The sequence below is a fragment of the Centroberyx affinis genome, unplaced genomic scaffold, assembly GCF_046629955.1.
Source record: "Centroberyx affinis isolate AG114_WGS23_722 - 3 ecotype Tasmania unplaced genomic scaffold, CSIRO-AGI_Caff_v1 ptg003805l_1, whole genome shotgun sequence".
NCBI classification, from domain to species: Eukaryota; Metazoa; Chordata; class Actinopteri; order Beryciformes; family Berycidae; genus Centroberyx; species Centroberyx affinis.
Genome location: NW_027281670.1, coordinates 1 through 256,517, shown reverse-complemented (window position 1 = coordinate 256,517; position 256,517 = coordinate 1). Strand labels below are relative to the sequence as shown.

The 256,517-nt window shown below is 41.2% G+C and overlaps 6 protein-coding genes and 1 non-coding gene across 8 annotated transcripts; 4 read left to right on the top strand and 3 right to left on the bottom strand.

Moving 5' to 3' along the window:
- Nucleotides 1–695: 695 nt before the first annotated feature.
- Nucleotides 696–18,538, top strand: LOC139662475 (matrix metalloproteinase-17-like; the record flags this gene model as incomplete). The annotated part of the gene is made up of 5 exons (XM_071541169.1): nt 696–798; nt 3,889–3,971; nt 5,154–5,306; nt 7,269–7,526; nt 16,818–18,538. Coding segments are annotated over 5 exons (923 nt in total), but the record flags the coding sequence as incomplete, so codon positions are not given.
- Nucleotides 18,539–31,779: 13,241 nt separating this feature from the next.
- ulk1b (unc-51 like autophagy activating kinase 1) lies at nt 31,780–67,938 on the top strand. 2 transcript variants are annotated; one of them, XR_011696655.1, is made up of 28 exons: nt 31,780–32,372; nt 33,649–33,741; nt 34,235–34,276; nt 39,171–39,203; nt 40,393–40,429; nt 43,703–43,876; nt 45,114–45,187; nt 45,706–45,807; nt 48,036–48,094; nt 48,763–48,845; nt 49,595–49,645; nt 50,293–50,384; nt 50,782–50,947; nt 51,337–51,391; nt 51,927–52,013; nt 52,693–52,836; nt 52,988–53,136; nt 54,010–54,269; nt 54,698–54,891; nt 55,886–56,007; nt 59,052–59,177; nt 59,933–60,117; nt 61,055–61,239; nt 62,553–62,671; nt 62,837–62,994; nt 63,633–63,768; nt 64,468–65,112; nt 67,167–67,938. XR_011696655.1 is itself a non-coding variant. In XM_071541164.1 (27 exons), the coding sequence occupies exons 1-27, from the start codon at nt 32,283–32,285 to the stop codon at nt 64,521–64,523; spliced, it is 3,072 nt and encodes a 1,023-aa protein (XP_071397265.1). In that variant the 5' UTR covers nt 31,780–32,282; the 3' UTR covers nt 64,524–67,938. The 2 variants fall into 2 exon arrangements, 1 of the variants encoding a protein (XP_071397265.1); XM_071541164.1 differs by having other exon boundaries at nt 64,468–67,938.
- A 712-nt stretch (nt 67,939–68,650) lies between these two features.
- On the top strand, nt 68,651–72,692 carry ccdc74b (coiled-coil domain containing 74B). Its single transcript, XM_071541172.1, has 7 exons — nt 68,651–69,248; nt 70,048–70,095; nt 70,382–70,499; nt 71,104–71,293; nt 71,430–71,530; nt 71,630–71,689; nt 72,456–72,692. The coding sequence occupies exons 1-7, from the start codon at nt 68,921–68,923 to the stop codon at nt 72,580–72,582; spliced, it is 972 nt and encodes a 323-aa protein (XP_071397273.1). The 5' UTR covers nt 68,651–68,920; the 3' UTR covers nt 72,583–72,692.
- Nucleotides 72,693–78,458: 5,766 nt separating this feature from the next.
- crkl (v-crk avian sarcoma virus CT10 oncogene homolog-like) lies at nt 78,459–93,529 on the top strand. The gene is made up of 3 exons (XM_071541170.1): nt 78,459–79,676; nt 80,613–81,087; nt 91,051–93,529. The coding sequence occupies exons 1-3, from the start codon at nt 79,366–79,368 to the stop codon at nt 91,183–91,185; spliced, it is 921 nt and encodes a 306-aa protein (XP_071397271.1). The 5' UTR covers nt 78,459–79,365; the 3' UTR covers nt 91,186–93,529.
- A 9,310-nt stretch (nt 93,530–102,839) lies between these two features.
- Nucleotides 102,840–108,250, bottom strand: LOC139662474 (T-box-containing protein TBX6L-like). Its single transcript, XM_071541168.1, has 9 exons — nt 108,235–108,250; nt 107,547–107,703; nt 107,006–107,108; nt 105,974–106,138; nt 105,725–105,871; nt 105,149–105,225; nt 104,705–104,784; nt 104,202–104,415; nt 102,840–103,338 (listed from the first exon to the last, which is right to left on the bottom strand). The coding sequence occupies exons 1-9, from the start codon at nt 108,248–108,250 to the stop codon at nt 102,840–102,842; spliced, it is 1,458 nt and encodes a 485-aa protein (XP_071397269.1).
- A 15,756-nt stretch (nt 108,251–124,006) lies between these two features.
- LOC139662473 (matrix metalloproteinase-17-like) lies at nt 124,007–209,112 on the bottom strand. The gene is made up of 10 exons (XM_071541165.1): nt 208,646–209,112; nt 172,982–173,114; nt 172,175–172,310; nt 157,254–157,540; nt 142,592–142,768; nt 141,122–141,224; nt 134,409–134,491; nt 132,675–132,827; nt 131,255–131,512; nt 124,007–124,332 (listed from the first exon to the last, which is right to left on the bottom strand). The coding sequence occupies exons 1-10, from the start codon at nt 208,775–208,777 to the stop codon at nt 124,007–124,009; spliced, it is 1,788 nt and encodes a 595-aa protein (XP_071397266.1). The 5' UTR covers nt 208,778–209,112.
- A 15,122-nt stretch (nt 209,113–224,234) lies between these two features.
- Nucleotides 224,235–224,434, bottom strand: LOC139662478 (U2 spliceosomal RNA). Its single transcript, XR_011696656.1, has one exon. It is a non-coding gene; the product is annotated as a U2 spliceosomal RNA (small nuclear RNA).
- Between the last annotated feature and the right edge of the window lie 32,083 nt (nt 224,435–256,517).

Sequence of the window (256,517 nt, the reverse complement as noted above, 5' to 3'; positions counted from 1 at the left end):
CTCATGTTTCCTGGTTGGTGGTGGAAACATCCCTCTTGCTGGTGACAGCCCAGCAGCCAAAGGAGGCAGAGGCCTCTCATCGCAGGAAGCAGCAACTGATGAGTTCTATAGAGGAAGGTTATTGATTTAATTAAAGCATCAGTGGGAGTCAGGATGGACTTAATTGGCCCTCTTTATGGCATATGACCTTATCGCACCGCTCCGCGATAGAGACAGAGAGAGGTGTTAGGAGGAGAGAACGATGATCATAAAGAGGGAATTGGAGTGCAGGAAAGAACGGTGAGGTGAGGGAAAGGACTGTGAAAGAGGGGATATGAAGCCAGGAATTGAATTGAATTGAACTGAATTGAATTGAATTAAGATGGTCTGAGAAAGAGAACGCAGAAACAGAACAGAGAAACAGAGAGAGAAAGAAAGAGATAGAGAGAAATAGAAAGCCACAATTAGGCAAGAAAGGGGGGATACGATACATAAATTCAGAATCAGCAGCGTGTTATTGCCTCCATTGTAAGTTTATTTGACTTGACCTTTGACCCAGATCCAGAACTTAGCTCTATAGCACTTACTCTCGTTGTTCTCTCCTATCTAGAAACTTGCTTGTGTTGTATGCAAATCTCATGTGTAAGTCGCTTTGGATAAAAGCGTCTGCCAAATGTGAAATTGTAAATTGTAAATTGACCCCATATCCTTCCTAGGGGTCAGAGACTCCGTGTCCTACACCAATCGACCAGGCAACCCCTCCCAGACAGCAGACCTACCTGTCCTTCTGGACCTTCCTGAAAACAGATCCACTGTCCTGTAAGTAGAGCACTTCAACAGATCCGCTATCCTGTAAGTACAACACAAAGAGATCTACTGTTCCACTAGTATAACACAGAAATAGATCCATAGAATGAGGCTGAGGAGCGCTGCTTTTCTTACCAGGTATCAAAGAAGGTGATCTTTGGAGTCAAGGTTTACATATCAACAGGCAAAAGAGGGAATGAAGCTCATTGTTTGTGGTAAAGAAGGCTGATCTCCCCAAGAGAATAGTCCAAGGCACACTTCTTTGTTGAAAAGGTTAAAAAGCCTTTAATATATGGGCTATGCCTAAGCATTTCAACCATACAGTCTTCTACTTGAAACGTGTAGGTGTAGCCCATATATTACAGACTTTTTAACCTTTTCAACAAAGAAGTGTGCCTTGGACTAATTCTCTTGGGGAGATCAGCCCTCTTAACCACAAACAATGAGCTTCATTCCCTCTTTTGCCTCTTGATACATAAATAGATCCACTTCACCCTCTTCATCAATCCTTCATTCTCTGTCTCTTTCTATTTCTGTATCTCAAACTCACAGGCCCTATTTTTGTGCCAGCACAGATCAAGTGCAGTGACCCTGCAAGATGGTAATTTTGTCGGGCAAAAGCTGATTTTTTTCCCACCTAGCGGCCGTTTCATATGACATTGCTTGCGTCAGTGAAGAGCGCACTAGAGTGGAGTGTCAATATAAAATGGATGATCTAAAATTATGGTATCAAAGTTATCTACTTATGTGTTATGTAGATCTATTTCAACCTCTTCATCAATCCTTCTTCTTTTTTTCTCTGTGTCTCTCAAACACACACACACACATACACACACACACGTATACACACACACACACACACACACACACACACACACACACACACAAATGCACACATGCACACACACTCACACACACACACACACACACACACACACACACACACACACACACACACACTCATGGTTCATCCCTCTCCAAGCTACCTCAGTCATTTTAACTGTCTGTCCTGCTGCCTGGTAAAACCACAATGGTGAAGCAGAGATTGAGATATAATTCAACCATAGACTGTAAAAAAAAACATGTGACATCACCCATAGGCTTCTGAAGGGCCATTTTGAAGCCTCAAGATTGTGTTTATGGTCGCTGCCATGTTGACATTTTTTGGAGCCACTGCAGCTAAACAAAAAGGTGATCTTTGCACAACCGTATGCACCAGGTGCGTCGGAGGGGAAGGAAAAATCAGTACACTCCCGTACACTGTCTTCACTTACAATAATTTAATAAATGACACAACGTTTCAGTCAAGTGACCTTTGTCAGGTATCTGCGAGCCACAGCAGCCAAAGCGAGGCAGGTGGAATTCAGACAATCCAAACACTATTGACTTTTACTGTTTTGGTTGTCTCTACATTCAACATGCTTTAAAATGTTAAGAATTATTAACCAGCATAAAGAGAGACTGGAAGCTTTGCTAGTGAGTTAGCTGTACTCTGATGGCCTATTTGAATCTACAGGAACAAGAGAGGACACTTTGATTAGGGAGTGATCAAAAGTTTGCCCCTTCAATGCAATGCCACCTGACCTCCATGTACAGTATATCTGTACCAACTTGCTCGGATAGGAAGGATATTGGAAATTAGCTAAAAATCCATTGCAATACAATGCAACAACCAGTCACTTGCATTATATCCATGTGGTTCTATGTCTTTGTAAAAATAAAGCATACACTTACTGTACACACTTTTTGAAACAAACCCAGGATCCCCAAATTGTCTCCTGCATTTTGTGACCCCCTACACATCACCTTGTAATCTGGACACAGTCAAGCACAGCTCAGTGTGTGCCCCGAGATGGTTACTGAAACTGATATTAGCATACACCAACACACACATACTCACATAGACGCACATAGAGACACACATTTGTGCCAAGCAGCCAAAACCACGGGTGAATTTTGAAGCCAATAACGAAGTGGCAGCAATGGAAATTCCTCTAACGTCCGCAAGAGTCTGGCATTTTTTGACAAGAAGTTATGGTCTCAGTAGCTAATTTCACTTCTGCTAATGTGTGTCCTTATGATGATCTTCAAAATAATTGTATCATTAAGGGGATATGATGGATAAGCCTAGTGATTGACAGGTCGCCTGTCCAGTGATTGACAGGTCGCCAATTACGGACCAATAGTAGGCGGAGCTGTGGCTCTGCGGACAACCCTCGGCTGTGCTGGCTCCACACACACACACACACACACACACACACGCACACACGCACACACACACGCACACACGAAGAGTACACAGCTATCCAGCCTTGAAAAGCAGCTCTGAGCCAAACAGGCAGTAGATATACCAATTGACTCACAACAAGTGGGATATTTAACTCTTTTTCCACCACTATATTAGCTTCACTGCTCATTTCTCACCAGCTCCATCAGGGGATGATGAAAAGGGAAAGGTGGGTTGGGCTTGATAAGGGTCAGTGATACTGACCACTAGGCGGTGGCGTGGGGTTAACAGAGTGCTGAATAGAGATCTTTGTTGATATGAAGCTGGTTGGCTCCCACTCACAGTAGCAGCCTTGTGGTGCTAATGGCCTCATCATTGGCAGGCCGGCCACGTCAGTGCTTTAAATCACTTATTAGCCCCGGGGATAGAGGCACCGGGGGACCGTGCCGTGTCAGACTGATAGCATCTCCTCTAACGTTTAGCCTTTTTAATTGAATCAAACACTCTCAGTGGGTGACTGTAATTATCACACATATTATCTCTGTATGCAAATGTAAATACGGTTTAATTGGGTTTTGGACTGTTTTTTAATGGAAATGCATACCTTATTTACTAAAAAAACAGGTAAAGTTGTCCTATGTTGTTTGAAAACTTATACTGGTCGAAATGTATTATCTATACACTTAAGACACTTAATATTTACAATAAGAAGTTGAATATTCCTTGAATCTTCCTTGGCTGTTGAATGAAGCCTGAAAACTTTTTCCCCACTTCTCCTTTCTCCTCTCTCCTCCTCTCTTCTATTCCCTCCGACTCCTCTCTTCTTCCCTCCTCCCTCCTCCTCCTGCTCTCTTCTCCTCTTGTCCGTCTCTCAGGCTGGCGCGAGATGCCCCAGACAGATGCACCAGTCACTTTGATGCAGTGGCCCAGATACGAGGAGAGGCCTTCTTCTTCAAAGGTATTCAAGTCCAGGGGGGGAAAAGTGAAGGAGTGAGTCAGACAGACAGACAGACAGAGATAAAGAGTGATATAGAGAGAAACAGTGAGCGAGGAGGGAAAAAACAAAACAAAAGGGGATGAAGTAAGAGAGATAGAATGAGAGAGAGCAGGGGAAAACGGAGGTGAAAAGACAGATAATGAAAATGAGTGAGAATGAGAGAGAGAGATAGAGAGAGAGAGAGGGTGGGGACAAGACAGAGTGGTGTTTGGGGCGATCAATAGAAAGCCAAGTCATACGTGGCTCCCGGGGCTCGTCTCACACACTCACACACCATCACATATTCTCCAGTCCAAGCAAAATGCTCCTGCAGGGCCCGGACTGTCTTGCTGTATACATACAGTATGTGCTGAGCTTGAAATAAACTTTTTGTGTCAATAGCCAATGTGGCTAGTGGATTTCAGAGTTACCATCCACATCTACTGCCAGTTTTCACAAGCCAAAAGCTTTTTTTTTTCCTTAAAATATAATCAAAAGGATTGCAGAGACTCTAACTGCACGTATTTCATCTTTATCATTAGTAATAATAATGTATGTACCAGTAATGTATGACATCCTGACTGATTTGTCCTGGCTATGGCTCTCCTCCTAGCCAACCAGTTACCCGTTAAGCACATACCCAGCAGCCACAGAAGCCATAACTTCTGTAATTTTCTCTTACACAGTTAGATTAAGTGAGCCAAACGAAGCAAACAAAATTGCATTTTTAAATCAGAAATTCAAAATTAGAATGTTACTAAACAAAGCCTTTGATTGATTGATTGATTGATTGATTGATTTATTGGATATAAAAAGGTACAAACAACAGTACAACCCAGAGGATAACATGTAGAAGAATACTTAAACACTTGTTTCCAACGTGGTACTAGATGGTATACAAAAATCAGAACAAAACAATACACAAAACATACTACATGACAGTGAAAAAATAATAGAAATTTGACATTAGTACAACAAATTTAATCCATAACCTCTAATGAGATAACATCCCTAAAAACTATTGCATTTTGTACACAAACCATACTACAAATAGTAAATGCCAAAAAAAAAATGGTTGTTGCTATCATAGACTCCTAAAGGTCTTTGTGTAGTTGATCTGTTGATGCTCCTATCTCCAACCTCTCCTGCTCCTCTTTGTCATAGGGAAATATTTCTGGCGACTGACTAGAGAAAAGCACCTGGTGTCTCTGCGTCCGGCTCAGATCCATCGGTTCTGGAGGGGCCTACCGGCCAACCTGGACAGTGTGGATGCTGTCTATGAGAGGCCTGGGGACCACAAAATAGTCTTTTTCAAAGGTATGCTGCAGGAAATCACATTACAGTGAAATCACACCTACAGATTGTTTCCTTTAGTACAATCTAGTGGATATGAGTCATATCAATCCAGACTGAGGTTTGCCCTCCATTCATTTTTAATACTAGACTTTCCAAGCATGAGTAACTCCTGGTTTTCAGATGTCAACATCCGTCTCCTTATACCCATGAAACTACGTTTTTGGATTGTTTGGTCCGGATTATGCTGTCACTCCTAACAAACCAACACACAGTTCGCTTGGAAGAGAACCAAGACCCACATTTTCAGGCAGTGTGCAGTAACACTGTCTCTGTTCAACCTTCAAGGAAAGTTGCATGTGTAGCTGAATTTAATTCCTGACAACAGAATGTTTCCTTTCCTCTGGCCATGATATAGCTCAAATGGAAATTAAAATTGAAATTCACCTACTTAGATTAATTCACCTTATATTTGAGTGTCAGAACCTTAATGGTAAAGTATGGCTCGGAGCCAACATCATTATTTCTCAAATCCCTTTAGAAATTGATTCATTTTGAAAGTGAATTTACTTCAAAGGCTTACTTTATAGTGTTGGGGGTAACTCTGTAACATGTTAGAGTACTCACACTTTTTTGTGGTAAAGAGTAACTTGAGCCGTTCGTTTTCAAACTTGCATTTTGGTGCTTTTATTTTCCTTACAAACGGTTTAATTTGTAGCTTAGTGCAAATTAAAAAGAAAAAAAATGAAAGTGTTGTGCTACATGACGTTATTGAAAGCAGACTGCAGTAGGCTGCAGTTGACGTGCGGTAGAGGCTTATAGGCTACAACAATAAATTCATGCTTTACTTTGAACTGATCAAAGAAAGAAAGAACATAACTGTAAGCTTATCTTTCACTATCATACTAAAGAGTTGAATTGAAAACGCTTGTCAGTGTGTTGTGAGCTCTATCTGCTGTTTATTTTGAGACCAGTCATGATCAGTTAAGGCTCTGTGATCTTACTAGTTTACCCTATATCAGTGGCACTCACAGAGAAGGAGGATTAAGTTAAAAAGCCTTTATTTCAAATCAGGGAATATCTAGGGCAATAAAAATACCAGGGCAATAAAAACACAGGGTAAAGTTGGAAAACAATACACATTACCAGACTGTTATATCTGTGTAGAATTAGTTATGACTATGCATATCCTTTGACCCCCCAATAGACATCCTGCCCACCTCCTTGCCTCCCCATTTACAAAAAAAATGTAAAACTGCAGCTGGTTCTTAAGGCAAAGGCTGGTCCTACTCCATATTTGATATTTGATATTCATATTCTGTGAAGTTTTTCTATTTCATCTTTTGATATACTCTGTGAAATGGATTTCTATAGAGAATGTTCTCTTTGACTGGGTGTCAGGCCAAATTCTGAATTATATGGCAGCCAAAAATTCGGGAACACTTCATTTAGATAGTCCAATGTTGATACTCAACTATCAGATGACAAAAAGTAGAAAGTGTCACTAGCCTATTTGGTGCATCGCCACAGACTGTGTAACCCTAACACTGACCTTAAACAAACCCAAACCCTAACCCTAACTCCTAACAATTTCATTTCAACATTAACCCCAACCCTAAGATTAACCCCAGCCCAGACATTAAGTATCTATAGACTACTTTTCATACAATCATGAGTATCACTTGAAACTCAGTATACACATTATAATCACTTTATAGGAAGTTGAGTATCACCTTTGGACTTTCATTTTTATTCTACTGTATTCATTTCAAAAATGGCCAAAGTTGATCCCTTGACCTGCCAATGTTTCAATATCTTTTCAAACAAATTGTTTCAAGTTCATATATAGTCAGCTGTCTCATTGTGTTTTCAAAAATTCTGTCATGTGTCATTTATAAAATATTGGGTATATACAGTATATTCCAAACTGTTGAGTTTTCTGAGTTCCTCTCTTTGACTGATATCTCCATGTCCCGCCCCCTTCAGGTCTAAAGTACTGGATATTTAAAGACAATAACGTGGAAGAGGGTTACCCCCGTCCAATCAGTGACTTTGGCCTGCCCATGGAGGGCGTGGACGCAGCCTTCGTCTGGCTGCACAACGACAAGACCTACTTCTTCAAGGACAGCCACTACTGGCGGTACGACGACCACCTGAGACGAATGGACCTGGGCTATCCTAAAGACACGACGCTGTGGAAGGGGCTGCCACCGCACCTGGATGACGCCATGAGGTGGTCTGATGGTGAGTTAATTATTTTCTGTCTTCATTCTTCTTTACTTTTCTCTGTACTTAAGTTAACTGACAGATGGCTTGTAAGGATTGTTAGTAGTGAAGGAGTTGAAAAATAAAACAAATTAAATTAAGGAAAATTACAATTTTAAGATTGAATGCGAGATGAAATCACTTACATATGAATCAGATAACTTTTTATGTACAGTACCCAAACAATGACAAGTTGTTACAACCAAAATCTTAAACAGGGTCATCCCACACTGATCTGCACTCAAAACACAGAATCATGCACACATAAATGGATTCAGAGTCATACTTGATATGATAGAAGTGACCCAAATATTCACTTAAACTTCACCAATGCAATACCTCTGTCTCTATTTATCTCTCTTTCTAACTCCTCTTTCTCTCTCGCTACCTGTTTTGCCCTTTTGCCCCCGTAGACTGCAGACTAGTCTAGTGAAATTCAACTGTGATCATTGCTCAGTCAGCCCTGTAATACTTTCCTCTGCTCTATCTACTGTCCTGCATCTTCAAGAAGTCACATCACAGTACCTCTGTTCACTCTACTGCTGTTGAGCCTTGATAAGCCCAGTCACCTGTTTGCTCTCAGCTACTTTCCTCTAGCATCCAAACCAGCCATGCAGGTCCTTGTCCTAGCTAAACTGCACAAGAAATAGTTAGATCAGATCCTCCTCCTCGCGGTAAATGTCTTGACAATTGAATTGAATTGACAATTGAATTCACAAAAGGCCTGCAACACCTTTGCGTTGAACAGAAAAAATGTGTGATTCACAGACCACCCACAGTTGGTGGAAAGCAAACTTTGCGCTGCCAAGGAAATAGCAACACAGTGTGCAGTTGATCTTCATGCATATTTAAATGAAGTTATCCATATGCATTTCAGCGCAAAAATGACCCCTGTCCATGCATATGCGGCTCATTACAGTGTGCGTCCAATTCACAAAGATCATCAGTAATTGCCAATAGTAATTAGAGTGAAACTGTTGAGATCTTCCGAAAGCTGTCGGTAATGGAGGTTAAAAAGGGATGTGATGCGCACACTTTACAGTCACTATGGCAGCTGTGATTGTAGCCAGGCGAACATCCCAGTCATGCTAGAGAAAAGATATTTTGAAGCAGAATATAATTGTTTCAGTTAACCGAGATGGAAACTATTCGTCGTCACAGGTTTGAAGGCAAAGTCATACAATTATTGACTTATTTGATGAGATCGAGGACGGGATTGAGCCGTCCACTCAAAGATCCCATGCAATATCTGCCATTGTTAAACTGCTGTCATCACTTCAGGTTCTTGCTTTTGGCTCCTTCCAGACACCTGTTGGCTGTGCAAGTCGTTGTCAGGGTGCATTATTTATACGTTTGGACAGTGCAGATTGCACAATTGAAGTGCAAAAAATGACACTCTTCTTTGTGAATTCACCTGTAATTCTCTCACCTCTCTGATCTTGAACAGAGTCAGTAGTAGCCTTGAATTTCAAAGGGGTTCTTCAATAAATAGTAGCATCAGTGCAGCATTCTATAATGTACATAAGTGTGGATCTCAAGATAAACATACACTAGCTATGCACACACACAGACAGAAACTCGAAACAAGTAGGCTCTTGGAAAATGCTATGTATACATACACAATGTAGCAGAATTTATCAATGACCTAGGTAAAGGAAACTGTGGTGAAAGAAAGAGGGCTGTACAACAACAACTGTCTTCAGTTGTTGACCCCCTAGTCAAGCTGCTCAAGTTTGCAGATGACGCCACCTGGGCGTAATCAAAGACAAATGGGTCAGTCTACCGCAGAGAGGTTGCAAAACTGGCATCCTCGAGTGCCAACAACAACCATGACCTTAGCACTCGCAACAGTGGAGAGAAGTGTTGAGAGTGCTAAGAATCCACAGACCGATCTCCCCCTAGTAATCAATGGATCCACTGTGAACTCAGTGGAGTCATTCAGATTCTTGCGGACCACCATCTGAAACACCCTAAAATGGGATAGAAGGATTAGGGTTAGGGATGGGATGAGACGATCTCCAATCTAATCAAGAAGGCCCACCAGAGGCTGTTCTTCCTGCGTCAACCTCAGGACCCCCAGTGCTGAGTGCTTGTCACAATCAATCCTAGTCCAGTTCTACAGAGCCTTCCTGACATCATCATCCCGCTCCAAGATGAGACTGCGGCATGTCATTTGAACAGTTGAGAGGGCAATCAGCTGCCAGCTGTTCTCCTCCAAAGACTTGAATGACTCCAGAGCAAGGAAAGGGGAAAGAAGGCTGCTGCTGACATTTGTTTTACATACCACCCTCTGGTGGACAGCTACGGTACATCAGTACCCACACAATCCACCACAGCATCAGTTTCTCCAGAACAGTAATCATCCTCGCTCCCCACCCCACCTCACTCACCCAAGCACACTCTCACATGTACACACACACACACACGCACACACCAGCACACACACTACACACACACCACCTTGCTAATATGCACATGGACACTGATATGAGCTGTTCAAGCTAGCAACATATTTTTGTTTTGCACATCTGTTATGCATGTAATCTTTTGTTATTTATCAACTTAGCTATACTTTCCACATCTTTGACTTTGCCGCACCGGCCGATCCATGTCATGTTGTTTTGCGTACCAATGCCTCTCAACAACTAGTTGGTCCTTTACCTCTGAATCTATTCATGATCATGATCCTCTGGTATACTAGACTACTGCACTACTGGACACTCATCAACCCCCTCATAGTTATCAACTATGCCAATACTACTACACTTCAGTTTTGAATTTATACTTGCAGTGTGTTTATATTTGGTCTCGTGTCATATAGTGCGTCTTGTCCGCACTATACTATGTGTCAATCTTGACTTGAATTGTGTAACTATCTTGTGTCAGCACCAATTAACCAGATGAAAGTACTTGTGCGTACCTGGTGAAAAAAGCAATTCTGATTCTGATTCTGAATTCTCATTTTCCTTTTGGTGACATTCCTTTGAAATTCAAAGGGCTGCTTTGACAAATAATAGTGGCAATGCGGCATTTTATACTATAGGTGTGGCTCTCAACAGAAACATGCACTAGCTGCTCACTCACAGCACACACACACACAGCCAGAAACTCATACACACAAACAAATAAGCTCTTGGCAAAAACTATGTATACCTACACAAAGTAGCATAAATTATCAATCACCCAGGCAGAAGAAATTCTGGTGAAGGAAAGAGGGCAGGGGAGTATATTTTGCTAAAAATAGGATAGGATAGGAAATAGAGTGTTCCTAGTGAAGAAAACCCCCAACTCATGCCTCCAGTTTAGCTGTTGAACTTCCACATGCAGAATTGTCATTAGGATGAGCAAAAAATGATAATGTTTGGGAAATGCGGCCAGCTAGAAAAAGAAACAAGTTGGGTGTAATCATTTTGGTTGCCTCGGTAGCTGCATCGGATGTGTGCGTGTGTGACCAGGTTTATTCATGGTTATTCTGTGTGTGTGTGTGCGTGTGCGTGTGCGTGTGCATGTGCGTGTGTGTGTGTGTGGGTTTGTTTGCTTGATCCACATGATTTCTCTGGCATAATGTGTCAGTGCACTAGCCATCTCTGAAACCCACAAAATGTAGAGTTGAGGCTGTCATAAATGTTATTGTGATTCACGAAACATTCCCACACATCACTAAAAGCTGATAATACTTGAAGCCTACATTCAACAGACCACACATGTGGAAAATAACACAGACACAAACAGTAATACCTGCTGCGGGATGGCCTGGTGGTGTGAGATCCCATATTTTAACTGAAGTTCACAGGTTTGATCCCCACAGCAGCCATTAGTGTCTCCTCCTGTCAAACTGTCCTTAAGCAAGACACCGCACCCCTTCACACTAGAGATGCACCGATCAGGTTTCCTGGGGCCGGTTCTGATTGAAATAATGCACTTTACCCAGACTTTCTACTAACAACAGCACATTGTAAAAGTGCACAGCAAGTATAGATAGTAACATTCTAATTTCATTGTGTTTAACAGATTGTTCTTATGGCTTCCTGACCTAGCTGTCCTATCCATGTATAAATAAATCACAGGTTTTATCCAAACATAGTAATTTCATGTTGGTGTGTACTTGATGACTGAGGTACTTACTCATCTAATGCCACTGGTAGCGCATGAAAAGTTTTTCATTGTGGCAGCAAAGGCTCTGCCTTCTGTCCAATGTATTAAACTGGTTCTGATCTATGATCATAGGCTGTGAAATTCAAAACACAAAGTCTGAAATGAACTGTCAGTGCCAGATGGACAACATGCCTTCGCTACTAATGTTCTGCTGACTGCCACAAACTGGCTCAGACTTTTTATGGCATATGGTCGACCACTTTCCTGATCTGGCAATTGATTTTTTTAATTTTTTTTTATTGGGCTGTCGAAACATTGACCGATCTGTGTTTTGGTAAAATCCACATTGTGCAGTGGACTCTCTAAATTTAATGAATTTGTCAAAGAGGATTGAACTGGGATGTTTTAATAGAGGTATGCACCATAAACAATACAGGAAGCTTGTCCACTTCTCCAACTCAGTGGTCTGAGTCAACATGATCTTACCAACTGCAATAAAGGTTAAATGGATCAATGACTGTTTGTTCAGGAAAATGTGCGAACATTAATTCTAAAGGTCAAAACTGGGTTGTACATATGGTGGCTTTCATGGTCACTGTGGAGGCTTTTATAGTGACAACTGGCAGGACAAGACAGTAGGAACAGTCTAACACATTTGGTAGACACATACAGTATATTCAGATTGCTTTGCTATAGCCACCATGTACACACGTTGCCCACTAGGGCTGGGTAGCGATGTTTGGTAGTTTAGTTTAGTAAAGTTTATTGCACAAGAAAAAAAAAAAAAAAAAACGGAAACATGAGCTGAAAACAACAACTAAAGCTGAGTATTTAAAAGGTACTGACCAAATCACATCAGCACTACCAAGTAACAGAAAATGCTAAATTGTTTGGTGCCACCTTTTGGAACTTTAATGTTCAAAGAAATAAATAATTGCTTTTGTCACAGCTGATCACTGTCAGCATTAAAAGCTTCACTTGTGAATGGTGGGCGGGTCAAACATAGTTTTGCAACGGTAAAACCAGTCATACTTTTAACTGTTATGTGCCACTTCTTTTGATTGTTAACAATGCAGAAAAATCTACAAACTTCTTTTAAGTTATAGAGAGCCAAAGATTAACTAAGCCAGGGAACCACTTTGACAGTAAGCGTTTAACTCTCTAAGAATCTATATATTCTATCTATCTTCTATCTATCTTCTATTAGCTTTGATTAAAAAAAAACAGACAGATACTAAAAGATGGCCCATCTAAAAATATCAGTAAACATAGACTCCCACTAACCCCAGTCAGCCATACCTCATTAAAATCGAGTGTTCATGCTTTAGCACAATGAAACATTGAACAATGGAAAGGTCACTGTTTTGGCAAACAACCACACAGTTCTATGTTCCAGAACAGTGTAGCTTGCATGAATAAATAAAAGCATCAATAAATAGCAGTTGCTTAATCTCTAAAATGTCTCATAATGAGATTCTGAAAGTTTGAAAGGGTGCCTAGCCCCATTTGACTTTAATTACAAAAAATACGGAAAACTAAAATGGGTTATATTACATTGTAGACACAAATTTGGTGAATGTCTTCATGTAAAAATGCTGTTTTCATTTGGTTATTGGAGTACCCAACTCAGTGAAATTGTTTTGGCAGTATAAATTGGCATGGAAAGCCCGAGGTGATATCCAGACAGTGTGTTGCAACAATTTGAACAACATTTAAATTCACCAATAAAATTGAAATAATAAAAGCATTTAGTTTTTATTATTCAATAAAAAAAAATGCAGAAACATTTTGCTTCTGAAAGCCTCCCTGTGCATTAGCACAGCATCTGAGGAAAACATGAATGTTCTTGCAATAAAAGCAAATGGTCTGTTTGTATGTGTGTGTGTGTGTGTGTGTGTGTGTGTGTGTGTGTGTGTGTGTGTGTCTCCCTTCTTATCTCTCCCCCTGACTCTCCCTTCATCCCCCCCTTTAAACCTATCCCTTCTCCTAACTTCCCCCCTCCCTCGTTACTCTCCGTAATCCACTGAACAGGATTAGTTTTAGAAGAGGAAGTGGGGTAATGTAATCATTACCAGAGCTTGTCTGTAATTTTAGTCCTGTCCGAATCTGCCGTGTCAGTAATCTTTATGGATTACGTGCGCCCATGCCAGTAAAATTTCTGGTCTCTCTAAAATGCCCAGTTGACATCCCTGAGATTGTTGGCAAACTTTGGGAAGCATATATTGCTTCCCAAAATGTGTGGTTTTACACCGCTCTCAAATTGCACTTGAATTTGAAGCGGTGTTCAAACCAAACTGCAATCAGACCCAAAGTCTCAACTCTGGTCCAGTTATGACTTTTATATGGTATTGCAGCCATGCTGTAGTATTATTATTTGTCATTGTTTAATTGCGGAAGTTATGAATGATGCAACAGACATTTTGGTGAAATGACATCTTGTAAATGGAGCAAACACTCCCATCTCTCATCTTTTTACTATAAAATGAGGAAAATCTGTCCGTCTGTCTGTCTGTCTGTCTGTCTGTCTGCATCCATTTTGCTCCTCAATGGGTTGGCCAATCAATCTGAAACTGCACATGGGCATTGGGCATTGGTATAGGCAGGGACTGACGAAGCAGATTTTTCCATTTTCCCAAATTAATAATTATTAAAAAATATATATATATTAATAAACGCTGTTTATGCTCATTTTTGGCAAGTCTGCGTGGAGTTGTGGCGTGCGCATCCCCGGGTATGGACTAGTTGGAGACTGATTACAGAGATTTTTTATCTCGTGCAAACTGTCCAATAACATTACAGATGTCCTGTGTTAACAATTACTTAACGCACATTTGTCCTGAAAACTAATCCTGTCCGAACAGAGCTTTTCTCTTTCTCTCTCCCTCGCTGACTCGCTCTCTGTCTTGAGGACCCAATTCAGAACATGACTTGAGCACTGTGCAGGACATGGGACGATATGGAGGATAATGGAATACAAATGGTTGAGTCACAAAAATATGAAGGAATGATGAATATGAATTAGACTGCTGTTTATTGGATTCTGAAATGGTATGGTATTGGAATGGTATTTAAAGCAATTAACGCTAAGCTTTCACAGCATTCACACCAAGCATGTTTTGAGCTGTTTACTCCTTTAGTTTGGTTCGTAAGGCCAGAGAGCGCCTGAAAATGCTGGTCTTGGCCCTCTTCCAAGCACATTGCCTTGTGATTTGTTTGGAGTGAGAAGATAATTGTACCAGCTACAGGAAACAACCCCAAAATACAGGGATTTCTGGGCATAGGGAGATGGATGTTGACATCTGATAGCCATCCATTACGCACGCTTGGACAGCCTGCATGACAAAATGCAACCAAAAGGGCAAACCGCAATCTGGACTGATGCTTATATTCAGCTATTTCTTCATGTAGTCTTACCTGGTATGAACCGCAGAGATGGTAAATTACGGCAAAGAGATAGGAAATTGATTTATTTTGAAGAGTGGCTTGTCGGTAAGTTGAGTTGAAAGCAGTTGTCATTAAACTCATCTCTTGATTTAAAACGTTTTTTTTGATATAAAACAATTATCCCTGTGGTTCCTTATAGGAAGAAATGCAGAATAGCCTAAATCATTTCAGAGTTTGTAAAGTATATTTTATCATGTTTTTATCCTACTAATGCTTCATGGACATGTTACCAATTCAGTAATTAAAGGCAATGGCTCAGCCAAAAGTCATGAAAAAGGAGAAAAGTCCATGGCCTGATTTTCCACCATACCAATAAGAATGACAAAGAAGCCAAACTTTTGCATAAACCCATGTGCCATCCTCAGTGTGCACACTGAATAGGCCAAGTCTGAATAGGTGCATCTCCATTCATATAAGACCATGCCATTTGGTGGATGCTTTTCTCCAAATCTTCATTCCATATATGTTTGCCATGCATGCTTACATTTTTGGCATGGGAAGTGACTACAAAGTCATTGTTAGTGATCACCTTCAATATATGATGAAGCAACACTGTCCTTTCTATCGGCAACAGAGCAACAATTAAGAAAAATAGAATGTCTCCTTGAATAAAGACTTGAAGATGAAAACTGTATAATCCATACCAGAATGCATTGGATCTATGCCAAGGTGCATTGTTGCGGCAGCTTTTAACAAGGCCAACACCCTGTTAAGGCATTTTATTGATGTTTCAGTTGGCTGTATATATTAGGCGTTGGGTGAAGATAAAATCGTTTTTAGATGTTCAAAATGGCTCAAAAAGCGGCTAATTAGCAGGAGTTACTTGGTCCTGAAATTGCAGGCCGCTCTCAGTGGGAACCGGGATGATCCTGTCTCCCCTGCAGCATCTCCCAGCTGGATGTGTGGAAGCTGTTTTCCCTGTCAGGTGTTTAGAGCTCTGATGTTCTGTCTTCTGAGCCTTTGCCAGCTTCAGAGGTCCTGCTCCAAGCTCTTTGATGTGTGTGTGAGAACAGGCCAGACGCAAAAGAAGGGACAGCCCGAACAAAACCCCCAAGTCTATGCAAAGACACTGACAAATACATGCACACACGCGTCGTACACATGAATACACACACACGCATATACACAGACCTTTGGGCCTGGGACCTGGAGCCACATTAAAGCCTTTATCTTGTCTGTAGGCCACTTCCACCAGCTCAGGATGAAGAGAGAACAGTGAGATGCAGAGAGAGGATGAGAGAAAAGAGACATAAAGAAGATATGGTGGCATCTCAGGATGAACAGCGAGACAGAAAAGAGTATTAGGGAAAGGGAGAAGCCATGGAGAAACCTTGGGATTAAGAGATAGAAGAGAGAGATGGTAAGAGGGAGAGAGAGATGATATGGTGAGAGCAATGGAGAGGGCTGGTTAAGATACTGTAGGTACAGGAAGGGGCAAATGAAGAATAATGTTAATACAAGTCATCTTTCTCAATTCTCTTACTGATATACTTATATAAGCTGTTTTAATGCTTAAAATGTGCATTCTTTTGTGCACTTTTGTCTGCCATGAGGGCAATTCTCCAATATGTGTGAACAAAAAAGTTCAGTACTCTACTATATTGTATTCCATTCTATTCTATGCTGTTCTCTTATGTTCTACTGTACAGTATTTCACTCTGTCTGTCTCTCAACACACACACTAATACCAACCCTCTCCCTCTTCCCTCTGTCTTCCCTCTCCTGGTGAAGGCTCCTCCTATTTCTTCAAGGGGAAGGAGTATTGGCGTGTGCTGGGCAGCGATATGGAGGTGGAGGCCGGATTCCCCCGGCTCATCGCTAAGGACTGGCTGCTGTGCACCGAGATGCAGTCGGACTCTCCGAGCACGGACGCCAAAAACACTGAGACGAGGGTCAACGGGCAGCATCACCCGGACCACGCAGAGAACGGCTACGAGGTTTGTTCCTGCACCTCTGACACGGCCTCGCCTCTGGGTGCCCGCCCCTCCCCCTCTCCCCTCTGGCTGCTGCCGCCTCTCTGGACGCTCTCGCTGGCCCTCAGCTCCGAACCGCTATGATGCCAAAGCAGGGGAGAAAGGTCGTGATCTGAATCAGGAAGTACGACAGCCAATCGACTGAGAGCAGCAGAGTGAACAAGAGACTCATCGGTGGAGGGCCAGAGGCCGCTCGGTCAAAACAACAACTGGAAGATTTTGTTCTTATACTTATAAATATCACTTGGTATCTTTTTGCTATCATTTTGCTGTTATTTATTTCCCATGCCATTTGGTGGACACTGTCATCTAAAGCGCCTTGCAGTATGGGGAGAGCATACCATCGTATGGGTGTCCCTATGGCATCAAACCCCTTACAATGACAATGTTAGTACCATGCTTGACTAATTGAGTTACACAGGACCACAAGTTCCATTTCTGTTTCATTTTGAAAGGTCAAAATGCCTCATCTCTCTGTGAAGAAAAGGGACTGATTGGAGATATGTTGACATGAAATCGAAGAGTGTTCCAAGAGCATAAACAGTGATTCTGTTCTTCATGTACAACAAGTTTACAGCAACAACGTCTGGCTGACATTCAGTAGACAGGTGAACGGCATCCTGGGATGTATCCTGTAATGAATGACACCCTATGATGTAGACAGGTAGACAGGTGAATGGCATCCTGGGATGCTGGCAGGTAGTCAGAAGACTGGCATCCTGTAATGTATCCTGTAATGAATGACACCCAGTGATGTAGACAGGTAGACAGATGGTATTTTCTGCTGTAGACAGACAAACATGTGAATAACATCCAGGGATGTAGACAGGTAGGCAGGTGAATGGCATGCTGGGAGGTACACAGGTAGTTAATGATGATCAAAGAAGCCACACACACACACACACACACACACACACACATGCCCGCGCCATGTTTAGTATACGGTCTGAACCAGTTGGACTAAAATGCTTCTGTCATGTGACGGACAGTTTTCTCATGTAAACCTCATAATACGAGGGCTATAAGGTGGATGGATGAACAGATGGATGGACTCTCTGTTGCTTTCGAGGAACTTCTGCTCCTGTATCTGCGCGGGTTCATCCTGTTCACCTCTGGTACAGATGCATTCCCTGCCCTTATCACAGGCAGTAATGGATAATATTGATTTTGTTGTATTTTTGTAATAAACACAGATGGATTTTGATTATTGTGGGTTCCAGAGGATTAGGATTGTTGTTTATTTCACATTGCTTTGGTCACATCATAGAGATCGTAGAGCCCTTCCCTCACCACTGGACCAGATGAGCAGACAAAAGACGGATGGATGATGGACTGCAGGAGAAGACCAGTCATCAGACGTCTTATAGACCTCAGTACATGGCAACTGGATATATTCTTGCTGTTAAGATACAGTATATTTACCTACAGTATAAATATAGACTCAGATATATTTCAGTCGAAAGGTTCCAGGACTATTGCAAAACCAACTGAACTGTGTACATTTCAAGCTGTGTTTTCTAATGTGGAATATTTTTGTAGAAAAATAAAGAACCAGAATCACTTTAACGGCCATGAATTTGTATCGACAGCACCGGAGCAGAGACAGATTAACAGTATTCAGCCTGACACACACTGACGAGGAGGCAGTGAGTGTGAGTGCTGGGTGTGTAATTATTTAGCGTCATTGAAAGGAAGCCCAGGCTTGAAGACAGATGAAGGTAACATAACAGCGTACAGACACCAACTGGTAACTACTTTCTTCTCTCTGATGTTCCCAAGCATGTTTTCTCTTGTACTGGTCACTGATGTTCCGTCACACGTGAAAACCCAACTTTGCCAATCACACTATACTCCCACTCTTAGTCTGCTTTATGAGCAGATTTCTTGGCAGAGGATTATAAACCCATATTTCTTTTGGAGAGCAAATCAGAGAAGTAATGTCACCTGATCTAAAAATATTCAACAGCACTGCTAGATACTGCCAACTCAAGGATCAGGAATATCGGTGTGTGGCAAGTGTGTAGATACTGGGTGTGCGCACAAACACACACACACACACACTGCATATCACAACAAATTTATGTCACGGTCACAAGCGTCACCCTCACTCACAATAGATTAATTAAATTACCACAGACACAACAAATAAATGAGTGTGTGTGTGTGTGTGTGTATGTGTGTGTTTGTTTATTGTACCCAAAGGCTGCAGATGAACCCCACCAAAATATACAGACACAAAAACATCATTCTGTTTTGAGATAAAGTGAAGTTCAAAAAGCCACTCCTTCCTTGTTTCTGCTGTGGTGACCCTGCTGCTCTGCCTGTTGGTTCCCTGTTTGTTGTTTTCTATTTTTCATATTTTCTATTCTGCATCCCCTCGACACACACACACATACACACACTTGTGCCATTCTGTTTTCTTGTTTTGGGCTGTAGTTATGTTTCCACATTTCAATTATGTTTGTTTTTTCTGTTAATTTATTATCATGTTAGTTTAAAATAAATTTGTTGTTATTCCTCACGCATCTCGCTTCCGTCACGCCTTGTGGACTGGGGTGTGACACCACTAAGAGCAGCAATTTTTCTTCCTTCCTCATGACACACTCCAGTGGTATTAATTAACTCGCTGTGGCGCAGTGGCTGTGCCACCAGGAGAGCACCTGCTCCCGGGGGCGAATGCAGCAGGACGGGTCACTTCCCAGCAGTTCATCCTGTTTTGTGTGGCCAGCGATTATAAAACAGATCTGATTGGAGGAATTTACGTTTCCCTGTGTGTATGTAAGTGCTTGATTAAGGATGTTTAATGAGGATGCTGTCAAACCTTGACTTTATTCGAGCGGTTACATTGAAAGTTATTACATTTTCAAAAATCCATTAATTTTTATCATCAGCTGTAATTAATACATCATAACTTGACTTGATCTTGATTGGCAACCCTACGTGAAATAATTGATAAAACGTGAGAACGTGTGGATGGGCGGCATTTATAGTTTTGCCCAGGGCGCCTGATTGGCACGCACCGGCATTGATTGGCAGCCCTCGTTAACAGCTGCATAAATCTTTCCAGTCAGCCAGGTTTGCATCATTAGAACCAGTCGAGCTTGTCTTGTCTGTCTACTGAGCCCCCAAATTGTGACTGCTTTATTTTCCCAGGACTTAAAAAAAAAAATGCTTATCATTATGCTTATCCTGGGACATCGTACTTTGATAACTTCATGAGAAATGAATGAGACCATTAATCATTACATTATGTGATGGAGCCACGGATGAAATCACAGATTGCTCTGATGTGATGAGGTTTGGGGTTGAGGAGGAGGTCATGTACACAGAAAGATGAACAGACTGACTGAAAAATGAAAGGCACACAGACATAATCAGGCATACAGACCGAGAGAAAGACATTTGAACTGCAATCTTACATCTGTTGTTAAAGTAAATAACAGTAGGCCTAAGTAAACAAAAGAATCCACCGACGAGAGAGGAAATAGTTCGGAAATGGGTGTTCAGATGATGATTTTAAATAGCTTATTACTCCCTTCAAAAAACCCAGCAGAGATAGAGGTCTGTGATAAGAGGTCAGCGTAAATCACAAAGGTCCTGTTGTTCAGACGGATGCCAAAAATTCACAAAATTTGCAAACTTTTGAGTACCACAGTAAGTTGAAACAGACAAATGTGATGTCAATCAATTCTGCTGATGGGCTTGAGTCCTCTGCTAAACCAAATTGTGTGTGCTTGGGCGCATGCTGTCAAGAGCAAAGCCCGGCTCCTGCTCACCCTCGGCAGTAAGGTTATGGGGAGGTTCCACAGAAAGCGCAATCCAAGCTCGCACCGGGGAGAGGCATTTGGCAGTCTTGTCAAACTGGGTTCTGGCAGCTCTCCGCAGTCATACTCCACGGAAGGTCACTTTGAATTCAACTCTTGCCCGCAGAACCCAGGGGATGAGGCCAAGAGAGTGGAGGAAGGTACTGTGCACCCCTTCCTTTCCAAACTTCACATCCTACACTGATGGGATGAAGTGACGGGGCAAGTCTTAAGGAGCCTTTTGCTTGAGTCATGAACAGAAGATGCGTGGGCACAGTAGCGGAAACTGGGGCAAGGTCAAATCTGTCTTAACAGTAACCACAGCTACAATAAACCTGTCTACAAATACACTACCAGTCAAAAGCTTGGACATTTTTCTTTATTTCTACTATTTTCCACATTTTAGAATACTAGTAAAGACATCAAAACTATAAAATAACACCAATGGAATTATGCAGTGACCAAAAAAGTGTTAAATCAAAACTATCTTATATTTTACATTCTATAAAGTAGCTGCCCTTTGCCTTGATGGAAAGGCAAAGGCTTTGGAAAGAAATTCATACACAGGCATCAACTTCACTATTTGTCTAAAAAACAAATTTCAAGCATTTAAGCATAAGCCTTTAGAGCAAAATAGCTTTAACATAATGAAAAACATAGTACATTCAATTTACTTTTGACTGGTAGTGTATATTAAGTGTTTTGTTTCGTTTTTCAAAATTTCATTGTCTGGCAACCAATGTCAGTAACTTCAAAGTCATTATACCCACACAGTGATGCTGCGGAGGAGAGCAGAGACGATGCCCAGGTTGCCGTTATTACGGCACACAGGCAGAGCGAGCAGTGGAAACGAGCTGAGGATGATTCAGCCACTAAGGACGGTGCAGTGGATGAGAGCAGAGACATTCTTGATCTCTCTGAGCCATCAGACTGGCCTTCCCCGAGTGACATGACTGACACGTTTCATCAGCTGATGACTGAGAATGGGCCTTTGAAACGCCCCGATGGCCCATAACCCAGAAGAGAAAGAAGCAGCAGCCGATTTTCTAAAGCTTATTATTCTCATTTATTATCCAACGGGGAACAAGCTGAATGAGACTGGTTAATGTACTCCAACAAAACAAGCAAGGTGTACTACTTTGCATGTGAAACTATGTGCAAGGACGTGACTACCAATCACTTAGTTAGGGAATATAATAATTGGCAGCCCCTTTCAATGCCTTATTTCTCTTGCTCTCTGTTAAGCACTCAGTAAATAATAATAATAATTATTATTATTATTATTACTATTATTATTATTATATATCATACTGTGCTGTAACACCACAAAACGGACGATGGTCATAAAGATGTTTATCTTTCTGGGGGAGATTTGGAGTCTTGCAAGTGGAGCCAACTCCAAAATGCATACAGCATGTGCTGGAAGCCAGTGTTGGGTTGCATTCTTTCTCTGCAGACAGAAATTTGCCAATAAGATGCAAGTTAGGAAACCTCAAAAATGCCAATTTCCTTGGTTTGAATGAACTTTTAGCCCGTTACGACACTACTGTGGCTAGGCATGTCAGAAAACATTGCCTCAAAGGAGCCATAATCTAAGTTGGTGCATGCATTGCAATATTAGTTAGACCAAATAATAGTTGCTAAAAAGTGTGCTGTTGAATTTGATTGCATCCCTGACATCTCAAAACAAGTGCAACCTCATGGATATTGATGAAAATAAAGACACAATGATAGAAGAGTCATTTGTTGGTTTATTTAGGATACAGAAGGCAAAGGGATTGTGGAGAATGATCTAAACCATTGACAATTTAGGTTAGAATTAGCCAACTGTCATGGTTATGATAACAGTTCTGGAGATGCGGAGAGTAGCACACACTCTCTAATGCAAAGATTATTATTGTCTGCCGAAACATTGGTTGTTTTATCTCTGCTATATAACATAATCTTTGTATCAAAGGAGTGTGTGGCTACTCTCCTCATCTCCATAACTCCTACCTCCTACCTACCGCACCTCATCAGTACTGGTGTGTGTTTGACTGCTATCATTCATTTTTTATGAACAGTTCTAACATGAGAGGAATCCACCAGGCTGTAAACACCTTTAACACCTGACAACCCATAGGCTTTATGCATTATGTATGCCTTGTGCTATAGCCACAGCCTTAACTTACTACAACGTGATGCAGTGTCTTCTAACAGAGTGTTTCTACTGTTTTTGGAACTGTATACAACTATACACAATATTCTACCCATCTGTCAAGTGGTGGGACATTTTGAAAGAATTTGTTGATCTCACACTGAAACCACTGAGTGACACCACATTGAAGCATAGACTGTAAATAATAGGCATAGAAGGCAACACTGACTCAGTTAATATCTTGTTTTTCTATCTGAGTTTATACTTGATGCTTTAGAAAAGCTTTATTTCCAGTCTAAAAATGGTAAAATCTCATCTGAGTCCAAGGCTCTGTCAACTGTAAGAGCCCATATTGAATTTCTCTCCAGTTCAATTATGTGGCATGACCTATTGGTGGCGATCACACACTTGAGCATAGCAATGCAGTAAGCAGAAATATCCACAGACAGGATCAGGTCTGAAAAAGTTAATTTCAGTACAGAGGGCAGCTTTGAAAAAGCAGCGACGGCTGCTCAAATGAGGCAATGAGTTTGAGGCTGCTACAGACTTCGTTCAAAACAAGCAACACCGCAGGATCCAGAACATCGTCCTCACCCAGATCTGACTTGCTTCATTTACAGGTGTTATGAAAAATATTGACTGCGGTGACCACTTTGAAGAGCAAACCCACTTTATGTTAAAAGTGATTGTTGAAAATATTAACGGTGAACTTTGCGTCAGCTTACAAAATATACATTTAGCCGACTAGCAGTGATATACCATATACCATCACATCAACTGATATTTCTAGAGACATCATTCAAGACAGTAACTCTGCAAGCTGTCTTCTACAAGGACAGATTAAACTTTATTCGAGACATCTTGACTTTGTTTGCCTTTACTCCACAAGGGGCAGTGATTGCCAGACTCACTGGGCTGTAATCTTATGGAATGAATTCAGCTTCAATATATATTAATATAATAAGATGAATATGGAAGAAAATAATTTGTAATCATGAAATTTGAAATCATAAATGATCACTGCTCAGTAAGCTAGTTAGCCATTAGCCACTACCTAGCCAACAGCTATTAGGCCATATGTTTATGGTTTTTGAGCATTTGTTGTTCTCGTTTATTGTCAGTTCAGCTTGATTTATCAACTTCATGTAATGTTCCCAACACACATTCACTAACATAAAACAAGTGGCAATATTTGTGTCTGTCTATCTACATGAAAATGTTAACTAACATTCAGATTCAAGTGCTGTCGGTTTTATCAGGGATGTGACTTTCCACCAGCAAGCACCACTTGAACACCTCTCCATGGCAGACAATCAAGTCGGGGCAATCAGGATTGTAGATGCAAAACGAATTGGACGAGTTGTGACTTTGCTTCCTTTTTCATCTGCAATCTATGTGCCAGAGGGATAGGCTACAACGATTTACAAACAAACAAAAAGTCTAACAACTGAATAATAACACAGATAACTGTTTACTTAAAAAAATATTAACCACCTTATGTGTCTCTGTTCATCCTCTTTGCCATGCAGGTCCTGATGAGAGCTCTGTAGATGTTTTATGTACGAATAAATCAGATGCTTCTGCCACACTGACATTCACACACACAGATGCTTCATCTCCTCCATGTTTGTTTTTATTTCTGAGCAAAAAGCATATGACTGACTTCTCAGCTTGGAGAAAAGTACATCCAACATGCATATGAATGCGCCATAAGGCTGAATAATTGGTTGAAGAGATGAGCAATGCACAGTGCCACATCACTGCTAGTCGGCCAAATGAAGAGTGAAGCGACCCGCTGTCAGCAGCCTTGGAGCAGGTGGCTGCCTTCGAGTCAAAACTTAAGGAACAAAAGTCCTTTGTGCTGTGCATTTGTGAATTGGTTCACCTACACAAGCAAAACAAAAATGTAAAAATCCACAAATAACTGCAAGCCACAAATGTAACTTGATTCACAAATGCAGAGTCAACAATTTATGTGACATTTTAGGCTCTGAAAATAGGCCTATGTTGTTACTAAAACAATATTAAAATATCTTATTTTTTTTTAAGTTTGATGACTTTCATGAAAACCTGCTGGACTTTTTTATAAAGTAGCAAAGTATTTGTTTGTGAGTAGTCAAAAATATTTGTGTTTCTTCTTTTTATTTGTATTTATCCTATTTACTGTAATAGATTTCTGAAAATTGAACCCCAATTGACTCCATATTATATTGATAGAGCTCACAGTAGCACATTCTACCTCTTTTGAGAAAATTCTGGTCAGATGGGCCAGGATTATATAATATTATAGATATTATATTGTTGATGATGATGATGATGTTGTAACTTTGTTACACAATAAATACTATAATCCTTTAACTAAATTTTCTTAAAATGTGTTAATGCATATGCAAACAAAAGCATGGGTGAACATTTGTATGGTTGAGAGCCACTAAATTACCTTTCACATACAGTGCACCCTGATAAATAGGTTGTGCTCTTGCATGAACGTGAGATGGGACCTGTGCGTGTGTGTGTGTTTGTGTGTGTGGTGTGTGTGTGCTTGTGTGTGTGTGTGTGTGTGTGTGGTGTGTGTGTGTTTGAATGTCAGTGTGATTACAGATGTAGTTTATTAGAATGTGTTATATAGATTTTCATATATACTTTTAAAAATTTCTTCTCTACCTGAATCGACACCTGAAGGCCTTTGCACCAACTGTCAGCAGCAGAGCCTTCATATGGGCCAATCAATCACTCTGAAGGGATCACACTGCAACTAAAATATTCAAAACCAGATTAATCGCCTGCAGACTGGACACCTGATTGTGGCTGGTAGATTAGTGCTTACACTGAGAAATAACCAACTGTCCTGTTTAGACACACTGAAAAGTACTGGGATAAAATCTGAAACACAGCAACCATTTACATTGTTCATATGTGAAGCAGCACAGCATCAACCACTGCAACCTTTTCTGTTGTCAAGCACATGGACGTACAGCCCCGAACTGCACTCTGAATGTAGCCCGATTCTTGGTTCAGCAAAACCACTATAACTAATTCATGACAGCATACACTGCACCAGCATTGTACTGTAAGCACCAGCACACCTCCTACTGGCCGAGGCACACTGGCTCTATGATGTCATTACCGACCAGCACCCATCTGATTGGGAGTGGGTTGTTTCTGTGTTCAGTCAGAGGTGATGAAGAATTCAGTGTTTGGATGCAGTCAATACTGCTGGCCTGCTATTGTTTCCATAGCCCACTGACTATATTTTGTACTGGTACTACCATTCATATACCACAAAAATCTCCATTGTTTAAATCATTTACTGTAATCTTGAATTCATTCTTAAAATCTTATTCAATAATTTATTGCTTTGTCAACAAAGTTGATAGGAATTTGCCTCAGTGCAACTCTTAAGACGATAGACCATACACAAAAATAAAAACATAAAATACATAAATACATGGGAAAAATGGTAAAAACAATAAAAAGTCCTATAAGACATGATAAAATACAGCCGTATTGCCACATGCCTGTGCACGGTTGGAGATCCTAAAGTGCTCTACCTCAATAAAGTGCTGAAGTGTCAGAGTTCAGAAGCCGAATAGCTTCAGGATATGTGCTGTTCCTGAGGCGGGACGTCCTACTGGGCAAGTACTGGAGGGTGAGTCTTTTACAGGTGCCTTATCCACCTTAAAACAAGTGGAAAAAACACTTTTTTTTTTTTCTTTTTTTTTTGTGTGACATTATGTTTAAACAACTCTAGAGATCTGCTTTATTTCAAGATACTGTCACCAATTGCATGAAATTTCTTGAGTGAAATTATTCCACATTTAAAGAAAAGGAATACTTGAACACTGAATACAAGATTACTTGATGATTTGTTTTGCAGTGTTTACCTGTGTCCTCCAATGTTTTCATGTGAGTATAAAAAAAAGGGGGAAGAACATGGCCTTCCTTGGGCATTGTCTTTTGTAGTCCTCTATCGCCCTCCTCTGGTGCCTGAATATAGTGAAAGTGGTGAGCATGTACCCATTAGCTGTGAACCAGCTGGAACTGGCCAGTGCCTTTGGGCTTTAAAAAAGGAATCTGTCAGGTCCAGTCGGCTTGCCAGGTCAATCACCTGTAAAGACTTAATTCTGCTACACTATTTTGGTAAAAGTAATAAATAAAGTGTAAGTAGCATCACTGAATTAGTTGTACTGTTCTTACAGAGCAGAGTTAATGAGATGGTAAATTTACTGTAAGGTCTAATTTCTTTTGAGGCTGAGTGATTTCATGCATTCTTGAATTTAGAGCCCCCAATTGCCATATTATGCACAGTTTAATTAGGAATTTGCAATATGTGCATATCTCTTTGAGACACCTGCATTTAGAGCGGAGTCAGCACAGGGGCAGCAAGCAGCACCCTGGAGCAGATAGGGGTTCAGTGCCTTACTCAAGGACATTTTGACCTGGGACGGGCATATCGGCTGCTGCAGGTATCAAACTTCTGACAATGCAGTTATGAAACAGTCTCTGTAACCTCCAGGCCACAGTGGTCGCACCTATATGACGCCCAGAGGTGGTAGAAGTACACAAATTCCTCAAGTAAAAGTGCAAATACTCATCTAAAAATATATTCTGGTAAAAGTTGAAGTACCATTTCAAATCCTTTATTCAAGTCCAAGTATAATTAGTACATTATCTTAAATTTACTTAAAATATAAAAGTAAAAGTATTCCTCTAAAAAAGGCATTTCTAATGTACTAAACTGGTTCTCTGTTGAGCGTTCCTCTGAATCACAGATGAGAGTCTGCACCTCAAAGCACTAACGTTCATTCTCTACTCTCTTGTTGCTTCGCCCTTCTTCGTGTTGCTTCTCTCTCTCTGTCCCTTTCCCTCCTTTTTGGTGCCGTTTTGGTGAACAAGCAGCCAATCACATTTGGCCATTGATCAGCTGCTTCTGGGATGGAAGCTGTCTGATGTGGAAACGAGTCTGTTTTGAAAATGTAGTGAGTAAAAGTAAAAGTAAAAAGTCTTAAGTGAAAGGAAAACTCAAGTAAAGTACAGATACGTGGAAATCTTACTTAAGTACAGTAACAAAGTATTTTTACTTCCCACCTCTAATGACATCCTCTGGCGTCTCAGTTAAGGTCTCATTGGGCTCCTTTTCCAAGGCTTCAACTATGATCTGTCCTTCTGACTCTTCCTCTCTATCAGTAGAGCCCTTGAGTTTCTGGCTGGTCAGCCAGTTGCTTATGTTTTCATCAGCATCCTCACTGTATGACAGGGTCTCCCTGTCCTTTATCTCATGTGGGACGATGCATTTCTGCTCTGTTTTTTTGATGCCTCTTCATCCCCCTTGGCTGTCTTTCCATGAAACATTTTATGCATTCCGCCCTTATCTGGGCAGCAGATTTCTTATTCTGTCCATTTGTTTCAGATGTTCTTCCATCTTCAACTGCTCTGTCAGTGTCTCTCTTTCTGCTCTTCTCTCCCCCTCTCCCTCCAGATTTTCCCACCCTTTTCTTCCATTTTTTTCTTCTGCCTTCATCATCTCCATCTCCTCTCTTTGTCTTGCCTCCTGTCTCATCCTCTTGCCTCTCATTTTTGTCTCTGTTTAAACCTTCAAGGTCTCTCTCTTTCCTCAATCTCTTTCATTTCCATGCTACCGAATGCCTCTCAATGACACGTCACACTTTCTTGCAAAGGGAGAAAAACCGTAGAGGAATTATGCGTATAGAGGAACCATTTTACATACCACTAAATACAACTCAGATTTTTTTGTTTTTGTTTTAGTAAGTACTTACAAGCGCCGCAGGATTTTGGAAGATTCTCATACATAACACACAGTGCTACCATGGAGACACTAAATTTACCTTGAAGGCAGTGAATGTGAATACCTAGAACCACTAACGTTAGAAAATGCACCTCTTTCTCTTAAATAACTAAATAACTTAAATAAGTGAATACTAGCTTAGTGCTAGTTTCAAGCTCGCAACCTGTTTTGTCTGTGAAGCTGACAAATATACTGATATAACAGCTTAAAGCATCAAATCCAAATACATCAGTTGTACATTCACAATTTCCAATAATTCCCAACATCTAGGCTAAGCTGATGACATCACACAAACAACAAAATTCTAGAAGACCCAAAGCAACCTGCTTAAGCCTATAAATGATTTTAGTCTCAGAGGGGGTAAATCTTGAAGTGCGTGCCCTCTGCCCAAAATAAATACATGAATAAAATAAAGATTTAACAAATGCTCTCTCTTTCTCTCCTCTTTAACACACACACACACACACACACACACAAACCCAAAGTGACATATCAGATAACAGCGCATTTCTCAACCCTGACAGTTAGATGGTGCTAGTGTCAAAAAATGAATAATCTTTAGAAAGAAAGAAAGAAAGAAAGAAAGAAAGAAAGAAAGAAAGAAAGAAAGCAAAAAAGGAAGAATGAGGCAAACAAATAAACAACGGGAGGAAGACAGTCAGAAAGCAGGCAAGAGAGAGAGTTTTTTAAATCACCTCAAATTCAGTTCCCCAGACAGCCTCCACTCTAAAGCCCTCCGAACCCAAGAGCTGAACCCAGAAAAGAGTCCGCTGTGTCAGCTGGTGCTGAGACTAACTGCCCCCCCTCAGCCACACCCGGACCAGGCTCACACCAACACTGCTTTACCAACACCAATCAGAGTAAACCAAATTATTAAACAATGCAAAGAAACCTATTTGGAACATTGGAAAAAAGAAACTAAAAGCCAAAGTAGACTAGAATGTTATCTGACCCTAAAAAGAGATTATGAATTGGCAGAATATCTCTCTACTGTCAGAGATAGGAAGCAGAGACAGATCCTCACCAGGTACAGGCTCAGTGACCACCAATTGGCAATCGAAACAGGAAGACATAAGAAATCATGGCAACCAAAAGACAACAGAACATGTGGTCACTGTTCGACAGGTGAGGTGCACTTCCTCCTAAAATGTGAAAAATTTAACTCAGCCAGAGAAATCTACTTTAACAAGTTCAGCTCCCAAGTCTCCCACTTCAGAGAGCTTGATGATCAGTCAAAGCTGCGACTTCTACTAGGAGAGGGAAACACAGCAGACCTAGCGGCTCAGTTTGTAGAAACTTGCCACAACCTGAGGAACAGTGAGTGACCAATACACTTTTATTTTATTTTATTTATTTTTCTCTTTGAATGTTATTGTGTACTGCATATAAAATGTGTGTAACCCTTGTTACCAACAAACATTAATTCCTTCACATAGTTTACTGATCCTCACTCTGTGATGGAGGCTCTGGGTACGGGAGCTGAACACGCAGCAACCCAGTTCCTCTGTCCAGGCACTGATTCTCACTCACACACACACACACACACACACACACACACACACACACACACACACACCTAGACTGATATTCACCTTGATGCTTTGGCAATATTATCTGTGAACTTTCATGCCAATAAAGCACATTAAATTGAATTGAATTGAATTGAGTGAGAGAGAGTGAAAGAGAGAGAGAGAGAGAGAGAGAGAGAGAGAGAGAGAGAGAGAGAGAATTAAGTCTAAAATGAACACAACTAAGATGTATCTTATTTGTGTACAATGTAGCCGACTATAAAGAGTTTTTAGAACATCAAAGTTGATTCGTGTATCATTTGCTCTCTTTTTTGTAATAAAAAGTTATATTTTAAACTGGAAAAAGCAACATCTCTTGAGATTTCTGGTTTAGCTAAGGCTACAATTAAAAAAGGTTGTGATGTATTTTTCACATAAGGAACTCCTGATCAACCAGGACTAATCAATCAACAACATGCCTACAACAGAAGCAATGGACCACACAATAAAATGTAAATGAATCACCCATATAAAAAGCCGGATTTGTAAAGCAACATGATGCTATGCTCCGGAGACAGCGCCATCTACTGACCAGCAGAGGTAACCACTATATAAAATGAAAGTGAATGCGCATCCAAAATAAACGGATGTCTATGAACACTGGACCCCCAAAAGTTCCTCCTTCTAGATAAACCAACATATAGAAGCTCTTCACCTAGTGGCGGTCTAAAAACCTAAATATTGACCCCAATTAAAATTTTAATCAAGAGTAAGCGATTCAGCCTATGGAATTGTTCAGAATATGAAATTTGCTTCATAGGAAAAGCATAAAAAGTTATATTTTCATACTTTTTAAAAAATAAAAAATTGTTTTTTGTTTATAAAGGCTTATTTAAATGTCAGCTTAGTAGGCTATAAACAGGCGATAATCATCTTTCAAATGCACGTATTTGACCATATTTTGAAATACAAAGCCTAAATGGAAATAACCATGCCTTTTTTCCAGTCAACATTCCCAATTACCACATTCGAATAAAACTTTCCTCCTGTGGTAACTCTCTTTCTGCCATGTTCTGTCTCTTATAAGTCCGTTCTTCCACCTTGAATCATTTAAGTCACCACAAACACACACACACACACACAGAGAGAGAGAGAGAGAGAGAGAGAGAGAGAGAGAGAGAGAGAGAGAGAGAGAGACACACACACACACACAAGCGAGCGCACGTACATTTGTGTTTTTGTGTTATAATCTCATCTCCCCCTGCATGACTCAAGAAGACAGTCAACATTTATTCATATTTAATATTAAAAAAAATGTTGGTGCTATAATCGTTTCATGTTTGGGCACTGTTGTCTTTTGACGTCATAACTACAGCTGTAAATTGCTTTGCGCATGCGCAATATTGCAGAGGCTGGAAGCTGTCTGCTAGAGGTCTTTGTTGAGACCATCGATGCAGCTACTTTCCACCAGCCAGAAATTTATTGAGGAGGATTACGGGACATATTTACAATCTTTGCTCATGATCAGACACTCTGAACTTGAGTGAAGTTTAAAACCCGCTGCTCGTTTCGCCCTGGATGCTCCAAGCGACAGAAGTGAGGATATGCTGTGTAAATAAACAAAACGCACCGAGCTGGCTTGTTAAGGTGGCACGTCAAAGCCAGCTGGAAAAGCTTAGATTCACCATATTCCCAATTGCTAACTTCGTGTCGGCGATATCGTCAGCGATGGGAAAAACCGTACAGCGCTGTTAGGAGTTATTACTCCAAAATTGGTGCGTGCGAACATGAGAGAAGAGGGCAGTTTGGTGTCAGGAAGGCAGCCCATGGCAAGCGAAAGAGGGGGTGAACTTCCCTGCTGCTGCCCCGACTTGACAGAGGAGAAAGGAGCACTTGCGAGCGAGAAGGGCGACCTGCAGCCCCCTTGTCATCTTCCCAGGTCCGAGTAGAAATCCCAGTTTGCAGGACTATGGAGACGGTGGGGAAATTCGAGTTCAGTCGGAAGGACTTGATAGGACATGGCGCATTTGCTGTCGTGTTCAAAGGCAGGCACAGAGAGGTGAGTGCTGTCGTCGTTCATTATTTTTTTTTTATAATTGTTGACATGGTTACCAATGCGAGCATAAGGGAAATAAACAGTCATTTTAATGGATTGGTCGTGTTTTTAAGGCACGAGTCGCCCTTTATTAACCATTTGGTGTATTTGTTTTCATTGTACGGCCTTAAGAGGCCTGGGAGCAGACAGGCTACAGGATGTCCCTTATAACAACAGGCAATCATGGATAAGATGATGAAATACATTTTTATAATATTTTCGACACTAGTCATAAGGCTCTGTATGGGGTAGTGATCCATGGCCGTTTACCTCGTCATGGTCTTTATTGTTGGGCTGATGATGAGGTTTATAGTGCACAGTGTCAGATGTAACCTATAATTGTTCCCATCAAAAGATGCAAGCTGCTGCACTTGCTAAAACCTAAAATCAGTGAACATGTTGAAACATGTCCTGACGCTGCAGTGTATGGTGGCAGGATTGAGGAGTATCAAATATATTGGGATTACAGTAATTTGATCATGAAATGGTAATACAATCTACTGAACCCAACCACAAATAGCCTACAGGTAGTCTACTTCTCAAAAAATGGTGATTATTTGATTAGGAGGAACATGCTTGACAGTGGAAAATGTGCCTGTAGCATCTTTGTTTTGAGATGTGAGACAATTGACACATCTGCAATTAACAACTGATGACTGGGGATGATGATGATGATGATGATAAAAGTATTCTAATTACATTCCTTAAATACACTACACATATTGATAGAATGTACACAGACATTTGTCTGTGTAAGCTCACATTCTATCAATTATAGGCACAATGTGATACAGAAGTAACTGAAAGTAACCAGGCCACCCAGCTGATTACAACTTTAGCAGGTGATAAGTAATCAGTGACAAATTCCTTTTGGAAAGTAACCTTGTTAACCACAAGCATGCATATGAGGAAAGCTTAGACATCTGGCCTACTCATGTAGACCACTCTTAAATTGTTAACAAATATGTGTCAGGATTTGACACCAATCTGCCTCAAATAAGCCTCAAGAATCAGAACCACTTAAATCCCCAAGTGGAATAAATGCCAAAGAATTAGGCTTGGTGACATTGTGCAGAGATGTGTGGTACAAGGCAGATAGAGCATCATGTATTGGACAAAGGGACAGCGCAAAACATAGAATATTAGACACTAGACTATATGACATACAATAAACACTACTAGACTGTATATGTCATGCTTACTGAGTCAATTGTTTCATTGTGGCTTTAATGTGTCCTAGAAACATGACTGGGAGGTGGCAGTGAAATGCATAAACAAGAAGAACCTGGCCAAATCCCAGACATTGTTGGGGAAAGAGATCAAAATACTCAAGGTAAGTCAGAACCTCTGAGAAAAGACAGTCTAATTTATTTATTTATTTATTTTTTTACTAGGGCTGGAGACCCACTCGAGGCTGGAGACCCACATTTTTTGTCCACAGCCCATAGTGATGGGTAAACCCCCAAATTACCCTGCCATTTCCTTTATTTAACTAGTCAACTAGACTTTACTGTATTTAGAAGACATCTAAGCGATCATTGGTGTTTTTAGTTTATCTGCCACAGCTTAAATTTACCATCATTTGGCTGGTGATGTGATAATCTCTTTTTTGTTTAACTGAATGCTACAATATCTAGAAGTGGGGGAGGTGCTAGATGGGAGAATAAAACATGAACATCCATAACCTCTATACATTCTCTCATTGAGCTTACTTTGAAATATGACAATAGTGAAATGAGCTATTCTCAAGTTTTCAAATTGAGCATGTAAAATATTGAAGGTATATGGCATTCAAATAATCATCATCTTTTTTGTTATTTCTCCAGGAGCTGAAACATGAGAACATCGTTGCATTACTGGACTTTCAGGTATGTAATTCTGAGGCTTATGCCTGCAAACAGCATAGATCAGTGTCAGAGACTGACATTGAGGCTGATAGCTTGAGTTTTAAAGCTTCTGTTTACATACATCATCATCTCACCCCTCGTTGTCCCAGTTTTCCCATCAGTCCTCGTTCACGGAGTAGAGCAGATGGGCTGTTGGATGTGACTGTTCCACATGACCCACTTCTGTCCCATGTAGCCTTAGTGTGTTTTTTACCCCCCCACTTGCTGAATGAGGCTTTGCTTGAATTGCTTGTTCTAAACAGATTTTTTGGTTTGTTTGCTTTCGTTCAGGCACGCTTCTCCTCTGTCTTTTTATGAATAGTAAATCCTTGTATGTAAAAAGAGAGTACCTGTGCCTTTGTGTCCTGTGGAGCTCAGTCTTCACACGTTCCTGTGTTGACATTCCATGTGCAGTCACATGGCCTGTTTGCATTGGCCTCCTTCGTTTTGTAAGACGTTCTGGGAATTGCAGTGTCTTAATGTTTTTTTCTTACCTCAAGTATTTGTGGTCAACCTCTCTAGGAACAGGAATAAGGTCATTACCACCTTTTCTTAAAACACACAATAGGTTGTTTCGACACAGCTGCCTTGATTCACCCAGAATTTGCCTCACTGAATGTGTTGGTGCCTCATTATGTACATTTTCCACTATAAAAGGTTTCTGTTGTGCTTCCAGAATTCACACCAAATTTACCCTATTTGCTCAACAATTGAGTGAGATCAGGCTAGTTGTGGATGCACCTATTCACACTAATACTTCTACCTGGTTTTGGCTAATGTTAGATGCTCATCTGATACAGCAACTCGATTTGTTGCTTCAAAGATGAGAGTATTCTTCAAGTCAGGCCCATGGAGCAGTGAAGTGTCCCTCTTCTGCACCATACTGTATTACAGATCATGACCAGTAGCCAAATATATGAAAGTATTTTTGTAGCAAATCACACACACTGAGAACCTGAGAAAAACAGATACATTTAAGCAAACATCATATTACAAGTTTGTAGCTTCTGTTGCATTCAGTCAGATATTGACTCTTCTAACTCTTTCTGTGAATTTAAATTCAGGACATGGTGGTGCAAATCTTCTCTGTGAGTGTAAATTCAAACGTGCAAGGTCTCAGGTGTTTTGCTGCAAAAATACCTTCATACATTTTTTTTTCCAGTGCTGTTCTATTAGCCCAGATCTCAATTTAGGCCACACTTCATTCTTACAAAGTGTTTGGCTTACCACAAGGGTGAAAAAGTGTGTGTGTGTGTGCGCGCATGTGCAGATGTAATTACCAGTATTCTGTTCCTAGCTCAGTGCCACACTCAAAAGGTATTGTGCCTAAAGGTGGTAAATAAGAATCCGCACTCAGGAACAGCAGAGTCTGTTCCTGCCTGTAGCCTAGTAACCAGACTCACAAGCTCGCTTATGGCAACACCTGCCAGATAGTTTAGACAGCAGGACCCCTGCCCCCCTACAAATACACATCTTAATTCACCAGGTGTTTCTATTGTCTTTATGGTCTACGTAGGACTAACACGCTGCCTGCCACCTGTTAAAAGGAAGGCTTGCATGCATTTGTCTGAGCCACATGACCAGCAAAGAGGTTCAGTTTTTCAGGGAATATCTGATTGCCCTACAACTAAATCACAGATTTGTCTTGGGAACAGCTGACAAGACTGTGGACATGTGAAAGTACTATATGACTGGATGCTCAGGTTGTTCTTACTTTGTAGGAGCCAATGTAACTCTTTAAGAAGGGATGTTTGTTTGGGTGTCAGAACATGTAAAGGCGAGGATGATTCAGTCTTTTTTTTTTTTTTTTTGTTCTTTTGTCCTGTCATGTCCATTGCACAACTATAAAGACTGTTTCAGGGACTGTTACCACACTAACCTTATATTTGGATTAAATGAGCTGAGAAGCTTCTCTATGGAAAGTTGTAAAAGAATCCACCAAATAACCCCTATGCATGATAATCTGTGTTCTTTGTTGTCTTCAAGGCTACTTCTGTGCTACTTTTGTGTTGTCTTTTTTGCAAAGGTCTTTAGTTCTAAGTTTTGCAAAATTTTCCTTAAGCTAGTGAACAAATCAAGATTGGCCCCTCATGGATATGTGATGCACTTCTGGTCCCACTTTGCCTAGAGTGTCGATGCTATAATGCTAGGCATTTAAATTTTACCTCATAAGAAGCTGCACCTTTGAGAACATGGAGCACATTTTTGCTTTTTGCATAGATGATCATAGATGAGAAGACAAACCAAGAAGACTGGCGGTTATAACCAGGTCACAGCAGATGCCCTAAGTTTAATAGCCAGACCCAGAGAGACAGATGTTTTATGGGCTTGAGTTGACCTTTCATCCTCTACCCTTTGACCCCTCAGCTGTACATTATATGATGACCAAGGAGGGATGTTGTTGTCCTGTCTACCCATGGGTTGAGGTGATTTGTGCCTGAAAGGATACAGACATTGATTCCTGTTGTAGGTCACTAACATTAAATCACCATCAGCAGCCCTCCAGCCGATCCTCTCCTTTCTCTTTTTCCTTTCTTACCTCCTGCTTCACTACTCTTTTTTTTTAGGCTATATTCAGTTGTAGTAGGAAATTGCTGTTGAAGGGTGGCATTTTCAATGACTTGGCGGACTAATAGGTCTCTGCTGTAGGTCTCTGTTGTCAGAAAGATTTGTTAGTCATCATGCAAACAAGAATACGGCTAGGCTCATATTTGTCGGATAAATATAAATACAAATATTGGTTAATGGTTTTAATGCTCAAAGGGCAGAGCACTAAAAGTTAAAAAATGTTTAAACATAAGCATCAGCAACAGGAGTAGCTATGACCAATGCTTCCAACGAGCATGTGCTGAGCACTGCTAGCCAATCAGACATGCCAGCACAGCCGCAGTGCTCTACTCTTAGTCACTGAGCAACTCTACCAGGATACAAATAGGGGTTAAGTGCCTTGCTCAAGAGCACCTCATTAGTAGTTTCTCGAGGGAGGGAATTTGCAACCAGTTAACATTCTTCTGTCCCTGCAGGAGTCAAAAATACTCCACTCCCTTATCATCGTACTGACTGGCAGGGACACCTCTCTGGGCATCTTGCCTCAGCCAAGCTGGGCTTTAAGATTACAGGCTTGTTGATGAAGGCTTGTTGACAGTGTTGATGTTGTAAATGGGGGATCCTAACAGCCTGCTATCAGGCTAGGAAAACTGAAACCAGAACCGAATATCAAGAGACACCAGAGAAATGCATTTTACATTTTATCTTTAGGTTTTAGCTGATGCTCTTATCCAGATGCTCTTAAAATGAGTTTATCAGAGGGATAATCTTAATTTCTTTGATTGCCAATGTTACAAGCAACCACTAGTAAGGAGAGGATGGGTGTAAGTCACAGCACCAAAACAATAGATGTATGACAACATTTTTTTAAAAATCTTTTCAACAAGATGAGAGCAAGATCAGGTTCAGAGGAGGAAGTTAGGGGAGATGGTGACATGAAGTGTTTTGTGAAGAGATGAGTTTTCAGCTCACAGAAAGATGTGGAGTGTGTGTGTGTAGTCCTTACTGGGGTGGAAAGGACATTCCACCATTAGAGAGCCAGGAAATATTTGGCTCTGCAAAAGTGACCCAGTGTTCGCTCTGTAATCTTATGTGGCAGTAGTGCCTCGGGGTAATTTTAGTTTTGGTTCCACTCCTGTCCCATTTGTTTTGGTCCCAGTTTTGGTTTTAGTGCAAGTTGTGATACCTTTATCATGAAAAATCTTAACAGTAGGACTGAACTTCTTTCTACATTTTCTGGAGCAGTGGTGGCTGTTTCCTTGCTGTGGTGCTGCACCACTGCTGTATGAATACAAAGAAAAGACAGCCAACCAAAACCAGATGGCTGGCTCTCTGACTGACACTGGTTGGTTGGTTTCTGTGCATCTTCAACAACCAACTTCAAAAGCGCTGACTCATCTGTATTATTGACAGCATTCTGGCCACTGATTGGTTAATTCAAAGAGACCGTGAGATAAAGAGAGAGCGAGACCACAGTCATCTGTTGCCATGTGATAAGAGGGCCTTTCCAAGTGGGCCGCACAATGTTTTTCCAAGACTTGTGCTGCAGACAGGTTGTCTGTGAGAGAGAGGAGTATAAAGTAGAGGGGGGAAGTAGATGAGAGTAGAGTTGCTGGAATTCTGAATTCTGTGCAAGGTCAAAAATCAGCAAAGTTGTTAGTGGATGAATGGCTATTGATTGTTAGTGTTGTTTTGGAAGATAATGAATTTTTGTTTTAGATAGTCAACTACTTCTCTCTCTCTCTCTCCCTCCCCCTCTCTTGCTCTCTCAATGAACTCCCCTCTTTGTTTTGGTAATGCCATTGACAGCTGAGCCAAGCACTTTGAAATACCCAAATTGCAGATGGCTCGGTATTAACATAGGGCATTAGCTTATTTTCATTTAGCTCTCATTGACGACACACATGCTTTTTTTATTGCTTGCATGCATGTTACGCACACCAGATTGCTCTGAGCATAGATTAGGTCACATGTTCACTCAAAAACCCGATGATCCATGGGGGGATGGATCCAGTTGTACTGCTGCAAAGTTTGTATAATGTTTGATCAGACTCGGCGGTACCAGTGCGAAGCATTTGTCTGTCTGTCTGTCTGTCTGTCTGTGTCTCTCTCTGCCTGCTTGTGAACAGAATATTTGACAAGTAGTTACAATTAGTCAGGATCATTTAGGCAAATTTTTTATTTCACGTTTCCATTCTGAGTGATCATCTTAGCTTCTGTTTGCAATAACATGATCAGTGAGTGTGCGTGTCACCTCTTCCTCCCCTTGTCTGTCACTGACATGTGTTTGCTTTTCCCCCCACCCCCACACCCACCCCGTCTCCTCTAGGAAACTGCCAGCTCAGTGTACCTGGTAATGGAGGTAAGCTTGGTGTGATGTTTGTCTTTGTTTGGCCAGCGCTGTATTGTCTGAGCTTTTGCAGGCAGCTCCGTCAGGGCCTGGACTATAATTAGCTGTGTCCTCAGGCTGCCAGGAGGTATAACCAGTGGAGAGGGAACAGCACAGACCTCTCTGCTTTAATAAGCAACGTTCAACACAGGTGACATGATGGTCTAGTTGGTAGCTTGTTGAATCAATTTAGTGCAACATGCAGTTTAATCCAAGCAGTCTGACTGCTCAAAAACACGTTCCAGCTTACTGATAACTCCCATAAAGCACAGCGAGAGTTATGCCATGCTAACTCTTCTTGTAACCTGGTGTCTAGCCATTGAGCTTTATGGCTTTCTCCTGTTCTTTACTCTAATGTATGTCCATGATGTTGATGAAAGTTTTTCAGACAGTATACACACGTGTTGGATACTGTTTAGTTCTGTATATTTTAGTCTCAGGAGCTAGTAATTGATCAATCCAAGTCAATCTGACTGTTGTGTAACCTCTATTTGGCTAACACTGTAGCAATGCTAGGATAATAATAATAATAACAATAACGGCAAAAATAATGATAGTAGTAGTAGTAGTCGTAATAATAATAATGATACTACTAGTCACAGTAATAATAATAATAAAAGCTTAAGTTGTTTAGTACTTTTCAAAAGAGAGTGCTTTAATGTGCTTTAAAGAACATGAAACTATAGTAAATGCCAACTCAGATAAGCAATAAAATATTAGTTATTTAAAAAAAAATAGAAGTATAAAGAATAAGTATAAAATGGACAAATATAATGAGAATAGGTTGAAAAGGTTCATGTGGATCCATTTCCTTTTGAACTCTTCCGTTTGATCATTATATTCATTGTTACACGGTAAGCTCTGTGTCTTAGAAAGGGAAATTACTTACCCGTGTTCATTCATATTAATGCTGTAAATGAGAGCAACATTGCCATTCTGTAACCGCACCACTCTTCACTCCTCTGATCTGTTTTATTTACTAGACACTTCAGAGACTGGGTAATGTCAGACACTTCAAGGCCCTGTTTTGCTTCAATTATTCAGCTTTGCCGCACGTTAGCCCTCCATGTTGGCTATGTTTCCTAATGCTATTCCCTTTCATCCCTCTCTCTTTCCCTCTCTCTCTGTCTCTCTCTGTCTCTCCCTCTTTTTCTAACCCTAGTACTGCAATGGTGGGGACCTTGCTGACTATTTACACTGTAAGTGGAACATTTCATCTATTAAAAGCCCCAGGAGCTTCTCAGCAGAAAAATAAGGGTATCAGATGAATTGACCCTTAAGGGTGAAATAGTGAAATGTCATGCTTGTAGGTCGATGACTAGAGAGCGAAGCAACAGGCGGCAGTCTTTTCTCTGTGATGACACTGGTAAAATAGTCCACACATGATTTTTCAAAACCAAGATTAGGAAATTGCTCCAAGCGAGGGGGCTCACTGACAAGACATTTGAAATTTTACTCCATATGAGAATCAGATGACGGGATTTGAAGTTAATCCATTTAGGCAATGAGATCCAAGGCAGTGAGATCCAAACAGTCATTTCACTCTTCAAGATGGCTTCACAGCTTACTACTGTTTTCCGCGATGGGTTTTTCTGAAGTGAACTAACCGGAGAAGACTGAACCAGTCTGAGTGTATTAGTGAACGGGAGATGAAAGGGAATTGAATGATGTAACTCTGTGACTAATGAGGGGTGTGGGCTCCAGCCATGCAGGCTGTGTTGTGAATTTAGGCTGACTGCAGTCTGCATGCCATTCTGCCCCATAAACTTGCTACTTGCACTCGTTCACTGGCTCTCAGTTATAAATCATTGTGTACAGCACAGTGTATAGCTCTGTAGTTTCCACCTTGATGTTCAGATCCTGTCAGTTTACAGTATATTTGTGTAAGAGTGATTTACAATGAGCGCAACAGTAGAATAAGCTTAAATTGCTAGATTACCTGCATTACAAGCAACAAATAAAGGGGTCAAAGTCACAAAACAGCCCCAAACAATGGATTTAACAAGCATTCCCGTGTTCCTGGATTAATGTCTTTGATAGGGAAGTGACAGGTAAAACAAATCATCCAGGGAAGAAGGGGTTGTTTTTTTTTCTCTGTTAGATCTGCAAAGATAAGAGGTGAGAGTGCAGATAGAAGAAAAAACAATTTTACAGTTAGGAATACACCCCCAGGCTGCTGCTCAGGCCCCCACTCAGTCTGTTTGTTTAGGCTTCCTGTATGACCGCAGGAAGCAGCCCTTTTATCTGGAGCCCTAATGACAGAAACAGGTTTGGTGTTTCAGTAACAGCTATAGGAACCTTGCAGGACCCAAGGCATATGCACTTCAAATAGACTTTCACACGCAATGTAATGAAATCATGAATATAAATATCCCTCTCTAACAGGGGGGTTACTCACAGCGCCTCAAATCCTGAACATTTGGCACCGAAGACGATGTTGGCGAATCAGAATTGCTGTAATTGCCAAGTGCAGTAAATGTATAAGAATATGTCTGAGTGGCATTGGCACAGATGTATTGATCAGTCTCAGGGTTTCACTGTTCATACTGAGACAATAGTACAAGGACAGCAGGCTCTCACACACAGTGCAAAGGGACAGTGCAAGACATGCTGTGTCAGTAGCTAGGGTCCTATAAAATCCTTTTTTAAAATTCAAATTCCATTTTCTGGAATCAGATCAGATATTTTGGTTTTATTATGTAATTATAGAGGTATAACCAGTGGAGAGGGAACAGCACAGACCTCTCTGCTTTAATAAGCAACGTTCAACACAGGTGAAATGATGGTCTAGTTGGTAGCTTGTTGAATCAATTTAGTGCAACATGCAGTTTAATCCAAGCAGTCTGACTGCTCAAAAACACGTTCCAGCTTACTGATAACTCCCATAATGCACAGCGAGAGTTATGCCATGCTAACTCTTCTCCTTGGCACAGATGTATTGATCAGTCTCAGGGTTTCACTGTTCATACTGAGACAATAGTACAAGGACAGCAGGATCTCCCACACAGTGCAAAGGGACAGTGCAAGACATGCTGTGTCAGTAGCTAGGGCCCTATAAAATCCTTTTTTAAAATTCAAATTCCATTTTCTGGAATCAGATCAGATATTTTGGTTTTATTATGTAATTATAGATTTTTTCTCTTTTTTTTTTTTTTTTTTTAGCAAATTTTTGCTATGAAAAAGTGTCTGTGTGAGGGTAAAACAGAGCAGTCCTGGTTGTGAGTGGTTTCATCCACAACAAAGCAGAGTTTACTGCCACAGATTTTGTCAGGAATGCATCCATATGTGTGTCAGAGACCCGGGGTAGAGACGCCCGTCTGAGGCTGCTCTGATGCTGGAAGGGCTCCTCCTGTTTTTTCATTTTCTCTAACGAAATGTCGGACTCTGCAGACACTTTATTCTTCAGGTTGATCTTTGATTTCACAAGATCGTTGGAAATATCTGTGTATTTTCCAACATAGTCAACATTGTGTTGACAAAATCTGCAGAACAGTTGATTGTCTGGTTCATAGAATTGGGAGTTGCTCTACTCTAAATTTTAGAGTAGGTGCCGTGTTTCTCAACATTTTAGATGCTGCAGCATGCACGCATACTGACGCACATGTATATGCATGTCAGTACACACTCAAGTGTTATTACATTGGCCTAGAGTATCACAAGTTTCGCACTGTGATGGAAAATCCTACTTTTGAAGCAATTTCCCCCAAATCTGACTTTTCCACTTTGTGAGAAATTAAACATCAGCCACTAGCCACATGCTGCTAAATATTTCTGCCAGGTAAGCATCCTCCATTTGGACGTCCTGGTTGGTAAAAACAGTGAAAGTTGCAAGTGTGTTTTTGGATGCACCAGCTACTGTGGTTAGTGAACAAAAAGTTATTTCCTGTCCCAAATTTATCCTGTGCCTGGCTTTAGAAAACTGTTGGGAGGGAGGTGGAGCCACAGTGTCTGGTTCCACAGACATTCAAGACGAGGGAGGGACTCTCACATAGAACCATACGGCACCACCTTAGAGCGAAGGAGATTATTGGTGGGAAGGAAAGACGAGAGAGGAAGAGGGGGCAGTGGGTTAATGTGAGAGAACAGAGAAATAAAGGCCACACTTTGTGTATATATTTGGAGGTAAAATGAGGTGGCCTGTTTTTCTAGTATGATCCGAGTCAAAACATACAGCCATAAAAATAAAAGACTTGTTATGAAAACTAGCTTGATTTGCATAGATTTGAAAGTCCAGTGGAGAGGCTCATTCAATATCCAACTGTCAACTGTACCACCACCCTGTCCGACCTCAGTTATTTTCCCATGCTCGGTTGTGCCTTAAAGGCAGCTTATGACAAATTCTCTGTACATATATCAATGTTAATTTGTCAGTTTTACTATGTTAAATTTTTCTTCCTGTTATCTTATTTATACTATCTGTCTTATCTTAGATGTAGCGTTGTTTTATTTATTTACCAACTGTTCCTCTGCAGCCAAAGGCACGCTGAGCGAGGACACCATTCGGGTTTTCCTGCAGCAGATTGCAGGGGCCATGAGGGTCCTGCAGGCCAAAGGCATCATCCACCGGGACCTGAAACCACAGAACATCCTGCTCTCCTACCCTCCAGGACGCAAGTCCCACTCCAACAACACCTGCATCAAGATAGGTAGGCGTGTGTGTGTACACTGTGTATACGTGACAGCAGTTTTCTCTTCTCAAGTGAGTCAAGTCAAATTAATTTCTAAAGTAATACTCACCATAATTTGAAGTGTCATGACTAAGTACAGAGAGGGAGTGAGGGTTGTTCAGCTGTTGGGAAACAGCGCTAATCCTTAAGCCTATTATTTTCTCCTGCGGAGAGAATTGATTGCCCTGTAGGAGTGAAGTCTGAGGCATGTGTCAGTCACAGTCGCAGCAGAGCGCAATAATCCTCATGCCTCTGCCAAAACCTGCTCAGCTCCCAGACGACACACACACACACACACACACACACACACACACACACACACAAACATACTGTACACACAGGCACACCCACGTTGATTCACATGCTGTACACACACACACCGACACACACACACGCACATAAAAACATCCGCATCCTCTATGCAAATGCACACAGAACTGCATGCTCACAGCCGCACAATTAGTCATTAGGATAACTTGGAATTGACGATGTTGATTTGTTGGTCAATAGGCGTGTTGTGTTTGTGCTCAAGGATATAAGAAAACATATAGAATAGATGTTTTAAGTTGCTGTAACGGGTAGATTCAGCCAAGCAATCTGACGGGTCAAAAACACTTTCTAACTGCTGATACTTCCAATAAATGGAATTGGCTGCTCTGCTAACTCTTCTGGGAACCACTGAGATGGATAGCAATTGTTGTTGCTTTTTTGTTTGATTATGCACTCTACTTTGGAGAAAACTTTTCAGACAGTGCATGTGCATTGGTAAGTGTTTTATTAAAGCCATAATACCCAAGAGGGTGTACTCGGAGAACACCCTTTTGGCTATTATTGCTACAGTTTTATAATGTATAGGTTTTATTAGTTTTGAGAACACATAATCAATTCAGCTGGGAACCTATAGGAGATAAAAATGACTTGTTTTTTCAAACCACTATGGACTTTGTGTGAACCCCAGAAGACAATCAAGTAAGAGTCCTCTCCCCCGCATAAGCATTTGTAATCTTCCTTGGCTGATTTTTCTGTTTTCCTCTCATATAATCAGTTTGTGTTTGCCCTCAGGATCTGCAGCTTTTGTGTATGAGGGCACAGCCGTGTTCCCTTCTCGCACAAAATGTTAACTCATCCTTTCTCATTCTCTTCCTCTTTCTTACTCTTTATTCTGTACTCACCCCTTCCTCCCCTCCCTTTCCTGCCGTCCTCTTCCTCTTCCCAGCGGACTTCGGCTTTGCCAGGTACCTCCAGAACAACATGATGGCAGCAACACTCTGTGGGTCTCCCATGTACATGGTGAGCACATTTAGGTGGTTTTTTATAGTGTGAAGGACAAAATTAGAGCCAGCACGCTCAAATGTTCTAGCATATTCCTGCTGGCCGGTGAAAACCAAGCAACTTTGATTTCTTTTTTTTTCCATTATAGACTGAGTAAGTTTCATGATGCTGCCACCCATAAAACCATTCCAAACCCACAAAAATAAACCAAAATAAACAAGGCACAGTCATCAGTTTAAAAAATAAGGCTGTTTTTCAAATTCTGGAAAAGGTGACATTTCAGATACACAAGGTTTTGATCAAACAGCCTCAATAAACCCTTCACTGATGATGGTTCAATTCCCTGGCCAATTGTTCTTCATGTGAAACAGCAGTGCTCTACTTCTGTTAATTTTTACGTTTTCGGCTTAACACAATTCATAAAACTATAAGCATGTGTAATACTGACAACTTAAATCGTGTCACAAATTGCCAAATCAAGCAGTTCCGGAGGAGCGTCATGCTGAAAATCGTCTCCCTCTGTTTTTCCTGACTAGGCTCCCGAGGTCATCATGTCCCAGAACTATGATGCCAAGGCCGACTTGTGGAGCATAGGAACCATAGTGTTCCAGTGTCTGACTGGGAAGGCGCCTTTTCAGGTGAGCATCATTTATGCATGGGGTATTCGTTTATTTTTCCAGGGAAACATTGTTGAGCACGCATGCCTTTTTTCAGTATGGCCTGCTTCACAGTCATAGTTAGATACACCCTCAACTAGGGATGGGCCGATATCAAATATTCACACATACGATTATCATGGCCAAAAATACCCCGATAAACAGTATTTATCACGGTTTTCATCAAAATTTGCTAGAATACTGCTGTTAGTGCGAGAACATTGTGAGGATTTTTCCAACTTTGTCATGTGAGTACAAGCGAGTCGGTTGAATGGCCATTGATTGGTAATTGGTAACTTCTGAGGGCCATGTGAATTCAGCATTATTAGTGTGCATCTCTCAGCAGCAACACAGACCCACAGGGAAAAGAACAAGTAATGAAATTTCCTTCATACGTGCTGGATAGGTAATCAAAATAATTAGACTACCTTAACTTTCACTAATAACCCAGGCTTATATTTGCTTCAACTTAATTAGCAAAGAACAACTGAAAGCACCCAGCGTGGTTATTTCATAAAGGACCTGATTCTCTGTCTGATTGTATTTGGATCTACGCAAATATACCTGTGTGCACTTAATCTCTAATTTGTTCTGCATCACTTATTATTTCTGCTGTTTCCTTGAGCCATGTTGCCTGCTTGTCTGTCAGCTGTGAGCGAGCTTGAAGCAGCCAGCGTGGTTTCATCCTTGTCAGTCAGACAGCTGCTGGCTACAGATGGATGATCCCATTCATCTCTGTGAAAACCATCTCTGTGAAAACCTAAATTTTCAACATTCATGGAGGATTTTAAAAAGTCATGGTGGTGGTTGTATCTGTGTTGCAACCATTTTTGGAGACCGGCATTTAGGTAATTTTCTGAAAGATGACAAACATTGGAGACTGGCTGCGTATTGAGACTTTTTAATTGGAAATTTTATAGTATCCATGAAACGAAACCAGTTTGATAGTACACAAACAGGAATGATATACCTGCCGTTCGCAGAGGCACAGGTGGCATGAGCCATTCTAGACATACAGTGTTTTTTGTTTGTTTTATTTCTGCTGTTCAACAGGTCCAAGAAGCGTTTATTTTTCTGGACTTGACCAAAAGTGGGAATTTGTTATTATAAATCCTGTCTTCGACCCTATTTAAAAAGTCCAATGAATATTTGATTATCCAGCCTAAATCTAACAACAACACACATAGATGAGACTAGGGCTGGGCGATATGGTTGAAATCAATATCATGATAATCATAAGGATTATTCTCAATATCAGTATATATCACAATATGGTTCACGTATGCAAAATCACGTTAAATAATCAAATGAATGTTCATCTCATTGAACCGAATGATAATGTTACGTGTGATGTCAAACAAAACTGAAATTTTCAAATAATATTCCTACCATACCTCATTTTATCAGAGTTTTTAAGTAAATTTGCTTGTCATCATCAATTTAGACAGCAGAAATGTGTGTCACGATATCAAAATATCTTCATATCATCACAATATGATTCCACTGAAAGACGATAAACGATAATATTGAATTATCACTCAACCCTAGATGAGACCATACAAAACTTGCTCTCTCTTAGTCTGTGACTTGACCCCCACAAACCGGTCGAGCTGGAGTAGTTAGTAGCTAGTTAGACTAGCTAATGTTAGCATAGCAACCCTTGGGCCTTTTTCACATTGTTGTAGAGATACAAACGATGAACTTTAAGTATTGTTTTTTTCTCCCTAAATGAATAGACAGTGTTGACCTCTGAATACACACATTCCAATTGTTAAAGTAATGTTTTCATCCTTGTCCTTGCTGCATACTTCTGCAGTTCAGTCTGCCTCTTAGATCTACCCAAACAGGCTGTCTCTTCTCTCCAGATCATGTGAGAGATGGCAGAAGTCCAAAAGCAGGGCTGTTTGTCCTGGCTGACTTCACTAATGCCATGAAAGATGAAAAACATAAATTCTTAAGAATCGTGTAATCTAAACTGGCCCAGCGGGATTTTCTGAAACCAGCTGAGTAGCTTTCCTCTTTGCTCCACTGACACACATGCCATACTGTGGTTTTGCATAGCTCAGTGGATGGAGCAAGGCAAATGTATGCAATTATGGTATTGTAAGGTCCTTTAGATCTAAGGGTGTAAATGAAGTGTACATACTCACAGACATACTAATACTTTTTTTAACCTCTCTCTGACACACATGTCCTCATGTCACCTGTAGGCCAGCAGTCCCCAGGACCTCCGGCTGTTCTATGAAAAAAATAAGAATCTCAGCCCCAAGTAAGTATTTACGATTACAGCAAGACGACAGCATGTTTCCTTGTTCATGATGATAAACTAATGCTGTGATGACACTGAAAAAGATAGTGTTTATCATCTCTTTCTGTAATTGCTTTATAGATGTTGTTTGTGAGAACCTATGCACCGAAATATCTCCAGAATGTAATCATGAATGAAAAACAGATCTATGAATTATACTCATCAGTGAAGAGCCCATTATCTTGGAACACGACTCTGTTTCACCACAGTGCTGAATGGTATTTAGGTCACTCACTTAAAAAATGAAGCTTGCAACTCTCCCTCCTACAGGGTTGTCACTGAACACGGTCATGCAACTTGTGCATAGCTGGACTGTTAAATCAGTTGAACAGCAGTTAGTTTGCAACGTTTTTGGAGATGACATGCCCACAACAAGCCTCCTCCAAGCTCCAGCCTCACTAATGTTTAGAGATGTGACCATGCAATTTTGAAAAATGATCATGACTTTTGACTCGACTTGATGATCTCTAGGTAAAGGACCATGCAAATCTTCAGTTCAAGTAAAAATTGGAAAATTAAACCGAAATTGCAGATAAACATGTTTCCTGTGTTGTGTTGGATTTTACCCATAATCAGGTGTTCCTGTATGTATAGCAGTGTAGACTGATGTTAGTGTTGTTTGTTTGCAGCATCCCCAGAGAGACCTCGTGTCATCTGAGACACCTGCTGCTCGGTCTGCTGCAGCGCAACCACAAGGACCGCATGGACTTTGGTCAGTGAACAGCAGACTCAGCTGGAGTAAAATCACAATTGGATTCAAAGACTCTTTATTGCCAAGTACAATAAAATGTACAGGATGGAGCCTATTTGGTGCTGATGCAGACATGTATTGACAACTTCAATAGTATCATATTGCATTCTCAATCACATGGTACAGGGATAACAGGACCTCGCATACAAAGGGACTGCAAAGAGACTCTGGAAGATATATGGTTAGCAGTAGACTGCATGTCAGTCTACAGATATAAATCGTGCAATCAATCACTGTGTGGATTCAGGAGGAATCTGTTCACTTCATTACTATTCACTCATTTTGTTGTTATTATTTATGCAGCACTTTTCAAAACACATTTACAAAGCCAGACAAATTATCTTTGCTGGCAGTAGGATACAAAAAGTTTTATTTTGTGGAAATTGGACCTGTTGTGGAATCTCCTGAGTCACATTTACTTTCTTATTCAGAGCAAATTACAATGAGTGCAGCTTACATTGTCAACATCACAAGAAATCATTAGGAATATGTATTATTGTTTGGGTGCTGTATCTTTGACCTTTGCACTCCATACTGTGACCTCAGTGATCCTGTATGGCAAGTGTTGAGTAAAAAAATAAGAAAGAAAAAGTTGTGTGTGTCAAAAGTGATCACTATATGTGTATCTCATTTACTACACAGATGCTGAGTGTTGAAACGTTGCTGAGTTCATCACCTCTCCCTAATTTCCTTTCTTCTTCTATTTTTAGATGAGTTTTTTTGTCATCCTTTCCTGGAGGCCAGCTCATCCATGAAAAAGAGTGAGTGGACTATGCAATCAGTTTCTTAATAGATTTTGTTTAGATAATTATGAAAATCAATACTTGATTTTAGGAGAATGCTCGTATTGTACACATTTTCAGTTTGATGGATGGCTATAGAGTGTCTTGTAAGCACATCGAAGGTCGCAACAAATAGCAATTTTTAAGTTTTTTACAGTTGTTTACATGTTTTCAGAAACCAAACTCTAAATGCAAAACAAAAACGCAGACACTAAATTCTACAAATCTCTTGCAAAAGGAAAAATAACATGTTATGTCTTCTCAAAGTTTTATTTTATGTACAAATGATACACACACGCCATCATATGAATAGATCTTTCTAAGAACCAACTGCAAACTGATGTGCTCAATGAAAAACACTACTGTGAATATACTTCTTCATTCTGTCATTTACTGTGTTATACTTACTACTTACATTCATTAATAGATTAATAGATTCAAATCACATGGTTCGTTGATGGCATTGGTGTATTGGTTTATTCTTCAATCTCTTTAGATTATAATGGATGGCTGTGTGGAGGGATACAGTTTTGATAAATTCTTGGCAGTGCAATAGTGTAAAGACAGCCAATAATTTTGTGTGTGTGTGTGTGTGTGTGTGTGCACGGTTGTGTGTTATATTACAGCAACTCCTACTGTGACCATGACATGCTTCCCAAGCTCTGCGTCGGCCAGCTCTTGTAGCAGCTCTTCCACCTCTCACCTCGCCTCACCACCGGTTTGTGTTCTATCTCTTCTGGAATTTCTGTCTCTGTGTATACCTGTATGTGTGTGCATACTGTATGTGTATGTGTGTGTATGTATGTGTGTGTATGTGTGATGTGTGGAAGCAGGCCCTAAGTAAAGTGTAAAGGCTTCAGTCTTTACTCTTGGAATAGGAGCAGCTTCCTGATGTTGCCCAAAGATCTAGTTGCATTTAACAGAACATGAGAGCAGGCAGTGGACAGCCAAGTCATCACCTCTCTCCCCTTCCCTCACTATTTGCTCACTTTTTGCTTTTTTTCCCATTCTCTCCCTTCTTTCCTTCTTTCCTTCCTTCCTTCCTTCCTTCCTTCCTTCCTTCCTTCCTTCCTTCCTTCCTTCCTCCCTCCCTCCCTCCCTCCCTGTCACTGCAGCAGTCTCTGGCTGAGGTTCAGCATCTGCGTGCCAAAGCTCTGGCCTCCCCTACCCAGGAGGCCACTGGTTTCCTCCTCAAGGACTCGTCTGGAGGAGGCGGCAGCAGCAAGAACTCCTCCTCCTGCGACACAGATGACTTTGTCATTGTGCCCGCTCACTTCACCAGTAAGAGCTTCCTTTCTAATGGGGTCCCTACGAAAATGTCAAATGTGCTTGTGTCCTGCGGGCCTTGATCCAAGGCTACAGAATGAAGATGATCGGGCCTTTTACCATACAGGCCCTCAGGCCTTGAAATACTCTGTCTGATGAGCTTAGTCGAGCAAAAGTCAGTGCCGTCGTGTAGACCACTTCTTTCTGTAGACAGACATCTATGTAGTTAGGTGGCAAAAGCAGTGCAGAAGCTGGATATACTAGACATGTTTTCTCAGTCATTCTTCTCATTCTCTATTCTTTAAATTTATTATTAATGTATTGTGATACTTTATTGTTCCCAGGGAAATTCTCTTTCTGCTTACCTTGGTTTTGCTATTCTTTTGATTACCTTGGTTTTGCAGCAGGTGAGCTGACCTGTGAGAGCAAAGTGCTGCAGGACAGCCTGATGAACAGCGGGTAAGAAGCAAGGATTGGTTATTCATAGATTGCCCTCACCTGTGCTGTAAGATGGTTGCATGGTTATGTAACAGAATCTGAAGTTCCAATTGGTTGATAGAGGAGCATACTTGACTCTCAGTAACTACATTTTTGTCAGAAGTGATATTAAGAATCATATTAGATTTTTTAAGATAGTGCCTTAAAGAGTAATTAAACACCAAACCCAAATCTATGTAAAGCCTGACATCTAAAGGTAAAAAGCATGCTAATTAAAACTGCTATTGGCTGATCTTTGGTGCCAGGTGATGTCACCACCTGTTGTACTCTGTAGAAGGTGACACCTGGCATCAAAGATTAGCCAACAGCAGATGGCAATTTCAGTAGCATGCATTTTACTTAGATGTCAGGCTTTACATAGATTTGGGTTTGGTGTTTACTTACTCTTTAAGGCACTATCTTAAAAAATATACAGATTTGGGATTGGTGTTAAGTTACTCTTTAATAAAGCTCTGAAGCTAATACTGTTTCTTGTGTCCTCTCCCCCCTCCATCAGCTCTCTTCTGGCCTCTGCTGGTCTGTGTAGCCAAGCCAAATCCCCACCACACTCACCTTCCTACAGCGGCTCTCCAAGCCCTGTCAGGTAACAGCACAAAACAGAAAGTGTTAACCCGGTGATACATGTGGCCCTGTGTAGCTCAGTAGGTAGAACAGAATAGGACATGCAAATGAGGGGTTGGTTACCTTTCAGAGTAGCCAGCAGAGTAAATAAAGTTCCCAAACACAGCTATTTACTGACATTTGGCTCAAATTAATGATAATTGTAAATTGTTAAAATTGTACATCTATGGTCCCAAATTATCTATACATATGAATCAACTTACTATGTTGTTCAGTTATTTGAATAGAATTGTATGTTGAGTCAAATATGCATGAAATGTATTTTGATATTGATTGTGCTACTATGCTTTGATAGTTATCTCAACTAAAATGTTCATGTTCCATTATTTGTAGAATCATAGTAAGTTAAATAAAATTCAGTATAGTGTCTTTAATCCTCTTAAGTCCTATCATGTAATTCTTCACACACAGTGTTAGTGTAACAATATCACAATGTGCAGATAGTTTGACAGTATTGTCTGTTACACAGAATTTCCCATCTCTCATTTCTGCTTACAAGGGAGAACTACAGTGTTGTCTGTATCCACACACACACACACACACACACACACACACACACACACACACACACACACACACACACAGCCGTCTCTCTCTCTTTCTCTTAGCACTATTTCTGTTATTCTCACTCTTGTTGGCAGGCCCAGCGAGTTCTCAGCAAGTAACTATGGTGGTAACTATGGTAACTATGGCCAGTCTGTGCCTATCCCAGTTCCCACTCAGGTCCAAAACTACCAGCGCATGGAGCAGAACCTCCATTCTCCCAAACAGGATGGCTCGCCACGGTCTGTACACACACACACACAGTACCCACACGATCTTATGCTAGCATTTACATTTCCTTTTCAAATTGTCTAATGTCCACTGCAATGACTCATTTCTTTTTTGGGGAAACAATCCCAAGCTGATTAACTTTTCTTGTGGCTTCATCCATAGGCTGTCAACGCCAGTGCGTCGTTGCAGCAGCGGAAGCTCGTTGGGCTTCGCCAGGACTGGGCCTTCACCACCGTACAGCCAGGGAATGGCTCCCATCATCCGCAGGCTGTCGCTGGGAGGACCCAGACCCTTCCAGCTCTCTCCTCAAGGTAGCACAGAGGCTGGGCTTCACCTTACAAAGCAGTTTCACAGACATACTGTAGATTACAGCTTTTCCTACATATACATCTTATGATCAGAATGACCAATTCTGACCTAGCTGGTTGTTAGATGAAGTGTAGTGTAATGATGCTGCAGCAAATGGTGAGACATCTACCATGTATAGACAACAAAGGAAACAAGGTGACTGTGTTTAACATTGCCCGCCGTTTCTCTGGTTATCTGGACATCCGGCAGCTGGTTTTGGAAGCTGTTCGTTATGTGAATGCACAAACCCCCGCACGCACACACTCCCCGTCTCACCACCATTTGCTGTTCTCTCTTCTGTGCCTCAGGCTGGCACTATCGCTTAGCTGCCTGGGCACGCATGCCAGCTGGGTGAATGGGGCGGAGGGTGGGGGGGATGGGGGGGTTGTCCCTCCCTGCTTTCCGTGAGTAGATTTCTTGTTTGCCTGTGCTTCACTCTGAGAATGCTTTTGTGGAGGAACACTGTTTCTACAAGGAAAAATTTAAGATATTAAAAATCTGTTCTTGGGAGTAGCTGTCTTTCCACTTCTGGGATGTGGAATTACTTTTTTTTTGCATCGTGTGATGGATGGATGGTTTAAATGTGTAAGGCGTTGTCGAAACATGACGATATATTTTTGGATCCATTTTATTTTTACTTCACATAAACAGATTTGTTAAACGTAGCCCAATATTTCTGCTGTAGATACGTCTGTCTCTCTGTTTGTGTTTTTTATTTTTCCTGCTGCTATGCCACCTGTTGTCTTTGCTATAAATTTGTGACATTTTTGAGAGACAAGGTTTTCCTCTAAAAACAGCAATATCCTAACCTTCCATTGTCCCGTTTTCCTCTGCAGCTCTTCAGCACACTGACCCCCGGCCGACTTCGCAGCAGCAGCCACAGACAACGGGACTTGGCACGCGGCTCCACAGCGCCCCCTGTCTGTTGGAGTGTGCCAGCGGTGGCAGCAGGCAGAAAATCAGGAAGCAGCACTCGGACCCGGTGGTGGCCCCCCAGACGGGCCTGATGACTGTCCGTCCTCTGCACTCCTCCCCCAGGCTCAGTGAGCTGATGCAGCGCAGCCCTCTTCCCACCATCCTGGGCTCTCCTTCCAGGGTGAGTCAGACAGTTAGCTGTGTGTGTGTGTGTGTGTGTGTATACACCTGTGTGTACAGTCAAGTCAAATTTTAACACTTTTGACAAGACATGTTTATGGATTGCTTCACGGACCAAGAAAAGCTCTAAATGCGGGTAAAAATTGGAGCAAACGCATCTCAAATTTTAAGATATGAGGTCAGAGCTTATCTGTGTGTGTGTGTGTAAGTTTAGGACTTTGTGAGCATGTCTGTTTGCTTAAAAGAGAAAGGCGGGGAGGCAGTAGTGAGGAAGAGCAAGGACAGTGTGTTTGTTTTACATGGATTTAATGTTCTTCTTGGGACAGACATTTACACTATATTAATATGTATACCTGTTCTTTAGACTACCAGGCAGTTTAACTGAACCTCTGGTACCTCTCTCCTCTCCTTCTCTTCTTTCTCCATCAGACCATTCCTCCATTTGAATTCCCCAAGCCCCCCAGCTCCCCTAACCTCGTGACCTTCCTGACACAGCAGGGTTTGGTCCTAGGTTCCCCTGGCAGCAGGACTGCCCCACCAGAGCCTAGAGACCTGGGACAACAAGCCATCCAGCCCACTCACTGCATCCACAGACTGAACGAGGATACCAAGGGCTTTGGACGGTAGGAGCTTTGCCTTTATTATAGCTGGATGTTTGTTAATATGTTTTACAAAATAGTTCTTTTTATTGTTGTTGCTATTTTTATATGTCTGCTGCACTGTTGCTCCACCTCCATGAGGAATTATTTGCCTGCAGATGCAAGACAGATGTCATACTAATATAAGATATATGTGGGACAGGTGGGCTTTGTACAATGGCTACCACCATGGGTTTAAAACAAACTATTTTTGGAGTTTGAGAGTTCTTCCCTGTCAAAATGCTTTATAGGTATATATTCCTGGTGTTTCACTTCTTTGTCAACAAACGCAACTATTGTTCTCAATGGCTGCAGGCAAACTAGAGACGTCAGGTGGCGCGTCAAAACAGTTTGATGCAGTTCCCAGCTTCAGCTCAGAAGTCAGTTCAGTTTTGGAGCACCAACGCAGGGAGCAGACCACCAAAATACAGTGTTTGAAAATGCTTTGTATGTTTTCGATAAGGTTTTACCTGTTTTATTTGTGCTGTATTTGCCTGATTATTCCTCTGTATCCTTGTTTTCAATTTATTTCTGGCATCTTAATTGTTTATCTTATTGTTTTTATGGATTATACTTTTAGTCTATAAAGCATTTTGTGATTGTGTTTTGAAAAGTGCTATATAAATAATTTGTACTATTATTTATTATCATTTGAATTAGTATGATTATTCCATTGTAGCGTGCAATGGCAGGGGTTGAAGTGTGGTTACAAGGGATAGCCCCTTTCTGCCTTTCTTTTCAGACAAGAAGACAGATGGTCAAGACAGGCATGAGGAACATAAAGGAGAGGATAGAAGGACTGTTAAATGTAGCTGGCAGAGAGAAACTGTGTAAATGAATTAGGGAAATATGTTAGTTAGTGAAAATATTTTAAATTTGGATATATTTTGGATAATTCATATCTCTGTCTTTCCTTCCTGACTTCCCTTGTCATCTGCACTGCATCTCTCTTTCCCTCTGGCCTCCTCCTGTGGCTCAGGTCTCAGAGTGCGGGTCGTCTGTCCGACATGCTGCTGATGGCTGCGTTTGGAGCAGGCGGACCTGTGGGCGACCGAGGCAGCACAGAGAACCTGACCTCCGACAGAGCTATAGACATAACAGGTATGCATGTCAATGCTCTGTCTTATTGAGATTAACAAACAAAGATATGTGTCTAGTCAGGGATTTCCATACGTCCGTTTATATGTGTAGCTCACCCCAGTATCAGACAGACCCACTACAATATTGGACAGGCAAACCATTTCCCAAACTGACTCAATAATAAAGCCGCATAGGCAACTTTGTATGTTGACAGCTGCAGATGGCAGGACTGTTTGAAAAATTTGAACTTCAATACCCCAAAATCATGTGATGTGACATCAGTAAACTGCATACAACACACTTATGTTTATGTTTGTCTGTGATCTTTTTATAACAAATGGTACCAAATGGGCAAGAAAGGCAAAATATCTATAAGGTTGGCGAGTCCAGCTTTCTCTGGACTGGAGCGCTCATTCATTGCTGTTTAGGAGAGCTGTTTATATTTCACTCTTATGTTTTGATTCATCTTCTGCAGGTTGAGATGTGTACATACCTGACATCAGAATTTAATTTGGCCAAATAGGGCAAATCTAAGGAGTCTACATTAGAGGGGATGGGACACTCTTCCCTATTGCCTTCCCTATTAAGCTGATAAGATGGCTGTTTCATGCTTCATGTAGCTTTAACAGCAGTTCTTATGTTGCATGGACACATTTTTTCCCACTGCTGACTGAGTATCTAACCCACCCCAACCCGCCGCCTCTGTAAATAACATAAGTAACACTGTTGTTGCATCTTCTGCTTCAATATTTCAAGGCAACAAGGCACAGATTCAAAAAGCATACCTCTGCATTTCAAGGCAGTTGTAGTTACTGATTAAACATGGCTTACTGGACATACCAGCCCCTTCAGTAGATTGTTTTTACAGGTGACTTCCCCTCCATCCGTTTCTTTGTGCAGAGGGGGACTGAACCATTGTGGGTAAATGTTTATTGTTGCCTTGTTCAAGAGCTTTAAAAAAAAAATGCTTGTCATAGAGTGCTCTATGGAGCAAAGACAGCGAGAATTAACACATCACAGATTTTAAGAAATGAAGCCAGAGCTTTTGTGAATGTGTCTGTGATTTTGCGTGTGTGCCTGCATGTGTGGGTGGGTGCAAGACCACTAACGCAAAACCAAGGCAGGAGCAGAGAGTGATAGGCAAGAGAGATTTGTTCACTGGCCCTTAAAGCGGGGAAGGGAAGAAAGGAAAGGAGTAACTGGAATAACTGTTAGATTGTATGCTGCACTAAATATATGCGACTTGAGTCTGCTGGACCTGTATGTGATAGTGTTTTATTACATGACTTTGGCAAGAAGCTTGTTCAAAAGTAGTCGCAGGTGATTCCTCTTTGTTCTTTCTTTTTGTCCATAGTTCTGAGTGATTTGTTGTGAGTGAAGTATAAAGTCAATTTAAGCAGAAAATTGTTCAAAGAACTGCGAGGCATTATTTCTAGATTGGATTATTTTCCACTAAGTCAACATGTGGAAGATAAAGACGCTTTGATATAGGGCTGGGCGATATGGACAAAATCAAATATCACAATATTTTTGACCAAATACCTCGATATCGATATTGCGACAATATTGTAGGGATGACTATTGGTGCTTTCACAAAATATTTACACAATGAGATTTTTGATAAATAATCATCAGTAATATGGATATAATGATTAAGTGGGTAAAGGCAAATAATAGAACAGCTAGAACAGTCTGGTAAGTTCAGAAAATTACATCACTTTACTGTAATGCAGCCTTTAAAACCAGGAAAAGACAACACTTATGCCATATCATGATATTACGTTATCCAAAATCTAAGACGATATATAGTCTCATATCACGATATCGATATATCGATATATTGCCCAGCCCTACTTTGATAAAGAATCTTTTATGATGCTGACTTCAACAGTTAATGAGTAGAAATGCAAAAACATAATCTTCGGATTGCATATCGAAATGGGTAAATTAGAAAACTGAAATCTTATCTAATTCTGAAACTATCAGAATTGGATAAGATTAAGTTGCTCTACAGCAGAAACCAGGGCAAGACAGTAACCATTATGGAGAAGACTTTTCTGTACATTGTGTGAGATTGTGATATCCCTGTTGGAGTAATTGAAATCTACAGGTAGGGCTTGCATTGAAAAACAATACATTTCATCATCATACCAGGTTTTGGTATCACTATCATAATTTGTAAATGTATCAAAAAAATCTCAAACTACTTCAAAATGTTGATTTCTTTTTACAATGAAGTCTCTAATTTTCACAAAATTGTGTGCATTTTATTGAGAAAATGATCATGGTGTGATTCTACATAGAAAAGCCAATGACACATAATAAAAAATGAATTCTGTATAGATTATGTTGATTAGAGTAGATAATGAGACAATTTTCATCCTTGAGTGAACTATTCCTTCAATATCAGGTAGACAATCCTTAAGGATATTTATGTTAAATGAGTTACCTGGCTTTATGGGTACACAAAGGTGCGTGTCATCTGCATAGCAATGAAAATTGATGTTATGTTTGCGGCAGTTATCTCCCAGAGGGAGAATGTGAATGGAAAACAACAAGGAGCTCTAAGATCGATCCTTGGGGAACACCACAGCTGAGATGTGCCGGGGCAGAGGAGGCACAGCCAATCATCACAAAATCTTTTTTGTATCAATAAGATATGATTGAAAGAAATTGAGAGCAGTATCAGTGAGTCTGACCCAATTTTCTAAGTGATTGAGTAGAATACTGTGATGAACAGTGCTAAGCTCTAACAGTATTAAGACAGAGCAGTTCCCTCTGTCAAAGGCAATGAGAAGATTGTCACCCTGAATAGAGCAGTCTCTACTGTGATGAGATATGAATGGCAGTTTGGAGATGGGTCTATTGTTATTGATTGTTATGTATTAAATGTAAATGGCCTGAATTTTTTTTTTTGGTTTGTTTTGATTTTCATTTAGTTTGAAGGAGACGATTGTTGTATAGCTCTCAATCTCTCTCTCTCCCTCTCTCTCTCTCTCTCTCTCTCTCTCTCTCTCTCAACCACCCCCTTAAATTCCTGCTCTCTCTCTCTCTCTGTCCTCTAGTACCCCCATGTGGTGGTGGAGGCTTGGTGCCTGGGTCCAGCAGCCCAGCACAGGTGGTTTTCACTGTGGGCTCCCCACCCAGCAGCAGCACCCCACCTCAGACCTCCCGACATAGGAAATACTCAGGTAGCACACACAAACCTTTACAGAGCTACGTATAAATATAGCATGACATTCATATGACATATGGCATTTGATGAACACTTTTATCTAAAGTGCCCTTCAGTAACATGGTGGATTTTTAGCATGGTTGACCCGAGTAGGAATCAAACCCCTAACCCTAGCATCAAGCTACACAGAACACAGGAAAGCTGTATTTTTCAGGATTGGGAAAGTTTTGTAAATGTCATGGAAATAAGTTAACAAGGTGTTTCTACTAGCCAAGTGATTTAAATCAGGCTTGACCCCAGTGGTAATTGTATTTTGCCAAAAGAAGACCCGGGACATTCAGATTACCTGTAACAAAAAAGAACTTAGATGAACATAGATGCAAGCAAATATTGATCATTAGAAAAATTGGGATACGTCTGCACCATACCAATGGTCAGTAGCTGGGTTGTGGGATTTCAAAAACAATAAACCAGGTAGAGAAATGAAATCAATACACTGTAATTTTTTGTTACTGCACTTTTTTTTCACTTTATGAATAAAATTGCACCATAAGCCTCTCTTTTGACATTCTCCTTTTTTCTCTGATAGTGAGTGAAGGCAGTCCCTCCTTTTTATCTGATTCCCTTTCTCTTCCTGATTTAAATATTGTTAATTCAAATTCTGCTATATGTCATCGAACAGACATGGAAAAGTGATGATATCCGATCATTAAAAAAAAAAAACAGAATGGACCATGTTCTATGTGTTCTCTGTTCCTCTGACTCCTGCAGGCTCTTCCAGTTCCGTCAGCCCAGCAGGCTCCTTCACGAGCCGCTACCCCCAGACAGGCACCTACCTGGATGGCTTCGAGGCTCCTTCCAGTCCCCGCTACAGTTTCACTGACCCCATCACCGCCAACATGGGCGGTCCTGTAACCTTCGAGGCTCCCGAGCTTCCTGAGGAGACCCTGATGGAGGTGAGAGGCAGGGCTCATATACGCAGGTCTGAAAAGTATCGAAAGAGCATGAGAAAGGACTTTCCATTGAGATACTGTGTATGCTATGTATGGACACTGCCAGTCAAAATTTTGGACACGCCTGATTGAATGTTCTGTGTTTTTCATTATCTTAAAGCCATTTTGATCTAAAGGCTTATGCTTAAATGCTTGAAATTTGTTTCTTAGACAAATATAAATGGTGAAGTTGATCTTGTGTATCAATTTATTTCCAAAACCTTTGCCTTTCCATCAAGGAAAAAGGAGGATACTTTAAAGAATCTAAAATATTAGATAGTTTGGATTTGTTTAACACTATTTTGGTCACTGCATAATTCCATTTCTGTTATTTCATAGTTTTGATGTCTTTTACTATTCTAAAATGTGAAAAATAGTGTCCAAACGTTTGACTGGTAGTGTATGCTGCAATGCCTTTGTAATGTAATAAACCTATAATCAATGGTGAGTAAATCAATGAGTGGTAGATCAACAGTGTAAAATTTTAAAAAGTGTATAGCAACCTCCTGTAAAACGTGTGGAAAAGAGGAGAGGAGAGCTTACGGTAGTTGCAATCCTTTTTAGTTGATGCCATTGCACCCTGGGGGATCAGAGAATAGTCACTGAAAATTGGGGTACTCATAGAAGTTGATTGTATACACGACTCTGTTATGTGCATCAGGTATTCTGAGATAGGATTTTATTATTACCTTCCCAAAATCCAATGTGCATTGAATGACTGAACTCTCTCCTGTCACCCGTTGCGTTCATCGCTGTCACTTAGAGTCTAAATGCCTGAATCTGTGATCACAGTATGGTGCCCTCTGTTGAAATGCCATCACTACACTATCTCTATCTCTCTGTGTCTCTCCCCCTGCCTCTCTCTCTCTCTGTCTTTCTTTCTGTCTCTGTCGGAGTGCAGCAGGAGCACACAGAAACTCTGCAAAGCCTGCGGTTCACGCTGGATTTCGCCCGCTGTCTGATGGAGGTAGCTGGATCCCGCGGGGCCGGAGCTGTGGGGGAGCAGGGGGACGCTTCTCATCCCTCCCTCCCCCAGCAGCAGAGCCTGGTGGCAGACCAGATAAGCTCGCTTAGCCGAGAGTGGAGGTAAGGCCATGTCAACCATCGCTATATTAGCATAGTTATACCAGTTGTGGGTAGTTTTGTCTCCAACATGCCGAGAAAAACAAGACACATATAATACTAGAGGGCCACAAGCGGCAATGGGGGGTTTGAAATGTTCATATTATCAAGGATAAATTCATACATGAATAAGATCTATAGAGATAATTATTTCAAGAATAACAGTGTCACCAATCTTATCTGTGATGTCTGCTTTAGTGGTTTGTCAAAATAGCAAACATCTTCCTACTGTTAAAAGTAGTCTGATAACAGCCTGCACAATATTCATCTGCATTTCAAGGGAAATGCATGTGTGCTACAATTAGAAAGAAACATTTCAATTGTTGCTATAAACAAACAATAGGCAACAACATCAAACTACATTTTGGCTGCTAGGTAACACAAAACTAGGACCCAAATATGGATGCAGTTATGCACCAGAACAGTCCGAAATATGAAAGCATAAATGAAACCAACTCACGCTTATCTGTCCTGACATACACTGGGGTTGGAGTGCAGAAAAAGACTGAGTATGATCTCTCTGACTGACCTTCTTTATCACTGTGTTTTTTGTGAAAACAAGCTGCAACTGAGTTTTGACCAGGAGGAGAGCTTAGTTCGTATAATGTGGTGTGCCACAGGGACTCTTATGTCCTCTCACTATTTATTTCTAAAGGCCCCAGGTCAGTGGTTCTCGGCTCCGACCCTCTGGGCCCCCGAGTGATAAAGAAGGTCAGTCAGAGAGCTCATACTCAGTCTTCCTCTGCACTTCAACCCTACAATCCAGTACTGGATTCACTGAGGCATTTGCACAGTTGACCCGGATAGAAAAAGCCGTAGCAGAGCCAGGATAGAATTAATCATCAGTTTCCACAGGCGTTCTTTATCCACCTGTTACCCGGTTTGTGGAACTGTTTGTACACTGTGGGAGGGGGATTCGCACGAACCACTGGATCTCATGCAGCAATAAACTTTATGTGGATTATTATTGTGTGGTATAATTTCAAAACTAGGCCATTAATGCGTCGGTAGATTATAGAATACGGTACGATTCAAGATGTTTCTGTTAATATTAAAGATGTTTCCGTTAATATTTGTAGTTTTGTCTGCTTGAATTGAAATAAAGTCTCCTAGCTTTGATTTTTTGCAGTTCTCCCTCACCTCAAGTAGATGGCAGTTGACTGTTTGCCACATGTGCTTGTCACATGTGCTTGTTTTGTTTTATTTATACTTTCATTTTAAGTAGTGTGTGTGTGTGTGTGTGTGTGTGTGTGTGTGTGCGTGATTGTCTCCTCTAGTCATGCAGAACAGCTAGTCCTGTACCTTAAGACTGCAGAACTCTTGTCCACTGCCTTACACACAGCCATGGAGCGAGTCAAACAGGGCAAACTCTACCCGTCTGCCACTGTCAAACAAGGTACGAGTCAATTCATCTTGTAAATTGCAGCATCCTGTCAAATTATCTAATTTGTATATGTATCAAAACAATACAAGTAATGAAATTTTGATTTAAATATGCTAGATAATGTGCACAGAATATCTCACTAGCGTATTAAGAATGAACTCCTCCGTCCCTATGCAGTAGTGAAGAGGCTGAATGAGCTGTACAAGTCGAGCGTGGCGTCCTGCCGCTCACTCAACGCCCGTCTGGAGCGCTTCTTCTCCAGGAAGCACCGTCTAATGGACCACATCACCTCCATCACCGCTGAGAGGCTGCTCTTCAGCCACACGGTGCAGATGGTAAGCCGGGAGGGAGAGGAAAACAATATTTTTTTTTATTAATTTAGACAATTTAGACTGGTGGGATTTAATCATAGACCAGCAGGACACACATGTCGCTACAGAAGTGTCAGACTTAACCACTCAGTTATCTCTCAGCACCCAGTAAATGATCAAAATTGTGCTTTTATCATCAAGTATTTCATCATCTTGTGTATATATGTTTGAACTGAACCAACTTATGTGTACTGTCTCTCCTCTTAACTCTTATTTTATTTATATCCCTAGCACTTGTTCCATGGTCACATGAATATTGCAAGTCATTGCTAAGTCATTAGACACTGAGTGGTTAACAGTGTCAGCTAAATGCCTAACATGTAATGTTAAATCAATGTGTCAGTTTGTGTATGTATTAATACACACACACACACACACACACACACGCACACACACACACACACACACAGAGAGAGAGAACACACACAAGATGGAAAACAAAAGTCAATTGACTCTTTGTTAAAACTGAAATTGTTTGGTTTGCATAAAGATATATAAGCAAGACACGATTCAATTTTTTTCAAACTAACTCCCCAAAAGCAATAGAAAACATGTAAAAAAAAAACACAGATATATTTTGAGTGTCCTGTTGTCCTCGGTAGGTTCAGGCTGCTGCACTGGATGAGATGTTCCAAAAGGGGGAAGCATCAGTCCTGCGCTACCACAAAGCCCTTCTGCTGATGGAGGGCCTGTCTCTGCTGCTCACTGAACAGGACGACATCCTCAGTGTCAGCAAATGTAAGTCTCCCTGTCACTTGATCTCACATTCTGAATGAGGGAATGCCTTCACTCATAAAAAAAATTTGCTTTCAATACTTTAATGCACTGCACCAGTCACACTTGGTCACTTGGTAAAGGTCACCTGTCACCTCATCTCTCATAACAGACTGAGGTAAAAAAAAAATTGGATTCAAGTGAAAACCATGATTTTTGATTTTCTGGGTTTTTATTTTTTCTTCCGCTAAAATATAGATAGATACATTATTAAACCCATGGGGAAATTGGATTGTTTTTGGGAGCATAATGACCAGGTAGATTTCTAACTTCTACCAGCCACTTTTTTTAAATGAGTGTTATTTGTTCAAGGCTAAATACGATACATGGTTTGGCTTACTGAGGGAGCTTCATAAAGGGTCTGCTGACTGGCTGGAGAAGGTTTTTCCTAGTTTGGGCAAACTTTGTTCACCTGTCACAGTGGATGGTAGACCTAATAAATTTACCAGCCACTGCACAAAATCCCACCCTAATTTCCCACCCTGATAATGGCGTATTTCTCCTTTAAAAACCCCTATGCACAATCATATGCTGTGCCTTTATGTTGTAAAAATGTGTGTATTCTGTCTCGTTGAATCACTTGAAGCAATTGTAATTTAATTGTTGTTGATCTCTTCCAATTATTCAACCCTCCCACTGCTCTTTTTGTGTTTCTCTCTGCAGGCAAGGAGTGCATTGAGCGCCGCCTCACCGCTCTGCAGTCGGGGCTCTGTGCTTGAAGGTCCTACACCGCTGCCTGGAATGATGCTATGATGTCAGTCATTTGCACCCTGCTCAGCCCCAGTGAACCAAACCTCCACCCCACAACTCCTTGTGATCTCCAACACACAACGCTTTGATTTTCACTTACATGTCAGTCAACCTCCAGGATTTGTACTGTCTGAGGGGTCTGCCATCTATCTGGAGTTTTGGACTTGGACAGTGGCTGAGACTTCCCCAAAACTTAACGTGGACCAGTGCTGGACATGCAGTATTTCTGCTGTGAAAGAATGTCTGCTTTCTTTTCTATGTGTGAGAGGACCCGGCTCCTGGCACTGGAAATGGTATTTTTCGCCAAGGAGTTTTGCAAAGATTCCCTTGCTATGGATAACGCCTCCAGGAGCAATCATAGCCAAGTAGTCAGATACATATACATAAACATAAACACATAGCATTTAAAGATGGACAAATATAGATGCTAAGCATTCACAATAACAGACAAAATGTTACCCCTTTATTAAGATCAGTAGCTGGGGAACCAAGTATCTACTGTACACCTACATGAGGAAGTGTGCTGATGAAGACCAGGAATCGTCTTGGAGTTGCCAGGTATCATTCTCATCAAATATCTGTCTGTCTTAAACCGCTTGTTTGCTTCACCATATTCATGGGTGTAGTTTTCTATGGTTTGAATTGAATTGTTATTTGCTTTGCTGAAGGGAAGTATCCCTAGGACTGCTAGGTGACCGCAAGCGCATACAAGCACTAATATAAATTTGTGGCCAAAATGACTAAAACAAATTATTTGAGTTTGGTTTATTGTTTCGTTTTCATTTGAGATTCAAGTTGTGTAAAGGTGCTGTTGTGGAAGCAATTCCCCTCATGCATCCCTCTTTTTTGACACTTTATTGATGCTATATTTGCAATATCAATGACCATGTCCCCCTTTGGGGCATGACTATAGAAACAGGAGTGTGTCGTGGACTCTGCTGTGCCGTCTCTGACAGGGTTTTGTTTTCTGAATAGTGGCAGGTTAAGCAGTAACAGACAGGCAATGGGTCCAGACAACATTGACCAAAGTGTTTCACCTGGCTGTCAGGTTGCAGGAACAGCAAGAACTGTTGAATGCAGAGTATAGCTTTTAATTCAAGAGGGTTTGAAATTGGTCTGTCAGTATCAGTGATCACAATCATGTTAAAGGATTCCAAGAAATATGCTGCAGTTGAACTGGGTTCTGTTTATCAGATCAATAAGTAGCCTGGGTTATACTGTTGCTGATATCTCTTCACAAGATTCCATAGTTTTATCTTTTTATATTCAGACCATCTACGATGTTGGAGTATAGCAAGTATAATCAATTTTGAATGTAGGGCTGTTCGACAGGAGAGAAGCAGCCTAAATATTAGCCTAAATGTTAGTTAGCTAAGATCTAGGCTGATCCCAGGGCGAATGCCTGAATATAGGTGTTATTGCACTGTTGAAGTACTGTACAGAACGGGTTAGAATAGGTTATTTAGAGATTTTTATTTCCTTAGTTTTAGTGCAGTTTTAGCTGTGTTTGAGTTGCTGTCACAAGATGATGTATGCTTGTTGTGAGACTGTTGACAAAGAAATGGTATAAGCTATGAAACCCTTGAAAGGCGTCTTTGAGGAGGAGGAAAAAATGGAACTTTTTACACTGAAAAAAACAAAAAACATATTTGCGTTGTATTGATTGTGTTGTGTTTCATTTCAGAGTAGCCAGTCATGTGATGATTGTATTGGAGTTTGAAAAGCAACTTGTGTTGATTTGGAGTGGTAGTTGAAAATATACTTTGCCTGAGATATTTGTGTTTTGTAGATATTGACCCTAACCACAGATCCCAAACGGATCCCATTACTCCCCCCCTCACTCCTGAGCCTTCACCTTAATGTAAAATGCGGACCAGTGGATAGGGTCAACTTCTACTTAGGCTGCTTTCAAAGGGAAGCACAGTATGCATGTGTGAAACAGTGTTGTGTGAGGTATTGACATTGAGATTTGTTCAGTGCACAGACCTAAAGAAACTGCTACGTAACCAGATGGCAATACCTGATTTTGGTCTGATTTTGGGCCTGATTTTTACACATGTAACTAAAAACATTTACTGAAAATCAAGGATTACTCTGGTGTAACCCACTGTAGGATCCAGTACTACTTTCTTTTCCCTGAGGCGTGCGTTCATCCTCTCTCCTACAGAATAAGGGCAGTTGTATTGTATTGAACCTATCCTCTGCCTTTTTAACCAAATTAAGATGGTGAATGTGTGCATGTTTTTTGAGAGTAAAGTACGCCGTTGATATGTGGTCAGGGCAGAAGATGTTCCAAACAGAGAATAAGAAGCCAGTATAGTAGCATTGTTGACAGATCAGAATAGGGGGGAAAGGTACATTTTCTACAGTGAAGATTTCTCTGAATCTATATTCATTTGCTTTATGAGTGCTTTGTGGCCTTTTTTTTTCTGTCATCAGAGAGATATCTCACTCTGAAGTTTTGTTTAGATATTGCTTTACGTAGAGCATTCTGTATGTATATATTACGTTTGTTTGTGAGTACATTCCTAATATCAATTGATCCACATTCCCCCCCCCCCCCCCCCCTCTCTCTCTCTCTCTCTCTCTCTCATACCTACTGTATCATTCAGTAAATAGCGGGAATGCCTCAAGAGAGGCAGGTAGCAAACAGTGATGACCTCTGACCTTTTTAAGCTGATGCATGTGACACTTTTTTTTATTGTTCCTTACAATCATTACTATCAGTCATGCAGATGATGATTATAATGGGTAGGAGTCAAAAGCGCCATAAAGAAAACTGTGCAATCAATCAGTAGATTACAGGAGCAGGACTGGCGGCAGGGTGGAGCAGTGAGTTTGGAGGCTGTCCTTCAACTGGAAGACCAGGGTTCAATCCCCTGTGTCGGCAGGCGTCCGCCCTGCTGAAGTGTCCTTGAGCAAGACACCGAATCCCTACCAGCGCCTAGGGGGTGCCGCTCTGTAGCTGATCCTGGGGTCGATAAAGCATCACATTAAAAAGATCAGGAAGTGTAACCATTATGAACATACAGCATTATGTGCCCTCCCACAATATAATCCACAAATTCATTTTTGTTTGTTTGCCAAGTACATACCTGAATGTTTGTCAAGTTTGCATTTTCACCTTACTGTCTCTGTATCACTCTGTAAATATTGTAAATTAAGTTATTGCTCTTATTGTACATATGACACTTGCAAGCATGGAGAGAATATTCCCATACCACATACACCTTTCCAAAGAATAGGCCTTCTGCTGATCTTCCATACTGTCTATTACTATTGCAAAGGCATTTTAATGGCCCCCTATGTATGAAAGACACACTATCTCAATGTCTCTGTGTGATGTAACCTTTACTGTTTGAGAGTTGCAACATGAATAAAAATGAAAGCAAAGGCAGCTTGTCTTCAGTTGGTTATTGCTGCTGTTGCGTCACCTCAGTTGATGGGAAATTTCCAGTTTTAACTTTAACTTTGTAAGAGCAATTAAAATGGATGTCTGGGACTTGGAAGACGATTAAAGTATCATCTATTTAATGCATTTATGACAGAAGATGTTATGCTACTTGCAATAATGCTTAAGGTGAATATTTCCTTCCTGGCCTCTAAGAGCATCATTGGCTGTCACTATTGTCTTTCCTCTGGACCACTTATTTTTTTGGCCATTTTAACATATTACCTTCACAAGACTAGAATAAGTCATATTTTTTCTCTTGCATTTTTTTCAAACAAAGAATTCCTCAGGTCACTCACTATACCTTGTTCAATAAAAACAAAATTAAATTTATCCTCAATAACACCCAAATCGCACATAAACGTTGTTCTTCAGTCTCTTCTTCCCTAAAGGTCTTTTAGTGTCAATATAGTACAGATGTCAATAATGAATATTCATAAAAGGTGCGTGAATAAATGAATGAATAAATGAATAAATTAAAAGGTTATTCATTAGTTGTACGCATGTGCGAAATGATTTCCGGTCGAGCAGACACGAGGCGGCAACAGGATGTGGACTATCTTGGTTGCTAAGCTCTTTGTACGTGCTCAAACATGACAGGTAGTTGCCATGGCAACGTTGTGTGTGACTGGAGCGCATGTCCGTTAAAGGCAAAATAACTCTGATAGCAAGCTCTTTAACTGCTAACGTTGACTAAAGACTTTAGGCTATTGTTGTTGTAGCCGATTAACAATATAACCTACCCACACTGGAACATGTAACGTTAATGGTAAGACGATTCATAAATATTGCACAATCTATCGCAGTGTTACCGAAGTTGGTCGTTTCAGGTGATGCTAAGAACGTTAGCTGTCTTTAGCAACAAGTCGTAGGCGCCTTGCTAACGTTAGCAACAAGGCAGGCTGGGATGGCTGGATGATGAACCAGTCACTACTGAGCAGAGCAATGTCAAGTCGTAATCTTCCACCGGTGCGAAATTTGCCACAATGGTCCAGAGTTGGGTGTCTTGACAAGCCCTGCGCTCCACGACCTTTACCGGCCAACCACCTGCAGCCGCTGCCTGTCGCTCCACTTGCGGACAGAGGAGCCGTGAGAGGCGGGGGAGAGGAGGTGTCCTGTCACGGCGACATGGACACCCGCGTCGCATCGCTCCGGAGGAATATCCAGTTCTTGCAGCAGCAACACAAGGATACTCTGGAGAGGCTCCATGCTGAAATAGACGAGCTCAGACGGGAGAATAAAGGTGAAGAAATCAGTGTTGAATAGACGTGAAATGTCTCCGTTTAGGAACACTTAAACTTTATTAAAGTTCAGTTGATCTATTTAAGTAATTTTGGATAACTTTGTCATAAATGTTAGATTAATATTTGGTTATCATTTAACTAGAGGCCAATGAAACTATCTCTGCTACTTAGATGGTTGACAAAATTAGTCCTTTTGACTTTTATGATCCAAGAAGATTGTAGATATGGTGTCCACAGCTTTCACAGTTTGAAAGATGTCCAATATGTACTGAAGTATAGCAGAGCTTTGCTTAGGGATCAATATTATGTTTCACCAAGGAATAAGCTAATATGTAGATCAGTTAGACATGGCAAACTTTGATCTTAGTTGAATGATTTCTTTGAATCCATATCACTATTTTCCATTTATTTAATGAATCCAAGTAAGACCTGACTGACTGATGATAAAGTGCTGAAAAGTGAGACACTCAATCTAGGCCCAGTGGTTGCATAGCAACTCCAGAGTTTTGACTGAGGAAAATGGATGGTGAGTGGTTTCTCTGTGGGAGGCGAGCAGAGATCCGGTATCACTTTACCGAACGGGCCACTGGCTGCTCCATATAACCTCCGCTTCTGACCACCCGCCAAGAGATTCCTTAGTCCTGTTAAGAAGAATCACGTGGGTCGTCTGTCTTCAGCCAGGCCCTCATGCATACATGGGTTGTTTACTGGGACTGCGTTACCAGGGAATAGGGGCCACCACTTGTGTGTCTCCCTCCAGTGCCATGCATTAATATTCTCTTGATTTGGATGTTGCAGAGTTGCAGTATAAGCTGATAATGGATCCCCCAAAGTCAAGTAGAAAAGGTAAGATGTTATCCTGATTCATTGTTGTTATTGTTGCTCTTTGCTCTGCATGATTTTGGGACAGGCACTGTTCTTGCAGGATCGGGAATCAGCATCATTCAAAGGCATCACTGTTGGGCTTAGGTCAAGATCTTGGCAGAACAGGAAGGCTATGTTCCGGCTTACTGTCTCATTCTAAGCACATTATGTGTCTGCCAAATGTCTGTAACTATTTATCTTTAGCTAAAAAGTATTTTGGAGCACATCAATTAACAATGTCTGTCTACATCTGGTGTCCTCCTTGTAGCACCAACACACAGTCGACGGGGCGTTAGACCGCCCACTCAGGGAAGTGAAGCCCGTGCAGGGATTTACCTGGAGCAGCCTCTGCAGGACACACGGCCCTCACAGGACCAGACACCCAGGTGATTCTCTCTCCAGCCAACTCCTACTCTGTGCTCAGGCTTCCAGCAACCACATCATCATGCTACTGTGTGTCTTGTGCTTTGTTCTGCTTCCTTATGTTTGTCCTATATTATTCGGCTCTGTGGTTGATTGTTGATAAGTTAGATCTAGTTAGATCTAGTTAGCCTCAATCTCTGTAAAGTCCATTGAGCCATGCTTATGATAAAGGGCTGTATAAATAAACAAACTTGAAACAAACTGTCCAGCAAACGATTTGAGCTAGCTGATTGCGTCAGTGAAAGGCACAACATATGTCACCCAAACTTTCTACTGCGTCCAATTCTGTTCTGACAAACAAGGCAACTGTGGCCAACGTTTTGTGGATTGTAGAAAATTAATGAACTTCCTGTGATTGGTTTCTCATGGTGAGTTCTTAAACTTACTCTTATGACTCCAGTGAGAACTTCATCCTCTAAACTCTGGACCCAAGCTCATAAAAAAACATATTTCTAGTCATGTCTGTCTATAAAATTGGCCAGTGGCTGGTTCTGGGTCTCAGCCCATAGGTACAGCAGCAAGGCGTAACAGCCAGAACAGACATGAACAATAGTTTGTGTGTTTCAGCGAGTGCAGCGAAATGCTGGATTCTTCCAAGCAGGATCCTGGCCTGGAGCTGAGGGGCGGCCTCATCACCTCACTACAGCCCCTGCGGATCCACAGCAGTCCCACCCGTCCCCCCCGCGCCCCCACCCTGCAGGAGTGTGAGGTCATCATCCGGCAGCTCTACAACGCTAACAGCATGCAATCTCAAGAGGTAAAGTACCCATCCTCAAACACTATGAGGCAGAATGCAACCACTTGGCGTTGTTTGTGGAAATTAATCTTTTGTGAGTTTTATGAAAGTCCTCCCATGAGAGTGATTGCTGTAATATCAATTGTGTGTCATCTAGATTGTACGCGTGAAGGCAGTGCTGAGAGACATTGTGTTCAGCAAGAAAATCACCCCAGAAAACTACATTCTGACCAAGGCCTACCTCGCTGATGGCGCCCGGTAAAGTGATGGAGAACATTAAACATTTTCATCTCCACCAACCCCTCCACTGAGAAACTAGTGCAGTTGTGATAAGTATTTATTTTCTGTCTTTTTCAGAAAAGCGCCAGAGGCAGAGAGGTTTCCCCAGCTTGCTCTGCAAACACTTCCAAAGAAAACGTATGTATAGTGCTGGTCCTTCCCTGCTGTGCTGAGTGATTTCATGCACAATATGTATTCTATCCTGTTGCCTGAATTACATTTACACTGCCTGTCAAAAGGGACACCTTGACTTTTATATATTTTCAAAGTGCTATTTGATTTTCTCTGTTATTTTTTAATTAAGAGGTAAGGAAAAAATACCTGCAATGCTTTAGTTAACATAAAATAACTATTTACTAATACTTTGGATAGATTTATTCAACATTCAGCTTCATGTTGCATGTTCATGAAAGTGTCTTCTTTGGTATGAAGAGAAGGTTTTTCATGGTAGAGCATCTCTGAGGAACGTCTGGAAAAACTGACTGTTCACAAGAAGAAAGTGTGTGCAGCAGTTACAGCTGCAAAGGAAAGTTTTTTGATTAACGTATAGCTTAATTATTTTAGTGTTATCGTCACAAATATTAGCATATATTATTTTATTTTCTTCAACTAAATCTAGTTAGTCTTTAATGGGGTTAAGTTATTGCAAACAAAGAAAACATGTTTAACATTTTCAAAAGCTAGGTGTCTCTAAACTTGAGGGCAGTGTATGTATCCATGTGTCAAACCTCCATAATTCCACTTCTCACAAGAGTTGGTTGCAGTGTAGTAACGGCCTAAAACCGACTGCATTATTTAGAAAACTGTCACTTAAACCAATACAGAGGCTTTTCTCTGTGTCACTCATGTCAAAAAGGCAAATCCTGGGCCTCTCAATCAAATCCGCTCATGTCTCCCTCCCCAGGTCTGGACCTTCTGAGACCGGGGTGATCCTCCCAGCTCTCAAACAGAGACTCAGCTCCACCATTGCAGAGAGACAGAGGAGGGCCCACGCTGTGCAGAGAAGCCGTGTAAAACGGACAGTGCAATGACAGGGTCAGATACGACAGCACAGCACCACAGCACCAGCTACATCCACCTCAGGACTGCGGCTTTTCATGGTCTTTCAAAAAAAAAAAATCTTTACTCCCAGCTGACTGAATGTGGCCTATGGAATAAATTTTGTGTCAGACGTGGATATCAGTATTTATGTTCTATGGTTTGATACTACTAAAAAATTAAGTCTCAATATATTTGGTACAGAAATTCACTCATAAAGGACTGGAAACAAAAAGTATTTATGAAAAGAAAAAGACAAGTGACATGGGGTATATACTGTAGACCTCCAAGCTTAAAGAGCCAAGTATTCAATCTGCATTCATTGTCTCAGTACTACAGAACCAAGGCAACACCGTGTATTTGTATTTTACAGTGTGATGCAACAGCACTCTCTTGTGGTAGAATAACTACGGTATTTCTGAAGTTAAAGTGCTATAAAAATGTAACAGATTATCACAGCACAAAAATAAGACTAGCAGTGCTGGCTCAATTAAGGCCTGATGAATTTTAACCACATTTCAAACTAAACACCTTTTCCACTTCCATGTCCTAGATGATGAAGAAGGAAAGACAAAAGTCCTCAGTATTAACGTCTTTAATGAGGGATTCAGTGCTTGGTCTCTAGGCTGCAGAGAGATAGGCCAGGCTTACTCTTTGATGCCAGATATTGAGCAGCGCTGTCACTGAATATCGACGGAAGCAGTGCAACTTGGAGGTTGTGATGTTGTGAACAGTCAGCAGGAAGGTGTTGGCACCTGAAATGGATGAGACAGGACAAATTACCAGGACCATTTCACAAACACTCGGTTTGGTAATACAATCTCATGCTTTAATGGGTCAAATGTGATCAGTGAACCTAAAAGTGAGTTTGATACAAAAATCTAATAAACTGTCTATACACAATGTAGTGCTGATCTTGCGGGTTTTTTTCCCCAAGACTGGTGCCTTCTCCTATTTATTTCCACTGAATGGAAGTTTATTTTTAGCAAACAAATCCTGTGGTTTATCTGCTAGTGTGTGCATGCCTGAGTTTCTCCTACCCGAATGAACAAGTTATTGTTATGCAGTATTGTTTTCATTGGAATATTGTGTCACATGGTCCAGATGCAACACATGCGTTTGGTAAGGTGTGGCTATAAGGATGAATCAAAGCAATCTGAAAAAAGTAACAAAGTAAAAATGATTAAATTAAAATAATTATGTTCAGAAGAATTTATTTGAATTATGGACAAGTCAAGAACAAAAAATATTTTGTATCTTATTAACATTTTCCCCATCAGTTATAATACATTTTTATATTGTCATTGCTGTCTAAATAGGAAAATTACATGCAATCTGATATACCAGTAAATTCTGCTATTAAATTATGTTCAGTGAAAACCTACCATACCTATGCAGCTCAGTCATTGATGAAACCATTTATTAGTGAGATGGTCATTTAAACACTGAAAGCGCTGTCCTCCACTGTTGAAAAGCCTCATACAGGCAAGCGAATATAAAAGCACCACAACTCTAGCTTAATTTCACAACATGAATCAAAACTTGTGCAACAACTTGGGGCAGGTTAAGAACTGCAGGCAGCCAGGTGGGGCTGGCAACGCGCTGCATGCTGTTGGCCCAGCCAGCATACTCCACTCTGTAACCTTTAGGCAGAATAATCTAATCAGAATCAAAATTGCTTTAATCGCTAAATGTACAGGAAAATATCTCAGTGACATCGGTGTAGAGACTTTTACTGATCCACATCGCACAAGCCTCCATTACAATTTAGTCTAAGCTTACAACTTAATACTCATGTGCATTTACCAAAACATAGGATCTGATGTAACTAGCCCTTGTGCAGTTTATGCAGAAATCAGGCTTGGATGTTAGAAGAACGTAGAGTGGCATGTCATTGAGGTTACAGAGTGGCACCTCTCACCACAGATATTTTGTTAAATTCACCCCACGACACGTTCAGAAGGCTCAACAGTAAATTCTACTGTCCCAGAACCACACCTCTCAAAACCAGCTCTCCTATACTCATCTACACTAATCCTACACTACTCTGAGATTGCATCTACACTCTATCCCTACCTCTATCCCACAACATCTTGCGCAATAAGTCTGACTTTGCCATCAATCTCAGCAATAGATTAATGGGATGGCTGACCCTGCAGGCTTGAAACGGCCTGTCAGCAGTTCAGAGGCCACACTGTACCAACAGCCAGGCTAATAATTGAAACAGCCCACTCAATGGTTTGGAAATCGTTGAGTGGTTTGGAAGCCGAATTGCACCAATAATCATTAGGTAAAGGGATGGCTGGACTTCCTAGCTTGAAACAGCCCACTTTGCAGCTCAGAAACTGAACTGTATCAGAGTCATTCTTCCAAATCTGTACATTTTAAGTCCCTCTGGCATATTTCAATATAATTTGTTAAAACGTTTACCAACACTACATTCAAAATCCTTATTCTAGATTATTACATACCGTATTTCAGTTTAACTGATGGTAACAATCATGTCAACCCTGTTACCCTGTATTTCAAAGGATATCCAATGAATTTTATACATTTTACAAGTTGTTTAAAAAATGTTTTGTAAACCCTCACTACATGCATGCCATGTGTTCCCGTTCTGGTAAAACAATTATACCAGGAGCTTTGTATGGACGATGTATGACTATCCAATTCTGCTGCCATGGCTCTGTCATCATATGATGCAAAAACTCCTATCTTTGTCATGAGATGGACTTCCATACTTTGGACCCCAACTGGTGTCTTTTCTTTACAGCTGGAGCCACTGCCTGCCCTCCTCAGCTGGTTCAGAAGCCCGAACCATGAATCAAATGAATAAACTGGTACTGGATGTGGCTACAAATCCACATTACCCAGCATCCACAGGCTGGAGCCCCAGCCTCACTATACAGCCTCGGCTGCTAATTCAGTAGGTTTCTTCTTCTCCTTCTTCTCATATGCTGCACATAATTAAGGTATGGAACAGGTAATTAATGTTGTGGTTATTAGTCCAAATGGGCTATCTTTGAGCTTGCCCAACACTGAGTAAGCAGGCACCTGTGTAAACCCCATCCTGCCATCCTGAGGACCCTGAGGCAGAATTTGTCTAATTTAGGCACCCATGACCTCACCCTAAACCTATAGAAGGAAGGTGACATCTACAGCCTTTCCTGGTCAGGTTCATATTTGAGGAAATCCCTGTTCGTTTTCCCATTGAAAAATACAAAATAAATTCTAATGAACAGTTAAGATCATGACCTTTGCCAGCACTGTTGATTTTGAATAGACATGGTTATAAAATATAATGTACAATAAACTTTACTGCAATAAATACTATTACAACCAATAAAAGAAGAAGGTTTTAAATGGAAATTAATTAATCATTGCGATTCACGAGAGCTTTGAGCTTTGAACACAGTTAACCACAATGATTTTCCCTCCATATTACCCAGTTGAAATAAGGAAAAATCTAAATGCGGCAGTGATAGCCTAATGGTTAAAGAAGAATTATTGTGACTGAGAGACACCGGTTGGCTCCCAGAAGCATCTGGGAAAGTCTGGGGAGGACTGAGCAAGATAGCCTCATCTCCCTTGGCAGGAACTGTCATGGTATCCTTGAGCAACACACTTAGTTTCTGCTCCAGTGGAAGTGGCTCAAGGCTCCGGCTGTGCTGGACAGCTCCCATGTCTGAAGGTTTGTACCACAATCCCCTTGCAACTACTTCCACAGGCTGTTGCAATTTGCCTGTTATGCTTAAATAAAGGTTAAAAAAAAACAAAAAACTTAGACATTGTTGCTCACCCTCACCCACTAGAGGGTGTTATTTCTGAAGAAACTGTTCACAGAGAGTATCCGCCATGGGATTCTATGAAAGTCTATGAACATTTGATGGCAGGTCACACACAGAGATGTCATAGCCTAGCTTGATTGTATTTTGCATAAAGCCTCCTTTCCAAAATCTTGCAGGAATAGGGCTCAATGTTTATTTTCCTACTTATTATGGCATATGGGCCTCCAATTTGGGATGATAATATGACCCAATTATCTGCATTGGTCGCTTTCACTCACAAACTCTTAAGAGAGACAAGACGTGAAAAATCCATATTAATGATCCAGCTGTTGTCATTTTGAAGTAATTAAGCCTATGCCAGAATGTATGGTAAAACCAAAGGTGTTGTATGGTTTCTGCTTTGTGCTTGTAAACGATACATAGCCCTACATATGAGCAGAATTTTCTACAACCATGTCTGAGGAGGAAGAAACCCTGATTGTTTTCATCCAATTTGTTGCATCACTGAGCCTTTGTGGAAATGTGGGAATTGGCAGGCGTTAGCCATTAAGACCCAGTGGGTGCAAATCTATTAACATTCAGACAGTGTTGCAGTGATGAGAGCTGCTATGTGCCAGCTGCAGCCCCATGAGGCACGGTCACTGAAACCTCAATAACCAGAGGAACAGAACTACCTTTTTATATCTTTTACTTTCATCAATGAGCAGAAGTTGCCCTGCCACATCGGGCCGCTCGTCATGCTCAGTTGGTGTTTTCTAACATGCTCTCTCTCATTTGTGTTATTGTTCGTCGAGGCTACTTGGGAGGCACCGTCCTCTGCATTTAAATTCACCCTGCCCCTTTCAGTACATTGTGCTGTGGGTTGGGTAAGTTGTGGAGGTCCAAATTTATGTGTCACAGCTCTGTGCCAGATAATACTTATTATGAGATTGAATAGAGGGGAAGTTGGAGATCAACAGGAATTGAAAATAGGGAAATATGTAAAGCCTATTCACTGGAGGCCTGAAATAGCTGTTGACTGAACAACTATAGGCCTACTTCCGAACCGGTAGGTATAGCTTACAAACTACAGTTCAGATCATTAATGATTAGAAACCCATCAATATAATTCCAGTCAGAATAATGGAATCCCAGGGTTTAGCTTTGCTTTTTGAATAAGGCCTACTGAAAACAATTGTACAGGAATTTTTCTTGGTGATATTGGTGGAGAGCCAGTAATTAGTCTGCTTACAAAAACACACCGTACTGAAACACATAATAGGGCTACAAAGACAATCGTATCTTAAATAGATCCACATTAGAGCATGGACCTGTATTCAGTAAGTCTGTGTCTAAGTCTGAGTAGATTTTTGTTGTCAGATATGACTTGGTGTGAAATTGTGTCTACACTGCAGGTGGGGAGATAACATCAGTTAGGAGAATGAATCACAACAGTGATCCTTATACACTTTCTCACTGGTATCGCTTCAAGGGAGAGCAATAATAGTGAAATTAAACTATTCTTCATTCTGTCCAGGTCGTCGCCGGACCCCACTGGACCATTGATCTTGGCAATATATGGACCACAAGCCCAAACTTTTCTGTGTCGTTTATTTTGTCACCTTAAAGACAAAATAAAGAAAATGAATGGTAGGCTATGGATAGATGCCTAAAACTCTATCTCTTTCATCCAGGGATGTGGGGATGTAGTGGAGGGTAAACCTCAATTCACCTCTTCACAGTGGAATAGTTCACCCATCTTTCTAGGCTGGCATACGTATTTTAGATAATATCAAAAGTGATGTGAATGAAAGGGAGAAAACGTACATGAATGCTGCTTTTTTGAATGTGTAATGTTTTTTTTGTTTTTTTTTTACGTATGTTGGTGGTTGCTTTGACTCATGGTGCTCACCACTGCTTCCATGGTTTGTCCCGCTGTAAATATTATCTGTCTGTGCCGGAAACATGATTGACACTTAGCTGTCCCCGCCATCCGCCCACCCTCTCTCTCTCCCCCCTCCCTCCTCCCCTCCCCTCCGGGCGTCAGTGACGTGCAGATAGAAAGCGGGAGCGCGCAGACCTGCCCTCCCGTCGCCATTTTTCGGTCTCGTACTCGCACTTCTAGTGGCTCCGGAGAGGGGGGCCGAACAGAAACAAGGGAAAGTATAAAATACAGATTCGGTGAGCTTGGATTCCGCACGAGCCGATAGTAATGCGCGGGAGAGCCGCCGTATAATTTCGTAGCAGCTCTTCAAATGCACGCGCAGGAGACAAGTCGCTGTTGTGAATTCATTTTTTGTGTGAAGACGTGTTGCGGGCCGCCATTTTTTTGCTGTACTGCCTCAAAAGTCTGCTCCGACTCGAGAAAGGGGATTCAAAAACGCATTTCCATGACGTGTGCCTTACTGCGAGATCAAGACGATACAAAGTAACAATTTCGTTTCCGACCCGCGCCTATTGGCAACATTTTATCGATATGAGGATTCATCTGATGAGACACTGAGGCCACCTTTTCCGTTTTTCAAAACTGACAGTGACTGGAGGACGTATAAATTGTTTTAAGAGAAGCTAGTTACTTTTTTTCGGAAGAAGGAACGAAAAGGGGAAGCTTCATTGATCATTTGTTGCTTTGGCCTCCCTTCGGTGTGTGTCTCTCTTCCAAGTTTTTGTTTTTGGGCTGCTCAAACAATCACTTTGCCATTGAGTACTAAACAGAGGAACCACATTATGCTCCAAAGTTGGATCAAGCCAGTCGCAGTCTGTCTCTGAAACGTCAGGTTGTGTCTTTTTTTTATTGGAGGTCTCCGGAGCCTGCAGCATTTGGGTAGAAATCACTCGAAAACCTCGCAGGGCGACGAATGCCCTGCCCTGCATCTTCAAAACCCACCAATTTGTTGCGATTGGCCAAGCCCAGCTACTCACAGACGCTTTAATTTATTGTCTAGTCTGTTTTGTAATTTGTTTTTCTTATTTCTAGGCTGTTGTTAATTTATTTTTGAACAAAACAAAATGTCAACTGCACGGTTTGATTCATCTGATCGGTCCGCCTGGTATTTCGGACCCGTGTCGCGACAAGAGGCACAGAATAGATTACAAGGACAGAGACACGGCATGTTTCTGGTTCGAGACTCGTCGACTTGCCCCGGCGACTACGTGCTGTCAGTATCGGAGAACTCCAAAGTGTCTCACTATATCATCAACTCGTTGCCGAGCAAGAGGTTCAAGATAGGCGACCAGGAGTTTGAGCACCTTCCTGCCCTCCTGGAGTTCTACAAAATCCACTACCTGGATACGACTACACTGATAGAGCCAGCCCCCAGGTAAGAAACCCACCCAACGCACCCGGTCAGAAGAACAAAGTTACACGAGACGATAAAACATAAACCATCTGCTCTGACTTATCCACACACATTACTATCACAGACTGAATAATCTAGGTTATCTATATTTATCAAAACTAACCTACATTTCAATCAGGCTGCAGTGCCAGCAGCACTTCTGCGATCGTGTACTCTTAAGCCTTCAATCAAGTGGCCCAAATTTGAAAAAGGTTGAAAGAGCAGCACTTTCAACACACATCTAGCTCGCTGTTTTTACGTTTTCAGACAGGCAGTATGGTGGCAGAGACACCATGGTGGAAAATTGAACAACCACCAGCCAAATTCTGGTAAATTTAAGATGTGGCTTGTAAGTTTGTGTACTCTATCAGCCACGTTTGCAGGTACCCAACCATCATTTCTAGGTCATGCTCTTATTTCATTCTAGGAATCTAAAGAGCTGGTTAATGTTATTTTTTGCTGTATACCAGCTGCTTTAGCCAGGGGATGAAAAGGTCATCTTTGCTGACCTGTGAGGCTCTGATCGTGCCTTGCATCTTAGACTGTATTGTTTACATCATTTTTAAAAATGTGGCTTTTTCATGTGGCTGGATGAAGATTTCTTAGCATAAGCTATGTTCAAAATTGCTCTGCTAGTACACACTACATTAATAAGCTATCTTAGGCTAGTGCTCCTAGTAAAGGCACGTGTGAATCACCACACATGTTTTCACACAAATGTAAAATAGAGCTTTAGTCCTAAGAGCAGCTTTGTCATCTTTAGCCACTGGACAAAAAATATCCTAGATGCTTATGGGAAACGTGTCCCTGATTTTGTTAGTCCCTGCATTTGAATCTTAATAAGCCTATAGCCTACATTTTATAATTACCACCGTAGGTTCTCTTCCCTGCTTCATTACTGTGTTATCTGCTCCCCAGGTACCCAAGCACAGTGACCGGTCCCATCCAGCCCATGGGCGGCCCAGATGAGAACCTGGAGTACGTGCGGACTCTGTATGACTTCACTGGCAGCGACGCAGAGGACCTTCCTTTCAAGAAGGGGGAGATCCTCATCATCCTGGAGAAGCCGGAGGAGCAGTGGTGGAGCGCCAAGAGCAAAGAGGGACGCGTTGGGATGATCCCAGTGCCCTACGTGGAGAAGCTGGTGCGACCTTCCCCCCATCCCGGCCAGCCTGCCCACGGCTCCCGCAACTCCAACAGCTACGGGATCCCCGAGCCCGCCCACGCCCACGTCCACGCCTACGCCCAGCCCCAGACACCTTCGCCGCTGCCCCCTGGCACCCCCGGAGCAGTGATCACCCCTCTACCGTCCATGCAGAACGGCCCCGTCATGGCCAAGGCCATCCAGAAACGAGTGCCGTGTGCCTACGACAAAACGGCTCTGGCTCTAGAGGTATTGTAAAGTGGAATTTCACTTCTTTTCTTCTCTTAATTGTAATTCTGACTTTCTTTTGTTCTTTCTTTCTCTCCCCCTCTCCTATACTCTCTCTCCCCCTCTCCTGTACATTAAGTTTCCATTTGGTAAATCTACAAGGCAAAATCCCAAAGATAAGTCTGTATTAATAGAGGAGCTGTAACAGTGAATTTGTTTGATCCATTTACCTCACATTCTGGGCTGCACGACATGGAAAAATGTCATATTGCAATTCTCGTTAATGTTGCAGTTTGTGATGTCATAAACATTTGAGTTAACATCTCTGGTTGTTACACTTCATGTACTGTCCTTGTCAGTGGCAATAATTTCTTCAAAGACCCTGAAAGAAATCTCCTGAAAATAGTTTGTGTCCAGGTTTTGTGTGAATGGGAGTCAGAGTTTATATTCCAGAAAATTGAATATGCCAATCTCCTCCCTCAAGACGTAGTGAAATTCCCAGGAGGGGCGTCCTGGTAGCTCAGTGGTCCAAGGCGGCTACCGTGTAGACGCAACATCCTGGGTTTGAATCCGGCCCAGCACCCTTGTCACCAGTCATCCTCTCTCCTCTTCCTATCTTTCATGTCTCTCTCTACTTTGAACTGTATATGCCCAAATGGGAAATGCCCAAAAAAAATTATCTCTTAAAAAATCCCACAAATCTTCATTTGCAGCGCTAGTGTGATCAAAAGCTGTAAGATTCCCAGGCACGCAAAAAGATATGACAGTCTTGCATAATGTGCTTTCACGAGCAAACCAATCAAAAGTGATGCTGGGGTGCCGTATTTCATTCTACTTGCGCACGGCGAGGGTCTTGTGGTATACATTAATATGTGGTATACATTAATAATAGGAGAAACTTGGTACCCAGCAGCAGCAGCTCCTCATCTGCCATTTTTCTCAACCAATAAGTGACATATGACCTCGCCTCACCTAGCCGGGACCATCAAGTCACATGTGAACACATTCTACACGGACATTTTACAGATAGTAGCTAATAGTGTGAATGGGGGAAACCACTGGCACGGGTTCTATGTGTGAAACTGGCTTAAGTTGGCTTGTTTTTCTCCTCCACTCCTCTCGCATTCACAACATCCTCTCACTCTGGCTGTAACGCTGCAAAGTGGGATTTTCCAACTGGCGTGCAGAAATCTAGCAAGTTTGTTCTTGCGTCATGTGATGTAATGTGAAATTCCCAAGTATTAAGCAAAATGATTTAAATTCTTATTTCAGCCATTACTAATTGTGCAGTCCTGAACTCAGTGTTTTTTTTTGTTTGACCTAAGTATGTCTTCACAAGCATTTCAGCTGATTCACCAAATACAAACCTTGTTGCAAATTTGTCATTGCCCCATTTACTAAATCATTATACAAAGAGATGGAAATTGGTAGGCCATATAAATAAGTATTTTCTGAGTAAATAATTGGATGTATCCATTTGCAGAAGCAAATTAATCCAGTCTTTTTAAACCCCACCACACAAAAAAAGAAGTTCAAATCCTTGGAGTCAACAACAAAAGTATAATTTGCTATCAACATCTAATTCAAGTTAGCGGTATTGGTATCAAAGATTTCCAGGCAATATCCAAAGTAAACTTAAGTAATCTATGACCTTTATCAGGTGATATCAGTGACCAGTAGGAATTGCGACAGCTTCAATAGAACTTATCTGCTTCTACACAAGTCTCTGGCACAGTCCCCAGCACTTGAATTATGTGACTATAATTGACACCAATAATAGTCACATTTTCACAACAGAGACAAATGAGCTAGGGAACTAGAGCAGAGAACCAGCAGAAACATCAGGTAATGTGCTACTTTGCAGGCTCCTAGCACTGTCTTCGACTGTTGAGCAGTTGAAAATGCAAATGGGAGTGTCTTGAAATTTCAATGGGTGGCAAGTTTTTGTTTTTGTGGAGAGAGTACAGGGCAGAAAGTGAGTTGTTGAAATCTCAACACCTGGCGAAGCAATCGTTTAGTCATTGGTATTGATTAACAAACCTATCAACCCCCCGTGGATATATTGCGTCATTGTGTGCTATGGTGTAGTAACAATCTTGTTATTATTACCCCCATATCACCCTTTTACCTTATTACCCTTTCAAATTGTCATCAGTTGCAATTTTGTCACAATTTGCCTTCACAGGAGGCATCCTGATATAGTAGACTACAATCCAAGCTTGAATTTCCATTCATAGCTTTTGCTATTGCCTTCTTACATTTACTGCTTTCACCCAACCTTGCAGCCAAGTCAGTGTGTAACTCTCCTAACATGGAAACCCCAAATTGCATGGTTCAACATCTCATTTGAGTGCATCTTTGAGAATAGTCAAATAGTTGCCTTCAAGTGCTGTTGAAAATATCATACATGAAGGATCCAACAAATGGGAATTTACGCTACGCTTTTCCAAAGATGCTCTATGTAAGGTTTCCCTCTTTCTTTCCCATTGGAGCTGCCTGCTTCTACAGCTTCACTTTAGTTTTGTTCACATGGTTGCATGTTCACATTAATGGGTTGTATATACCACACTGGGACTTTCAGGTGAATTCAACTGTACTTGTAATACTACGATAAAATATCATGTCAACTTAAAGATGCAACCACAGTGTTTCGCCATAGGGAATTTATGGTCTGGTCATACTCGCAGTTTGAGTTTTACTGTTCATTTTACTATTCATTCACGACTTGAAGCTGTGCAGTGCTTGTTTACCTCTAAAAACTGACTTTGACTTATCGTGATTGCCTGGTCTTGGTTACATTATTCTTTTATATGTGTTTAATAAACTTGAATTTTATAAAAAAAAAAATAAAAAAAAATTATATATATTTTTCAGCAACTTGCAACCTAGTGTCTTCTGTAATTTGGAGAAGCAAAATGGAAAAATGTCGTGCTGCATGTTGTGACTCGTGAAAATATTTTGAGATTTTGTCCATATTGCCCACCTCTATCCAGTAAGAAGGATAAATCACCTTAATTTTCTCTAGAACATCTTTCCAGCAACCGACTGCAGTTCAGATTCCATTAATCGGTCCATGATGATCATTCAAGGGGAAATGTAAAGTAGTCAGCTTTTGCGGTGGTAAAAATGCTCACGTCCTCTGAGCTCCAGACTCCCCAGTGCTATTTGTTGAAGTCATCCCAAGGATTACCAATAAAGGACAGCAGCAGCCTCACAGGAGCAGTGAGATTACTGCAGTTGATGGACAACGTGCCAATTGGGCATCAAACAGTGCTGCAAGAGCCTCACCTTAGCTCAGTGGTTTTACTGTATAAATGAACACACAAGTCTGTTTACTGTTGATTTCTCACCAGCTGTAATGTGAAATTGAGGTAGAGAGAGGCCCAGAGATTACTCATTAGTCAGGTTAACAGTGTCTTATGCGTGTACAGCAGATTCATTTAGTCTTGCCGTCTACCTGGTGTTTTCGCAGGTTTCAGAGTCTACTTTTCAGGTCAAATCCATTGCTCCCTAAGCCATTTCTACTTGCTCCGAAAAATTACAGATTTTTTTTCTTAGTAATTATTTATTTACTTTAACCTTCATCTATTACTTAGAGTTTTCAGCACTTCTCCTCTTATATGTAGCATTACGGGATTTTCAGATGGAGCAGCAGATACGCTACGTGCCATTCCCTTTCAACAAGAAAAAGGTTGATATTTATAGGGTGAATCGACCAGACTAGCAATAACAGTTTAAGGGTTAGAGATAGGGTTAGAAATATCAATACTGATGAGAAGAACTTCTCCCTACACTAGAACAAAATTGCTGCCCCATGTGGAGCATATTGTAAAGATTTGCTGTCGGAAAGCCCATTAAGCCTAATATTCAATTCCATTGAATATTAGGCATAATAAATTAAGCCAATATATGGCTTCATTTATTTACTGGCCTCATGGTCAGGACTCTAATATTGACAAAAATACACAACGGTGGGGTTGAATTGATTACTAGACTGAAAAATGGCAAAGCTTTTCCAGCCCTGTTACCATAGGCCATCCTGAGTGTGGTCAAACATTAGAGTTGGCGTGATTCTCCCATGACAGTTATTGCAGGCTCCAAGTTTTAAATCAATAAGAGGATACTTTTAGGTTATTCACTGGATGGTTTGTCAGATAAAAGCTAACCATTTCTGTGACATGCCTACAAACCACATCCAAATGTTGGACACATTAACTGCGTACATTGGCCTGAGACATTCCCCACTGTCCGATCATATTAAATCAATCAGTTGATTGAAATTCAAGGACACAGCTTTTTTTTCTTTTGACTTCTTGCTTCATTTATTTTAGCCGATATCTAGTGATATTTGTTTTCACGTGTATGAATTCACAACATTGCCACAGTGGCTCATCACATGCAAACAGAACTGATCTTGTTTTTCCTTCAAACAAATCTGCGGGTCACAGAGTCTCTCGTAGGCAGAACGAATGTGCAATTCATTTTTTAGTACATTTTGTCACCAGGAAATATTGTAGTCTTATTTTCAACAGAAAAGGAGGTGATAATAAAAACTGGGATTTAACAGTTGCTTGCAAAAACTATTTTTTATCACTTCTCTGCCAACAACTGGCTGCTTAATTGAGTGATTTGGTATTTTATTGGCCTTTAATGTTTATGGTCGCCACTAGGTGGAGAGATTCTGTATGTTGGTTTGTCCATAAGGAAGGCATATTTTAGGGACAATGTTCTTTACTTCCATTCATTTTGGATGCTCATTCACTTACCTCTGTGGCAGTTACCTCTACTGTTCAATAGATGCAGCTATCTTCGTAGCATTTGCCATATTTCAGGTCACTTTCCAAATCCTCAAAATGGACCAACTGTTGTGTGTGTAGTGCTTGAGACCGCCTGTTGCCATTGTTGTTGGTTACTTCACTATCATGTCTGTCATATGTTTTGCCTTCAGTTGTAATAACTGTTGAAATGGAGGGGAGAAATTGACCCATTTAACCTCTAACAAAAGAGAGATATGAATGTTGGCTAGCGGTTATTAGGAGAGATCAGTGGCTACCCAGTTAAACTTATTACCTTTGCAGCAAGCATTTCGTCTTTTTTTGTCAACCTGGATAATACATTTTATGACCAATGTTATTACAGTTGTCAACTCTGAGTTGACACTATGTTTGCTTGTTCATGGTTGCTTGTTGTATATTCTGTGGTTTTAATGGAACGCTTTTCTGAGAGTCAATATTGCGATGTCAACAGAACGCTGACGTCACTGCAAGTCATGGATAGGCCTGGACCCATCTCTGTGGTATTTGGGCTGTTTAGTTTATGACAGAGTTGCAGCTTGTTAGTAGTCTGTCAAATTGTGGAGGGATATTTCCTTTGTATATGGGTGATTCATTTACATTTTATTATATTGCATAGCTGTATTGGAAGTTCTTTTGTAGGCATGTTGTTGATTGATCAGGTGTAAGAATTCCATGTGAAAAATACATCAGGACCTTTTCTGAATGCAAGGATGGTTTTTAATTGTAGCGTGCAATGTGTATGCCTAAGCAGGTTGCCATGGATCTTTTTGATTTTTTTTTTTTTTTTTTTTTCATTTGTGATTTCATCAGTTTAGCCTAGATGTTAGAAATTATGAATGTGCAAGTGACATACTTGGGTTTGATACTTTTTACGTTGGTCAGCTTCACGTGGCGAGCTTGAAACTAGCACTAAGCCAGTTTAATTTGTTTTTCAGTGGCTACAGATCATCAAACTTTTTTCCCCCCACCTGTCATAAAGTGGGTCAGACGTGTGTCTGTGTGCATACAAGTGCATACAAGAACCTGCTATTGTCATTGCAGGTGGCGTAGGCCGATGGTCGTCTGAAAGACTAGAGTATAGATACAAACATTACAAACATCCGTAGGGTGTTTCCTGTCATGATGCATGCATGCACAGAATTAGATAGCCTGCATAAACTTTTGAGTTTAAACTACTTGCAGTGTTTCCCATTTAAGCTTTTAACTGGGTGGCCCGCCCAGGAAGATTTGTTCCCATCCAGTATTTCTTTTTTTTTAATTTTTTTTTTTAGTTTTTTTATTTTAATCTTAAGTTTGTCCAAGTCACATCACATTATAGAGAGCTGGCTGTACAACTGTTAGTGAGATTCACAGACCAGTAGCATTGCACCCAATCCCACAGGGCCTCCCCTTGTGAAAATGAAAGTGAAACTTAAAATTCTACAATTTTCTCCAAACTTGAATGTGTTTATTACGGTATTTGTAAACAGTAACTGTAATACCTTTTAATGGGAGATGTGTAAAACGGCCCAACATGTGTGCGGTGAAGGAGCATATCGCCCCTGGTCACCATTAGATTCCACTGGACACACTGCCCTCACTGTATGTAAGGACAAGTAATTCATCCATAATCTATGTCAGGCTGTGATATATTGAAATGAAGTTACCCTCCCACAGACACACACACACACACGCACGCACACACTTAATAGTGAGAGGTGATTTGTTCAGATCTAACTAGGGCAGTGGGCAGGTATACTGTTCATGTCTTGCAACTGGGGATGCCACCGTCCTTCGTCCCACCCCTCTTCCCCGGCCTGTTGATTAGCTGCAGCCTAAGAACAAGAAGACCGAAGAAACCCAAACCCAACCACATCTCTCTCACTTACTGTAAGCCCCAGTGCATTTGTGTTTCTCACAAACGGTGGGCACCAAAGTTCATTAGGACTTCCCCCTCCTTTTGTACACACAACTCACACCAGTTTTGCATCTACAGTCTACACCCACTCTGACCAGGTGTCAAAGGTTTTAGAAAATTATTTTCACATGAGCTTATCTCAGTGCTTGTAGTTGTCGTTCAGTATCACTTATTATTGAAACTTTTGGCTACCTTTTGGAACGTGGTGGTATTTGTGTTTGCCTGCAGAGACCTGTCGTGATCTGAGGACTAAAAGAGACTGGTCTATGCTCCTGAGGCATTTTCTATTTTTTTTTTTTTTTTTTGCAAAGGTTTCATACAACAGATACAGGAAAGTAGCTATAAATAAATATGACAACATCCTACACTACTTACTGTAAAACTAGATTGAGACCAGCCTGAAGACTGAGCACAAAAGACAGACTTCTTAGTAACACTGGGCTCTATAGAACTATTGACTTTTTAGCAAATATTAATCCTATTGACTTTGTGCAAATTACTTTAACCCAGAGAATGAAGCCAATAGAAACCCAGGACATTAGCCACTAGAAAGAAACTAGCATTAAAGGTACTGTTCCATGTGACATTTTTGTTTGCCCCCTGATTCTTTTCATTTTGTGTGAAAACATTCACAACTTTCCCTCTGTCTCATCTTGTCTCTGCTATTTGTCTCTGTCATTGGCTCAGAGTAGGTCATGGCCTACAGCAGAAACCCTACAGTTTTGTAGCGGCTATTTTGGGGCCTCTTGGGTTCAGGAAGCAGAAGCTTCGAGTCATTATTTATTCACTTCTGAAACGGGCAGCCGCCAACAAGTGAAATCAGGTTATCTCCTCAGTGTTTGGAGGTTTGACATTTAGGCTATGTCTTAAGTCATTCTTTGATTTCACTGTATGGGACGAGTCTAATTGTAATCCCCCCTATGGGTTTTCATTATTAGTAAAGTATGGTTATTTTGAGTCGGGGGTGATGGGGCCAACACTTAATACTACGGTGTATTTAAAATTTTGCTTCCTAACAGTAAATATAATCCATTTGTTTTTCTTGTAATTTTAATTGCACAAAGGTTGAGCAGTACTAGCGCTGTGGGATGGAGTGATTATTGTCAAGGATTTTAGCAGTACACTTTAGTAGTCTGTGTACATAACAGCAAATCTCTTCTGTATCTCAAGTATTATGCCTGTTAACACTAAAACGGTAACACTGGAACAATATAACATGCTTTATAAAAATGTAAAGATGGAAAAATGGGCAATGGAAGCAGCTTTATTGCTTAATCCCCTCCCCTCACCTTTGACACTCTTTTACCTAATCTAAAAGTGATAGTAATGTAATTTGAGTTCATCATGCTTCTTTGACAGGCCTTATCCAGGGAAGCGTTATATGACTAAATGGCATTCTTGCCTTTCCGGAATGGGGCAAAGGATTATCATCTCAGATAATGTCTATGCCTGAATGTCCTTGAAGCTTCATTCGTGAACTTTAAGCGACAAATAGTGTGTCCTCCACATTCAGGTTTTAGTCATGTTCTTGAATATGGCGACTTTTCTCCTCTAAGCCTGATAAGGAGCATATGGCTCAAGCTGATTGGGGTCACGCACAATGTCACAGATCATCTGAGCGTAAACTCTGTGCTCCTCTGTCATCTGTTAAAACCACAGTGTAAAACACAGGTGGAGATCTGACACATGACTTGTATTTTAGAAAGTCTGTATTATAATGTCATGGCAATTGTGTGAGATGTGTGCATAGTATTCTGTTTCATCACCACAAGGCCATCTTGGTAGGAAAATAATAGGTTATTGTAATAAATCAACAGATGATTATAATCAAAGGACAGCTATAGCCAAAGAGCTGCATATATTGTAAAGCACCATGTTGGTAGGAAATGCATGTGACATCATGGGAATACTATCAATAAGCTCACAGATCCATTGTTGGTATAGGTGAGTATCGGTCTGATCGGTGCTATGAGCCCAATTCAGTGAAACATCTATGTTGAGAAGTGTTCACTGAATAAACACTCAACCACAGCGCCTCTTCTTGCAATATCCTGTGTATTGGTAAATTCATGCCAGCATTATAGAACACTTGAGATCTTTAACCTTAACACCAAGATTGTCATTTACCGTAACTGGTTTACAATGGAACAACAGCAAAGAAAATCCGGATGCAAAGAAGCTTATTGAAGACTGATCACTGCTCTTTTAATTCAAGGTACCAGTGAAGATCCTAAAAGTATGGAAAACTGATACATTCCCAGTTTGAACACTTTTGGAAATGTACAAAAGTGTGAAGGGGGGAGATATTGAGTTCAGATTAATATAGAACCCTACATTTTATTTAGTTGTAGACTTAGGTGTAGCACAAAGAACTGGTACTTGTAAAAAGTACCACAATGAGAAACTGTACTGTACTGGTGTTTCCTGAATCCATGCTGTGTCTTTTTCGTGTTTTACATCATATTGACTACAGAAAATGATGCACCAGGTGATCAATCATTATCATGTGCACCATTTGTACTAGCGTGCTGTTTTGTTTTTTTTTTATTAACAAACAAGAAGAGGCAAAGTTATTTGTCAGCAAAATATGGCCTACAGGAAACAATTTTTCTACTTTCCTCAGAAGAATTATCAATGGCTTTGAGGTGGAGAAAAAAAGAAAGTCGACTTGTTTAATTATGGCATTTGAATTCTAATTGCAACTTTAGGTGTTGTGGGTTATCGATTATTTTATTCAGATTTCTATGATGTAGTATTGTTTTACAACTGAAACCTGGGCTGGTATCACTACCAAAGGTCGTCATGTGACTCAGTGAGCTGAATAGGGTACTAACAGTGCCAGAGTTAGCACTTCCATTCACACTGTGGCCACCCAAGCCTCCTACGCTCTCATCACACTGCAAGGCACTTTGGTTAAAACTGACCACCAAAATGGCATGTGTGTGTGTGTGTAACTATAGTAGACCCGCTGTCGTTTCACATTGCGATATTTGTTGTGAAGAATAAACTTCTGCTTTAAATTGATATGGCCTTGATAGGGTCATATTGTCCAGGCACTAGGGATGGGTTAATCGAAATTCAGTATATCGCAATATAAAAATGTGACAATACGTGTCGTGGGGCAGAAAAATCAGTCAGGTAAGCATATCGTCCCATGCTTGCCAGCCACTGTCTGTTCATCATATGTATCATCAATTTGTATGTTTGTTTGTGTTTGTAGGTACGCACTTAATTGTATTGTGAACAAGGCAGGCTCTTTTTGTGACTCTGCCCCTGTCCTTGTCTCCTCAGGTCGGTGACATCGTCAAGGTGACGCGAATGAACATCAGCGGTCAGTGGGAGGGAGAGGTGAACGGACGGAGCGGTCTCTTCCCGTTCACCCATGTCAAAATAATGGACCCCCAGAACCCAGATGAGAGTGACTGACCTAAGAGTTCGACTGAACCCTCTCCCCAGTATCGACCTACACCCAAATCCGCTGGCTGTCTCCACCCTCCCCGCCAGTGTCACCATGGTTACGTGCTTGCCTGCTTGGGGCTGTGCCATGATACCGACCCCTCTATTGTTGCCAACCGTTGCGAGGCTTTCTGACTGTTTACAGCTTTGGACTTTGGTCCCCAACTAAAACCTGACCCCACTCCCCCCCCCCGACCCCCAGCTCCCAATCCCACGTCTTGGTTCTAGGCTGGGCAGTGTTATTTGCCTTAGTGTCCTTTTCATTTCCAGATCATTGGGCATCCCTGTGTTTGTGTGCGTGTGTGTGTGTGTGTATGCGAGTGTGTGTGCATGCGTGTGTGCGTGTGCATTCACCATGGATATTTACCACATTACATCACAACTGATCTATTTTTTATTTTATTTTTCCAAATATTTGTTACATTTTGAATTCTTTGGGATTTTGAAAGCATTGGTGTGTGTTTGTGTTGTCGATGTGAGGATATTTGTATGAAATAGGGAAAAGCAATTTCCCTACGGACTTAGGAGAGCACTGAGGCATTGAGGAGCTAACCAGCTAGTCAAATGTTATTTCTCCAAACAATCAAGTCACTGTTGTACCTTAACCATCACCACAAGCACACACGTACACACAGATTTCTTGGCCACGAGTTATTCAGGTTGACAGGTTTTTGATATGTGTGTATGATGTGTGTGTGTCATGACTGACAGAAAGAGACTGGAGCCAGAGGAGGAAGCAGGAGAAAAGGGGGAGGCTTTGGAGGAGGATCTATCTTGGAATTGACATTATAGAGCCCATCCATTCTCCAGCCTGACACAATTCTGGCTGACAAGAGTTCCCTTATTTATCTTTTCTCAAGACAACATGTGAAACAGCCATATGTGATTTCATCTCGTTTTATTATTTGTGCCATATGATCAGCAGTACAGATTGAAGTTGTTGGGTTTTTTTTTTATTCGTGACATGGAGCAGATGTATGGTAGAGGGGTAAGGTGCCTCTCTTTACAGTTCTGGCTTGTTTTTCCACACCATTTTCAATTGAAAGGACAGCGCTTAGAGATTAGCAGGATTTTAGTGCCCAGAGCGCCAAGCACTAGAAGAATCAAATATTTCAACTTTTTTGCAGCAGTGTCAAGCTTTGAACAGGTTTTCAAAAGTCAAATAGCAAAACAGCAGTAGCTCCAACCAGCACTTGCCACAAGCATCTGATTAGCGCTGCTAGCTAAAAAACGAAGTGCCCACGCGGCACGAGGGCTAAGGGCTTTTCATTGACGTGGGCGCCTCCTGCGTCCACTGGTATAGGTCAGGGGAGGAGGGGAAAATGTCTCAGCAAGCCAATGAGATCCCATCAATGCCTTTTTCAGAGAGTAAGAGAAATGCAACTTTTAGCACATGCAGTCCCCTCCCTAACCTTATGTTTTTAATGTGATGTTGAACCTGTCTGTTTAGAATTTCAGCCGACCCTATTCCTGAAATATTGGGTCTGTGCAAATTGTTTGCCTGTCAGTCTTTTTTATGCAAGCAGACCTTAATGGAGTAGCGGAAAGCTTCTTTGCTCGTACCAGGCTGGAATCAATTCCACCGTTTGATCAGTAGGAGCTGAGGATTAAACAGTTGTGCGAACAGTGCTGACCCCTAGATTTCTGCTGTAAAGATGAACCCCCACTTTGCCCTCTCTGTTGTGTCTCTCCCCTTTAGTGCTTTCCCTTTAAATCCCTGCTCAGCCTTTCACTCAGTAGAGTAATATCATTGTGCAACTTTCAGTCGTATTGTTTTTGTAGTCAGCTGTTGAATCAAGCATTTTTGTTTAAATAAATTGTTATTGAATAAAAGAACTTTGACCGAAGGTGACTTTTTCAAAAGGGAAAAATGCCTGCTGGTTGCCTCTGTGCATGACCTCTTGGCCAGGGTGGTGGTTCTTCCCGGCCAAATGCTGCTTTATGTCATTTCTTATTTCCTTATTAAATAAAAAGTTTGACTTATTTTAATGCCGCCTGGTCTGTGAAATCAAACCAGTATGGGTTTTCCTTGTCAACCTTCATCAAACCTACTAATTAAGCAATACACCCTGATTATTTCTTTCTTGAGGTGAACTTGCTTTCATCATGCTTCAGATTTGTTTTGTAAAGGCATTAACAGTATTACTGTGCTCTTTTCTCATATTCTAGGAAAGCCTCTGTTGTCTTTTACTTAAGAATGGAAAAATTGTGCCTTTTATTTTCTTATACCATTTACATGTGTTAATATTTCCCATGGTTAACACCCGTGCTGGTATGGACCCTTTATGTACAGAACAAGTAAATAAAATTTACGTCTACTTCTTTAAGTTGCTCTGCTGCCTCTGCCTCTATGTGCTTGTTGTCTGTTCTGTGCAACACGGGGATGGATGGGTGGGTGAGGATGTGTGTTTCCAGCAGCCTGTCATCGGAGGTTGTGTATCTGGAGCACAGGACAGTTGCTCTTCGTCTCATTTTTATCAGTTCCAGTTTTGATTCCGGCTGCGCCCAGGAGAAAGGAAGCAATTAATGAATTTTAATGAAGTGCTAATAAAAGAAAGCCGGCGTTTCACTGACCTAGAGCGAGAGGGAATGGAAAACTTTTCAAGGGCAAGGTTTCAGATGAGTGTTCTCCTGTAATTGCTATGCAACAACTTCATTTGTGTAGCAATTTTCAAACCAGATATTATATGCTTTACAGACAATTACAAATATAAGCCAATAAGTCTTGTGTTAATATGGTGTTTGGGCCTTATTAGTGACAGAAGACGCTGTACACTGCAGTGATGACATTAAGCAGGTTAATTAAGCTTTAAGTAGGTTGCGACATGCAATACCTAAGTAGCTGTTGACAGTGTACTTAAGTTTCTGTATATATCTCTTGGCAAAGTACTGCATGATAGTTAAGAATCAGGTTTCCTCACACTTAATTACTTTTACTACTGTGAGGTCAACATGTGTCCTTTTTGTTTTGGAAGAGAAGAAGAGAGGGAGGCTTGGAGGACCGTGCCAATGCTTCTTACTTCCTGATCTATTTGTCTCAAGCCTAAATGTCAAGTCACCCTACCCAACTGTTTCAGCAAGTGGCCTGAAAACATTGTCTACCCACAAACCACACAATTGTTTGGATCTCTTGTAGGTCAATGTTTGCCCTACTGATATAGTACTTCATAGAGAAAATAAACTGCCCTGCATTTAGCCAGGGAGGTACAGTATCTCAACTGTATGTATGAGGAGATCATTTCCAAAACAATATATCCATTCTGCAAGAAAATCTTTGCCTGGAATTCATCATTCAGTCAAAAATATAGAGTACCCAGTTTCTGTAAGTGTTATATTTGTGTCAACCAAGGAATTAAGTTACCAGCTGTATTTCATTTTGAATGAAACTCTATTTTTACCACATTGCCAGGCAGACCATCATCAATGGACTTTAGGTGCGTCTGCTGATGGAAAGGTGACATGTATGAGCAGGTGCATATGGGAAGCTGGGCTGCAGCCAACTGTTAGGGGTTGCCAGCCCATCAATGGGACTCCACTGGAGCTGATATAAATAAGGCCAGTTACATAACAGTTTCTATGTCTAGTAGCCATGGGCATGCATGCATTTATAGTAAATGTGCCATGGCTGTAGAGTGCTACCGTTCCACTCAGACTACAATGCAATGGTCCTCATGGCATTGAAGCATGCCTTCATGTACCACATGACTCCGACTGCTCACACATTTATGAGGCAGCAGCTTGAACTGCCTTGAACTATTGAAGTATTTGCCGTGTCTTCAGAATTACCTGCAAGGAGGCAAATGGATGTCATCTTGTGGGTTTCTATAAGAGTAGAAGGGAATACAAATTTTGCCCCCAGAGGCAAAATTTGGAAAACCGCAGCATTGGTTCTATCCACAACTTCACCTTTCATTTTTATTTGAGGTTTACTTACAATTAGAGAACTCATCTATACTCTTGTGACTGTTTCTTGGTCCTTTTCTTGGTTCTTGGAAAGTCAGTCTAATGAGTCAAATCAAGCCACCGGGTTCATCATTAGGTCCATCACAAAGTGATCTACAGTTTGTGTAACAATGGACATAAAAACAGATTAAAACAAAGAGAAAATATACCATAAACATTAAGACTTCTGCACATTGAACAAGCAGATCATCTCAGTCAGTTCACTCCATGTTGACCTAGATGCTGATATCTGTGACAGCACTAGTATACAACATAAAATCTCACACTATTTCTATGGCTTCCTTAAACTATAGGGAATGCACCCCCTCATCTGTTTAACGGTACAATTTACATTGTACCGTCATCAAAACTAACCCATGACGCATAGCACAGTTTCCATTAACAGCGTTTGTCAGCATCTATGTTCCAGTTATCCATTTATTGTTGAATTGGTGATTTAAATGTCTTAGGTTGTGTTTGGGAAGAGCTCTTTAATCAGGGAATTTGTAACTTGCGTTGTTATTCCCTCAAAGTTATAACTAAGTCTATACTTAACATTAAACAGCTGACTGATTGAAAATGAAAAGATTATGAAATGTCCCATGACATTTCCATCAGGTTTATGACGTGTATCAATTTTAAGATGTTTTCAAAGTTTCTTAAGTTTAAACCCCATGTCTTTTACAGGTTTTCAATCCATTTTCCATGATTATAGGAGCTCTGTATTTAGCTTTTCACACAATCCTCTCACCCATTTCTCTCTTAGTCCCTTTTGCTTTGTGGCTGTGTGCCAGGTTAAATTGTCATTAAAGCCAGTCGATGTATTCATTTGGACTGCGATAGGGGGTGACTGCAGTGAGAATGGCTATAATGAATCAAGCTTAGCTGAGTCTGACCCTTCCTCAGGGCATTGTGTGTGTGTGTGTGTGAGTGTGTGTGTGTGTGTGTGTGTGCCCGAGTTCTTGTGTGCATGTGCGAATGGATGTGTGGCACAGGGAGGTCGATGCAGGCCTTTCTACAGTCCATTACCACCGCCACCCTCAAGCTAGCTGTGTTGGCAGCTGCCATGCCTGAGTATTTGGCCCACAGTGATGAGTGCTGCATGGCTGCATGGGAGAAATATGTAGTCACTATTCACCTCTACTGCGTCCCACTCGATATGAATTGATGCAAAACAGACCAAGGTACTTTTCCAATGTGATGGTGTTATGTGTCAGCATTAATTTGTTGTATTAGTTTGCGATGATGGTCTTGCTGCAGGAACTTTCTAGAGAAATTGTAGATTGAGAGAGAAAGAGAGAGAGAGAGAGAGAGAGAGAGAGAGAGAGAGAGAGAGAGAGAGAGAGAGTCTGTGTGTGTGTGTGTGTGTGTGTGTGTGTGTGTACATGTCTATGAGAGAGAAAGAGAGGCAATGTTTTTCCAATGTTCTGTTCCCTCACTGATGACAATCAATGTGTCTAGTCACCACAGCTTTATTGGGTCAGCTAAACACAGAACAGCACCGCTGGAGCTGGTACGGATTCAGTGTCTTGCTCAAGGATACTTCAGCAGAGCGGATGCTTGCTGTCACATGGGACTCAAACCCAAACCCCCCCTGGTTGAAGGACAGCCGTGCTAATACCTACTCCACCCTTCTGCTCACAAATTATACATAAAGTACTGGCTGCTCTAATGGAGCAAAGTGCAAGAGAACACTGATAAGTCTATATTTAGTATACATGCAAAGATGAAATACAAATCTGACCTCATCATTTGCTGAAATGTGCTTGTTGCTTTAAAGAAATATTGAAGATCTATATATAAAATAATGGATAGGGTCAAGCTTTTCAGTGTGCAGTAGAACACCTTTATCTACTGTTCTAACCGACACCTTCCAACATCCTCAACAGGTCTGTTGAGGATGCTGTTAACTTAGCTCTCCATCACACACTACAACACTTAGAGTCACCCAACACCTACGCCCGCATCCTATTCATCAACTTCAACTTGGCCTTCAATACAATAAACCCGGTCAAACTCTTCAATAAACTGTTGGACATGAATAGTGACCCCTGCATATGCCACTGGATCCGGAGCTTCCTGTGGAGAAGGCCTTTCATCTTGACCTCTGACCCTCAGCACAGGCGCCCCCCTAGGGTTGTGTCCTCTCACCCTGGCTCTTCTCCCTCTACACAAACCACTTCACATCCCACCACAGCTCAGTCACCATTCTTAAATATGCAGACTACACAACCATAATTGGACTCCTAACCAACAACAACAAAGACCGATTCCGTGAGCAGGTAGCCCAAGCAGTCACTTGGTGCCTTGATAACAACCTCCAGCTCAACACATCTAAAACACAAGAACTCATTATAGACTTCAGGCACAGCCCCCTCCCCAAAACCCCAATTCATGTCTCTGGAGAACCCATAACCATAACTGGCTCATTCAAATTTCTTGGCACACACATCAGCAACACACTCAAATGGAACATCAATACAGACCACAAAAACTGTTTTTCCTAAGACAGCTCAGAAAATTCAAAGTAAAACAAAGCCTCCTCCTTCAGTTTTACACAGCCATCATTGAGAGCATACTCACTTCATCCATAACAGTCTGGTACGGCAGCACGGACAGTTACATAGTCATAGTCAATAAATCATCCAAGATTATTGACACCTCCCCCCATCAGTTGAATCACTATATCATAATCAAAAGAGCAAAAAAATAATCTCTGACCCCTCTCACCCTGCTCACCACCTTTTGCAACTGATGCCCTCTAGGAGGCGCTATAGGTCCCTGCCCACCAAATCATCCTGTTTTAAAAACATTTTTTTTTCCCCACTGCAATAAGGACTCTTCTCCTTCTCCTGAACACTTCTCACTAACCCTGACAGATGTACCTGCACTTTAAAACTCTTGTGTCAATCTTGTAAATATTCTCTGTGATTCCTGTTTTGTGGTAATCTGTGTATGTTGTCTGTTGTGCCAGTCATGTGTCTAATGTGATGCTGATATCTGTCTGTGTTTGATGTTACTGACACTGCTGAATTGAGCTTACCCACCATGCTGTACCGAAAGCAAATTCCACCGACCTCGGTCGTGTGGTCATTAATTAATAAATGAAAATGGAAAAAAAAACCTGAGGGTCACACCTCTGTCAAAAGGGCATCCACACCTTAGATTATCTATATTCAGCGTGTTATTAGTCACGCTAAGCTAAGTGGATGGACCATTCATGCAAGGTTTAAACCCATAGTTTAATCAGCATTCTAATTGGCACAGTCAGGCTTGAAATAGCTCTTACTCCATGTACTCGAGCAGCTGCCAGTCATAGTCATCTCACTCCCTCTGGTTGAATAAGCAATTTGTACCCAGAATTTCACCTCTTCCAGTGGGCAAAGGGGCTATTTGAGTTTTTCGGGCTAATAATGAAAAAAATTTGAATGCTTAAACAAATAGTGCATTTTTAATAATATGAATTAAAAAAAACTTGAACTTGGACAATTGGATCGTTTTGAAAAGAAATACATTTTTGCTTGAGGACATTTTGTCATAAAATTACATTTCTTCAGAGGATTTTCAAAAGTATCTCTTTGGTGTTGCCTAAGTTTAGGGGGGAAAAAAAAGACAATTTCACTTCATGCATGAGTATGGCTCTGGTAAAATAAACCTTTGATAACTGCTTAAATGCCATTTGGTGCTGGAATTATACTATAACTAGAGCACACTAATTGGCGCCATCTGTGGTCTATACTTCATGTTATAGTGAGGTGAGAGGAGGTCTAGATGAGCTGTGTGATTAGTGCCACGATGACCCGGGCTAACCCAGGTGGCAGGAAGGCCTGGTGGTGAAAAAGACCATGCTGTAACCAGAATGTCACAGTTTCAATCCGACTAACAGCCGACGTGTCTCTCCCTATTAAAGCCTCTCTGGGGGAAAGGTGCACATCTATGCCTCGTGTCTTAGAAGGATGTGTTAAAAAACAAGTTCCTAATTACACACATCTTACAAGTAAGATGCTGGTTGAAGTGCTCTAGAAAATTCCTTTGCTGCGTCTTCTCCCTGAAGCCTCATAAATGGCCCAGATATGGCTTCCCTCTCTCTCTCTCTCTCTCTCTCTCTCTCTCTCTCTCTCCATCTCTCTTGTTTCCCTCTTGTAAAACATTTACAGCACAGACGCTCCAGCCTTCTGCTGGGGAGACTAAGCCAGACTATGTCATTCCTCACTTGCTGTCTGTCATCACTTCATCAGGTCAGAGTCACTGCTCTAGGATAATCTCTCATTGCTCCATCTTTCTCTCTCTCTCTCTCTCCTTAATATGCCCTCACTCTGTCTCTCTCCATTTCTCTCTCCCTCTCTATCTTCATCTTCCTGTCTGTCTCTCCTGCTGCCGGTATGCTCTCTCTCGCTCTCTTTCCCTCTCTCTCCTTGTTAGTATGCCCTCTCTCACTTTCTCTCTAACCCTCTTAGTATGCCCTCTCAGTCTGTCTCTCTGTTTCTCTCTCCCTCTTGTTATGCCTTGTCCTTTCTGACCTCTTGTGGGAATATAGAGCTCATCTCCATGATCCTTTTCTACAGAGTCTGGGAATGGACGGAGGCGAAAAAAAATAATTCAGGCCATAATTTACTATATCAAGGGCACAAGACAGACCTCATGCCCTGATATAGTGCACAAAATACATATCGTTCCCTGATTTTGGTTGATACCTGTCCTTACTTTCATTATTTAATTTGTTCACAATTGTGTGAACAAATTAACACATGCCCACAAATTTAATAAAATGTGCACCCATTTTTTTTTTTTTTTAAAGCTTATGCTCAATTTAGCTTATTCTGCAAGATTCAAACATTTTACCCACTTCCCATAATTAAATATATTTGATTGCATTGATTTATGTAGTGTAGCCCTGATTTATTTAGTGTATTTAGCTATTAAGCTAAACTGTTGTCTATATGCAGACTTGAAGGATGTTATAAACTTTACAGTTGATTAGTCAGAGCGTAGAGCAACACCTCATCTCAAAGAAGTGGTTGGTGTTGCACTGGCTCTATTAATTTATTAGGTGTGCATATTTTATATATTGTGAGCACAAAATAGCCTGTTGAGTACATATGTTAATACTTTGTTAGTACAAAATACATGTCTCCCTACAGGAAAGCCAGTCCAAGACCCTGAACTTTTTCACCTTTTTTTTTGGCTCTGCACCAAAAGGCCACAATGGATGGAACTACTCTTCTTCTTTGTGGATAGGAGTCTGGGTCTGGATTCACAAAACCCTCTTAAGAAAAAAAATCTTCTCAAGTGCCAAGAAAAAAAATAGGAAAAAATGCTATTCTCAAAAACAGTTCTTATATATTTTCTTAACTTTCTTTTTATGTTTCTTGAAATTCTTCTTCTTAAATTTGTTCTTGATTTTTTTCTTAACTTTAAGACAGCCCTTCACCTGTCTTAAAATTCCTACAGTGAGAAGGTAAGCCTCAAACTATATAATATATTTAAACACATTTTAGACAAGTAGGTTATAGTTCAAAGTCTTCATAGGTTCCCCGACACCTAACATTAAGATGAACATTTATTGTAAAGCTTTATTTGGTGTAGGGCCAGGTAGGCCTCTGTCTCATGTTTATTAATAAGCTAGCAAATTATACAGTTACCAACAGCAACCAATGTTTAAATCTTTGCTCCAGTTGCCCTAAATAGGTTTTTCCCCAATTGTTTATAGATGGAAGCACTTTGGATTGCCTCCTAGCCTTGTGTCCTAGCCTCAATGGCAGTAAGCCTAAAGTTTATTAACCAGAATTAATTCAGGCCCTATTTTGAGAAGTTCTTAAGTAGGAAAATTAAAGAAATTCGTAAGAAATGAGACTGTACTAAAAAAATTGCACTTAAGAGCCTTCTTAAGAACTTCCTAAAATTTCCTCTTATGTAATTTCTTAAGATCTAGTTTAGGCAAGATAAACTGGTGAAAAAGCTGGCTCTGTTGTAGGGCGTCACACTGTCAACACTGTACTCCATACTTCTCCATTCATTCTACCTATCATGGTGATCTGGTGTTGAAACTGTCAGTTGTGTATGTTTATATAACCCATTTTATATATTCTTATTTATGCAAAGGTAAGTGGTAAAATGTAAGTATCAAAACAAGGTAGGTACTGAAATAAAATAAAATTTGGGAGGAGGGGATTATTCTTCTGAGCAAACTAACTCTGATTCCCCACATTTCTTCTGTTCTCATGAAAGCAGTTTGCTTCACAGGGATTTTCTTTGCACTTCGTGTCCCACCTCTTGAAATTGGCTACTTTCAGCTTCAAGTATATTTTTAGTCATTTCAGCCACCTAGCTAATCTGCTTGTTAGGTGCTACACTGTAATGGCTTGTTAGCACTTATCCCACAGAGAGGGGGACATTCACACTTCAGGGTGATAGGTCTAGTGCTAATGAGTGTTTTGGCCAGTAACCTTTCCATTGTTAGACTGTGTTTGAAAGTGTGCTGGACAATAGAGAGCTGTGTCTGTGCATGTGTTCTGTGTGGCAACTGGGACTGCAGTTGTAGGCTACCTGGGAACGTCAAATTAATTCATAAGCCAGATTTGTATGGGTTTGCCGGCCAGATCCAAATTCATGACACGATAGCCCATTAGAAATACAGGAGCTGTGTGTCCATACCTGTAATCTAAATAATGAACAAAAACTGAAAGTCACACCAGATTACATTTTTGTACATTTCTGTTTGTTCAAATATGTATTTCCTCAGCGTCATAACACCAATATACAGTATTTGTCACGGTTTTGACAACAATACTGATTCTGATACAAATCTGATACATTCTAAAACAATAAATTCTTTTTGTTGAATAAAAGAACATTTTGTTATGTGGTAAATTACATTTTGTGTAACATATGGTATCTTGTTTCTTGTTTTATAAACAAGAGTGACCATACTGAATAGGTTTTCTAAATAAAAAATGAGCAGAAAATCTGAGATACCAATGTAAGAATCCAACCTTTTGAAGCTTTTCAAAACCTTTGGTGCCTTAATATTGGCATCAACAGTCTGGTACAGTACAGATAGGTATCATTTCATCATGCCTGCAGATGAGGGTTAATGCTTGTTTCCCAGCTGAGGGTCACCAGACCTGCCCTGATTGGGAACAGCACATGATACGTATGCTGCCTCGACTGACACACATCTTCTTTAAAACAGAGAATCATGCAATCTCAAGCTGGACTGACAGGGATGTGATCAGCAGCATAAAGGACAGGAAAACAAGAATCTCCATTTGAAATGAATAGGATTTATGTCCAAAGAAATTGACACTAATTTCTAGAAAATTCCTGAAACAAGTGAAACTGCATTGGAAAGTGGAGTTTTCTCACCCCATTGGCAGAATTGTTCTCTTGGTTTAAGAAAAATAAGATTTGAAGGCTGAACATGAGACTAAATGGACATTTTTTTGCAGTGTGCAAACACATCCAACTTATAATGTCCTTGATCTTCAAGCAATTAATCACAAACAGCACAGGCATTATACATTTTAACCAATGAACCCATTGGGAGTTGTCAGTGTCTTGGCCACTCAGTATGATAGCATAGACTCCTAGTGGATAAAAGAGCCTCACCAGGACTCCACAACAATAGAGCTTTAACGGTTTTATCATCAGATCCATGATGATGATTATCAAATGACCAAAGTTCACCAACAAGAGTAGGAGAAGAGCGGGTACTGGCTCCAATCTGCTGTGTTGCCGTGGTGATGGTAGCCACGTTGCTGGTAGCCGCGTTGTTGGGTGCCATGTTCGGCTGTGGCGAGTGGATGGGGAGTAGGGTGGGCGAGGGTGTGCGCTATATACTGTCCACCAGCCTCAACCTCCGCCCACTGACCCGCGTTCTGCTCAGGCTGGTACCCGTGACCGTAGATTGAGTAACCCAGGATACCGGGGCCAGCTTTGGAAGACATGGGCACACTGACGGGGGTGTGTCGGTACTCCTGGCAGGGCGCGGACATCTGATTCTGGATCACGCTGCAGTGTTGTTGGTGGTGGCCTGCGTCCCTGGTAAGGCCGAACCTATTGGCCTGGTCATGCCCATGTGGGACAGTGGCCACATCCAGGACAGGGGATTCGTAGCTTCGCCGTCCATCGCCGTCCTCCGTCCCGTTGGAAGGGGATGGAAGCCTGTCATACTCCACAGATCTGGAGAAAAAAACAAAACAATGTCATTCGGTTTAATTCTAATCATTTATCTTTAATCATGCTGCATTGTTGTGATCATCCATGTGAGGGTCTGTTGTTATTGCCCATGTATCTTTCCAGTCAAGTGGTCTCTGATTTAATAAAGTACAACTTATAACTATTTTATTCATCCCCAAACCCTGCATCAATCCTATGTCTGTACAGTAATTTTCCAAACAATTTGTTTTGGCAGGAGAATAACAAGCATGTAAAAAATGAGACTTATCTAATGAGTAAATACAAAAATGTTTGATTCAAAGCCACAGTTGCTACAGCCAGCTCAGACTGAGCAATTTTACATAAAACAGTCTCTGTATGTAAATATGTTAAATAATGTGTCGGTATGCAGGCTAGACCTCCTCATCCACACATACACACACTGTCCAAAGGGAACATCACTGTTATATATCGCATCTATATTGATATTATGTTATGTATGTTTTATTATTATGCAAGTATGTTTTCCACTTATTTAGTACCGCATATTTCATATTTTTGATACATTTTCATATTCTGTATGGCATATATTCCATATGTGTGATATACTGTATATTCATTGTAAATATTCTTTCTTTGCCTCAGTAAGTTCTACTGTTGTTATCTTGCACACCCTATTAATACTGCAAATCATACTTTTTGCAATAGTTGTCATGTGCACCTTCTACTAATGTTGAAACAGTTGGTTGCGTGTGTTTATTGTCTCATTTATATTCTATATCTCTGCTTATATTCTATTTTCCTGTGTTGTATCCTGTTACTATTAGACGTGACGACCCAGTTTCCCAACAGGGATCGTTAAAAGTTCTGGGTTTCTTTAATTGTACCTGTAGGGCTGGTAGGCCATGGATGCAGGCACCATCTGTTCCTCACAGCTGTAGTCCGGCCCGTGCAGCTCCAGGGACTCTGTGTGTAGGCTGTCAGACGGGTCCCGCTCCGCACCCCAGGGTGAAAGGTGACCCTCCTTCAGTGACTCTTCTGTGGAGCCGTGGCTCTTCCTTTCCTCTGTTGACTGAGAGGTGGACGGCATCCTCTGGAGGCCTGGGAGGGAAATACAATGTTTAATAGGACTGCACAGGAATGTGGAGACATTGGTATGTTGATACACATGAGTACCTATCCATACAATCGGTATTTAAGTTTAGGGTTTATTTTATTATACTCTGGTTTATCTGCTGGTAAGGTATGATTTCATACAAGTGGTATGTGTCATAACTTAAACCATGATGCTTCAGTATGTAAATGAAGCTTGCACTTTTACTGGCACTTTGAGACCATATATAAATTAATGTATTTTTGTGAACATGTTAATTATTAAAAAAAAACGTACCTGGAGGACTTTTGCATGGGGCATTCCTATCCAGTGTGGCTCTCTTTGCAGCTCTGTTAGGACTCCTATTTGAACGACACCTATGAAAAAGAGAATGGAACATTTAAAGCATTTTTTGTGCCTTCCTGCCTTACTTTGTTTCTTGTATACTGACTAGTAGCCCATTCTGATTTTCTTATGTCATACTGTCCATGTTTTAAAAACCAAAGACCACAACAGAAACAGGTCTTTTTTGTGTGTTAACCTTGTTCATTTTGAGATGCAGATATTTTGAACAGTTAATAGTTTTTTAAAAACGTCAAATAAACTAAACTACAATTACTAGGTCCCGTTCAAATCGGCGACTAAGGTAAATCAAGGAAGCTAGCAACGTAGCTGAGACTTACTAGTGACTGGTTAGTGACCTACTAAAAACTCCATCCCTGTTAATAAATGAAGACCTACCTTTTACTGTGGGAATGGGTGCCTCCCTCCCTGAATCCTTTAGCGAAGGGGTTGTGGTCAATCTTCAATTTGGTGATCTTAAAGAAGGCAAAAAAAGATAATTGTCAGTGGTGCAAAGTTTTTCAGTAAAACAGGAATATCATCATTACTCATATCATAAGTTGATTTGAACAATTGCTGTATATCCATTAAAACAGGATGGCAGTGTGGCTTATTGGATAAAGAGACAAAAGATCACAGGTTTAATCTGAACCCCTACTGCTCACTGATTGTAAGTTGCTCTGGATAAAAGCACCAGATAAATGTAGATAATGTGAAAAACTGAACAAAAAAGACACACTACCTGACATTCAATTCACCATACAACATCTCTAATTCCATACAACATCACCAATTTCACCTACTATCCTTTGAAAAAAACCCTTGAACTGTGTGCTGTTATTATATTATTTTGTAAGAGTAGGTGACACTTTTCAATTTGGTAAGAAATTCCCTTTTTTTTTTCCTGCATGTATGAGCATACCTATTGATGCCCATGTATTTTTGAAAGGTTTTTACAAGGTTTTTGATTGGTACCTTGGGATTCTGGTAAGCGGTGACTGCGGTGAAGGAAGTCTCTGGGAAGGAGAAGGTCTGAAAGGGGCCCCAGCGGACTGTGTACGGACTGTCTGCCTGGATCACATGAAACCTGGGATAGTAGCGATGCATGGAGTGCAGGATGATCTACCGGGGGGAGAAAAGCAGAGTGAGCAGAATATTGGATCAAGTACAAAGAAAAAACTAAATTTTAGAATAGTTTTTCATGATAGTAAGATGCCATCTTACTTGGCCACGCTGGTCCAAGGTGTTGTTGGTGAGCTTCATCTTGAGGAACGACAGAGAGCGCTTCATCCAGTGATTTCCTATGGCAGGGGAGTCGGGGTGCAGGTAGGTCCGACACGGGGGCTGGGGCTCTGCCTTCCCCGCTACCTCCCACTGCTCCTTATTCCACTACAGAGAGATGGAGGAGGGCAGAAGATGGGGGGGGGTGGGGGGGGGGGTTACAAGTGTGAGACCCCAGGACATGTCTGAACAAGCAGCACTCCACATGAAGCATGAAGACTTTCAATTATTTTCTCTCCTGAGACTGAGATAGGATGTTATGTAAGAGAGCTGCGGTGTGTGAAAACCTTTGTGTTGTCCATGAAAATTCCACATGTAAAGGAATTCAGTATATAAATTATGATTGACAGTTAAAATAATTCCGATGCTGATATAACAAATTCCCTTCAATAAAAGGTGAGGCATATCATGAAAACAGAGAAAGAGTATGTCATTGTTTCTGCAGCATGCAGAAACTCTCCACTCTTTCACTTTCCCTTGTGTATGCACTTCTTTCTTTTCATGTATGTGCGAATAGATATATCTGTGACCAAATGGTGCCAGAGCTGTTGATGGGAGGGCCGTTGCATGTACGAAGGGGCTGATGGCTCCCCATTCACCCTGATTGGGATGGGGAGAGGTGGAGGAGGGATGCTAATTGATTGGGCCTCCAGCTGGGGGTACACAAACAGGAAATGATGAAAGGCTTTGATATGCAGCGGCTGCAGTGAATGGCCTAGTGTGGGCAGGCCGATGTCTGGTTCGGCTGTAACCTGAATGCAGATTGCTGGGTTTTGCATAGTGCAATTTGTTGCTTTTAACCCCTTATTCTTTCAATAAACTAAACAATAAGTGGAAAACAATGGAGAAAAATCAAGAAATCAGGAAGCTTCATGCTAAATGAACGTGTTTTGTCCAAATCCAGAGTTATGTAACATGCTTGGTGCATGCTGTGCATATGTGTGAAATAGGCTCCTGGTGTATTGTATTCCTTACCTTGTATCTGAGGCTGTCTACAGGAACCATGTCCACCATGACGACATAATTGGCATAGGGTTGGAGCCCAGACAGACTGACGTTGCAGTGTGGAAACATTCTCCTGAAACACACAAACACCAATGAAGAACTGCTCAATTCGTAAATCTTGTAAGTGTTTTTGATGTATGTGCAAGATGAGAACAAAATAAATCTACAGGGATGTGATCAGGGCAGCGAAAACAGAAGTTGTGGAGTTGCCAGGCATACCAGAGTAATCAGTAACCAGGGTTTATTGATATCAACATCTTAGGCATACCATAGCATGCTATGTGTGCAACACCTTCATTTTTTCCGGTGTACTTTCCGAGTACTGCAACCTAAAACATGGGCAACTATTTATCTTAGGTTTTGGTTAGTGTGAGAAACGGATCTTGACAAGATAAAAAAAAGAACTACTGGAACTATTGGAAAGGAGGGAAACACCCTAGTAACTGAAAATTGTCTCATTTTAAAATAATCTCTTCATTCAGTAGCTGACTAACTGTGCCAGTGATGTTACCTTCCATGCTTGGTGATAATCATCTCTGTCCCAATGCTATGGAAGGCCTTCCAGAGATCAGCATTCTCCAGCGTCATCTTGATGCAGCCCTGCTGGTACGAATCAGCTACTGGAGGGGGCTGGGGCATACTGAGGTTAGGCTTGGAGTCTGTGGAGACTGAGAAAATACAAATACAAACAGTGCTGCAAAAATCAGTCATGTTTACAGCACATGCAAAATGGTTTATCACAGCATGGAGTTTGCGAAAGTGCTGTATTATTACCTACAGGGATGTGATTGGAAAATAAAAAGCAAGAAAAAATATATGCCCAAAAAGCTTGAATTCCCAGAAGAATGGCTGTAATTTTGCACACCCTTACTTTGATCTGTTTTATTTCTACACTGCCTGTGCTTTTTGAGCAATCTAGTACTAAGTAATACTGATATTTCAATTTCACATTTTCTCATGCAGTAACCTTGTTGTGGTGGCCTGCATAAATAAAGCACATTGAACACCAGGTAAATTTCTCAGGGCTACATCACTATCACATCACTTGCATGAGTGAATTATATACGGCCCAATAAATTAACAAATCATTGCAATGCGTTTCCTTCCCTTTTAACACTGATACACACAGTGGCACATTGCACTTGCATGCTCATGTACAGCACAGTTAGATTTAATAGAGCTTTAAAGATGAAGCTTACCAGTGATGTGTTGCATTTCTCCGTGTCCTCAGGTTATCACCACCAACAGTAGTTGGCAGAGCCTTGATGCAGAAGTTTTGAGACAAAGTGCTGCTAGTCAGATATTTGAACACTGAAGTCAAATATATCAATGGTCTCTATGGAACCCCCTATTGCCAGTTTTCTTCATCCACAGAGTAAAAACTAGAGTAAACACCTTCCAACAGCAGGTCTTCTTCCTGATATTTTAGCGTTGGGAGGCCTGACCCTTGAACTTGATTGGTCACCCCAGAAAAGGAGGGGTCTAAGCAGCCAAGTGGGTGTAGTCAGGGCAGACTAGGGGGAGGGGGAGGTGGGGGCAGGTAAGACCATTACCTGGTGTCTAGTCCTTTGATGTAAGCTCCTAAAGTGAGTCCTCATGCTATGGCATTGTGTGTGAATATGCCACAGTTGTTGGTGTCCTTTTGTTCATGGGCCATCTGGGTACATGCAGGCTGTGGTGCCAGTCTCTCTTTACGCATGCAGTTTTTGACTGTAGTAACATACAACTATGCAAAAGTTGGCATGGGAAACATTGTGACAGGGTAATACAAAACGGATGTTTAGATTTAATTCACTGACAATCTTAATCTTAATCTTTGGTTTGAGCTGTTATCTATGATATAGGAACAAGAACCTACCTGCTGCTATATCCTTTCCTGATTTGTTCTACTTGGTCTTGCCTTCCTGTGTGTATCTATAGCGCCGTTTTGTTCTTATGGATGAACTCTGAGAAGATCCAGAGGGGCTCAAAACATCACATTATGATGGATGTATAGTCAATGGTGACATCTGATTAAAAAAAATATTTAACCCATCTATCTGAGACTTGATTGGTACTAACCCATGACCATTCAATTAGCAATAGCTGTTTCACTAGCTATTCTCCACTTTAGGTTCAGGTTCAGGTTCAGGTTACTTTATTTGTACCCGTAGGTAGATTTGGTTTGCAGTAGAGAGTCATCCATCTTGACACACATTTAGAAACAACACAAACAGTAGACAAACATAATAAAAGTACTCAAAGTTCCAGTCACTAAAACTCATCACTAAACCACAAAAACTAAAAGATAAAATAAATAAATAAACATTGCTTCTATATTATCTGTGCAATGGTGCTACGACTTGTTCATCTGAGCGATGGCTGCTGGAACAAGCTGTTTTTTTTTTTTTTACTCCTACTTTACTCCCTCAGTCCAAGCTGTCCCAGCGGTGGAAGAACAACCCTCAGGATAACAGTTCCCAGTTCCTTCCTGATAGCTTTGCTTGTGTATTGAAAACAAGAAGGGAGATGGCTGGGGTGATTGAAGTGAAGTTTGGGTCTGGCCTTGACAATGGCAGACAGTGCTGGCTAATCCTATGAGGCCATTTGCCCATGCCCCCCACATGCTCACATAAGTGTCCTGGGAGGAGAGTTGGTTGTCTGATGGAGCCAGTAGTTAACAGCTTGTTAGCATGGAAGGACTGATGGGAGGGAGGGGAGAGCAGTATGGACAATGGCGGACAATGTTCAAAGTTTTCAGCCCAATCAATTTCAACCTACATACAAAATCATTCATCAAATTTAAACTTGTTTTCTGTCTTAAAACCTTATTATTCTTCAAATCATCTAGCAATGGGTAATGATAGGCCTAATTTTAGTTACTTACAGACATAAAATTGACTTCTTGCAATAATATGACTGAATCAAGTGACATTATCAAAAAGTGGAATGATTGGCTATATATCACTTAAAAAATAGTCAGAATTCTTGAAACAACAGTGATGGAAAAGGTGAAACTCTCAGCCAATTGGCAGAGTTTTACCCTTGTATTAAAAAATACATAAAAAATGGTCCAGTGGGCTTGATCTTTGTCCCTCACTTCACTATTACAGAATAATTCCTTAAAATGGTGGTTCATTAGTATTAGAGTAGTTAAAGCTACTACAGTTAAAACTGGCATATCTGATTTGTATGGGAATCACAGCACAAACATGAGCAACTCTAGTCAATGCTAATGCTGCTGGTGCATTTGTAAACTTGATCTGACCTACAATTCCAGAACATTCTGATTCCACTGGAACAGAGTGCAAAAATATCTGGGGATTTGTTGCTTCAGATAATAGAGTTAATGAACAGCAAAAGAAAACTGCCAACAAATTCTTGTCAGCTTAACACTTAAGATAATGTTGTTAATCCCTTCTCTACATGCAAGTACATAAAAACACTGGAATGCTGTGTTCTGACAAAGGCTTATTCCACTGTTGTGAAGGGACGGCTGGTTTGCTGGAGGTTTAAGTGATTACCTTCTAAGAAAATGTTTTAAATCTCCTTCTCCGACTTTTCCTGGAGTGTACTTTGGATTTCCTCTCTTATTTTTCCCTGAGACAGGCTACTAACCTGTCTACTTCATTAACAAACATCATACTACTGTATCTTTGCTCTCTGCTCCTGCCCTGGTGCTGTCTACTCCAGCATGTATGTGCGAGTACAGGCATGCATGAACATAGATGCGCTCTCGTGCACACACACATGCACATACTGGCTCTGGCTTCACATCATAAAATGTATTTGTTCCCACTTGTTTTTATCTGCATTTATGTCCTTTGATGCTCTGTGAAACACTTTGTGACAAACCTGTTAAGAGCAATAAAATAAATAAATATGACTTGATTTGAATAATCTCAGTCATTCAGAAATCTCAAAGAATTCTCAGAGGAATCCAATAGATTCATTATTTGTGAACTTACTTTCATAGATTTTTGTTGTTGCTGCTGTTTACTTACTATCTTTATGAATGTACGTAAATTCTGATGACAAATAGTCTTCTGAGTTGAAATATGTATATGTTTTTGTATACAAGCTCTTCGGATCAGATAGGATAGATGGATGGACTGAATTCAAAGTGCTAAATGCATAAATAAACCCATAGTTACAATGTTTGTACCTGTGTTTTCCAAATGGTTCGGAATATGGACACAATGTTGTGGTGTGTGTGTGTGTGTGTGGATGTGCATACTGTATTATATTATTTAGTTGAGCAGAATGATTCAGCTCTCCTTACTTTACAACATACTACAGTGCAGTTAAGAAAGAGTGGGCTTTCTGCTTCTACTAGGCCTTCCTGCTCCAAGTGTAGGCATGTTGAAACATTTTTCCTGAGCTTAAATCAACCTCAGGCTCGAAGGTGGAATTGAATTCTGTGTCTGCCTGGGTCGTGTGTCACCATTGCCTTCTGCAACTATGCTATACGGTCAAGTTCAAGCAGCAAAAGATATCCCCACTACCTAGTTTTGATAAAAGTAATGTAACAGCATTATGGGATTCTAAATTAAGTATTGTCAACATTTTACACTTTAGGTGTTTAGTCTTATCCAGAGTGACTTACAGTGAATGCAATGCAATGCAATAAACTTCAGTCTCTGGATCGCCAATGTTACAGTACAATCAACCCATTGAAAAGTCACATGACCCCTATCTCAGGACACTCAGCACCTTATGCCGCATTATGTCACTTTGTGTTATGTCACTTTGCACCACACCAATTGATTCTTATTTTATTTCAATTCTATATTTATTTTTATGAACATATGTTACTATTCTTTTTATTCTTACTATTCTTTTTATACTGAGAGGACCCAGCATACAAGCATTTACAAGTTTACCATGTGTATGCTGTAAACAGACTTGACTTGACTTGAACAGAGTGCACAAGTCACAATACTGTAACAATAGATGTAACAAATATTCTGGTGTCCCAGTAGGATCACATTTTATTGAGTCATAAGAGTCTGTGTTGAACAGAAACTCTGCAGCATTTCACCTGCATTAGATTTGCTTGTGTGTCTAACAACAAAAACACATGAGTCTTCACATTTCTCTCATGCATCATCTCTGCTGCAGTGAAAATATCTATGGAAATAGCACAGGAAATGTGGTTTGCAGTTTCAACAAGTTAGTGTAAGCTGCAGCTGGAAGTGCATGACCTTAGTGTTGGCAGCTTAAAAGTCTGAGAAGTGGGTTTGTGATCTGAAGTTCAACGATTGGACCCACTGGGAATCTGGGTGGGGAAAGTAGATGAGTAATGCTCTCCCCTCCTCGATAACTAACTTATGCTGAGGTACAACTGAGCAAGGAATTTAACTGCTGGGGGGTAGGGGTGAATTAGCAACCCCCCCACCCCCACCCCTTAACAACCACTAAAAACACTTTGTGGTGATACCTCGCCCCTTCACCTACATTGTGGCGCTCTGTGGTAACTTTTGAGACTGTTGACAGCACTTTGCTGTATGTTTCTGTACCTTGTGCTGATATTGTGTTTACACTTTGTTTGCAGTGGTACTTTCCTCACACACTGCCACCATTTAATCAAAAGCTATTCTGGATTACATAACCAGCTGGGAATGACGAGTAGGCTATGAGACACAAATAATGGCAGATGGATTTCCACTGACATTCAGCTGCATGCTTTCCCAAACCTAAGATATTTTTTACAATAACGCTGCTCTACCTGAGAACCTTCTGTTCTTTGTCACCTTTCATTCAATAAATACACAACTGACTGAAAAGCATTGGCCTCAGTCTTTTCAATGAGCATTCCTTCCATCGGTGACTCTTTGTTAGTAGAACAGCGGTAGTCTCTGTATGTACGGCTTTATGTCCTCTGACATCCAAAACATTTACATTTGCCCTACAGGCATTTAGCTGATTTCTGATACACAAATCTGTTTTCAGTTTTTTGACTTTTTCTCTAATCTTTGATTTTTGCTGAAATATTGGATCATTTGAACATTGATTGAAATGAAACCATGTGAGGTTTAGAGGGAAAAATCACTATTTGATGGAGCTGTTAACAACTCATAGACATCTGAAATGTGACCCCGACTACACACTGCTTTTTGTAAGACGTCAAAAGCCAAAAAGGTTGGAAACCACTGGTTTAATATTTAACAATGTGTTGTATTTTAAAAGCTTGTTATGTTATCCATTGTGTCAAATCTCCATCTGAAAAGTAACTAAAGCTGTCAAATAAATGTAGTGGAGTAGAAAGTACAATATTTCCCTCTGAAATGTAGTGGAGTGGAAGTATAAAGTAGCATCAAATGGAAATACTCAAGTAAAGTACAAGTATCTCAAAATTGTACTTAAGTACAGTACTTGAGTAAATGTACTTAGTTACTTTCCACCACTGTTAAAGACCCCATGGCATCTTTACTTCCTTGATTTGACGTGTTTCCTGTTGAAACGGGATGTTGGGGCAGGACATAATGCAGTGAGGGATCATTCAAAAGTCTAAACTGATGGAATATCAGTCAGGGAGAGAAAGGCAGTTTTATTTGATGGAAGGGGTGGAGGGGTGGGATTGTTCAAAATCTGTGATGGTTTTATGAGTTGGAATTTATATTTACTCCTCCTGGTGCAGCATGAAGTCGCCATTAAAAATACTCTTTTTTTCCAGGAAGTAAAAGTAATGGGAGTTCATTTCACGGGGACTTTAAGCTATTAAGCACTCTTGAAGAGAGTTTGAAGGTTACACTGCCCTTCAATACAATTTACATTTTTGTACCCCATTTAAAATGAGTGATGCTTTGTTACTAAATGAAATTGGAAGGAATTACTGCATTAATTTAGAAGAGTGATTACACTTTGTCAGCCCACAAATCACAACTGAGTCTTTGTCAGAGCCGTTAAAGCACAACGTACCGAATACCTGAGTGCTGACACTCACTGCCTCCAGGTGAAGGGGAAATGATTCAAGTATGTACATAATTACTCCAAAAATACTTTTTCTCCAGAGTTGCATAAAAAGTTGCAATGCCATTATTGATAAACTTACACTTTTTGTGGCAGACATAATTTGGATTGCCAGTTGTGCATCCCTGACAGTAAATAGTCAAATAAGCAGACGTTGGCTTTCATAATAACCTCAAGTCTGTCCTGTACTTGATGGCAGACTCAATGGAGCATTCAGACAGTGTAAAGTGCAGGTTAAGTGCAGTAAGGTTAAGTGCAGGTATTTCAGAATCTCGAGAAATATAGCATCAGTTTCATGACTGATAGTGAGGTCAAGGGCCCTTGTCCATTTCAACTGCCACTACCATCCAAACATGGCTAAGTCTGTTTTAATGACCTGTTGGGGCAGCACTAGACTGACCTGAGACCATCAGATTCAACAAGTGCAGAGTAATGGAGGATCACTTGACCAAGGCTACAGGCAAACATAATTTTTTTGACAGATGACCATGGTTTCTTTTTAAATAAATATCACCAATTTGTTAATTTGAATTGACAAAGACTTTTCTCTATCCATCGCTCTCCAAAATGTCTACTGAATAAACCTAAACGAACAGGATGTCAGAAATCACATGATGATTATCATGATTAACTAGCAGAAATTGCTAGCACTTTGCATAGCTAAGTAAAGTCAACATGGGAAATTATACAAGAAAAAGGGTGAGACGTCTCATCTTTGCCAGTGTGCACCAACATCCAACTACTGATGTGGATTCAATAGCTCCTTTGATACATAATGTGACACACATTGTTGAAACATTTGTTGTTGAAACATTTGTAGTTGCCTTTAAGGGCACAGAAAGCCAGTTCCATGAAAAGCTGTGACTGAGGAGCATCTCAGGCTATGGTGATTTGACAAAGAGGTTACGAGTCCAATTTGTGAAGTCCAATTTTCCCTAAAATGTATTTCAGGTGTTGAGGTCTGCAATCAAGACCAAAAGTGCATGTCTACTCATGTCCATTAATATTCCATTTAATAGCCAATATCGCCACCTACTGGATCTTTTTTTAATTACTGTGAACTACAGATCCTTTTCAAACAATTTTAACTCCAATTTCATGTATATTAACTACTTTTTTAGTATAGATGTTCCTTGTCTCATTCAACAATCAGCATAATAATGTGATGAAGCACAGTGAATCTCCAGTATAAGACTACTATGGGAATTCCATCTATGACAGACGTAAAAAATCAAGATGGTTAAACAATTAACAACCATGAACGTTTATGACCACAGTGCTATGCAGCTTTCACGGACCTAATGCTATCCTAATAATCAGGTATCATGTCTGCAGTTGCACTACTGAAGTTTTATGAGATATTCTTAAGAAAATGTAGTTCTCCATGTAACAATCACAATTGGTGAGAGATTAAACTACTCCTACCACCATGATTTGCCCATTAAGCTATACAGCGTTGCTCACATCTCGGTCTTGTAGAACAGTGTATTCTTAACCTTTTTTCATATCACAGACCCTCAAATTTAGTCCACATCAGGGCCACGGATCCCCATTTGATGAGATTTTGTCTCTAGGACCCATTTCTGAGAATATTTTTATTGTCAGATATGATTTTGTCAGTGAACAGTGAAACTATGATCAAAATAATCATTCTTCTACATTCTCTAATTGTGTTAACGTCTGTCTGTCTGTCTGTCTGTCTGTCTGTCTGTCTGTCTGTAGACACATTCTTGTCTTGTGAACACAATAACTCAAGAACAACACATGACAGAAACCTCATACTGACACCACAGTTTCCCCTTATAGAGCAGATAAGCTGATTAGATTTTGGAGCACCTTGCTGCATAAATGTATTAATGAGAAAAAACAGATTTCTTGAAACTACTATAACTGCTTTAAGATGCTTTAAGGTACACGTTCATGTTAATTCCGCCCATGTGTTATGTGAGGAGTATGCTGACATAGAAATATCTGCTAATTATTGAATTAGCTTAATTAATGGCTTCATTAGCATAACTTGTTATACGTAATATATCATGGTGATTATGGCAAGACATCAGGCAGCTCAAGTGCCTCTTGTTTCCTTTTGCTTTTTCTTCTTCCCCCTGATCTTCTCCCTTCATCTTTTCTATCCCTGTCAGCCAGCCAGCACATGAAATGACAAATTGGTGGCCTCTGACCGCTAAGGAGAATGTTTTGACATTTACACAGCGCCCTCTAGGAGCCAAGATAGAAGCCATGTATAACAACCAAACCCATGTGACAACCAGGCCCCGTCTCTGCTGTGTTTGGTGCCTTATCACAACCTAATTCCTCTTTAGGGATTATTACAGCCCATCTAACTAGCCAGGTATCAAACTTTTGGGCCCCATACACTGCTCCTTAAGGAGGGGCACTGTCAGCTAAGTTTTCCTCTTAAGGCTTGACTTGGGTGGTAATAATTCTGTCATACTTTTCACATTTTTCCTCCCCTTTTTGCCTTTTTCCTTTAGCCTTTGGATCCAACTAAACCCTAACCCTAACCCTAACCCTTACCTGACGAAATAACCCTTCACCAACCCAATTCTGGTTTTGGATGATTCCCATTGCCTTTTTTGCCAACAGAGTTATGGCCATCACCAGATCTGCTAAAGACCTGCTCTATGAGGATCTGCTATATTTCATGTCCTGCTACTACGCTCTGCATTTTACATTTCCCAAGCTTGTAGCAACTATCCGTGAGCGTGATGCTACAAGCATCACGCTACATACCCATACCAGTGCTGGGTTTGCATATTCTTTTCACACTGAAATAACAGTTGTTTTAGCACTGATAGCTCCATGTTCTTTCATTCCAAAATGAGATGCCCAACAGGTTACTGTAGGTAAAAGGCCTTTGACAGCCTTCTCAGACAGAGTAGAGTAATCATAGCTCACAGAAATCCACAACTCTGACAGTCGAAGCTGACGGAACATGTTTTTCATCTCTACTGGATTTGTCAGTTCAATGAGACTCTGATCCAGTTCAAGTGGGAGTTGTTCACATCAGGGAAATAGTCTCTGAAGTTACCCTGGAGATGTGACAGAGGAAACTGAATGCGGGGTGTGATATCTGTCCCTCCCTCTTGGCTTCTCAAAGGGATGGATTTGGCGTGAATGCATGTATTCACTCTTGTGCATTCAAAAAGTGAATATTGTGCCCTTGCAAGCTCTGATTTTGATCATTGAGAATTGCTGGAAAGAATCTTCCAGTTATGCCAACTTCAGTATCCATGACTCAGCTGGCAAGGTGACTTTTGAAAGGAAAGTAATTCAGCCAATTTTCACACATAGTTAACTATATTAATGAAGTTTTGCTGAAGCTGATTACAATCACCAAGCGTCATGGCGCAACATTAGAGGCTTTTGGTTCGCTAAGGGTTGATACACCCAGGACATGATGACTTAATAAAATGAGTGCATTGAAGTTGCAGTCAAGTCATTTCCTAGCTGCAGCTGAAGAGGATGACAGCAGACAGGAGAGGAGTGAGGAGAGCAGCAGAGAAGAATTCAGATCCAGAAGGGAGACAAGGTAATACATCAAAATGGAAAGAGTAAAGAAAATAAATAGAAGAAATAAAAAAAGTAAAAGTAAAGATCTGGAACGAAGACATCTTGAAATTCACAGATGAGTAGAGAAAGAGCCTCTTGTAAGGGGATATAATAATTTCAGTGTGAAAAGTGTGACGAATGAAAGCAAAATCGAAGTGAAATGATAGAAATAGAGGAAAGAGAGAAACCTATGGAAAGATTAAACAGAAAAAACAGAAGAGGAAGGAAGGATGAGGAAGGAGGCAAGACAAAGAGAGTAGGAGGAGATGGTAAAGGCAGAAGAAAAAAGATGAGAAAACAGCCCTGGAGAGAGAGGGAGAGGCAAGAATCCCTAACCCCTAACCCCTAACCCCTAACCCTATACTAAACCTAACCCTAACCCTAACCCCAAACCTAACCCTAACACGAACTAAGCCTATACCTAACCTAAACCTAACCTAAACCTAACCCAACTTGAGAAATGGATGCTAGAAGGGCAGCTGAAGCTGAAAACAGCAGAAAGAAATTGACTGAATAGAAAAACTGTGGGTTCGGGCTGTGCAGAAACTGAAGGAAGAGGAGAAAGACAACTTCACACCTGCTTAGAGGGATGAAGACACGTCAAAACATTTAAAGCAGAAATTCATTGGCGCATATGAGGCAGAAGAGGCAGATAGATGGCTGGTGTCAGAGAGTGAGGATTCTGATAATAAGAGAAGCAAGCCCATGAGGAAAGCGTTTGACCAGCCAGAAACTCGAGACACTGATAGAGAGTCTGAGGAAGAGCCAGAAGGACAGATCACAGCTGAAGCCTGTGAAAAGAAACCGAGGGAGACCTTTAATGAGATGCCTGAGGAGATCACAGCTGAGACCCCCGCTGAGACTTTTGTAACCAGAGTGAAGGACAAAAGCGTTCGCTGCAACAGCTTTCGATTGGCCCGGCAGGGAAGTGAAGGAACGCAATGAGAGAAACTGTGAGAGGACTCATGAGAGAGCAGGGGGAAGACGCCAGAAATTACATCATGTGGAAGAACTTTCATCCAAGTTGTTCCAGTAAAACTTTATTTGTCAGTATCAAACACTATAAAAGCTGTGTAATGAATATTTTCACTTCATCAAAAATTCACTTTAAAGGACTGCCGTAATCCCCCAAAACCTCCAGAGCCCTCTGTATGAAATACAACCCAACCTCCAGATAACTCAAACTACATGACCATCACCAAATTCAGACAAATATTGATGAAGTTCAACACATCAACATGGACAGACCAATGCTCCTTCTGAAGAGCTCCTGTGGGTCTGTTTTCCCTTGGCCTATCTCAGTCATCTCTGTACCTTCTTTAAATAAAAAGACAAAAATGCAGCACTGTACCTCTCCTCTTTTTTTGATTAATACATGATAGTTGGTTTTGATTGGTATACTGTAGTAATGGGTTATGAATTTGGGTGGCAGGGTGGCCTGCTGGTTGGGGCAATGGTTTCATATCTGGAAGGTCACAAGTTTTATCGAGGGTCCTGAATAAAATTAGAGCTAACAGTAAGATTTTCATCTCAAAGACTGCCACTGCATAATTATTTGGCACTTTTGAAAACAGCTAATTCCAGCTCATTCAGTACAGCTAATTCAGATATCACAAATATTGATAGATATTGATTTCTTTATTTTAATTAAATACAGTAGCAGAATGATGTATTATAGAGGTGAATGAGCTGGTAAACCACCTGCACCTCACAGATTCCTTTCAAACACCCAAAAGAACTAGTCAACTCCAGCTGGGTCACAGCTGATGTGAACGTGTTTAACACTTTCTGTATATTTATTCACCAGAGGGGGGCGGTGTAGGACCACCAAATAAAAGGTCTAAGAACGACATGATAGTGTTTTCACTCTTTTACATAGATTTAGACCATGGGAACACAGGTGTATGCTGGAAAAAAATTATCATTTTATTTAGCTTTTATTTTAGCTTTCAAACATAATTTTTCTTAAATTGTAAAATAATCTGCCAATAACAGTGAGATATTTTCACTTTCAGAAGAAGTCTCTTGAAATAAGGAAGAACATATTGAATCCAATTGCTTTTGCAAAATTATGTCACCCAATGTGCAGTCTTTTTCACAGTTTCAAGACAGATGAATTTTCAAAATGAAATGTCTTGTTACTACAGAAAGTTTTTGCAGTGTGAGAATAGTATTTACTGTTTCTCATAAACCTCCTTAACATGAAACTATGGAGCATATGGCTGCTGAAATTCAGCTTTAACCGTAATACTTTCCGGTGCGTTCAAAAAGTTTGGTTAAGCCACCAGAACAGGTGGCGTACTTCACTGTAAACACCCCACCTTCTCCTGTCAACCATCCCACAACAAATTCTAAGTTTTGCAGGCGATTGCTCTGGTTTTGAATATTTTAGTTGCAGTCTGATCCCTTCAGAGTGATTGATTGGTTCTGCCTGGCCCATACGAAGGCTCTGCTGCTGACAGTTGGTGCAGAGGCCTTCGGGTGTCAATTTTGGTGGAGAAGAGGCCCCGCGACCAGCAGTATTTCAACACATTTCAATAAATGTACACACACACACACGCACACGCACACACACACGCACGCATGTCTGACTGGGTTTAGTGATGGTTGGCTACCAGAGGGTGTGAGAGAGTTGGATAACATGGTTCAGAATTCATGACAGTGCAGCGTACTAACCTTCCAGGTGCCTTTACACCTGGATTTGATGTATTTTTGCTCTATCCAAATAAAATCCAATCACCCAGGATGCACTTTAACACCAGGTATAAAGAGGTCTTAACACTTTTTAAGACTCTTTATACAGATCTTTCCTTCAGTTGGTTCTGTTGCCTGTGTATATTCGGCCTTGGCTGACGCTAAGGTATTTTGTAGATTTTCAAAATGGCTCAATAAACTACTTCTCAGGCATCCAGTCTCCCTGCAGCATCTCTCATAGCTGAAGCTCTTTTCTCTGTCAGGTGTTTAGAGTGTCTGTGTTCAGTCTTCTGAATCAGCTTCAGAGGTCCTGCTCCAAGCTCTTTGATGTGCGTGTGAGGCCAAACAGGCCAAATGCAAAATGGACAGTCCCGCCAATAGCTGCCCTCCTCCCCCATGACACCCACCCTCACCCTCGCTCTTGCTCAGTGCTTAACACTCTCGCTCTCTCTCACACACAAAAGCAAATCTGTATACGGAGGTGACTGACATCATGTTGCACTTTTCTATTAGTGTCAGCAATGGACTACAACTGTATGAATAGCTATGTGAGAACTGTTTCCTATCTCCTCTGTGGATTTTTTTTACTCACTGTTAAATTACTTCTTCCCTCTAACGCTTTCTCTTTTTCTGGAAATGTTTTTCATGTTATTCTGTATCTCTTTCTGTCTGTCTCCCTGTTTCTCTGTCTGTGCATTTGCCCTCTGTGTCTTTCTGCTGATCCAGCTATTTCCTGTCTGTTTTTGCTGTTTGCCTGTCTGTTTCTGCCCATGTGTATGTCCATTAGTCTGTCACTCTCTGTCCATTTGTTTGTCCCGCTCACTGTCCTACCTCCTCCTGTCAACCATCCCACCACAAGTTCTCAGCTTTTGCATTTTGCTCTGGTCTTGAATATTTTAGTCCCCTTGCGATCCCTTTAGGGTGATTGATTGGTTCTGCCTGGCTCATCTGGAGGCTTCAGTGCTGTGAAGTGCCAGGTTTCAACTGTGGTTGTGGAAGATGCCCCACAGGCAGCAATATTTTAGCATATTCAAATGACCTTATTATGTTTTCAAAAATCACAATTTTGGCATTAAACATCCTTGATTAAATACCTTTATACATGTAGGAAAATGTGATTCTTCTAATTGGTCCGTTCATTATAGCTTGCCAAACAGGATGAACTGCTGGAAAGTGACCTATCCTGCTGCATTCGCCCCCTGGAACAGGTGCTTTCCTGGTGGCACGGCCACTGCGCCACAGCAGTTAATTAATACCACTGGAGTGTGTCATGAGGAGGGAAGAAAAATTGCTGCTCTTAGCAGAAATGAGGATTGAGTGGCTTTTTAAACTTTTAAACTTCATTTTACCTCAAAACAGAAAGTTTTGGGTCTGCATATTTTGGTGGAGTTCATCTGCACCCTTTGGGTACAATAAACAAACACACACACACACACACACACGCACGCACACACACACATTTCCGTGCCTGTGCATGTTAATATCTGAGTGAGGTTGAAGGTTGTAACCAAAGCATCCGTTTGTGATATTCATTATTTGTATGTGTGTGTTTATGTGTGTGTTTGTGTGCATGTGTGTGTGTGTTTGTGTGTGTGTGAGTGCACCTAGCCTCTACATGCCTGACAACTTGTTATTCTTGATCCTTGAGTTGGCAGTATCTAGCAGTGCTGTTGAATATTTTTAGATCAGGTGACATTACTTCTCTGATTTGCTCTCCAAAAGAAATATGGGTTTATAATCCTCTGCCAAGAAATCTGCTCATAAAGCAGACTAAGAGTGGGAGTATAGTGTGATTGGCAAAGTTGGGTTTTCACGTGTGACGGAACATCAGTGACCAGTACAAGAGAAAACATGCTTGGGAACATCAGAGAGAAGAAAGTAGTTACCAGTTGGTGTTTGTACACTGTTATGTTACCTTCATCTGTCTTCAAGCCTGGGCTTCCTTTCAATGACAGTAAACAATTACACACCCGGCACTCACACTCACTGTCTACTCGTCAGTGTGTGTCAGGCTGAATACTGTTAATCTGTCTCTGCTCCGGTGCTGTCGATACAAATTCATGGCCGTTAAAGTGATTCTGGTTCTTTATTTTTCTACAAAAATATTTCACATTAGAAAACACAGCTTGAAATGTACACAGTTCAGTTGGTTTTGCAATAGTCCTGGAACCTTTCGACTGAAATATATCTGAGTCTATATTTATACTGTAGGTAAATATACTGTATCTTAACAGCAAGAATAAATCCAGTTGCCATGTACTGAGGTCTATAAGACGTCTGATGACTGGTCTTCTCCTGCAGTCCATCATCCATCCGTCTTTTATCTGCTCATCTTGTCCAGTGGTGAGGGAAGGGCTCTACGATCTCTATGATGTGACCAAAGCAATGTGAAATAAACAACAATCCCAATCCTCTGGAACCCACAATAATCAAAATCCATCTGTGTTTATTACAAAAATACAACAAAATCAATATTATCCATTACTGCCTGTGATAAGGGCAGGGAATGCATCTGTACCAGAGGTGAACAGGATGAACCCGCGCAGATACAGGAGCAGAAGTTCCTCAGAGAGCTCAGGAGTGCAGTTGAGGGACGAAAGCAAGAGAGAGTCCATCTATCTGTTCATCCATCCACCTTATAGCCCTCGTATTGTGAGGTTTACATGAGAAAACTGTCCGTCACATGACAGAAGCATTTTCATGTCCAGCTGGTTCAGACCGTATACTAAACATGGACACGTGTGTGTGTGTGTGTGTTTATTTAAATGTGGATTCTGTGAATCTTATTAAAGCACTTGCTGTAATTACAGGAAATAGGCAACAGTGTGTGTACTGGCATCCCAGGATGCCACTCACCTGTCTACCTGTCTACATCACAGGGTGTCATTCATTACAGGATACATTACCGGGTGCCATTCACCTGCCTACCTGTCTATATCCCAGAATCCCATTCACCTGCCTACCTGTCTATATCCCAGCATGCCATTCAACCTGCCTACCTGTCTACATCCCTGGATGCCATTTACCTGTTTGTCTGTCTACAATAGAGAATGCCATTTATCTGTCTAACTGCCTACCTGTCTACATCACTGGGTGTCATTCATTACAGGATACATTACAGGATGCCAGTCTCCTGACTACCTGCCAGCATCCCAGGATGCCATTCACCTGTCTACCTGTCTATATCATAGGGTGTCATTCATTACAGGATACATCCCAGGATGCCGTTCACCTGTCTACTGAATGTCAGCCAGACGTTGTTGCTGTAAACTTGTTGTACATGAAGAACAGAATCACTGTTTATGCTCTTGGAACACTCTTCCATTTCATGTCAACATATCTCCAATCAGTCCCATTTCTTCACAGAGAGATGAGGCATTTTGACCTTTCAAAAGGAAACAGAAATGGAACTTGTGGTCCTGTGTAACTCAATTAGTCAAGCATGGTACTAACATTGTCATTGTAAGGGGTTTGATGCCATAGGGACACCCATACGATGGTATGCTCTCCCCATACTGCAAGGCGCTTTAGATGACAGTGTCCACCAAATGGCATGGGAAATAAATAACAACAAAATGACAGCAAAAAGATACCAAGTGATATTTATAAGAATAAGAACAAAATCTTCCAGTTGTTGTTTTGACCGAGCGGCCTCTGGCCCTCCACCGATGAGTCTCTTGTTCACTCTGCTGCTCTCAGTCGATTGGCTGTCGTACTTCCTGATTCAGATCACGACCTTTCTCCCCTGCTTTGGCATCATAGCGGTTTGGAGCTGAGGGCCAGCGAGAGCGTCCAGAGAGGCGGCAGCAGCCAGAGGGGAGAGGGGGAGGGGCGGGCACCCAGAGGCGAGGCCGTGTCAGAGGTGCAGGAACAAACCTCGTAGCCGTTCTCTGCGTGGTCCGGGTGATGCTGCCCGTTGACCCTCGTCTCAGTGTTTTTGGCGTCCGTGCTCGGAGAGTCCGACTGCATCTCGGTGCACAGCAGCCAGTCCTTAGCGATGAGCCGGGGGAATCCGGCCTCCACCTCCATATCGCTGCCCAGCACACGCCAATACTCCTTCCCCTTGAAGAAATAGGAGGAGCCTTCACCAGGAGAGGGAAGACAGAAGAGGGAGAGGGTTGGTATTAGTGTGTGTGTTGAGAGATACACAGAGTGAAATACTATAGAGTAGAACTTAAGAGAACAGGATAAAATAGAATGGAATACAATACAGTAGAGTTCTAAACTGTATTGTTTACACAAAGTGAAGAATTGTCTTTGGCATTATCTGGAATACATGACAATGTGCACAGAACATATAAAACTATAAAAAATTATAGTTAAAACTTTGATTCAGTAACAATCACATTCAGTTTGAAATTGTGCTTACAAATTAGATTTTTTTAATTCATTTATTCAACATTATCCACGATTCAGTATGAGAGTAGCAGATTCAAATGTATGCAATTCAGTTTCTGCTGGCACAAAAAAACAAAACGGTCAAAATGGTTTTCTGTCCAAGACAAATTTGGAGGCTTTGGGAACTAATAATGTTTCTCTTGTCCTGTCTTGTCTTGTCTTGTCTTGTCTTGTCTTGTCTTGTCTTGTCTTGTCTTGTCTTGTCTTGTCTTGTCTTGTCTTGTCTTGTCTTACAGCTATGAGTGTTGCATTCATCCAAATATTGGAGGCAGTGAGACAAAGAGAGCATGAGAAAGAGAAAGAATGAAAGACAGATAGAGTGATCAAGTTATTCAATTTTAACAATTACTTATGCATATTTATGAACAGTAATTTTGAGAGGGTTATTTAACAGTATTTAAAAAAAACTGAATTATCAACTTCCCTGAAAGGATAAGTTTCAGACCTCTATATAATTTGTCTCTTACCTGTAGTACTTGGACCCGCAGAGAATATTGCTGTCGATTGAAATGGCGAGCTCCATTGTCTTGCTGCTAAAATGAGTCCAAATGGGGTTTGTCAAAATATCTCCAAAAAAGCCATTTGTAGGCTCCACAGGGGAGTTGAGAGTAAACACAATTTGGCATTACGCACACTTTCACTAATCGGGAAATCACTGAACTATTTTTCTCTGCTGCAGCACAGACTGCTGTGGGGTGAGAGTGTGTTATTGGTGGCGTGATCTAGTTTTGCGGACGGTCAGGTCAGATTGTAAACAATTGCACATGGAGCTGGGTGGAGTTTGGTAGAAGACTATCCTCTGAGTGCCGTCCCATTTGGACTCATTGTTAGCAGCAAAAGGCAACAGAGCTCAACGTTTCAACCAACAGCTGACTCTGGAGCCAATATTCTCTGTGGGTCCAAGTACTACAGGCAGGTAAGAGACAAATTATACATAGGTCCAAAATCACCGAACCTATCCTTTAATGAATTGTTGTGTGAAAATCTAATTAGCTTTCCAAAACATCTTAGCTTTCTCCAAAACATGAACAAACAATTTTGCATATCCTCATTACGAAATCATTAGGGACTATGGCAGCAACTCGGTGTGGTAGAACAGTTCTTCCAGACTTACAGGCCGTGGTAACAATGCTAACAAAGACCCAAATCCAGATCTTCCAAATATGGTCTAAAAGTCACAAACTCATGGTAGCTCTGCCCCCTGAGCACACAACAAGTTATATTACATTGCTCTTACACTTAAGGTATTAGAAGTTTAGGCATGGTAGTGAATGCACCAATGGAAGAGGCTCATAAAGCTTTCTATGCAATAAATCAAAGCTGTCCCTCCATTAAATATGGTGAAGCATTTTTTTGTGTAATACCTGAACTTATCCCATTAACTGTTTTATCCCTACTACCGCACTCACTTTCATTTCTCTCAAACATCCCTTCTATATTTTTCCATAGCTGTTATTCTATTTATTTTCCTTGCACTTCTCTCTCACATGATCACTCTGTGGTCATAGGAAAATTGTAAGGGCATTATTTCTCTGACAGGAATAAATGCTGATTCTACCATTGCATTCATTGTAATTCATGCTGGGCAAGAGCACCAGCTCACTGCCTATAATGTAAAGAAAAATGGGAGTTGTGCTGGTCTAGGCAGCGTCTTTATGGGGTGGGTGAAGGCTCATGATACCTTGTAAGCTCTTTTGCTTTCGCCCAGCGATGAAAATATATTCAAGCCTGGTCGCAGCAGAAAAAATAAATAAATAAATAAATAAAGCATGCTCTATGGTGCCCCTGGCCATTTGGCGCACCAGGCAGCTGCCAATATTGTCACTGGGGGACTGTTATTATTGCTGTTCATCTTTGTTGCTGTCATTGTCCTTCTGTTTACCAGTCTGGTCTCTTCCACCCATGCACGCACGCACGCTCTCTCTTGGTTCAAGCCCATGGAGCTGAAACCCTGTTGTTTTTGGTAGGATTCTTCTTCTTCGTCTTCTTTTTCTGCCCTCTGCAACACAATTTGTACCTCAGAGGCTATAAGCAACCAAATTTGGTGGCTTTTGGACCTATATTTAATCCATTGCACATACAGGAATTCATTTCTGCCATGATTTTTTCATGTTTTTCCACCATTTTGAATTGTATGCAAAACCAATTTTTCGCTATTTCTCCCACAAAGTTGATCCAGTCTCAGCCAAGTTCCTAGATTACGGCTGTTACCCAGAGTTTTGAAAATCCAAACCACTTGGCCATGTTGCACAAACGAAGTTGATGGTGAAGATGGTCACACTCCATAGCACCACCATCAAGCCCACATTATTTTTATTTCTCCAACAAAGTTGCCTCCACCAACTTTTACACACAGTATATTTCAACTGCCGACATCATCCTTCGTATCTCAGAATTGTGATACTTGTAACCATTTGCGCTTGACACACAAAAGAAATTGACAGCGAAAATGCATAAGAATTCACTTCTTGTCCCTAAGTCTCCCTATACTTTCTCTATCACAGTCTATTCTTTTTTTCCTTCCAGTCATCTATCTGTCTCACATCTCTTCTTTTTCTTCCTGTCTCTTCATCTTCAGGTGTCTCCATATCTTCTCTCCTTCTGTCTTACTCTCTGGATTCTATCTCCCTTCCTCTTCTCCCATATCCCTCTGTAACTGTCTATCTGTTCTCTCTTTTCATCCTGAGGTGTCACTATATCTTCTCTCTTCCTCTCACTATCTCTCTCTTCTCTCTGTGCCTCTTTCTATCTATTTTCTCTCTCTTCTCTCTTTATCACGAGCTTGTGGAAGCAACCTAAAAACTGAGCGAACAGGCTTTGATGTGCCTCCAGTTCCCAGGCCCCAAGGTCTGTGTATGTGTGTTTGCGTGCGTGTATGTTTCCAAGCTGCCCTTCCAGGCGCTGTGGTGATAATGGCTGGTGGGGAAGAGGGGAGAGGGGAGGGGGGCTGTTGGTGGGACTGTCCATTTTGCATTTGGCCTGTTCTCACACACACATCAAAGAGCTTGGAGCAGGACCTCTGAAGCTGGCAAAGGCTCAGAAGACAGAACATCAGACCTCTAAACACCTGACAGGGAAAACAGCTTCCACACATCCAGCTGGGAGATGCTGCAGGGGAGACAGGATCATCCCGGTTCCCACTGAGAGCGGCCTGCAATTTCAGGACAGAGTATCTTGTTTTTGGTCCATTTTGAAAATCTACAAAATACCTCAGCATCACCCAAAGCCTAATATACACACACAACAGCCCACCTGAAAGAAACCTACACAAAGTGTCTATCATTAACGTGCATCCTAGGTGATATGATTTTATTCAGAGGGAACACATAAAAGCCAGGTGTAAATTGCACCCAAGATGCATTAGCTGGAAGTGGTAGCCGTGACCTAAGCACTTAACCCCCAGCTGCTCCAGTGGAGCTGCTCAGTGTCCAAAAGTAGAAGAGTCTGGTTGTACTGGGCAGCTCCCCAGTGCATTCACAGCTCCTCTGTGAATGTGTTTAACTGTGTGAATGTGATGCATGGTGTTGCTGAAAAAGAGCTTGCGTGCTCAGTCAAAATACCCTGGATAAATAAAGGTTAAAAAAAGCATGTGGCCATACATAAACAACAAACATACAAACAATACAAAGTGTCTGTAATCCACATAAAGCAACTGTCAACAGAAATAAACATTTGTGCATGGATCCAGCCAGGGAGCGCAGCAAATATCAAACAATAGTGACACACTTGTCAAAACTAGATTGTCAGGATTCTTGCGGAGGGGGGACAAGCAAGACGGGGTGTTTGCTGTCAATTTTAAAGAACGTAAATATTATGAGAGGAGGTGATGTGCACTGCAATCTGTGTTTTGTGAGGAAAAGAGAACTTATTTCAATGTGTAAAAACAGAGACACATTTTAATGCCAGGTGTAAATATAATGCAGCTAAATTATATCTAGATGCAATCTGGACATAATATGCATGTTAACGCCAGGTGGAAAAGGGGGCTTAGGCTGTCACAAGCTGCCAGAAAAACATGTATTGCTGTAGATTGTACAGTTGTCTAATACAGTGGTGGTCAGTGGCCTAGATAGCCACCTAGGATGGAACGTTTGCTTTGTTTTCCCCTCAAATGGGCTCCCATGACCTGCACTGAGGCGCCTCTAATCCTATAGTCTCTGACTGGCTCAGGATCCTAACCTTACAGTATAATTTAAGACTAAGACTTTTGGCTGCACGTTTGCCAACACACATAAAAGTTCCAGCCTTGTTTATTTGAGTTGATGTAATAGCTGAGCTCTAAGAGGATTTTCTCTGAGGGGAGCATTGCATGATCTTGCCTTGGGCACCAGCAGTGCCTGGGCTACCAATGGTCTAACGCTGTAGTGGAGTGATGCAACTCTATTCTTCGATGAGAAATTAATAATATGTTGTTGGTCTATTGCTGAAATAAATAGACAGTTCTGCTTCATCATATGTTGAACGTGATCACTCATACTGCCTTTGTAGTCAATTCCCACTAAGCTCAACCATGCTGAAATGTACATACATACTGCACTGTAAAGCGGTGGTTCTCAGCGTGGGGTCCGGGGACCACCAGTGGTCCTTGAGGGGGTTCCTGGGGGTCCCCAGCAAATTGATGAATTGTTAAATTTTAGCATTATTTAATTTATTTCAGAAGTTAACACAACTAGAGAAGGTATAAGAATATATTTTGATCATAGTTTCACTGTTATCTCTCTACCTACAATACAGATAATCATGGAATTCTGGACAAAATCATCCTTGATATGAAAAAGGTTGAGAATCACTGCGATAATATTCATCATCATCATCATCATCATCATCATCATCATCATCAAAATAATATACTGGTATATTCTCATTTTCTCATATTCTCAGTTTCCCATCTATGCCAATGTGAAGAAAGTTGAAATAAATTGCTCTGAATATTGAACCATTATTAATGAAACACAGTATGGCAAAAGTTGATGACTAAGGGCTGATTTGTTTACTTGTGTCCTGGATATTTTGTCAGTAATTATTCACATTCTGTACACATTCTACCTGAGTACATTCCAAAAGTGCTGATTTACAGCGCCTCTGATCACATGCATACATTAAGTCATGAAAAACAGAAATCAAAGAAATGAACATCCAACGGAACATCCAACCGAGAAATTTCAACTCATAAATTAACTGAACAGAAAATAATAGTGTATGCAAATTGCAGTATGGCTTGACTTCCCCCCCAATCAGATGAAAACTTGTGAATATATAGACAGGAGAGGCCAATTTCCGAAATCCTCCTTTGAGGTTTACCGTAAACCTATGGGACTACAGGGGCGGAAAATTCCTGATCCCTAGGAACAAGTAAGCATTGCAAATACAGCATCTCTTTTCTAAGGTTTTTTCCCCTCCAGGTATAAACAATAAATGCAGGTCAGCACATAATATCATGAAATACCTAAATAACATTATTAGCAACATCACAGAACTAATCAATAGACCCTGTGTGTGTGTATGTGTGTGTGTATGCGTGAGTATGTGTGTCTGTGTATGTGTGTGTGTGTGTGTGTGAGAGAGAGTAAAACCCCACCCATGAGAACCAGGAAATTATTATAGAACCGCAATGCTCTTACAACCTACCCATTCCTGTTAAAACCGCCAACCCCCAGCACACACCAGGTCAAAAACAAGCAGGTAGGTAGAAGTTCTAAAGAGAGCCATGCCAGCTTTTGAAACAGAGTGAGAGAGAGAGAGAGAGAGAGAGAGAGAGAGAGAGAGAGAGAGAGAGAGGTACACTGGGAACTTTGAAGTGTATATTGCAGCCATTCTGCTTTTGTCATTCAATTATCTTATGCTATCATTGTCCCTCTCAGGTGGGGAGCGAGCAGCTGACGCAAGTGAGTGAGGGTAAAAAGGGATTGTGAGATTGACCACCGTTTAGATGAAGCGGCTGCAGCGATGTAATCACTGTTACCAGACTGTGGTAGTAAAAAGGGAGCTGAGCCACGAAGCAAAGCTCTCAGTTTACCAGTCTTCATTCCAACCCTCACCTGTAGTCACAAACCTTTGGTTAAGGTGACTAAAAGAATGACATAATGGATACAAGCTGTCAAAAATTGAGGTTTCTCCACAGGGGGGACTGGCGTCTGTGACAGGGTGAGGAGCTCAGTGACCTAGAAGGACCTTGAATTTTACTGGCTGCTGAGGTGGTTCGGGCACTTGGTGAGGATGCTCCTGGGGTGCTTCCCTTTACTACCGACAACTGAAAACATGCAGACTTGGAATGTGTTACAGGGTATATTCAGATTTAATTCCCTTGTTCCCTTGGGACATTTTCAGTCAAGGATATCAACTCTGGTTACCCTTAATTGCACCTGCTTTAATTGGTGCACTCAATTAAATCTCTCATCTGCTCCCTTGTGAGGATGGACTGATCTATGTGATTCTCTTTTAGAATTGTCTTTTTGTTTATTTATTTAATTGTTTATTTATTCATTTATTTTCTCTCTTTCTTTCTATTTCCCGCCTTTTGTCTAACAATCCTTACAAGGCATCTGTCAGGTAACTGAACTACAGAGAAAATTAAAGAGGAAGAAAGACAGAAAATAATGAACTCACCATCAGACCACCTCATGGCGTCATCCAGGTGCGGTGGCAGCCCCTTCCACAGCGTTGTGTCTTTAGGATAGCCCAGGTCCATCCGTCTCAGGTGGTCGTCGTAGCGCCAGTAGTGGCTGTCCTTGAAGAAGTAGGTCTTGTCGTTGTGCAGCCAGACGAAGGCTGCGTCCACGCCCTCCATGGGCAGGCCGAAGTCACTGATTGGACGGGGGTAACCCTCTTCCACGTTATTGTCTTTAAATATCCAGTACTTCAGACCTGAAGGGGGCGGGACATGGAGATATTAGTCAAGAGAGGAAAACAACTCAACAGTTTGGAATATATCTACCCAATATTTCACAATTTTATGAATGACACAACATAATTTCTTATAATACACAGACAGCTGACTAGATATGAATTTGAGACTATTCATTTGAAAAGATTTTGAGACACTGGATTTTTGCCATGCAGCCAGTAGAACATTCTGTTCCAATAAAGTTATTTCACAAGTTATATCAAATGTGAAACTTGGTGCCCTTGCTTTTGTACCTCTGTTTTCACCACAAAAATCATAACTCCTCTGTCCCTCTCACATAGAAACAAATTCTGGTAGCATTTCCGTCAAGATCCTAGGCACATTGCAAGAAAGGCAAGAAATGTTTATTTTCATTGGCCTCTTTATTGTCCAGATGAATCACATTTTAAAAAGTCACCAGACCATCAGCATATTAAACATGTCCTGGAAACTGTCACTGTCACTGAAGACATGTATTACATGTGTTTATCAAACTATTAAAACTGCATTTCTCACATTCACTTGTTGTGACAAAAAGACAGAGGTAACAAAGGAAATATAATTTATGTTACTGTGATCATATTGGAGAACTAACCAAATGGAAATACATTCCATTTATGGTTCATTTATAGTGACAGCAGCAAAATTGCAAGCAGAATACTGAGGCTGGCAATGATGAGTATTTCTTTATATGCTGTAAATACCCTTTCATTGCATTTAACCACAAGGATTTTTCACTATTTCATCTGGGTTTCCTCGTTAAACTCCCGTCCAAACCACTTGGATGTGTGACTTCTACTCTTACTGTGTTTGTGTGTGTGTATGTGTGTGCGTGTGTGTGTGTGTACCTGCATGTAATGTGGAAAGCATACAAAGTACAATGTTTTATGCAATTTCTGTCACGTGTATGAACTCCATTGCAATGCAGTTGGTGCAGCCACCATTTCTCAGTGCTGTGCCCACTGCCCAAACTGTCGTGTGGAGGCTCAGTGGAATAATTGAACGATTTTACTGCATCCTGCAGTGGCCATGAGCATCCAGCATTGCCTTTGAACCAGACAAAGTCGGGGTCCCCAGGCCTCTGGATTTTAAGGCTCACTCCAAGATTTAATTACGTTAAGATGGAGATTTTCTGCAGCATACCTTTGAAAAAGACTATTTTGTGGTCCCCAGGCCTCTCATAGACAGCATCCACACTGTCCAGGTTGGCCGGTAGGCCCCTCCAGAACCGATGGATCTGAGCCGGACGCAGAGACACCAGGTGCTTTTCTCTAGTCAGTCGCCAGAAATATTTCCCTATGACAGAGAGGAACAGGAGAGGTTGGAACAGCCATGCAGCCTGCTGATCTGTAGCTCACTTTGGCTGTCATTCTTCCTTTGATATATTTTATTCATGCCCCGAGGGGGAAATTCTCCAACCAGAAGCAACAGTGAGTAATACCACTGGTTCCCAAAAAACTTCATCTAGTTTATCTCTGTGATGAATGCTGTTTGAAATGCTGACTTTTGCCCATGAAAAAATATAAAAATAAAAATAAATGCTGACCTTAGCCCGTGGAAAAAAAATAAATAAAAAAAATAAAAAATGCTGACCTTAGCCCATGTGGAGGACCTTGGCAGCCAGGACACTGTACAGTGTGTGTGTTTGTGTGCTTACGTGTTTGCACATAGCAGTATGTAAACTATACAATGTGTGCACATGTATGTAATGGTACTTGTTTTCATAAGCTCATAACATACTTTGCAGAGATTATCTGTTGTTTCTACAAATACAACCTAAAAAACATGTTTAGCACAGCAACATACATTGTGGTCGAGATCAGCATGATGCATGCTGGGTGGATATGCAACTCTTGAGACAATGGGAGGCTTCTTACAGCAGACTGTAAAACATGCTCAGCAATTTAAACATCTGAAAGGTTACATTCAGTGGCAAAATTACTGGTACAATGACCTAAGATCTGGCTTTTCGCTGTTACCTCATAAATATCATAGATTTCACATCAAAAGATGAATACTTCAGCATACTTTGCCAATACTGCTGCTGTTGAATAGCCTGATATTCAGACTGAATGGCCATTTCGTTACCACTCCTAGTTTGCCGTTTTCTGTGTGTGTGTGTGTGTGTGTGTGTGTGTGTGTGTGTGTGGGGGGGGGGTGTTTGATTTTCCCTGAACCAATCACTAGTGACTGACGTATCCAGTCGCTCTGACGTTACTTCAGTCGACACTGATGCTGTGCAGCCAGTTAGCCACTACGTCCATGGTTAGGCAGCGGATTTACCAACTTTACCAAGAATGTTGGTCGACAAAATATCATTTTTGCAAAGACAACATGTTGGTTAAGGGGGGTGATTTCAACAAATTTATTCTTCCAATGCCAATGAAAAACCATTGCAAGAACGATTCAAAAAACTTGATTGTTTCTCTGAGCTAGAATAAGCCGTTGACTAGAGCAACAGCAGACTCTCTGAATCGCTCGACAAAATCTGAAGAGTGGGCAGGATGCGATTCAGGAATCTGGAACCAGGCTAGCTGTTTAAGGTATATGAGTCTGTTTGTTATTGCCGTTGTCAGTGGGAAGCTAGAGGTCATTCCTCCAGAGGGCAAGCATGTGTAAAAGCCAGAGGTCGTTTTGGACTGCAGTCTCTCAGCTGGATGAGTCTCAGCTGGGCTCAACGCTCAGTGAATCTCTACAACCGCTACTCTGTCTCATCCTGACCCTCTCCACTTCTCTCATTCTCTCTCTCTCTCTCTCTCCCTCTATTAGTTGCTCGTCCTTTCCTCACTTCAGCTCATTTAGCTCAATTTTATTTTTCCCAACACTTTATCTCTGTCTGTCTCCCTCCTTCACTTTTTCCCCTCTGGGCTTGAATACCTTTGAAGAAGAAGGCCTCTCCTCGTATCTGGGCCACTGCATCAAAGTGACTGGTGCATCTGTCTGGGGCATCTCGCGCCAGCCTGAGAGACGGACAAGAGGAGAAGAGAGCAGGAGGAGGAGGGAGGAGGGAAGAAGAGAGGAGTTGGAGGGAATAGAAGAGAGGAGAAGGGAGGAGAGAGGAGAAGTGGGGAAAAAATTCTGGTTTTATTAAGTAGTCCATGCAGATAGAACATCCAACTGCTTATGCAAAACTGGACATTTATAAGTGTCCATTGTTCAAACACCAACTTTATTAATAAAGTTGGTGTTTGAACAATGGACACTTAATTAATGACTTTTATGTTCAAACATCCTAACATGATTTATTGTGTGTTCAAACAACTGAAGTATGTCACTCTAATCAAATTAATCCTTATTTGCTGTATATGTGCTAGTTGTTTTGATTTGATTGTTTTGTTTTCTGATCCATTTTTGTATCCAAATTATGTGCAATGTGTCCAAATTATGTCTTTTGTTTTCATCCACTGTGACTGCGTGCCTGTGTGTGTAACAATTACACTTGGCCAAACAACAGAGGAGATGCTATCAGTCTGACACGGCGCGGTCCCCCAGTGCCTCTATCCCCGGGGCTAATAAGTGATTTAAAGCACTGACGTGGCCGGCCTGCCAATGATGAGGCCATTAGCACCACAAGGCTGCTACTGTGAGTGGGAGCCAACCAGCCTCATATCAACAAAGATCTCTATTCAGCACTCTGTTAACACCATGCCACCGCCTAGTGGTCAGTATTACTGACCCTTATCAAGCCCAACCCACCTTTTCCACACATCATCCCCTGATGGAGCTGGTGAGAAATGATCAGTGAAGCTAATATAGTGGTGGAAAAAGAGTTAAATATCCCACTTGTTGTGAGTCAATTGGTATATCTACTGCCTGTTTGGCTCAGAGCTGCTTTTCAAGGCTGGATAGCTGTGTACTGTTTGTGTGTGTGTGTGTGTGTGTGTGTGTGTGTGTGTGTGTGTGTGTGTTTGTGAACGTGTGTACATTCAAAATGCAGTTTAATCATGTTTGTTAATTTGAAAAACTACAGGCTGATAGCTGCCCACTTGCTGACTGTTTGCTGATACTATTTCCAATAGATAATTAATTTGGGGTTTTTGGATACTTTGCTAAATTGGTAAGACAGAAATGTCACCATATCAAGCTCCAAAAACCTCAGTGAATCGACAGAATTAAGGCCAATAAATAGTTATTTCAAAGATTTATTCTTTTTATAATGGAACATGTGTATTCCATCCATTCATGAACTTTGTTTCTCAGCAGAATAGAGAAGGAAAGTTATATCACACGGCTGGTTGAATTCAAAGCTCAGTGAGAAAAGGCTTGACCTCTCTGTGGGTAATTACCTCCACCAACAGAGCTGGAAGGAGGTTATGTTTTCACCCCTGTCTGTTTGCCAGAACAGATTTGGCTGAAATGTGGTGGACAGACAGCCCTTGGCCCAAGGATCAGTCAATTAGATTTTGGTGGTGGTCCAGATCTGCGATTTCCAACATTAGATGATTTTGTTTTTTTTATACATAACTATCATGTGCTGGTTGGAAAGTACAACATCTGGGACTTCCAAGTTGGTTGCTAAACGACATTAAATTCACATGCTATTTTGTTGGAAAATCAAATGCAGAAGACAAACAATAAACAAACATAAATTGTTACAGAGGCTGCAGCTTTGCCAGTTGGAGAGTTGTTCAGCGTTGGCGATGGTTTGCACTCTACTGAGTGCCTTCTAGTTTGATTTTAAGATCAAGGTTAAGACTATATCACAGCGTATATTGTATTACAAATGTCAGTGATTCCATTTTCACAATCTTACTTGTAATTACTTGTGGGTTTCTGAGCATTCTTTTAACTTGTGATGCTGATTAAGTAGACAAATATGAAATTGTGTTATTTGCAGAAGAAGATTTATTTTTTAAGAAGAATGGGTAGTCCACTCACCTTAAGTATTTCCTTTTAATTTACATAGACAGTTGGAAAGGGAGAGATATAGAGCATCCTCTATAAGGATTTTATCCAAGGCCAGTGGAGGCACTCGTGGCTCCAGAAACAGGGAACTTAACCACTCAACTGTCTCTGTAGAATAATTTTTTTTGTACCTGCACCCAACTGGCAACAATTGCATGGAGACACACTTGGCTTGCAGTGACAAAGCAGCAGACTTGTGCCCAAAATGTTGCTCGTTTGAATCACCAGACCGACTGGGAAAATGTTGGCAGGGAAAGTGAATGAGTAACACTACTCTCTTCCTCAACAACTACCATCAATGTGCCCTTGACTGAGGCACTTAACCCCCAACTGCTCCAGTGGAGCTGCTCAGTGGCCAACAGTAGAAGACTGGCTGTACTGGGCAGCTCCCAGATGTCAGAGGGTTATCGCATGTATCACTTGAGAGCCAAACATGCCGGCATTCAAAGTGCCAGTCAGCATAATCAGACTATGTTCAGCACACAGACTGTGTTTAATCCACAAAACAAGAAGTCGTACAGACTCGAGTTTGTAGTTGTTAGGCAGAAAAGACTGAGGCCTACCTTAGGGATAGGCACAAGTGAAGGATTGGAGCTGATCACAGTGCAGCACCACAACACCCTCTGGAAGAGGCCGGAGCATGGTCAGAGGAGCAGATTAAAGAGGAATATGCAGATGTGGTGAACTAAAGCTGAAGTAGATCCAACTGTTGAGCCAGTGAAGCTACCAAAGAGAAGCATACCAGTGGCTCTGTACAATCCACTCAAAGGGGAACTGACAAGTCCACACCATAGCACCAGTGGAAAGGAGCACTAATTGTATTAGTAGTCTACTGACCATTAGGAAGCCTACAGGTAAGCACTGTGAGTGCTCATGGACCCTAAACCACTGAACCAAGCACTCAAGAGTAGCCATCACCCCTACCTATCATGGAATATATGCTACCAGACTTCAACAGAGCATGGGTGTTCACAGCATGTGATGTGAAAGACGGAAACTGGCATGTTGAGCTGGATGAAGATGGCCGTTTCAGGTGGTTACATATGCCAATGGGAATAAGCCCTGCCCCGGATATCTTTCAAAGAAAGCTGAACCAAGCATTGGAGGGACTACCTGGAGTTGAGACTATTGCAGATGATATCCAGATCATGGGGGAGGGAGACAGTGATGAAGAAGCTGTTGCAGACATGACAGAATGCTGAGAATGCTACTGAACAGATGCAATGTGAAGCTGACTCAAAAGCTCCAACTCAGGTGCACAGAAGTGCCGTATAATAGACATTTTCTAACCTCAGAGGGGTGAAAAGTGGACCCAGGCAAAGTAACAGCCCACAGATATAAAAGGGGTCCTGCATTTTCTTGGCATGGTCAACTATCTGGTCAACTACTGTGACTTCGTTTTGGACTTCTGTGGACCTTTGCGGGAGCTGACACCCAAGGCTGTGATATGGGAGTGGAGAGAATGACATGAGTTAGCCTTTGAAAGGATCAAAGATGTGGTCTCACAGAGTCTGGCAAATGCAAATGCAAAAGGGGCAGCCTGCTTCATATGTTAGCAAGGAAGACAGATTGAAAGGTAACTGATAGCTGTACTCAAATGGAGAGGTTTCATCAATTCACATATTGACGGCCTGTGGATGTTCAATCAGACCATAAACCCTTTGACCAAACCACTGCTCAGTGCCCCCAAAAAAGGCTATAACGCATGCAGATGAGACTACAAGGATATGAATTCAAACTATCATATTTCCCTGGGAAGTACTTACTACTGGCTGACACACTGAAAAGAGTGAGTTGAGTTGATCAACATGGTGCATTACCTGCCAGTATCAGTGAGAGACTACAGGTTATTCAGGGAGCCACAGAGCTTGACCAAGGCCTGCAAATTCTGAAGAGAGTCATTCAGCAGGGTTGGCCTGAAACAAAGGAACATGTCCCAATGGAGGTGACAATGTATTAGAGCAAAATAAGTGAGCAAAATTTTCGTTTTCAGAGGGGAATGAGTGGTGGTGCCGGCAGCACTATGGTCAGAAATCATGCAGAGAATCCATTCCTCACATATTGGAATAGAAGGATGTCTGAGAAGGGCATGTGAGTGTGTATACTGGCCAGGCGTGAATGCACAGCTAAAAATGTACATGTGTAGCACATGCAGTGCATGGGGTGTGAAACAGCAAAAAGAGACACTGAGACCATATGAGGCACAGGAAGCGCCCCTGGGAGAAGATAGGGACTGTTTTTTGTTTAATAACAGAGACTACATGATCTGCAGCTTACTTATCCTGGAAAACGCAGAGGCCAGCACAGTGATTTGAAAACTGAAATCACAGTTTTCCAGATATGGCATTCCAGATGTTTTGTTTACTGACAATGGACCTCAGTACTCATCTGAGGAGTTCAGGGCTTTCAGCAAGTCATGGGAATTCAGCCACGAGATGTCCTCACCAGGATACCCGCAGAACAATGGGAAAGTGGAGTCAGCAGTGAAAACTGCCAAGAGACCGATGGCCAAGGCAAAAAGGGCTGATACTGCCCTTTGCTTAGCCATGCTGGACCACAGAAATAGGCCATCACATGGCACAGACAGCAGCCCCGCAGTGACACTCATGGGGAGACGCACAAAAACACTGATGCTGATGAGTGAGACATTGCTGAGACCGACAGCCAGTCATCAGAATGAGATAGTCAGAGGTAGTCAAGGGAGGAAAGAACGGCACGACAATATCATGGCCAAAGACTTACCCGAGCTACAGAGAGAGGATAGGGTGAGGGTCCAGCCACTCACAGGACCAAAGCAGTGGTGGCAGTGGGCAACTGTTATTCGACCTGTAGAGCAAAGGTCATATGAAGTGATAACAGAGCAAGGCCAGGTCTTAAGGAGACATCAGGACCAAGGAAATGGATGATAACTTGCCAGCAGTTTGTAAATTTACCACGGAGCAGCTTGATAAAACGAAGCCACAACTAGAAGATAAAGCTCTGAGGCAATGAAGCTTCCACAGAGTGGGAGCCAAAACATCACGGAGGATTTGGCAGCAGAAGCATCCACACTCCACACACTTAGTCAGGCAGGCCTGATAGAAGGCCAGCACATTTAAAGGACTTTGTGTGACAATCCTGTATGCTCAGTAGCAGTGAGCACACACACACACACATACACAACAAAATAATTCATGGACTATAAATAGTTTGATCTGTGGATTGATTATATTCAAGAATGTTGAACTGAACACAAAAGAAAAAATGGACACTGCCGTTCATAGAGTTTTACTTTATTGATGGACAATTACTCAAGTACCAGTTGGTATTGTTGCTCACAGACTGTTACTCTGGTATAATTGAAGACTGTTACTTAAAAAAAAAGAAAAAAAAGAGAACATGTTGCAATATACTGTATGTTTCCAGTCAGACAGTTTTGTGGGTGGCACAGAGTCAGTGGTGACAAGAGGTGAATGTAATGTTGTCATGCAGATTAAATTCAGTAAAGTGTTGAAGGTTACTTCGTTTGTAATTACTACTTGACACTTATTGAAACAGCTGTATTGCGTTTTGGTTGCTTTTGGGTTGAGTTTTGTTTGGCTCCTTTGAACTCTATTAGAGAGCTGTGCTCCCTGCAAACTGTGGGGTACGTAGCTCTACAGTGAAGTAAATGATTCAATTTTGAAAAAATAATTGGAATTATCCTTCATGTTATATGTAACCATGATGACTACATCTGTGAATCTTTGTCTTTTCAGAGAAAACATAGTGCAAATGTTCTTTCCTACAACTAAACATACCCAAGTCTAAAGAGATGTGCACAGATTTCCCTAGGAGGCCTCCCCCTGTGCCAACTCTTATAAAAGATGAGCCAGTTGCCAGGGTGTAGCAGTGAAAATATCTGGGGACCATACTAGTTGACAAACTTAACTTTGAGGCAAACACTGATCTTACCTGTATGAAGCAACCAATCAAAGATTGTTCTTAATGTGGACAAGTGTTTTATACTTGAACAAGGGGAGGGGACATGTGTTTTATTTTTCCTGATTTAGACATTTCTATAATCTGTCAGAGACTTAAGAATAAAGCCAAACTCTGGAGCCTCGTTAAGATGTGCCAGAGGTGATAGGCATCCCTCTCCAGGATCTATGTCAGAGAGCAAGAGTCACTCAAAAGGCACAGGTCATCTCTTTGGACTCCCACTCCCCCCTGATATTTGCCTGACGAAGATGTCAGTACTGAAACGTTGCTTATTTTCTAATAAATATTATATTTATTTATTATAAAAATTGTGACCATGGGGACAAGAAAAGATTTACTGTATTAGTGGCTTGTAAATTGATACATTACCGTACAATGTTTATAATCACTATATCACAATATTATTATGTAATGATTACAAAAATCATTACATAATAATATTACAGGGAGTCATTAACATTTTACATTCTGTTGACAGCCAACTATTTCAATATGGAAAACATTATTAGAAGTTAACAAAATGTATAACATAGTTTGAATGTTTGTCAATTGAATTGTTTGTCAAAATCTAAAAATATATAGTTTGAAATAAAAAGTATATAGTGAATCAATGAGTGTGGGATGAATGTGTGTTTTCATTCTGCTCCACCATTGTGGTGAATCAAGGCATAAGCGCAGGCGCAAGCTTGCGGCAGACACTGGATCTGTTGAAGTGCTCTACTTACAGGACAGTGGATCTGTTTTCAGGAAGGTCCAGCAGGACAGGTGGTTCAGCCGTCTGGGAGGGGTTGCCTGGTCGATTGGTGTGGGACACAGACTCTCTGACCCCTAGGAAGGATATGGGGTGAAAGGTCAAGTCAAATAAACTTACAATGGAGGTAATAACATTCTGCTGATTCTGAATTTGTTTATTATATTCCCCAATTCTTGCCTCATTGCTGCTTTCTATTTCTCTCTCTCTGTTTCTCTGTTCTGTTTCTGTGTTCGCTTTTCAGGCCATCTTAATTCAATTCAATTCAATTCAATTCAATTCAATTCAATTCAATTCAATTCAATTCAATTCAATTCAATTCCGGTCTCTATCTAGCGGCGCGATAAGGTCATATGCCATAAAGAGGGCCAATTAAGTCCATCCTGACTCCCACTGATGCTTTAATTAAATCAACAACCTTCCTCTATAGAACTCATCAGTTGCTGCTTCCTGCGATGGGAAGCCTCTGCCTCCTTTGGCTGGTGGGCTGTCACCAGCAAGAGGGATGTTTCCACCACCAACCAGGAAACATGAGTAATTACAGCAGAGGCTCATGGGGCATGGCCAGAAGGGTAACGGGGCATTCTGTGTATGTAGAGATGAGTAGTGTTGTACATCTCTGTGGTTATCTCGGAGTGTGGATGGTTTGGTGAAATGCAGTGAGTGTGTAAAGGCAGGATGTGGAAGGGAAGATGATGGAGAGGTGATGACATGGGTGGAGGAGAGGGAGGAGAAGATGAGTGGCAAGAGGGAGAAGAAGGGTGGAGACGAGGAGATGGAAGGGAGGAGAATGATGACTAGAAACAGGAGAGGAGGGAGAAAAACAGACCACACACACACACACACACACACGCACGCACGCACGCGCGCGCGCGCGCACGCACGCACGCACGCACGCACACACACACACACACACACACACACACACACACACACACACTCACTGAGACTCTTCAGCATTAATCAGACATAGAGAGGAAGCAGAGATTCCCATTACTCACATTTTCCTCACTAGCTTGCTTTCCATCCAAATATTTTTATTTGAGTTATGATGCATCAAATTAAAAAAGCTGAATAGAAAAAGAAAATTTAGATAAAATATACTCAGTATTGTGAAAATGTTTTTTAGGGAGGTGAGGTGAGGTAATAAAGTTTTCCCTAGTTAACCCTAACCCTAAACCAATTGATGATGATGTAAGCTTATTACAATCTCATTTCACATCAATTTAACAATTCAAAAGTCGTGGTTATATGACCAGCAGTCTATGCATTTCAATATTGCCATGTGCATTTCTCTTTCATTTTCAGACAGCATGAAATATGACCAACATTAGAAACATAGCTACTATTTTTCTGTCTGTCTCTCTCTCTCTGTCACACACACACACACACACACACACACACTATGACACACATAGAAAGGTGTGTGGATGTTCCTCCATACCATAGAGTTGCCAGACGCGGACTTTGTCTTCATAGGGTAGGTCATACTTCAGAGGGTCTCCTACTGGACCCTGGTAGTACGGTCTCATGATGGACTCAATGGCTGAAGTATGGACCAGGCCAATGGCATGACCAAATTCATGAACTGCAACCGCAAACAGATCCATCCCATGGGAGTCTGAGTGAGAAGACGAAGAAGAAGAAGAGAGAGAGAGAGAGAGAGAGAGAGAGAGAGAGAGAGAGATGGAGAGAGAGAGGAGGAGAATTGGATAAAAGAATTTAACTGACAACAGAACACAGCATGATGGAAAACAACAAAAATGCAGAAATGTCAAGAAAGGGAAATGAAATCAATTAAAATAGCCCTGATGCAGTAAATGAAATCATAGTGGAAATGAGACTTTGGAAGTGAGTGAGAGGGTTTGCCTGAACATGCTTGCACGTGCTTGTTCAAGGAGAAAGAAGGAAGGCGGGAGAGAGAGAATTTGTGTGTAGATTTACTAAGAGAAAATCAAATAGCTTGATTAATCAGACAGTTTCAATGTCTATGCTAATTGTTAACAGATGTAGATTCAGTGGCAATCATTGTAATTATTTACGGTCAAGATCCTTTATTTCTTATAGAGAACTAATAGTGAGAAGTCTGGAATCTGGAAAGCTGCATGTTATTTTTGATTTGATTTGATTTGATCATAAAATATATGATCAAAGCAATTCATGTCTATGTGACCCCAGAGCAAAGCACAAGAAACTGTTACTTAAAACACTAATTTCCACTGTGGTCCACAGTAAAATAACTTACCACACAAAACACAATACAAACACAATCAAAAGATATACATAGGTAAACTGTCTAACTGTGTCCACCTCTCAATTTGGTCCTTTTTAAACATAATAGTGCCTAGTGATGTAAGTATGAACTTGTTAATTCAGCTGAAATTAAACTTTGATGGGCAGCGGGAAGGGATTCTGGTGAATATGAATAGTTGTAAATAAAAAACAGGTTTAACTTAAATATATATTTACCTATATGTGTATATATATATACTGTATATATACATAGTGGAGGAAAGACTGGTACCGAATGTTCAGTACGCTGTTCAAAGTGGTTGATCTAACAAATCTCCGTTGTACAGTATGGATCTCGTGGAGATTTGTTGCAACTGGCTTTTGAACATCCCAGAGGTGATAGTATGAAATGAGATAGAATCAACACCAAAATGACCTTGCCGCTAAAAGTTTGTGACCTAACATGACCCAGTCTAAAAACCATTTGCATGTATTATCCTTTTTTCAACTCATCTCCTTATGGAGCAAGTTAAGGTGTGACAGACAGCTCTGGAGGCTTTAAATGCTGTTAGGCATGTGGTGTAGTGAGATAACTATGGTAATACCGCCTGAGCCCCTGGGCTGCCAATCAAAACCTGAGTGCGGAAACACACCTAAAGAGACTGCAGGCTATCAAAGCACATTTCTCTCTTCGTTAAGCTAAAAAAAAAAGAAAAAGAAAAGCTTCCAAAACCTCCTTGTCTGGCTCTGTTAAGCAAGACAAAACCTGTGGCTTGGAGATTTAGATTTGCAAAAATGTGGAGTGCTAGCGTGTCACGCCAAGCTAGCTTAGCGTCCCTTGGTGGGAAAGGCTCAAGTCTGCATGCATTTAACCTGAGGTTGGCCTCGGTTTGGGAACATCTCGTTGTTGTGCTCAGTCAAAGACAAAGGACAATGGGGGACATGAGCTCATGGTTACAGTAGCCACCTGGGATGTTCAGAAGCCAAATGCCAACTCTAATCTACAGGAGCACATGGTGCAGAGTGGAAGGGTGGATAAAAGGAAGGATTGAGAGAACAGAGGTTCAGAAGAAAGCAGGTACCAAGTCATCTTATTTACAGTCCCTCCGTCCCTCTCATTTCTGAGGTGACAGATGAGACCTAATGCCTGTGGACAAAGTTAGAGCTCAGAGATTTGGGTGGATGAACCAGATTCATTTAGGAAGTTCCCCATAGTAGAGACAGATAGAGAGAGACAAAGAGAAAGATGGTTTTGTGTTGCTGTTCAGACTGGCTGTTCATCAAATTCCCTTATTTGTAGGGACTGAGTGCTTTGTACAGCTAGAATAGCCAGTGAACCATCCAGTAGCTATTTATCAAGCCAAATGCTATCATTGTATGGTGCCAGGGATGGGCAGTGAGGGATTCAGTCACTGGACCTCTGCACTGTTCCCTCCTGCTTCAAAAGCTCCACCATTGTTCTAGTCCCCAAAAAGCCTGATATCACAGGACTAAATGACTACAGACCTGTCACCCTGACCTCTGTGGTCATGAAGACCTTTGAAAGACTTGTGCTGGCCCACTTCAAAAACATCACAGACTCTCTGCTGGACCCCCTGGACCTACAGGGCCAACAGGTCCGTGGACGAAGCAGTCAACATCGGTCTAGAATAACCTTGACAGCACGGGAACTTATGCAAGGATACTGTTTGTCGACATTAAAGGATAAGTTCTGCAATTTTAGACCTATATATTTGTCTCTTACATACCTGTAGTACTTAGACCCACAGGCAATAGTGGCTCTCAAGTCAGTGGTCGGTTGAAATGGCGAGCTCCCGTTGCTAGCCTCTTGATGCTAACAATGAGTCCAAATGGGGTTTGTCAAAATATCTCCAAAAAAGCCAGTCTGTGAAAACAATATGGCGACCAACCAACGTATTTATATTCACAGCCCGGAAAGCAGCAGCACCACACCATTTCCGCTCAGTGGATAGTCTTCTATTAGCCCTGTTGGGACTGGCACAACACTGCTTGGGTGCCAGTCCCAAGTCCTTTCATTAAAAACCTTGAGTTTTTGGTTGTACAGGAACTTTGCCTACAAGTAGGCATGGTTTACAGACCGAATTTTGCCAATCTGGTTTTCTGGATTCCTTGAACCCTTTTCTATTAGGTGGGTAAATCATTGTGTGAAAGTATTTGCAACAAATTATAAAACCTCACCTTTGTGCTGCTTGTCCTAGTTGTTTTCGTATGGATATCTTAGAAATTGCTGCCACTCTTCTTCTATGCCTCTTCCCTGTGCGGCAAGCTGGAAAACATGCTCTTTTCTGAAGCAAACTCAAGGGTTTTAATGCAAGGACTAGGGACTGGCACCCACGCAGTGTTGTGCCAGTTCGATTTGTTTGGGCTTATATGCCCGCAGCAATTGCACTCGGGTTTGGACCAAAACAAGCAGAGAGGGTGAGAGGGTGGTCTCAGTCCGCTTCCAAAGGAACTCTGGCGCGGTTCCTTTCTAGTGCGAAGGCAATCCGATCCAAAGAACCAAACCAAGCTTAACTGATGCGTCTTCTGAGTAGAAATTGGTGGGTGAATATGTCACTGTAGGTGCTCATTAGAACGCGCCTTCTACAGAGGTGTCTGGAAACAGCGCATCTTTTTCGAATCAAATGCAGCAACACATTGCTTTCGAGACACAGCCTTGATTCACGTTCAAATTGAATATTCTGCTCATGCAGTAAACACTGGTATACAAACCAGAGAATAACAGCAAAGACAGTAACCTGTCCTTGCTGGTGCGCAAGCCTATGCTCCATTGTTTTCCTGTGTTTTGTTTTATTTTTGTTTTTTTTCCAGGAAGTACAGAATTCCCGCACAAAAACTCTGACCAATGAGGGACCAGTTTGATCACGCATAGCATTTGTTTACAAATCTTGGTCCGCTTAGAAATATTGCTGTGTGAAAAGAAACCAAACCAAAGGTTAACTGCAACATTGTAACTAATTAGTTGCTGATTCGGAACAAAGCAAACAAACTACAGGTGTGAAAACGCTCTAACTCTGTGCGTAATGGTGGAATTTTGTCATGTTTAACTCGCCAGTGGAGCCTACAAATGGTTTTTTGGAGATATTTTGACATACGCCATTTGGACTCATTGTTAACAGCAAGAGGCAACGGAGCTTGCTGTTTCAACCGTTCCCACCTCAACCACTTGATTGCTCTGAGATGGGAAGTAGGAGATTCCAAGTAGGAAGTTTCCCAGTTCCCAGTTGTCTTGAATGTACCATTACGTTCTACCTCTGCTCTCTTGCAAGAGTGCAGTTTTGTAAACTCAAACCATTCAGGAGCTATCTACCTAGCCACGTAGCCATCGGTCTTTGCGATACAAAATTACCATAGGCTAATCATGTCAGACTTTGAGGAAGACCAGTATGCTTCAGAGCTATACTGTATTTATTTGAACCAGAAAACACTGAGCAGGTGTACTTCCCTGCTTTTGAGTGGAGCTGCAACTTGATCTCGTAGACTTCCAACAATTGAGCTAAGATAACATTCCCATTCCTTCAAACTGCATGCAGAGACATTAAAATGGCATCCACGAGTTCATCTGACTCTGGGTAAGTAGAAAAAATAGCTAAATCCCCCCAAAACCAAACTATCCCTTTAACACCATCATACCAGAGATCCTATAGGCCAAGTTTTTCCAGCTGAGCGTGCCTGATCCCATCTGTCAGTGGATCACTGGCTTCCTGACAGACAGGAGACAGCATGTGAGGCTGGGCAAGCACACACCACACACACTGACTCTCAGCACTAGTACACCACAAGGTTGCAAGCTTCTCCTCTGCTCTACTCTCTCTACACCAATGACTGCACCTCCAAGGACCCCTCTGTAAAGCTCCTCAGTTTGCTGACAACATGAAACAACCAAGGGTGGAAGTAACTAATTACATCTACTCAAGTTACTATAATTGAGTAGTGTTTTTGTGTACTTGTACTTTCCACCACAGGAGACGAGACGAGACGAGACGAGACGAGACGAGACGAGACGAGACAAGACGACAGGACAGGACAGGACAGGACAGGACAGGACAGGACATGACAGGACACGACAGGACACAACACGACAACACAACAATGACTCAATAGCAATAACCACAGTGGAGTCATTCAAACCACCACAATCTTAAGTTGGACTAAAACATCATCTCCAAAAAGGCTCAGCAGAGGATCTACTTCCTGCAAAAGCTGAAGAAATTGAACCTGCCACAGACGATGGTCCGAGTCTGTCCTCACCTCCTCCATAACTGTCTGGATCAGACTATAGCAAGTGATCCAGTCACTGGTGAAGATCAACGGCTGAAACCTGCCCACCCTCCAACCTGTATAGTTATGTATTTATACCTATTTATACTCTGGAAACCATTGCAATGTTCTCTAGACCTGTAAATGTTTCTGTTTATTATCATTATTGCCATTTTTATTTTCTCTGTATTAGTGACATCCATAGCTTCCCATCAGTGCAATTAGTCGGGTTACAACAGAGAACCATGTACATAATGTATAAATATTCTATTTCTCATATTTCCATATTTTTTTATTTTTTATTTTTTTACTGATACTAAGATTACTTCTTTATATACTACCTCATGAAGAGACATTTTCCCTGATTTCTACTTTTAATTTTTGGGATCTGGCATTAGTATTGAATTATTAAAAAACATATTAGTATTGAAACATTTTCAATGACCTGCCAACCTATTGTATCCATAAAACAGGGTTGATAATGGTATATTGATGCTATGGCTGTTCCTTTGTGACTGAGATAAATCTTAGCATTATGTTGAAAATGTAAAGGCCAATGAAAGGAAAGGAAGGAAAGTTGCTGCATACTGTACATAACCTCCAACACTTAAGGTGAATTTGTTGTGTATAGCAGCTGTATCTATGGTCTCAGACTTCATACGGTATGATGAAAACACCTTGGTTCACACAGAGCCTCTAAAGCTCCAGGTAGACTTTGTTTATTACATAGTGATATATACAATTACTGTGTGTACCTCAAGCTCTGATACAGTATGATGTAACCGCTATAGCCCCCAGCACTTGGGAAACTTTAAAACTTTAATAAGAATGCTGTACCATAGATGGAAAGAAGCAGGAGCGCAGCTAGCCCAGGGCTATCCTTTCCAATTGATGTGAATCCTCAAAATATTGCAGTCTAACATTTCCCAGGCTTGTGTGCAGTTATATTAATTGCCAATCCCCAGCTTAGTTTGGCAGTTGAGTGTCATTTGTCATTCATTAGTATTTGTCAGAATGCTTAGCTTTTTATGGCTTGAATGCTCTTATTTTATAATTTGTTTTATATATACTGTATATTATTTATTTATTTATTTATTTATTTTTTAAACTTTTCCGCACTTTTTTAGTGGAATCATACCAGTAAAGGTACACGCAAATTGATAATAGTTGTATTAGCTTATCTTTATATGCAGGACATGTATCATCAGGTAGGAGTTCTGCCAGCAAAATTTAGCAGGCAGTCCAAGTGCTAAATGTCTGTGGTCACTATAGCAACCATGCACAGCACAAGAATACCTTCCTGAGAAATCTTGTATGCTCAGTCAACCCTGCCTGGGCTATGTGTTTATGTGTGTTTATCCATTGGAGGTACACCTATACAGCTACTCCTTATATCATGTAAACTCCCTGCCTGTTTGGTGGGCCAGTTGTTCACATTGTGATAGTGAGCAACAAACTGTTGTGTTCCCCCGTATTCTCCCTGAAATGTATAGATAACACACTGGCAGTCTTCCTACATTCCTATCCAAACAATGTGGTTTTAGATCACCCTTAAAACCAAATCTAAATACAGCAGAAAATCTGTTTAGCTGTGATGTTAACCATGCTGACTTTTACAAATTTGGCTGGATGGCCTGTGTGTCTATTGTGTACAGGAGAGATGTATGTAAAATGAATATATGGAGATGTGTGGAAAGAAAAACCTACTAGGAGAGGAGCGAAGACAAACTGCAGCAAGGGGGGTCAACTCCTTACTCAGTTTTCCCTCAACACCAGCCCCCCAACATTCCTCCCACCGAGGTTCAACACCACAACGCTGGCCCCCCTATCCATCCCTCCTACCAGCCCAGCCTCTTCACCCCAGCCTCTGCAGCCCACACCCATCCTGAGCCACTCCTTCTCCGCCACCCAGGTGAGAACAGAGTTGGGGCGTCTCTGAGGTAGAGGCAGAGGTAGAGCACCTCAGACTCCTGTTTGAAAAATTCACTAGACATCCTCCAATTTGCATACCGGGCCAAAGACAGTATTATATATAGAGACAGGGCACTCTATCAGTTTTGAATGGGAAAATCCATAACGCTGAAGATGGCAGCTCCGACCATGTAAAACGTGTAGTCAGCGAAAGTGGCCAATCGACACACCTTTGTGAAGAAAATCTACTTTCAGGTTTACCCAACAACAGAACTGTTATTTAGGACAACTCACGTAAGTTGAGGGCAATATCAACCGTCTCTGCAAGCAACCATTTTATTAATACATTTGAAATAATTTAATAACAGCATATTCTCAGATATATAACCCTCAGCTTCCTACTGTGGACTGCATGCATGAGATGACTGTTGACAGGTGATGCAATGACAAATGTGTGTATGTGATTGCCGTAAACCAGATTTGTATCTGAATATCGTAATCTCACTGTTTCGCGCAGCAGTGGATGAAAATAGTCTTTTTTCGGTAAGTGGAATTTTTTTTTGTGACAACAGTGTCCTTTGAAACAAATTTGAGCACACCATGATGTTTCTCCATTTGTTGTGCTTGTCCTTGATTGTCCAATCATTGTACACTTCTAGTCCCACGGGTCCTGGGGTGGGTTGCGGGTGGATGAGTTTATCTGGGGTTGTGAACTGTTGCATTTTGTGATATCCTTGAATAAAAAATAGATTTGACTCTGAGTCATGCCACCTCCAAACGTTCTCTGAGGACTTGTGTATTGTGGGATGCATCAGTGAGGACAAGGAGGAGGAGCTAGGTGGCACAAGGAGAACTATCTGTGACTCATCATCACTAAGATTTCCGACAGAACATGTTCTAGTGTTGAAATTGTCAGTTGCATAATGCTATACGACTCTCTCTTTCCATATTGTTATTCATTTTCTAATTTTCTTTATTGTATCCTGATAGTTTTTGCTGCTGCAAAGGCTCAATTTCCACACGTGAATCATTAAAGTTGCATGCTAATGTGTTGCAGATATTTCTGAAAATGATTCTATTGCTTGTTGGACTAATCAGAACATTTTTCAGGGGAATTACAATTTAAATAATATATAATAATCATAATCATAATCATAATAAATAATGGTAGATACTGGTTGCAGATGATGGCACAATTCAAATTCCATACTTGAAAACTGATATAAATTGATCAGTTAACCTAATATTCAATTGATTTTGGAGGAGAAGTAACTGAAAAGTAAGTAGATTATATTACTGAGTTTGAGCGCTCTACTGGATTATGTTACTCATTATAAAATTAAGCAGATACTCAATTCTCCCCTTGGCATTGTCAAACCCATTCTGACTGTGTGTTGTGTCTGGATTCTGCTACTATTGCTATTCATTGTAGCTGGATGCTGCTACAGTGTTGTTTTCTGTTTTGTTCTGTTTTCTGTTTTGCATTGTGTTTGTATAATTCATTGCTGTCTGCTCTACTACAGTTTTTCAGTTATAACTTTAACCTCTTTTGTCATGCTCAGCCTGGAAATGTGGTGCTATGGCAGTACTATGTGGGTCCTGAAGGACCTAGCACAAAGAAATGATCTATGATATGATATGATATGATATTTTATGATATACGATATGATCTGACAGCAAGTTTATATGAATGATAACAGAATGCAGTAATGTCTCTCTTACACCCTGTCATTCTCCACTCTGCCTCCCATTTGTTGTCTGTCTAATAAGTGTCTCCACTGTTTCCCTTGCTCAGTTAAACATAAGTACACACATACACACACCCGTACGCATGCACACACATGCATACACACACAGACACGCACACATGAGCACACACACACACGCACACAGAAAAACTGTGAATGTCATGAAAAATACACCTGCTTAATGAGGCTTTTGTTTTAGTCATACTAATCAGTCTGCCAAAGCAGGCCACCAGTGGAGTGATAATTAATAGGAGCAATCTGCAGCCTGTAAAAGCAAAAACAGCAATTCCAGACCTCCACTTATTTGACCTCACCAAGATCCCGCCTCTCATGTACTCAAATGGATATCTGAAGTATCAATCAAACAGCAGGGGTGAACTGGTTTGCTAAACGGGATGCTTAATATTCCGCTAGCTCCGCTGTTTTCAAAATGAAAAGTTTCAATTCAACACTAATTATGCACATTACAAGATGGCCTCGGAGGACCCTGATTTAAGGTCCTGCTGAGAACAATGCACTGGAGGAAGGGGGAGGGGAGTTGGCAAAAGCAATTACTCAGCTACGTATTCCTCTGATAAGGTCCATTCTTCTTAAGAAGATTATATTGCTCCACAATCTGCTGAAGCACCAACATTCACTTTTTACCTTCTGCTTCTGGGCTGACCTAACAAGTTTACAGCTTCTCAAGAGATTATCATGCTGTTGAAAAAGTTGCTAAGAACAACAATTTAGGAATCTGATACCTATAGGTACAGAGCTAAGCCAGACAGGACTTAAAGTCTCCTGTCTTACAAGCAAGACAATACAAAGAAACGGTGATATTGACATCAGCTTACACAATGCTTACACAATATCTTAGTTAGAGACGAGCTGATGATGCCAGAGGAGCAGGCTGTGAGACAGCAGCAAGGTGGGCCCGACAGAGTGTGACTTAAAGAAATTAAGTGTTGTTTAATTAACTTGCTTCCCTCTGCCTCAGTGCTTCAATCTGCTAGTCTCAGTCTGGTAGTCAACAAAGAGAAAGGGTAAACTCTGGGCAAGCAAAGTATTAAAATCAGGAGGTGGGTTAACCTGCTTCAAACCCAAAGTACAGAAGAAGAGGGAATTTCACCAGGTATACAGCTAGGGAAAACTTTGGGGAGCTGATTAGTCAAGAAAAGACCTTTTTAAAGACATTTGAGATGAGTCTTCTTCAGAAGATTCAAAAATTATAAGTAGAAGAGGTCTATGCTTGTTTTACAGATGAAATAGTCTGGTGTATTTGATGTATACACATTTCACTCATGAGGGATTCATCATCAGTGTGAATGAATGAAGTGACCTTGAGAACAGAAGAAGTGATAACAGGGTAAAATGATTCATAGAATACAGCAACTTCCATCTTTTCACTCTCTCTTCTCTTAAAACATCAGTCTGTCATTATCATTGATTCACGTATGGTTGAGTTAGGCTGGCAAAATCAGCATAATCTTTAAAATCATTGCTTTTTTACAGCTAAGATTTTATAAAAAGTGGTTAGAGTTTTTACATAGATTTTTTTCTACTGTATGTATCTGTTCTATTCCTCTGTAACCCAGTGTATACTACCTGTCTGACGTTTTTATAGTGTAGCTTACCGGCTAATGGATGTGTTATTACCTATGAATAACTCTGTTGTGGAAAGTGCTATGATAATAAAGTTTATTACTATGACATTATTATGGTGGAGGCAGATTATGAAGATAGAGAGAGAAATAGATTGTGGTCATATAGACTTGTCATTCCTCTGACACCCCCTCTGTGTCCCACTTCATTTTTCTCTCTTCTCCACACCTCCATCCCCTCCCTCCTTCACCTCCCTATTCCCATTAACCAAGACCACATCTATGCAGCTGTTGCCTGCCCCACCACTGCCCCATCCTCACACACACACACACACACACACACACATAGACTGCCACTGGCCCATCAGCCCCCTGTCTTGCCACTGCTGTGGCCTGGTGGGAGGTCTAATTGGAGCAGATTGAGCTGCTGTCCTGTAACATATGGTTCACAGCCTTGACAGGGCAGAGGCGGGAGACCCAGGCAGGTTCTGGCCCCATCACACACTCACCAGCTGGGCTAGTCTGCCTCACACCCACACCCCCCCTCCACCCTCTACAACTTCCATCTTTCATCCTGGGGTTTTAATCTCAAACATGAGGTGCAAATGTCATGGAGGATCATATCTTTATTTTTGCCCGTCCTGTGGAGATTAAAATGCAAATCCGCACTAAAAAAAATCGTACATATTTCTAATAACCTGATATAATGTTTCCATATGAGCTTATCCGGTGGACATAGTGATGAAAGTGCACCCTAAATCATAATTAATTTACTATTCTTGATAACTATATGAGCCTGACTGGTATAGAGTACAGTAAAAATCCATCCTAAAACTAATTCACATTATTCATCTGATCTGCACTGATACTTGGGACACATACCAACTTTCTTCCTGATATGGAAACAAGAGAAACAAGACTTTTATGATCTGTGATATCAGGAAGTGTTACGTCAAGCTCTTCAATTGAAAAAGAGACTGAACTTTTGGACTCATCAAACGTTTGTTGGAGCTTTTACATCTAATTTCACAAAGTATTTTTTTCCTCCGTTCACTGACTATGACAAGTAAATACCGGGGCACACAACATGATGAGATAGGTGGTGATGCGAACCAGGCCCTTGACGTGATGAGAAAACTTAAAACTGTTTAATATTATGCAAATGAACATGATGGTCACAGCACGAGAACCAATCACATACAAGCAAAAAGCTGGAGACTGTTGGTCTTTTACATTTTACTATCAGGTAAAGCCTTACAACTTTAATTTGACAATCTTTTTTTTAAAATACTCTTTATCTCATGAAGACCTGATAAAGACCCTCATGGGTTGAAATGTACGCTTCACCTTTAACTCATGAATCCTGTTCAAAAATTGCAAAACTAGATTCAAAAATACATATATCAATATCAACATCATGTATTTCCTTAGTTCATAAAAAAAAAAAATGGAATATGTGTTTCACCCAACAACAGGAATTTTATTGGTAACACTTTATAATAACCATCATTAATAAATGGTAAATTGATAGTTAATTAAACTTTAGTTAATAGTTATTTTACTGTTAACAAACAATCATTTATTAATGATGGTTATTATAAAGTGTTACCATTTTATTAATTATTATGTTGATGGAAAAGCAATGACGATGCTTCTCTTGTTTCAAACTTTGGAACAGACTTACTCATTTCATATTTTGACTCAACTTTCCAAACATTTGTGAATTTCATTGTAAGGTGAATTGGAGTGCTGTCAATGGTAAAACAATGGTATTTGGTATTTGGAAGGAACGGAACAAAGGATTCTCAGTCTTATAACAAGCGCTGACAACAGCCCCCGGTTTAGTCACTACTTTGATTATCTAAGTCAACAGTATACTATATTCATTATTCCAATTAATTAAACATCTTTTGGAATTTGGAACACGAACAAAGGGTAGAAGCACAGCTTTGGTCCAAAGTTTGACAGCTGGCGTTCTAGTTTTGGGTGTATCAGCCTTAGACTGTGGAAACTCAAAACTGTTTTCAGGCTCTCTCCCTTGTCTTTAACTATTCTAGGCATTTCCTGCCTAAGACTCTTCATCTTTTAGCCTACTTTGGAAGCCTGTCAGAGATGTTTTGGCCAAATCTTTCTCAGAGCATCCCCCCCTCTCTCCATCCTTTGCTACCTCATCACCCTTCACTCTCTCCTCTGCTCTCCTTCCGTATTTCAAAAAGAAGGGAAGGAGGGAGGTGGCAAGCATGGGAGGGAGGGGGTGGTTTTAAGTCCAGTCATTCAGATGAAAGGAAGAAGATAGCAAAGCAAGTCAGAAAAAAGGAGAGTTAACGATTAATGTTATAATCTGTATGACTGGACTGAGGCAGCATCTATTTGAATAGATATTCTGTGTGACTAGATCACATCACTCCATCCTTCTCTCTGTTCCCGTTTTCATGGGTGAGTGGACTTAGAATGACTCCCTCCCTCCCTCCCTCCCTCCCTCACTCACTCACCACCTCCTTTCTTTTTGAAAGAAGGGAAGGGGAGCAGGGAGAAAGGGAAGGATGATTCTCTCCAGAGTGTGACCATTTGGTCATATTTTGCAACTTTTTACAGTTGTGCCAAAAAATTTTCTTTGGCCCCACCAGAGTGAACAGGAAACCCAGCCAAGTCAGTTCAGTTCAACATCAGATCCATAAGAAAAAAAGATGCAGTATTTTGTGCGTTACTAAGCTGTCAAAGATTTAAGGCTATTTCTGATAAAGGCTAGTCCATTTTAGAAAGGCAGAGCTGGTGGAGTTCCATTCAGAGCTGCTGTCACTTCAAACCCACTGGTCTCTCTTGGTGGGTAATCAAGGTCTTTGTAAATTGTCTGATGAATGCAATTTAGCCAGATCATTTCATCTGCTAACTAGAGTTAAAATGGCAGTAAACCAATGTATTAGCCGACAAAGCCCACAGCAGAAAGTCATTGAATAAATGAGTTTCACTTTGGGACAGGCCAAACAGCCTATATGCAGCTGGCCCAAATGTAGTAAAAACAAAGTAGGGTTGGTAATGACAGTCACAGGTTAATAATAATGTGTTAAAAACAGGTTAAAAACAGTTTTGTATTATAATTATCTGCCTTGGGTTTATATAAAAACAAAGTATTTTTTTTCTCTGTTTTTCCTTGAATATTCCCAAAAGCTGTAATGCTGAATAAATTATGGATAAAACCAAATTACTCACACACTGCCTTAGGTTGAAAATACATCTTGACAATTAAATAAACTTGGAAAAACATTTTAAGTGTACAGAAATTTATACCTGTATGTCCTGAAAGCTGCATTCAAGGGCTGTTGAAAATAACACGGTTATGAATTGAGCGACATGAATAATCCATCAAAGTGGTAAATATGAATGGAAGAGATGATGTATTAGGAGAGAATGGAAACCATGTCTACAACTTATGTAACTATGAACTGAAAATACTATACAAGCAACTTTAGCATTTACTGTTGATAAAGAGTCAAACAACAAACAATTACTTCAGGCTTCATTAATAACTCAGCCTATATCTATCTATCTATCTATCTATCTATCTATCTATCTATCTATCTAAGTGGGCCCACAGACACACACACTCTCTCACACACCTCCCAGAATCCCACCCCAAAATAATAATGGTGTAGGCCTGTATGTGGCTCAGGTGCAGTGTGCCTGGAAAAAGCCTCTTCACTCAACAGAGCAACAACAGCATGTTTATGTGATCACAGGCGATCCTTGTTTAGTCCGTTTCACTGTCTGTGTCTGTTCTTTTTTGGTCAGTTCGTTGCAACTGGAGAAAAGAACAGGAATGCTCCAACTGTCCACCTTAAATTTTGTAGGCTGGTAATGGCTGGTCCTTCCTTTTCCAAGTGAACAAAAAACTTCCACAGCTACTAAAGGCTCCATCGTCCATGAGCGACTCCTCCTGGGCTTCCACACAAAATTGACACATGCACACATGGCTCTGCTGGGCCGGCTAGCCTGCTACTTAGAGAAAGTTCTCTACTCTACTGCACACTACAATTACAACTCTTGACTTTTCACAATCGGTGCACGCAAGGAATATTGAGTAGATATCTGAAAAAAACTTTTATTTACTAATTTATCAACGTGATCGTACTATTGTGCATTCTGTGCTCCTATGTACGTTTCAATCTAACCTGCCAACATGGAATTAACTTTATTTAAAGAACATAGAATTAGACTAGAAGTTAACAAAATCACTTAAGGCCTATTTTCTCCTGTCTCCAGTCTCTGGTGCTGCCAAATTATCTGCTGGTGCCACCAACTAAAAATGTTGCTGGCACAGAGATAGTATTGTTAACGAGGCATCATTCCTTACCTGGTGATCTGAAGGTCCAGGCCTCATCATCATCAAAGTGTGTGTCCCCAGCTGTGAACCTCTCTCCGGGGAAAAAGGCATGCGCCACGGTGCCCCCCGGCCCGTCAAAGGGGTATCCGTCGTCGTGGTCGGCCTTTGTGAAGTCGATCTGAATGTCGGCGTCGCTGCCCGCCACCTCGTGGAAGTTAAGTGGCGCGATGTCACTCCACACCTTCAAGGCGTAGTACATCAGCGCTCGAACCGTTTCCCTCCCCAGTACGGCCGACTCCTTCGGGAAGGTCCTCACTCTGAGAGAGGAAAAAGAGATGAGGAATATTTTAGATAAGTGACGGAGAAAGAAGAGGAGATGGGACAGGAGAGAAGGAGATGGGAGAGGAGAGAAGAGGAAAGGGTGAGAGAGAAGTGGGACGGAGGAAATGAAAGAAGATGGAAGGAGAGGAAGGTGGGAGAGGAGGGGAGAGGAGAGAAGAGAAGATGAGAGGAGAACAAAAGAGAAGGGGATATGAGGTAAGGAGAGAGGGGCACGAGGAGAGAAGAGAAGAGAGAAGATGGGATAGCTTGGAGGAGACAAGAGGAGAGGAATAGAGATGAGAAGGGAAATTAAAAGAAAGGAGGGGAAAATAGGTGAAATACATGGGAGGAAACAAGAGGAGAGGGAGAGAACTGTGTACAGTACGAGAGGCGAGTCGCTTGAGTGATGAACAGGAGGACAGAGGGGGATTGAGAATGAAAAACAAAAAGCATGGGAAATAGGGAGTTGAGCACAGGAGAAAGAAAGGTAGAGGAGAAAACCAGTGAAATAGAAAACAGTTAGGGTATAGATGCTAGCAGGAGAGGAGCAGAATGGAGTGAGGGAGGAAGAGAGGGAGTGTTGTGAATTACCAAGCACACTGGCAAATAGGTTAACTACACAGTGTTGGCCAGTTGGACCAGACTGCAGACTGGTGCATGAGAACTACAGTTCGTTCCTGTTTGCATATTTTCTGTGATTCCATCAGCTTTTGTATTTCATGGCTAGATGTGCCTGCCCCTCGCTCTGGCAAACATATTGACAAAAGCCTCAGAATGCAGCGTGCTTCGCTTTGCACTGAGAGCTGGTGGGAGAGCGCAAAATGAGCTTTCAGGAACAACTTCCCAGCTAGTCTCTCCCTGCAGACCTCCTTCTTATTTCATTTCTCTACCTCCCTCTTGTCCTCCCACTATCTCTCATACCTCTCTAGCTATGTCTTTCCCTCCACTGCAGTGGTAACAGGATTTTAATATACACAGACAGACGTAATGGTAACTCTGTATTCTCTCTTCCTAAATGTCCTCACCTTCCTCACTCTGCTTTTCTCTCTCCTTCTCCCTTCCTTTCTTTCTCCCACTCTCAATCTCTGCCTCCTCCGCCTCCGCTTCTGCGTCATGCACTCACCTTCTCTCTCCCTGTGAGAGCACTTTGTCTAAATACAAGCGCTGTTTTGGCCATGGACATGGGGAAAGACCAATCAATGGGAATTTGATCTGAGAGTTCACTGATGGGGAGCAAGGCCAATTAGTCTAGAGAGAGATTCACTTCACCTCCTATTACCACTGCAACCAGCCTATAACCTGCTAGTGATTTGTTCAAACTGAACAAAGAGGGGTGGTGATGCAGCTTTGCCTTTCCTTTGTTGGTTTATTTAATTCTATTGACATCTACAGCTAACAAGAAGCAGGCATTACATGAAATATTGTTTCATTGATCGCTGCAATACAAAAGCGTTTAAGAATAGTCCTGTGAACATTCCTTCTCTATACAGTATTTCTGTACCCAACCTGCACCCTTGGAGTTGAGCATACAGTTCTTTTATAATAACAACGGAAATGTCATTGTCACCTCACAAATGACTTCATGCCAGTAAAATCCCTTCAAGCCATAGGAGCTGAAGGTCATCCTGGTAGGCTGGCAGGTAGCTGCTCTGCTCAAAGTCACTAATGACCTCTTACTGGCAGTAGATGCAGGTGATTGTGCTATTCTAATTCTTTTAGACCTAAGCTCTGCCTTTGGTACTGTCACCCTATAGGTAATTCATCATCATCATCATCATCATCGTTGATACATTCTACCTGCAGGGTCCCATCTTATTTTCCTTGTACTGTACATGCTTGGTCAAACTATTTAAAAGCACGTCTCTTTTCACTGCTACACTCTCAAACCTGGCAACCCAAACTGCGTTCAGTGCCTCCCAGATATTGAGTGCTGGGTTTCTCAAACCACAATAAAGCAGAAATTGTTCTTTTACGTCCCCCTAGCTCAACTATCTAAATCCTAAATAAACTATGTAGCCTATCTTCAAATGTGACGCCAATGGCCAGAAATTTACTGGTGTATTTTGACAGCAATCTAAGCTTTGACGAGCAGATGAAGAGGGCACTGCAGTCCTGTTTCTTTCACCAGAGAAATATATCCAAAATCAAACCATTCTTATCTTCCACAGACCTGGAAAAGGTCATCCATGCCTTTATCTTCTCTTGTCTTGTCGACTACTGCAACTCCCTCTATCCCTGCCTCAGTCAGAAGTCCCTCTCACGCCTGCAGCTCATACAGAATGCAGCTAGGCTTTTTAACAGGCACCAAACGTTGAGACCACATTACTCCAATCCTTGCTTCCCTATACTGGTTAGCTGTCACTTTCAGAATTGACTTCAACATACTGCTCACTTTTAAGCAAGCCTGGGTCTGGTGCCTAGCTACATTTTAATCCCATATGAGCCAGAACGCAGCCTGAGATCCTCAGGCAGATCTGCTGGCTGCTCCTCAGTCTAGACTCAAAACAAAAGGTGATCGGGCGTTTGCCATCAGAGGCCCTGTACTGTGGAACGGCCTGCCAGAGGAAATTAGACCAACCAGGTCAGTGCCTTCTATAAAATCATCATGACACAGTTTTATAGACTGGCCTTTAAGTCATTGTTTTTATCATGTGTTGTTGCCCTGTGTTTTCTATTACTGTCTCTCTTTTGTGCTTTATCTTTTTCTGTGTAAAACATTTTGGAAACTGTTTTTAGAAACTATTATTATTATTTTCATTATTGTTATTATTATGATCATTGTGCATTTTATTTATAGTGCATTTAACTCAAAGTGCTGCAGGAAAAAAAAAAAATTAAAGGCACAAAAAACAACAGAAAAGAAAATGAAATGAAAAGTGGCTATATACTAATTCACAGAAATGCCTTCCCACAAAGACAACTTTTTTTTTTTTTAAGATATTTTTTGGGGCATTTTTTTCCTTTACTAGCCTGCAGTGAAGAGAGACAGGAAAGTGTGAGGAGAGAGGGGGGATGACATGCAACAGAGGTCCAAGGCCGGATTCAAACTCAGGACACTGAGCCCACATGGCACACCACCAGAACCACCAAGATGCCCTGTAAAGATGATTTTTAGGCCTTTTTCAAAAGTCCCCAGAGTCTGAGGTTGGTCAGACAGTTCATTCCCTAAGCGAGATGCAGCCACACTGAAAGTCTGGTCCCACATGGTGTGGAGCTAAATCTTGAGGGCTTGGAAGAGCAGGCTATTGTTTGACCAGACGGCGCAAATGGAAGCTTGCAGGGAAGAGATTCCTTGAGTTAGGCTAAGGCAGTTTCATGAATGAACTGTAAAGTCATGAGAAGGGTTTTGAATCTGATCCTGAAGGAGACAGGGAGCCAATGCAGTGAAGCCAGGATGGGTGTGATGTGTCGGTGTGTGCAAACTCATCACTTGTCCCACTGAGTCCCAATGAGGAGTCTGTTACAGTCATCCAGCCTTGAGGAGACAAAGGCATGGACCAGTTTCTCTGAGTCTGCTGGGGTTAGAATGGGACAGAGCTTGGAAATATTCTTGAGATGGTAGAAGGAAGCTTTTCAGGGGTATTTTGTGTGGACATCAAAAGTCAGGCGTGAATTTTGAAGCCCAGATTGGTGACTTGGAAGGAGAGGAGGATGCTTTGTCCAGCAGCCTTATCACCAAGTAACATAATGTGGTAACATAGCAACCACAAGCCAAGGTTGCTCCGCAAATGGTTCAACCTCCACACACAATTCACTATCTTATTAATCATAATTCATGGGAGAGGGTGGGTGATTACGTGCATGGTTTTGTGTGTGTGAGTGTGTGTGTGTGTGTGTGTGTGCGTGTGTGTGTGTGTGTGTGTGCGTGCGTACATGTGTTCAGAGCCTGCTGCACAACTTTGGCTAGCATTGCACAACTTTGGATAACATTGTGTTAATCTTCTCCCTTGGTTTCAACAACTTTATTAAGTGTGTGTGTGTATGTGTGTGTGTGTGTGTGTTCAGAGCCTGCTGCACAACTTTGGCTAGCATTACACAAGATTGTGTTAATCTTCTCCCTTGGTTTCAACAACTTTATTAACAATCTTTTAATTTCACCAGGTAATTCCCACTAATTTAAGACAAAAGTCCCCCTTGACAAGGGAGACCTGGCCAAGAAAGCAACAGTTCATAAATTTACAGACCACATAAAAATACGCTATAACATCAAACATTTTATTGCAGAATCTCAGTGCACCTGTAAAAATGTGAGCACACATTGTACATTTGCAATCTGCAGACAAGAGAGAGAGAGGTGAGGATAAAGGGGAGGATAGGCGAGGAGGAGATAACATGGGGAGAAGGAAGGAAAGCGAGAGAGATAAGGTAATTAGTTGGACAATGTAGACCTAAGGGGAGGGAGAGAGAGAGAAAGAAAGAAAGAGAGAAAAAAAGCAGAAACAATAGCACACTTCTATTCCAGAAATCATATCTGACAACTCCCAATGGGTTTATCTTTCATATTTCTAACAAAAGTTTTGTTCTCAGTGAGAAAGACTAGTTCCTCAAATTTCTCCGGGCTACTCCACACAGAGGGAGCAGTGATCACAGAGACTCTTCTCCATCTCTGACAGAGGATTTTTCTGCCTCTTTTCCCCTTCGCCCCCCCCCCATACATGTTCCTCAACACAACACTTTTTTAAATGGCTTCTGTTACAGACTTGTAAGGTAGTAGGAGTGTTTGTGTATTTGCATGTGTTTGTGTGTGTGTGAGTGAGTGTGAGAGAGAGAGAGAGAGAGAGAGAGAGAGAGAGAGAGAGTGAGAAAGAGAGAGACATAAAGAGTGAGAGAACAAGAGAGTGACAGGAAATGTGTGCGTGAGAGAGAGAGAGGGAGAGACTGCTCTTTAGTTAAAGGCAATTTGACACTTGACACAGTCAGGATTCATGAGTCATGTCACCATGCCACTTGTCGTGACAGAATATAGGTGTGTGTGTGTGTGTGTTTTGTGTGTTGGTGCAAGTAATAGAAACTAACACAGAGTGTCTGCGTATGAGTGACACAACAATTCCCTCAACAAATGTTTCACAGTGAAGGGCAATTTCAACATCTGTTCCAGAGCTGGTGAATGGTTTTCATAAATCATTTCAGTAAACCCACAGCTTAGACCTTGCATAACAATGTATCGTCCTCTGTGTCACTCATAAGTACAAAGGCAATCGAATACTAGCTAATATATGCACACAATATGACACCCATCAGTCTGCAACCCATTTTGTGTCCTGACCGTTAGTTTGGGAAACACTGATTTGAGGACATTAAAATCATTAGTCAGACAGACAGAGGGCTGATGAAGGCAGAATCCATTTTCTCATCCCATTTAATTTGTCCATGGCCGAATTTCTGTGCTCTGAACACCTTCATTTGATGAACTATTAAGTGCAATTTTAGGCTTAGTGTGTGTGTGTGTATGTGTATACACACACACACACACACACTCACACACACACATTTCCCCATCACATCTCAGTTGTTCAACTTTTAATTTACAAGTCATCTCACAGTACTTTCGACACTAGCTCTCAGATGGTTCAGATGAAAAGACGGAGAGAAAAATGAAGACAGGGAGAGAGAAGTGATAGAGGGAGAGAGAATAGAGAAAACTGACTCTTTTCCTTTTCTCTGCCTTCAGCCTCTCAGCGCTTACCTCCTGTGGCTCTGTTGCTCCACGGAGACATGAGCAGACATCTTAAGTGACACATACACATACACGCATGAGCACGCACACGCACACACACACACACACACACACACACACACAAACACACACACACACCAGACACATTCACCTCCTGTGCTCTGCTACCCTCCTTAGACATAAGCAGATTACTACACTGAAAATCAAAAACACATCACATGTAAACATTGATTCATACGCTCATATAAAATGCATGTATGTATATGCACGTACATGTACTCACGCATGCACACACACTAACACAGAGGCACACAAAGACACATACGTAAGCACATTCCACTGTCACAAATGCACAGACTCACATTGTCTCTCTATGAATACAGAATGCTTCATTCTTTACACACACACACACACACACGCACACACACACACAGACACACACAGACACACACACAGACACACACACACAGACACACACACACACACACACACACACACACACACACACACACAGACACACACACACACGTCATATCATTCAGGCTGAAGAATGAAAGACGCTCCTAAATTAAAAGGCTCTGCATGAGTCTCTCTCCCCTCTCTCCATAAATCTCTTTCCATTTCTCTGGCTCGCCTGTTTCTCTGTTTGCCTTCAACCTCTCCCTCTCTCTGTTTCTCTCTCTTTCTCATTCTCTCTTTCTCCCTCTTCCTCTCTCTCTTTCTCTGTCTATCTCGACTGTTACAGTCACCAACTCCATCCTGGTGGTGTGCAACCTAGCGACAGGTAAGACGGTTCCCTAATAAGATGCCACTCAATAACACTGTTATGAGGGTTATGGTTATGGCTGTGCCTATCCTTCAGGTTGCACTTGGCAATTTCACACGTTGGCGGCCTCAAATGGCAGCGAGAGGTGAATTTTGAGGACTTCAATATCCAGAATTTATTTAACATGATGTCAGTAAACTGCACACTCTTTGGAGATACATTTCCTCTTAGTGACTGGTGCTAAAGAAAATATTTTTGCAGCAGGTTCAGCCATCATTGATAAGGCCAGCTTTCTCTTAACAGAGTGGCCAGTCCTCCATTTTGTATTTTGCTTTTAAAGCGATCAGAAACACTAAACATGTTTTTTGAGGTGTTCATTTTGACCTCAATACTGATACAAGCTTTAGTACCTTGGAAAAAACTGAAACGTAAAGTTAACATATCTTCACAAAATCACAGCCTGCCTCTTCCTCGGCCTGCCTGAGAAACAGCTTACAAGCTTGAAATGCTTTGCAGAAGCTGTATGTATTATATAAGCCTTTTGTGTTCATTTGTGCTACCTGATGCACTTCTATTTTATAATTTATTTTAGGTCTATAGGAGAAATCACCGTGCTCATCTTTGCTTTGTTTGGTGCGTGAAAACCAATCAAATGTCTTCAGTGGAGAAAGTGGTTCATGCTCAAAGAAGAAATATGTTTTCCAAGACCTTTTATGTTCTCATTATATTCGTTTTTTAACAGTTTCGGCTAGTACCTTCTTCAATGCAGGCTCTTATTTTTTTAGGACCAATGAGACATGAATACACTCTTGTTACTCTTTGACGTTTCAAAGATTCAAATTTTTATGACAAAACTACACTTCCAGCTTTAAACTGTGTGCACAAATACACTCTTATCATGTATGTATCTGTTATTATCACACCTTTGAATTCCTTGTAGAGATCGGGATGGTTGTCAGATAGATGCTTTGGTAAATTGGATGTGTTGCCTCCATTGGCAACACAAACTTTTAAACATCTTTTGCAAATGTAAGTAAAATCTTCAGGTTTACCTTTATCATGGGCTTTGTAGGCAAAATACTGCCATATTTTACTTTGAGCGCCCTGCTTCGCCACAAGTTGGGGACGGGTAGTACGATCAACCGCTGCCATTTCCAGCCTTTTCTCTCTTTCTCCACGAGGATACTGAACTACGCAGCTAGCTCTCTCACTTTCGCACACAGACACAGGCCACTAGCCCCGCTCACTACACCAACGTTCCCTTGTGGCTCGATATGTTGGATTGGTAACACTCTATTGTAAATCAGATTTTTTTTCTTCCTATCTCTGTGCCCCAGATTCTGTACAGGATGACAGCCAATGCCCAATGAGGGAAACCCATCTGGAGGCTCTACAGCCACGGCCCTCCTCACCTCCGCTGCTCCATCAGCACTGACACAGCAACCTTAACAGCTTCCTGTATGAGCAGTGGGAAAACAAAGAGTATTGTTGAAGTTTCTAACTTGATGCAAAGCGGCATTTTGGTGTGTGTGTGTGTGTGTGTGTGTGTGTGTGTGTGTGTCATAACCTGTTATCTTATGTGAGACTGAACCAGTGTGCCAGTGTGCATTTTCTGTAGCTCTGATAGTATTTGCTGTAAGCTTTACACTCCAAGATCAAGAGTCCACAAATCAGGATTCTACAATGTCTAGCTATTGTTAAACAGCCCAACATTTGAGTAACAGTTTAACCTGTATATTATAATTTTCAGTTACTTGAATCACATAAATGTTTGTTTGTACCCTGGTCTCATGTGTTAATTGTACACAATTAACAGTTTTCCTCTTTGTGAAAACTCAAGAAGCTATAGAAAACCTTGATATTTGCATCATGTTCAGGGAACTGGACAGTGACATAATCTGATCACATGATATCATTCTGATCACATCTGGACAACCTGCATTGTTGAGGAGAAATGTTAATTCAATTTGAACATAATTTGCTGCTGTGTTTTCATGTTTCCTGAGACATATAATGAAATGTGCAATCATAATTTGACAACTAAAATGGATAAACACGGCAAAGTTTTAGGCTATCAGTGTGTAGTACGGTAAGTATTGGTTCAGCCTACAACAGCTTAGGCCATAGTTGAGTGGCATCCATAATCACTTTATTTGTTAAGTACATTTACAACTAGTTCAGAAATACATTGCAGTGTACACTGATCAAGATGTGCATGGTCTCAAGCTACGAGGCAGACTATCCAACATTGAATCTGGCCAAACTAGCCTCGGCGATAGATATAATCTAGTGTCTTTGATAGCGTTACCATTTACAACTCAGTGACTTCTGCAATCCAGTTTCCTCATCCATGGCCTCAGCTCTGGGAGCTCCGGCCTCCATCCGTAGGGGATGTAGCTGGAGCCAGTGGCTAAAACTGATCCTCCATCCTCCTGGTCATTTTGATCCAATGAGGGAGATTCTGGAGGGAAGAAGTGTTTGAACAGCTCCTCTGTGGCAAAAGTGCCATGGAACTCTGTATTGCTCTCCATCTTCACTGGTCAGTGGATGTGTACTGGGGCATGCCACAGCATTACACATTACACCCACTAGTGTTACAACCACTCCACACCCTCCACTGCTGATCTTCACGCCCATTTTACTGCACATTTCAAAATGGTGCAGTAGGTGGAACTGCTCAAACTGAGGTGCAAAATTACTCTTACCAACCAGTGTTACAGAGGTTGTGGCTATGGCTATCCTTAATACTGCCACTAACCACTATAATGGGGTAATGTGTGTGTTAATTCAACAAAATAAAATAAATATTTGTTCAGTTAACAGTTTGTGCAATTCCTTCGATTTAATTTTTAATCGTAATTCAGCATAAGCTGAATTGCTTATGGAGCATTTTGTGGGCAGAATATTGACAAAGGTAGTGAAAGATGAGTCAAACATCTAAAAGATGAGTTACTGGCTGGTTATTATTATCTGCCGATTTATATCATGGAACGGTTACATTACGCCTTACCTTTTATATGTTTAGTTAAGTATTTCCTCTGGTCCCATGACCTTAACTAACCGCTGCCCTAAAGCTATGGCTATGGCTACACTTAATATTCTCACTAACCACTGCCTTGGACTTTTGAATATGGCTATACTTCTATTCTATTTTACATTTTGGAATGTTTAATACATGAGAGTAACTCATGCAGGGAGCTGGATATCACTATGAATGCACTTCTGTGATGGATATTCATGCTCACTGAGTGCATGATCATGTTCGTTCATTGCTCATGTTTTTGTTCAGTCCATTTGCTGAAGACAAGAAAGATGACAGTACAAGTCTTATGAGACAAATGAGATGAGAGGGTGATTTTTTTTTAGGCTGAACTGAATTGGAAAGAAAATCTCCACTCTTCCTTTCCTTCTCCTCTTATCCTCTTCTTCCTCTACATCTCCCCTCTCCTCCACTCAGCTCTCCACACCTATCTGTTTGAGTAATCAGTCAGACTGCTAATGACTGCCAGGCTGTCTGCTACGATAATGGGCTAACAATGTGAGATAATGGGCTAACATTATGTGATGAACTCACCTGTTAGAGAACTGGGCTGATGGTGTGTGTGTGTAACAAACTTGGTCATGTGCATAAATTAGTTTCTGTGTGTCTGCGTGTGTATAGGTGATGCATGAACTGCATGTGTGTGTGTAGGAGAGCAAGAGAGAGAGGGGTAAAGATTAAGAATCTCTGTCTCCCCTCAATGTCTGGCTAATACCGAGTTCATTTCTCAGTAGCTAGGCCCAACTAACACCTACTCTAAATGGACCAATCAGTCTGCACCCTATAACCTTCAAATCATTAATCCCAACAGCTGCATGCATTAAATACAGTGCATCATTTCACATCGAGACAGACCTTGCAGTTTGGCAAGTGCTGCCCTCACATCTTCAAGAGGGAGGGGCGGGAGTGAAGTCTGGTGATGATAGTGATAATAATAATAAAATAAATTACAACTAAATAAATAAATAACATCAACGAAGCTGTGTGCCCTGTGGTGTGGGGGGCTCCCTCCCCTGGGCCTGGGGGTCCTCCCACCGTTTGGCACACACTTAAATAGGCTGGGTCCTACAGTTGGCAGGCCCCCTCCCAAGGGTCTGGGGGCTGCCACAGTTGGGCCCAGCCAGAAATCCCAGACCAAGCTCCTTAGCCCCTCCTTCCTCTGCTCCCTCCACTACACCTTCTCATTATTTGCAGTGGAGCTCCTGTCACAAACACCTCCTGCGGCTCCTTCCACACCTCCAACCCCACCCCTCCTACCCCCATCCCCAACCTCAACCCCCACCCTACTCCTCTAGACCCCTTCCACACTGTCACGCAGACATACGCACCAACGCACCCACATGCGCATATTCAGGCACATCAACCCCTTTCATATGAACTTTCACTCCCTCAAAGACCATCGAATTGAACTTGCCTCTTTTCTGTCTGGTTGTTTTTTTGTTGGCTTGTTTTCTCTTTTTCGTTTTGTTTTGATTATGTCTGATTATTTTGTGACTCTGTTACCTTGTTCTGTTCTGTCTTCCAACACCATGTTTTGTATTGTGTTACAATTGTACTGTTATCACTTTATTGCACAAATAAATAAAAAATAAAAAAAAATAAAAAAAAATACAGTGCATCACTTGACCTGGCACTTACCTATCACAGGCTCATAAACAGTATAACACTGTAGGAAATTCTGACTTTTAAGAAATGGTGCAGTCATTAGTGCATTAACACTGTTTACAATTCCATGTAACTGTGGACAAGTCCAACAATATCATAATATAATAATTAACTAAAGTGCTACCTGTTCAACCTTTTCTCAGTACCATATGTCAGTATATCAATCCTTACTCTTAAGACATGGTGCTATTTTCAGACAATTAACACTGTTCGCAATTCTATATATTTCACAGTATTTCAGTAGTTTGCCAGCATTTACTGTAATTATACAGTAATTTACCACATCCTTTCCTACCACCGACCAGTTACCCATTCACCCTGCTGTCAATTTCATTACAATCGTGATCGGTCAAACAAGTCTCTGAGCTTCTCTCTCTCACCAAAGCATACAGGCTGACTACTACCAAGCTTTCAATAGGCACATATGCACGTCTTTTCTTTGTTTTTCCTCAGATTCCTGAGTTGCGTGGTAAACCTTGGCTTAGCATTTTAGTGCTTCACTGGTTTTCTTCAGATAGGCTGCCTCAAATCAAGTGATCTTAAGAGCAAGTAGTGTCTCTAGGTGTCAAAACTATTGCTTGCACATCTGAAGGCCTCAAAGTCAGTAATGGTGAGGCAATCTCTGAACTAGAGGAACACAGCGGTAATGGGTTGGCATTGAACTTGTTTGATTTGTAGAACAGAATGATTTTGATCTGCCTTCAAAGTCCTGTCTGGGTATGATGATGTGAAAAAAGTAAAAGAAAAAAAAAAAACCTGTGAAATGAACTCATTCTACACTAAAAGAAAGGCATCAAAACAGATTGAAAAAAGGAAATGAAACATGCCTGATTGTGTTCATGCTCTTACATTACCTCCCTGCAATTGAACAAAATATTCGAATAAAATGGCCATATTGAGGTAATATATCTCTATGACAGCAATAATGGTCATTAAATCATTTATAAAAAATCTGGCTAATGTGGCGGATCAGCATAGTAACACACATTTAATGTGCTTTTTGATTTCCATCTGACTCATTAGCTGTGTTGCACATCTTTTCCCCTCACTGTCAGTCCTGTTATTCCCAACATTATCTAATGAAGCAGAAATGGCATGAAATATTAAATGATGACAATAATTTTTGAAACCTTGTAGTGGTAGATCACAAGGGCAAGTGGTACTACATCATTCAAATAAAATACATGCAGAAGAAGAAATGCTTTCATCAAAACACACCCAGACACTATTGAGGTGGCAATCCTGGACAGAATATCAATTGCCATGGTTCTTTACTGACAAACCGTACCATATGGAAACCTCTCTGGATTTGGAGGCAATAGATAATCCACAAGTACAATAAAGGTACAATATACTATCTGTTCCTTGGCAGGAGCTCTAACGTGAGTAAATCTACAAAACGGAGGGTCTGCATATTTCAAATCCATTGAGATGTAGTTCCTGTGCATTTCTATACAAATTTGAGCGCTGTGAATACAAAGGTGGCTTCACTGGACGGAACAGACACGCTGTCTGTTTCACAGAGCTGAGTCGGGTCAAGCTGCAGGAGAAAGGTATGATTGGCAGCAGTAGGCAGGGAAAGGGAGGGAGAGGGAGAGAGAGAGAGAGACAGAGAGAGAGATACTAAGCAGATAGGAGAGAATACGTAGATGTGTGTGTATGTGTGTGTGCATGTGCATGTGCATATACGTGGATGAATGTGTTTTTGTGCTTGTGTGTATGTGTGTGTCTATTCATGTATAGCTTGTTGCTTTCCCCTTTTTTTTTTACACACACACACACACACACACACACACACACACACAATGGCCCACACAGCAGCTTACAGCAGCTCATTGTTTAATCGCCCCTCATAGCGTGTGTAAATCAGCACAGAGACCAGCCATATGTTTCGCTCCCTCCTCCTCTCCTCTCTCACCCTATGCTGGGCTTTACCTCTATCTGTGACAGATGGTCGAGCTGCAGTTAACATAACCAGATTGTTTTGTCATGGATAAACTGCACAATGACTGTTTGCCGGGGCCTTTGCTCTTTAAGAATCATACATATGCATTTGGTCTCTGACCCATTAATTACAGTATAATTGCATAGACTTACAGCTTAACTACACCGGTTGCATTTCTGTTCCGTTCGTTTGTGGTGGAAGAGTCGGATCAGATACGCAGCCATTTGCTTCAATGCAGCTGCTGCACTGGCCACGCACGCAGCACACTGACGGATCTGCTGACGGAGCCGGATCGGAGCCGCAACTCTGGAGATACACATGGCTTCTATTTTTGACGGATAACGCATCCATTTTTAAGCCACATAAATGTATATAAATGCTAAGATTTTGCTTACTGTAACAAAATAGAGGATACATAAACCAATGTCACTTAAATAAATGTTGGAGATGAGGTTATCTATGGAGCCGCTGAGAAGCTTCTATTTGGCGACAGTATGCCTACACTCTCAAAAAAGTTACATAAGTATCCTATATGGTACATTAATGTTCCTCACGGTACAACTTGAGTTGTTTATGGAGCGATTAACAAAACTTACCAATAGGTAAAATGTAGATATGGACAACAAAACCGGCAGACCGAGGACGTAACAAGAACAGACCTGTACATCCCCAGTTTGGATATACAAATGTTACACATGCTGTGTAGTTCAGGCGTTAGACCACTTAGTCTAATTAATGTAGACAAAGACCTTTCTATGGCCTTTGTACACATTACTGTAATACTGGCTGCATTTCCACAAGCATTTTAGAGCACTCAGATAAATATCCTCTGAGAGAAGGGACATGCAAACCTTCTGTTTAGTTAAAGGTCTCTCTAACCAGCAGGCCACTCTTACACAATGCACCTCCTCTGAGCCAGAATTGATCCAGAAAACAAAAGATTTCTGCCTTGAGGAACAGTCCATCAATCTAGCAGCTATAAAAGGAAACGCAGACAGAGAAAAAACAGTGGAGGTGTGGCGGTACTGTATAATGCACGTTGTCTTGACCTGTTCCCTACCTACAGGACAGCTATGTAGTATTATACTGTAGTGTAATAGAGAGATAGATTATTTATTCTCCTTAGAGGAAATTTGTTTCCACAGCCTGTACACATACAAAAATGTAAAACAACATCTGGCAAATACAGAGACATAGGGGGGCACAGAGCAAGTCACCAAAACAACATAGCCCTACAGAGGGGGGACACAAGAAACAGTCACAAAGAGCATAAGTCTGTTATAGCTTGTTGAGGGCAGTGATGGTGGAGGGCACAAAGCTCTTGCTGAAGCGTGCCTTTTTACAGATCAGGGATGTGTTTCTCCGGCCAGATGGGAGTAGGGTGAAGCATGGGTTAAGGGGGTGGCTGGGGTCGTGTGCTATGATAAGTGCTCTACGAGTGGTGCCAGTGTCAGTGAGAGCCGGGAGGTTGGGAGTAGTGAGGCCGATGATCTTAGAGGCAGCATGTGTGATTTTGAGGATCTTGTCCTGTTCCTACCTCCAGGACAGGTGCCTCTTGTTCCATTTGTTCTGGGGGTTCAGGCTTCGTCTCCTGCGGCCCATCGTCCCTTCTGCCTCGGACACATCAGGCAGCGAACACCTGGGAGTCTTCATGAGGCCCAGAGTGGCTTGGTCTGGATAGGATAGAATAGTAATACTATAAAGACTATACTACACAGCGTACATAAAGCGTACAATGGAATGGAAAATATTAAAGTTAACATATAAATACAGATTATGTATTTATTATGCAGGTGTAAGTACATCTGTGCACTATTTACGAGTATGTGTAGGTATACATATGTATTAGGGCTGAACAATTAATCAAAATTTTATCGAAATCGCAATATGGCCTACTGCAATTTTCAAATCACAGGAGGCGCAATAAAGGCAAAATGTGTGTCAAAATACCATTTTAAATTAAATATTGTCCTGCTGCAGAGATGTCCTGGCCTACACATCATATTCTACAGACTTAAGAAAACATCTTTGTTTGGTACAGATCCTCGCAAAAATCACACCATAATCATTTTAATACGTTTTTCAATGACAATGAGAATAATGACGTAAAAATTATCATTCCCTCTAATATCGCAAATCATATCGCAATTGCAATATCAGTCAAAATAATCGCAATTAGATACTTTTTCAAAATCGTTCAGCCCTAATATGTATGCACACACACAAACTGTGTTCCTCTCAATCTCCCAGACACACACACACACACACAGCCATAGTACCTACATCCAGCCAACCCTCCCACGTGACCCCGCCTCTCCCCCCAAACACACACACACCCACATACCTAAGACGCCGGTCTCCTGCAGCCCTCCAAACTTCTGCATGGCTTTGATGGCCTTGGTCAGCGCCTCCTTGGTCTGAAGCTGACCAGTCACCGGGTCGGGGGGCGGGAGGTAGCCGAACTTACTCAGCCAATCCTGGAGGGGAAACAGTTGACACAGTGTTGAAGAGCCGCTCGAAACATTTCAAGAGCTCCAAGTATTCCAAGACTCCGAGAACGTCCACAACACCTGTTCATCTGTAGTGTCTCTGTATACTGTGTGGACCGTGCTTCTATGTTCTGGAAGGGCTTTGGCATGGCGACAACTGTGTGTTTGTGTGTGTAAGGGGGAAGTTGTAGGTTATATGTGCATGCCTGAAAATGATCCTTAGTAGTTCAAAACTCATTGTGGATCTGCATCTCCTGTGGTAAATTAATTGAACTGAGGGGTTTTATACAGTGTGTGTGTGTGTGTGTGTGTGTTAAGTATTCAGTTCCTGTACATGGCTAAAAAGATAGATTTTCATCTGGAGTTAATCATCTTTGACTCCAATTAGAGCCAAATGCTTTGATCAACAACCCCCGCCCTCATCCCCACCCCCTGTGCCACACACACACACACACACCCACACACACACCGTTCTCATGCATTCTCCCTGACTTTCTCTGCCTCTCTCTCTCTCTCTCTCTCTCGCTCTCGCCCCCTCTCTCTCTCTCTCTCTCTCTCGCTGTTTCTCTTTTGTTTCTCATTTTCTCTGTCTGTCTCTCTCTCTGTTTCTCGCTATTTCCCTTTTATTTCTTGTTTTCTCTTTTTCTCTCTCTCTGCTCTCCATGTATCTACAAAATGCTCTACAAAAACCGCCCCTCCTCCATGATCAGATAGCCAGTCAGACTTGGTTGATTTTAAATGGGTTTTTGATCAGCTCTCATCAGAGTTGAGTGACACAGATCGATAGCAAGGCATCCCTCCTCTATCGACAACACTGGGAAAATTCCATTAACTAAATGACTTAGCTCTTACAAAGCACTCTGTTGACTGATATTTGCCTCTCCATCCTTGGCATTGCTAGCCCATGGAATAAGTTTACAAGGGAATTGAACTGACCGTAAGTACCATCAGGAAGAATGAGAAACAACATCAATTTCTTGAACGTGATTTGAAATGTAATGTAGGTAGCCAAAGCATGTGAAAGGATTACAGGGAAGCTAAATTGACTCTATGTAACAACAAGGAACACAAGGCATGACATTCATTTCCCGAAAGTGTTTTCAAAATCAATATGTAACTAATAACTCCTCCCATGAAACCGCACATCCAAGTGAAATTTGCAAAACGAATCAGAACCAATCACATTCAATTTGGCGTATATGTGTGTGCACATCTATACAGTGTGTGTGCACAGTGTGTGTGTATGTGTGCATGCAGGGACTATGTGCAAGAGAAGTGTTAAGTTCTTGTTCTCTGCAAGCAAGGTGTGTGTGAGCAGGGGAGTACATTACATCTGTGCTGCCTCTACAAAACCATGAGTCCCTGTTTTCACAGGCTGTTCATAAACTCATTACATCACACTTTTTGTGGAGCCAGCAACTGGCCTGAAGCCTGACAACATCACAGCTCATGGAAAAGGCTGTAAAATCTGCCTGACCAGTTCAGCAGCATGCTGAGCTGTGCTACATTATATACAGACGTCATTTTGTTTAGGTGAAATTGGGTGTACTTTTAAAAGGCTGTATAGTATATGATTCTACTAGATTCTAATAGAGAAGAAGAAAGAAGAAAGAAAAGACAAAGCTTCAGAATTGCAAGATGGGAAGGACAATGAACTCTAAAACACACTTGAAAAAAGCATCATATGCCCCACTCTCACATGAGCCCCTTTCACACACGCAGCCTGTTCCATAAATGTAACGGCATGCCGTCATGTGTGAAAAGGAGCTGGTGTCGAAATGCCAGTAAATCAGTTCTGCCAATTTCACTGCTCAAGACCTTGTAACATTACTAGTAAAGTTCGTAAAGTAAAGTTACTAGTAAACGTTACCGGCAGAGCAAAACCACGTTAGGACGCTCTGTTGTTGAACTGTAGGAGGGAAATACAAACCACTATACAACGGGCTGGAGCTTTACTTTTTTGACAAATTGTCGAATTGGACAGACGTGGAAATAAGCGAGATCCTCAGAGCCCACCGTGTTTTTAAACTACAGTGACTCCAGGGGTTAAACGTAATTTCCGGGAAATGACAACAGAGGCATTTAATGGTATTGCCAGCATTGTATGAACGGTAGCATTACGTTAAAAAGGTGGATGGCACAACAGAAACTGCTACCTTTACTTGAAAAATTAAAATGGCAATTTTACGGGTTTAATGTATGAAAGGGGGTATGGACAGAGACAGCACAAAGAAACACTATCAATTTTAAGAAAGAGCAGGAGAGAAAGTAAGAGAGAGAAAGCTTAGTTGATTAAACAATTTTTAAACTTAATGTCAAAATTCTTTATGAAAGAAAATAAACAAAAAAAATCAATGACTTATTTATATTGTGGTCCTTGAGATAAAGAGGATAAAAAGAGAGATAAAAAAGGGTATATGATGAAGACAGATGCTGCCTGTACAGCAAGTTCATCCTCTCTAAATCTGTAATTAACAGCAGTATGAGGGGCTGACGCAGATGGCTGAAACTCTTCCTTAATCACTCATTATTAACATGTACACGCACATGCATGCACACACACACACACACACACACACACACACACTGTCTGATTGCGCAACATTATGTCTGACACTCTTGTATTCCTGTGTTTTTATTCCCCAAATGAGAATTATTCAGACAACAGATGAGATGTGTGTCTCAACAATCATATCTCCTTGTGTAGAAAGGCCAAGTGTTTCAATTACTGCGTTGTGTTCTGCATAAGAGTGTGAATTATTTTACTTTTGTGTGTCCCAGAGCTGTATAGTACAACCAAAGAACAACTTGACTTGCTCAGGGAAAGGTCTATGGAAGTCAGCCACTGCTTCAAACAATAAAAATCTGTGTAGGCTACAGTTTTTATTTTTCGGGATCTTTCTGCCAAAACAAACATCTTTAAGGTCAGCTGAAGAAAACTACCAGACATATAAAAACCTATTTATATGTAATGTCCTCTGACAGGTGCTTTGTCTTGAGGCACATTTATATAAAGTCTAGCCTTTAGTTTGGCATTAGTCATGTGGATTTAATTGACATTGAGGGAAAGTAGGTATGCACCGATATGTTTTTTTTTAGGCCAATATGGATAGCCGATATTTTCCCATTTTTGTAATTATCTTAGTACAAATGCAGGTGTAAAACAGGTTAGGCTTTTCAGACATGCCTATCTTAAGATACTTAAGAAGCGTTTTTTAAACAAAAGACCATGTTAGTTTTATTCTGTTGCTAATTTGACACTCTTAGAAAACAATTTCACAAAAATGCCAATTTCACACAAATAATAATATTGATATTGATACCGATATTGCTTTTTAAAGCTAATAACGGCTTATCTATAGCATACAACATATAGTAATAGATCGGATAGTGATGTCACAGACATATAAAATGTTTTCAAGAGAATAAAATCATTTTCTTTGAAAATGTAATTGTTTTGTTGTTAATAATTATTGTTGTTTACCTTATGGTTATCATTGACTGCAGTTCATACTTCACCAAACTTTTGGATTTACCACTATATAACTGTAATCACTGGCAATATGTCAAACCACAGTCAAAAGAAATTACAGAAAAGAGTTAAATAGTTGACTTTCCAAAATACTACAAAAATGTCCATCTTAATATTTTAAATGTATGTAGTGTTTTTTCTTTCTTTTTAGCTAAAAGAAGCCAAGAAATACATATGGCTTAGGATAAATGTTTAAGTGCAAGTCTCAAGATTTACATGAAGTGAGACACTGAGACACTTTATTGATACCCAAACAGGGAAATTCTTTTTTTGCTTGCCCCCTCCAAGGAGGTCAGAGTGCAGGGTCAGCTGCAGAGAGTCCCCCAGCTGGTAGGGATTCAGTGTCTTGCTCACAGACACTTTAGCAGGGCGGACGCTTGCTGACATGTGGGCTTGACCGTAGGTCCCAACGCAGGATGGTCTCTCTAGCCACTAAGCCTACCTGCTGCCCAAATATCTTTAAGCAAGTAGGATGACCTATAGTTCTAATATATTAACACCCAATTTTGATTGGTGTGTTCAAGCCCGCCCAAATAAACCCAACAAAAGAGGTAAACACTTCAGAATTCAGTTCAACTGCTCTGAACAACTCAAAAGCATCTTTTCAAACTGCCATTACTTCTGAAGGCTAACTCCAACAAAGCAATACCCTATGTCCAAGGACGTCCTTCATGTACACACTGTGTGCCAATGTGTTTCTAAGTGCATTTGTTCCAAAGTATATCGATATGTGATTTTCTGAAATGAGCTTGTTTGTAAGGGTATGTGAGCATATTTGTGTGTGTGTACGGCAAGGTCAGTGTTCTACACTGTCAGTAATCCCAAACCATGTCTAGCTAACTGTCAGGATTGCCAACTGATCAGGGATATAGTGACTCTGATCATCTCTGTTTATGAGTGTGTGAAAAGACAATAAACCTGGAACATAACAGTCTTTCTCATGGTCTCACTGTCTCTCTCTTTAACTACATCCTCCTCACTTTCTGTCTCCTTTCGTATCTCATCTTATCTAGCCCTCCCATACTGAGTGTTAATCCTGTTTATTCTGTAGACATAGATAGACTTACACATGCCTCTTGAAAGGGAGGGAGGGAGAGGGAGAAACAGAAAGACAGACAGGCAGAGCGGGTAACAGACAAAAAGGGAGCGGGGGAGAGATAGATATAATGAGAGAGAAAAAAGAAAAAGGTGGGAAGTCAGAGGGAGGGAGGAAAGAGATGAGTAAGCCAAATTTTGACACACTTCCACAGTAATTCTACTTCAATCCACTTCGCACAACTCACAGGAAATCAATTCTCATCGTGTGTGTGTGAGAGAGAGATAGAGAGAGAAAGAGAGAGAGGGAGAGAGAGAGACGAGGGGGAGGGGGAGGGGGAGGGGGAGGGGGGGCAGTTTGAAGGTGTCTGAGTAAAAAAATGTGAATACTATGATAGGAAACAAGTATGCAGTTAATTTCAAAATCCTATCCCAATTCCATCCCAAATTCCAGCAAATTGTTTCCCTTCCAACTCATTCCATTCCAAATTACTATTCCAACCTCTTCCATTCCCACTCATTCTATTCCAACTAATTCCATTCTACCTCATCCCACTCTTCCATTCTAACCCTCTCCATTCCATTCTGTTGTCTTCCAACCTCTTGCATTCTGACCTCATCCATTCCAACCCATTCCATTCTAACCTCTTCTATCCCAACCCATTCCTTTCCATCCTATTGTCTTCCAATCTTTTCCATTCAAACTTGTTCTGTTCCAATTTATTCCAATCCAGCCCATTCTATTCCATCTCACCCCATTTCACCCATTCAATTTGATTTCAATCTATTCCATTTCCACTCATTCCATTACCACCTACTCCAAAGTGGAATGTGCATTGACATTTGAAAACTTTCTTTTGGTCTAAGCTGTGACTTCCACAGGAATCTGGCGGGACCATATGCTGTCCTCCCTTTCCTTTAAGGTCAATGGATCAAACAGACAGAGTATGGGGAAAGAGGACCTTGGAGAAGAGAGACAGATATGATGTCAGATTGACAGACAGAGATAGACATGGTTTTCGATAGACAGATATAGCGTTAGACATGGTGTCAGATAAACAAATGCAGACATGGTGTAAGTAAGACAGACACAGGCATGCCTAGGGATAGATGCGGTATAAGGAACAAAAAGGGTAAAAACCTCCCCTAGGCATCTGGCATTATGTGGAGCATATAGTGTAGCTACACTGTATACCATACACTGGTATACTGTACACTGCCACATTATAGGGCAGTTTTTTAAGACAAAATGTAATATAGTGGCAGACTTGTGACTATGGCACTGAATTAATGACTAAAGTATTGACAAATGTGTACTCAAACTTGGAAACACGTATCCTAATCTGTGAATGCTTACTCAGATTTGTGAGTGTGTAATGTCATGTTTAAAACTTGTATCATGATCTGAAAAATACAGAACATTATTTGTAATTGTTAATGAACATTTGTGAATGTATGGAAAGAGTTGTGAAAAAAAATCTTTAGCAAATGGAAATGCTGATATTCACAAATGCACAATAAAACGTGTGAATAATTCATTGACTTGAAAAAAAAATACATGCAAATTTGTACCCCAATGTTTTGAGTTTGTACTCGTGAAGCTCAGTTCCCATATAAATATACTTGCAGATATGCATTCTCCTTTTTAATGTTTTTGTCACTCATCTGGGACATCTGACTGATCTGTAAATGTCTTTTCGGGAATAGAAGTTTAGTTTGACGCTTTTTAGCCACTCAGAAAAGAGGTCAAGAAGAAGGAAGAAGTTAAACAGAATGATAGCATCATTCATATTAAATGAAGTAATAGGACCTACTTCTGAAACAACGGAATAATAGTTGCATTGGTAAAGGCATGCACTCCATATTCTCAGTCAGTTCATTCACAGTTTTTGTATGCAGGTATACAACTTCCACTTACTTATTTTAGCGGGATGGTTGGGCATGCCTCTTTGAACATAGTAGCTGTATTCTCGGTTTTGATACCGAAACACGGAAATCATCTTCAAGTCTCATGAGCCTTGACTTGTTTTTGATAAATATCAGTGAAGAAAAAAAGGTCTTCTCACAAATCTGTACATCCAATAGGAATAAGTATCACAGCCTCCAATAGCCCTGTCTATTCCACAGCCACTGACAGCTACAATTCCTCTAGTGTGGACGTTGAAAAGGTGGCCTGTACATTACAGTCACAGGAGAGGTCTAACAATGTGTCCTCACATTCAGGTGAAACATAATAGAAAGTGGAGGTGGTGAATGACTGGCATATCGTTTTGCCCAGACCATCCTCTTTGTTGACATTGTTGAGTGGGACTCTGAGCTGAGCAGTAATAACTCCTCTCATCATTTGGATGGTTATGCTATTCGTCCTAAAGTTCAGTGAACATTTAAACATTTCCTTTCTCAACTTGTGCAGCTCACTATTCCAGCTTCTTTGTGAGTGCTATAACCTTGTCAGAAAGAGTAAGTATATTTGTGTTAGGGCCTTGACATGAGAAAGTATTCAGTTGATCAAATATGCAAGGCTGGCAACCCACTCAGGATCAGTCTGGCAGTCAGCGAGGAGGGAATAACTGTCTGATAGGAAAGTCTGGTCAAGGGTTCCCGCATGAAAGCCGCCTAACATCGGTGCAAAATAACAGCGCTTCCTGCACCAATTCCATTTCTTCAGAGTATAGCAAACAGTCTGCTATTTACTGAATGTGATTTAATGAGGTTTACCATTTCAATAGCTGTAGAGACCGCCACTTAGCTGAGTCACAAGGTTCTCAGTGGATAACACAAGGTGTGAATCTCACATCCGATGCCACTTCCAAAACTTTCCACATCTTCAGTCCCCTTCTCTTGCCTTGCATAGTCCCAGCCCCATCTGTAGCTACATAAAGCAACACAGTTTTTTCCAGTTCAGCCCTTCTTCAAGCATTTTACTGTCAAGTCTGCTAAAAATGCAATCACCAGTGCAGGCTCTCTCCAGTGCTGTGCAAAACAACATATCCTTCTGCTCTTTCGTCTGGCTGTATCATATGAATACTAACAACTGTGCAGCAGTTGATATCTCTTTATACTTGTCCAACTGAAAAGAAAACACCACACTTTTCATCACTCTGACAGTAAGCTGACATTTGATGTCATTTGCCATATCACCAATGCACCTCACTATGGTGCGATTAAACAGGGATATAGTGTCAAGTGTACTTGTTATTTTCTTACCATGCATAGCGCTTGTCATTGCAATTGCTAGAGGCCAGATCAAGCTTTTAGCAGTACTATGGGGTGTTTTTTATTGTATGCGCTTATGCCACTTTGTAGAAACACAATTGGGCTTTGGTAAGAATTGTAGCTTGATCACTTAAAACTGCCTTCTGTCCAAAAAAAATCTCTTGGTTTATCAGCATGACAAATCATGTCTTTGTTTTTGTTTTTTTTCACCACCTCTGAATGTCAAGCAGCCTTGTTAGTAGCTAGCTAAACCAAACTCTTTCAGTGATGTGCCGCCAGCAACAGCAGCCAATGTCTCATCGGCATGGTAACCCTGGCAACTACTTCTGTCCTCAGAGTGCCTGTTCTGTCTTTCCGCCTGTCTCCTCATGGCTCACAGTCCGCCTAAATCTGTATTTTTGTGACTATTTAGTACAATTATTGGTGTGGCAACCTTATGGCAGACTTATTTTTTCACATTGTGAACACCTTGTGGCCCCTCTTCCAAAATAATTTGTGACCCCCAGATATATTGATATACTGTAGGGAATGACACCGTGTGTACTATATAGGATACTTTAGGAAGCATGGGTTATCAAAGCATGTACTGTACAAACACAAACACAGACACACACAGACACACCCTGACACACACATACTATATACGCAAACACACAGCTAAAAGTGTCACCAGTGTGGCTACACAGCATGTATAGTCATTGTCTAGTATGTATAGTCAGTGTCATCCTTCAGAAGATGCAGTTCATCAACATAAGCATGCACACACACTCATGTATGCATAAACACACACACACACACACACACACACACATTCTATCATTCTTTGCCTCTCTCTCCCATAATGAAGTTATTATTATAACTAAAGTTCGGGAATAAGACCACGCCTCAAGTACACATTCAATTTCCTGCTCCACCCTATTTAAACGTGCCTAACCATGACCTTTTCTCTCTCTCGTATGTCTCAGTTCTCTCATCCCTCCCCCCTAACCCCTTGCTCTTCTCTCTCAGTACAGGAACCACAGGGGGACATGATGGAGCCAAGAAGACTCCCCATCAGCGAGACCCCCACCCTGAGTCTCAATTCCCTGGTTCCTCGAGCTAACCATCGACCCCAACTCATTCGACCCCCTCGATTCATCCCTTCATCTCGACCCCTGATTCATCCCTCCACCCTCGACCCTTGTTTCATCCCTCCATTCTTGACCCCTCTTTCCCTCAATAAACCATCTAAATAATCTCATAGTGACGTGGTCTTTGTTAGTGAACACACATAATTCGGCCATGGAGTCGGTATTACAGAGTTTGACTTTCTCCTATTTCATCCTATAGTATCTGGATGTGAAGGGAAACTTATCTCTTTCTCTGTAATCCTGAACCTTGCTCCCTGTAATCCTTTATTACAGTAGGGCCTGGAGCAAGAAAGAAGCAAAATAATCCAGAGAAAGAAAGAGAGACAGAAACAGAGTAGAGCCTACAAAACAGTCCCAGCAGAGTCATCTTGGCAAGATGGCGCTGTTCTGCTGCTGGTGACACGGACAGGTGTACTGCTGCGGCCATGTTTGATATTTGTTTGTTTACTCATTCATGTGTTTGGCTGTGAATTGTTAAACGTATCTGACTGTGGAAGCCAAGATACATTTGAGTGGACTCTTACTGGTGGTGCTGATTCTCTCCAAACTTTTTTTCAACCTGGCAATCTACATCGGCCAAGTGGAGAAATAGCCAGGCATCAATTACATACACCAGTGGATGCGCTCCCGTGCCTACATTACTCCAGAGTGGAAGATCCATATGGATCATTGATTAAAGATCTACCCAAGCATGTGCAAGCTTCTGGGCAGCAGCAACTGTGGAAAAGAGACTAGAGAGATTGAATCCGACTGCGAATGAGGAAACGGGGGAGCTGAACACCACTACCATCAATGATCCTGAGTAACACAAGATCATTGAAAATAAGATGGACAAGTTGCAACTCATGGCAGTGGGGTGCTTTGAATACTGTGAGTCCTGCATAATGCATTTTACTAAAACTTGGCTACACAGGGATATCCCTGATCATCTGATTGAGATTCAAGGCTTTTCTCATGTCCCCCATGACCATACTGAGCTGTCAGGCAAGGACAGAGGGGGCGGACTATGTGTGTTTATCAGTGATTGGTGGCACAGTTAGTATTATGATCGTGAGACTATCTGCAAATCTGATGTGGAGTTATTATGCCTCAGACTTTGACTGTTTTATCTACCATGTGAATTTGGAAATATTCTCATGTGCTTGGTTTACATCCCACCTAGTGGAAATCAGAACCGCTGCTCAAGTGGCAGACAGTGTACATCACAACTGCAACGTACTCCTGAGGAGCCTTTTTTTTATTATGGGTGATTTTAACCATTGTAGGTTAGAAATTGCGCTGGCAGGATATGAGCAGTATATTAAATGTGTGACTTGGAAGGATAGAGTGTTAGACAAGTGCTATGGCAATATTAAGCACGCATATAAAGCTACAGCCAAACCACCTTTGTCTAAAATGTACCAAGCCTATAATAAAGTCTGTCAGTGTCTGTCAGGTTGCTTTTGTACACCTAGTGGGAGCCTTTTTCTAGTCAGCCCAATTTGGATTTTGCAACAGAAGTTACTACAGATTACATTAACGATTGTGTTGATGCTGCTATCGCAGAAAAGACAATTAAGACATTTCCAAAAAACTATGCACCACAAGGTCATGGACTACATGAATCACAAAAAAAAATGTATTTCGAAGCAAGGACAGTGTGCTAGTGTGCAGGGTGGTGCAAAAGGAAAAGAAAACTCAAAGAAACTATGGGACTCAATGAAAACAATAACCAACATGAATTGTGCAGTACAGCAGTACATTCAACTGGTGAAACAAGCGGTTTGAAACCTATGATTTTGCTGTTGAATATAATGATGTACTTGATAGTATAGTGTCTAAGGGGAACGATAGGCTTACGATCCCTGGTGACCAGGGTCTTGAGATACTCTAATATCAGTAAAGCAGCTGGTCCAGACTGTATCTCTACTTTTCTATTAAAAGACATGTGTAAATTACCTGACACCTGCCTGGTATCCTATTTTTCAGAGGTCTATAGATTCCTATACTGCCCCAGCACTTTGGAAAAACTGTAAAATCACCCCTGTCCCTACGAAACCCTGCCCCGTGGAGAGTAAACACTACAGACCAGCAGCGTTAACTTCAGTTGTTATGAAATCCATGGAAAAGCTCATGGTGAACAGACTCAGGTCAGATGTTGGTAAGCTGCTAGACCCATATTAGTTTGCCTACAAGTCCCGGAGAGGGACACCAACAGTATAGTGTAGCTGGTGACCAAACATGTGGAAAGCCCCAGAGCCTATGCTAGATTACTGTTTACTGACTTGAGTTCTGTCTTTAATACCTTGCAGCCCCATGTCCTTCTTAACACCTTGAAGGACATGGACGCCAATCCCTTCACCATTAAGTGGTACCACCTATCCGATGTCCTGCATCCTGTGTACAAGCTCCCTCCCTCTGGAGCCCATATAAACTAAACAGATACAAGCACTCCGTTATCCCCCTGTCCATCAAAGCCCGATAAGCAATAGCTGCCATATTACACAATAGAGAACCCTAGGAGTCTCTGAGATTAGAAAACAATACTCAAGGTTGCTGTAATGATACTCAGTTACAAATGTTTCAACCTCGTTATTGCAAAATCGTTATTGCAAAAGTTTTTTCCGTTGCTTCCGCGCTTCAAACGGCACCAAACACTACAATAGGCGTGACTTTTAGAGGCCGTTACTATGGTGGTACCACAACAAACTCGCAGAGTGGGTGTCAAAGCTGATTTGGTAGGTGTGTCAAGTGCGAGGACATAGAATTATAGAATGTATGCAAGTCACAGAATGTAAACAAACCTTCTATAAAGCGTCATATCATGTTTGACGACTGTGACAATGGAAAGTGGTAGAATGAAGTGTAATTGTGCACTCCTGACCGATGGTAGCAACCGGATACAAAACACTAGACCAATGTTCTTGTCTCAATGTTGTAACGTTACGTCTATCTTGTATGACTAGCTCTAGACAGACTTTGTCTCTCCCACCTGACAAGATGACGGAGCAACAAAATTATTGTGCTCTCTGAGCTCTGTAATTGGGGCACTTTGATGGTGCAATTATCTCTGGGATTAGTAGTTAATTTACTCCCTAACGCCCTTATGTACACAGCCTTGTACCCTAGCCCTTTTTTTCCATCTATGCTAATTTATTCAACGCAGCTGCTATTTGTCTGAGCTAATGGTTAATCACATAGTGGTTTCAAGGTCATTCAACTTTTGGAACACTCCGAATGGAAATAGTCACACCCATGTCTTCACGTCTCAATTATATGTTTTCATATCGTATGTTTTCTATGAAAATGTCTGTCACTGTGCACAGCAGGTATTGTTCATAAATTGCAATAAAGTTGATCTTATCCTATCTCTTATTCAGTATTTAGATCAAATAGATCCTCTCTTCCTCTTGTTACAGCTTGGAGTTATTCCCGCACAACACATCCTGTCAAATGAGATCAACTCTCCTGATTCCCCAAATGTCAAAGTTTGTGACACATCCTCTGCCCTCACAGCAACCAAGTGCTTACTGTAAGACTGTCAGCTGGTCTCACACACACACAAGCATATATGCGCGCACACGCACGGACACACACACACAATATCAGACAGCTCACAGCAGAGCTGTCAGCTGGTGATCGTCACCCCGCTATCACCACGGCAACCCCTCTCAAAAGCTGAATCTGTTGTGTCCCCCTGCTCCTGACCTTCTCCATCCCACAATGCCTCTTTCTGTTTTGCCCTGAAGAACAGCTGCTGAGTCCCTTCATCTTCAGCCTTATTGGGAGGAAATGAGTCGCCGGGAGACGTTCAACCTCGCGACCTTAACGTCTCTCACAGGGCTATGAAGGAGCACTGGCCATTATAGTGTTTACATTGTTCTTCACTACCTCAAGGATGAGGTCAGACCTGTCTGTTAAAAGGTTATGAAGCTGCACTGGGTAGAAACAAGTTAATACAAAGCAGGACAAGACAGAAAAGAGTTTATATGAGGTAGCACTGGACAACTGCAGGGATATGGTCAGATCTGAACCTGTTAAAAGGCTGGGAAGCAGCATCGATCATTGGTGTTTACGTTATTCTTTACTACCTCAATGATGTGGTCAGATCTGTACCTCCTTCTCTGTTAAAAAGTTTATGAAGCCGCAGAAGACAGACAAGAGTTTTGATAAAGCAGCACTGAACACACATGTACATATGCATATGAAGAAGCGGTGTTAACACTGCTCACTGTTTACACTGCTCTTTTAAAGGTTAAGACAAAATTTAAGGATAAGAGACCACTGAAAAAGGTGCACAGAACTATCTATCCAAACATAGGCATTGGAAACACATATACAGGCACAGATGCACAACACGCACACAAGCACACACCAGAGAACTATACATTCAGACAGCATAAGATCTTTTTTCATTTCAGCTGTCTTCGAAAAACATTTCCTTGTCCACCAGAAGACATAGCCTTTAAAAACCTGTCCCCAGATGTGGATGTGTGTCACAACATACAACACAAATCCTCCGCTCCTTATTTTGCTCTCAGCTAAGGAGATTTCTCAAAACCATTTTTATTCAAAACATCCAGGGAATGTGTGCAATAGCAGCAGAGATGCTATCGCTCTCCAAAGCAGTGGAAGCAGCTTCCCATTTTATATCAGCAGCTTAGTCAGAGAAATGGTTTACTTAAAGCATTACACAGGGATAATACAGTATATCAGGCAAGCAACGAAAGCTTGTTTAAGTGTGTTTGACTGAGAAGCTCCTGAAAGCATTCCAATGCCAGACTTTGAAAGTAAACACAATTTAGTGAAGAAATGAAGGATTTAGTCTCACCTGATGAGGGGAATGAGGGAGGATGTGGGAGACAGAGAGAAAGTGAAATTGCAGGTGACATGCAGGGACGGTTGCACAGCTTTAGAAACACGTTTAATCGAACATAAAATTGGAGCTGGATTGCCAGGCAGCATAAAAGTGAGAATTAATCCTTGCCTTGATATTATCTGTCTTCTCCGATGCATTTCCCTCGCCTTTCCTCTCACCGCTCAAGTCAACAACTCACACAGAACCATTTTTCTTAAAGTACATGGATTGGGTGGTTAAATGTTTTCATTGATTAAAATACCTGACCGATTAATCTAGATTTCTTCCACAATGATCTATAGAGTTATTTTGTCCCCCCTTTTCTTGTTTTATAGATACAGTCTCTCTAAAAGACATGAATATTATGTGAATACAGGAATATGTGTTATCTACTGTCTGGAAAAATGAGGCTGACTCATTATTGGTTGCTTCTAGGAATTTAAGCTTATTCAACTGCTGCACTCATTGTAAATTGCTCTGGATAAGAGTGTCAGATAAATGCTTAAAATGTAAATGTAATGTAAAACTTTTTCAGGATGAATTTATTAGACCTTGAAGGCTCTCGGGTGCCTTGTCTGTAGCTGGTTAGTGTGTGTGATACAGTATCTTGAGTGTGTAATGGTTTAGCTTTATCCAATAACCAACAACTCTGTTTCATCGGCATTGAGGAGCAAGAAAATTAGGGACATCTAATGTTTGATTTCAGATAGGCACACCTCTAAGTTTAGGAATTTGGAGAGGTAATTCGGTTTAATGGGTATATAGAGTTGAGTGTCATTACCGTAGCAATGACAATGCATGCCAAATGTATGGATGATTTCACCAGTTATTGAGGTCCACCCCCAACCGGAAGGGCTAGAGTTCAATCCCCTGTGTAGCCATAACTAGTCCTAACCTTAACCCCTACCTGCTCCAGGTACTGAACTAGCTGGTTCACCTTACAACCCAACCCAAGAAGGGCCCAAGACAATGTCCCAATTAGGGATGAACAAAGTATGTCAAGTCAAATTAATCCTAAAATGAATGCATGTAGATGTATTAGGATCTCGTCTACAGTAGCTGTCTGTCTTTCTGCATTAAGACATCCATATTCTCATGGCTGGTGGCAGCGCAAACAAACAGGCTGGTCTGATCGATAACACAGCACTACTTAACATTCAACACCAACCACCATTACACAATAGGGTGATAACTCATCTCAAAGCCACTGACCAACGGAGAGTAACAACACACACACGCTTGTATACATACTATTAAAGTCATGTATGCATGTGAACAGCTAAAAAGATAAGTGTGCACACATTAATATCCTCGAAAACAAGCAAGCAAACATGTGTATACCCTGTTTTTGATTAAGCCGCAGGTGTTTGGGAATTGTACAAAACTGCAAATTGTAACAGCATTCAGTATAGGCCTCTTTGAGTTGTGGGAGTAAATAAATTCACACCAAAACTGGCTATTCGCAGTGATATGGAGTGGGAACCCAGTGATATCTGACACACATGTGAGATGTTTCGTCTTTGAAATAGGCTTGTGAATATCCTGTTCTCCCATTACTGCGGCCCAATAGGTGGTTCTGCTCCTGGTAACTGTTACAACTACAGAGCACCTGCTTCCCTCTGTACAAACCACAGGAAATGGCTTTTGAGCCAACAGCTCCTTCACTAGCCAAAAGGACGTCCACAGGGACAACAGACTGACTTCATGCGCAACCCAGCTGTCACTTCAACATGGCTACAGAAGAACAGATTTGGTCGTGGGAGTTTCGAGGAGAAGTTTTGTCCAAAGAGGAACAAAATGTTGAAGGAGAAAACTTTGAGCAGAGCACTGAAGTGGCCTCCTATGGTTGCCTAGCTCACATCTTCAGCATCATGAACGGTCCATGTGTGGCCTCCACACAGAAATGGATGTCTAGGATGTCCAAGGCCTGATCCTCAACCTCTCAATATGGAGGAGCAGCATCTTCTACACCCAGGGACCCAACCCTCAACAATGATATCAAACGCTTCTTAAAATGTCAATCCAATGGCATTACTATCCACTAGAGATCTGTTCTCACAGCAGGTATGTCCACACTCCTACTATCAATCTGATGTCTCCTCTGCCAAGCCTGACGCCATATCTCCCTGCCAGAGGGGTGACAATGGCAACAAGAACCCTGAGAGGCAGAGTGATGACTAAGATGATGAAGTGGAGATGGGCGGTGACTCTCAAAAAGAAGGATGAGGACAATAGCACCTTACCACCAGACCTCAACTCTTTCAGACACTGGCAGAAAATTAAATCCTGCCGTAATGTAAGCCTCAATACCTTATAGAATGAGGAAGTAGTCAACTACACAAGTTCAAAGCTGAAAAAGATGGTTGATGACTACTTCTGTCCAACAGTTCTCAACTCGCGGGGGAAACACACGAGTGCAGACGGGGATTAAATAAAATGGAAATTTGACCCAAACTGGCCTACCACAACTGACCCACAGATACTCCACCCACAGTCCTCAGTTCTTACAATATGGACGCATGTAGAACAAAGTATTATTAGAGATATATCCAGTTGATTTTTTTTAGAAACTTGAATGAAGTTGGAATTTTATGGGATGATCTATTTTAATTCAAAATATAAAAAAAACATCACTTTTACCATTAGTTGTCACACACACACACACACAAGCGCGCGCACACACACGCACAGCCTGGGACCCACAAGCTTTGGGTAGTGACCGAAAGAATGAGATCGTGGATACAAGCGGTCGAGAGGATGAGGAGTTCAGCGATTTGCGAGTACCTCGGTATCGAGCTGCTGGTCCTCCACATTGAGAGGAGCCAGTTGAGGTGGTTTGGGCACCTGGTAAGGACGTCCCCGGACCTATAGGACACGCTGGAGGGACTACATCTCCCAGCTGGCGTGGGATCACTTAGGGATCCCCCAGGAAGAGCTGGGGGAAATTGCGGAGAAAAAGGAAGTCTGGGCTTCTCTGCTCTCCCTGTTGCCACTGTGACCCTGACCTGGATAAGCAGCTAGTTCTGGATGGACTGATGGATGGCATTGGTGTTGCTGGACTCACCGCTGGCCCACAGGTCGTCCAGCCCAAAACTTCTGATACTCCAGATGGCCAGTCCTCCCCTTGCAACACTTCTTCAGTTTATTTTTTACCTCTTCCCAGCTCTGGAAAAATTTGGCTTCCACTAGTGGGGGGACCAGCAGTAAATGGAAATGGCAATTCTCAGGGACTGACAACGAAACCTGACGTTTAGCATTCACGTTTTTTCGATTGTTGAAAAGTTGTTGAAAAGCTATGCTGGAAATATCTCGATGTGATGTCACGTCATCTACGTTTGGCCACTTATCCACAGGAATAAGAAAAATACACCCACAAACAACAAAATGGACTAAGGAATGTATGGTACATCACCAATAGCAGTTTTTCAAGCTGTGTGTTAGGGTGGATTTATCCTTTAAATAAAATAAATCAGTCTCTTAGTTTGACCTTAGTGGGTATTTGGATGGCATGAGGCCCCAATACAGTTCTTTGGTAAGATGTACTGATGGAGTTTTTTTCAAGTCTTTTCTCTCCTCCACACCTGTCATTGAGAACAGCTGCATGCACAAAAGCCCTGTTGTTTGAATCCATGACTACCTGACATGTTTGCACCTCAATACTGGAGTATTGAGGAGTCGTAAGAATTGACACTGTCACACATCGTACCATGTGAACAAGTTTCTCTGACTTATGTCATTGTGCTTTTGTTCTGTATCATGCCTGAAAATAAATTTCTTTTTTAAGACTATTTTCTGAGATTTTTGCCTTTATTAGATAGTGCAGAGTGAAGACAGACAGACAAGACTGGGGAGAGACGTTGCGGTTTGAGCCATAAAGCTACCAGGACGCCCCTGAAAACATATTTCTATCTATTTCTACATGCATATGTATCACAAACCCCCATACAAAAATGCCTCCCAGGTAGGCAGACTAATGTGCTTGTTGGAGCAGAGTGTAAAATAGGTTAGGATAATATGTCCATTAAGTATTCAGCATTCTGTGAATATGCACAGAATGTGCAAATGTGCACACAGCCACAAACACATATAGACATACATACAAATATAATTATCCACACACCCACACACACACACACACACACACACAGTGCCTCCATGATTCAATATCCACAGTGCTCTCATAGTCCTCTCAAATAAATTACAGTGATTACATAATAGAGGGCTTTCAAGTGACATAACGCCTTCTAGCAGCCATACTGGAGGTCCTTATCTCTTAATGGCTGAGAACAGCTGATTACATTTCTAGTCTTACAACTTTTCAGTCTCAACAGTATCAAAAACACATTTGATTCCTGTGCTGTTTCCGTCGGAGAAGTGATCATTTTGTTACTGATACATTGGATCTATTTTGTGTTTCTACAGCTTCTAGTCAGCTAAACATTGCTGTCTTCTTGTCAAACATCTGATTTGCGCAGTAGCCAACTGGCTCACTGGCTTATTAGCTAGATGCTGTTTATTTAGCTTAACTGAGCAGAATAGGCAAAGCACTAAAGACAAGACAGTTTACTGCAGGGTTGCCAACTTTTGTTGACCAAACCATTGTTTATTTAGCCTAAAAATTCACAAAAATTGATTATTGGCCATCACTTATCACTGACAAACACATGGAAGTGTGTGGACATTTCTAAGCCATAACACTTGTTTACACTATGTATCCTACATTGTTTTACTCTAGATTTTAAACATCAGTACATCTATGCTATGAAAGCTACCCTATATTGGCTACCAGAGAATCTCCTTTCTTCCCCCTCTTCTGCTTGGGGCTTCTCCTCTCTGCTCGGCCAGATCTCTCCTCTCCTTCCTTTTCCTCTAGACATCTCTCTTTTCTTCCTCCTCCACCTCCCCCTCTTTCCTTGTCTTCATTAGGACTTCTCTCTCTTTACTCCCCAATCTCGTTCTCTTTCTTTCTATTCAGAACGACTTCTCTAATTTCTATTTCTCTCCACTCATCCCTTCTCGCTCCTCTTAAAGTATGTCCTCTTAAAGTACGCTACAAAGCCTCTATAAGAAGCAGGCATCAGTGAGAATACATACAAGCTATTATGCCCCTTTACAAGTGGACACCAGAGAGCAACAAATCATTAACACTATAGAGGGAATGAACACACAGTGTGCTTTCCAGTGACTGAAATGGGAAGAGGATGAGGAGGAATGCACTGGCATGGAGTTACTGCCCATTTACTTGTCTACATCTAGTTTACATTTCCCCCAATCATTTTCCAATGCATGGCGTATGTAACTCCATTTCTTTGCCATTAACTCATTTTTCATCGTTTTTAAAATACAGAATTTACGGTGACAGAGCTGACTTGAATATAACTACTGTCCCAGCTAACAAAGATGCTCCGCATAAGAAGACATGGATGTGACAGTGAAGTTTCTAAGGCAACATGTTTTTGGGGGGGATTATTTCCTGGTTTAGACTTCCATTTCTTCCTGTGGGTGTCAGGTGATTGGCAGTAAGTAGAGCGTAAACATAATGCACGCGCTGATATGAAAACACTCAACTCAGGCACAATGAAATGACGATGAAACAGAAACGAGAAAACCAAATTAAGGCTTCAGGTTTACTGGGACGTATTATCTAGCTTGGGCATTTTGAAGTCTGTGGAAGTTGTTTTTCATACTGTGCAAAAATGAATGGCAGCAAATGTGGCTTCTTCTAATGGTAAGAAAACGAGCCCTGATCTCTCCAACTACGCTGTGTGCTGACACCACCAGGAATAATATAAAGAAGAGGAGCCTTGACGATTGGCACAAACCTAAAGAACAGCATTATCCCTTAAGAATCACAAGGTCTGCTGTTTTCAGAGGCCATTCCACTCTACCAAGAAAATATTTCAAGAGGCTCTTCTTTCAGTTAGGAATATGAGATCTATTTTATTTTACTATTTTCTTCAAACAGTATGCAGTGGACTGTGACAGGGAAGACAGAAGAGAGAGAAGGGATCACATGTAATACAAGTCATCGATTAGATTCAAACCCACTATGTTACCACTATGGAGAAAGTTACTTGTAAAATAGAAAGTTACTCTAAATAGTAGTTACTCTTCTAAGTTAGTCTTTACTAAGAGTGCTTTCAAGTTATCCACTTCAAAACATCATACTATAAAGCGAGGAATCTCTGTCTGTATGTGTGTCCTTCGCATATCTCGAGAACCGTTTGTCCGATCGACTTCACACTTGGCGAGTGTATTGCTGGGGACACAAGGACGTGCGGATTGGACACGCGTCACATTCAATATTAATAAACTTTGAATAAACAAGCGAACAGCGCTCTGTGCAGCAGCGGGGCTCAAAGCGAACGGGCACTGCACTACTATCTCTATCTTATTGTATAGAAATCATCACTGAGTACACAATCAAATGTTACCTAAAGAAAACATCAACCTCTGAAAGTAGGCTACCACTGATATAGGGTAAACTAGCAAGATCACAGAGCCTTAACTGATCATGACTGGTCTCAAAATAAACAGCAGATAGTGCTCACAACACACTGACAAACGTTTTCAATTTAACTCAGTATGATAGTGAAAGATATGCATACACTAAGCAATAATGTTCTTTCTTTGATCAGTTCAAAGTAATGTGAATATTTCCAAGTTGTGAAGTTTATTGTTGTTTCCGTTCTGAAAGCGAGTCGTAACCTACAAGCCTCCCCCGCGTGCCAGCTGCAGCCTACTGCATAGTCTGCTTTGAATAACATCATGTAGCGCAATAAAGAAAATATATACTGTATATTTTTAATTTGCACTAACTAAAAATTCAACCATTTGAAAGGAAAATAAAAGTAAGTTCTAATAACTACAGTACATTGAAAAATGAATGCGTTAAGTTATTTGCCACAAAAAAGTAATCTGAGTACTCTAATGCGTTACAGTAATGTGTTACCTCAATACTGATTACCAGCAGATGGCACACACCCCAGCCTCCTGAAGCACCTAATCACCTAAGAGACAAATATTTTTATATAGATATAATGTGCTTATATTGAGACACGTGGCTGACTTGTTGAAAGGATACATTCTGATGGATGTGCTTATTTTGACACCCAGTTTCCATTCAGTTATGGATGTGATAAATATGAATGTCATTTTCAAGACACTTGGGAAGAAAATCTGTTTAATTTGCGTGTTGCTGTGTATGTGTGTGTGTGTGTGTGTGTGTGTGTGTGTATGTGGGAGTATGTGTGTGTGAGTGAGTGTGACAGTGAGGATTAAAATGCGTCTGGTAAGTGAATCATTTAATCCCTAGCTAAGAGACAGTTGGTTTTACAGAGAGCTGAGATACAACTCCTGTCTGTTCCTGTGTGGGGGAGAAAGACAGAGAGAGAGAGATGATAGAGAAAGTGAGTGAGGGAGAGAAACAGAGAGAAAGAGAGAGAGAGAGTGCAGGAGAGAGTGAGACAGAGACAGAACGAGAAAGACACATTTCCTCATTTATGTATTAAGGAAAAAATTCAAATCTTCATGGCTGAAGGGATAACAGCATCAACAGCATCATCCAGTCACAAAACTGGTTCTGAATAAATTCTCTACCTAAATTTTACCTCTTGTAACCCATTGCTTATGTTTGTTTTTACTATTATGTTCTTGTGTTTATATAGCATTTGCATTTTTGTATTTTTAACACATACACTGATGCTAGGATTTAGGATCTATTTAAGGATCTGTTTAAAATGTTGATTAACATACTTTTCATTCATTGTTTCATGCACTTCATTGCTACAGCAATATTGTTTTCAACATTCGTGCCAATAAAGCTTGTTGAATTGAAATTGAATTGACAGAGAGAAAGAGAGAGAGAGAGAGAGAGAGAGAGAGAGAGAGAGAGAGAGAGAGAGGCGAAAGTGCAAGAGAGAGGGTGACAGACAGAACAAGAAACAGACAGAGAGAAAGAGGGAAAGAGAGAGAGAGAGATGGTAGCTCTCTACCCCACCTCCTCATCACAGGCCTTGTAAATAGAAGCTGTCATCTGCTCAATCCTGTTAAATAGGGAGCAGTGAAAGGGAGAAGGATGGAGGGATGAATGGAGGAAGAGATAGATGGATAAAGGGAGATTGTTAACTATTATACAGCTAATTCATTTATAGCCACCACTAGATCGTGACAGAAACAAGCCTGTGTGTGTGTGTGTGTGTGTGTGTGTGTGTGTGTAAACAAAGTTCTGTGTAGACAAGGTTAGGCTTTTTCTGTCATGCCAGGCCTGGAAATAGCTGATCTGTCCAATCGCTGCTCTGGTAAAGACGTATCTATTTTTGGTGCATGCCTGAACATACACACACACACACACACACACACACACACACAACCATCTATATACATGCACAAACACATAGATATCCTGAGAGAGAGAGAGAGAGATAGATGGATAGAGAGTGGTGGTGAAAGAGAGAGAACTCCAGTACTGCAAAAATAAGTCAGCCTAAGTTTAAAGATAAACAAACTGATGGGTTTTGGAGCCAATTAGGAGCTGTCCCTGTAACTTGAGTTTAATTTAACAGGCAGAAGATGCAGTGGCTCCACTCAAGAAAAAAGCCCCCAAACCTTCTTTGAAGTTGCATCTCTCTGTGGGCGGTACTGTGACATGGAGCCCAGCCAAAGCCCACAAACACAAGGATTGAATAAAGCTTGCCCAGTGCCCCGACTGCCACATTCATTCCATATGCCACAAAGATAGCAAACACACACACACACACATACATACATACATACATACACAAACGCAACACTCACGCACACACACATAAACAAACACTACACACATGAATACACAAACATACATGCATGCACACACACAACACAGATCTGCCTTAATTTCTTAGTTTACAGTGTGAGAGTGTGTGTGTATGTGGATACATTATGTGTGTGGATATGCACAAATGTTTGTGTGTGAAAGTGAATGTAAATTCTCTGAATGAACAGAGATGTTTTCATAATGTATGTTCTATTTGGTTTTGTTTTTTTATGTACATTGGCTTGTGTTACGTACATGATGGTATCCATCTCTGTAGGTGCCAAGTTCAAACAAACTGTAAGACTATATATGAGTGTATTTATGGATATTTGTCCTTGTGTGCAATATATAGGCTTGCAGGTATAGCCTAGTGGCAGCTGTCGAGTGTTGCTTTAGTAATCAACGCCATGAAGACAAATATGCCCCTCTAGTTTCAGCTGAGGAATGCTGGCAACTGGCCCTGAATGTACACACACACAGACACACATGCACATGTGCACGCATGCACACACACACACAGACAAACAAACATTTATAATATATACAGAAAAAAGAAACTGTGTGTGTGTGTGTGTGTGTGAGTGAGTGAGTGTGCGTGTATATTTGTGTGTCAGCATTTCACTGCCCACAAATTTGTGTGAGTTTGACAACAACAACAATGTGCCTCCTTACCTGCCAAACAAACTTTTCATCCCTAACAGGCTTCAAACTTAAGTTTGTTCATTTTCACACACAAGCTGTTACACCCTCCAGCGCTCACAAACTGCATTACCTACCACAGTGTAGCTTTCCAAAATAAGGTCAACAAACAACAAAGAACAACAAAGAAAACAAGAATTTACTTAGAAACAGCTCCCAGCTGTGAAAAGTGCAGCACACTTTCTCACCAGAGGGACAGAATGGGTGGGATGCCAGAGGGGGGGGGGGGGGGGGGGGGGAAATCTACATTGGCTGTCTGAATATGTGTCGTTTGGTTCATGAAGAGAAGCAGAGAGGAGTTGTATAGGACCCACAGCCATAAAACCACTCCATCAAACAGTCAGCTGAAGAACAGGCTTTCTCCACAGCAGACTGAAACCAGCAGCACTGACAAGTTGAACTCAAATTCTTCTACTGAGGAATGGATAATTGAACTGCACAAAAGAGGGGGTGGAGGTTGATTGCATGCTTTGCTATTTGGCATCAGTAGATTGAAATGGGGTCAAAGTTCACACTCAATAATACTCCCAGAAATGAGATGGGCTTGCAATTGCAGGGCCCCAACTCTTCTATATTTGTCTAGCCTGGTTCCAGACTCCTGAATTGCGTCCCATCCACTTTTCAGATTTTGTGTAGCGATTCAGAGAGTCTGGTGTTGCTCTCGGCAACCAGTTGTTCTAGGAGAAACAATTGAGCCAATCAGTGCCTTTGTGGACGGAAGTAAAGTTTGACCTGTTTGTGCAACGGTTTTTCATTGGCATTTAGGCAGAATAATATTTGTTAAAATCACCCGTTAACCAACATATTGTCTCTGCAAAAACAGTAAAATATTCTTCTGGACATTCTTGGTGAAGTTAGCAAATATACCCAGCATCATTGTCACTGAAGTGTGGTACCGAAATGGCCATTCAGTCAGAATATGAGGTTAACACTTGACAGAAAGGTGTGGTTATTTGTCCTGCATTGCACAAATGGTAGAGTGTGCAACTGCCACTGCCAGGTTTATGGGTTCCATTCCTAATGAAGCCACCCATGCTAAAAAACATATTTCCTCATAGCACTGTAAGGCGCTGCAGACATAAACAGCCACCAAATGGCATGTCGTGAGAGGGATGCATAGGCCTTTACCAGCCAACATGTTGCATTCATCCTGTGGGTGCACACAGAGCCATGAGGAAATCCCCTCCTTGTGTACTCACAGCATCTACTTGATCACAGATGCTCTTTGCTAATGACTTTTCATTTTCTTTTGAATTAGTGCCTGTGGATGAAGCTGTGATGCTATATGGCCACAGGCTGCTTGTCTAGCTGAGTGTGGAGCATAGCCATGCTGCATAGCTAGCTGTGAAACTGTATCCCAGGACAAGTCTAGTCAGTTGTGGGGCTGAGATCCAAGAGGAGCTCATGTTACACTCATGACAGTCTTGTGGTGGGAAAGCCAGTGAGTGATTGGGAGGATGCTTTAGGTGATGTAAACTAAATGTCTACTGCTACACTAATACACTGCCTTATTTGTCATCAATTAATACACAAATGAGCATGTGCAATTTCTTATCAATTAACAAAACAAAAAACATCAAATTTGGAGCTACAAGATTTTTACCTGACAGCAGCGTGTTGATAATAGCAATAAAAAATAATGGGAGCCCATGATGCAGCACATAACCTAATGAACACCCAACCATTAAAGTCGTATTGACCGATTGTTTATTAAATGTCAACTTCTAGCAGAGCAAAGCGCCTTCACAGGGACATGTGACCCTGCAAAAGCCAAAGAGAAAATGAGAGAGAAGGGGAGAGAGAGGGGAAGAGAGAGAGTGGGATGAATTCATACTCCAGCAAGAAATGGGTTGTCTGAGGGAAAGGAAACTCTGCAGATGAACTCTTTTATTGGCCTTTCAATGGGCAAGAAACAACACACCACATTGTGTCCTCCTTTGCAGTGTAATGGGTTTAATTAGTGAGTGATTGCTAAATGATTCTCACAAGACCTCAAAAGCAGTGTCTTTACAATTTAAATAGGTAGAGCAATCAAGGGTAATAAAAAAAACACAATTTGTCCCAAGCAGACAAAATATCCAACCAATAAAAAAAAGTACAAAATGCAAAAAGAGAAAATATATCAAAAAATATACCAGCCAGTGTAGTTTTTGTGTGAGTGATTTCAGAGTTGACTCACTACCACTTCTGCTCTAATTTATTCATAGTGTCACATATTGGCACTTGGTGAAACAAAGCCATTTAATTCCAAGGTGAATCAGGGTTTTATTAAAGCAGTGTCATAGTAAAGTGGAAAATGTGCTTAGAGCTCCAGGGGTACAAACTCTAAGCAGATGGAGGAGACGGTTTATCTGGGTTAATTGATAATAACACGGCTCTCTACAAAGTAGTCCTGTTCCCTACTATCGTCGCCTTAGGCAGAAAATCCTTATTTAGCCCATTTAGATTTAGATTTAGATGGAGTCTCTTACAGAGCATGCTGCTTGACAATTGCACAGAGGACAAAAAAGGAAAGATTTGGACTGAGCTCCTGTATTCATGAAAGATAGATAGGGGACTACAGATAAAACAGAAAGCCCTACAGCCCTGGCAACAATTGAATATAATGAATATGTTTTGTATCATGCTGAAGAAATCAGATAAGATGAATGGACTGGAGTGAAAAGAAACAGAGTCCATGAAGCAGTGTTGAGTAAGTGGAGCTACAGGGATTTCATATACCTCAGCAGTAGTCCAAATACTGTAATGGCTTCAAACAAGCACAGTGATGTAACACTGCACCTTTATTCTCATTTTTACATGCATTATAAAACCAGAATGCCCTCCAGCAACCACACTTTTAAATGTTTCCAGCAAGTGAAATAATGAAGACAATTTGGATGATTGAACAGCGATATTACACTGTGATTTTAATTTTGTCCTTAAATGCATTATAACACTCAAATGATACCTGTCAACGCTGTCCAAAGGTCCTGCTTTTTAAATAAAGCCATTTCCTTCAAGGCATAACACATTACTCAGATCAGTGAGTGTACAATGGCTAATCAGATCATTACTTTGATCATATCATATTAATTATATCATATCAGTTGAAAGAAATGCATGGTTGGTGATGCAACACATAAAGTAATGTATGGCAAATCAATCGTTCTAAAAAAAAAAAAACGGCAGTTGGCTTCTGACATAATTCCTCTGCCAAAGCATCATGAATCAATACACAAATGAGCATGTGCAATTTCTTATCAATTAACAAAACAAAAAACATCAAATTTGGAGCTACAAGATTTTTACCTGACAGCAGCGTGTTGATAATAGCAATAAAAAATAATGGGAGCCCATGATGCGGCACATAACTTAATGAACACCCAACCATTAAAGTCTTATTGACCGATTGTTTATTAAATGTCAACTTCTAGCAGAGCAAAGCGCCTTCACAGGGACATGCGGCCCTGCAAAAGCCAAAGAGAAAATGAGAGAGAAGGGGAGAGAGAGGGGAAGAGAGAGAGTGGGATGAATTTATACTCCAGCAAGAAATGGGTTGTCTGAGGGAAAGGAAACTCCTCCATTTATTTTTTTTGGGCAGTTTGATATGTTGTCTTTGTGTTGTGCTGCAGATTAACTTTTTATTGGCCTTTCAAAGGGCAATAAACAACACACCACATTGTGTCCTCCTTTGTGGTGTAAGGGATTTAACATAATTAACTTATTTAATTCATATAATTGTATAGATTTTACATTTGTTCACTTTGATCCAGCCAATATGCTGTCCATTGTTCATGTCCAGGCAGCTGTGGCTTATTGTTATTGTATTTTTAAATGTTTGCCTTTGTCTGATTTTGTTTCTATTTTACTTCCTTGTGTCTGTGAAGCACCTTGTAACTTTGTTTTGAAAAGTGCTATATAAATAAGTCATTATTATTATCATTATTATTATTATTATTATTATTATTATTATTATTGAGCTATGGCTATTTGGACAAATGTGTTATTCACCAATTAAAATTTACTCACTGCCAACTACTACTTTTCAGTTCACCTGAAAATTGTACATACAGTCACTGTATTATTTTCCTGTTGGTGGATGACTTCACATTCTAATATAAATCTAGGAAGAAAGAGGAGAATGGGAATAACAAGGAGCATACTGAGAGCATCAAAGAATTAGAGGAGAAAAATAAAATAGAAAGTAAAAAACAGTAAACATGTCATCCTCCATGAATAATGCAGGTACCAACAGTAACAAGATACATCATCCATCCAAGCTTCATCAAAATCCATCCAGTGGTATTGCAGTTAAGGCCATTCCAAGATTGAAATTCTGACCTTTAATTAAATACCCCCTTCAGGCCAATCAGTAATTTGTAAGCATAGCTGGATCTGTGTAGCAAGTTTTGTGTCAATCAGACATGAGCTGGGGTCTTACAAAGTTAGAAAATTTTACATTTAATTATAGCACCCTCATTAGGCCAATCATTGTCTTTTTACACCAGAACACAGTGCCAAAATGCGTCATCCTTCCAACTTACATCAAAATTGTACCAGTGGTGTCTGAGATACCATGTTCGAGATTAAAATTCTGACCTTTAATTATAGCAACCCCGTCAAGTCAATCAGTGTATTTTTTTTAAGGCAGAAGACAGTGCCAAAATGCACTGAAGTTTCATCAAAATCCGGTCAGTGGTGTCTGATCATATTTGCATGAAAATTTTTGACATTTAATTATAGCTCCCCCTTTAGGCCAATCAGTGTATTTTTTAAACAGTGGAACACTGTGAGAAGATGCATCATCCCTGCAACTCATACCACCAGTGTCTGAGATATCACCTGAGATATAACGATTGACAGACCACCACACACACACACACACACACACACACACACACACACACACACACGTTTTGATTCCTATATAAGTAATGAAGGTTATTATTCTATCAATTACAATATATATAGTATGCTACTGAGTGTGAAGGGAGAACCCAGCCTCCAAGTAGGGGTTGTGTAAACTAAAACACTGATACAGCTTGGCTACCTTCAATCACACTTTCTCAGCACACACACTACTCTTTGGGCTCGATCCCACTGTGGTAATCTTACTCAAACATAGTAATCTCCCCCAGTACAGTTAACATCAGCAGGCAGTGTTTGTTGGCTACCTTCCACAAACAACCATTCAGGATCCAGAGCTTTGATAGAATTTACAGTAGACTAGTACACTAGAGTTTACAGTACTGTACGTTGGTAACAGTCTGATCATTGAGGAATTACTTGTTTTTTGTGGAAGACATGTAATTAGTTTAATTGTCACTTGGGACAGCAATACTAAGAATAAACTCTGTTTGTCTCCCATGGGCAAGAGTGAGAAAAAAAGATTGCAAATACCTAATTAACCGATGAATAATTGCTGAGCTAATAAGCACCTCAAGATACGATCTTGAATGTAACAATCACTCTCCAATTTAATGTGGCTGTGGATTGTTCTCTGGGACAAACTGATTCCACTCTCATTGTAGCGCAGTCTGAATTTATGCCTTAATGCTTACAGTATCCCAGCGTTTATTATATTATAATTCTAATGAACACAGTGCTCAGACACACTGGCCAACCGCCAAGAGTCTCCCTCTCACGCAGTCTCTTTCTTCCTCTTGCTGTCCCTCCCCCTCTCCCTCCCTCTGTATAGCTGGGCCTAGAGAGTATTTTTATGAGAATTATGATCTATCAAATTAGAAAAGCTGAATGGAAATGTCAAATTTTGACAGAATTTCCTTCATATCACAAAAAAAGTTTTTATGCTCGCTTGAGGCGTAAAAGTCTTTTGTCAATAAAGTAATTTTCAGTAATGAATAGCTACAGAAATGCAGTTGTCAAAATAATAATGACAGACTTGGCATTATTGGTCCAATGGATGGTTCAATTTCTTTGCACAGTAGTTCCAAAGTGGCTTAGGACATTTTGAAATGTTGCAGCCAAAGGAATGTCATGTAGAGTAAAAGTTGCCTGTTGTGTTAGTTCATTCAGTAGAACATTGGCCGGTGCATTTCTTTGTCATCATCTCTGGACAATGGAAAATATTAGATTAGATCAGATTAGATTAGATTAGATTAGATTAGACATCTAATCTATGTATGCCAAGGCATACATTTCTCTTGCATCCATACTCCAATACTGGCAGTGACATAGACAAACCAAAACACCACAAATCAATCAACATAAACAACAAACAAACAATAATTGGAAACATGGCAATCCCAAAGAACATGCCAATCTGACAGGTATTGGTTGAGCAGTTTAATGGAAAATGGGATGAAAAAGTTATTGGGACCCTAAAACGCCTCCCTGAGGGCAAGAGTTGCTATTCATCATGAAGGAATGTGTAGAGTCTGTTGATATCCGGTCAGTCAGTCTTGCAGTGGTTTTGGTTTCTTTAGCTGACTCCCCAAAAAATACTTTCGCCAATACTAATCAATTCTTGAGAGACTCTTCATGTTTCTCCTGAATGGGTTTTCTGGTGTAGTTCTTCCTTCACAAAGCTTATTTATTTGCTTCGAACCGGAAACACAACTAATTCACATTTTCTGTTCTGTTTGCAGCGTTCAAAAGTTCACTTACAATTTGCTCGACAGTTGGATGGAATCACATCTGCCCCTCTCTCCCTCCTCCTTTCTCGTTCTCCTCATTTCACTTGGACCTTCAGAGAAATGGGGTACTATGAGACCATTGCACACAGTCTTGAAGCTGACTCCACAGACGACATCAAACACTTCCCCTCTCTCAAAACGATTTTCCTTTTCCTTCTTTTCCTCTCCCCTTCTCCTTTTTTCATCATCTGCTCTCCTCCAACTTGTTAAGAACTGTCAAATGCTAATGAGAGGCAAACGGCGGGATAACCTGCTGTGTGGCTCAGAGCAACCTGCGAACCTACGACCTGCTCAGAGCAAATGTATTAAAAGCCAACAGGGGCTGTCACTCACAGATCCACACATCTATTGGAAAATACACACACACACACATACACTCATTCAATTATGCATACACACATATTAAAGCAACACACAAACAAGAAAACACAGATGAAAACACACACACCACATTTCTTATAATTCTGTCAATTTCTGTAAACAATTTCAGAGGAGCTCTGTTGTTGCTTTGGGGTTTTCTTGATGGTGCTTTAAAAGCAGTCTATTGCCAGTTTAGTTGGCTGGCCTCTGGATTATTTTAAGCTTTAACATGCGAGCCAGCGCAACACTAGAAACCACTTTAATTACAAGATCTGGTCGGTCCTTTGAATAGCTATGGCGACCAAGACCTTGATCTGGTATAAGACATGAAGGGGGGCGGGATTCCTCCGTTAAAATAGGACTGGCTGGCCACATGGAGTTGATTTGGGGGTTTCTATATGGGGAGCCTTGGAGTGGGCCGGCTTGCTTCTAAACCTCAGTGAAGTCATGAAATCAGTGAGAGCCAATGGAAAAGGAGGAGGATTGCGTGCAGCTCTGTTGTGGAGTACAGTAAACCTCACTCACTTGCCCACACAATTTTAGCCATTACTACTGTAAAATGATCTACCCTGGCTTTGATTTTCTTTTGGACAACCCTGTTTAACAGTACAAGAAACAAATGACATTTCCCTTGTGACTGCAAATGGGCCTCTGGGCAGGATTTACTCCACTACAAGTTTTGTTTTTCTGCCAGTCATAGCAGTATTGTTTTATAAAGCATTTCAATCATTCTATTACACAGAGTAATACAGCACCGAGTAATTAAGTTAATTTCTTTGCATATCCCTCTGAGACACACATGCAATACACAGTCAAAGCACAGGTTCAGCCAAGAGCAGCACCTCAGCAGCAGGTAGGGATTTACTGTTCTGGTCAAAGACACTTTGCCAGAAATAGATGCACTGGCAGCTGCAGGAACTGAATCGATCTGCTGGTTATGAGATGGTCTATTTAACCACCAAGCCTCCCTGTCACTAAAATCAAGTGTAGGTTTTGGATTCACCTTGTTGAATTTTATCTGGAAATGTGTGCGTTGTCACTGATTGACAGGTTCGTGCAGAAGTCTTGCAGCTGCCACACACCAGTCCCTGACTGCCATGCAGTGGCAGCCAATGAGCTATCAGGGCTCTTGAGAACCTCGTTGAATTGGCCTCTGAGGATATCATAAACTCTTCAATAACTCTGACAATCTCCTCAGAAACTTACAGTCTCTGCAGAACTTTACACTAAGCGAGGCTGGGATGACAAGTTAGATGTGAGGGGATTGAAGGACTGGTTTCCCTCTTCCTGAGAAGCTGAAGCTGTGCTATATATTACATAGCGAACTCTCTCTCCTCTCTCTGTTAATCTTTATACAGTAATATACACTCACCAAGCATTTTATTAGGAACACCATACTAATACTGGGTTGGTATCAGCTTTCAGCTCAGTGTCAACTGGCTACCAAAGTGACATCCGCCTCCAGGTTCGACGTGTTGCATTCTGAGATGCTTTTCTGCTCACCACAGTTGTAAAGAGGTTATCTGAGTTACTGTCGCCTTTCTGTCAGCTCCAACCAGTCTGGTCATTTTCCTCTGACCTCTCTCATCAACAAGGCGTCTCCGTCCGCAGATCTGCCGCTCACTGGATGTTTTTTTGTTTTTCGCACCATTCTGTGTAAACTCTAGAGACTGTTGTGCGTGAAAATCCCAGGAGATCAGCAGTTTCAGAAATATTCAAACCAGCCCGTCTGGCACCAACAACCATGCCCCGGTCAAAGTCACTGAGATCACATTTTTTCCCCCATTCTGATGTTTGATGTGAACATTAACTGAAGCTGCTGACCTGTATCTGCATGATCTTATGCATTGCACTGCTGCCACATGATTGGCTGATAGGATAAATGCATGAATAAGCAGGTGTACAGGTGTTCCTAACAAAGTGCTCGGTGAGTGTATTCTCTCCTGCACTGCAGTCCTCTCCCACTTGACATTATTCCCGAAAAAATCTCCACTCCCTGAATATGAGCCCCATGATGCAATGCTACAGACAGAAGGTCACAGTGCTTGATGGAAGTGGGACAGTAGTGCTAAAAGTATCCTAGGAGTCCAGACTGGGAGTTTGGTAACAGAGATTTAGGGAAACTAGCATCCAGTGTGTTTTGGCAGTGTGCTTTTACTTCCATATCTCATCATGCTCACATAGAGAAGGCCACAGCTGTTGAGGACAATTAAGTAAAAAGGTCTCAGAGGTTTAATACCCAAAGGTCCAAATCACCTCCTGGTTCATTAGGCTGAGAGAGACAGACAGATCCAAGGAGACATATTGATTACTTCTTGGTGGAAGCATCCCCTTCTTTCCTTGACCCTCTCTGCTTGATTACTGATTTCAGTGCAGCACTCACTCCTACAGTTCCTACAGTTTCCTTTGAGTCCAGTTTTCTCTTTGGGCCCCCTCTGTCCCTGGGCCTCTGGGTGCAATCAGAAAACCATGATGTGCGGGTGAAACAAAGTCTCCTATCTGGAGTACAGACTGAGGGAGTGAGGTGACAGAACCTGATACTGGTGAACGGTGCACTAGTTTGAGGCAAAGATGGAGCTAATGAGGGTGGTGGTGCTGGTGGTGCGCAGACTAGTTGTATGAGAACGCAATAGTCTGAGGTCTAGCAGGGAGGGGGAAGTAAGGAGGGGGATCTACCAGTTTTCCTTTCCTCTGTTCCAGTGGAGACGAGGCCAGATGGTGTTCTCATTCAAGAAATTATACAGCAAAAGAAAGAAGAAAGACATGAGCTGGCAGGGTGTGGTTGTTACTGTCTTGCCAGACACACACACACACACACACAGATTTTATTACTCAAAATTTCTACAATGATAATAGCAATTTTTCCTCAATGAAAGAGATTGAATGCAATACACAGGCATTCTTCCAGTGTCAGTTTCTCTAGAAGATTAAAATGTAATTTAGGTACTTTATCAACTGCTGATCTGTTCAGCTCACTGTAGCTTATGACAGCTAAATCAAGTACTGGATCGGTAGGAGAATAGTCCTCTAAGGAGCCCGGTCTTTTTGTACCAGCGGAGAAATAGCCCCCAGGGGAAAAAAATAATGATGAGCAGAAAACATAGTGCAGATTACATTTGAGCTGTTATGTACCAGTTCCCTCAAATGCTGAAATTGCATATCGGTGCTCTGTGGCGATGTGTGAGCAGCAAAGCTAGAGATTGGAAGCCTCTCATCTGTGCTTAAATGGGTGGTAGAGTTAACTAAGGGCTCAGTGTATAGTAGTTGTGAACAGACACACACATAAACATACAGAATCTGAGCTAAATGCCAAGTGATGGAGCACAAAGGCTCTGAAGCGTGTTATGGGACTGGGCAATAGCAATGCTAGAGATCAGAATAGTCTGTTTTTTTTTTTTTGATGGACCAAGTCCCCAGTCGATACCAGTTATGAACACAGTTGTGCTGAGTGGGAGAACCCACTTCGACCCTCAACAGAGAACCAAATATCCACCTGCCCTCAACTGCTGAGTGCAATTTCCTCAGTGCTGGAGAAGCCTTATTTAAAAGCCAATCAGCCAGACACAGGAGGGGAGGCAGGTGTGGCTGGGGGCTCATCTGTCTATCTGTCCATCCAACTGCCTTGGTCGTCTTAGGAGCCGCTGCACACCTGAGTCTGCCCAGCTGAGTCTTCACACAAAGACACTCATACAGCATTCACACAGTCTCTCTCTCTCTCTCTCTCTCTCTCTCTCTCTCTCTCTCTCTCTCTCTCTCTCTCTCTCTCTCTCTCTCACACACACACACACACACACACACAATCATAGCTAAATTACAAGTGATGGCCCATACAGTTACACCCTGGCAAGTGTCTGTTGTGTTAGACATGTCAAAAAGCAGCTTCAGGAGCAAACAATAAACTTCACTGTTCTTGTTTAATAACAAAGTTCATCCTCAAGCTTCTATCAAAAAACTGCTATCAAAGCTTCTATCAAAAAACAAAGGGAAGAACAATAGCTGAAGGGGGGGGGCTCCTCAAGTCAATACATAAGTATTGACTTGAGGAGTCGATTTGCTTGGGAACAATTTAGCAGCATCTCTGGGTATGAAATTGAATAGATTGTGTAAGTGAAGTACCAAAAGTTTTTCAAAGAAATTATAAATTTAGATTTCTGTCATACTCATTAAACAATTAAATAGGATGTCTCAAGAAATAATTTTCTTAAATGAGCACTATTTGACTTATTTTATATTTTTATTTATAGCCTATATATTTTGCAGGTGCTCTAGCTCGTTAACCTCAATCTTTACTTTGGCCTCTACATCCTCATCTTTGAATATGGATGAAGTATAGGTGTGGGTCCAGCCTGCTGTTGGTGTAATTTACAATGTGTGGAGTTTAAAAAGGTTCAAAAGCCTTCCTTCATCACTCTTGGTCATGCACAATGGATATATTAAAATATCGGATATGAATATGATTAGTTGTGTTATCATTTAGCCTAATCTATAATCATAATAATATATCATAGCAAAATTTCTACAAGGGCTTCTAGATTATTTGTAAAGCATCCTCCTAAAATTAATTGTAGGATGACTATAGTTTTTTTTTCCACATCGATTCATTCCATTCAACAGTCCAACAGTATTTTCTCGGACTGCTGCTCAACCCCACCGTATCTCATGTATGATCCGCTATTTTAAACAGAGCAATTGTTTCAACTTGGCATCGGGTTTCAAACATGCAGCAGTCACAGCATTTCCATGGAGCCATGACTGAGAAAGCCCTCATCTGTCTCCGTCTGCTGCCTTGTACCGTCCCTCCGCACTGTAACTGAAGTCCTGCTGTGCCTTTTATCAGTATCGCCTACAGTGGAAGTTGTCTACTGTATGGCACCAAGACACATTCCTATGCATTTATTTATTGCAGGGTCACTTGATAAATAAAGTGATCTTGGTTCTTGTTCTGGAGAATAGGACAGCTCAATATTTCATTTATCATCGTGTCCGAACTGCCTTGGACTGCGGCGAGGTGTTAAAATTCAGAGCAAGTGTCGATAGAGAAGACGAGAAGACAGCACTTCCCTCTCCAGTGTCCAAGATTAAGTAGAAAAGGTAGAAAAACTCACCACTCCCAGGTCCAAGAGTGGGAAGAAAAGGCAGAACAACACACCGCCCTCACGTCCAACAGTGGTAATAAGTAGAAAAACTTAGCAGCCCCGTGTCCAGAGAGTATAATATGTGGAGAAACTCAGCAGTCCCGTGTCCATTAATGTGTAGAAAAGGTAGAGAAACTTACCACCCCCGTGTCCAGCTGCTCGGTAGTCAGAGAGGGAGCCGCTCCAGCCAGAGGTAAAAACCACAACATCGGCAACAGCAGCATCTCCGGAGAAATATTCCTCATCCACTTGTGGGAAACCAGACAAATCATGATGCCCTATGACAGGCTGATCCTGCGGGGCTCAAACACCGACCCCGACAGCCGCATCCACAGGATAAATCAAAGGTCCACACTCCTGTAAAAAAAAAAATTGGCCAAACAAGTCTACCTCACTGTTGAGCGCAAGCACATAAAACACATTACACGTAACACCGATGCTGACCAAGACATTTGAGGTTTACAACAGTTTCCACAAAAATGTTCTGTAAGTGGCACCTAAGTAGTCCTGTTCAGATAAAAAAAAAAAACCGCGAGTGCTCGTCCTGTGTCAAGTCCATCAAAGGTATCCTAAATCCCTGGAGTGAGGAGGGCGAGCTCTCCGCTTAACCGTCTCTTCTCCACCACTGGAAAATGAATGCAGCTCCGTGTGGTTTTGTACGGAGCAGCAGAGACCGCTCGTTGACGCACACGGTGAGAGAGTGGATGAGTATTTGGCTCAAAGGCTAAAAGCGAGGGAGGGAGGGGGATTCAGCGCCTTTCTCAGCCCACTTGAAGACTATTGAATTCGTGACGCGCATCATACGCAATTTCAGAGTCTCTCACATCAAAGATACATGCCATAACAGGGGTTAAGACCAACGGTATTTGTACAATTAAATCTGTCAGTCTTGCTCCATTACGCTTAGGCTATATGAGAAAAATGGCAATGCTCATTGGCATACCTTGGCTTGATCAGAGCGAATCCAATTTTGATCTAGTAGCTTTTACTCTATGCTTATAAGGAGAGCAAAGATCAGGCGAAAATCCCAAGAAATACATTTGGGGGAAAAAAAAGTCTACAAAAGGGGAGCATTCAGTGCCTCTGTGCAAAATAGTAATTAACCACATTAACTAATGTATTATTATTAATCATAATAGGCTAATAATAATAATAATAATAATAATAAGAAGAAGAAGAAGAAGAAGAAGAAGAAGAAGAATTTGTAAGTCTCCTGTCATTGCTGGACTTGTCCCCATAAATGTAGTCAATAAAAGGGGTTTCGATATATTGGTGGCTCATTGAATATCTGCCAGTTTACATCAGCAAGTTTACAGTGACAAATCTGTTAGAGTAGCTAAGTGAATTATAAGCGTCTTAACAGGTTTATTGGCCGTTTCAACTGAAGTGTGTAGATTTACATTTTGGCCATGGCACAGCTTGAGTCGCAGGTAGGACAAAACAAACAACCCATGACATGAGGTAGGTTATTTTTTAGAGGCATTATGCATGGAATTGTGGGTCCCTTGGCATAATGTGGTACTTGGGCCACAAAGGCCATTGGGACATAAGGACATCCTTTTACTACACTCATGAATTGGCCATAAGAAAACCTGCACCCTCCCCCTCACACACACACACACACACACACACACACACACACACACACATTGCTTAGTTGCCTTCACCCTATACAGTTATAAAACACACAGCCGTTGAAAGCAAGCACAATGGATCCACCTTGAGCTGTAACATAACTGGCCTGTACTGAGTGATATATTCATACCCAAGACATCATTGTCCTATAGCAGAGCCACCACCACTACAAGTGTTAACATCATAAGTCCCTTATTATCCATTTATCCTCACACATGTTCATTATATACTTTAAAAACAGATAATTTTTATGTGAGCAAAGCCTATGCTAATTCTTGAATACAGATTAAACTTGTCCAGGCCCAGACAGAGACAGAGTTTAAGAGTTTAAAGAGTTTTTTGAGGTGTAGTATATTTTACTGTACGCCTGCGAGCTGGAAATTCATGGGTTTGCTTATGATGTTCTCCATAAGTATAGGCTAAGCTATCCGAGGCAGAGAAAGAGTCAAGAAAAGGTGTAAAGTGCACAAGCTGAAGAGCCAAATTGTCAATCTTGGAACTCAAAGTGCAGCTTGCAAAGTCAGTTGACATGTCTTGCTTGCTCTTTCTCACTGAATCACCAGTGAGAATGCATACCAGACCACTGCGAAAGGTCATTCAGTATTCTATAATTCTTCCTGTCAGAAGCTCAGGCAATCGGGATCATATATACATTTCTTTTTCCTCTATGTGCCCTTTTGGTGTATGTAGAAGCTGTCCGGTAAATACATTTTTTTTTTTTAAATCAGGGAATTAACAGATGGCCACAATATGTATATTAAGATGGTGTTATTTTTACTAGTGCCAATGAGCAGACTGTACTGCACTTTTACATTTTTTTCAATCTAGCCCTGCCTTTCTCTGTGCATTTATGAGGCACCTGTCCAAGGGTCCAAATATCAGTGAGTATATAAGTCATTCCAGTCATTAGAGGAACCATGGAGTTATAACATGCATCCAAGTATGTCCTCATGCCTTTTTGGTAAACAGTCCACCTTGTGGGCAAATAAAGTGGACTCTCCCTCAATTTATCAAAAAATGTTCTGTACCTAGCAGTCGAATGGATGTGTCATTACATCTTCAACAAGTTGCAAACTTAAAGGTTTAAGAGTGTGTAGTTTGTGTGTGATGTTATGCTGGAAAATGTCAGCAATACAGCAGTAAAGCAATGCTACTACTACTGCCATTACCATTACTAACACCACCATTGCCACTACTACTGCTATTACTAATACTACTACTACTAATAATAATAATAGCTGTTGGCACCAAGTTAGGGGAGGTGAATGTTCAGGGAGCTAACTGAGACCCAATTAAATACACATATATCAGCAGAAGCTTGGTCCTTGGAGTGAAGAAAGTGCGTCTCTGAAATGCAGAGCTGCATTATTTTCTACCCCTCATTGCTCTGCTATTTTCACCAAAAAAGAGTAAACATTGCACAAAACAATTTTCTGAACTGCAGAGATAATCACCATTACATGAAAATCAGAGCATTTAAACTGGGGAATACACAGGAAGATAACGCAGGTCCTCACTGCAAATCCATCAGCCCTCTCTTTTCTTCTCCTGGGAGAAGATACTTTTACTTATTTTTTTCTATATTGTTGTGTAATATTAAAATCCGCCAGGTAATGAAGGAACATTTTGTGATGACTGACAGTCACTAAGAGCTGAATGTCCCTGCAGCACATTTAATAGATTCATAATCTGATCAATCAGTGCGCCAAAGAACCAACCAATGAATCAAACAATTACTTACATTTTGAATTAAATTAAAATTAAAATTACAATTTGAATTGAATTAATCATACTAGTTTTAAATTTATCATGCTTCCCCCCCCCCACACACACACACACACTTCCTTTGCTCATTCCATTTCTAACTCAGTTAAGGTTGCACCGTCATTCATCATTGATCTTGAGGGGAGAGACATGAAAAAGATATTATATTTTCTGTTCCAGACTAAAGCAGCATTAAGTTATCAGAGCAGAAGGTTAACATCACAGCTTTACTACATCGAGTCCCAGTCAGACTTGCCTTAACCACAACATTATGCTAATACTAACGTTTGAATGTTGTGTCTACTGGCAAAAGAGGGTTATAACGCTCAATTTTACATTTACAGAAGGATAAAACATTCAATTATACAGGCTGCTGTGCACATTTCACCTAAAGTGTTGTAGCATCTTCAGACTATTCCCCACGGACATTTAGTTCATTTTCTGTGGTCAGATTGTGCAATTATAGCAAAAGCCATTGCACAGTGTGGACGTGAACTGAATTGAGTCTGTTGGCTGCTATTGTAATACAAGCTTTTTAACATTGGTTGTAGGGTGAAGTGCCAAGCCAACTGCAGTCTATTGTCAGTTCTCAAGGCAACTCACTATTGTAATTTGTCAAGGCAAGGTTTGAAATAGTGAAGATAAGTGAATATTTGGGAATAAGATCTGATTGAAAGTCTTAGCTTAGTATGTGAAATGTTGCACAACTGTTACCAACACATTTATAAATCATTACATGGTCTTGCACCATCATATCTATCTGACCTCATCATCCCTTATATTACCCCTCATGCCCTCTGATCGCAGGATGCTGGCTACCTTATTGCCCCTAGAATCAAGAAAAAATCAGCAGGCAGTAGAGCGTTCTCCTACCGAGCTCCCTATCTCTGGAACCAGCTCCCTCTTACGGTCAGGGAAGCTAATTCTGTCGAAATCCTCAAATCTAGACTCAAAACCTATTTATTCTTGCAATCATATGACCTACCTTAGCACCATTGGCTTGGACTCAACACAGTCTGTTCTCTTACCCTAGCCTAGACAGTATTTATATAGAAATTTGCCACTGGGAACATAGTATAGGGCTGCCACCTGGTTACACTGTGTCTAATCACTTTCTATCTGTTGTCTGTATGAGCGTGTCTGTGCCCAATACGTCTGGGTTTTGTGCTGCTTCTGCACAGCTCTGTGTGTGTGTGTGTGTGTGTGTGTGTGTGTGTACGGCTGGTTTTCTCCACCCTTTCTCAGATTCCTGTGCAGTCTTCTAGCTGTCAGCAGACGGGTACTGCCCCGGCTCTGATGTCCTCGGTGCTGGCCTTAGTCCCGTCCCTGCTGCTGGTCCCACCTGGATGTCTCTCTCTCTCCGTGTGTTCGTTGTCTTTGTGTGCACCTGTCTCTCTCCCCCCTTTCTCAGACTCCGGTGCAGTGCAATGGTCGCAAGTGCATGCCTGTGTATTCTGTGTGCAGCTGTTTTCTCCCCTTCCTCTGTATGTGTGTGTGTGTCTGGGTGTGTTGTGTGTGTGTGTCTGGTTGTGTTGTGTGTGTGTGCGTGGCCTCGTGTCCTCTCTCTCTCTCTCCTCTCTCTGACTCCAGTGCAGTGTTCTACCTGGCAGTGACGGGTGCTGCCCTGGCTCTTCGTCGTCAGTGCCGCCTTGCTCTTCCCATGCCTATTGCACGATAAGCCGTCCCGGGGGGGGATCCCTATTTGCCTCAGCCTGCCCAAGGTTTCTTCCAAGTTTTCCTACTAGGTTTTTCTTGGGAGTTTTTCCTTGTGTGCATTTAGGGTCTAAGGCTGGGGTGCCGGGTAGGTTAGGCTATGTAGAATAGGTAGATTGTTTGTCTTGCTAAATCTGCTCCTGCCTACCTGTGTTTTTTTTGCTATGTTTGTCCTACATAACTTTGTTCACCATTGATTGTGTTTAGTTAGACCTAGCTAGACACATTCTCTGTAAAGTCCTCTGAGACATGCTTGTGACAAAGGGCTATATAAATAAACTTGACTTAACTTGACTTGACATTTATACTGACTGAGAAGTTATATTTTAATAGTGTACATGTAAGAGCCAATTTCACTTCTGAATGTAAATATATATCTTTCTACTGTATGCCACCTAAATGTCACCTAATTATGATACAGCCACAGTTTGAAATCAAGTTTAATTAAGCAGAAAATACAACAAATTCTGATCTGCCTACATTACCTTCCACATGGCTTCCATCCAGTTCAAAGCAGATAAAAACCCATAGTTTTTTTATGAGGACACAGGAGGGAAGTAGTCTTTTATGAAGACACAGAGGGGAGGTGTTAAAAGACCGCTCCCACACTGTTTAGATCCTCAAAGACAGTCCCTAGTCATAATTTTTTCCCTCTTTGTCACATTTTCTTTATCCTGAGCAAGCTCTGCCACTCTATTCACATTCAGTCAGGTGCAGCAGTGAATAGAGGAAGATATTGTCCTTATCTAAAAGAGTCTGCTTGTGGTACTTGAAATACATGTTTTATATCCTCCATGGAAGCATCACCAAGCATATAAAAGTATAAACCAGAGAAACTTAGTTTGGATAAATGCAAACTCTTCATCTGTCATCCCTGGGAAGTTTGAATGCGGCAAACCCTAGTTAGTCTGTCTTTGTGCATCAGCTTGACTGGAGATAATAATGTTGCCAATGGAATTTATTAATTTAGAGGACTTGTCAATATCACTTTGGACAGTAAAATCAGTCGTTTTAATAGGTAAGTGATAGTTAATGTTGCATGGTGAGTGTGCTAAAAGTTGATGCTAAGATGTGCAAATCACCTGTTATATCAGTAGTCAGAAAAACTGCACTATTCATACTGAACACTTACGTCATAAAAAAATGAGAGCTACAATGAGTAAAAGAGGGAGGCAGCAGGGTTAGAGAAATGCCATGTAAGTATTTGTTCAACCTTTGGAGTATACTTTGCTCCTCTTACCATAATAGCCTCCACTTAAAAACTCCTTTAGAGCTGCTTTCCACCAGAGATGAGATTGTGTGTTTCAATCAAAGAGAGAATATGTGATATACACCGCCCGTCAAAAGTTTGGGGACACCTTGCCTTTTCTAAATTTTCAAAGTAGTATTTGATTTTCTCGGTTGTTCTTCAATTAAATGCCTCAAATGCTTTTGTTAACATAAAATAGCTATTTACTAATACCTTGGATATATTTATTCAACACTCAGCTTCATGTTCATCAAAGTGTCTTCTTTGGTATGAAGAGAGGTTTTTCGTGGCGGAGCGTCTCTGAGGAACACCTGGAAAAACTGGCTGTTCGCATGAAGAAAGTGTGAGCAGCAGTTACAGCTGCTAAGGGAGTTTTTTTTTTTTGATGAAGGTATAGTTTAATTGTTTTAGTGTAGTGTGTGTTTCCTTTTTTCTCAAACTACATGAACACGACAAAGAAAACATTATTTATGAAACATTTTCAAAAGCTACAGTATGTTTCCCCAAACTTTTCCATCATTCCATGTATCCATCCATCCATCCCATCCATGTTTGGTAAAAACATAGTTTGGTGTCACAGTTCACCATTCTGCAGGTGCCTGCCTGTATCAAGGGGTTGTGAGTTGGCATTGGTTTAATTGTAGGGGTCGAAAGCTGTAAAGATTGAGAGTTGCTGACTTTAAAACATTCCCTTTCCTTTTTCATGGATCCAAAAGCTAAAGGAAGACCAACCATTTAAATTTTCATCTAGTCCACGTATGAAGAACTGCCCTCCACCTGTCCTTGTCCTACCAGTGTATAAGGTGTTGAGACGCAACACTTGTAGCCACAGAACAAGTCTCCTCTCCTTGTCCTCTAAGGATGGTGTCTGTTACAGTCAGTATTACAGCAGTCTGAGCAGCGAAGCGAGCCCCACACCTGCTCCCACCTTGTTACAGTGACCACTTTAATAGAAAACGTGCTCTGTGTTACGAACTTGTTCCTCTTATCTGTAGGACCTCAGCATGAGCCGTCAGTGAAGCCATCAATGATTTAGATCAGCAGCCCTCTCCTTGTTCCTTAACAGGAGCCGCAGGTGTGTCGGCACTATCATTCATCACTGAAACATTATCAATTCTCCTGTTCTCTACAGTGGCACTATATAGGCAGCAGTCCCTCACTCTCTTCTGCTTCCCTCCCAGTTGATAACATCCTGGTATCAATCATACTCATTGCCTGGTTAACCATGTTGTTGATGTAATTAAGAGGCATTCCCACCCGCAACCCCAACTTCTTACTATAGATAGATAGATAGATAGATAGATAGATATTTTATTGAGTAAGTAATAATTAATTAGAGAGGTAAATTGAGTCTACTTCCACAAATCTATCATTTCTTACCTTTGTCAGTATTAGGTACCATGACTAAGTTGAAAGTCACCCCTTCTGACTCTGATTGCTCCAACAACCCCTCCTCCTTCAAGTTTTTCTTTCTAGCTAAACTCATCAATCATGTGTTAGCCAGATATTGCTATGTGTTGGCCTGTGCAGCACCCTGTAATATCTCTATCTTGTATCTAAATGTAAAGTGAAGGATTTATGAGTGACCTAAATCATGTGCTAGCACTGCAGAACAGAAACTCACATTACCCAGGCATTCCCTCAATCACTCTGCCTTTAATTAATTAGCTAATTAATCCAATTAGGGCTCCAAAGTGGATTTATGGTATTTTTATAAATTATACATTACAGATTGCATTTGATGTGAAAGAACAGGGGGGGGTCTCAGTTATAGTACTTTGATAGTCTGAGAAGTTCTGCGTTTGTGACTAGTGGCAGTAGTATGATTAGATGCTTGATTAAAACCGTGGCTGCAACCTAGCTCCTATGGAGGACCAGAACTGTCATTTTAAAAAATGAATGAATGAAGGAATGAATGCAGGAATGAATGAACAAATGAATGAATGAATAAATGCTATCACAAATAAAGGAATAAATGAATTAATTAATTAATACATGCAAATAACAAATAACTGAATAAATCAATCAATAAATGAATTAATCAGTAAATGGTCAAATAAATGTGGGAATATTTATAGAAATCTGTAAATTAATAAATAAAAAAATCAATAAATAGTAAATAATCAACAAATAAAAAGCTCACACTTTTATTTATTTATTTATTCATTTATTTATTGCTGCACATTCGATTTCCATTTCCTCAAGCATATGCTAATGAGGGGAGTCAGTGGGCGTGGTAATGTCTGATTAGGCATTAGTAATTGAACTAGCATTATAGATAGCTTGCTTGGTCATGAACCAGAACCTGCCCACAAAACAGGCTGTTGCAACAGTTGCAACTATCTTTTTTATTTTTTTTTTTTTTTTGATGATCAATATGTTTATTGGTTTTTCTTTTTAACAGAAAATGTATAAGTAAGTAAATTAAAAACAACATCAGCATAAAACAAAAGTCAATAATCACATAAAAAAAATAATAATAATTTGCAAGAAAAAATAATAATAATAATAATAAAGTCAACTAAAATAAATAGAATATAAGAGATAAATAAATAATAATAGTAAATAAAAAGTAATAATAATAATAACAAAAAGAAAAAAAGTGAAACATCTCAAACAAAACAGAAGTGGTACAGAGGCAAAAAACTAACAAAATTACCTTCTACAATGGTCTGATCCAATAATATATAACCTATATCATAATTGGGACATATTTCAAATTAAATACAGTGCCACAAGCCATTTAGATAACTCTCTCTCCACCACCCCACCTAAACACAAAGCATAATAAGTTACCCAGAATTCCCCTCATTAACCAGTATTACACCCACATCACTTTGCCTAACAAAATCCAAAAATGGTCCCCAAACCTTTTTGAAAGTATTGTGTTTACCCTTCAGCATATAAGTTATCTTTTCCATTGCAAGGCAAGACGACATTTCCCTGAGCCATTGGCCAATGCTAGGCCTGTTCACGCTTTTCCAGGCGAGAGCTATGCAAAGCTAGGCGCTTTGCTTGCAATATGCACATATCTATAAGTGCCTGTACATTGTTCTTTAGGTAAGGAATGGATGGATATAACCCCAGGATATACACTTTGGGATGGAGAGGTAGATTTACTGACACTATTTGGGATATCATATGGGATACCTCCTTCCAGAAGTCTTTAATTTTTTCACAGTCCCACAGACAATGAAACAGAGTCCCGTTAGAGTGATTGCACTTATAGCACATATCTGAATTCATACTATTAAACTTATTTAACTTAACAGGGGTTACATATGTTCGCATTAACCAATTGTATTGTAATAGTTTTAGCCGAGTGTTCACAGTCTGTGTCTGAGCTTTGGTGCAGATGCTACTCCACTCGTCCAGTGGTATATCCTCCTGGGTATCTTCCCTCCAAGAATTCAGTTTGTACACAAATGATTCAGTTGAGGCAGACACTAGCATACTGTAAAGAGCTGAAATTCTGCCCTTATCATTACAATGGGTTGAGATCTTATTTTCTAAAGTAGACAGAGGAGGTTCTAATAGATTTTGGTTATGAGCAGCTGTGAGGAAGCTCCTTAGCTGTAAATATTTAAAAAAATGAACTATCAAAGAATGGCGGCAGATGTGCCAAATGGCTTGTTGCATGTAGCCATACTACAGCTACAATGCAACAATTTGGGAGTCTTGGCTGGAGAGCGACCACTATTGGATGATCCATGTCAGGGTGCAGTGATTGATTGCACTTGCCTTGCTGTCATATGCTCTCTTGCGCATTAGCATATGCCTGAGGAAATGGAAAAGGAAATCGAATGTCCCAAGAAATAAATAAATTAATGAATGAATGAATAAATAAATAACTAAATAAATAAAAAATATGGTATTTATTCATTGATTCATTTATTTTTGAAAATATTTATTAATTTACGCTTTTCTATAAATATTCCCACATTTATTTTACCACTTATTAATTCATTAATTTACTGATTTATTTATTATTTTATTTGTTAATGCATTTGTTTATTTATTCATGCAATTATTATTTCATTCATTTCTTGATTTATTTATTCCTTTATTTTTTAATGCATTTATTTATTTATTTATTTATTTATTCAATTATTATTTCATTCATTCATTGATTTCTTAAAATGACAGTTCTGGTCCTCCATAAGCTGCAACATTGCATAATGAAATCTGATATCCTGGCTGAAACAGGGCTGCATGCAGACACACATCATAGCTGCTGTAAAAAAGATGAATGTCCATAGGCTCTTTCCTCTCCATTCCCCTGAGTCTAAATGAAGGCCAGCAGAAGTGGGAAACTGAAATGAGAGAGGCCAAGAGGTTACAGATCTGCATGCCATAGATATGCACCTCTCTAGAGCGTAATTCCCAGGTCCCCTGCCCAGAGTCTCTGTGAGAGTTGTTTCCTAGATTGGAAATGGTACTCTGAAGGCTGCGCCTGGGGCTTGTTAACACCTGCCCAGGGGGAATCTCATTTCTCCTCAGCCTCCATGGCCCTCCATCCACATACAGTGGGTGCACACACACACAATGGAACAAACAAGAGTGGACATGGCACAAGTTGCTCTCTGATTCTAGTTAGAATCAAGTGAATATTTATGTTTGTGTGTGGGTCAGGAGATGGCCCCTATCTGTATGTGTGAGTGTTTACGGGGGGCTACTTATTATTGATTGCACCTACGTGTGAAGGGCTATTTTGTATTGCTTGCTGCTATGGGACCTAAGCCGGAGTGGTTTGCATTGCTTGCCCCTATGTGTGCTGTATATGTGTGAGTTTAGGCTGGAGCAGTTAGCATTGCTTGCCTATGTGTGTGTATGTGTGACAGTAGGGTGGGCTGCTTAGCTTCATTTCTCCAATGTGAATATGTGTGTGTACAGGGAGGGCTAGTTAGCATAGCTTGTTCCCCAGCAGTTAGATGGTGCTGTGACCCTGACAGATAACAAACAGCTGCACCACAGGGGATGCAGCTAAGTAATGCATCATGGGAATCGATGTTCTAATCATTCTGCCCTCCTCCTTCTCTCCATATTCCCCCTTCATCTACTTCCCACACACCCTGCCATTCCATCGCCCATGTCATTCCCATAATTGTCCCCCACCAAAGGGATGGGTTCGGATGGTATGGATCGGTCTCTGTCCGTTAGTTTGTTCGTTTCTTTGTTCGTTAGGTAGTCACACTGTAACGCTGACTTTGTTCCGCTAGGGGGCAGTATTGACAATGAATGGGGACTCAGTGGTAAAGCAGGTCATACAGTTAAAGTTATCATACACTGTGGGGACAATGAATGGGGACTCAGTGGTAAAGCAATACAGTTAAAGTTATCATAGTTATTTTCTAACTTCATCTATGGAGTATGCTACTGTGCTGATGCCTCTTTAGTACTGTGCTAATGTGTGCTCTTTGGGGATCAAGACTGGGTCTGTATTATTCCGTTATTTCATTCCTATGTTTATGTTCAAGCACTTTGTGACATCTTGATGTTAAAAGGGCTTTTATAAAATAAACTTGATTGATGTATGTGTTACGCTGCTGTGTTTATTGTGTTATTGTAGTTATTGTACAGTTGCTGGACTGTTGTAGTGTTATTGCACTCATCACTGCACTACCACTGTGCCGTCAGCGTTGACTACTTATATCATATTACCACTTACCTACTGTGCAATACCATATATCACTCATCATTTAGCATTTATATTATTCATAACACTCACGCTCCTGGTGTTGTATGTTATATTGTATATTGTATTATAAATTGTATTGTAGTGTACATTGTGTAATGTAAGGATTGTATTTATTGCGTATTGTAGTTCTTATATTTTGTACTGTATTGAGTAAAAACAGGACAATTACAGTTACTACATTTCAAGATATAACTTGTAAGCCTAATTCTGAGGAGAGTAGGCAACAGAAATATATGGTCAATCTGTCCTTTCATTGTCCCATATGAAAATGCTTATACAATTTCACTCATATTTCAAGCACACTCAGCAATCACTGACTGACCCAAGGTGGAACTACATCACTGGTGGGGGACAACATGTTTACTATTACTGTTGAGGGCTTGCTGTGTCTCACCTCCAAGACAATGAGAAACATCAACGCTGTTTAACACAGTTTTAAAAAAAAAATCAATCCTATGTAATTTGCATACTGTGTGGTTGAGTCTTATAGAGCTGTCCAACAGAAAGAAAAATATGTATGTATTTCAGGGCTAAATTAGAACCAGAATCAGCCCAATGGCCAAGTATATTAAATGTTGAGGAATTTGTCTTGGTGACACTGGGACATGTTAGCACCTTACAGAACACAATACATACTTAGAGAAAAGAAAGCAGTTTTTTTTGTATATGCCTGTATGCAGAGAATTAAATTAGTCCCCTGTATGGCTTGCTCATAATTCATCATGGTACTTTGGTACATGGCTCTCTACACTAAAGTGGTTTCTCACATTCTATGGAACAGACAGAATTATGCCATAGAGGCAAACCTAAGGAGTCCAATTATAGAGGGTCTAATATTAGCAAGTAACAATAAAAAACAGTGGGGTTAATAGATATTTAATAGATATTTAGTTATCCAGCTAATTACCAGCCACAGTTTCCTGCAAGCCCTACAGAGCCCAGGATTGTGCAGCAGCATATTATGATGTTGAACTTGGCAGTACCTTGGATAGTGTAGCTTCCTGACCATGATATATAACCCCAAAATGGGTGATTCTCTGTTATCCCTCTGTTGCTCCTGTGCTCCGTGAGAGTCAGTTGGAGAATTGTGTCTTTTTCTCATGGCGCAGCCGAGGGCATCACGAGGCAAATTCAGGTCAGGCAGTCAGTCAGTCAGGTAACACTTAGTGAGATGTCACTTCGTCAGATGGCCTCTAGAGGGTGTCTGTGGCTAAGAGATGCAGTGTTTCCCATACAGAAGCACAAAATCAGAAGTTGGTCAGTGTAGAGAAATGGATCTAATCGATCTCTAATGTGCCTGATGTCACATCACATCATGTCTGTAATTTGGAGATGTACTGACAGCAGACCAGCAGCACTGAACTCAATCCACAGAGTCTCCCGGAAAACAAAAGTGAAACTTAACATTCCACCATTTGAGGAACTCACCTGTGTTAGTAACGGGATTTGTAAACAGTAACCCGATAACACGTCTTCTGCTGCCCTTCAAATATTAACCGTAGGTAACGTATAGCCCACCTTGTGGTATTTAACTAAGGTTAGTGGAATTATTTAACTGTTAACTTAGTTGCAGTGCTTCAGTGCATTGTATTTATTGAATTGAATTGAACACACACGCGTGGGTCTGTACAGGATCTGTGCTTGTTCTCTCTCCATTCACTGCCTTGTATGGTAGAATAGGTCTCAAACTCACACTTTTAGCACATGAATGAACACAAAGCAGATTCTGACAATACACAAAAAAACTAGTACTGTTGCTCATGTGTGGTTAAGTGAATCACTTTCTTTATTTATTAAACCTTTCAGTTTGAACACGTGAGAGAGAAAGGGCAAGACAGAGAAACACGGAGAGAGTCTTATTCTTTACAGTTCTCATAAAGGGCAAAGAGTGGCTCATCACTTACTTAAAGGAGAGTTTACAATGCCAAACATGTTGGCTTTGACAGTTTTGTAGGCTGTGTTAGTGGCTTGACTAGTCCTCTGGCAGTTAATAGATACGATAATGTATGAAGTAAAGGAAAAGGTATGGATAACAGCATTAAGGCAGTGTGCAAAATAGCAGCAGTAGTCGCTGTATAACTAATTTAGATGAAGGAAAAACAGACAGATACGTATGATAATTTACCAAAAATTATTAAATGTGTGCAGTATGAAATAAAAAAAAAAAATCAATAAATGCAACATATAATTAAAGAGAGGAAAAAGTGAGAATATGAAGAATGACAACATGTGCAATACAGGAAGTGCAAAATTGTGCTGGTATTCACCAAGCGGGCAAAAGCACAGGTGAATTTTGAAGCCAATAAGGAGGTCGTTGAAAACTGCAATTCCTCTAACGTCCACTAGATGCTGGCTCCAAAAAGACTCCCGGCCCAACTCCATGCAAGTCAATGGCACCACAACCAACTTCTCACTCAAAAGTCAATACATTTTTTCGACAAGAGGTTATGGTCTCAGTAACTAATTTTTTTTTGCATCATTAACGGGATGTAGCGGATATACTGTATAATGGGGTTGTTTTCCTAGTGATTGACAGGTCGCCTGTCCAGTGATCGACAGGTCGCCGATTACGGGCCAATAGCAGGCGGCGCTGTGGCTCCGTGGACGACCTTCGGCTTCGCTCTGGCTGCTGTGGCTCCAAAAAATGTCAACATGGCAGCAATCGTAACCCAATCTGTTGGCTTCAACACGGCCCTTCAGGAACCTATGGGTGACGTCACACTCACTACGTCCATCTTTTTTTACAGTCTATGGTATTCACATTAACGTGTACAAAGAGCCATGCATATCTACAGACACTGTCAAGCTCACAGTGACGAAGCGCATCATCTCAGTAAGCGTCCTGACTGACTGACCTGAATTTGCCTCATGATGCCCTCGTTTGCACCGTGGGGAAAAAAAATAAGTACAGTACCCCCACCCACTCACAGGACCACAAAGACACAACTACTAAAATCAGTTGATGACGGTAGAAGATACGTCAGACCAGAAATTCTAATTAATGTCACTGGCAGCGTGTCTCATTGAGCCTTCCATAATGAACAATGTCCAAAAACAAGAGGGCCCACTGATGCCATTACAAAGAGTGTGGGGGCTTCCAGCGTTGTGCAATCATTTTTTATAGCTGAGGTGAGACCGGAAAGCCATACCCGCCTCTGTTGTAGAGATAATGAGTCATCATTCAGAAGTAATGCTGACGGTGAGCATGAAACATTTTTGGTGGAGAATTCCTAGATGAGAGCTGTACATTGGACCATACTAAGCTCCAATCAATAGTTGAATCAGGAAGAGATGTTTGCACATATGGTTGGATCTTTACTTTTTTAAGGAGGAAGGAAATTACAGCAGAGTTAATATCTCTTGAGAAGGAGCCTTTTGTGATAGAAGCTATAATCATGTTCAGAAGGAGACGGCCAAGTTGGGACCAGAACATTAGCAAAAACTACTCCGGGGGGACGCCATCAAACCCAGGAGATTTCCCTTTGTTCATTCTTAAGTTCAGTCAGAGATATTGGGGCATTCAGGGCAGCAGCTGTATTTGGAGATAATTGTGGAATATGAAGATTTTCTAAAAAAGCTGTCATCTTTGTCTTATTGTGTAAGATTTTAGAACTATATAGCGTAAAAGTGCTAAAAATGAAGAGAAAAGAGAAGAAAAGTAATAGTATGTTTAAGCACATTTTGAGTGCTGAGGAAGGAAAAAATAGAAGAATAGTAGAAAATAGTGCAGAGAGCCACTGCAACTGGCATCTACTAGCTCTGCACCATCTGTAAATACCATATGTTGTCCCCTTATAGAGGACATATCAGATATTAAACTGATAAGAACAGATACTACACTTGATCTTATCCAAAAGACTGAGAAGTGATGCTAGTGAGGGATTGGACCAGAAGCCGCTGACCATGCCCTGCTCTTCTGGCATCCCTCTCTTTTTCTCATTATGACTGTTTCCTTGGTGATTTTTTTTTTATTTTTCTACATTATAGAATAACACAATAATTCTGTTGGAAACAAACATTGTCTGGGTATAAGACTCGCCACACTGTGATTGTGAGTGTTGTGAGAGTCACATGCCTGGAGGATAAGAGTATTTTATTTACATACAATAAACTGCCTTGAGAAAAGGATGTTGAAAAAAAAGTATTTCTGTGCGACAGCTTTTCCTACTGGTGTCCTGGAATACTCTACTGCACTGGCCAGCTTCATCTTGACAAAAACACTCAGAAATTAACCACTTGGCCAAGACAGCAAAAACTGTTCATCTCAATAATGTGATCATTAATCCTCATCTCAGTCATTTAAAAAAAAAAATCAAGTGCTTATTGTCTGGGCCGCTGTATTGCCATGTCTCAACTTCATGAGTGTATGGAAATAGAAGATCCCGCCTGTTCTGACACTTTTTTTTAATTAATGGATGCAGTAATCACAGACAATACTCTTGGGTGCTAATTAAAAAGCAAACAATTAAGTCAGCCCGCTCTCCTGAAAAATACTTATTTTGCACATGCAAAATTATTGGCTACAATCCCCATTCTGGTGTATGAGGTGTACAGACATTGTGAATATTTATTGTATGATGATATGACGATGATGATAATTTATGAAGAAAGGGTGTGACTGTCTGACTGAATAATAATAATTATATATGCAGTATGAATGTGTATAATACATATATATATATATATATATGTATGTATATATATATATATACATATATATATATATATATATATATATATAAGCAATATTTATATATATAAGCATGAACTCACAAAATAAAAAATTATATTTCCTCTAAAAGTTCTAGATAAGAAGTACATGGAACAATGGGATCCTGGATAAAGTGTGTGGACCCGGATAATCAAAATGTACTTTCATTGTACACACTGATTAATAGTGTAAGCATGTGGTAACCTGCTTCTACGTGAATAACAACTAACTAAGGCAGCTAGTGACTCTGACAGGGGGTCGGCAATATGGTAATCATAAATCAGACTTAGCATTGTGACAGGCTCTGCTAGATCCTGGCTTTGATGGCAAGATATCAGACATGATGAAAGGCCCAAGAGATTATAACAAGGACTCATGCCTACAAATCGAGGACAACATTCCTCCATCACAGTCGAGCTAAGACATTAATTAGGTGCAAATATCATTCAGGGATTGTTATAGTGAGAGATGACGTCACAATGATTGTTGAGCTATATGTGAAAATCTACTAGTTCCAATTTTGGTGTTTTTCTTAACTGAATTTAACATTTACATAGTCCTCTATGGGCGGAGTGATTTCATTACCCTAGAGGCCTCAAAACCCACTCCAAACTCACTGTGTTATTTCATAAATGTATAGTTATCAATAACCTGGTCATTTATGATTGTGAAGACAAGGCTGATAAAAGTTTTTCATCCAGCAGCAGTGGTTCAACCTGTTCTGGCTGGCTCCCATTATTGGTACCTTTAGTATCAATGGTAATTTCCAAATCTGAAGCTTCATATCCATTCCATGCACAGAGTAATAGCCTCTTAAACTCCTTTCTACTTAAATGTTGATATACTTAGGCATTTGTGCAAAAAAACAAAACAAAACAAGTATTCTTCCAAAACAGTGGGTTTAACTTGCTCATTATTAATGCAATGGTCATATTAAAGTCTGTCAGACTGGAGTTAGAGATCCATCCCATGCATAGATTAATAATCTGTCTTAACCTTTTTCCTGATTACTTATTCATATGAACACAGTTCAGCTAAATGTGCTCTGCTCTGGGCTCTCTAAATATTCGATTCCCCCCTTTGATTCCTCCCTTAAATTAACATTAATGGAATCATACGAGTGCAAGTAAACAAACTTCACCGCATTTCTGTGCTGCTTGAGAGAACACAGCGCGTTTTCAGTCCTTCTCCTGTTTATCCATCCTCTCAGAGTCCGGTGTTACGCAGTGTTGGGCACTGACTGACCATCCACTCAGGTCCTCATTTTGACACTCCATTTGGTTTAATAAATAAAGAAGATTTTTCACAACCCCATCCTCTCTTTGTAGCAATTATGAATTCTATTTGTTTGTTTGTCTTCCTGGAGCCTAGAAAAACTGCATTTGAATTCAGCTGGAGAACAACTAGTGGTTGTGTATAACTTAAACTCTTCCCATTGACACACACATCGTTGTTTCTTAATCAGGGCAAAGATTTGTTTCTGTTCTGCACAAAATACCATGGCAATTCTGTTGCAAACCAGGCTTCTTCTTGACACAGACTGTACCACACACACTGGTTTAGAAAAGTTCACACACACACACACACACACACACACACACACACACACACACACACACACTGGTTAAAAGTGAATTCACGTTCTTGAAGTTCAGCACAATGACACAGCAACAACAAATGAAACTCAGACAGATGTAGTCATCTGAGGAGGTCAGCCCATCAAAATGTCAATCCTTAGACAGATTTCTTAGCATAACCCATTGGCAACTCTCTAAGAAGCTCCTTCCACATAAATCCAGCAAATGTCTGTGTGTGTGATCCATGCTTAAGTTTCCACATGAGGCACAAATGAGTGGAGAGACTATCTTTAGAAAGACAGAGGCTTCTGTTGAGATACAGCTCAACAAGTTTAGGTGCTTTGAAAGGGTGCTGTTTCAAAGTTGTCCACATCATTTAGAAGTATTGGAATTTCAAGAAACTTATGTACAGTATTTTTCCCCTAAGATGATACTTCTGCTATTTCCTTTTATTACAGGAATCATAGGCAGTTCTAGGCACCAGCGACAAAAAAATATTGTTGTGCCTTCTGGGGTGTCATGGGTCTAATTTGACAAAACATCTGTGATGGGACGTGTCCAATTCATAACCCTGCCCATCTACTGCTTCCCTCAGACATCCAAGCAAGGCACTCACCCTAGCTTAATAACACAAAGGATAGTTACAACAGATCTTATTGGTAACAGCAAGGACCACTTTTCCCATTGTAGGATGAAAGGACCCAAACTTAACCCACGGAGTCACATACAGATGCACGCATGCAGAGCACGCGCGCACACAAGATAAAACCTCAGTAGCTCTGCTGTCTGTCCCAGTGACACTCCATTTAACCGTTCCATTAAAAACGAGAGGGCCTGCACAATGTAGTGATTTGTTCATAGCCAAGCATCACTGAAGTTAGCATCTATAAATGCAGGCCTGTTTTGTCCAAACTGCACCATGAACAAATACTTAGTCAACATCTAAGTGGCAGCATGGGGTATTTCAGCAGGGCAGTACTGAGCAAAGTATTATCCCCAGTCAATCCTAATCATATAAACTATCTGGGTGCATGAATGTAAGAAAGGATTAATTAGAGGATGAACGAGGATCCATAGACATTCCCATTTTTCAATTTAACTGGATTATCATCGTGTTCTTTAGCTCCATGAAATTGCCTAAGCTGCCCAGTCTCTAATGCACATTAGCCCTCAGACACTTGTGTGGCCTTCAGTGAGCAATAGAAGAGAGGGGAGCCAATACTCTCCCCAACAAGATCCCACAGACTCCAACTTTGTGTAGCCCCTCCCCATCTCTTTCTCCTCATGTCTACCCGTCCCTCCCTCCCTCTCACACTCTTTGTTTATCTCTCTCTTTTTCTCTCTTCATCCCTTCCATTACTGCCATGGCTACTGTCACTTCTCCCTCCATCCATCCCTCCAACTTAATCCAGTCTCCCAAAATCATTTGGGTAATGGGCCCAGCCATTGTGCAACTAAGTGGAACAAGGCCCATTAAGTAACAAATAGATACATCTGCACACTGAAGCACAAATTCTCATATCCATGCATGCATGCACATATGGACACACATATGCACACAAACATATAAAAACAACCTGGCAAACAGAAACAGGCACACCAAAGCACAAGTGAACATACACACATACACGCGCACACCCCCCCACACACACTTAGGCACACACACAGACATGCATATGTAAGCAACCATGCACAGATCTGAGATAATTTGCCTGCTCGTTGAACAGTTGCTGTGATGATTCTGCTGTGATGGCAGCCTAAAGTAAAAAGGAAAAAAGAGTTTGATTTATGTGTCCCATGGATGGACTGGGTGACCCTTTCATAGCACTCCTTAATTAGCAGCTCTATCAGAGTGAGTGGCAGGGCGGGGCGCTCTGGGAAGGAGTAGTCGGAGGGGGGTGGGGCTTTTCCCTCGATTACTCATCTGCTAACTCCTGCGTCTGAGAAGACACAGAGGAGGGGGATGAAGCAGCATGTTCAGTGAAGCCCACATCTTTCTCCCCCTCTAGGTTTCATACTGTACAATGATATCTAGCAGAGAATTTCCCCATCATGCGTATCTATTCTGCAGCCATCCTACAGCACTGCTGCAGTGGCCACTGCAGCCTATTATTTTTAAATTATTGTACAGTAGAATTAAATAGGCATATTGTAATATTAAACTTGTACCTGCTGAAAAGACACCATAATAGGTTGTGGCTCTGTAAATGGCTACATCATATATCTGTTTATGTTTTCAATCCTTATGTGTCTGTCTCTGTTATTTCCTGCTGTTGAGATCTATGGCATTCCATAATGCTATAACGATCCTCATTGAAAGCATGTAAGAGTGAGATCATATTTAAAATTGTATCATCTATCTCTGTATGATCCCTGTCTAATGAGCCTGGAAACAGCTGCTCACACATGGTTTTCTGAATAATGCATGTGACGGGCAGGTGGTTCTGGCACTAGTCCTCATCCAGGCATCACCGGCCATGGAAGGAATGGGTTAGAGATACAATAACAGCTACATGGTGCTGTGCACAGAACTAAAGGAGAGAGGAAAAGGCATCACTGTTCTATAGATGCTCCATGATGAATCCACACTTTTCTTTCCTTGTTCTGTGGTGATGAGACATTAAGAGTAAATGGGAGGATCAGAAAATGGAGGCTGTCATGCATTCTCTGCACCCATTTCCTGGCTCGGGACACTTCCTATAGATGGAAGGCGGGCAATTTTCCACTTGAAAGAGGAGTAGATGGAGATATTGCCACTCTGTGCCCACGGCTGTGCTATGGTCTTCTTCAGATGGGTATAGATGTCAGACTTCATTGGTAACAATCAGTGAGATCCACTGGGGCTGACGATAGGTCTGAGGAGCGTGATACTGCCACATACAGATACAGTATGCACACACATGCATGCATGCACATGTACACCCATAAACAAATACACGCACGAAACCTCTGGTCCTCTAAGACGTTAATCCTGAGATGAGCTATAATTTGGTTTAACAGACAGGCGTCACATACGCTTGGTGGAATGTGTCATGTCTCTTTTGAGTGATTGAGTACATTGAGTACATGTATACAGTACCATATTATTCTGAGCTTCTGTGATAAAAATAAAGTTACACAAACTCCATGATGTCTTTGATGCCCAAAAGGCAAACATCTCCCAGTGCTTTCTATGACCTATGGGCCATATTCATGTTTGCATCTGTACTTTGCTCTTGGAAGAATCTTTTCCTTTACTCCTATAAGCTGTTTTGCCCACAGGCACTAAGAAGAATACATCAGAAATACATTTTTACCCTTCCCTGGCCTTGGCTCTGATGAGGCTGTACACTGAGTCACTGCTCTTCCCACTTCTCTGGCCACTGAGCTCTGATCAAGTCTCTTTGTACACTGTCCTCCAGTAACTTCAAAAGCTAAAGATTTCATCCAGCTCAGGATGACAACGTAAAGTTCCTTATCGCTGACAAGATGTTAAATTATGTAATTGTACAGCAAGGGACATCATCTGACAGAACAAACTCAAACAGTCAGTTTATATGTAACGATATTTCAGAATTTTTCAAAGTATATGTTTGTGTACATTGCTCCTCACTGACCAGCCTTCAAATCCTCTTAGTATCAATCCATCATGAATCACAACCAGCATTCTCACAACATCATCAAACAGCAGTAAACTCCCTCAGCCCCCAAATGCTCTATACCAGTTTACCAGTCATTACGCTAACCACGTAATGAACAGCAACCAGCATCACTGCAACATCAACAAACGGCAGCACACACAAGCAAACTCCCTCAGCCCCATATAAAAAACTGATGACTCTACACCATCTTGATATTTGCTAATTCATTCATTCAAAGTCAATGCAGTGTCTCAGGAGGGATTGAGGTAAAGGGACTATCTGTTTCACTTCAATAGTAGTAAACATAGCACACACATTTGCTTATTTCATTTCAACCTATATTGATCCCTTGATCCCCATGAGCCCATCCAACCAATCCACCAGAAGTCATTGAAGTTATTCTGGCTAAATTACAATTGATATTTTAAAAGTGCATGGCACGACCACAAGACACCAGGGAGTAAATGACATCTTTTCCAATTCAAGGTGAGCTGCTTAAGTGAGTAATATGAGAGGGATTCATGCTCTCTGAAGTGAGCATCTCCCCCATTAGAGGTAAGCTTAGACATCAATAGGATCAGAGGAAAGAATTTGGCAGCTTTTCTCTTGTCCGTCAAAAGGAACATCATCGTAACAGGCAACTTCTGTGTGCAGCCTGGCTTCAGAGAGGAGAGATAGTGACTATTGTGGTAGAGGTTATTCATCACTCTATTCCATCTGCAAGGACAGTCCAAGGACTATCTATGCAAAGCCACACTTATGTCTAGAAAAAGGCTCTCCCCTCTGCCCTGGTGTCGCATTTCAAAAACTCTGACATACAATCAGTGTGTTATTTAAGATCCTTCAAATTTCAACTTCAAAGAAGTTCTTGGGACAAACTGCCTCCTGCCAAGTCATTGAAATTATCATACAGTGCCCTACAAATCAAGCTCTCTCCATCCTTATCAATCCTGCAAACCCCCACAATCTCTGGACCCCTCTTCAACATCTAAGGAACCGACTGTATACCATACTACCATCATGGTTTATTACCATTCTGATTATTATTATTATGCAGCAGTTTTGTACATTCTTACACTATCATGTCTGCACAGTTGTGTACCTGGCACATGAGTGGCTACAGGAATGTAGTCTCTTCAATGTTCATAAATTATTTCATGAATGCCATTCTATTCAGTATATCTTCCTTATGGTACACTGCACAAATGGAATTCCCTTCTCTTTCCAGTGGGGAAAGGGTATAGGGTGGGAAGAGTCTGTATTATCAAATATTGGCTGTCCTCCAAACAGCAAGCAGAAAAAAGGGCTGAAAGGTTGGCGGCATTGCGCTGCAGAAGATCTTGGACAGCATATGGATGTACTAAACTCTCTTACAAAGCAGACCACAATACCAATGCTCCAAGGTCAAACCAGGTTAATAATGGTTGGAGAGTGAAGGTCTACTAATATCTGCATTGTGGAGAGTTTGATGCGCGAGCATCTGCCTCGCCACACAAATTTAGTCACAGCTAGAGGTTGTTCCAATACTGGGCTGGTGGGCAGCGCTGAAAAAAATAACTTGGGGGAGGACATTCATTTTAATTATTGAAACCCAGAAGCGAAGAAAGTTGGGTAGTGAGGACCACCTATTCAAATCAGAAGTAATTTTATCAAGGGTGATTTCAAAATTCTGTTTTACCGTGTTTTGGACTGACTCCCAGGTACATAAAGCACTTGACCACTGGGATGACTTGAGAGAGGCCTCAGCAGCAGTAGGGCCGTTCAGTGGTAATAGAGCAGACTTATTTATTTCGAACCCAGATAGTTCACTAATTGGTCAAAAATGATCAGTAGTTCCATAAACATCAGTAGACGTATAACAACACATCATCTGCATATAATGAAATATGGAGATGTGTACCGTTGAATGACATCGGATATAACAAGGGAGATTCACAGACACTACGGGCTCAAGAGAAAGCGCAAATAATAAGGGATGTTCTAGGGGCATTCCTGTCTTGAACCTCTGACAATGCTGAACAGTTCTTACCCTTGCCTTTTTTAGGAGCACAGAGATGGCTATTACTAACGTCTCTCGAGTAGGAACCAGCCTTTATTGAGGACTGAATCATGTCAAACAGCAGGGGCCCAAGAAAGGGCCAAAAAGCAAGCTAGAATTCTGGTGGAATTAAGTTGTTCTAAATTGTTCAAATTAAGTTCTCACTCTGATATCTTCAGAGGTGAGTTTTGTCTTCTCGGACAATCATGAATGATAAAATCTGCTGTTCGTTATGCTTTTTCAAAGGTTCAGAAGGTTGAAAGCAACTTAGGCATCTGCTCTATCGTATATGCTATGCTATGAAGTAATGCTGCTCTTGCTATCTTATAACTTGATGGAGAGATAGGTGTTTTTCTCAGAAAGCAATGGCCACATGGTAACTTCCAGTATGTTCATATCCATAAAGCTGCAAACATTACAGAACATAACAGAAAACACTTGTCACAACACCGGTCATCTTGCATTGAGGATGATTTTTATCTATTCAGCATACTGAAAGAAATACAATAATATACATTTAAGGTACATGTTGTGAGTCAAAATAAACTGTAGCCTATACTCCACTACTACTATAATGTGTGTTCTGCTACAAAACAGTTTAGTTGTTGAATGAAATGATCACCTGTCCATCAATGCCTCATTGCCTAAAAATGAATAAAAACATTGAAGAGCAATTCTTTTGCAGGTACTTGTGTTGAATCTTATGAGGAATGACATGCAGGTCAGTAGTCTGCTGGGAATTAAATAATTAAAGTATCTTTTTGTCAGACATCTCCTGTGATTTCAAGACGGACTAGAAGCATGTCGCTTCAGGGTAGAATAATGTGTAAATCTCCATACTGAAGTGCATCTGATTAGTTTTTTCTGACTTGAGGAACTTGATTAGTGCTGTGGGACAGATTTGGCACAAGCCACAGATCAACCTAAGGGACAACAGTAACCGGGACATTTTGCGGAATGATGCATCATCATAATTTATAGTATCCCTCCTCCTCAGTGTGAATCTTTCTAACAATGAATAGATAGATAGATAGATAGATAGATAGATAGATAGTTAGATAGATAGATAGATAGATAGATAGATAGATAGATAGATAGATAGATAGATAAATAGATAGACAACATTACAAGAGGCAAAGAGACTAACAATTATTTGCATAACAATCCCCTCTTGGGGATGCCCCCTGCTGACCTCATTTGAAGCTCCAATTTGATTACACCAGTCCTAGTTGGCTTGTGTTGCTGTGCCATCAAGGGATGGGGCCCTGCTTCCGATATATTAGGCTGACACACCATTACTCATCATTGAAAATGTGCTGACACTGTGACACCTGGTCTATAAAACCTCACAAAGTGTGAAATGAAGCCCAACTTCCTACCTCACTTATAAATTGGAAGTATATGATTTCATGCCTTTTGCTTCATAAAACTATAGTAAACAATATTGCTGTTTTAAATGACATCATCAGCAAGTTTGCCTGATCCAGTGGCTGAAATGGTGTTGAGATGGAGTTGCAGATCCTAACCTCACCCAAAGTAGTTTGGTTTTGGCAGATGCACAGTGATAGGTTATGCAGCTGGTCTTGTGTAGGTATAGTATAGATCAAGGGTGTATATCTTTTCGTCAGATATCATATGACCATTGTGACAATGTGTAACATGTCCCAGGAGAGAGACAGTATTGATGTATTTTGTTATGCCCCTTTCAAAAACTGACATAACAGGGTGGAGACCCACAGTTTGCTCTCAAACCCCTAAAATAGCAGCTAGATGTACCTTTTTGCCAAAAAATTAAAATTCTGTCATCATCTACTCATCCTCATGATGACGCCAGTTGAAACACAGGTGAAGTTTCATAACACAAAAGTAACATAACACATAGGGATGGTTGGCAGCACAACTCTGTAACACCCTTCTCTAAAGTGAAAAAAAAAGTCAGTGGGGACCAGTTCTTCCAGTTCCAAAAAGGGCAAAAATGATGATAAAATTACTCCATACAGCTTGTGCAGCACAATCCAAGTATTCAGAAATCAAATGATAGCACTGTGAGTGGAAAAGACCTATATTTACACCATTATTTAGCAAAAACACTCACTAGTCATTTTTTTTTTCTTGAAAATGTTCCCGCTCGTGCGCTCATGTGAATCTTCCCCACTTTTGTGTTTACACTGCTATGCATAGGTCTACATCACACAAACTGAAAGAACTCTGCTCAAAGAGCCTCATTCGGATCTAACGTTATCTTTTCAGTCTGTTATCTAGCTGTTGTTTAAAAATGGTTTGAGTGCTTTTCCTGGATGCTTCAAGAGAGAAGAGAGAGAGAGAACCCTGTAAGATGGTGTGAGCAGGCATCATCGCGGAATGCAACTGTGACTTCACAAACTACCAGTGCATGACCCAGAGGATGTGGCTAATCACTTCTAGTCAACTCCACCATTAAATCCCTCTGTATAGTCAGAGTGTGTAGTGTCTCTTCAGACAATTGCTGTCCAGAAGTCCAGGGAAGAAAAACAGAAGTACCTCTTCTTCAGTCGACTGCTATGCCTGCTGCATCTCTACAAAGAATGGAGGGATGTGAAATAATGCACAAGTATAGTGTTAGGGTAACGAGACACCCCGATTTTCTGGGGACAGTCCACAGATTTGGTGCTTTGTCCCTGGCTGGCACTGTCCCTGTAAATGTCCCTGGGTTTCCCATTCTCCGGACAGCATACATACTTTATTACTCCAATAAATTATGATCAGATTTCAGAATGCAACTATCACAAAAAGTAAGCAATTTGAAATGTATAAATCACATATATGTGGACGGTTCTATAATTGGATATAATAGGATGTGGATTTACTGAAAAAGTAATATAGGTGTTTTGTTTGGTAACAGTACTCCTGCAGGGACGTGTGCTCTGTACTAATCACAAATAAATTTGATAGGGAACGAGATTGAATTCACTGAATTACTACCAGACCTGATTTTCCTCTTCAATGTCTAAGTCGTCAAACATTTTCTTCTTTGTTTGAAAGTCTGATAAGTAAGTGGTTACTGTTATAAGTCACTTGGAGCAGAGCTCGTTCAGTTTGCGTGACATAGGCCTAACTAATTATCAATCACAGAACAAAATGATGTAATACAGCATGCAAAACACAAGGTAGCAAAACAAAGCACAAGACACAAACTAGCACATGGGATAGACATAACAGGCCTACCTAGCCTAAATAGCCTAGTCTACCCGGCACCAACAACCCAAGAAAACATTATTAGGAAAAATTGATAAAACCTTGGATGGGCCGAGTCAAAGAGGGATCCCTCACCAGGATGGCTGAGTGTGCAATAGGTGCCGGAACACAACAATAAACTGGACAGTAACATGAACAACCACAAGGATATAAGAAAGTAAATGAGACAAAGAGAAACATGATGAGGTGGCGCAATGCTTGGGTGGGAAATCAGGAGAAGATCGGGAAGTCGGGAAGGTGTTGACAGTGGCCAACTCTTTAGATTGTAATTGGTCTGATCTGACGTAACAAGTTCTTGTCAGATCTGTGCCAGACGAGACAAAAAGACAACGTAAAAAGATGGAGAATAAAAAGAGAAAAGAGAAAGGTGTGTGTGTGTGTGGGGGGGCGGGGGCAGAAAAAGCAAGGATAAGAAAAGTAAGGCTTTGGAAGATGATGCATCCAAATGTGCCAAAATTACTGATTTATTTAGAGACCAAACAAGCTCACAACTGACAACTGAAGGCCCAGATATTCCACTAAATGATGACGGCGATGATACAGGTAGCATAGTGCACTAGCTACAGTGCCAGAAAATGTCAGAGCCGTGCAAAGCACAATACAGTATAGCATTGCATAAACCACAATTAAAGTGTCAAAGAATTTTCAAAGCATGGCTGGCATATTTTGTTAAATGCAAAATGGCTATGTGACCATCAACCATCACAGACCATCAATGTCTCTAACATTACCAGCAATTGCTGAGCGAACAGGTAGAGAGAACATGCCCACATTTTCTTTGGGGGAACTTCTGTTGAAAATGATATTATTGTTTAATATCCTGTACTCAGTATAACCCTAACCCATAATACTATAATAATACTATAATAGTATAATAACAATATTGTAAGAATAATGATAATAGTATAATATAATATGATAATATAATAATTTAATTACAGGTTTGCAGAGAATAGTGCCATGTGTCTTTATTATTAAGGGTTCTTTTCTTTTGTTTTTTTCTATAACAAATAGATAAGTGCTCTTTCATCCATTACCTATTGACTTTATCATCACTTTATAACCATCTGAGTTTCATTACATTGGCTTCCCATCAAGTTCAGGATTAATTTTAAGGTCCTTGTTTTCACATATAGAGCCCTGCATGGTCAGGCACCGGTGTACATTTCTGACCTGCTCCATCCTTATATCACCAGTAGGTCACTTAGGTCCTCTGACCAGGGTTTACTGGCTGTCCCTCGCGCCCAACTGAAAACAAAAGGTGATCATGCCTTTGAAGTGGTGGCTTCGACACTGTGGAACGCTCTTCCTATAGACATACGATCTGAGGTCTCTGCTGATGCCTTTAAAAAGCAGCTGAAGACTCATTTATTCAAACTGGCCTTTGTCTCGCCTCGTGCTGTCTAGTGTTTGTATTTTGTGTGTTATGTTTTATTGTTTGTTTCTTTTTACTGTATTTATGATCTTATTTTTATTTTTAACAATTTTACTCTTGTGAAGCACTTTGTGACCTTGCTTTGTGAAAGGTAAACTTTACTTACGTACTTACTTTATTTTTTTTTCTTTTACAGACACTATTTATACCTGTTGACTATTCAGCTTACTTCAGCTTAGTTTACTGGACTGAACTAGAGTAAAACTACAAGGATACTAGCAGCTATTTCGAGAAAAAAAATACTGTATTAAATTTAAGGTAAATGCCTTAGTCTTTAAAGATCAGTGCAACCTCAATTTTACTGCAGTGGAGCTTGAGCGTGCGGCAGTCTATCAGCAGTCCTAATGTAATTAAGTAAGTAAGTAAAGTTTATTTATATAGCACCTTTCACAGAACAAAGTCACAGGGTGCCTCCCAAGAGTAAAATAGTTAAAATAAGACCAGAAAACAGTAAAAAAATAGTGAGACATATAAACAATAAGGCATAAAAACAGAATTACAGACACAGAGGCTAAACAAAGGCCAGTCTGAACAGATGAGTCTTTAGCTGTTTTTTGAAAGTGTCAACAGAGTCCGCAGATCTTAAGTCCAATGGCAGAGTGTTCCACAGTTTAGGAGCCACAATTTCAAAGACTTGTTCACCTTTAGTTGTCAGTCTAGAGCGAGGGACAACCAGTAAGCCCTGGCCAGAAGACCGAAGTGACCTGCTTGTAATGTAGGGATGGAGTACATCTCAGATGTACACAGGTGCCTGACCATGCAAGGCTATGTGATTACAAGAACTTTAAATTGAATCATGTGTAGACGGTCCAGGGATGATTTGCTGAGAAAAGGGAATTACAGTAGTCCAGGGAGGAATGATATGAAAGCATGAATAATCATCTCCAACTCAGGTTGTGACACAACATACCTGAGTTTGGCAATGTTTCTTAAATGAAAAAAACATGTACGGGTCAACTTAACATGTTGATCAAAATACATAGCCTGATGAAAAATAATACCAAGATTTCTAAGGTTAGACTGTACAGATGAGGATAGGGACCCAATACATTGAGCAACCTTGGAAATTATACTGTCAGAAGCAATGATAAGGACCTCAGTCTTATCTACATTAAGCAATCAGACATAGCAATAACAATCAGACAATTGTGTAAAACAGATAGCTTGTCGGTCTTACACTTGGTTCAGACCGGATGCGTAGCAGCCACATAGCGCGATTTTGCGTGTTGCAGCTGGACTGTTCACACCAGAAGTGTATTTCTCTGCGCCGGCCAGCAGGTCTCCTGCACTACAGGAGCAGAAATAACCAGTGGAAACAGGCTGTAGGCTACTTACATTGTGCTCCAATAGCCACCAAAGCCTCATCTTTGATGGTGATGTATAGCTGAATATCATCAGCGTAGCACTGATAAGAAATACCTTCAAAGCTAATAATCTGCTCTAGGGGAAGCATATATAAGGCAAATAAGATAGGACCCAAACCAGAACCCTGGGGCACATGACGTACACCGCAGGATCGGGCAGCAGATGCAGACATGTAGGGACCAACCGACACAGAAAAAATCCTATCTGAGAGATAGAAGGAGAACCACTCCAGGTCACTCCTAGAGACACCCACCCACTGCCTAAGCCTTTCAATCAGAATGCAGTGATCGACAGTATCGAAAGCTGCACTAATATCCAGCAGCACCAAAACGGAGCATTCACCCACATCAGAGGATATTATGATGTCATTGGAGACTCTGAGAAGAGCTGTTTCAGTAGAATGCATCCGACGCAACCCACACTGGAACTTATCAAGAATGTTGTGTGTGTTCAAAATAGCAGTGTGCTGCTTGGCAACAACTTTTTGTACAATTTTGGAGATAAAAGGCAACTTGGATATAGGCCTATAGTTTTTGGGCAGGGGTGGATCAAGGTTTGTTTTTTTAAAGACAGGCTGAACAACTGCATGTTTAAAATAAACACACAACCATATTGCAGGGAGCTGTTGATAATAGAGACCAGGCATGGACCAATGGACCCAAGTAGGGGTTCTGTTAAAAGATCTTTACATCTTTACAATAGAGATCTTTACAATAGAGATGGTGAACTTGGAGGTTGGTGGGTTTCCACAGCTGCTCCACCCTCCGACATTATAATGCTGTAGCCTGACCCAATCAAGCCCAAGGAAGTGATGAAGAATCAGAGCCTGAACCAGACCAAAGCCTTGGACTCGGGTATATATTACAATCTCTCGGATGGATGGATGTCAAATAAATTAACTAAACTAAATTAAGGTCAAAGAGAATATTTTTACTTTGTATACAACAGTGGGACACTTAAGTCCGTGTTTGACATAATAACTCTTACAGTTTGGATCATCTAAAGCCAGGTAATGACTTTTTGGAGTAGAACACTTCAAGTGGTCATAGATGATATTTGTCTCATGTTATGTCTTAGAAATCCCCTGAACATGCTCACTTCACACAGACGTAATATCAGCCAATAAATTACAGCAAAATACAGCAACCACACACATGCTTTTGATAGAGAGCTAGCTCAGTCATATTTAACCTAGCTGGCAATCCATAAGCCCAGTCTGAGCCAGTGACCCCCAGCACGTCCATGTAGCAAGCGTATGGCATTTAGTGCGTTAAACAAGGACAATGACCTGTTTCCTTTGGTCTGACTCTCTAGTTAACCATAGGCAGGGTTGTTAAACTCTCATTGGCCATGTACGCACAAGACCACAGCTGCTCACATATGGCTTTTTTTTGTTATGGGACATTGATTTTAGCTCGCCTCACTCTGTCGCCTGACTTTATTAGAACCGCAATGTTTTTAACTGCGGCCAACGGGTGTATTTATACAATAATAACATGAATGGAGCACAGCAGGAAACAGGTCAATACACCTGTCAGTAAGACTAAAACTACCCACAATATCCTGACATTCACTAGAAAACACAGAAGGGCTCAGTGTTATGTTATTGCTTTGGGTTATCATTTGCTGCTGGTGTCTTAGTAGAAGTTACGCCGTTATAGACATAGACAGCTCTGTTTTGTCAAAAGCCAGATCAAATGCAGGCTGCTGCTGCCAAGGGGAAACCCAGCAGGACCAATCATGCTTTCCAATCAGAATGAAACTCAGCCAGGTCATGACCCCGCTGTTTGTTGAATGTGCAGAGGCTGAGGTGTAATATCAGAGGAGACGACTGCTGCTGTGCTGTGGCTTGTAGAGAGGATTTAACATGGAGAGAATTAAATTTTATTATAAGCTGGCGGTAGAAGAAAAGGTTGGTGTCACACTTAAGTCCTTTGGCAGCACAGCAAATAGGGCTGTGAGGTTATACTCACAAGATGTAGAGTGAGATGTCAACAGGAAACATTGACATATTGCACCTGGACCCCTTAGCATTCCCTCTTGAGTGATAATGCCACCAATTCAGAGGCATACCCCTCCCACGACTCCAGCAAGAATGAGCTGAATTGCACTCACTGCAGATGGAAGCAACCACTCTTCTTTTGTGTTTGCCCCATGCTGATCTTCTTCTTCTCTTCCCCTCTTCCCCCACCTCTCCTTCTTAAATTAGATTCACCTGCTGTAAGGCACTCCAATCCATTAGTATGGCAGTATGGCTAGCTTGTGTCTAAGTGCAGTGGGAAGGCTGCTGCCACTCCTAAGTGCAAATGTTAGAGGGGTGTCAGGAAATATTAGATGACATATTAGATGTCCGGTTACTGTTACCATTGAAAGACATGCACAGAAAAATGGCAAACAGGTTCTGTCCTGCACAAATGTGTGTAGATCAGCCACACAGACAAAACAACCCAAAGCCTTCAGAGAGAAAGACAATACAAATTCCCAGGCTTCGGCTTGGTGGCCAATGGCCAGGCACTCAGAAGTCCCTTCTAATTACTCTGGGACACTCTACATTTTCAACAACACAGTTATTCAGGGGCTACTCTATAGAAAGGTCTGTCCATGTTCCAGAGTTTGGACTCTGAGAGGATGGATATGAAGGAGTTTATGTTTTGAGGAAACAATGGCTGCTCTACACTACTCCTTTAGGGGGACAGTAAGTGCTGTTTGTCTGTGAGAACAAGCCAAGCAACAGCAATAGACACCAGAGGATGAGAAAATGGGGTACAAGTGGGGGAAAACAGGAACACAAGTGCTGCTGCTGATGTCCGCTCAGTCAGGCAACAGCCCCAACGGCCCCACAGTCCGGTTGGCATTCCTGGATGCACCATGGAGAGGGAAGGAAGGGACGGATAGAGTAAGACATCAAGAGCCCAAACAAAAGTGATACACAGCAGCATCACATCCAGCTGAGACCTTGAGGGACAATACTCTCCCAAAAAAACACTTTGAGCCATCCAAATCACATACAATAGCCAGTTAGACTGAGAGGATTACTTCTCTCTCTCATTCTCTCTCTGTCTCTATCTCTATGTGTGAATGTATGTGTTTCTCTATTTCTCTCTCTTTGTCCTATGTCTTTCTCCATCAGTTGTTTTCTCCCTTTCTTTTTCTCTCTGTCATGGACGCTACAGGGAAATACTCCAGCTCAGCATTGTGGGCAGGACAATTTACATCTTTGCCAACTCCCAAATAAAATGTGAAATTGAAATTGAAATCTTGAGTGATTTTTTTAATGCTATAATTTATATGATATGATAACTCCAATCCAAAAATGTATATATTGTTAAATCAAATCAACAAAATCAAATACAAGTCATATAGGCAATTTGTGAAAGATGTAAATTTAGACCTGTCACTTTCGAGGTTTCAATTAAGTTAGAGATAGGAAAACAGTGTTGACTCATACTGCCATTACCCAGCCACATTCACAAGTTTGAGAGTACTATCAATCATTTATTTAAATCAATCATTTCTATATCTACACAATATAGTTGACCATTGTAACATTGACATCACTAAACTCAACGCAAATACCTGAGCATTTTGGTATCGAACATGGCCTAAGCCTCTTGAAAAGATGAAGAAATTGAATAATGTAAATAAATATTGTATAAAACATCACAGACACATACAAAACAAGAGAGATACATTAGAGTCAAACACAATGTGATACCCATGAGTCTGTATCAAAGATTCCTTATGATTTTGGGCATATTCCGATGTGTCTCATCATAGACTTCCTGGCATTTAAGGAGTACCAGAAATAGGGATGCGTATTGGTGTTTTATGGTGTATGACAGGCCTGTTCCTTATCACCATCCTTAGGAGTGGAAATAGGGTAATTTACCTTTGAGCTGTTGCACTTTCTTTAAGATCCACAGTTTTCCCCTACACTGCTGGTCTGTTACAGGAGAGAGATCACAGATAGAATGCAAAAGGAATTTCCCTGAATAATGACAGGCTGCTTCCACTACAGCCTTTACACAATGCTGTCATTTGCACTGTTGTTTATTTATGCATATTTGTCTTGCATCAATGTGCACGCAGTGGTGCTGCACATATTGCTTGTGTTTGTTATATGCGCTTTCGCCATGGTGCTTTTTTGCCCCCTCTCCCCTCCTCCTCTTCCCTCCCCCATGTAAATCAAATGCCCTCTGTATTGATTTGCTCTGGCGCCGGAGCTGGAAATACTCATCGTGACAGACACCCGAAAATGGAAAAGAGGAATGTAGGGGAACAACACAGAAAGAGAGACAGACAGAAAGGCAAAGGCAAAGGCAAAGACAGTAAGATGAGGCAAAGAGAGAGAACAAGATAAAATTAAGGGGTGATCAACATAAACATTCACAATGAGAGCTACATGTGAATGTGAAGGACTAAAACTAATGGCTATCTAAGTTATATGCTTTGCCTGTACAGAGTACACAAGTGGATAAGTGGTTTTAAAAGCACCGGGGAAGACATCTCTCTGCTGTGTTGCTCAAAAAGAGAAGTGAAACAGTTGAAGCAGGTACTTGAGAGCACTCAAAATTCCTTTCTGTTCTTTCCTTCCTTCCTGTGTCTGTTCTTTAGCCAGCTGACATTTTTTGACACACATTTATTGTCATATAATGATAATTTGGCCACCAAAATGTCAAAATAGCTATGTACTACTGCCATATAAACAGAATTCAGTAAAGATACATACTATAAATAACAAACAATATAGCCTAGATGTGGATAGCATCCAGTATTTGTACCAATTTGCTTCTTGCCAGATTGACTGCAGTATGGAAACATTACCCAATCGCTAATGATCCATATTTTAAAGATAACAGTATAGCAAAATAGACACAAATGACAGCAAAAGGCATGTATTGCCTGTTTGCATATAGGCGACATTTATTTATTTGGTAGCTACCTGTTCATACAAAAATTCGTATTTTAAACTTACAACCAATATACCATTCACATTGTAATTCTCACTATGCCTTGTGTGTCTAATTATCATAGGTTCCAGTGATGAGGCCCTAGGACGGGCTGTAGTTCACAGCTGTCTGGAAATGTAGAAGTCATGGATTTTACACTGCTCTTTACCTCAAATCTGTTTTATCTGTTGAGAGGGAAGAGTATACAAACTCAGGATCTCAATGTTTATTTTGGCTTGGTGTACTTGGTGTGCAATAACAGTTCTGTGTGATGCTGTGTTTGTCATAAATACCCTCTGAAATAGTTCATGCTTTTATTAGACAGGCACTTCAACATGTAAAAAAAGAAACAAAGGCAATGATAAAGCTATACACTCCAATCAAAAGCATATTAGACTAGTATTTACAAGACAATCAGTTTTCATAAAAATGTATCCATCCCTCTGATTTGCACATGCTGGTTCATCTGACAGACCCCATGCCAATTGTGCTTCATCTACTTCTTGTAATAAGAACATCTTAGACATGAGAAAACACAAACCATTAAACTTTGCAATATTTATTTTAAAATATAGCCGCAAGTGGCAACTTCGGGGTCCAAGCACAATTTGAAAAGACAGACAGATAGACAAAACATTAGAGAAGGTAGAAAGACACACACACAAAAACTGACATCTTGTGAAGGACATGCAGTCTATTAGTTATGGCTTAACACCGGCTTTTGTGTTGGCCCGTGACTTCTGTCAAGGTAATCTTTTCATTGCAACCACATTGCTGAAGTTACTCACAATGGCCAAACATTCTTTTACTTGTTCTTGACGACTAACGACTTTGGAAAGGACAAGCTTAGTTCTCTATCGTGTCGAGATTATCTCTCCACCCTACATATTCCATATGTATGGGGCCTGACCCCCACGGGGGCAGCTGACGTGGATACTCTTTAAGACACATCACCTGTGGTGGCCACGCACTGATTAGCAACCTGTGGTTATATAAGCACCACGCATGCATGGCCTCTCCGATTCCTTGATTTCCACGGTCAAGTAGTCATACGTGTGTATATCTTGACATTGAAGTTGTGCATGTTTTAGCGTGTGTGTTTTGACATCAGCGGTGTCCGCTTACCTAGTGAGTAGGGGAGCTGGTCTACGGGCCCCTCTCTGGATTGCTGCACTGTCTTTTCTACACAGACTGGTGAAAGCATGGCAGCTTGCGGCATCGGCTTTGCCGGTCTGCTTGCATAGCCATTGTCTCATGTGAAATCCGACCTTGTCGGAGGAAGTGGCGGGCGTGCTTCCCAGCTAATCGCTACACCATCGTGGCCAAGTATGGCTTGTGTGTATCGCCGGCAGGGCCGTCTAACGCCCACAGCCGTAGGCCCTCATGGAATCCGACCTAGTCGGAGGACGCGAACAGGCGTACTTTAGCTGTGGGTAATTCCAAAGGGGAAACAAAACAAACGGGGAAAAGCCGAGTGACTGACACGCCTCGACGGTCAGCGTGTTGAATGTATGAGGGGTGAATAGTGCCACTGAGTGCATACTTTCCTTTCAGTTCACAAGCACTCACATATTTTTGTTGTGCAGAGAAAATGGCAAGCCCAGTAGGCCACACCTGCTTGGGCTGTGGGATAAGGATGCCTATGGAGGATGGTCACGATCAATGTGTGCATTGCTTAGGGCTGGACCATGCACGCATGGCCAGCCAGGACCCGGCCTCCTGCATGAATTGTTTTATCCTGCCAGCTAGAGTGAAGGAGGCTAGGGCTCTAGCATTTTCTCGCAAACGTCCAGCCGCTCTCATTGAGAAGCTGCAGCAGGCGAAGCAGCCAAGAGTAGTGGTTTGGAATGACCAAGTGGGGGTGGAGTCTCAATCACCTCATACCCTGGGTGTGGCTGTCAGGAAAGGATTGGCAATGCCCTCCCCTGCGACTACAGGGTCAGCCCCATCTGCTACCCAGCACCCCACCTCCACCCTGGTAGGGCAGGAGGAGCTGGATCTGGTACGCTCCATGTCGGATGTGTCGGATGAAGGGGAAACTGACATCCTGGGGTTTGACTCAGAGGGCGAAGACCTCCCCCTAGGTCAGGTGTGTGTGGAGGCAAAGCAGGTAGAGGAGGACCAGGAGCAGGAGCAACCACCTCTCCTCTATCACCAGCTCATTACTCGGGCCGCTGAGGCATTGGAAATTGGAATACCAGCGGAGCAAGGCCGGAGGGCCTCCCGTTTTGCTGATGAAGAAGCCGGTCAGTCGCGCTCTTTTTCAGTACCACTGCTTCCTGATGTAGAGGAACTGGTACTCAGACAGTTTGCTAAACCATCTGAAGCCCATCACTGGTCAGGTCTATGTAGATGGCTGGCATGTGTGCATGGTCGGGAGAGGATTGGCTGTGGACTGCCACCTCCCATGGATCAGGCTTTAGGGGCCTTGGTGTCCCCCACCAAGTCGGTCTTGGGAAAGCCGAGCTGCCCGAGCAGGAACACTAAAATGATGAATGCCATGCTCGCCAGAATGCATGGAGCTGTGGCAATTCAGGGACAGCTGGTTTTCACAGGGGCTATTCTAGCCTTGTATCAGCGCCAGCTGGCCTAACAGTTGGAGGAGGGAGGCTCCAACCTAGCTACAAGTGGACTTGTGTGTCGCAGTTGTGTTGTTTACATGTAATCTACCATTTCTAACGATGTTCAAATGTATGCTTAATCTGCGTGGTGGAAGATAAACAGGCCTCCCAGCGCGGCTGAGGATGGAAAACTCTCAAACTCAAGCAACAAGCTATCATAGCTTTTTACCCTTTTTACCGTCTCTTATCAGCTATGATACAATATATCATTTATAAACAAATGATTTTATATTACACAAACTAATGATAAAATAACATAAATTATAGCATTACTAATAATTAATAAACATTATTAATGATCATTTCATTGTTTGTTAACAGTAAAATAACTATTAACTAAAGTTTAATTAACTATCAATTTACCATTTATTAATGATGGTTATTACAAAGTGTTACCGTAACTTTTTAACTTTTAACCAGCACCGGGACGAGGTGCTGCTGATAACGGGAATATACGCACTCAAAAGCCACCTCACATAACTGAACGCCTACCTCTAGCATCCAGGCGACATTATCTGTGACAGTGGCCGCGTCACGTGCATGTTTACAGGCAGGTGATACGCAGACTCTGCATGCACAGCGATCAGTTCGCTATGTGCTCTGGTGAAGGGATGCACTTGATCAGTTTGTCAAACAACCAAAACAGGCAGCGCTCATTTTCAGGTTGTGGTAGGCGACTAGTGGGGCCTGCTTTGGTTGTTTGATAAATTGATGAAGTGCACCCCTTCACCAGAGCACATTGGGAACTGATCAAACTCTGTGTACCCAGGAACCCTTAAATCGGACTAAGTTGTGTAATATCAGACAGACTTTTCTTGTAGATTAGTCATGGAAAATGAGAACCTTGTGAGTTTTCCTTTTGTATCAAGCAGCAAAAAAGTTGTAGCATGACGTGTTTGAGTTAATTTGCCTTACTTGACATTGCACGTCCTGCAATGTGACTATTGCACATGCGCACATTGCAATGTCGATGCTGAAACGATATATCGTACAGCCTTAGTTCCTAGGCATGTGTTTGGATGCCAGAGCAGGAACTCTTTAACTAACTCCTGGAAGAGAGGCCACCCTCAGGGCTTGCTTGTCCCAGTTCTGTTCAGGGGCCAGGGTAACCTGGAGATTGTGCCTCCGCCTCTTGGGGCTGATGGCTGCCACAGAGCACACTGTGCCCCTGGCTCTTCTGAACATGCGCCCAGTGCAGCACGGCCTCCTGAGCCTTCGACTTTACCCACAGAGAAATCAAGCCAGAGTGTTGGTGACACACAGACTGCGCGTAGCTCTCCGTTGGTGGGAGCAGCCGGCCAGCTTAACACGTGGCAATGCACTGGGGCTGGTGTTGCGTTGCCAGGTGGTGTCATCCTCCCTAGTAGGCTGGGGAGCCGTCTATGAGGGCAAAGGCATCAGCGGCCAGTGGCATGGACCCTGGTTAGCATGGCACATCAATCTTCTGGAATTGCAGAAGCTCTTCTGCACTTCCTGCCAGAGCTGAGGCAGGGGGGCCTGGACTCCCCTTGCCTTTGCAGATTGTCTCAGACTCAATATGGGAGCGGGCAAATCCACGGTTCAAGTCCCTGAGGGCAATGCATGTGCCGGGTCAGGCAAACCTTGCAGCGGATCAGCTCTCCGGGGGGGGGACCCCTCCCCGGAGAATGCCCCTGGGACCTCCCTGTTCGGCGGGACGTCCTGTCCAGGCCCACAGGACACTTTTTCATCCTTTTCCCCAGGGGCTCAGGCTTTGGGCCTGGCCCCTGAGAGGGCCAAATTTCTAGCCATGGGGTTGCCCCAGTCTGTGGTTAGCACTCTGCAAGGAGCCCGGGCCCCGTCAACTAGGGCAGCATATTCCCATCATTGGGGAGTGTTTCAATCAAGCAACTCGCGACAGGTGGATTCCCTCTCCTGCATGGCCCATGACATCCTCCAGTTCCTCCAGGAAATGTTGGAGGTGGGCAAGTCTCCCTCATCTTTGAGGGGAATGGTGATAGCCATAAAGGCAGCCCGTCTTGGGCCTTGGAAACTGGCAGAGGGTTGTTGCGACCTTAGTTTCTTAAAGGTGCTCGTACGGTTACTCCCTACCACAGAAGGCCAGCTACCCCCCTATGGGAGGTGGTGCTGTCAGCCTTGCAGCATGAGCCATTCGAGCCCCTGGAAACAGTTGGGCTGAAATGGCTTTCTCTCAAGTCGGCGTTCTTGTTGGCAATTGTGTCGGCTAAAAGAATGGGTGAGCTCCATGCCCTTTTGGTGCATGAGGAATGCTGCCGCTTCTTGCCAGGTGATGCTGGGGTGGTGCTGCACCCGAACCCTGCATTCCACCCTAAGGTCTGGTCCGAGTCCCATGCCAGTCAGTCTATTGAGCTGCACCCTTTCCACCCTCCTCAGGATGGTGAAGCAGGGTTGAGTGGGCAGTCACTGTTGTGCCCCGTCAGGGCCTTAATGGTGTATCTTCATCAGACACGTGCCCACAGGACAACAGACCAGCTCTTTGTCTGTTACAAACCTAACTGCCTTGGGCAACCAGTCTCCAAGACTAGGCTCTCTCATTGGGTTGTGGATGCAATCCAACAGGTGTATAAGAAGGCAGGCAGGCTGGCCCCAGCAGGGGTGCGTGCACATTCCACCCGGGGCCTCGCTACCTCGTGGGGCTTATGGAGAGGTGCCCCTCTATCAGAGATTTGTACGGCGGCATCTTGGTCGACCCCACGTCCACCTTTATCAGGTTCTACTGCATGAACGTGGCAGCCGGCACCCCATTCACTGACCGTGTGCTGGACTCAGTGCAGTAGGACATGGCCTGACATACCGTGCCTCCGGGACCATGGCTCTTACAAGAATGGACCTTGGCTCGGAGTGATGTCTTTTTCTTTCAAAGCTAGCCTTGCAACCTGGCAGGCTAGGTGGCCTTCCACCCATTTACGGCTGGCCTTAGCATCTTGCAGGGCCAGCTAAGCCTTGGTGGCATCTTGCGCCTAGGTCATGGGTGTGTACATAGTGTATTTGTAAATAGTTCCTTTATTTGAGCACATGGGTGACTCTGGTGGCGGTGACGTCTCATTTGAACTCAACTGCTGCTTCATGGGTCTGCTTGGGTCTGCTTGGTTTTCGCGGTGTGTCTTACAGAGTCCCCGTGTATATGGAATATGTTGGGTGGAGAGATAGTCTAGACACGATAGAGAATGGAAGGTTACATTGTAACCCAGGTTCTCTGAGTGGAGAGACTATCTATCCAGCTAAAAGCTGCTCCGAAACACGTTCCAATCACCACGGGTTGCTAATCAGTGTGTGGCCACCACAGATGATGTGTCTTAAAGAGTATCCACGTCAGCTGCCCCCGTGGGGGTCAGTCCCCGTACATATGGAATATGTAGGGTGGAGAGATAGTCTCTCCACTCAGAGAATCTGGGTTACAACCTTCCGATTTGAACCCACATGAAAGGCTGATGCTTTACCTACTGAGCCTATTACAGGTTTACTGAGGAGAAACTAACTAAGGGAGAAGTATTGTGATACTGCAGCCTATGATTGACAGATTGACAGTGCCAATCACTTTGTAGACCATTGTAGTGCTCTCAATTAACAAATTTAAAAAAAAGTGAGTCACGTGGGCCAGAAAACTGCTGCTGCACTGCTCTCTATGGGTTGAAACGCCTGGCCACGACCCAATCAGTGATGCCAATCAGGTATTTTGTCGTTGACAGATGATGTCAAACACCTGCTTTGAGTTTTTTGCACTATTTGTGATTTAGTGTTGATTTACTTTTCATGAAACTTCAAAATTGGTCACACTTAATCAGGGACTTGAACTCACAACCTTGTGGTTCAAAGGCCTTGAGCTTAACCTCTCTGCCAACTTCCATTTTGGTGTGCTACAGTGGGGAAACAAATCAAAGGGACAAGTGATTGGTCATAGGTGATAGTCCAACCCATATTGAAAGCCTTGAATATTATAACTGTATTAGTGCCCCACATTAATCAATTTACACATGGCTTTACACACATCATCTTGAGAGTCCAGACATCATTTGTATTTAGTGTGATGAAAATTGATCAAACTATCTTGAACATATCACATTGTCAATTATCAAACTATTTGCAGCTGCACATTTCCATCTACCGTACGCTCAGTTTTCAAGATATAATTACAATTTTTGGGCTGTTTACTAATTAAGGCATGACGATTTCATGTTTTTTTTTTCCTGTAACGTACGGTTTAGGAGGACAACACTGTGGGATCACAGTCAGTTTTTGCTATAAACAGAGGGAGGCGACTTCAGAATCGGGGTTGGTACCAGTGTACGAAAGATTTATCTCACTTCAGCCGATATACTCTGGGACATACGGCTGAATTTCTATGAATTTTTGAAGTTTTGACTTTAATATATGTGAAGATTTAGTTATTATGCAATAAGCCACGATCAGTTTCATCATCAGGGCAATGAGTTGTTGTATTGTTTTGTTGCAGCTTTAGCACTCTTTCTGTAGCAACTCAACCTCGCCACATGGAGAGATGTTGAACACGTACAGAAACCAACTATGTATGTGGTTGCTCTACAAGGCTAACAACTTACCCATAAATGCACTGGTTAGCTGCTAATGCTAGGCTAACAACTTATCCATATTTTAACTAAGGATACACTTTTCACAGTGCTAATAATGACTGATACGAGGCTAATCAAAATTTCTGAGTAAATAAATATTAAATATATTTTTTTAACCTTATGTCCAAGCCATCTCTGCTGGTGCATTGCTTTTGTTGCCTTGCAGCTCCTTGAGATCTTTGTGAGTAAAGGCAGGGCCATTATTTATTCTTTTTTCGCTGCTTATCACTCTGTTTTTTGCTTGGAGACTTTCCAGAGATCTCATTCTTTTTCTGGATAGCTGATGGCGGAGGTGACAAAGCCGATCTTGTAGAGCTGCTTCTACCATGCTACAGATGATCTTCTCTTGCTGGGCCCCAAGACATTAATTAGATTGAAAATAAGACAAGATTTTATTATGAAAAAGTTGCATCATGTAGCTTTAGATGCAACTGATATGTACAGTCTAACCTTAGCCAGGGTTACCAGCTGGCTGGAGTGAGATTACAATTTTATGGGCTGTAACTTTTGCAGTTGTATGTCTTCACCATAAATCACTATTTAGCCATCACTTGTCACTGACTGACGTGTGGATATTGCCTCCTCCCCTTTCATCCCTATTTTGTATGAGATAACTTATCTCTAATGTACAATAATTAAAATATCTTGCCTGAGCTGTTGAGAGACACCTAAGCCTTATAGTGCTAATTTAAATTATGAACATTGTTTTACTCTACATTTTAAACATCATAATGTATAGCACCATAACAATGACATTGCAATGATGGATAGAAACAAATCCTGTTTTTCAGATCTCTAAAATATAAAATTTGTATTACTTTTTGATAAATGATGAAGCAAAAGAGTTGGTAGTGGACTCAGACTTTTGGACCACACAGAGTCATAGCCCTAAACATTCTCAATATAAGACACACATAAAAAAAAGGGTGAGGGGCAGCTTTTATGGAATTGAGATGTTTGAGATCTAGGTCAACACAGGTTGCCAAATAGTAAGAAACTTAAACCTGCAATAAGTGATTTCAGACCCTATAACCAATCCTGAAACTAACTTGTGCTATGTGGAGATTTCCGTCAGACGTAATGATATAAACAAATAGCCACACGCACAGGCCATCTGTGTTGTTTTCACCTCTTTTCTAAAGCTTGTTGTCATGTTTGTACAGAGCAGCTTTTCCTTTTTTAAAACTAGCTTGTCTCCTCCCTCGCTATTTGAAAGTGGCGCTCTACCCCTCCCATCCCTGAAAAAAAATTAGCGTAATGGCGGAATCCATGAAGCGAGCGAGTAAACTTGTTATACTAGTACTGTACTACTAGTATACAAAACATAGAGTAACTGTGCTTGTTTGCACCGATCAATTCTGTGGTGTTTTTGCATTGCATTTCCTAGACATGACTTCACAAATTAGCAGTTTCGCCAGTGATGTCTTTTTTCATGGATTTTCTGTTGATGAAGCTTGAGTTTCTATAGGTACCAGTCTTTTATTTGTCTGTTCAGCCATAGTGGCTGTCGCTGGTCATGCTGAGTACGCGAAGTAAGTCATGCTAAGAGTTCTTGCTCTTTTCATTCCAGCTAACTGCTGTTGCTGCTGCAGAGAAATGTAAAACGCATCACTTTGCGCCAGAGGATTTTTACCAGGAAAGCATTTATTGTATTATATTAGCCGGCGATAGAGAGTAGGAAAGCGAACATTTATTTATGAAAATGGTGCGAATTATTACTTTAAGTTCTGTAGACATAATTCTATGAATGGTTGATGTACTTGTTAGCACACAAAGACAAAGGACCAGGATATTCAAGAATAGAATAGCAAAGCTTGACTCTTTTAACTTTCAATAATGCTGTTCTCTTTTATGAGAGTAGTCAGAGATAAAGATCACAAATTTTAGTTTGTATCACATGGTGTTCTTTTCCTGGGCTACACAGCAATTTTCAAACAATTCACACCAAGAAAATAAGAAACCAACCAATTCTCCGAATTGCTGTCTGCTGTACTATTCCAAGCTTCCAAATAGGGGGCTCTTATATGCATTGACAGTTTTCAACAACAGCAACTCCCAGCAGTGAACAGTAGACTACGATTCTCTCCATCTTCTCCCTCCAAGTCTCATTACCAACACCAAGGTTTCTCTGCAATAAATGCTACCACTCTTTCCAATATCTGTCTATGAGTCTCATTCCCTCCTAAAACCTTCCAGCAGTGAATAAGGGACTAAAATCCTCTCTAATTTCTCTCTACACGTCTCAATCCATCTATGGCAAGGGAGGTGAGTGTTGATTGGGATGCAGAGAGAGACAAGATCTCCTGTTTGTGAGTGTCTGATTTGGCACAGATAGAGAAGCTACTACCACACTGACTGTTGGATTCAACCCTAAAAGGGCAAACAATGATTGCAGCAGTAGTGGTGCGTCATTCATCTGTGCTCAGTTTCTTGCTTGCTGCCAAATAAAATGTGGGCAAGAACCAGATGCAACTCTCCAGTGTTCTTCGCACCCATAGACACACTTTCCAAACAGTAGGACCTCTGCCAAGCCCATTGATGTGATTTGGCCCACAACAACTCCATAATGGCTGAGACCCTAAAGCTCACTAAAAGTCAGTGGCCTTGCTTACACTACAAAATCAAATCAGATTTTTCATTACTTTATCTGAGCCGGAACTAATGCAATTCCATGTATTTTTTCTATTTTATGACCTAGATGAAATCTGGTCTATTTTCTCCACGTTTGATACAGACCTGTTAAGAGAATATGTGCAATGAAAGCAGCATATCTGTGTCACATTATAGTTTGAGGTAGTAGCATAAATGTGGCTGATGACTTGGTGGTTGAGAACAGCTCCAGTATGCATTCAGCTTCTGCTGAGAATATGGATAAGAGAGTTGTAATGATGGCAGATGTCATAGCAGGCAATAGCCACTAACTGTACAGCCATGGAACTAGCAATGGAACCAAGATCAGATCATGGGATTCAAGATGTGATTCATGTTGATGATCCTAGTATGTTAGTAATGAGAGTAACCAAGCTAAGACCAGTTTAACCGTTAAATGAGAACTGTGTACACTACATATGTATTGCACAGTATACATTACTCAGTGATGATTTTCTCTATTTTCTTACAACTCTTTATTTTCTGATTTTCCTCCATCTGCAAAGAGAGATCTGTTGACTTTCAGATCCCAGGGCCAGTTATCCTGTTGTTGTTGCAGGGAGACAGGGATGTGAGGTGACTAAATGTAAGTGGTATAACCTTGTGTGTGTTTATAAGTGTTCTGTGTCTGTCTTGTTTATTTTTATTTAATTTAATTGATTTGTAAGGGACCATCTACAATGTTAAACATAAATGCTACCATTTGATGTATTGTACCAGATTTATCTTAGAGCTAATGTTCATCTGCAGTCCCTGCAGGTTACAATTGAAAACATATGTACAATTCACACAAAAACAAACGCACAACAACACATAATAGACACTAATCATTGAACTGTATGAAATCAGTCAGTCAGATTTTTAATTTGGCTTTAAAACTGTAGCTCTTAATCAGTTGCTGGTATATGATACACAGCATGAAAGTCAATGTCTCTAGGCTTTGGGTGAAAGATTCTAATTCTATAGCACAAAAGTCCTGGGACAACTGTGTGATGTCCAAACCATTTGTGTGTAGTACCTTCTCACACAAACCACTGAAGCTGTGCGCTGACTGTGAGGCTGAACAGTAAGAGAAGAAAGGCAACCTGTGCGTAACTAACAAAAAAGTGTAAAAAAAAATGTGGAAAAGCACATTGTCCATATTTGGAGGAGCAGAGCGGGAAACACTGAACATGGAACATGGAACACCAATTTTTTGCCACAGGATTCACCATTCTTTTTTGACAAGAAAGTGACAAGAGGGGCGTATTTAGTCATTAGCACAGTTCATTATTGGAGGAGAACTATTGCTTTAAGACTGCCTTCTTGCTTGTCATTGCCTCTGTATGAGTGAATTGTATGTCTATACGACCGTCATGTGTGTCGCTGGGTGAATAGGGCTCTGCCGTGCCTCTTCTTATTAATCCTGTTTTTCGACCAAAGGTCTTTTGTTTTTTGGCCATTGATTTTAGTGCCTTTTCATCCTCCCCCTCATGACTTTCCAGAAGCAGTTAGGCTGCACTCACTGTGCCCTGTGCACTCGCTATGCACCATTAGGCAAACAGATACTGTGTTGTTTTTTATGGAGATTCAGTGCAAAGTGAGCTCCTAGCCCACTGGGTGGTTGACACAATAGCTATGGCTTACAGCTGTGCGGGTGTGCCCCTTCCCACTGGCATGATGGCCTATTCCACTAGGGATGTGGCTGCCTCATGGGCTTTATTTTGGGGTGCTTCACTGGACAACATTTGTGCAGCAGCTGGTTGGGCTTAAGGTTAGCTATTTTTCACTTTAGTTATCACCTGGTGGATGTGTTGCCAATTTTTCCATTGTCATGGGGACCATTATTTCCATTACTATATATGTTTTTTTTGGGTTGTTTTTTTTTATTTTGTGGGAATTGAGAATTTTTCACTTGATTTCCAGAGAGTATGTTTAATAAAAACATAATGTTTTGAGCTGCAATATGTGCGTCATGCCCTTGTTTGCCCCACTACATCCCCCTCCTGACTTAATTTGCTGTACTGTTTACCCCACACAGTGGCATTAAATTGAACAATTTGTTACATAATTAACCACAGTTCTATGAATGAAGGTAAACATGGCACTTGGTGTGATCACTTGGGGAATTCCGTGGCCTTCACTCAGCAAAAGAGAATGTGTGCAGACAGGCAGCCATAGTGGTGGCTAATTTGGTATACTGTCTCCTAGACAGCTCACCTTCTTGCTCTGGCTGACCCATACAGTGGCGTATTGGCCTTAATTCATGGTCACCTATGTAACCATCCATCTCCCATCATCCATGCATGATATCCTGATCACCTGGGCCCCAACCCTTAACCTTACACCTGACCCGATACCTTAGTTAAACCTCGACCAGCTGGTAAAGTGTGACACATCTCAAAATTTGCGAAGGGATAGACTGCTTCCAAGGCTGCTATCCCATGGCCAGTGTAGATTGAACCTCTTAACAAGGGCAACATACAGTATCTCAAAGAACAGCACAAGACTACTAGTTCTTAAAAGCCTGAGGAGAAACAAAATGAAAGCTCTGATGAGGAGATGTATCCAAAATTTTCAAGTCTCCTATGACATTAGTTTATTTTGACCTTTGAAGTAAAGTCATGAAGTTCTGCTGATTAAGACGTTCACTTCTGTGTAGCTGTGTTGCAGAGCTCCACTGTTTTTCAAACGCCGAACTTGGTTACAGTAACAGGGAATTTTAATAAACTTTGTTGATTACAGATCATTGACACTATGCAGCAAGTCAACACAAGTTATATAAAGTGACCTTTCAACTCCGCCTATCATGGGAGAATATTTAACCACAGTAATCACATTAGCTCTGTGTGCAGGGGCGATGAAGCACATCGTCTCCTCTGTTCAGTGTGTGTGGGAGGGGCTCTGAACCTGCAACTGGAGGAGCTACATGGAGTGGGGACTCGGGGCACCTTGGCCTCAGACACAGACAGAGTGGTCTAATTAAGACCTGTGGCAACAAGGCAGAGAGGAGACTAGCACAAGTCCCAGTCTCCCCAGTGGCAAACAGAGTCTAAGATAAGACAGAAGGTTAGACACTGATTGTGTGTGTGTGTGTGTGTGTGTGTGTGTGTGTGTGTGTGTGTGTGGTGTGTGTGTGTGTGTGTACAAACACTAATGTTTGAGTGGATGTAAGTCTGTATTGTG

What these genes read in the sequence shown, in the direction of transcription:
- ulk1b (XM_071541164.1), top strand. Translation starts at nt 32,283, where the DNA reads ATGGAGACGGTGGGGAAATTCGAGTTCAGTCGGAAGGACTTGATAGGA. An exon ending in CAACACCTGCATCAAGATAG is followed by an intron (nt 43,877 to 45,113) that starts GTAGGCGTGTGT and finishes TCCTCTTCCCAG; the next exon opens with CGGACTTCGGCTTTGCCAGG. An exon ending in GTCTGCCACTGTCAAACAAG is followed by an intron (nt 62,672 to 62,836) that starts GTACGAGTCAAT and finishes GTCCCTATGCAG; the next exon opens with TAGTGAAGAGGCTGAATGAG.
- LOC139662473 (XM_071541165.1), bottom strand. Translation starts at nt 208,777, where the DNA reads ATGATTTGTCTGGTTTCCCACAAGTGGATGAGGAATATTTCTCCGGAG. An exon ending in AGCAGCTGGACACGGGGGTG is followed by an intron (nt 173,115 to 208,645) that starts GTAAGTTTCTCT and finishes TTTCCCCTCCAG; the next exon opens with GATTGGCTGAGTAAGTTCGG. An exon ending in CCGCGTCTGGCAACTCTATG is followed by an intron (nt 141,225 to 142,591) that starts GTATGGAGGAAC and finishes TATCCTTCCTAG; the next exon opens with GGGTCAGAGAGTCTGTGTCC.
- crkl (XM_071541170.1), top strand. Translation starts at nt 79,366, where the DNA reads ATGTCAACTGCACGGTTTGATTCATCTGATCGGTCCGCCTGGTATTTC. An exon ending in CTGATAGAGCCAGCCCCCAG is followed by an intron (nt 79,677 to 80,612) that starts GTAAGAAACCCA and finishes TCTGCTCCCCAG; the next exon opens with GTACCCAAGCACAGTGACCG. An exon ending in AAACGGCTCTGGCTCTAGAG is followed by an intron (nt 81,088 to 91,050) that starts GTATTGTAAAGT and finishes TTGTCTCCTCAG; the next exon opens with GTCGGTGACATCGTCAAGGT.
- ccdc74b (XM_071541172.1), top strand. Translation starts at nt 68,921, where the DNA reads ATGATGAACCAGTCACTACTGAGCAGAGCAATGTCAAGTCGTAATCTT. An exon ending in CCCAAAGTCAAGTAGAAAAG is followed by an intron (nt 70,096 to 70,381) that starts GTAAGATGTTAT and finishes TCCTCCTTGTAG; the next exon opens with CACCAACACACAGTCGACGG. An exon ending in TACCTCGCTGATGGCGCCCG is followed by an intron (nt 71,531 to 71,629) that starts GTAAAGTGATGG and finishes TGTCTTTTTCAG; the next exon opens with AAAAGCGCCAGAGGCAGAGA.
- LOC139662474 (XM_071541168.1), bottom strand. An exon ending in TAGACAGCCTCAGATACAAG is followed by an intron (nt 106,139 to 107,005) that starts GTAAGGAATACA and finishes ATCTCTCTGTAG; the next exon opens with TGGAATAAGGAGCAGTGGGA. An exon ending in ACCCATTCCCACAGTAAAAG is followed by an intron (nt 104,785 to 105,148) that starts GTAGGTCTTCAT and finishes TCTTTTTCATAG; the next exon opens with GTGTCGTTCAAATAGGAGTC.